A 224332-nucleotide genomic window follows, 5' to 3' on the forward strand; every position below is an offset into this window, starting at 1 on the left:
TGGCGCATTTCTGAGTTTGTGTGAGGAGCATGCGAGCGAGCAAGCATCGAGGGAGCAAACAGATGAAGATGAAAACGCCTGCGGGCAAACACAACAATCTGGGAGAGAAAAGATTACTTAGAAGAGAGGGGGAAGAATGGAAAAGACGATAAGGAGGACGAGTGGATGGACACCGGGAGGAAAGAGGCCATGAGGAGTTCGCACAAACACGGGCAGCAAACGTGCACCACAAGACACACCTGCGCTCTTACACACACACGTACACACGCACACATGCGCGCACACACACGTTTTTAATATCCTTTATTGATGCAGCAGGGCCAATTTATTTCCTTTTGTTTTTGTCCAAATCCCCATCCCACGTTTATGTGAGCCAAATCACAACATCACTTTTTGTCGTCTTCCTCCTCTTCGCTCCTCTTCTTCCTCTCGTCACACTTTCAAAGCCGTTCTTTGTGTTCCGTCGCCGCGTCCCAAATCCGACTTTTATTTTTTTCATGTTTTATTTTTTTAATTTTTTTTTTTTTATTTCCAAGGCAGCCTGAATCTCCTGCAGCTTTCCCCCACATCCTCAGTAGCCAGGCGTGCCATGCACGCGTAGTGTTTATAAAAGCTGGCAACCACCAGCCATATTATAGTATGGATTTAAAAATTCAGAGGAAGTCATGTTAATAGTTGGTGCCAGGGTCACGCAACATTTTGAAAAATGTTTCTGGGAGGTTGCGTTGCATTGCCAAGCTTGCTGCTTGCTATTGCCTGCTTTTGTTTTTTTGTTAGTTTTTTTCTTTTCGATTTGCAGTGAAAACATCTTCAACTCTGTGATCTTTACCGAGAACCTCCTACGCTTCTGTGCTTCAATTCTGTGACAGTGTGTGTAAAATTTTCTTTATAAAACGTATTGTGATTTGTGTACAGGAAGCATACATGCATTCATGCTCAAATGCTGCAACAATGTGCTCCAGAAATGTTTGGCCACTTGGCAAGGAATTAATTAAAACTAAATCATGCATTTTTTTTGTCATCTCAATGGGGCATTCCTGGTTAAATGAAGGTTAAATAAGATTAATAAATTAACTAAAATAAATAAATTTGTTGTCAGATTTCATGAAGTAGTATATCCTATCGCTTATAGCTGTATAAGGCTTTAATAGTTCTTTCTCTAAGTTATTAGATACAATGTTGATTAAACCAAATTTACAGCGAAACATTTTTACTCCAAAATAGCTCACACTCAATGTATTGCATTCAAAGCCTCTGAGATGGAAAAATGTCTCCTCGCTGAGCAAAACGCTTGCCATGGGTGTAAACGGTAGGGGGCGATAGAGATGCGCTTAGGCCGGGCACAGTGTACGAGGAGGAGGATGAGGACGAGGAAAAGAAGGAGGAGGCAAGGGAGGAAAAAAGAAGGCGGGGGAACGCTTTGTGGGGGTCTGGCTCGTCAGCTGAGCGCAGAGCCTCACAGTTCAGGCGAGGCGGGCGGCTGGAGGGACGCAGGATCCCGAGAAACGAGCACGACATGCGGCCAGTCTGGATTTGTTGGACGCTCATGGCGGCCTCACTGCAGGTGCGCGCACACACGCATGATTGACACGCACGCGCGCGCGTCATACTGAGACCCTCACCGCGCATCATCTTGGAGCCCACCCGGCTGCAGCACACATCACAGATGCTCTGATAGTGGCTGCTTGCTTTTGTGTGCGAGCTGCGCTGTACAGTGCGCTGGAGTCACGCCGATGGGGCTTCTGGCTGGTCTGAGAGCAGCTCATCATGACGATGAAGGATTGTACTGTACACAAAATGATTCGCCTTGCTGATCTGAGACCAACCCGTGATGGTGTTGATGTTACCATGGCGATCCTGTCAGTCATTATGAGATGCCAACGTTTCATTATTTGCACTGTGGCTGCTGGAGGGTGGGAGGCAACATGCATTGATCAACGCACGCGCGCGCGCGCACACTTCAATTATGATAACTGTTCAAATCTCTTCTGCTATTTCGTTCTCGGTTTGTGCTCATTTACTTATTCTCTCTAATTGGTCTCTTTCTTGCCCTACCCGCTTTACCCTTTTTTTCTTTACTGGCCTTATCTATATTTCATCTATTTTCATAGAAAGCTATCTTCACTATTTGGATCTACTAGTTCATTTAACGTTTAGTAAATCTCAACTATGTACTGTATGGTCAAAGCTTTTGTTTAGCTACCTATCTCGTTTTACTAGTTGTAGCTATAGTTAGTTTTATCTGCGGTGTCTGAGTTAATCAACAGTACACTTGTTTTGTCTGTCTATAGTTCTAGCTTTACTAGTTCAGCTGTCCTTTTATCTCAAGTAGATTTTACTAGTTCGAGCCATCTTTGCAAGTTGGATCTACGTTGATGAGTTCTATCTCGCCAAATATATAGCTTGCTAGACGAGTAGCTATATTTGATAGTCCATGTCTATTGGTATTAATCTATCTTGCTAGCTATCCTTTCCAGTTCAAGCAATAGTTCTATCTACACTATATCTTTTATTTAGATTACTTCTGGGTGTCATAATTAATTCTATTTGTACACACTCAAAACAGTTGGGTCAAAAATAACAAATTGGTTTATTTTTAACCCAGCCGGTGGGTAAACAATACAACACCATCCCGTCAATAGTTCGTCGGACCCAAGCAAGATGGGTTGGTTGATTTTAACCCAATAGTTCAATATTTGACTGATTGTATGATTGTGGGTTATTTCAACTTCATTGCTGGCGGCTCCATTTGCAACCAGTGATGACTTCCTGCTGACATAATCCGGCTATGCTAAATCCAAGTTTCTAGGTTAAGTGGAAGCAAATCAGTGGCCATACGACCCCGCCCCCACCATCCCCCTCTGTGCCCACCATTTAATCCCCCCCCCCCCCTTACACACACATGCTGATAACCCATTAGTGCAGTAACAAGCTTCAACAGATGCTTGTCAGACGTGGGGGGGGCACCAAGGTCCATGTCGAAAACAACAGGAGACACGCTAATGATCATCACAATGATCTGACCACATTAATTACGTGCGCTGCAGTTATTTTTCCCACAGGGATGCTTGTCTTTCACTGGATTTCGTTGCTTGCTTCCCATGTTGCAATAACTTCCACTTCCTGACATCACTAATCTTATACTTTTGATTAATTGTATACAAGAGTGGGTTGCTTGGTTGTTTCAATCGTGTTGGCTCCATGAGCAGTTACTGGTTCTGTTTTACAGAATTTACAATTAGTTGCGTCTTTGGTTGTCTCTTTTGATGTAGCAATGTTTTGACATCAGGCTGATTAGCAACATTAGTAAAATCTTCTAAAAAAACATGTCAAGTTGATTTACCCTTAACCACGGAGGCATCTCAAAGGGCTTCACATGCCTATGAGTTGACTAATAGAAGCTCAATAAGTTTTTTGTCAATAGTCTTTGTTGCATTCTGCAGAAAATTACGTAAGTTTGCCAATATCGATTTGTGACTCGCTCTCGCCCAAAATGTATGTTGCATCTCTTCTTGGATGCTCATCCCGCCTTTGTCTTTTGTCGCATGCAGGTGGGTGTCCTGGGCGGGCCTCCTTTGCCGTGCCTGAGAGGCTTCTCGCAGGAGGAATACACCGTGAAGACAACGGAGGGAGAGCTGGAGCAGGGACGGGCCGTCGCCAACGGTCAGTCGCACACGCTTACAGGCACACAGACGGAGTCGTAATCTCCCGTTGGTGGTTGGCGCTTGTTGAAGAGGAGTGTCGCCATTTGAGCCACAATGCCGATTGGGGATAGGGGGGGACTTTGGCAAAAACTGAGATTAGGCGCAGCAGCCTACACACACTCACACACAGCAGTTTGTTGACTTGAAGAAATTATTTTCATCAGTTTGCCAAGTGACATAGGTGTCCGTATACTTGCCCGAAAACAAAAACAATCATCGTCGTATTATGCATAATTAGTTGTGGATTTATTTTTTTTACTTGTTTTTGTTTTCTTTGTTTCCCCAGTGCTTAACAAACATTGTAGTCAATTTTATATTTTGTATTGAAATGAAATGTAAACATACACATACTTTAGACTGTATTATTTTTAATTCAATTGCAAATTGGAAAACAAAAGATAATTTTATTTAGGTTAGGCAGATTTGTGTACGCTTGTTTTTAAAAAAAAAAAAAAAAATTTAAAGAAGCTATTTTAATGTGATGTGAAAATCCCCCCAAAAGTCCCAAACTCATCTTTGGCTGCCAAGCGTGTGGATGTTACTCAACTTGCAACTTGAACTTGGAGCGAAAGACATGAATACATCCACGCGTGTGCGTGCGTGCGTGCGTGCGTGCGTGTGCGCATTTAATCACAAGCATGCAAATATTTGGCCTCAACTCAGCAACAGGATTTAAAAAGAGTTTGAAAAAAAAGTGCAGCTTATGCACAGTGGTGGCAGCTTAAGTTTAAGATTGAGGGGACTTAAATATTTACATTTGATTTTCGGCTGAAAGCAGGAGCTGTTTATTTGCACTGGGAGAGATTAATTTAAAAAAAATAAAAATAAATATAAAAGTTTACATGAAGGAAATGATGTTGATGCATTTTTTATCAACTCAGCTGGCTTTCAAGGGTTTAACTTCAGGTTTCACGTTGGGGGATTTTGAGGTAGGGTAATAAATTGGACCATTTCAGACAAGGGGTAGGGTTTCAAATTGATGGTTTCAAGTTAGGGTTTTCAACCATATGAGGGTTCGAGTTTCAAATTGATTTGATTTGGAGCAACTTGTTTGGCTCAAGTTTGGCTTTGAGTGGAATGAGTGGGACTCTCCAACTTCTCCTCACTTTTTGTTTTGTTTTGAGTGAAGGAAAGTACCGGAACAATAACAACCGTGCTGCCCTTCAAGTTAGGCTTTTGAGCTTGGATTAGGGTGTCAAGTCAGCTTTAGTCTGTCAAAATATGAACAGTTTAAAATCGGGCTTTCAAGTTAGCTTCCACACTAGCATTACATTTTTAAAGTTAGGCTGTCAAAATCGTTTGTTTTCAAAATGGTTTCAAGTCGGAGTTTCAAGGCGTGGCCGAGGCTTCAAAGTAAGTTGCAGATGAGTGGTGCAAGCAAAGTGTTAAGATTCCAATTCATGGTTAAGCTTTCAAACAAGGTTAAGGCTTTCAAATTACAGCTTCAAATCAAGGTTAGGGTTGTCAGCCTCCTTTGACGTCTGTGGTTTTCCGGCCGATAGCCCTTCAAGCAGTCAGAAAAAGAACTAGACTTTTGCTTGGAGACCTCAACTCCAGTTTTCTCAAAAACACAGATCGATGCGAGAATGTCAAGAGGAAGCTTAAGGTTCACTTTTTGTGAGGAACCCAAATTGATTCGAACCTTTGGACTGTGAAAATACAACCAAAGAAAAAGTCTCTGCTCCTCTTGAAAAAAAGGTCAAAAAGTGACTTTGGACAGATGAGACCAGTAAGAGCTTCCAATCACACAAAGCTGAGTGTGTGTATGTGTGTGAATGTGTGTGTGTGTGTGCGCATGTGTGTGTGTGCGCATGTGTGTGTGTGCGCATGTGTGTGTGTGTCTGCGTTCACGCTTGACTGAGCTTGTCCAGACGCGGCCGAGTAGAACAAGGCGAGAGCGTCTGGAGCCGCTGCACCGCCGCAGTCGAACAAACGAATCAAAAAACAACAACGGCAACATCAACGAGGCACAACTGTCAGCCGGCCGGCCGTGTTTGCATCATTACCACCAAACAAGTTACAGCAATTTAAATTTTTTAGCGGTACTCCTCGTGGGGGGGCGGTGCATAGGATACAATAGAAAAAAAATCCTATTGGTCTAAAAATGGAATTAGCATCTTCAGAAAACATTCAGTGTGCTGTCGATTGTTTACGAGCTATCCGCGACCCACCCAAAAAGGCCGACGCATTGTTTGAGAATCAGCTCTTGACACTCGCGAGGATCTTTTCTTCTATTGTGAATTACTGAATTGGAGCAGAGCATGTGCGCGTTAGGGAACAGACAGACAAATTTGATGGCACTGGGCGATGATGGGAAAGGAGGTCAAAGGTGACGGTTGACTGATAGCCACCAGGAAACAGGAAATGGTGATAATACGGTGAAGCCAATTGTTTGAAAATGCTTACCGTTGATGTTCACCGGGAGTGGAAAAAACCTCCTTCATCTTATTAGTGGCCTTTTTTGTGTGTGTGTGCGGGTATTTCTGGGAGACGTAGCACAACTCAGCATTTTCCACTCCACACCACAGTCATGGATTATTTTTGGACTACGTATATTATTCTATTGTGCAAAATATAGATATTTTTTTTTATTCTAAAAAAATCCCATTACAGTAATTGTATGACAAGTTTAAATTGTGTATTTTTCTTTGCGGATTATTGATTGTTGTGGATTATTTCTAGTGACTTTTGCACATCTGTCATGACTAACTGTTAAGAGGAGAGATCATGATATTTATTTGTCTTGTATATTGTGCAGGGATGAGCAAGTACGTACATTTTTTGACACTGTGGATTATTTCAAGTCAAAATACACCCGCAAATTTGAACCACACGGCCCCTAAACAAGTTCCTTGGATATCTTGAATTTACCTTTTTGATAAGGCTGTAAAAGATTCTCTGTCGCCATTTTTTTAAGTGTTATTTGGAGTGTTTTTCGCCGTAAAACAGAGAAAACGGTTTCGGGGAACTGAGTCAGGTTTCTGTTTCACTACGCCAGCAAACAAAAACAAAATGTGGGAAGGGAAAGTTGATACAGCTGCCAGGGCAGCATGTTAGTCAGAGAACTGTCCCCCCCCCCTTGCTAAGTGCGTGTGTGTGTGTGTGTGTGTGTGTGTGTGTGTGTGTGTTGTGTTGTGTGTATGAGTCACCCCGAGGTCAGCAGCGATTCTGCACTTCCTGTGGCGAGCAACAGGCCCGGCTTCTCTGACCTTGGTGGTTTTCCCATCCATCCGTCCTATTAAGGCAGCAAGTGTACATCGGTGATACGACTACCGCACACGCATGCACACACGCTGGAAAACCCCCACCGTTCAAGCCAACACACACACACATGCACACACCAGGCAAGCATGTCCTCCCACTGGAGCCTCATTTCTGCTCCCAGTACGTGCCGAAATAGATTTTAAAAATTGTAAACATGTGACTGCTGCTGGACCTTTATCATTGAGTCCACTAGAGGGCGCCACTCCTAATCAAAATCAAAGGTGCGCAAAGTATGGCATGTGGACCACATACAGCCCCTTGTAAGTATTTTAAAATTATTATGGAATAGAAAATATGAAGAAGCCAAAATAATTATTTATCGGCACCATTGTATGATTTAGTATAATTATACATTTTTAAAATGTTTTCAAATGTACCCATTTTTATCTGTTGATTGTCCCAGAAACAATTCGAACATAAAACCTGCTCAAACACGTTTGGACAGAAGTGTTTTTTCTCACGTGTAGCAGAAATGAGCCTTTAAGAGTGGCTGGCTGCTCTTGCGGCGTGGAGAGGGAGGGAGGGGGGAGGGAGGGGGGACCGTGTCCTCCTTTCTTCCGGCCTCATACATCAGCCTGGCAGCTGCATGCGGGATGGAGCGAGATGGGGATCCCAAATCAAAGCGCTGCCTCCCACCTTCCCTTCGCTCCATCCCTTCATCCCTCCTCACTGAATGCGCCTTTCCTTCCTGCTGCTCTCTCCTCCTCCGCTTGTTAGCGCCTCTGCGGCGTGCTCTCCATCACTTATCGTCTTCGCCCGGCGAGAGCTGTCAGCAAGCGACGTCGTCAAGGGTGTACACAAAACGAGCGGGGACAAGAGCGCTCGCAACGTTGACACGCGCAAGTCAGCACGACATCCGTTATATTGAAGCAAAACATGCGGAAGAACCACAAAATTTGTTTGAATTGCGTGTTTAGACTCTCGGAGGCACATCGAACACATTATGGCAAAGTAAAGTTTTGCCTTCAGTTACCCTTTAAGCAGTCAAATATTTCCTCAAGGAAAGCAAATGATCGCTCTGCTTTTATCTTCTCTCTTCTTTATCTGGCAAGGAAAGCAATTATACTTATTTCATTTTGTGGCAAATTGTCAAAGCTTTACCAGCTTCTGTACTGTTCTTCAACAAAAATGCTGACATTGAGAAAAGTCGCGGCTTCTCTTCATCACATTAAAACACAGTAAGCACACGAGGCCTTCACTCGAGTGTGTGTGCGCACGTGTGTGTGTGCAAGGCCTGTTTCTCATTATAATCTCTACACAGAGTTTACAAATCCCAGCGCCGCAGTTCAAGATGGTGTGTGTTTGTCTGTACTGATTGTTTGTGTGTAGTCCCTTCGATGCTCTCACTCTCTCTCTTCCTCTCTTTTGTCTTGCGCTAAATCCCGTCCGCCAATTTGTCTTCCCCCGCCTCCCTTCGCTTTGGCTCTCTCAGCCATTTGCTGCTAAATGAATGATGCCTGCATGCCCGACCTCACATCTTACTAACCGCTACCAGTGTATGAGTGTTCGTGCGTGGATGTGAATGGAGGAGGAGGAGGAGGGGGGACTGTATATATATGAGGTGGGCTTGGAGTTGAGCTAATTGAGTCTACGTTTTCACTCGGTGCGCTTTCACGTAGCTAACAACTCAAATTGTAGTGGTCAGAAATATTAAAGCAGTCCAGACGCCTCAGATGCGCCAAAACGCTGCTTTATCTCTTTCTTAAGTACGCGCGTGTGTGTTTGCACGCGTGTGTGTGTTTGTGCTGTTCATCCCCTGCGGCACCGCCATTGATTTCCTCCACCAACAAGATTTACGTCGTTTAACGCCGGCCTTGAAAACTCAGGATCATTTTTCCTGCAGGGGTAAAATTACCCCTTCACCATCCAAGTGAGGTTCCTCCCTTGGGGGGGAACACTAAACGTCCAGAGACGAACAAAAGGTGCGCTTGATTCGTCCAAATTCAAGTGGTGATCTATTTTCGAGGGGCAACGAGCGGACCAATGAATGACTCCATTCACACTCTGTGTGTGTGTGTGTGTGTGTGTGTGTGTGTGTGTGTGTGTGTGTGTGTGTGTGTGTGTGTGTGTGTGTGTGTGTGTGTGTGTGCGTGTGTGTGCGTGTGTGTGTGCGCGCACACGGTCATGGCTGCAGCCATTAGTCGCTCAGTCACTGAAGCACGAATTGTAATTTACCTGGGAAGTCTCAACTCTCGGTTCCGGTCGAAAAATCCAATGCGAGATGGATGCCTCGGGGGAAATCGCTTTTCTCGCCATAATCATCTTGGAAACAAACAGGAGAAAATGCAATTATCTCACAATAATAGCTGGTGATGGTGTCACCTGAGAAAGAAATGAGTAGCAGTCGTCAGATCGCATGCAATCACGCCCCCTGGTGGCTGTGAGCGGGATAGGCGTGCCTACCGTGACGTCATTGGATGTCGGATGCCTTATTTGGAAATCGCACGTAAACTTGTAGAGCGCCAGACCGCCATCGCCCACTCTGTGCCTGGGCTGCAATGTAAAGTATTCAAATCGTTGTTTGAGTCTGGCTCTTTCTCGAGACTTTTTTTGTGTGTGTTTGGGTTTGGGACTTGTTTTTGTCCTCTCCCTTTTCTTACCGTATTTGCCGGTGTATTGGTCGACCTTTTTCGATCCAAAATCGACGAAAAAAATCGACCTCGACTTATACACCGAGTCATAAAATTTAACTTCGTATTCATCGCTTCAAATGTGATGGTAACCAAGGCCGTTTCTCATGCTTCTCATTGTGCGTTGCACTTAGAAAATTTGAACCGGGCGGCGTGCGCGAGTGCGCGGCCCGCTGGAAGTCGAATGAGGCGCCGCGATCTCCTCCGCGGTGCTTCTAAACAGCCGATCCGCTCGGCGGGGGCTATTTTCGGCCACTTGGCGCGTGCGCACGGCCTCCCGGATGTGCCGGGCGGGTGCGCGAGCTCGCCGGCCGCTGGAAGTCGAATGAGGCGCCGCGATCTCCTCCGCGGTGCTTATAAACAGCCGATCCGCTCGGCGGGGGCTATTTTCGGCCACTCGGCGCGTGCGCACGGCCTCCCGGATGTGCCGGGCGGGTGCGCGAGCTCGCCGGCCGCTGGAAGTCGAATGAGGCGCCGCGATCTCCTCCGCGGTGCTTATAAACAGCCGATCCGCTCGGCGGGGGCTATTTTCGGCCACTCGGCGCGTGCGCACGGCCTCCTGGATGTGCCGGGCGGGTGCGCGAGCTCGCCGGCCGCTGGAAGTCGAATGAGGCGCCGCGATCTCCTCCGCGGTGCTTATAAACAGCCGATCCGCTCGGCGGGGGCTATTTTCGGCCACTTGGCGCGTGCGCACGGCCTCCCGGATGTGCCGGGCGGGTGCGCGAGCTCGCCGGCCGCTGGAAGTCGAATGAGGCGCCGCGATCTCCTCCGCGGTGCTTATAAAGTGCCGATCCGCTCGGCTTGGAGCTATTTCCGGCCTCCCGTTGGTGCCGGGCGGCGTGCGCGAGCTCGCCGGCCGCAATCTCCTCCGCGGTGCTTATAAACAGCCGCATGCGCACGGCCTCCCGGAATTTGAACACATTTCGTCAATAAATTTCGCATATTGAATTTTGAAGTTTAATATAATGCAACAATTGAGCTCGACTTATACAAAGGATATATCATAAAATCGTAAATTTCCGTCGAATTTTAGGGGGTCGACTTATACACCGAGTCGACCTGTACACCGGCAAATACGGTATGTTTCTTTTCTTTATCTAAGATAACCGGGGCGCCGTCTGACGCTTTCAAGAAGTTTCTGAATTTGGCGTTCAGTAACGACGAATAACTTGCGAGTCCGGCACCGTCGAATGTGTCTGAAAGGCGTCCAAGTTGAACAGACTCGAGCCGTGTTGGGATCTTTTGCACTAGATAGGAGCTTTTATATCGTGAGCTGTATAACTGATTCAACAGTAAATTGAAAAATGGTTTTGGAACCCTACCCGGGTGTCGTTCATTTCGTATATAGGGTTCCATCTACGGTACTCAACTCAACTAGCTCGGGAGCGATTGTGAAATTTCTCCTTTGGCAAGGCAAGGTGGCGTCGAGCTAAAAGCCAATTATGGTCATCTTAAATACGCCGCACGGCGGCCGACGTGCTCGTCATCTATTGTGTCCTTATAAACCGAACGGCTCTATTAAAAATGAAATGAAAAATGCGGCGGGCGGTTTGATTTCCCCGCGGGCTCTTTGGCGTCTCCGCGCAGGCGCTGGCACAATTAAATAAAGAAGCGTAATGTAGTAAATCTCATTTGGCCACCGGTGCGGGCCCGGCCCATCAGCGCTTGTCGTAGCGCGGCGCTCCAAATATTGATTGTGTGTCCTGGACTGTCGCAATAACAGATGGCGACTGGCTTTGAGAGCAGCCCTTCCTTAAAGCACTTCTCGCTCAGATTTATATGTCCATCATAAAGTGGATTTACATCTCGCGGCGACTCAGCGCTTCTCTGCTGTCACTTGGCCGCCGTGCGCCTGGGCATGACGTGCTGCCGCCACATAAACGGAATGAAAACATCTCGTTTGATGCCGAGGAGATGGCCTCGCCACCGGAAGCCTGAGCGCTTCTTTGGGTGCTTGGCTACGCTCACGTCCGCGCGAGTATTGCTAATTAAACAGTCAGACCCCTTTGTTGTTTATTTGTGTGACATTTTACATTTCTGGGAAATCTGACAATTTTCACAGATGTTCATAAATAATTGCCTAGTGCGCCATTTCTGATTTTGCGATTTTCCAATGTTCTGTTGCACTGTACTTATTCCAAACTGAAGATTTTGGAATGCAGTAGGCAACAAAAGGTGCCTTTGAGAACTTGTGCTAGTTTTCCAAAAGGAATGCCGAATTTCCATTTTTTTAAAATGTCATCAGTTTATTTGTGCTGACTTCCCTACAGAACTCTTTTGTAATTTTCTCAAAGAAAATCAACAAATTTTAAATTTCCAGCTTTTCTGTGCTGCAGTCGTTGATTTGCGCAGAGCTGGCAATACGCCTGGGAGCATATTTCCTGACAGTCATAAAAAGATGAATGGCAGTGGTGGAGCTGAGGCTCGCATTGCCGCTGGACCACCGCCACCGCAAAAGTGTGCGTATGGATTTCTTATGGGCGAATTAACGCTGCCACCTGTGGAGTCCATGAATGGACAAACGTGTGAACAGCAGGTAACGGCCTCGGCCTGTCACGGCGCTAATTGCCGTCCGTTCATCCATCGGCCTGTGGCGCCGGGAGGCAGTGTGAATTGCTGCCCTGGCTTTTTTTTGTTTCCCGTTTTGATGGAATTGACACGCTGCTTGGAGACTCCATCCTCCTGCCTGGGTGGTTGCCACGGAGACCGGGACGGTGCCAATAAAATGTTACACTTGGGTGGTGGTTGTTTCAGGAACAATTTCATGGTTGTTCCTGGTGCTCACAGATTGTTTATCAAAGCTTTTCATTTGGATTTCACAGCTCGTCTGTCGGTGGCTAGCAATCTTGGCGAGCACAGTAGCTAGCAGATGCTGTTAGCAGGCTAAAGCTAACAATGGGTGGAGGTGATTTGGCCTTAAAGTTGACTCTCGGATTTTTTCAGCACATTAAGAACGTTCAATACTATATTTTTCACGCCGATATCAGTGATATGAGTATTCACTCTTTGTGTACTCGCCGATACAGAGTACTTTTACCTCTCGTACTTTTGATATATAAAATTCTGAGCAAAGACCTTTGCAAATGATCATGCGCTAGCGTGTCAAATTGCTGCAGTATTGTGCCAACTGCTGCTGAGGAGGATTTTTTTTTTTTTTTTACTTGTCTGGTATCGGCAGCCTCCTCAGGCACCCAATAACTTAAATTAATGCCGGTATTGGCCTGATACTAGTAACTGGTATCGCTACTCACCCATCTCTAGTGAATACACTACAAAATGTCCCCTCTATTGCACAAGTTAATGTTCCAGATCACCCACACAACAAGTGAAATCTCAGACATGTTATTACAGCATTTATATATGCATAATTTTTCAAAGCCTGTTTTTATAGGATGATTCAATTAATCGATGGAATAATCCACAGACTATAATCGGTTCTCAAAATATTCAGCAATGTTTTGAATACAGTAATATCCCCAGTTATAAGAGGGTGTGCACACTTGTGCAACCACATTTCCTCTGTTGGGGTTTTGACGACGATAATCAAAGTGTAATTGAGTATTTTCCTCAGTGTTCATTGTGTGTAAAGGTGCAGCCTGTATGAGAGAAGGAAGAGCGTCTTAATGAAATTCATGGCGGAAAAAAAAAGAAAAAATCATATTATCCACATTCCCGGGTGGCTGACAGTGCCAAGACGCAACCTCTGGCTGGGCTTCAAGACACACTTTATCTAGCACCAGCCAGCTGTCGCACACACGCCGCCAGCCTGAAAAGTTGAGCAGCGTTTGTGATTATTTAGCACAGGGAAAATTGTTTGGAAAAATTCACTAGTGAGGCTTTAATCCGGTTAAGTTCCTTTTGTTGACTTTTAATCTTTGCTCTTTGCGTGTGTGTGTGTGTGTGTGTGTTTATGTAAACGTGTGCATCTATTGTGCGCTAAGCCTATCACGGCCGACTATGGCGGGATTTGGCCTCCGAAATCCATCTTTACACATGGCCAATGTTCTGTGTACTCCCATCCCATCCCCCCCATCGGCGCTCCGAGCGGGCCTCGAAATCCCCCGTGGCCAAAGTCCGTGTCAGCGTGCCGCCAAACACATCGAGGTGACTCTCGCTGTGTTTGCTCGCCGCCCGTTTGTTGTGCCAGCTTGCCGCTGAAAGTGCGTTAACTGACACAATTCTTCAATTTGATCCAAGTGGGCCACTACTTAAAAGGAGGGATATGACGCCATTATTTTTGCATCATTTGAAAGTAGCAAATCGTCACCCAGCCTACCTTTAAAGTCATGGGCGGGCGAAGAAACTGTGCTGGGGCATTTAGTGTCATCTTGTTGGAATTTTTAAGCTTTTGGTAGAGGGTTACTTGCCTGAGGATGTTCACTTACTACTTTCCTATTTCGCAGGAGCTCAGGTGTTATTTTTAGTAACTTTTCAGACCCTTCTTTTTAAACGGACTGGCCTCAAAGTGTGAATACGCACAGATGAAACCCACTGGGTGATCTTGTTGTGCCGCAATGGTTGAAGACAAGTAAAGATGTCCTGTGAAAGGTTAGAAAAGAAAGCCATAAATTATTTGCCGTGCGTCCGAGGCTGCTTGTTTTTCAGTCCATGCAGGCGGTCCGAGCAATAACGACGAGCGACATCTTCTTTGTTCCGCTCCACTTTCTTTTTGCGCTCGCATGTGGAGCAGCGGTGTGTTAAATCTGACGGCGCGGCTGTTTTTCCACGCCGGCGTAGATAATAAGTGAGCATTTGCAGCCAGCAGGTCCGTGAAAAAAGGAGGGTGGAGCGGGACAGATGCACCAGCTTTCCAAGAACTGATGCATCATGGGAAATTCGACCGCCATTTTATGTCTTGTTTTTATCATGTGATGTAAAAAAGACTTTTTAATAGCTTGTAACACAAAATAATGTTAATGTAAAAATGGAAGCAGCTCTTGTTTTCACAGCCATGTAGAGTGGGGGAGTATTTTTTTAAAATAGACGCGTGAAGGGAGTCTGCGACTGCAATTAAGGGTAAATCAGGTGCGGTGTAATACGAGCATGGGCACCCCGCCCCGCTCTCTTGGCAGAACAAAGCTGACGGCGCTGACGTCTTGTTTTTGATTGGAGGATTAAATGGATTTACTTTCATCACTTTGAAGGGCTTGTTTAATTAGCACATCATACTGCGCGTCAGCTCATTTACGCTGTGCTGACATGCCACTGCGAAACCATCAAAGTCTTGTTTGGATAAAGATGACATGACCCGCAGGTGGCACTATGGGACATACACAGTGTATCGGGAAAATCTTCACTTTGTCTATTGTGTCAACCTAAGAGTGTTTTCACTGACCTCCGTCTCCCATCTTTTCCTCAGTGAGCTTCCACGATTGCGACGACAGCAGCGGCGGACGGAAGGTGCGGCTCAATACCGACAATGAGTCCAATTTTCACGTGAGCCAGGAGGGCGTGGTCTACACGGTGAATCGTGCGGGAGAAGGCGAGAAGGTAGCGGTGATATACGCTCGAGACTTTCGCACCAGACAGATCTGGAAGACAAGAGTGCGCCTTCTCGTCCAGCCCTACATGGCGGGGAGTGGACAGGTGAGAGTGACTATTTTACTAAGTGGAGAATATCAACTCAGTTTTCTTTTTGGAGCACTTTAAAAACAACCACAGCTGCATAAACCATGCTGTACGTAAAGTCAAAATCTGACTTAAAAAAAACAAATGGAGGACTGCTACAGAACTACAGGCAGCAAATACTGTACATTGAAAACAGTAGGGGGCCTAAAATTGAACCCTGTGGTACGCAATACAACATTTGGGAAGAGTAGGCCTCAGAGCAACCAAGGCTAACTCAAAAAGTCCCGCTTGCCAAATTGGAATCAAAGCTATCTGGAGCGCCACCAATGCCCACCTGGTGCTGCAAACAAGCCAACAGAATACAGCAAACACTGCAGTCAGGTCCAACAAAACAACACACAAATAGTCTCCAGTGTCATTAGTTATGATGCCAATAAAAACTCAAAACTCTTAAAACCTCCGTAAAGTTCGGTTCATCCCAAAAAGATTTCAGCTGAGAGTACGCACCACTTTTTCCAGAATTATTGTTAAGGGAGGAGCTAAATGTAGCCTTGGTTGTTAGTGGAAGCTCTAAAGAGCCTTTGCCACATGCATTATTGCCCTGCAGAACTGAAATCATTTTTTAAGGGTAGAATTGTAAAATGTATCGTATGTCCTTATTACAGTATGAAGTCAAATGGCCAAATCAGGATGCTGTATTTTCTCCCCCAAGGGTGGTATCAGTCATTTAACATGAACACTACACACTTGTAACAATGCACACTGCACTAAAAAATCACAGCAGGCAGGCATTCGTTTGGAACAATGTTGATTGCCGCAGACACAGCCAGCCATCTGTTCGTAGTTTGTTTTGCGCATAATGCTGTTAATAAGCGCGCATTTAGCCCATCTTTGATTGTCTCCTCTCGTCTAAACGTGCCTTGGAAGCCATCCAGCAGTGTCAACTGAAAGTGCTTGCTTATATAGTATATATCGCTTTTAGTGGAGGTGAGAGACGAAAAGATGCAAATGGTTAGAATCGCCTGACCGTTTCCTATTAGCCATTTCATTATACAATACAACATTATTTATATAGCGCATTTCACACCAGCTGGAGCTGTTAACAAAGCCCTTTTACATATGACAATGGGACAACCACAAAGGCAGTCAACTGTAAAACAGTAAATTAAATCACAAGTTGATAGCAGCTAGCTGTTAGCGTCTGAGCCGCTGTTAACTTTAATCACTGCCGATAGCTATCCCTTCTGAACATTCTCTGTATCATCCTGACTGTATTTAATTGTGCTTCTTTGCATCAAAAAGTTTGCATTAACCTTTTTCCTGTCTTATCGATCAGTGGTGAAACAAAGCTAGCTAGCTACACCTCCGCTAACGTAGCGCCATAGCAGTGATGTAAAATCTTCATACCTCTTTCATCTTGCTGTGTGTGAGTAAAATATACAACACAATGACAAAACAGTTGACAAATGATCAAAGTGGATCACTTTTTTTTTCCACACTTTTTTGTGGCCTTAAATTGTAATTATCGCACATTCATGGTCCTTTCCCCTAAGAATGCGTTTTTCATGCTATTCAACAAACGATTTTACTTTTTATGCCCTTTTTATGAGGCTTTTATGATGGTTTATTCCCCAGACAACATTTAAGCCGGCCAGCGGCGCCTGAAAACGTCTGAGGTCAAGCGCTTTTTTCTTTTGTATTACGAGCCAGGGCGAAGCCTCAGGCGTCGCTTCTCGGCGTTGACCCGCCACCATGATGGAGCTGTGCGCTCATACACACATTCGCAAGCACACATGCACACGCACAGTGACAGGTGGCGGCCATTTATCAGAGGGGCAGTAATGAGGGCATTAATCCAAGCCAGTGCAATGAGAGCAGAAATACGTCCAGTACATTCAGTCACAGTGTGCGTATGCGTGTGTGCGCATGCATGCTATAAGACAGTGAGTGTGTGTGTGTGAGAGAGGCAGATATAGTGCTTGTGTGTGACAGTCACACAATGTGTGTGTGTGTGAAGAACAGCCTGTGTGCATGACAGACTACGTATATTCCAGTCAGCGTGTGTGCATGTTTGACAGTTTGCCTGTGCGTCCCATAGCGCACGCAGTGACACTTGTTTACCTTGTCTTGCAGGTGAAGCGCGGCGCCGCAACACTGAGTCAGCCCGAGTTGAAGACCAAGATGCTGTTTCCATGGCGCAGCAGCAGCAGAAGCAGCCCAGCGGTCGTCAGGGGCGACGGTGCTCTGCGGCGAGTCAAGAGGGACTGGGTCATCCCGCCCATCAACGTGCCCGAGAACTCGCGAGGACAGTTCCCCGAGGACCTTGTCAGAGTAAGGACGTGCCAGCTGACACCGCAAAAGTATTGCAACAGTAGCCTTCAAATATTAGAATGGCAAAAATTAATTTACATACATTGGCAACTATTAACTGTTGGTGTTTTTATTTGTGGGGGCAGTGTTTGTTCACATAAAAAAATGGACACATCAGCATGGGAAAATCTTTTTCCCCCATACGAACAATTTAATGCAGTCTGACAGTTGCAGCGATCCGAAAGTAAAAGCTAGCCCTGAGGCGTGGCGCTTAACCCTCGCTCCGAGCCTACACGCCGCCGGGTCCGGTGGCTAGACGTACATTTTCATTATTCTTCACCCTGTGAGAGAAAACATCCTCTTTAAGAAAAAAATGCAACAGGAATTCTGACACATGAAAGCGATCCACTGTTGCCGTGGTAACCAACAGCGAGCCCTGGCGGACATTAAAGCTTGGACGGTACATTTCGAGCTGGCCTTCACTCATGCAGAAAAAATATAATTGTCCATGTTTATCTTACACACAGCTTGGCAAGACTCCGAGCGATCTTTGATCTCTGCGCGCCGTGCATCCCATCAGCCTCGCTCCAGCAGTTTGCTTAACCTCCAAATGCCGTGCGTAGCCCTCAATGCCATAGAAATGTAAAAATGGGCGGCCCTGGAAAAAATGATGAGGGCTGGCATGTAGCTTCACCTCTTGGAGTATTTCCATGTTTTTATTTTAACACAATATCGTTTCAGGCGTGACTGCAAGTGGCCCCGGGGCCCAAAAAGTTTAACAACCCCCGTTTTTGCGTTAGTCCATTCCTGTTAGACTCAAGCACTTCATCTGTCGCCCGCGTCTGTGCCGCAGATCCGATCGGACCGGGACAAGAGCTGGATGCTGCGGTACAGCGTGACGGGTCCCGGGGCCGACCAGCCGCCGACGGGCATCTTCATCATCAATCCCATCTCGGGTCAGCTGTCCGTCACTAAACCTCTTGACCGGGAGCAAATCCCCAACTTTCATGTAAGTCCGCATGCATCCCAATATTAAGTTAGTGAGGACATTCTGTTGAAAAAATTTTAAATAAATAATTACCGTATATTTCGGACTAAAAGTCGCTCTGGAATATAGGTCACATTAGCCATAAAATGCACAATAACGTGAAAAAAAACATATATAAGTCGCTCCGGAGTATAAGTCGCATTTTGGGGGAAATTTATCCGACAAAATCCAACATCAAGAACAGACATGAACGAGCAACAACAGGCTAAACCAGGGGTGGGCAAACTTTTTGACTTGCGGGCCGAATTGGGTTCTAAATTTTGACCGGGGGCCCAACCAGGAGCAGATGGATGTAGTGTTTGTGTGAAGTAATATAAATGACATGTAAAGGTCATTGCATAAAAGGTTTTTACTTTTAGTAGATACTAAAGCATGGATATTAAAAAAAAAAATTGAAAGCAAATGCATTTATTAACAGCATTAAAAAAATATTTCACCAAAAAACTACTATCAGTGATTCTTATTAAATACGACACTGTTAAGATGAATAACATTTTCCATCACTTCAGCGCCTGCAGGTCAGCTTTATGAAATATGTTTATCTAATGAGGCGAAATCACATCCAACGGCAAACATTCTGACCAAATACATCATCTTGAAGAATCAGTGAAAGAATACATCTAATAAAGTAATAAAGAAATCAATAGTATTGTTGGTTTCGCTTTTTTGCTAGTGCATCATAGTCTGGTAAAATTTGTTGTGGTAATTCTTAGGATAGAGCCGAGGTGTCGGTCCGTTAACCTAGATCTGTGACGGGCTTTGTTGACGTTCATGTGGCTGAACGTCTTCTCACACACGTAGGTCGAGCCAAATTGTCCACTCTTTTTTAACATTCGGCCCTCAGTGTCCACCTTTCTTTTCTTCGGGCCACTCATTTTAATGGAAGGATTCCAGGGGAAGGTTTGTGGGTGGCATTAGCGTAAAACTGTATCTGCAAGCTCAGCGCGCGAATTACGAGAATACTGACGTCACAGCCTACGCTCGAAATTCGGCACTGATAGATGAAATAGAGCGTGGAGTGCGCCGCGTCCGTACTACTGAGTACACACACGCAATTGTGCACCGAGCTTTCTGACACAGCTTCCGGGAATAAATGCGCGGGCGGGCACTTCACCATCTACTGGGGAAACATAGTAATTGCAGGGAAAATGACCCCCCCCCAAAAAATTAATAATACAATTTATCAATTTATTCAGGTTTGGCGGGCCGGATTAAACGGCCACGTGGGCCGGATCGTAGGGCTAAACGATAGGTATGCTAACGTGACATAAACACAAACGAAGAGCTGAGAACAGGCCTGACATAACATTCAGAGTTATTCAAAAAACTTTTACATAAATAACACATTTATAAAACCATTTGTGTCACTCCAATTCATTAAATCCATCGATCGTCCTTTGTCAACAATGGGTGCGCGCCGCTGACAGCGCTTGCACTTGAAAATATTCCACAGGCCCATATAACGATATATAAATTATATATCAAATAACTATTATGTAATCAATAATATTATCAAACCATCTGTGTCACTCGAAATCATTAAATCCATCGATCAAATTCCTCGACCTTTGTCAACAACGCCGCGCATGCGTCCTGACATCAGCCTCGTCGTTATTCCACAGATCTAGTATATAACTATACTGTAGCGTTAACAAAGTACCAGGAAAGACGTGGGTTTGGTAAACGGCTCTTTATTTAACAAAACAAGAGTTCAACGAGCCAACAACTACTGAACTGTAACGATAAAAACATATACAAGTTGCTACATGAAATGAAATATATCGAATAACTATAACATAAATAGTTAACTGCCACACGGCCCCAAGCACTGGCGTGGACTTCCAGGCATGCGACGGCGTAGACTTCCATCCCCGGAGGTGGCACTTCCAGCCACGGAGGTGGAAGAGAGCTCCATAGAATAGGACCGGGCGTGCGTAAAAGCCATGTCCGAGCCCTATCCACCGTCCCCGGACAGCCACCCGGCCGAGCACCGGCCCCCGACTTCCATCCACGGAGGTGAGAGAGCGCTCCGTAGAGTAGGACCGGGCGTGCGTAAAAGCCATGTCCGAGCCCCATCCACCGTCCCCGGACAGCCACCCGACCAAGCGCCGGCCCCCGACTTCCATCCACGGAGGTGAAAGAGAGCTCCGTAGAGTAGGACCGGGCGTGCGTAAAAGCCATAATAGTTCTTCAAACCTGTGTCACTCCAAATCCTTAAATCCTTCAAATTCTTCGTCCTCCGTGTCACTTACAAACAAAGTCGCTAATGATGCTGGTAGTACGTGGGGCCCTTTGTCGTCTTCGTCATCCCGTGATCGAATCTTTGTCCTTTATGTAAACAACCGCCGCACCGCGCTGCTGACGTCACTTGAAATTCAAATTACAGTAATCCCTTGCTACATCGCGGTTCGTTTATTGCGGTTTCACTTGTTTGTTTGTTTTATTTCGAAAATTTATGAAAAAATTCACATATAAGTCGCTCTCAGTATAAGTCGCCCCCCCACCCAAACTATGAAAAAAAAAACGCGACTTATAGTCCAAAAAATACGGTAATTGAAATTGTAATTTGTATTAGTTAGAATAACTAGACTTGAACTTCAAATTATTTTCACAATTTTCACCATACTCTTAACAGTTTGGGTTTATCCGGTACTTTAACAATATTATTATAGTACTTCTTGTTTTTGTTCTTCTTCCATCCATCCATCCATCCATCTTCTTCCGCTTATCCGGGGTCGGGTCGCGGGGGCAGCAGCTTTAGGAGGGACTCCCAGACTTCCCTCTCCCCAGCCACTTCATCCAGCTCATCCCGGGGGATCCCAAGGCGTTCCCAGGCCAGCTGAGAGACATAGTCTCTCCAGCGCGTCCTGGGTCGTCCCCGGGGTCTCCTACCGGTGGGACATGCCCGGAACACTTCCCCACGGAGGCGTCCAGGAGGCATCCTGATAAGATGCCCGAGCCACCTCATCTGGCTCCTCTCAACGTGGAGTAGCGACTCTACTCCGAGTCTCTCCCGGATGACCGAGCTTCTCCCCCTATCTCTAAGGGAGAGCCCGGACATCCTGCGGAGAAAACTCATTTCGGCCGCTTGTATCCGAGATCTCGTTCTTTCGGTCACGACCCATAGCTCGTGACCATAGGTGAGGGTAGGAGCGTAAATCGACCGGTAAATTGAGAGCTTTGCCTTTTGGCTCAGCTCTCTCTTCACCACAACGGACCGGTACAGGGTCCGCATTACTGCCGACGCTGCACCGATCCGCCTGTCGATCTCACGCTCCATCCTCACGCGTTGTTCTTCTTCTTACAAATTTAGTGTCAAACAAAATACAGTCCTGCCATCTTGTGGTCAAAATTGGAATAACACCCAAAATAAACGTGGCTTCCTAACGGACCAAAATAAATTCTCTCATGCTTGGAGATAAAAAAAAAAAAAAAAGATGAAGACGAAGTTCTCCTAAAACTCAAGTCTGACGACGTCATGCGCAAATAACGCGCCTCTCCGAGAGAATAGCGTAACCTTTTGATGGGAAGCTGCGCGGTGGAGTGCAAATGTGGAGTCGCAGCAGGCACATTTGCATTTAAGCCGCTCCAGCCATGAATATTCATGCGGCTGGATGGAGTTGTCAGAAAGTGCCAGCCGAGATGGGGCGCCATCTTTATTCATGAGGGAGAGGAGGCCCTAAACGAATTACTGGCTGAGGGTCGCGGGCCAACCAAACGCTTTAGTCATCATATTTGGCCTTTTTTTATTTCATTTATTTATTTATTTACCAAACACAATCATCTTTCTCCTGCGCCACGCTGACAACTACAAAGCAGGCGAAGACTGTCCAGCTAGGCATCTAATTGGCCCGATGCTGAGAGTCAAGCGTTCGCACGGCTGTTTTGGACCTCTTTGATGCCGATGCTGGGAGACAAGCGTGCAGGGTCATGCTGATGCATGTTTTTCTGCTTAGAAAAAAATAACAGCCGCAGATTTACATCAAGCATCACGGTAAACATGGATAGAACTGCATGTCATTTACGGGAGATTATTACAGCAGCGCGAGGTGCCCAATATAAATTATGTTCCTGATCGCGAGCAGAGGATTGCTGCGCTGCTAGGAAATCACGGCAAAGCAACTTTCCACATTCAAATGAATGGAAAAGATGGGAATCTGTTCTAGCCTCCCAAAATGAAAGAAAAAAACAATGAATGAATGAATGAGTGAATGAATAAATAAATAAATAAATGGATGGATGGATAAATCAATAAATAAGAATTGTATAAATAAATAAAATTTGGATAAATAAACAAATAAATGAAAAATAAAATGCAAGGCAACATAGCTCGTTTTATATACAAGCTACAGTACAAAACTACAAAACATTATTTAAATGTGCCGTTTTAAAAAGAGGGTTACAAACTTTTCTCGAGGGTCAAAGAAAAAAAATGCACACGAGCAAAATGGGAGCTCACAGAGCCGCTGATGCTAAACGTAGCCTTGTGTGCGTGTTGTGCACAGTTGCGCGCCCACGCCGTGGACTTGAACGGCAACCAGGTGGAGACGCCTGTGGAGATTCACATCAACGTCATCGACCAGAACGACAACCGGCCTGAGTTCACGCACACAGTCTTCAACGGCTCTGTGCCGGAGGGCTCCAAGCCAGGTACACACACACGCACGCGCGCGTGCGCGCACACACACACACGTACACACACACGCACACATACACACGTTTCTGCTCATACTCATTGCCAAGTAGTTTTGTGGTCGTCATGTAGTCGTTTCAAATGTTTCAAAGATTCTTTGTAATTATTCACATTTTAACTTAATGAGATTGTATTTCCAGTTCTGACAAAGTAAGTCAGATTCTCCTGTTTTATCTGATTCAGATCATTTTGTTTCCTACCTTTTTTTTTTTTCTAAACACACTTTCTTCCTCCCCACAGGGACCTTTGTGATGACCGTGACGGCTGTGGACAAGGATGATCCCAAAACGGCCAACGGGATGCTGCGATACAAGATCCTGACTCAGAGTCCCCAAAGCCCGTCCTCTAACATGTTCACTATTAACAACAAGACTGGTGACATCATCACCGTGGCAGCAGGCCTGGACCGCGAGGTGTGTTAGTGTGTGTGTTGGAGAGACGGGTAGGTGGGGGGGCGAGCGTCGGCCATATGGAGCGTCCGCCTGTCAGCGTCTGTCTGGCCCGCAGTGCTTCCCGCAGCGCTAAAACAGATTGGGCCTTTTTTTAGTCATAATCCAACACGAGTCGAGCCGGCAAAATGTTGTCACCGTTCCGGCGGGCATGCCATTTGTCATTTGCATGCCGGCCGGGAGCCATCCAAAAGTGGAGACTGTGGTCGCCTGGCGATAAGTCACTTCATGACAGCTCAGGTGTGATACCTGAGGAATAGGATTCAAATTCAGAGGGGGGTGATTGGCGTGAGCCGCATCTTGACGCCAATCGTCTCGCCTTGTGACTGGCATGAAGGAGTCTCGTCATGCCTTTGGATTTGGTGCCATTGAACTGGACTTGAATCACATGGTACCGCATCTCATCAAGCCCACTTGTGTTTGTTTTCCAGAAAGTGTCTCAGTACACGCTGATCATCCAGGCCACCGACATGGAGGGCAACCCCACCTACGGCCTTTCCAACACCGCCACCACCATTATCAGGATCACCGACGTCAACGACAACCCGCCCGAATTCACCACCGACGCGGTACGCCCCGTCCCGTCTTCCTACGGGACCCGTTTCCTCCGCTAACGTCGCCTGCACGTCTACCGCAGTTTTTCGGCGAGGTCCACGAGAACCTGGTGAATGTGATCGTGACCAATCTGACAGTGACGGACAAGGACCAGCCGCACTCTTTGGCTTGGAACGCCGTCTACCGCATTGTCAGCGGAGACCCCACCGGGCGCTTCTCCATCCCTACCGATCCGACCACAAACGAAGGGCTCCTCACCGTGGTCAAGGTGAGAGCCCCCCTAGCAACTGTTCTGAGTCGCACGGCGCTGATTTCTATCACACCTTCTTCTCCAGCCCATCGACTTTGAGCTGACTCGCTCATTCGTGCTGAACGTGGAGGCGGAAAACGAGGCGCCGCTGGCCCGCGGCATCCACCCGCAGCGTCAGTCGACAGCCACTGTCTCCATCCGGATCCTGGACCTGAACGAGAGCCCTGAGTTCAGCCCCAATCCCAAAGCCATCAAGCTAGATGAGGGCATGCCCGCCGGCTCCATGCTTGCCACTTTTACGGCGCAGGACCCCGACCGCTTCATGAGGCAGACCATCCGGTGAGAATCTCGGCTTGTATTTTTTTTTTTTGGGTGCTCCATTGGGTCGCTGTTCTTTGGTCTTGATGTTTTACTGTCAGGTTTGATGTCTTAGTTGTGCTTTTGCAGTCGAGTTGTGGTTCTCGAGTGTTTTCTATATTCCCATTTCGTGACATCAAATTGGCCTGAATAAATCCGTCCGTTGTGGAGCTTTCACGCTCTCATATCTCGTCAAAGTTTTGCCTCCCGGCGGAGATAAGATCCTCTTAACTTTTTTTTCTGCCAATGTGATTTGGAAAGAAAAAAATAGAAATAAAACCCAGACCAGCAGTTTTGCTAGTAGGACGTCCGCTCCGGCCGACTGTTTGCTACAAAATGGAGCGCTCCTGTCTTTGTTGCCTAGCAACAGCCAATGGGAGTCTGGCAAAAGGCACACAAACACTCATCATAGTCGCTGCATGATGCCTCGAAGGCTAAGGAAGCTTTGTGTCTGTTCCAAGTACGCATAGTTAGTTTGACAGTAAACTCCAACGGTGAGTTGCAGTAAACAGGTTAAAGCTTCTTTTTAAAGCATGTGAAAATTTGCCAAAGTGCTGACTGGTCAGAAAGTCGAGTCGAGTCAAGCCAACGGATCATGTGCAACCTTCTCCCACCAGGTACTCAAAGATGTTCGACCCCGCCAATTGGCTGGAGATTGACCCGGTCAATGGGCGCATCTCCACCATCGCCATCCTGGACCGCGAATCGCCTTACGTCAAGAACAACCTGTACAACGTCACCTTCATGGCCGCTGACAACGGTGAGACAACCAAAAGAACCACAACGTTAACACACGAGGATGAAGTGTCCTGATGATTGTTTAACCAACAACATTGACGTTGATAACATTAGTTGTGTTGTGTTAGCATATTAAGCTAACAGCAACGTAGCATTAGTATATGGGGCTAATGCGTATCAGTCATTTTCATGTTGATGGTTGCCGCGTTTATTCGACCGTGCAGACGACAATGCTGCTTTAACTCACTCTGCAATGCTATGGTGTCATTTTTCCTGTTCCTGGCGCCGTCGTGTTTGTCTCATTCAATCATCCGCCCTCCGGAGACAACAGTTCTTTAGTGTCCATTGCCTACAATACTTGCTTTTATTCCAGAGGTTCCCAAATTCCTCCTCTGGTTCTGCTTATAATCGTTTTTTCTCGTCAGAGAAAAAAACAATTGTCTGTTGAAATTGGAAAATGACCGAAGAGGAATGGAATGTCACAGCTGTGCTTCTTCTCTCAGTGCCCGGAAATGCCAAATGACCAGCTTCACGAAATGTTGTGTGCGTGTGTGTCTTGAATGTGTATGTCTTGAATGTGTGTGTGTGTGTGTGTCTGTGTGTGTGTGTGTGTGTGTGTGTGTGTGTGTGTGTGCGTGCGTGCGTGTGTGTGTGCGCACGTCTTGTATATTTCGTTGTGCGTGCAGGTGTGCCCCCTGCCAGTGGTACGGGCACCCTTCAATTGTACCTGATGGACATCAACGACAACGCGCCACACGTCTTCCCACCGGAGGTGGAGATGTGCGAGAGGCCCGAGGCCAGCGGCCGCGGCGTCAACATCACTGCTATCGACCCTGACCAGGGTTCCAACGCCGGGCCCTTTGCGTTTGAGCTGCCCACCCGCCCGTCAGATGTGCGACGCAACTGGACGCTCAGCAGACTCAGTGGTAAGTCATCAAGACTGTCTTTACAAAAAAAGTGTTTTGGTGACAAAACATGAATCTCCATCATGTCAAAATCATCTTTATGTGGTAAACAAAACTGCTTTTCATGAAAGAAGTGGAACTCACAAGCACGTTGGTCTTTGCCCCGGCAGGTGAGCACGCTCAGCTGCGTCTGCGCGCCGACCCGCTGGCACTCGGCGTCTACGTGGTGGCCATCAGGATCACCGACTCAGGCAACCCGCCCATGTCCAACGCGTCGTACCTGCGCGTCAAGGTGTGCCGCTGCGACCGCCACGGCGACTGCGTGGACATGCAGCGCGTCATGGCCGCCGGGCTGGGCATGGGCGCTGTCATCGGCATCCTCATCTGCATCATCGTGCTGCTCGGTAAAATTGACAAACTCGACTCGAACTTCAAGCCTGGATTGGGTTTCAAATTAGGGTTTAAAACTAACGTTGATCATGTACGTATACTAAGGCTTTTTTGTAAAAAAAAATTAAGTTACCTCTTATCCCTAACTCTAAAAATGTGTATACATAATTTTATTTTATTTTATTTTTTTTTTAATAAAATTTTCTTTTATTTCAAATCTCTAACACAAGAAAATGTTTAATAAAGTGAAGCTTCAACTATTGGACAATTGAGCAACTGGGGCGCAAATAAGATAAATCACGTTGATTTAACACAATCGATTTGATGCTTGTTTAGTGTTGGTGCTGCTGTTGGGCGTGTGGATGAAAAGGCGTGACAAAGAGCGGCAGGCCAAGCAGCTCCTCATCGACCCTGAGGATGACGTGCGCGACAACATCCTCAAATACGACGAGGAAGGTGGCGGCGAGGAGGACCAGGTATTCGTTTGTAGTCCAATGAATACTAAATTGGTTTTGAATGTGATTTTTATTTTTTACTTTTAATTTCTCATTTGAATGCATGTCGCACATTATTGCATTTCAAACTTTCAACGTGCTTCTTCAGGACTACGACCTGAGCCAGCTGCAGCAGCCTGACTCGTTGGGGGAGGGCGAGTGCGGCGCCAAGGTCGGCATTAGACGTCTGGACGAGAGGCCGCTTCATCACGACCACCGCTACCCGGTCAGGTCCGCCGCGCCGCATCCCGGAGACATCGGCGACTTCATCCATGAGGTACGTGCCAGCGTGCGCAAAACACCCTCCACATTAGGTTTGAAACTACCAGTTGGGTTTGAAACTGTGTTTTCGAGATGAGATTCTGTGGTCTTTTGCGGTCGCGGGTGTGCTGGAGCCAATCCCAGTGGATTGCTAATTATTTTTAAACTCTTGTCACTAAAGAGAAGCCAAATGTAACTGCAACGTCGCATTTTTATTCATTCAAACGGGCTGAACCGATCTCACGACACGTGGCGGCGCCGACGGTGCATCATCAATCAATCCATCGCTCAGAGCTGGTTTGAATGTGTGTGCGTGTTCATTGGTGAATGTGTGTCTGTGTGTGTTTATGCGTGTGGAGGTTACGCTTCTTAATCTGCGGAATCCAAACAGGCAGCGTCTGTCCGACTTGACCCAAATCCTCTCCACTGCGTAATCTGGCATTCTTGCACAGCGCCCTCTGCTGTCCATCTACTGCAACACACACAAAACACATAACACACACACACAGTCAGCATGCTGTCCGTCTACTGCAACACACACACAACACATAACACACACACACAGTCAGACTTGACACATTTCTTATGTGTTGGAATGGAAGTTGTTGCAACTCACTAAGAAATTGTACAGAAGAAGCAGCCTGAAAGGAGTTCTCCAACAAATTTCCATTCCACTGGGTTGTGACGGGTCTTCTCCGGGGAGGGTTAACAAGGAGGTCAGCCAGTTCGCTCACTTGTCAGACCGCGTGAAAGGGTCCACACAGGTCATGAGAGAGGCTTGAAGTGCTGCCCTAATTGTACCGGGCTGGCTTGGCGAAAAGTGTGGAGGGAGGAGAATCGTTTTTTTGGGGTTGAACTTTTCTTATTTTTGCACGCCTGCATTTCAGGGCTTGAAGGCGGCGGACAACGACCCGACGGCGCCGCCATACGACTCGCTGCTGGTGTTCGACTATGAAGGCGGCGGCTCAACGGCTGGATCGCTCAGCAGCCTGCACTCGGCCTCCAGCTGCGCCGACCAGGACTACGACTACCTCGGCGACTGGGGGCCCAGGTTCCGCAAGTTGGCCGACCTCTACGGCGGTGGCGGCTGCGACGATTGAAGGTTGGACCGCGCCCGAACCGACCCCGACCGGGAGGGACGCTCTCACTGGGGACGCTTTTTGGTGTGAGGCAGAGGCGCCAGGTGGCGGCGGTGCAGACTTCCACTTGAATCTCACAAGAACACTGAGGTCAAACGTGCCTTTCTGTACATTCATTTTGGCTTGCGCTGGTTCTAATTGGTCGATTTGGAGCAGGGGTACCAAAGTGCAGCCCACGGCTCACTGATGGCCCGCCCTCAACCATCAAGTCATCATCAAGAGTCGTGTAATTAATTCAGCTGTTTTTTTTTTCAATGTCCTCAATAATAATTTGTTTATTGTAAATAGTGGGATACGTACTGGCAAAATAATAGTTAAATATTTATTAAATTGAATAATTGGTTCATTCATTGTTTTTACAAGGGTAAAAAATCAAATGAATTTATTTTTAATTTTTCCCCTTTTTTCATTTCTTTATTTCAAATTAATTTCTCAGTGTCCTAGTGGTAGAGTGTCCGCCCTGAGACTGGAAGTCTCATGGGTTCAAACCCCGGCCGGGTCATACCAAGGACTATAAAAATGGGACCCATTGCCTCCCTGCTTGGCACTCAGCATTAAGGGTTGGAATTGGGGGGTTAGATCACCAAATGATTCCCGAGCGCGGCACCGCTGCTGCTCACTGCTCCCCTCTCCCCAAATTTCACTACACCCAGATGTGTGTGTGACGATCATTGGGACTTTAACTTTTTTAACTTTTAAGTAAACAATTTTACGCACTTACACATTGAAATAAACTATTACATTAACTATAAATTCTAAAAACTGCGGTAAAACTTGTCAACTTTGTTTAAGAATTAAATTAATAAATTACAAAAACAATTCAATAAAATATCTTTAAAATGTCAGCATTTGTTGATATTGAGAAAAAAATCTTTTTCAATATACATTAAATTGCATTTTCAATCTAGCGATATTAATCCAACGATAATTTGTAAAGTGTTTGATTGAAAATGAAGTTAAATCATTTCATGAACTTTTTTTTAACACCAATCAGTTTGGTGGTGGCAAAGACAAAGCAAAACACTGGACTTACAGTGTCACTGCCGATGTGTGCGGTGGCTCCAAATTTGTCATTACATTTGTCATTTGTCAAATCATCATTGTTATTTTATTTTGGGCGAGAAGACATGTACAGTAAACGCCAACCTCTTTTAGTCGTTCACAAAGTATAACTTATGCAGCCATTGGCCACCAGAGGGAGCCGTCGGCTCTGTAGCGCACAAGTTAGCCAACAGCGGACGGACGTCGAAGCTGAAGCGAAGCTTTGCTTTTTTTGTCATGCCCTCGATGCTGTCTTCTCACTATAAACTGTACAGATCGGACTTTTTGCTTTTTGTTATTTCTCTCTGGTTGTTGGATAGCTATCGCAACCCTTGTACATGTTCTTTGGATTACACATTAAAATGTTTTTGCATGTTTACAGCTTTTCACCGTGACCAAACTGCGTTTATTTTTGCTCATGCAAATTTTTTTACACTGAATTTAAATTCATGATTTAGATTTCAGTCATCCATCAATTACTGAGAACCTTTATTTAAAGGGACGCTATATGATTTAGTGATATAAACTCTCCACTCGCGACTACAGTAATGCATTTATCACTGCCTGACACGCCCACTCGCCCAAATTGTCGGAAACCAAGATGAAAAAGCTTTTTTAAGCAAGTGTTCCGGTGGAGCATTTACTTTGAAGTTCCAGACACAAGTGGTGTGTCGTTGAACAAAACTTCGGGTGGCTCTACGTATTAAACGTCGACCGAAATTCCAATGTTTTTATTGTGTGTTAAGCGCATTAAAACGAGAGGAACATAATATATATATATATATATATATATATATATATATATATATATATATATATATATATATATATATATATATATATATATATATATATATATATATATATATATATATATATATATATATATATATATTTATTTATTTATTTATTTATTTATTTATTTATTTTTTTCAATTTCTGTGTGTGTTTGGGCACGATTCAACACGTACATGTTCTTCCAGTGTGCCCTGAACGCATTGCTGATGCGCTGAAAACGTCACGGTGCGTTCAAGCCACATGAAAAGTGCGAAAGTTATCTTGGACCAAAATTATTTTTACGTCGAGTGTAAGAACGAAAAAAAAAAAAGGGTATTCAACAAGCCTGAATATTCCGTTTGCCGTGAATGCAGTCCGAGCGTAAAAGGCGTAGGTTGCGTTCACGTCACCTGAAGAGTGCGTAATTTACATATGCACGCCCCGAGGCGCCACCGGTTCGACCATCCTAAAAACACTTGGCGTACATTTTCTGACATTTTGTATAACACGTGTATCATTGGGACTTTAACTTTAACTTTATTATTTTATATGCTGTTACGTGTCTTAGCAACGCGTTACATGCGAAGTCTCGTGGATTGGCTAGATTTGAAGTGTTAGCAAACATTTCAAAGATCGCGATTGTTTGAAATATACGCTTTGTCAGACACGATGCCGCCTGCCGATGTCGGAAATACTTGCCTATAGATTAGCTGAAACACATTTCCCTTTGATAATCTGTTCAAAATGGATACATTACGTACACCTGCCTCAAGATCCTGGCTGGTTAAAGTAGCCAAAGGCTCGTATGACGTTTGAGTGTGCTTAGAAAGTACACAAAGCGACACAAAGGTAAGTTTCTTTGATGTAGTTTGTTGAAAAAAATGTGCCTTTACGATGTAGTTGTGTAAAATCCCATTTTTTCCCCAATTTAAGTAATTTAGGTTATGAATAAAGATATTATCGTTGAAGAACTGTCCTACAAACTGGATTGCACAAAGTCATATTTGTTTCCCACTTAGAGGCAATTATGGCAACAAATAAAGACCCCATGGGGACAGCAGGAGATGAAGAGCCCACAAATGAAGTGAAGACCCTACAAGTCACAGCCAAGTGTGGCCTTGTTCCTTCTCCAGGTGTTTCTAAGGGGGAAGTCTACCAACCCACTTCCTCAGTTCAAGCACCTCAGATGTTGTCCCCTGCCGTCATGATGGTAACCAAAGTTTCAAAGCCTGGCAGTGCAAGTGCCAACTGTCCCAAAGCGGTTCTGAGCCAGGCCACCACCATGAACTCGACGTCAGTCCAGGGGAGGACAGTGGTGATAACGGTGCCTAGGTCAGCTGGACCGCAGGTGCCCGTGGCGCCTCGACCGGCTCCGACACAGTTGCCCGCTAACATCCAGATTCCACCAGGTATTTAATTTTTGTCCTCACGACTGAAACATTTTTTCTGGCTGGTATACATGTAGCAACATGACAAGATTCCCCCAATATATAACGACTAGTAGGAACTAGTACTAGAATGAATGGCTACTTCAAACTGTTTACATACGTACATTTAAATGGACAGGTATGATGCTGATCCGGAGTGGCAGCGGTCAGCTGATGCTGATGTCTCAGCAGGCTTTTGCTCAGGCTCAACAGGGGGCCAGAACAAGCAACAGCACAGCCACCGGAATCCTGGCTCCCCAGGTAGAGAACCCCCCCACACACACATGCACACTGCAAGGCCGCACTCGTGTGCACTCATGGTCACCGTTTGTGCCGCTTTGCAACATGAGGCGTCCACACCAGGTGCCACCGGTCGAAGCAACGAGAAGGTGACAGTGATCAGGATGACGGCTCCGGCTCCTCAGACTTTACAACCGACGGCACTCCAGAAGCCCATGGTTAAGGTAGGAGCATGTCTCGGACCATCCTCTCAGTGCTCCCGCCAGAGTGACTGGTTATTCAATGCGGGGAATGAAACACGAAGAAAATGTCATGTCATATATTGTGATAGTGAGCTAAATGATGATTGGGAAGTAAGAATTTCCAAGACTAATACAAAATGCTTGAAATGTTCTCACGGCTTCTGCGCAAAGATTTCATCTGTTTGTGTGCCTTCAGGTGATCGGCGTGACTCCCAAGCCAGCTTCTGTTCAAACGCGCGGCGTGGAGCCTGAACACCGGTCCGTCACCGTGGAAACCATGAAGGAGCCCCCACCCACATTTAGTCAGGCGAGTGCCGCATCCTCGCACACTTAGTTTCATATCATGTCGCCTAAACGTTTTTTTTCCTCCTGCCGACCACCAGGAGACGCTGGAGAGTGTGAAGAAGTGCAAGAACTTCCTGGTGACACTGATGAAGCTGGCTTCCAGCGACTCCAAGTCGGCCGACATGGCCAACAACGTGCGAGGCCTGGTCAGGACTCTGCTGGTGGGGTTCTTGACATTTCTCTTTGACTTTCTGTTTTATGGCGTCGGGTTGTTGCATAACTTTCACATTGTCGCTGCAGGAAGGCAGGATAGAGGCGGAGGAATTCACCGAGGCGCTCTATCGGGAGCTCAAGTCCACACCGCAGCCGTGCTTGGTGCCGTTCCTCAAGGTGAGTGAGGGAGCATTGATCGCTCACTGTTCTGTTTGAGCTCATTCACTGGCTTACTACTTTTACTAGTTCTGCTACTTTCAGAAAAGTCTCCCAGCAGTGCGCCGCCTCACCGCAGACCCTCAGGTATTCGTCCAGCAGGCCTGCTCCTCCTCCTCCTCCTCCTCCTCCTCCTCCTCCCCCCTCTGCGGCCCTGCGGTGAAGAAGCCCAATGTGAACCCAGCTCCAAGTCTAAGATCCCTCTATCTGGCGGTTTGTGCCGTTTGAGTCTGGTAACTGTCAAAAGTCACATCAAGTGTGGCTCATGATCCGTTTTACAGTCAAGTGGCACAGGCGTGTCGACCCAGTTCAGAGCTTTGACCTCCAAGAACTTGAGAGTCTCCTCGACCCCTAAAGTCACCCCAGTCCAGATTGGAAAAAACTTAACAGGTCAGCCCCGCTGCTTCAGATTTTGTCATAATTATTATATATTTTTATTTATTTATTTATTTTTTTAAATTATACATTTTATTATTATTTGTTCATTATTATTTTTATTTTTTATGATTGTTTTTAGTAGGTGGGCTCTCTATGACGCAAGCGTTTGCTCGAGAGCCTCCGTGTGCCACCAAACTTGCTTTCAGGGACCATTCAGCCTCGTACAAGTAAGTCAAGTCACCCGTCAAGAATCAGTGAATGGGCCAATCAATGACTGAGCACCTTGCTAATCCGTCCGCGATCCTCCGGCAGAGAAGATGACGACATCAACGACGTGGCGTCCATGGCGGGTGTCAACCTGCGTGAGGAGAATGCTCAGATCCTGACTAGCGCGGTGGGCTCGGTCGTGCAGTCGTGCCAGGATCAGCTCTTCTTGTCTCCTGGCCCCGTGCTGGGCCGGATCCTGTGCACGGGACGCCCACTGGGGGTGAGCCAAGTGGGCCCAGAGGCGGTGGCTCTGGTTTCTCACGCCGCCCAGGAGTATCTCCGCGGCCTCCTCCAGAAGCTCCGCGTGATGGCGGAGCACCGCAAGAGGGCGCTTAAGGTACCAAAGGCGCTTTGCGTCACGTTCGAGCTCCCGGTGACCGTTTGTTGTCGTCAGGATGACCCGTGTCAAATCAAAGTGAGCGACGTCCGCTCGCAGCTGCATTTCCTGGAAGAAGTGGACACTTTGAGGAAGAAGAGGCAAGATGAAGAGGAGCGGGACAAGATGATGCGCTTGGCCAGGGTCAGTCTCAGGCCGAGCGCGGCCTCGTCTCACCCAAAATTTGCCTCCGCCTCCTGTCTCACCCCATTTGGCTCTCTCTATGTTTGTCTCGCTCACAGAGTCGCTCACACACTGAGGATCCTCTGCAGCAGCAGCTCAAGCAGCGAGCCAAAGAGGTACTGATTTTTACACTCCATGCAAATTACCTTCGCAGTTTGTTCTTTTATGTGCTTTTGCTGACTCTGCTATTGTCGTCCTTCCCCGCTTAAGTTGCAACAAATGGAAGAAGCTCAGCAGCAGAAACGAGAAGCCAACCTCACCGCTCTGGCGGCCATCGGCCCCAGGAAGAAGAGACCGATCAGTAACACCGAAGGCCAGGTACAGATTATGAGCCAGAGTGTGTGACAGACGGCGAGAACCAATGAGATTGTGGGTGTGTGCATGCGTGTCAGGTGTCGCTGGCGCCCAGGCAGGCGGTCCATCGCGTGAGCCGCGTGATGCTTCGTGACCTGCTTGTGTGTATGGAGCAGGACCAGTTCCTGCGACGCTCTCTCACCTTCTACAAAGCCATGCTCTGACCTCGTCCAGCCATTCCAATCATTACAACTGGAATGCAGTGGTGCCCTCTGCCCTGAGATACGAGTGGAATTCGTCCCTCAAAACACATGTATGGCAAATTCTCCTTTCATAAAAATAAATAAAATAATAAAGCCACCAAGGATGCCAAGCTGCAACCATGTTGCTCTTGTTGCATATGCCAAAATATGGTTAGACTGTCAATAGCATTTTGAGCTAGCATGGTTGTTTATGCCCAGTGTTTCATTTTCAGCTTGACGGTAAATTTGAGGACGTGTTTTCTACGTGCCAAACAATTGCTTATCGTATCTCAAATTTCCACTCTTAAACCAAAGCAAAACAACGACCGAGGAAAGGCTTATTTGAATTCGGTTACTCAGTTTAAATTTACATATTGAAGTGGAAGTATTTTGTGTTTGTCAAATGACTTTTCAAGTTTTTGTGTTCATAAAAGAAGACCCCAGACAGGTCTATAATTAGCAACAATCCAACAATTAGCAACAATGTTGTGGTGAAGCTCTCTTTATGTTATTCTCTATTTCATTAAAAAAAAAATAATGTCAACAAGCATTTTGCGTCATGTTGTAAATAAAAAATATTTTCACAGAGGAAACATTTTGTGCTGGGCTTCCTGTCACATGACATCGTCATTCCAGGGTTGACAGAAGCAGTCTGTCGGCCACTCGACTTTTTACAGCTCTTCGCGTTTGATACATGCGATGGGGTGCCGGCCACTCGCTCGGCCTAACAGGTACTGGTTGAAGCATGAGGAGGCTTCGGCGCTGCCACACGAACTGGTCACCCGGAATCCTCTTTGTTGGAAGCGCTCCAGCACCTGCAAGTGCAACAAAAACGTTGTATTGAGACACCAAAATTGCAAAAAGTTTTTTTTAAGACAATTTTGAATCTGGGATGAACCTACAGGACAAATATGTTAACTATGACCCAAACTTTTGTTTCTATTTTTAAAGACAATTTAGTATTCCTGACCCACCTGGACAGAGGTGAGACTGCAGTGGTCGTCGAGAGGGAAGCGACGGATGTGTGAGTCGTCGTTCTCTGGTCTGTCGTTTCCAGATTCAGATGCTAATGCTCTGACTTCCGGGAAGACCTCCTCCAGGGTGGTTCGGTGACCGCTCACATCGATCCTCTCGCGCTGGTCTTGGGCCACGTGAACCAGTACGCACTCCCACGGCAGCGCACTCTCGTCTTCCTGCCTGCTGCGCCAGCGCCGAAGTTCTTCCTGCAGAGGAGCCAGTTGGAAGAAGGAGGCTTCCTCGTACAGCAAAGCATACTCCTGCGGCACAGCCACAGGACAAGAGGTAAGCTCCATGTGAACTGCTAAAGGAGCAGCTTGGCACTCACGTTGAAGTCGTCCGGGAGGAGAAGCTTGGAGGTACGTAGAAAGTTGAGGATGTAGCGGAACATGGCACCGTCTCGGTCGATAAAGTAATTCTGCCGGAGACCATCAAGCACGATGGGCTCGCTTCCGTCGAACAGTCGCCCGATCCTGCTGACACACTGCTAGCGCGTCACATAATGGAAATTATTTCATTTTCATTCTGGCATTTTCTACACCAGTTGCTGTGAACCGCTGAAAGGCAATCCCAACCATTTAGAAGCTACAGAAGTAGGCCAAGCAAACCACCATGAGCCTCCAATGCAAGCACTAGAGTCAGCACGTCTCACCGTGAGTCGGGGTACTTTGTGAGGGTTTCCAAGCTGCTGGTGTACGTGTGACCTCCCACGTCAACGTGGACCGGGGCGTTGGCTTTGCTCAGCTGAGCCAGCGTGGGGATGCCAGGCGAACCAGGCGGGGACGCTGAAGTCTGCCCGTCGCTGTCCTGGGATACATGACATTCTCGATCAGCACTTTGTCTGCCACCTCTTGGCCTGTTAGCTTTGGCTAGCTTTGTAGAATTAGAGAGAAGAAACTCTGATGCATTTCATCCCTAATTAAGTGCCCGTGACTTTTCAGGCTACCTGGGTGATGGTGGAGTGAACACAATGTTGTGCATGTGCGCGTCTGTCTCTGGCTTCTCGGGGTCCTTTGAGGTGAGGAGAAGAGAGACCTCCGATCTGAGCACCCGTGATAGCGCGTTGCGTTGCCACAGCAACCAGAAAACGCTCGCTGCCGCCTGTGTCGTCTGTCGCCACTGCACCGCCCACGATGCTGTCGAGCGTCGCTATGGAGACGGCGCCGATGGAGTGGTTAGTGTACGTCCGGGACAGTTTGGCAGCGCGCGACAGCATCTGCATGCGTGTTCCCAGAAGGTTCTTCCCGACGGCCTTGTTTTCGAACCAGGTGCCGTCGGCCGGGCTGCAGGCATCGCGTGGCCGCTGGAAGAAAGCTCGGCACAGGGGGTTGCGCTTGGACAGGTAGCGCACGAAGCTGGCGTAAGGGCACAACGCCGTGCGCGTCTCGTACATGCGCGGCCGCAAAGTGACGTCGTCCTTGGTGGTCGTTTTCCGACTCCTGCGCGTGTCTCGGAAGTAGACAAACTTCCGGCCTTGCTCGTCCGCGGCCAGCGCGAACGAGTCCTTACGGAGCTCGCGCTGCTTCTCGCGTCCTCTAGTGCTGAAGTACATGCAGGTCTCGAACCAAACTTTGTTGAGCAACCCCGGCGGCGTGGACGCGTCGAACATGGATGACTCGTAGAGGCGGCACAGGTCCGAGCGCGCGATGGCCTGCTTCTGCACCACCGGCCCGCCGCCCCGCTCCTCCAGCTGCCGGATCACCGCCGCCAAGGTGAGGTTGGCCCCGCGCAGCTCCGGGTCCTTGGTGAGGTCCAGCGTGCGGCAATGGGGCGGCTCATTCAGGTAGCGGTTGAGCGAGCTCCGGATGCTGACGAGAGACGACTTGCTGTACAGCTGACCGCTTTTGGAGCGCGCTTCCGCGTAGAAGGAGCGCAGCAGCGCGCACAGTTCCGCCTTGTCCAGGCTCTCAAAGTCCGGACTGCGCGCCCTGTCGCGCAGGTACTCCCTGAAGATGCGCACGGCATAGCGTGTTGCCAAGCGCGTGTTGTCGCTCAAACGGGTGCCGTCCGGAGTTCTCGGGTGAGAGTCGGGCGCAACTGGGGAGCTACGGTCCGCGCTTGGAGTAAGGACCACCGGTGACTCCCAGCCCTCCTCGCCGGTGATGCGCACCTCCTGGATTTGGTCTTCCCAGCCCGTAATCTCCGTGCAGCCTCCGCTGTCAGGCGGTCTCTCCATATTGCAGTTTGCGTGCCAAGCGGTCCGCTAGCAGTGCGCATGCGCGTTATATTGGACCGCAGCGCCCCCTCCCACCCCCTCCCCAAAAAGTCCTTTTGTGGTTTAGTGACCTTCAACCGTGCTCGGTTCTTGTGCAGGTTTTATGGTGCAGGGTGCGTGCACGACGATGCCAGGCTGCTTTGCTGACTTCCAGCAACTCAGGGATGATTGACCATAAAAATTCCTAAAAATTCTATTTCATTACAGATATCGACCTCCAATATGCTGGAAAAACAAGTGATTGAAATATGTATACTTTTGATCTTCGGGGTATTTTTTATTTTTATTTTTTGGTGTGTGTGTGTGTGTGGGGGGGGGGGGGGGGTCTGACATATTAAAATTTAACTAGTCGATGATACGCCGTACAGAGAATTAAAGGGAAAGTTTGAACCGTGAAATAACGAGTCGGCTGGACTCCCTGCCAGTGGGGTCGCTAGTGCTTTTATGGTCGACATCTTCTCTTGACGTCACTTCCCTAGAAAGGGAAAGCCGGATGGTTTTTTTTGTTTGTTTTTTAAACAAATAGAAAGGCACGTCGCCAATCCTCACGCTGCAAAGACGATGTGCTCTTTAAAGAGCATGAGGGAGGAACAGATCAGGACTTTAAGGGGGCTCTGCTTGGAAGCCGTCCACTATCATTTCAGTCTTAAAAAAATAGATGCAGCTGCGATTCTTAGTAAGTGGAACATTTGCCTATTTTTGTTGTTGATGGCGCCTCAAACTAATGCAAGCGCGAAAGCGGCACATAAGATAAATGATCACAAAAAAATCGCTTTTTTTTCTGTCCTTCTCGCTTATATTTTGTTTGCACCGCCTCAGGTGTGCCAGCAGACCTGTTGAAAGACCTCCTTCCTTACATGAACCCGTGCCAGCTGGATCAGCTTCAGCCAGAGCTCGAGCGCAAAGGAGTGTCCACCTATTCGGCATGGATGAAGATATACCAAAAGTTGGCCGGCAGGGACACGAGATTCCAGCAAAAGACCTTTAACACTTCACAGGAAGTAAGAGTGGAAGTGATGCAACGGATGTTTGCCCAATGGATGTTTGCCCATCGTCTCCGCCGCCCATACGTCGACTTGGACATCTGGAATCACATGGACTTGCCCACGTTCCTCTCGACGGCGGTCAAGTACGTCAAGCATGTGACGCTCAGCTCTGACATGGAGCTGGCTGTGAACTTGACAGTGGGGGATCCCCTTCTCTCCAGTCTCGAGAAGACGGTGGAGTCGCTAAAGTTGGAGTGGACCGACAGTTCCACGTCCCGGGATTTGGACGAACTTTTCACCTTCTTGGTGCATCGCTTTTTGGACCACGGTGTGGTTAAACATGTCAGTGTGAATTCAGCTTTTGGCTGCTTTTTGACTTGGCTATTCTATGACCGTGACCATGTGTATAAACCTGGTGTGGAGCAGCAGAGATGTTTAATAAACATCAGATATGATTCAGAAGAGTCAATGAATTCCAAAGAATTTGAGGATGAAAATGGTCCCCCTGCCAAACACTTGAAGACAGACAAGACAGTGAGCTCGCGTTTCCATTGCTGTGAAGTCTCTTACCCGGGCTGCGAGACGGCGTGTCCGGTTGGAAAGATCCAAAGTCTTACAGTCACTGATTGCAACTTGGACATGATGAAGGAGCTGGTCCAAATCCTGCCCACGTTGGACAGCCTTACCACGCTGACGCTGGAACTGCCATTTCTTGCTTGCGGTTGGGCCCACTGACGGGTTTTCTTTGTTTTCTGAAATATTAAATGTCACACAGAGCAAATAATCCCAACACTATAAAAAAGTTTAATGGAGCACTTTTTTTTATATAATACACAAGTGTCTTGTTTTTAAATCATAAAAAACAAATGAATAAAAAAAATAGATTAATTGATTCTTAAAATAATTGTTAGTGTTGTTAGTGTTCAATTTAAAACTTCCTTAAGAAAGTGTAAAAACAAGAGTTGGCATTGAGACAGAGGAAGATTATTAATATTGGAAAAAAGATGAATATTTGGACAAATACTATCTTTTTGACCAACAGTTTGTTGGTCCATAAAATCCATAAAACATCCATAAAAAATATATATGATCTGAAAAAACAATGTTTTTTCCAATCATATATATTTTTAATGGATGTAAGCGTGTTGACATGTCACTGTCGTTGATTGTTCAAGTCGAACGCGACCTGACCATCTTGCTGGAGGACACCTTGACGACGGCGCTGGCGTCTTTGTCCTCACGTTCCCGCCGCTGCCTCCGTCGCGTGTCCATCCCCTCAATACAGTGCACGGAGGATCTGCTTTTCAACCTGCTGCAAGCTTACCTGGAGCTGAAGGAGCTGCATGTGGGGGCCGTCGTCTACGCATACAAGAACAAAAAGAAATTCAAAGGTGAGCCGATGGCGGGAGGGGGTTCGAACGCGTTCAAACACCCCGAAGCTAAGGCAGCAGCAGTTGGACGGTCAATCGTTTTCACTTTGGCTCCCCAGGCGAACTTGAACTGGAGCACCTGTCAGTCAATTTGTATGAGGACCAGCGGGACGCCGAGTTCCTCTTGACCGTGCTGCGAGTGAGCCCACGGCTGGTCTCGCTGCATATTTCGGCCATGCGCTTGCCCACCGGCCACTCCCTCAAGGAACTCCTCAACACACTCACAGGTAAGTAGCCCCACTTGATGATGTCACGCTTCATTTTGCACAGGCTGAAAACGGGAATCCCTATCACATTAGAAATTGCATTTCAATTCATCTGATCTCAAAGATGATGAGCATTTGTTTTCATTTTTCAATGCAAATTTCTCCAATCTGATCTTATATGATTGTCTTCATGATTGGTTCCGTTCATGTGTGCCAGAGTCCAACATTCTGCTGACGAGTCTCAGCTTGCTGGACCTCAACTTGTCCGATTGTTTGGAGGAGATCATCAAGCTGCTGAGCGTCTGCAAGCTGGAAGGTGAGACGTGGCTCTTTTGCCTGGCTTCATCCTCCATCTTTCCGCTTTATCCACCTTTTGTTGTTGTCCTTGTCTTCATCCTTCCTCCGCCTCCTCTACCTTCTTGTCCTTCTTCTCATTCTCCTGCTTTGTGGTCTTCCAGAGCTCCACCTCAAAGACTGTCGTCTTCTGGAATGTGCCGTGGACAAGGCCGAGAGTCTTCGTCAACTGGTGGATGCCCTGAAGACGCTGCCGTCTCTGCGCAAGCTCACCTTGTCTCATAATCGACTGGGTAAGCGTCGCATTTTCACTAATGGCCAACTCAACGTGTGTCTGACGCATGTGTGTGTCTCCGCAGCCAAAGACGTGCACGTGCTGGCCCAGCTCTTCTCAGGACCCGCGCCCAGCTCGCTGGAATACCTCCACGTCGGGTGAGTGCTCAGAAGAGCGGTTCCTCGTTTGCTTGAGGCGCAGCGAGGCAGCAGATTGGTAGATAGTGAACGAGTCCCCAAATTTTCTTGTGCTACACTCAACTCGTTAGGGTAAACAGGAAACAATGAAAATGACACCTGTCTTTAAAACAAGGCCAATGGCCTCCGCTCGCTTTATGCTAACATACAATAGCCACACAGGCTAACAATTAATATCGACGCGGTGATATTTTTCCACTTGACGCAACGTATATCTAATTCCAAAATATTAATCCTCAATTGTCAGAGCCAACTTCATTCAGCCAGCAGACCTGCTACTGTTGGCCGAGGCTTTGTGCTCGCATCCTCCTCAGCGCCAACTCACCTTGGACCTCACCACCAACCCGGGGGACCGCGACGTCAACACGTGGAAGGCGGCACTTGACAAGCTCCGCCCCTTCTGCCGTCTCCTCACCAATGAGTGGAACTCAAAAACCACCATGGCTGATTACATCAGCAACATGTGAAGCGGTCGAAGGACACGCACGTAATAACCAGTCTTTTATTCAAGCGGAACGTCTGCTGTCTTTGCCAGGAAGTGAAAGCGATATGCTGGTGTCATGTGATGACAGTGGTATGCTCGTCGCCATGGACAAAAAATAAACACTGACGTCGTCATGAGGTGGTAAAATTGGAAAAACAAAAGTGAAATACTGTGAATGTTTTGAATGACATTGAAGTGCATCCAGTGTTTCACTTTTAGAAACTTTGGTGTGGGGGGGGAAGTTTAATCAACTCGTGACAACTAATCTACATGTGAATTATTATTATTTTTAAATGCATTTTCTAAAAAAAAATCGAAAAACTGTTTCATTATGTGATATGTGAAAATTTTGTGAGGTAAAAAATTAATTTGTGGCAAGAAAACGTGGGTTCAGATCGGGGGGGGGGCGTTCCTCCCAATCACGCCCTTCCAGGTCTCACTGTCATTGCCCACGTGAGTATTGAAGTAACCCAGTAGAACGATAGAGTCCCCAGAAGGAGCGCTCTCCAGCACTTCCTCCAGGGACTCCAAGAATGGTGGGTACTCTGAGCTGCCGTTTGGTGCATAGACACAAACAACACTCAGGATCCGTCCCCCCACCCGAAGGCGGAGGGAGGCTCCCCTCTCGTTCACGGGGGGGGAACCCCAATATGCAGGCGCCCAGCCGGGGGGCAATAAGTATACCCACACCTGCTCGACACCTTTCACCGTGGGCAACTCCAGAGTGGAAGAGAGTCCAGCCCCTCTCGAGAGGGCTTGTACCGGAACCCAAACTGTGCATGGAGGCAAGTCCGACTATGTCTAGTCGGAACTTTTCTCCCTTGCACACCAGCTCAGGGTCCTTTCCAGCCAGAGAGGTGACATTCCGTGTCCCAAGAGCCAGCTTCTGCAGCCGGGGATCAGACCGCCAAGGTCCCTGCCTTTGGCCGCCGCCCAGCTCACACTGCACCCGACCCCTTTGGCCCCTCCCACAGGTGGTGAGCCCATGGGAAGGGGGACCCACGTTTCCTTTTCGGGGGTGGATGAGATCCGCCCGGAGTTCTTAAGGGCTCTGGATGTTGTGGGGCTGTCATGGCTGACACACCTCTACAACATTGCTTGGACATTGGGGACAGTGCCTCTGGATTGGCAGACTGGGGTGGTGGTTCCCCCTCTTTAAGAAGGGGGACCGGATGGTGTGTTCCAATTACAGGGGAGTCACACTCCTCAGCCTCCCTGGTAAGGTCTATTTAGGGGTGCTGGAGAGGAGGGTCCGTCAGGAGGTCGAACCTCGGATTCAGGAGAAGCAGTGTGGCTTTCGTCCTGGCCGTGGAACAGTGGACCAGCTCTACACCCTCAACAGGATCCTCGAAGGTACATGGGAGTTCGCCCAACCAGTCCATATGTGTTTTGTGGACTTGGAGAAGGCATTCGACCGTGTCCCTCGGGAGGTTCTGTGGAGGGTGCTTCGGGAGTACGGGGCACCGAGCCAACTGATAAGGGCGGTTCGGTCCCTGTGTCACCGATGCCAGAATTTGGTCCGCATTTCCGGCAGTAAGTCGAATTCGTTCCCAGTGAGGGTTGGACTCCGCCAAGGCTGCCCTTTGTCACCGATTCTGTTCCTAATTTTTATGGACAGAATTTCTAGGCACAGCCGAGGCGTTGAGGGGGTTTGATTTGGGAACCTCAGTATTGTGTCTCTGCTTTTTGCAGACAACGTGGTGCTGTTGGCTTCTTCAGGCCGTGATCTCCAGCTCTCACTGGAGCGGTTCGCAGCCGAGTGGGAAGCGGTCGGGATGAGGGTCAGCACCTCCAAATCCGAGTCCATGGTCCTCGATCGGAAAAGGGTGGAATGCCCTCTCCGGATCGGGGATTAGATCTTGCCCCAAGTGGAGGAGTTTAAGTATCTTGGGGTCTTGTTCACGAGTGAGGGGAGAATGGAGTGCGAGATCGACAGGCGGATCGGTGCAGCGTCGGCAGGAATGCGGACTCTGTACCGGTCCGTCGTGGTAAAGAGAGCTGAGCCAAAAGGCAAAACTCTCAATTTACCGGTCGATTTACGCTCCTACCCTCACCTATAGTCGTGAGTTTTGGGTCGTGACCAAAAGACCGAGATTCCGGATACAAGCGGCTGAAATGAGTTTTCTCCGCAGGATGTCCGGGCTCTCCCTTAGAGATAGGGTGAGAAGCTCGGTCATCCGGGAGAGACTCTGAGTAGAGTCGCTACTCCTCCACGTTGAGAGGAGCCAGATGAGGTGGCTCGGGCATCTCATCAGGATGCCTCCTGGACGCCTCCCTGGGGAGGTGTTCCGGGCATGTCCCACCGGTAGGAAACCCCGGGGACGACCCAGGACGCGCTGGAGAGACTATGTCTCTCAGCTGGCCTGGGAACGCCTTGGGATCCCCCGGGATGAGCTGGATGAAGTGGCTGGGGAGAGAGAAGTCTGGGAGTCCCTCCTGAAGCTGCTGCACCCGCGACCCGACCCCGGATAAGCGGAAGAAGATGGATGGATGGATGGAAAACGAGGCTGTTTCTTACTGCAGAAAGGCTGTAAGCATCTTGAATAATCTGAAATATGACTCCTTTGTGATTGTTAAGCAAAAAAAACACAATACAAATTATTTTGTAACACTTTATATCCAAGTTATAATAATATGGTTAATATACAGTATATCAAGGATGTCAAAGTCGAACTAGAGTCAAGTCTGGCATGTGACATGACAATAATGACAAAATTAGCAAAACAAATTTAGTCCTGTTAGATTCACGTGCGTCCCGAGAGCAGCCGCAGGACCAGCTCCTCGTCCTCGGCCAGCGACAGGCCCGTGTCCAGCGATGCGTGTTCCTCCTCTTGCTGCTGCTGCCTTGCCTTCTTCCCGCCCCGCCGTGGTGCCTCATCTTCCTCACTGCTGCTATAGCTGCGTTTAACTTGTCTGTCTTCATCCTCGGTGTCATCACATCGTCTGTCGGGGTCCGGCAGCGTGCTGGGGTCAAACTCCTCCTCGCTGCCGCTGGCCAGATATGCCACCACCTCGTCACTGTCATCCTCCGACTTGTCTGCGTGCTGCTTGCTGGCCTCCTTCCTGGCCGCTTTGGCCTTTAGCCTCTTCTCGCGGTGTTTGGCCTTCACCTTGCGGCTATACTCCTGCTTGTCAAACTCCCGGTCCTCCCTCCTCAGCCGCTCCTTGGCCTTCTCCACGTTGATCCCCGACACGTCGTCTTCCTCCTGTGCCCCATCCTGGCTGGTGGCCAAGCTCTGCACGGGAGGCCAAACCTGGATGGCTTCCCCTTCCTCGGTGAAGGAGACTTTAGTGTTGACTTTGAAGTTCCTTTTGAGGATCTTCTTGGCCTCTTTGTACTTGGACACTTTTTGGGGCGCCTTCTTGATGGGCTCATCCACCTGGGTCTGGTGTTCTTCCTCATTCTTGAAGACATCCTTTCGTTTGACTGTGAGGAAGTCTATCTCTCTCAGGTCGTCATCGTCGGCATCCAGGAAGGGCGCTTTGGCCTGATCTTCATTATCACTGTCATCTTCAGATTCCTCTTGGTGAGGAAAATCGCCTCTTAATTGAGCTTTGAAGCTGCTCAGTTCCTCGTCTTCCCCTCGCTTTTCGGCCGTTCTCCCTGCCTCAGCTTTGTCGAGGAAGCGCACCCGCGGCGCCATGGCCAGGCCCAAGGACACCGCGTACTTGTGCAACCGCAACTTGAAGACGTCAAACACGTCCTTGTTCCTCATCAGGAAGACGGAGCGCAAGTAAGAGACAAAGCAGCGCTGGGCGCGCTGCTTCTGCTCGTGCTCCTGAGCCAGGAAGGCCTCCAGCTTCTGCTGAACATTCTGGAGCTTTTCTGGATTCACCTGCCATCAACAAATCACAACATGAGCTTAGATGTTGAGCAAGCAAAAAAAAAAAAAAAAAAAAAAAAAAAAAAAAAAAAAAACACATACATAAAACACAAAGCTGAGAATGTACCGGTACCAAGTAACAATACCAGCTTAATTTAACCATATCGAAAATAGCAATGTTGACCAATACCAGTATCAATCATCCTATTATCGTCTTCCTACGAAAAAACAAAAGTAAACACAAAGTTTCTCAGTTTTCTGCCCAGAAGAGAAAACTGAGCACACCTCGAGAGAAGCGGGACAACCCACCTGGATCTTGTTGACGGGCACCTTCTTCTCTTGCAGCTGGGCAATCATGCCCATCTCCTCGGAGGGCATCAACAGCAGCAAGGCCTCGCCGCCCTCCTTGTACCTGGCCGTGCGGCCCACCCTGTGGATGTAGGTGTCTGCGTCCTCGGGGCAGTCGTACTGCAGCACCCAGTTGACGGCGGGGAAGTCCAGCCCCCTCGCGGCGATGTCCGTGGCAAAGAGCACGGCGTTATTCTTTCGCAGGAAGTCGTTGTAGACCTCCACCCGCTTCATCTGCTGCTGCTTGCCGTGCAACGCCAACACGGGGATGCCCGGCCGCAAGCGGCAGAAAATGCGAAACAAGTACTGCACCTCCTTGCAGCAGGCAAAGAATACTATGATCTTCTTCTTCAGGTGACTTCGGATGAAGGAGTAGAGCATGTTGACCTTGTCATGGAGCTCACATACTACGTAGCTCTGCTCCAGCGTGGCCGGCGTGCTGAACTTGGCCTTCTCATGCACCCACACGTACTCTGGCTCCTTGAGGCTAAGTCGCGCCAGGTCTTTGACTGACTTGGTCTGCGTGGCGGAGAACAAAAGCGTCTGCCGGCCGACGGGGAGGTTCTCCACGATGGCGTTGAGCGTGCTGGCGAACCCCATGTCCAGGATGCGATCGGCTTCATCCAGCACCAGCATGCACAGGTCGGTCACGTGGAAGTCAGGCGTCTCATCCATGTGCTGCAGCAGCCTGCCTGGCGTGCAGATAACGATGTTGGTGCGGTGGATCTTCTCAGACTCGCCCTTCAGGTCCTTTCCGCCGATGATCAGGCCCGCCGAGAACTCGTGGTTCTTGCCCACCTTGCGGAGCACCTCGAAGGTCTGGTAGGCCAGCTCCCTGGTGGGAGAGATGATGAGGGCGCCCAGGCCGTCCACGGAGCTCCACTGCTGGCGGTACAGACATTCCAGCACCGGGATGAGGAAGGCTAAAGTCTTTCCAGATCCGGTCTTGGCGGCTCCCAGCACGTCCTTCCCCTGCAGCGCGAAGCCGATCGTCTGCCTCTGGATCTCAGTGGGCTGCCTGTACTGGTGCTTCTGGAGGGCTAGGAGGGTTTTCTTGGAAATTGGGAAGTCGGAGAACTTGATGACTTCCTTGCTGTCGATGTCGCCGTACCTGCTCACCAGCCGGTCGATCTTCTCTTGCTCGACCTGCCACTCCGGCTTCTTCTTGATTCGTTCACGCTTGACGCGAGCTTTCTTCAAGTTGTATTTCTTTTTCCATTGTTCGAAGTCTTTGATTGGATCCGACGTGTCGTCCATTTTATTGATTCACAATGAACGCATGCGGAGAAATGGTAAGGGAAACACGCTGAATTTGACGTAAGGGTCTTATAGCGTGGAGAAAATGTCGCGTTATAATGACGTCATTACAAAGTGCCACGGCAGTCTTCTTTGTGTTTCCAAACTATAATTGAACATTAGCGCCACTCAAAGACCTCTCGTATTGCTGCGTTTTCTTGGTGTCAAAATTCTCATGCAGACAAAATCAATTTAATAAACCGATCTTACACAATTCCACTCAATTGCTCATCTCGTTCATACTTTAAACATTTTAATTATTTGTTTAATGATTCTATTTCATTATGTAGTTCCCGTTTACCCACATTAAGAGTTCCCTTTATTAGTTCTTATTTCTTTATTCATAAGTATTTCCTCAGTACCTCCTCTGTTGCTCCCTGATTTTTCTTATCGAGATATCATGTAGAACTATTCATACCACATGAACTATTTTGAGTAATGGCTTCATTCTGTTTATAAATTTAATCTTGTTCCTTTGGATATGGAGAACGAATTTAATTCGAGCGGAGGCGCTTCAGTTTTCACTTCAAACCGCCTGATAGCAGTAGTGAGCTTGTTAGTTCTAATCCAACCGCCAGTAGTGAGCGCGAAGAAGACGAGTGTCCATAGACGTCTACATGACAAACAAGACGCCAGTTTCGACCCAAGCAAGTTCCAAATTGATCGTTTTGACGACCGCCAACATCCCCGCGGTCCTTATGCTACGCACGGCATGGCAGAGAGACAGGACACTGAGGTGAGTTGAGCCCAACAAATGCTGTTGCAAGGACAGAAGTGATGCACTGGCTTAATTTCACTGTTGCTCCTGTTTTGTCATCAACTAACATCCAAGCAAGTGGATTTAAGTAGCATCACATTTTGACACTGTCAACAAAAACTCGTATTTAATGGCTGCCACCTCGCTTGTGCTCGACACCTAACGTGAGTGTGAGTTGATGAGGTTCAACTTGTGTCAGTGTGTTTGAGGGACTTCTTCATGGTGTCATTCATTAATTAGTCATGTTAAAAATAGGCGGGAAAATATGGCGACACAACGTCAATCATGATGTCATGAAAATGCTGTATACCGATAGCACGGGACCGCCGTAACTCTGTTACTTACTTTATCCTAAACTACCTGTAAACTGCAGGACTCCACCACTAACAGCACCCTCAACTATCAGTAGAAATTTAATGCAGCGAGCAAAGCTTGTTTTGTATAATGTCATTGTTTATTTTATGAATGGGTTCGAATCAAAAATTTGATTTTTGGCAAAAAAAAAAACGTAAATGTCATGTGTCCAGGTGGAAGATGCTGAGCATATTTACCTGCTGATGAAGGAGGAGTACAGCATCTCCAGGAATGTGCGTCTGGCCTGGTTTCTCGGGAAACTCAACCAAGTCATCAGGCCCGCGTCCATGCCGGAGCTGGTGAGCTTCTTCTCCTCTTTGTTTACATTCCCACCATCCAGCGACCAACCGCTGTCTTCCTCTCCATTGCAGCTCAACTCTGCCAACGAGTTGGACTTGCTGAGTGTTTTATCCAAAGGATGGCACCGAGACCCGCCGCCACACCCCCGCCCCAATGCTGCCCAGCCCGCCCTGTTGGTGCCCTCCACTCATGCCACCTTCCTGGCACGCAGGTATCGCTTCATCATCGAGCTGGACCTCAGCCCGTCCACGGGGATCGTGGTGAGTCCCTCGCCTACGAACTGCATCTAAAACCATTACACACTCTTAAGTAGCCAATTGAGATTTTTTAAAATCTGTCTGAATTCAGTATACAAGCAATGCTTTCCCTAGCTTTGTATTAGGATGCTAACTTGCTAACGGATGCACCGTTTCGCAGGATGACAGCACAGGGGAGATGATTTTCGATGAGGTTTTCCATGCCTTGTCCCGATGTCTGGCGGGTCTTGCCCAACCCTTCATGGTCCCGGGCACCCAGCAGCTCTTCACGCCAAAGATCTTCACCACCATCCTGGTCTACTCCTCCATTTTCGGCCTCACGTCCCATCAGGTCTCACTGTCCCGCCCTCTCCGGCGCCCAAGCGTATATGTTGGCTCAACTTGTAGGGCTGCTGCAGGTCCTGGTGCAGGGATGTCAACTGGAGCGAACAGACCTGGGCCACTTTCTGCATCACATCTACCAGCAGCTCAAAGCGGTAGAGAGCAACATTGCCCATGTTCTCAATCAGCAGCATGAAAGTGTAAGTCGTGACCTTGGCAACGTGAGCGGGACATTTTTTTCCCCTCATAATAGTAATTTATTCTCGTCCTGTATCAAGTGCTCGTTGGAGTGCGGTCCCCATGGCAACGGCGCAGAGGATCAGCCTCCCAGGAGGCCGAGCATCTCCGTGGTGTCAGCAGACATGGGCCTGGTCAGCATGGTGCGGCAGGGCATTCTGGCACTGCAGCTGCTGCCTTCCAACTCCAGCGCCGGTGAGCTCGGCCGCCCTCGCTGCTTGTCTCACTCTTTTGGTGTGTCAACACGGGCCTAACCACTTCCAGGCATCATCATCATCACGGACGGCGTGATGAGCGTTCCCGATGTCGTCGTATGTGAAACGCTGCTCAACCAGCTGAGGAGCGCAACCATCACATGCTCCTTTGTGCAGGTTTTCACTCCACTTGTCCCTATGTGAATTGCTCATTGCGCTCCATCGATTGCAATGTGACGAGGTCATCGGGCGTGCGGCCGTTTAGGTGGGAGGGCCGTATTCGTACGACTGCAGCTTTGGCTACATCCCCAACGTGGAACTGATGAAGTTCATCTCTGTGGCCACCTTCGGGTCCTACCTGCCTAACTGTCCTCCGCTGGACCTGGAGAGCCACGACATGAACGCCTACCACAAGGCCTTCCTCAAGTACTCTTTCCTCAAGACCCCCGATGCCATAAACTCGGACATCTTAAGCGGTGGGCCTCTAGCAAATTAGGACTCGTAAATGTATGACTTTGCTTTATTTAATTATGACTTTTTTTTCCGTGGAGTTACAAATTTTTACCCATTTTCAATATTACAGCTTGTCTGAATTTAATTCCTGTTTTTAATGAGCTTTAGATTGAGAATTTCTGCTGGTAAATGTCCATATTTTCTTTAAAATTTGGTCTTGCAAGCTTGACTTTTTATGATTTCTTTCCTTGTGAAAGTACAACCTTTTAGGTCTTTTTTCTCCAAAAGTTAAAAATGTGTATGTTTTTTTTTTTTTTTTTGTCAGGTGATTACAAATTGTCTAGTTAGTATATTGTTAAGGGTTCTAATCTGATTCTATATAATTGTTTCCTTTATTTTTTAAATGTAAGGTTCTGGTTTTTTTTTGTGTATGTTTTGCAGTGTCCCAGCACAAGCTGTTCAACGAGCACCTGGTGTCCGCCAGTGGTAACCCAGCGCTGGCCATGCGCAGGAAGAAGCACACGGAGAAGGACGTGCACGCTCACCTCATCAGCGTGGTGTCTGTCAGGCTCAGGGAGGGCTACACCATTCGAGAGATTGGCCTCACCAAAGGCAAGTTGGTCCGGCACCGTGGCGAGCGGCTGCGACTTGAGCTGTCTTGCCTGCTTTCAGGCGGCAGCCAGCTGGAGGTGAAGCTGGTGCTCCTGTGGAAGCACAACATGCACATCGAGTACGTGGCGTCGGCTCCGTGGCCGCTGGACCCCGCCAAGCGCAGCACACGGGTGGAGGTAACCATGGAGGGCAGCTACGACATCCTGCACGACATTAGCTGCACGCAGAGGAAACCCATCACCAGCCCCTACCGCACTTCGGTCATTCGCCGCTTCTGGAACACTCTGCAGAGGTAGTACACAAGCGCCCGGGTCACTTTGACGTCGAGTGATCAACCGCTGGCGTCATTTCAGTATCAACCAGACGGATCAGATGCTGGTACACCTGCAGTCTTTCAACTCGGTTCCAGAGAACTACACCATCCCGGAGAGCACCAAAAACGGGGTGCCGCTTTTCTACGTCCCGCCAGGATCCACCACGCCGGTAATCCCGACAACAATGGAAGCCACTTTGTCTGTTTTTATTTGCGTCTTCTGCGGCTTCGCGCATTCGGATAATTTGATGCGTGGTGACATTTGCTTGACAGCAACAATTGCTTTTGTCCAGGGCTGCAGCCATCCAATATTTATTGAATCGATCTTTCTATCCAGCCATTCATCGAAGTATTAAATACAAATGTGCAGTATGTTGATTCTTGTCGTTGTCTAGATATTTGTTTTATGATGAAACCAACACAGGATGGTTGATTAACAGCTGCCGTAAGCTGCTTTTGCTTTTTCCAGGTTCTGTCCCTGCAGCACGGAAGCTCCAAAGACTCGTCACAGTCGCAGTTCGCCTCCTACTGGAAGCCCATCCTCTCCATGGATGCCAACTTCTGGCAGAGGTGGCTGCATATGCACCGCATTGCCATTATCCTGGAACATGACATGTGAGACACACCGGCAGACACTCAACAAGCACTTTGTGTTGCCATATGTGCTCAGTGGAGTGTTTGTGTGCGCGCAGGCCGGTGCCCAAACACCTGCACACAGCGGGCAACAACGGACGGTACAGCACCATCCAGTGTCGCATCTCCCACTCTGCACTCACCTCGCTGCTGAGGGACTGGAGCAGCTTTGTGCTGGTGGAGGGCTACTCCTACGTCAAACTTATATACAGGTGATGATAATGACCACGATGATGATAATACCCACATTGAGCCTGTTGAGGAACTCATGAAAACATTTACTGTTGTTGATGGAAATTATTTGTTTTCCTATTCGATTACCGTATTTTCCGGACTATAAGTCGCTCCGGAGTATAAGTCGCACCAGCCATAAAATGCCCCAAAAAGTGAAAAAAAACATATATAAGTCGCTCCGGAGTATAAGTCGCATTTTGGGGGGCAATTTATTCGACAAAATCCCACACCAAAAACAGTCATGAACGAGCAACAACAGGCTAAACGATAGCAACAACAGGCTAAACGATAGGTATGCTAACGGGACAAACACAAAGAGTTGAGAACAGGCCTGAAGTAACATATAGAGTGATTAAGGACAACTATTACATGAATAACATGTTTATAAAACCATCGGTGTCACTCCAATTCATTAAATCCATCGATCGTTCGATACGATAGCAACAAGCTAAACAATAGGTATGCTAACGTGACAAACACAAACGAGGAGCTGAGAACGGGCCTGACGTAACATATAGAGTGATTTAGGACAACTATTACATAAATAACATGTTTATAAAACCATCGGTGTCACTCCAATTCATTAAATCCATCGATCGTTCGATACGATAGCGACAGGCTAAACGATAGGTATGCTAACGTGACAAACACAAACGAAGAGCTGAGAATGGGCCTGACGTAACATATAGAGTTATTAAACAAAACGATTACATGAATAACACGTTTATAAAATCATCGGTGTCACTCCAATTCATTAAATCCATCGATCGTTCTTTGTCAACAATGGGTGCGCGCGGCTGAGGGCGCTTGCACTTCAAAATATTCCACAGGCTCATATAACGATAGATAAACTATATTTCAAATAACTATAATATAAGCAATAATATTATCAAACTATCCGTGCACTTTAAATCCATTAAATCCATCGATCAAATTCCTCGTCCTTTGTCAACATCGCCGCGCGTGCGCCCTGACATCACCCTCGTCTTTATTCCACAGATCTAGTATATAACTATATTGTAGCGTTAACAAAGTACAAGGATAGACGTGGGTTCGGTAAACGGGTCTTTATTAAACAGTGTGTGGTGGCATGGACTTCCAGACACTAGAGCTCCATGGCATAGGACCGGGCGTGCGTAATGGCCATGTCCAAGCCCCATGCACCGTTCGCGGACAGCCACTCGGCCGAGCGCCGGCCCCCGACTCAGTAGAGTAGGACAGGGCGTGCGTAAAAGCCATAATAGTTTTTCAAACCTTCTATGTCACTCCAAATCCTTCAATTCCTTCTAATTCCTTCAAACTCTTTGTCCTCCGTGTCACTTAGAACTGATCACCGCTAATGATGCCGGTAGTCCTTACGTGGGTACGTTTGTCCTTTATGTAAACAACCGCCGTGCCGTGCCACTGACGTCACTTGAAATAGTAATCTCTTCACGGTTCTCCAAACTTTATTTCTGCTGCTCGATTACTGTTTTCAGCTGCATATTTTACAACTTGAAGTTTGTAACCTGCAAAATATGAGTTTCTTTTTGGTGCCATTTTTCTTAAACCCACCCAGTTGATGAGTCACGGCCAACGGTGAAATTTAGAGCGTCCTCATCCAGTTTCGTCTGAAAATATAATTTTTTTTCAGATGTAGTTTTTTGTTTTGTTTATTTGGTTGTTTTATCAAAGTCAAAGTCTGCTTTATTGTCGATTTTTTTTTTTTCATATACCAAGACACACAAAGAGATTGAAATTACGTTCCCACTATCCCTCGGTGAGATAGTACACATATGCATACAAGCAACACAAAAAAAAACAAGAAGGCACAAACAATGAATAAATAAGTGTGTTGAATAAATGATAAATAAACAAATAATAATAAATAATAATAATGAATATAAGAGGAGCAAAAATGGAGCAAGTGTACATACAGCGGACAGTGGACTTGGATATGGTGCTTTAAAGTGTTAATTGCTTTATTTGATGTTTTCTCTATTTTTTTATGTCTTGAATATGTTCAAGATAAAGATATAAAAGCATGTGAAGTGATCAACTATACTAAAAATAACATGGGAAGTGGTCAACTATACTTGTAAGTAAGTGATGTCTTAATGAGCAAGTAAAAATTTGTGAAAAAAAACATATAAGTCGCCCCCCCACCCAAACTATGAAAGAAACCGCGACTTATAGTCCGGAAATTACGGTAATTGAATTTAGTGACAGACAGCAATTTCTGAAATAATAGTTCATTCCGACCCTAAACTAATCACGGTCCTCCTATAATGAGGATAAAGAATGTTTATGTCAAGAGCTACTCTCTGTCTACATCAGGTATGGGCAAACTACGGCCCGCGGGCCACATCCGGCCCACGGGACCGTTTAATCCGGCCCGCCAGCCCTAAATAAATTGTATTATTAAACTTTTTTTTTTTTTTTTCGGTAATTTGCCTGCAATGACCGCGTTTCCCCAGTAGACGGGGAACCACTCGCCTGCGCATTTACTACCGGAAGCCGTGTCAGAAAGCTTGGTGCACACTCACAAGTGCATGTACGTACTCAGTAGTACGGAAATGGCGCACTCGCGCTCTATTTGTATCAGTGCCGAATTTAGAGCGTGGGCTGTGACAACAGCATTCTTGTAATTTGTGCGCCGAGCTTTCAGATACAGTTTTACGCTAAAGCCACCCACAAACCTTCCCCTGGAATCCTTCCATTAAAATGAGTCGCCCAAGGAAAAGCAAGGTGGACACTGAGTGCCGAGTGTTTAAAAAGAGTGGCCAATTTGGCTCGACGTACGCGACGTGACGTTCAGCCACATGAACATCAACCCGTCACAGATCTGGGTAAACGGACCAACACCTCGGATCTCTCCTAAGAATTGCCACAACAAATTTTACTCCAGACTATGACACACTAGCAAAAAAAGGGAGACAAACAACACTGTTCCCACTGAAAATGAAGGGGAGGCTTTCAAGTTTGTTGTAAAAAAATGCATTTTGAATATGATCTGTACAAATAGCAGGGATTGAAACTAGCGACCATTCTCATTTTCAAACAATGCAGGATGCTCAAGGACATTGATGCACCACCTGTTTGTGACTAATCTTAACCTGTAAAGTTCTTAAGGCTTACTTTAAGGAAGTGTTTCACGTTTCCTCACCTCTGTTACCAGGTGTTTGTGAGTTAAAACTCTGCTCTGATTTTCAGATACCCCTCACCGTGTTGCCGTTTTGATTACTTTATTTAGATGTATGCTTTCACCGATTCTTCAAGATGATATATTTGGTCAGAATGTTTGCCGTTCGATGTGATCTCATAAGATAAACATCTTTCATTAATCTGACCTGCAGGCACTGAAGTGATGGAGACTGTTATTCATAATAACAGTGTCGTATTTTATGAGAATCACTGATAGCAGTTTTATAGGGATTTTTTTTTTTTAATGCTGTTAATAAATGCATTTGTTTTCAAAAAACTTTTTTTGAATATCCACGCTTTACTACCTACTAAAGGCCAAAGCCTTTTATGCAATGACCTTTACAGGTCGTTTATATTACTTCACACAAACACTACATCCATCTGCTCCTGGTTCGGCCCCTCGGTCAAAATTTAGAACCCAATTCGGCCCGCAAGTCAAAAAGTTTGCCCACCCCTGGTCTACATGCTTTGTTGCACCGTTTGAGTTCATTGCATTGCTTAAGGAGCTGTAAAGTATAAACTCAACGGGGGGAGCCTTTAAATGTGTATTTGTTTTTTCGACATGTGTGAGTTCCACAGTATTGTAATGTGTCTCCACAGTTCTCTAGAGCAGCCCCCCAGCTCCTTCTATCTGGTCCGACTCATCTCCAAGACCCCTTGCATGGTTCTGCGATTGGGCTTCCCCATCGGAACGCCGGCACAAGTTCGAAACAAGGTAGCAGGACCTCTCAGCACTTTACCAGTGGCAAAACGATTCTTACATGTTGTGATACACTAAATTAGACTAGACTAGATTCTCAAATTGTGCAATGAAATGTTATATTTGATATTGCTTGCATATTTTTTCTTAGTAATACTTATATATTTTTTCTTGTAATATAGCAACATTAGGAATACATGTGAAAAGTTGGATATTGGAATGATACACTACATGTTAATAAATATGTATAAAGAGCCAGCTTCCATTGTGTGTCCCCGGCCAATCAGATTGTGGATGAGCTCCGTGAGCAGATCCTCAAGCTGCGCTTCCCGCACCGCATCCAAAGCAAGGAGGCCACACCCAAAACCAAGAGGAAGGTGGCGGCGGGCCAGCCATCGCCGTCCAAGTTGCCCGCCCTCTCCACCCCCAAACAGGCGCTGTCGGACCGGCCGTGCGTGGTGGTGCTCAACAAGCCGCTTGAGAAGCTGCTCATCAGGTTAGCGCGGAAGCACACACAACCGATCTTTATTTAAAAAAAAAAACAAATTAAACATCAACAAACAAATAGACTCAAATGCTGACTGTTTTGGATGTTTTCTCCAGATACGAGAAGCTGCCCCTGGACTTCAGGACACCCTTCATCTTCAGCATGGAGAACTCGTCTTTGCAGCCCTCCGGCGGGGCGGCGCCCCTCAACGTGGCGGGCAACCGTGCCGCCTCGTCCACGCTGGCCTCGCTGTCCCGCTACTTCCTGCACCGGCGCTGGGTTTGGGCGGTGCAAAGCAGTCAAGGTCCCGCCATGGCCATGCAGGCAGTCTCCCACATTCTCTCCATGCTGTCCGAGTGAGTCCGAAGCGTACCTTGACATATAACTCACCCCATGTTCGATTTGTAGAGAGAAAAACTGTTTTTGTGTTTTGGGGCTGAGGCTGGACCATTTGAATGGCCTTTCCATTTATTTCAGCGTGAATAATTAATTTGAATTACGAGCACGCTCACAAAACTAATTCCGCTTGTATCTCAAAGCACCACTTTTTTTTGTCTTTGGCTCTGTTCTGCTCAAGCACACTGACGCTGAGGTTTTTTTTTTTTTGTGAAGGATCCGCCTGTCAGAGGGTTTTCATTTTGCCGCCAGTGGAGAAGGCATTGTCAACATGGTCATTGAGCTGCCCATGAAGGTGAAAGACAGAGGAAAAGGCTGCGAAGGTCCCCAAATAATAGTCGACAAGTGAAGAAAATATATGCATAAACATACATTGTGCAGCAAAATGTGAATGGATCTTAATCGTTTTGGTGAAGCAGCATGTGGCTCATTATCCATGGTTACTCTGACCACATTGTACGTTTGCGCTAGGGTGCGTCGGCCGACTCTGAGCGAGAGAGTCACTCGTGCATTGTCCAGTACATCCTCTTCCCGCCTCACGTGACTTCCAGCAAGGACAGGTAGCAACTCCTTCACATGTTCATTTGACGATCTGCGGCGTTCGCCAATAAAGTCGCGCCAAATGTCACAGCTTCTCCACGGATGATGACAATGATACGGAGGTGGAGGCGGTGGACGTGGACGTGGAGCTCAACCTGGTGACCGAGTGCTGGGTGGAGCCGCAGAGTGGCACCATCGCCAACTGCTCGGAGCAACATCACCACCTGCTCGGCCTCACCTACCAGGAAGTGCCTCAAGCCGTGAGTCATGCCGCTAATCTTATTTGCGACGTTGTTCCCCCCATTGGCCAAGTGACTTTGCTGTTTTTTTTTTTTTTTTTTCCCTCACCCAGATCTTCCCCAGAGATTTAGCCTGCATGTCCACTATGATGACATTTGAGTACCTGAGTCAGCTGTGTCAGAACAAAGACCAGGTCTGCTCTGTGCCCACTGGACTCAAGGACAGTACAGGTGACCAAGCTTCTTCTCTGCCTTCATTTCCAACAGCTGCCTTTATTTGAATGGCAGCTGTTCGCTTTAGTGAACAAATTGATCATTTCATTAATCATTCCATTCATTTTGGGCAAGACATCCACATTTCATTTATTGATCTGACTCCGAGTGCAACACGCAAAAAACTGCAATCCAATCGGAGCGTAGCTGTTGTATAGTGCAGAATTGACGGATTGTTTCGTCAGCCACCTTTAACTGTGATGATGTGGGCGTGTCACTTCCCATCTGATTTCAGGAGATCCTTCTGCCTCTGAGGAGAGCATTCAGATGGTTCCTTTCCAGTTTGAGCTCATTCAACTTCTACCCAAATGCCAGCAGGTGGAGCTCTTCTTCCTTACATTCAGCACAGGTATTTTTTTTTTTTTTTGCCAGCCACACGCGTATATTCTGGGCCCATTAAGCTATGAATAACGACCTTTCCAAAACGTTGCCATTGTTTTGTGCATAATGTATCCATCCAGAGGTGGAGTCAGACGAGCAACTGCGGAGCGGCACCTACCTGCCTAACGAACTACTCCTGGGCCTCCTCCACAGCAGCCTGGAGCAGGAGCTCACTGACCGCGAGATTCCCTTAACTATTGAGGACCACGCTGCCTTTGTGCGCCAAGTCCTGGAGCGTGAGCGTGACGGCCGCTGCGCTCCCTTCCCCCTGCCCGTCATCAAGGGTGAGACTTTACCGGCCCATCACCATCACACCGGTTTTATAATGTTTTTTTCTTTCTTCCCCCCTAGCAGAAGATTTCACGAGGCCTCTTGATAGACAGGAAGTGATGTCAGCGTTTCACTTAAATGGCAGCAGTAAAGAGATGACGGAATCCACCAGCACTTTACAGGTAATCCTGCTCCAAAACAAAAGCAGTACTGTACGCACAAGTTTATTTTTCATGTTAGTGCGTTAGCGCACCCCGAAGCAGACAGAACAGTTTTTTTATTATGGACACAGATTTAAATATAATTAACATGTAAAAACAAAAAAACATATCGTAATGTAAATTTTGGCCAGGAAATGGCTAGAAAGCGTTTTCTTCCATATTCTAAGATCTGTTGGATGTTTGGGGCGTGTTTGACCATCAGAGTTTGGCCAACGCCGACCTAGCGTATGATGAGCATTCGCTGGCGGGGCAGATCTGCTCCGTGCCCCAGTGGAGGTGTTACGTTAAGCACATAAGTTCCCAGCAGATCCTGCTCACCTTTCTGCCAGCAACCTTCACAGGTGCCACATTTATATTCCCGCCTACTGACAAACTACCACAACGTACAAACGAGTCTACGTTTGTTTCTCGCCAGATGTTTTGATGCTGATGAACTCAGATCTGGAGGCGGAACCTTTGAGTAATGTCAGCACGCAAGAGGACGACACGCTGACGCCCGGCAATAAGTCACAGGCCGATTCACCGTCCGGATCCACCGGCGAGATGAGAAGAAGCTCAAGCAGCGGGCACCTCGATGCCACATCACCCGTTGCCTCGTCACCCTTGGAAGGGCCGAGCGGACCCGGCATGCGCGCTGAAGCCCTGACGTCGGACGGCTGGGATAGTGGGATGTTGGAAAACCAGACCGAAACGCCCGGCTCAGGTCACTTTTCGGCAGGCGCAAGTGGACATTTCCTGAGTCGTATGCATCAGCACTCACATTTTCTTCTGGTTAAAACCAAAGTGTGTGTTGTAGATTTGGGCGACAAAGTTCATTTCTCTGAGCCACAGCGCTTCGGCGTCCACAGCGGTGGCATCCTGGGCCGCCAGCTGTCCCAGCAGAGCACCGGCACGCAGCTCAAGTGTCCCGTCTACGTTTACAACTGCTGCCTGGAGCTGCTCAAAGAGCAGCTGGTCCACCCCGCAGCCAACCGACATCCCCGGGACGTCTTTTTCAGGTACATCTGCGCCATTCACTTAAGACAAAAATGATTCTCGCACACCCCAAAATTCCAAATAGTCATCAAACACCACGCACAACACACATTAGGTGGGTCAGGCTACCAAAGTTTGCCGTGAGTTAAATTCGTTAATAAATTGTAAATGTCAATTGTGTCTGTGATTGTCCTCGTGACTGAGTAGACCTCAAGAGGCTCAGCAGCTGCAGATGTTTCTGCAAATGAAGTCCAGGTGAGAAGAGTTGCTTGTTCTCGTCTGCGTCAGGAGTGCTTTTTCCCAACACGCACGCTGCATTTTTGCGCAAAAAAAAAAAAAAAAGCACGTCGACTCACCCGTCACGTGATTAGGTACACCGGGAAGGCCAATACATGTGCTGCATCAAGGTTTGGGAGGGACTCTTATGACTGCTGTAATGATCAAGACTAACGCCATGGAGTGGGTTTTGTGGAAACACCAGCCATCAGTTGTGAAGTTTTGGAAGCATCCCAGTCAATTCCGTCCCGCTGTGTCCCGACAGGTCGCTGTCTCAGGACCGCAGCAGCCCGTCGCCTTGGACTGACCTTCTGGCACAGCCTCACAAGCACAAGGAGCTGGCCCACTACTGCAGCCTGCTCCAGGAACACTACCAGCAGAGCTTCGCAAAAGGTGTCTTTGTATACTTTCTCAATCACCCTGTTAATTGTCAAAGGCCATCTCTTTTTCTCTGCATGAAATCATGTTATAAGGGACTGTCTATCTTGTGTGTGGCGTTCAGGCGTCTACAGGAGCCTCCAGCAATCGCTCAGCATCAGCTCCCAGGACGTCCTGATAGCCATGGACTACTGCGAGGAGTCCCTGCAGGAGATTGATATCACAGCCTTTCTGCAGGCCCTGTGCGGGCACATCCGGCTGTTCCGGGAGAACGGCCAGCTTCCAGCCTGGACTCAGCAACCGAAAGCCCCTGGAAGGTCGGCCACCTTCATCGTCGGAGAGGCCGAGGAGGATGGAGCTGACGTCAAATCTGCCGTGGCCTCCTTGTCAAGGTAAAAAGAAATAGTTTAGTTACGTGAAGATTTTTTTTTTTTTCTCAAATTTCAAAACCTTTCACTTGTTTTCTACATTAATAATTAAATTAAATTAAAAGTTTTGAGATGCAAGACGCCAGTGAAGCAGAATCTGGAGGTCCCGCCCCTCGGGAGGTCTCCGGTAAGATGGCGGCATTCCCCTTGGACTTGCTCCAGACGCATCCTATCTGTGACGTGTGTCCGGACGTGCACAAAATAATTCAGGTGAAATATTGCACACGAGTGAGCAGGCACATATCACGCCGTTGTTGTGCCGATAGTGAAACGCTTCAACCCTTGCAGGAAAAGTTCTTGGGGATCGTGTTCCAGTATTTCAAACCCGTGCCTTCCAATCCACATTATTTCTATTATTGCCTGCCATCTTCCAAGAAGGAGGTGAGGTCATCCACATTCACCTCCTCAAAGTCCCCCCACACACACACACACACTAGACTGATGCGGTTGCTCCACAAATTTGTGCCAGTCTATGTTAATGTTTGGGAGGGCTACGCAACATTTCAGTCTATTTTTCCCTGTAAACTCTGATATGAGTACACTCCACAATGTTGAATGCATTTATGTTACATCACGTCTGTGTGAATATGTGATGCGATGTTTTGGCTTCTCCAGGAGGACTCGGAGGACGGTGAAATGGAGGTGAGGCCCTGCGAAGAGATGGTGTCCGAGGCCGAGCAAGCCACTGAAGACGGTGAGCTTCATCCCAACACCTAGGATCCCGTCCCACGTTTTGTTTTCGCCTTTTGCAATACGGAACCTTGTGTTTGTAGAAATGACGTCCGGCGGCTGCATCACCACTGAGAGCGACAACGACTTGGTGGTGGAATACAAGGAGCAGCCCAGTGGCGGCAGCATCAGGAGCCTCAGCGCCAGCGAGGACCGCTCGCACTCGGACTCCAACACAGTCAATCAGGATCAGGACCAAGATTCCTTCAGCATCTTGGAAGAAGGAGACTCCCTGCTGGAGGCGGAGGGCCCGGAGATGGACATGCCGCCGCTCTTCCTGCATGTCACCTGCTCAGTCAGTGCCAAGAGCTGCCATGGATCCACCCCCATACACACCCTGCCCACCTGCCTCGGTGAGTCGGGTCCAAATATCGCCAGTGGCGATCTTGAGAATGCAAAAAATGCCAATCTTTGTTCAAATATGTACAGCGATGCCTTCACTTGTGCGTTTAATTCATTCCCCAACAACTTTATTGATACACAACCTACAATGCACCATTTTAGCGTGAGGGAAGGGCAAAAACACCGAAACAGGTTGTAAAGTTTAGAACCTGTGAATGTTGTGCCTCCAGGTGAGATCATTTCCTGCCTGGAAGATGCCGAGGCCTCGCAGTTGCTGGACCTGAACGAGCTCTCGGTCACGCTGGACATCTTTGTCCTCACTCTTCCCGTGGAGATCGAAGTCATGGCTGACATTCATCACACCAGGTGAAGCGGTGGCGTTCTAAGCGGCGATTAAAATACTCATTGCGTCGTGTACGTATACCCGCAGGTACACGTCTGAGAGCAGCGTGTCCTTGAACCGTTCTCCGGGTCAGCCGTCATCGTATCGGTCGGACGACGAGTTGTCGGCCGTGATGGAGGGACTAAAGGGGGCCGATGTGGACATGTGAGCGTGGATCTCAAAAGAGAGGCAGATGATTTCATTTGTTGGCGCAGAGACAAAGGCAAAAATGTAACGTGTGCTCTCCTCTGTCAGGGTCTGTGGGGAGCCTTTGTCCAAGCTTCCGCTTCCTCACAAGCTGGCCATTCTAGCCACCATGGATGAGGTAAGTGTGCAGTGATGCTCTCCTGCCTATAGAAGGCACCAAACGTCCTTTGCTGTTTCCTCTCCATCAGATCCGCTGGCTGCTGGAGGACGAGATCGTGTCCGCCCTGCGCCGCTCGCGCACCATCGGCCCAGCCACGCTGCTCAAGGTGGCGCAGCACGTCGTTGGCTCAGCCGGACGCCCGCACTGTCGCAGTGAGGATGTCCCATTGCAGTTTGTCTTCAGGCCCGAACAGTCGTTAGACAGGTTCAAGGAGGCAAGTTGCTCTGCTAGCCACTGCTGCTTTTGCACTCGGAAAGTAGTTGTCACAATTACTCTGGACACAGCAGGGCAGCAGAAGTTGCTGTCTGTAGTCCTGAATTTTAGTGAGTTACCCATCTTGTGTGTTTTTTTTGTTTTATTTTTAGATTTGAGACAAGGTTTTTCTTCCCTCATTTCAACTTACAAGCAACAATTTAGCAGATAGCAAAAAAAGACATGTCAAGCTGTTTATTACCACTTCCACTTGTTTACTTAATTATCTCAAGGCACCACTGCATATGGGTTCTCCATTCCAAACTGAAAACAGTACCCTGTAATGTGTGTTGCGCTCCCTGCAGGAGTTCCGTCGCATAGCACTCTCTGGCTATGTGCTCAAAAGCGAGCAGGACAACTTCTACTACGCGTCTTTGAGCCGGCTGCATCCTCGGAGGATGCAGAGGCTGTCGGAGAACAACACCATAAACAGGGCAGCGCCTCAGGAAGAGTCACCCTTGGAGAGCCAGGCCAATGCCGACGACGTGGTAAGAGATTCTCTTGTTTGAAGATAACGTCTGAATATGTGAGTACTGACGAGTATCTAATATAATTGTGAAGCTATCGCGGGAGTTGTCCCTTTAGAGTGTCCCATATCCGCTGTGAGTGTGTGCATGTTAGATAGAGTGAGGAAAAATAATAAAAATGAAGACGCGTCAGGGACTCTAACCAATAATACAAATTGTTTACCCGCAGGCCACCAAAGTCACTGCTGAAACCAACGGAGAGGCCATGGTGGAGGTCGGCGAGCCGGTCGTGAAGAGCGATGGTGGTAATGCGCAGAGTTCGGTGAGCCTTCAGATGTTGAGCGAGCTCACCTCACCCCCCAAGACCCCCTCCAGCATCAGCCTAGCCGAGTCGGTGCAGTCGGCCTCTCAAAGTGAGTCCACCCCATAGCGCAGAAAAGGCCTGAGCACTGTTTCGAAATTCAGTGTGAGCCAGGCAAGGTCCAATGTGTCGCCCCAAATTAGCAATATGCTTATTGCTTCATCCAACCCTCCAATCTTGTTTAGAGGTGCTGAGCACTAAACTTTTTCGCAGGCTTCGGCAAGTTGAGGCCGAGTCGTGTGCAGAGCATCATCTCAAGCCAAGGAAGTTTGGATTCTGACATGCAAGGTGAGTTCGAAATCCATCGAAAAAGGATCTCATGCTCACTTGTTGTTACATTATACATATCAAATGCATGGGGCACTTGCATCAAACCCTGTGGAACTCCCCTCATTTACATATTGCTCAGGGTTCTTTTTTTTTCTTTCAGGCTACGATGGCGGTAGCAGCGACTCAGAGTGTGAGAGTCCCACCCTGGATGAGCAGGAGAGTCAGACCCCACTGATGCCCGACTTCTGGCTCATAGCTAAGATCTACCCGGACAGAGTCAAAGTCTACTCGCATTCCAGGTGAGACTGTTCCTCAGGAACCTTCCAAACATTACTCGTGGTTTGTGTGTGAGCCAGAAAGTTGTAGCTTTATGTTGAATGTTTGCAGGAGTGTGAGTGAGGAACAGGAGTTGAACATGAAGGAGCAGGAGAGCAGGGTGGACAAGCACGAGCTGCCGGAATATTTACAACTGCACCAGCTGGTGGTGAAGAAGATAGGAGAGCTGTGTCGCAGAGTCAACCAGCGCATGCTGCTGCAGGACCTTCATGACAGCCACATGTGCAACTCCCTGCTGGTGGCAGAGAGCGAGGAGGACATCTGGAAGAGCGAGTCTGCGTACAGGCAGAGGCGCAACCCCTCAGACGGTCAGTTGGCGTCCGCCGTCTCCTTGCTTTGACGTTCGGAAGTGAACGGCGTTCTGTGTCGTAGATTACCACGCTGAGGAGAGCTACCAGGCCAGAGATTACCTGGCCGCCACAATGCAATTCATCCCAGGACACTTTTCCTGCGAGGTGGTGTGGAGCACCATCATCCACATACACCCGAGACTTAAGATGGGATCTAACATGGGCGTGTCCAGAGGTAGGCAAGTCTATGATCAAGAAACACAGCAAATCACATCTTCCACTCAGATGCTGCATGAGTGTCTTTGATTTTTCTTTTTGTCATCTCAGCCATCCAGGCGTTACGCTCCGTGCTCAACTCCTTCTGCGTGGGCAACAGGAAGAACATGTATGTCTACCAGGAGCGTACCACCAAATCCGTCTTCTACCTCAGGTTGGTGACACCTCCCAGCGAACACGTCTTGCTCATCTGTTACCTTTCCCAAACCTCGCAATTCATCTTGGTCATTGATTTATGCAGACTTTATGAGACGTCTCAAGTGGGGAAATACTCCGACGTGGACAGTGGGCTCCACATGTCTCGCTCCCTCAGCCTGTCCAGAAGTCAGGAGCCGTTGTTCTCTGAAGACCTCTTGGTACATTCAAAAAAGAAATCTTTTCATGCCTCTAGCTCAATGTTGAAATCTTTCCAATATTTTCAAAAGTTGGATCTATTCCTATTTTGTCATTTCCAGACAAAAGAATTACATAGATTTGTCTGATTGTTCCAAAATTGAATCACATACCGGTGGCTGTTTTTTGGGCTCTCAGGGTTCCAGGTCGTCTCTGGAGGGTTCTCGTCCAGTGGGCCAGGTGGACAAGCACATCCTGCTGCTCGTGCATGGTGTGGGCAACGCAGGTAACAGGCGACCTGTCTTAGCTGTCACCGTCATGTCAAGGAAATCCCACTAAATATTGTCTGTGCTCCATAGGTCCTGAGATTACAGACGAGCTGGTGAAGGTCCTGCGGAAACGTCTGGATGAAACCACGCTGGACATGATCACCCTCATGCTCGTCAGGAACTGCAAACTGACACCCGCTGACGTGGAGGTGCTCGAATGTCTAACTGTTGTATTCTAAATCTGAATTGTGGGCCAAACTGGTACCACGGAAGCATATATGGCATAGCACGCCTCGCTACCATCGCGAGCTGTGTCGAGAGCAATCGAAAGAAACTCGTGCCGCTTCACCTGCTTTTGTTCAGTTCATCCAGCCGTCGGGCTCTTCCTCAAGCGAAGTGATGGCGTTCGGCCTCCCCGCCTTCTGTCTCCCGTGGCTTTCGGCCGTGTCTCACTACCTCCGCCAGAACTTGCTCATCTTCCTGCATGTGCCCAAGTACACAGACAGCAACACGGCGCACCACTTCAAGGTAACGCCTCGAACGCTTTGAAACTTGCTGTCCTCAAAGTCATTTTGATGAAGTAAATAACTGACTGGGCCTTATTTGATCACACCTAAAATTTTCAGTCAAAACAGCCTTTTGAATTAATGGTCAATTGTCTTCAGTATACAAGAAGTTGCTATCTTTCACATTTTGCCATAACCTTGATGAATAAAAATGTCCACCTCAAATTGACCGTATGCATCTCCTTTCTGCAGCATTGCTTTCATTCGAACGCCGACGTAGCGGATGGTGACATCTACCTTTACAACAAGCCCGGAGGTCAGGGGACTGGAGGCAAAGGTACACCCCCTTTCGAATTACACAGTTCCAATGTTTGACTTGCTTGAATAAATTGGGATTTCTGATGGTCAGAAACCTAACCCCTCCTCTCAACCTCACAGACACAAATGCTATTTTGATCATGTGCGTTGATGACAAATCATCCAACCTGACAGGAATCGCCTGCATTACTCTGACGTTCGTGGATGCCGTAGGACGTCCCCTTCAGGCCCCTGTCCAGGACTGCGGCAGGCACACTGACAATTGTTCCATTCCGCTGCAGCCTGAATACTTTGAACGCTTAACCGCTGTGCTGAAAGTGAAAGCCAATTCTGCGCACGTCGGCTGTAGCCAAGGTCAGGCCTTGCGTTTTATTTTGAAATTGCTTCCAAATATAAGCAGGGCAATCTTTGAGGCGTGCTTCACCACTGTTACTTTTATTTTTAGTTTTCTTTTGCTTCAGTTTTGGAGATCTCTTTGAATGTGACACTTTCTGGATTTGAATAAATATTTAGAGGCAGTATCAGCGCCACTGCTGGTGCGCTTCGACGTGTGGGAGCAAGGCAACGTGAGCCCGGCGCAGCTGGCCGACAAACTGCAGGGGGCGCTGCGCCACGCCCTATGCGATGTGCTCATGGAGTTGCGGGTGCTGCCCAACCCGCTCTGTCTGCCCTGCGCCAGCGCCAACGTGCACGCCACCTGCAAGGACACTAAAGGTAGCACCGCGACGCCAACTTACAAACTCCTACAAAGTTAGCTGTTAGCTATAATAGCTATTGCTCATTAGGTATCCTGAAGCTCCTCCATTGCCCCTCTTCCTTTTTTAATATATTTAAAATAGGTATTTTTATTGTCAATTATATACTAATTAAATTTTCAGTATTTCCAAACATTGTCCGACACAGGTCAACTCGTATTGTCCTCTTTATTTTGTGTTCCATCAAAATCTCGATTGCTTTTGATTTCCAATGTTCAGGCGCGTTGAGTCTGCCCGAGGCCAAAGACACTCCCCGGCAGCGTAGCGGCTCTCGGGTGTTCAGAAGCAGTCCCTCGCCCATCACTTTGGCGCACCCCGGCAGCGCCAGTGGCACTGCTGGCGTAACGGCATCCAGCACACCCGAGTCCACGACACCCACGGGAAGAAGCACGCGCCGCAGCTTCTGGGACATTCTGGTATGTTGGTTCAAAATGCTCACAACTTAGCCAGTTAGCACAAGTTAGCACAAGGAATCTTATTTCTCCCTTACTCTAGGCCTTTTAAGTACGGAACAAAATATTTGCACTTCCCACGACGAGCGTGTTAAACCTAGGCCCCAACTTGTTGCTGTTTTTTGTGGCCACAGAGCAAACCTGACTCGTCAGAACTGGTCAGCCCAAAAACCACGGATGACATTGTGCCGGAGCGAGGCGAGGAGGGTCGCACGACACGACGCCGCCACAAGACGGACAGCGTCAAGCAGCAGTGGTCGCAAGAGAGGCTCAGCGAGCTGGAACAGGCACAAAGGTACGTAAGGTTGGATGTGCTTTCGTTGGCAAAATAAAAAAGAAAATGTACGAGACCCGGCTGGACGAACTTTGGGACGGTTGGGCCTGTTTTATTTATTGGCTTTACAATACATATATATAAAATTGTATCTATGACTTACCTACTTTCATTTATTTTTATTAAAGAAATATTTTTCTAATATTCATTTTTATAGCAAATTTTGTAATGAGTTTGTTTTACATTATTTCTAATATTTGTGTTTTTAAAGCAGTATATTATTGAAAATGTTTATTTTACTGATATTCCTATCACTGACAATAACTCATCTCAGCAATTTAAACAAATTCAAACAAATTTAATTAATTTGAGTACAATTTATCAAGCAATTATTTATTCATTTTTACAAATCTCTTTATTTAGTTTAATTATTATTAACCAATTTCCAATTGGGGGGGTGCAAACTCTCATGTTAGTGAGATTTTTGGAAGCAGTCAAATCTCATTCATCAGGAGGAAAACTTTTGATGTTGCAGGAGGCAAGCCTGCCAGCTGGATGAGGGCGATATGGGCGCTCTGCATCCCGTCTACCAGTTAACCTGCGAGCTCTGGATCATCTTCATGGCCGAGCTTGGTATGCCGTAATCTCCTCAAATCACTTCTTTTTTTAATTCCAAAATTCATTATTCCGTTTCCCCTGTCCAGGCTGCCCGTCTATTCAGCAGTGCTCGGCCGAAGTGGCGTCCCACTTCTTGCTGCCGTCCATCTTGACCGAGCTGGTCAATCTGGTGGGATCGTTGGCTGCCGACACCAGCGTCAAGGTCTTTGCCAAGACCAGGTCAGTGCTCGTTACGGACAAAATGCACACGGCAAAAAGTCACCAACGGAAGAATATCTTTAAAAAAATTCATGCAGCGTGTCACTTATGTCTGCTTCCAGATGTTCCGTATCGGGGGACATCTTTGTTCCTTTGTCTGCCGTGCAAAACCCGTGGCGGTCACTCGAGGCATCCCGCAGCTTCATCGTCATCGGGAGGAACTTCCAGCAGTGGTACTGCAGCACCGAGCAAGGTAAACGCGAGGCAACCGAACCGCGTCCGTAACCGCTCTTCACTTTGTCACTCGTATCTGTCGTCATGTGTACGCGTCTAACATGCGCCTGCCCGTGTGTCGTCTTAACATGACTTTGTGTTGAGCCGTGTCTTCTCTGTCTCTTGTCGCACGTCTTGTGTCCGTCCCGTCTTTCCATCTCGCGTCGGCCGCAGACGACAGTTTAGAGGAGGAAAACATGGCGCAGCTTAATAGGTTCACACGTAAGTATGACTTTCGTTTCATTTGTGTTTTGCAGCGCAACCCCACACTCAAATTTTATTTCATGGTCAGGTCGGCAGTAGTTCATCACTTTTCTGTCACTCTGAAGTATTTTGGAGACTGTCGTTTACAGACCTTGTGTAACGGTCCTTCAGAAATGTCCTTGACTCCACCGTCTGTGTCCCTCTGACTGTGTTCAGCTCACAAAGGCCTCCAGCGATTTGAGGCATCTGAGCAGCAGCAGCAGGGTGACTGCTCCAGCCTCTCGGGCCAGCAGCAGACAGGCTGGGCGTCAGCACCAGCGCCCCGCCAGAGGTTCCTCCTCATCCGCATCTTGGACAAAAAGGTGAGTTTGGACGCGTAATTTGGCAGGAAACTGGAATTTGCTGTATCTTCCTCCAATTTGATGCACTAAATGTGGCTCACCTGCAGGTGACACTATACAGCTACAACTGGTCGCTGGACCTGGGCGCCTCGCTCAGCCGCGAGTTGGTGCGCCTGGTCAAGTGGCAGAACGCCCGGGCCCACGTGCTGCACTGCCTGCTCAGCCAGAAGATGGGCCTGTTCCATCACCACTGCTTTTCCGATGCGCCTCTGCACGAGATCAATTCCAAGCGGGTAAGTGGCAGCCGCTCACGGACGTCTGGCGGCCGGCGCTTCTGCCAGCTGAGGTGGAAGCGACCTGTAAGGGCAGCATCTGCTTCACGGGCCGCGCCGGGTGGCAGGCCCCGCGGCCCCTCGCATACAGCTGTTGTGGCCCCTGGAAGCCAAATCTTGTCCTTAAAAAAGTCATTCCTACAAGATGCACAATGTCAATATTGAAGTTTCCCAGAGCGACATGAAATCATGCAGCCGCTGTGTTCAATCATTCCTCACAGCTTGAGCATTTGTCATGTTTCATCTTGCTTGGTTGGTCATCTTATCACACACAGAAGAAGTGACTGAGAAATGAGTTCATATATGAAAATGTGACACAGATGTATTGATGAGTCATCACAAAAAGAAGCGTTGTGTTCAGATTTGCTCCGCATTCAATCGATTTCAGCTCGGACTTGTTTCCTCTTCTGAGAGCCTCAGCAAAAAACACAGCCGCTGCTTTTCTATTTGACATGCGGTGACGGGCTGATTTTTGTGATATTACTGGAGTCAAATGCGGAACACAGCTTGCCGGTGCTGCTCCGATGCATTTGTGTAAATGCAGGCAAAATTCCAACAAAGCTGGGAGAAACCTTGAAACTATAGTTTGAACTTTAAACGTGGATGCATAGATGTTAAATTATCTGATCGACCAATCAGTTCAAATAACATGATTGGTGGTCGTTGAGTTCAAGTTTTCGGAATTTGACGTTTGTAACATTTAATATGCTGTAATGAGTCACATTGTCATCATGGATACAATTTGTGAGGGGGAAAATGGATTTAATCAATTTTGGACTAAATAGCGGTTTCCACTGTTGCGCTTTTCAAGACTTTTTGAATTTTGAGGAACAAACAAAATTAACTGAATCCAATTTGTGGTCAGACAAAGTAGCATATTGTGAGTAAGTACTTGAGATTTACTGGAGCAGCATCTTCCAGCAAATTGCCCTTTAAGTGCCCCCTCCCCTCCCGCGAGCCCCCTGCGGCCAATTACCAAGCGCAAAGAACTTTAGTTTTCCCTCTGATGGCCTTCAAGGCTGCGTCACTAAAGAGCTCGGACAGGAAGCAGAGTCAGAGCGGCAGAAAATTTGCCTGAATCGGCCTTCATCTGTCACGGCCGTGACGGGAGGCGAAGGGGGGGCACCGACCGGGCCGCCTCTGCGGCTCCTCCCGCCCAGGGGCTGCCGCTGCGCTCTGCCTCGTCGGCCCCGAGCTGCTCGGCTGAGCTAACGCGCCCCAAAGTTGCTCGACAAACAGCCAACGTGGGAATTAAAAGTCACAATCTTGTTTCCTGATGAGTTCCATTTGCGGCCCAGAGGAAATTAAACTGAACACAACATTGAATGCAGCCTTACAGAATACGGATATCTGCTTTTTTTAATGCAACATTAAATGTGTAGTATGTTGAGGGCAATGTAAAGGTTCATTTATTTCATATGACATTAATGTGTTTCACCGGGGATACGATAAGTGTTGTCGCTGTTGTCCAGGACCCCAACCCCTTCCTGGGTCCGTCCATGGAGCCAGACACGCTGCTCCGTAGCGCCGTCCCACCCCTGGCCAACAAAGAGCAAGGTCGCCTGGCGTCTTCTGGCCGCATCTTGGCCCCGCTTCACTTCCCCTCCGAGCTGCTGCCCTTTGACGAGGCTCTGAGGGACATTTGCGCCATCAGGACGCTGTCGGACGGAGACGCTGTCGCCCGGCACGGCGGGCAGCTCCTGGACATCAAAGTGGCCGAGAGGAGAGGTTCAAACACTTGACATTAATTAATATATTTATACAGTTATAATAATGGGAGGTAGTGATAATATAAATAAGAGATTCAGAAAAGAGGTGGCTGTTCTTGTGCTGGTCTTTGCATTGTTGCTTTTGTTTTTCTTGTGTGCAGAGCTGGAGAAGCAGATGAAGATCGAAAACCTGTTTGTGACGTGGCAGCAGCGGTCGGCGCAGTCCAACATGCCCATTGCCGTGCGTTCGCCTTTACGTCGTGAATAGTAGTGCTTGTAGAGCAAAATGTGTGGTCGTGACGTGGCCTTGGTTGCATTCATAGCTTTTTTTGGAGCTTTGCTTCTTGTTATTCACGTTCATCATCTCCTCAGCCGGCCGACTTAGAAACGTTGAAGCAGTCGTCCCGGCTGGTCCACTACTGCGCCACGCCGCTGCTCTTTGACCCCCTCTTCCGCAAGCAGATACAGGAGGAACTCGCTGCCCAACCACCAGTCAAGGTGTTTAGTCAGTGAAGATGGAAGACTGTTAACATGGCCGAGGAAAATGTCAGGACAGCCGTGTTGTCCACTTACCACCGTCCACACTGTCGTGATTTGTAGAAGCGTCACCGGTCAAACGACTCGACGGCGTCGGGGCGCGACCGCAGCTACAGCAGTGACTCTGGTGACATGCTGCCCGGCCGGCTGAAGGAGGAGCCCTGGCTGCTGGAGATCTCCAGCGGCTTCCTGCAGCAGTATGTGCAGTACCTGCAAAGCTTGGGCTTCATCCTGGTCCAGTTACGCCCACAGTCGCCCGCTCGGAGGTCTGTCGTCGTCTGCGTTGTGTGCACTGAAGCAGACCCTCACTAACCCCTCTGCTGGTCCTCCGTTTTGTTTGACAGCATCGCCCGTGCCCGCGCCGCAATGTTGAGTTCCATGTCGTCGTCCGAGGGCAGGATGTCTTTCTCTTACGTCAAGCAGAAAAGTGAAGACAGCCCCAAGGTGAGGCAGTGCAGCCACAACAGTGCAGGAATGTTTGCTGCATTTTTTCTTTCTTTTCTTCCTTTGTCATTTCATAAGCTGTTGATTGATTTTATTGTGGATAAAATTAAATAAAAGTTTTTAAAAATAATCAATTTTACATGCAGTACATTCCCAAAAATTTACATTCAATTTTTTTTTTTTTTTTTTTTTTTATACAATTTGAAGAGTAGTGATTAAAAGTAATGTACAGTAATTTTCCAAAACAAGACAAACAATTTCCAAATGTGTTTGGGGCATGTGGTTAAAAAAAAAAAAAAAAAATATATATATATATATATATATATATATATATATATAATTTTTTGTTGTTTTTTTTTGTTGTTGTTACCTACTGTGTTCCCTTGGATTTCAGACCACTGTGTCTGCCACCACTGCGTACTATCTTCAGAGGGCATTGCCAGGTGGGATTGTGCTGATGGAGCTGGCTTTTCAGGTACTGTTCCAAAATAAAATTTACATCACTCACCTGACGCACAAGTAAGATTAAAATGGTGGAAAGCATTTTAAGAGCGCTTTTGTAATTTTGAAGTGTCTTTTTATTTTATTTGTCAAGGGCTGCTACTTTTGCGTCAAGCAGTACGCACTGGAGTGTTCTCGCATCCCCATGGGTCAGTCGGTCAACTCACAGGTAATGTCTTGTTCCGGCCAAACAATTTGTCTCCATGAAGTGGCTTGATGTTTCCTTGGTATTTCCCAGTGTAAAAAAAAAAAAAAAAAAAAAAATCCAAATTTTTTTGCATCTTACCTGATGTCAGATGGACGCCGTGATGTTGTTCCACCTGTCCAGGTGTCTTTGTCTTCACCCCCAAGCCCCGCCCCCACACCACACACACACACACACACACACACACTTCCTGTCATCTCTTCATCAGGGCGGCCTGCTCATCAAACCTCGTTGCAAGCCCTTCCCGGACGCCGCCCAGGTGTCTGACTGTGCGGTACGTCCCAGCCACTGTTAGGCGAGGGGGCCCAGGGAGGGGGGTCTGTTAACCCCACTCCGCCCTTACCTCGCCACTCTGCTTGCCAGACTCATCAGTCTTTCCTTTTGCTCCTGTGGGTTGGCTGGCATTCAAATGTCATGAAAAAACTTCAATGGCCGCCTAGACAAAGGTTTAATCGAACCTTTGAACTGCTAAGCTCCTTTCTGATTTCTTGGCTGCTTGCTGGTTGCAATTCACTCCCGTTCTCCCCCACTTTCTACCCGCCTTCCTGCAGCGTTTTGTCCCGCTTGGACTTTTATTGTCCCCCTATCGCTTGTATGCTTTATTTACTTTGAAGGGGTCAATCATGAGTCAAAGTGAATGACAAGTCAACAGTCAGAAACGGTGTGCCGTTCCCCAGGGCGCACGGCCGAGGCCCTTGCTGGTTCGACGACTTTTCTTTTCCCAACATACTTTTGGTCCCAGCTAACGAGCGGTGTCACCGAGAGACGAGGACCCCGACTGAACCTTCCGATCCAAGTCACGATGGGAATTGACTTGGCCGCGAAAGGAGCCGTCCGGGACTTCGGATTAGGGACGGGCCAGCTTGATAGTCACGCTTGAAGTGCAGGAACACCACAAGAGGGGATGGAAAAGTTCATGTTTTCATTCCTCCATGTCTTAGTCTCCATAGTATCCTTTCACCATGGTTAGCTGTCTCCTTGACTCCTGGATTTGACCAACACAGGTCTAGGAAGGACACAGTGCTGGGTGTTGAAGTTAAAAGCAACTGAAACCGCATCCCACCAAAGTACAGAGCATTCCCACTAACCATTTGCAAGGCAGCGCCGTTATTCTGATGATTCCCCCCCCCCCACCCAGCTTGGTCTGCATCCTTTCTCCTTGTTTCCCAGAATGCTCTGCTTGCGTTCGGTGGCGGTCGATGCAGGATTAACGAAGTACCCTGTGTTGCAGCTCTCCATGCTGTTCACCGAGGAGTGTGACAAGGTGCGCGACCTGATGCACGTGCACTCGTTCAGCTACGACTTCCACCTGCGGGTGGTCCACCAGTACCTGGTGGGCTGCCACATGACGCTGCGCCAGGGCTACCAGCTCACCGATTTCCTCAGAGACTTCATCACGCAGCACCCTGACATCCCCAAGTTTGGACGCAACCATGTCTTCCAAGGTGGGGATGACGAACATCCTCATACCTGCATATCGTCGCTGTCGGGCGTCAACATTAGATGTCCAAATATGGATGGTTTTTTTTGCAAATTGACATGATTGGTCTGTCCCGCCTCATCAATAACTTTGGACTCCTTAAGTGTCTTTCCTTAGACTAGGCTCACTTGGGAACCTTCGACGCAAAGATCAAACCTGTCTGAGGTTGATATCCACGATTGAAATGGGCAGAAACTCAAAAGTTCTTTGACAGTATATTTTGGTGCCCTGTAAAGTTTAAAAATATTTGAAAGTGACTCTTAGAAAAGCTTCTAGATTCTGTAGGCGTGTGTTGCTTCTAGCGGTTTTCCTGATTGTCCCCCTGCCATCTTGTGATCAAGGGAGCTTCTCCACCTCCACGAGGATCATCACAGCCCACCAGCTGTACAACTACATCACCGACCATGCTGGCATTTATGGCATGAAGCCTTTGCGCATGTCCAAGGCCACTGTTGCCACCGACTCCAAGAAGGCCACGTCGGACCAGCACGAGTACGCTCTGGTGGCCTTGTGGAACAGGTAGGACAAACGCTACCGCAAAAAATGCCTGAGCTGCCTGGACTTACTTGGAATTCTTTCCCCGTTCCAGCTCAGGTTCTTACAAGGACCTGGAGGGCCTTCACCATCACGATGACTTTGACGTGTCCCTGGTGGTGTGTCACAATGCTGTTCCCTTTGAGGAGCAGTCGGAGGGAGAGCGACACTTGCTAAGGTAGGAGAGGCCGATGCAAGCTTGGTTACTGGAGTCTTCTCGAGAAACTTGGGGTGGGGGCAGACTTATGTGGTGTTATCAGACATTACTATTTGTATACAAGACACTGAAAGTCATGTTCTGTTCCTTTTAAGAGCAAAGTATGTGTGTGCAGGTTGCACTTTTATGTGATCATGACGAGCCAGCGTGAGCTCTTCCCCCGACTCACCGCTGACATGCGGCGCTTCAAGAAGATTCCTCAGATCCACCGTGAGCCCGGCGAGCTGGCTGGCCGCCCGGCCCTAGATCGGACAGAGTCCTGCACATCTCCCAGTGCCGAGCAGGACCAATGGGGGGCACCCACCGGCTCCGGCTCAGAGACCTGTTCACCTAGTGACGGAAATGAGTTCTACCCTTTGGTTGGCTCTGCTCTCCAGTCCCAGGGATTGGTATACCAGTCCCCCCTGTTCCCGCTGCTCAACAACGAGGTGGCCGCCGCCCTCCGGCAGATCCAGACCAGCGTGGAGGAAGCCATGGGTCACTGTCGCCGCGACAACCTGTGGAGGAGGCTGTTCCATGGCGAGCACCTGGCACTGGACAAGCTGAAGCTGACTAAGTTGTCCTTCTGCGAGCTGGAGGAGCTGCTGGAGGCCGTCCAGAGCCGCTCAGTGGCGGACATTGACCCCCAGCTGGTGAGAATGCCCCCCTTTCCTTTTTAGTATTAGTGAGCAGGCGGGCAATTTTCTTAGCTTCCCCGGTTGCCGGGCTTCAGGGGCGTAGTTGATGCCGCCACATTTTGGTATCCCTGCAGGACTGTTTCCTGAATATGAGTACGGCCTGGTACCAGAGTCTCATTAAAGTCCTGCTGAGTCGATTCCCTCAAAGTTGCCGGCATTTTGATGACGGCGGTGTCCAATATCTGGTGAGACCTCATCTCTACCCAAAACTGGATCGCACGGGTATCAAATCTGACCCACTGTGTCATCATTGCAGGCGGTTCTAAACCAGAAATTCACAGATTGCTTTGTTTTGGTTTTCCTCGACTCCCAAGCTGGCAAAACGGTGAGTTGTCAAAATGACGTCAACGCTACCAACCTGCGTGTTTGCCATAATCTTCTCTTTGCAGAGTCTCAAGGTGGTTTTGCGTGAGCCACTGCCGCCACAGCCGCAGAGCGGCGGCAGCCCACCACCTCAGCTGGTCTCCATGTACCATCACCTGGAGTCCGTCATCAACACGGCTTGCTTCAACCTCTGGACCGGACTCTTGTAACCAACACTTCAATCAAGTTAAAAACAGTTTGCGCCAGTTGTCGTTAGTGAGCTGCCTAGAAGAAACTACATCATGGCTTGTAAGCGGTAGCATCAAGCTAAGCTGTTAGAAGACATTTTTTAATTATTTTGGCATTTCATCTGAAATGCTTGAATTTTGACTCCTTTTGGTTCTTGTGCAGTTAGCACAGGATTTTTCACACTGAGCGGCCCCTGCTTAGGAATGATCGACAAGGTAGTGCATTAAAGTGTTGCGCCTTTTGGACTCAGTGCTGAAAACACTCCCGGACATGACATTCCCACACTTAAGATGCTGCAATGAAATGGAACGTGGGACTTTCCATCCATTAGTTTCAAAGGCGGGCTACACCCAGGATCGCCTTACGCACTTTCAGATTTCGAATCACTGAACATTTCATCCAGCTTGGAACGTAATAAGGGTGAAACCAGAGTTTATGACTGATTGGTTTTGGACCCTGGATTGGTCACCAGTCCACCACAGGACCACCGTCTACACTCACCGAGTGTGAAATGTTGAACTTTCCCATAGTCTTCACATCTTGGTCCTCTGTGGTTGGCGCTGGAGTGTTTATTTTCTAAGGACCCGAGATTGGTTGCCAATTAATTGCAAGATGAACACACACACCACCAGTCGCTGAAAAGAACATGTTGGGAGTTTTGTTTGTCTTGCATATTTCCTGTTTAAGAGGAAGCCAAAAGAGTTTGGATTGGATCTGGACTGTGGACATGTTGGGCTTTGACTAGCACTTCAGGGTTTGTTCTCACATTTCAGTCTATGCTTTTTTTCTTTTTCTTTTTTTTTGCTTTACACTGCCTAAAAGTGCCTTACTAGTTTTTTTTTTAATTCAACCCCAAACTCTAATGGGAAGGACATTTACAGAGGTTTTTTTTTTTTTTTTAACCCCCCCCCCCTTTTGTTGAGGGATAATGGCACAGCATCACTGTAAGCCAAATGTGCACACACGCACAGAGCTTTAGGATGTCAAACACTGGAGGCCATAACAGCCATAACAGAAATAGTGCACGCTCTTCAACTCTATCATGGACATTCTAAGTAGGTACTTCAATTTCCATCCCTTTATCAAGAACAGGACTTTTTTCAAGTTAACAGTACGGGTAAATTACGATTTGGTTGCTGATTTGATTTGTAACATCAAAAAATGGGCAAAATCATTGTTTTCCAAAGCATCAGCAAATGCATTAATTTAATACAAAAGACAAAGCCAGCCATCATGGAGGACACCAGAAATCGGAGAATATTGACTGGAGACACTAAAATGCCACTATTTTTTAAAATTAAAAACATAAAAAAAGTAATTACACATTAAATTGACGATTAATTGCACCTCTGTTGTATATGATATGGTGCACAGTACAAGCCACTTCATGCATGCTGACAAAGGCTCAATAAATCCAACCGTCATTCTATCAGATTTCATTTTTGGGAGTGGGCTGGCGTGATAAGTGTTGACTTGGCATGGGCCACTTTCACAATGTGAACCTCTGAGTGCTCCTTTTGCCATGTTGCATCACTTCCTGCGTGTCCAGTAATCTTTGAGCCAACCCAAACCTTCCTGCGTGCTTCCTGGAGAAGAGTGCAGGTGCCAGGTTAAGTGCCACTTTGGAAACTGATAACAGCCGCCAACCCACCTAGCGGCTTGTATTCGCAGCCGACGTAGCCACGGTAGCCAAGCGCTTCCAGCATGGAGAAGATGTAGTCGTAGTTGATCTCGCCCTCGCTGTCTGGCTCGTTCCTGCCGGGAACCTGAGCCACCTGTACGTGACCTTGCGAAAAAAATATGTCACAATGATATCATGATGTTAAGAAAGCATTAATTTAAAACTTTTACAATTGTCATTTTGTAAATGAAAGCATTATTTCCATGGCTCACCCAGCAGCGGCAAGTATCGCTGCATGTTTTGCGTCAGGTTCCCATCCATAATTTGCCAATGGAAAACATCCTGAAAGTGTAGAATGAGAATGTAAGCAAGTCAACGTCAACAAATACTTGGTGAGTGACCACTCACCATTTGCAGTTTGATGTTATCTTTGGCAACTTTTCCCAAGATGGTGGCAGCTGCGCACAAAATAAATGTTTTATTTTTTCCTTTTTTTGTTGTTGCTTGGGCCGAAGCAGTTTCTACCGTAGTGAGGCGACGACAGGAAATATCGAGCGTCAGTCACCCGCGTGTTGATGGGCTCAATCAAGCCAGTCATTCCTTCCTAATGCCGAGAGGAAGGTTATGGTTGCCGGTGTTGCCTTGGTCAGTTGTTACAGTGAAATGCCTTCACCTTGGAAAGCAGCTCGGCAGCGTAGTTGAGGTTCCGCACGAAGACCGCCTCCATCTCCCGAACGACCGCGGGACCACCATCCATCCCCGCCGGAACCCGGCCGGCCATCAAGTGAATCCTGTTACATAACCATCACTGTCAATTTTTAAAAGCATTATTTAAAAAAATGCATTCTTTAAAAAAAAAATAATTATATCAATACGCAAGTTATATCAAGAATTTTAAGTATTTTATATATTTATTTATTTGTGCGTCTAACTAATAAAGAGGCCCAGCTTGTGCGTGCGTGTGACCTTTTGCAGTCCAGAGCTCGTGCGTACTCGATGGCTTGATCCAGCCCTCGTTTGAAGTCTCCTTCTCGTCCGGGAACCGCCGCCAAGCCCAGCTCGCCCGCCTTGACGTCACCTGCAACACATGATGATGAGTATGATAATTGGTGAAGAGGGGTGTCGATCGTTTCTTTCCCCGACCGGGCGGCGTATTGATGAGGACGACCTCCAGGCCGAGGTCGTCTTTGGCCCGTCGAAGTTCCAGCGGGTCGGCGTCATAGAGCCAGGCTGCCTCCACCGCTCGGAAGCCGGCCGCAGCAGCCGCGTGCATCCGCTGCGGGAAGTCTGGCAGCTCGGTGAACAGCCAGCTAATGTTGGCGCAGAAGCGAAGCGCTGCAGAGGACGACGACATCTTTAAAGGTTTCTCCCCCCAGGCCCCAACAAGTCAATGAACTTTCACGTGCGGCAGCTGTGAGGTAGGCGGAAGTAGAAAGACGCAAATGTATTCTCGTCATAGTTTCGTTTTTCTGACATAAATAACATACAAGTGTGTAACATCGTGTGTAGCGTCTTGTTACTTTTTTAAACTTGCAAGTCACCTCGAGTGAGACATGTATTTTATTGCGTTGACCGTGACGTATGCGGAAATGGAGAAAAAAAATAAGTCCCGCGACTTGTTACGTTTTAGTCACGTGACTTGCCATGTCTTTTTAACGAATTGTGTGCATTATATTTATTTTCTTGTTACCTTTTTTTAAATTTGGAAATGTGAACACTAATTTTGCGTCCTTTCTATTTTATGCAGTAGTATAGCAAAATCAATATTAGTCATTCAAAACGTCTTTGAATTTTGTCTTCAAATGTGGCCTTCGTTTTTATGGAGAACCGGGCGCTGAGCGAAGGCACTTTTGTTGCTGCATGATTCTACAAGCACAACTTTTAAAATATGTTCACTGACAGTGGCTGTCGACCAGTCCAGGGTGCACAGCTGGGACAAACTCCAGCGTTCATCTAACGATTTTTCTGATTTGTGAAATTTTGCAGGCATCCCGTCAACCACGCTGATGGCCATGTTGTCGTGTGGTTGTGTTGGCGAACGCCAGCAAGGAAGTCAATTAGCTGGCCGCGATGCCGCCCCGATGCCCGCGCACCCCTCCTGGGTGATGCTCTTTCATTAGCACTTGTGCTCATAGTGCCCCCTCTGGCACAGACAAGTCATTACACCAATCGCCACGATAAAAGTTAACCGACTTTTATTGTTGCTGTCAAATGAAATATGTTTTCTGTCCTGTTAGGTGACATTTGAGGCAGCAAGTGGCGGTCCTCAACTAGCTGCAAGCACTATGATGCCTTCAGGTAAGCTTAAAGTCCATGTTGCCCTCAGTAGTAAGACAATTCAGCAAATAATTAAAACAAAAGTGTACAAAATAAACTGTGTCTTAGTAGTACAACTATTCTTCTAGTTCCAGTTCTCTTCCTCGTTTTGTTTCTTTGGAAGTGATTTTTAAATGATTGGGGATGATTTGCTATGATTGTTTTGTTTTTAATATGCATCATTTGCTGTTGCGAGCGGAGGGACATTGTGCAGTGACGAGGATGCTTCATGCCATCTGCCACTGGAAGTCTACCTTGAGAGAATGAAGCTAATATTAGCATGCATGCCCTCAGGAGGGCGGAGCCATCTGGTGGCTTCTCCAACAGGCGGGTTGGGGGGCGTGGGGGCTAAAGAGGAGAGGGCAGCCTAACCACTACTTTGTGCATATACATAATGACACTACCATTACAATTTTACAACTGGTTATACAGTAGATAATCTGTTTATGTTTATGTGTGTGTGTGTGTGTGTTTGTGTGTGTGTGTGTGTGTGTGTGTGTGTGTGTGTGTGTGTGTGTGTGTGTGTGCGTGTGTGTGTGTGTGTGCGTGTGCGTGTGCATGTGTGCGTGGGTGCATATATATATATATAGTACATATATATATGTAGTATATATATGTATATGTGCCAAATATATTTTGGTATCAAGCAATCATACAAATGATTAACTTAGTATTTGAGTTCACACGCACACTAACATTAGCATCAGAAATGTTGAAAACAAAAGATGTAAATTGAGTCAGTATAGTCACCTGTAAAAGCTGTCGAAACATTGGAAACTGTCAAATGTAACGCGCGTGTTATGGCGTGCGTGAGCGCCACAAGTGAACTGCCAAATTAATTGGCCAATCAGCGTCACTTCGTGCGCTTTCCATTCCGGAAAGAGCCGAACTCGCCCGAAGTCTCCCGATCGACAAGCGAGCATCAGCGCACAGCTCAGCGGCGTTCTTCTTTTTCTTTTCCTCCTCCTTCTCTTTTTTTCCCCTTTTTCATCTTGTTTTTTTTTCTGACGGTCTGCCACCCGGGCGGGCCGAGCGAAACCAACGGACGACACCGAAAGAAGAGAACCAAGCCAGGGATTTATCGGGACTTTTATCATCTGATTTTGCGGTGGATATTGCAAGTGTGGACTGATTTTGTCTTTGTTTTTGTTTTGGCGCATTGCCGTTTGTTGGCGTTCTGATGTGGACCACCTGAAGAAGACCACCTCCACCTACTCGAGAGCATGGTGAGTGTGTGTGCACACCGTCACACTTGTACGCGCGCCGTTCACGGTTTGTGTTCACTACTTGCCTGGCAGCTGGCAGCTTCAAGTACTAATCATGAATGAAATCATTTAATAACAAATTCACCAAAATTAACGTTTGTGATAACAACAACAATAATAATAATGATAAAAGACAAATAAATTGAATAATCTGGTTAAGATAAGTGATAACTGATTCATTAAGATTTGATTCAAGATTAAGATTGATTTATTTACGTTTTAATTTTTACTTATTCTTTTAAGTTTTTTTAAATGCTATATATTGTACAATTTTACCTGTGTACCAATTTTGTGTAAAAAAATTATTTATTACATGTCATTAAAGTGTAAAAAGAAGTTAATCACTATTTATGTAACAAGAAAAAAACACTGATGCTACACTTTAAAAATAAGCAACATGTAACGTGGCGGTGTCAAAGGTGTGCAGGCATGAGCGAATCAGCAGCTTAGATTTGTTTTATTTTTGCTTATTCTTTGTTTTTTTTAAAATGCAGTTTTACTTGTGTACCAATTTTATGTAAATAATAAGGATAATGATAAATGGTTATGATAAATTATTGAATAATTAAGACTAGATTTTGTTTTTACTTTAATAATTCTCTGTATATAGTTATTATTCAAATATCTGATATGTTAATTTATTACCTGTCATTAAAGTGTAAAAAGAAGTTAATGTAACAAGAAAAAAAACACTGATTTAAAAAAAAAAAAAAAAGCAACATGTAATGTGGCGGTGTCAAAGGCGTGCAGAGATGAGCGAATCATCCCCAGAGTGAGCGATGGAATACTGATGAAGCTCCGGCACATGACACCGCCTTCATCTTCCTCGACTTCATTCATGCTGGAGGAGTCGCACTCGTCTGCATGCACGCCGCACACTAGCCGCTGCAGCGCTTCACTTCCTCGAGTTTCACATTCAAGTGCAACATTTTCTCAGCCAAATAACACAGTTGACAACCAAATGTATTTTTTTTTAATCAGAATTTTAGAATTGCGGTGTACAAAAATGATACATTGGTGACTTTCCATGCCAAACGCAATATATTGTCAGTCTTTACAATTCCAGTGGTTAATGCAAAATGTTATGATGATTACAAACGTGCCCCTATATATATATATATATATATATATATATATATATATATATATATATATATATATATATATATAGTATGTAATAATGATAATATACAGTCTACATCAGGCCATAAAAAGATGAATTTTCTCTTTAAAGATGCAGTGAATGTAATTTTTGGGCCATTTTTGTTGTATTTATGGCAAGAATTTCCTGAGGAGACGATGAATCATGACCATATGTCGTTAGCATGGTAGCGCCATGTTAGCACGCCGCCCAGAGCGGGAGCCAGTCAAGGCCTGCGTAACGTCTCTGGCCGGGCACTGGCGGGATGTGACCCCGCTGAGCCTGGCGCGCTCGTGCCGCCCTGACAATCTGTCGCTCTGCTGGACGCTTTGGGGCGGACTGATGCGAGGCCAGGCTAACAAAAAGAAAAAAAGCACTTGTACCAACTGGACACTAGAGAGTGGGCTTTCATCATGCCCCATAAAACGCAAAATTTTTGTCTGAAGTGTCAAATACGTATAATAATGTTTTTATAGTGTTTGGACGCCTACCGAACGTGAATGTGGCGTTTAGGCACATTATTAAGGACAAAAGTATTACGACACCAACAGGAAGTGACGAAACGATGGACAAATGAATTGGGACATTTTTGGGAACCTAAAACTAAAATGTAGATTTTGGACAAATATTTTGAGCGCACCCATGGAAGGGAAACATGACAACAATGTGGATTTGGGATGCACGCTAATGATAGTGAGTTTGGCTAAATTGTCGTACTACTCAGCTTTGGTAAAGGGTCTTAGCTGGTCGTCTCGCTCAGTGTGTCCGTCTTTCGTCTCTCTGATCAGAAGTTCTCTTTAACGAGCTCTCTTGAGGGCCTCGACGGAGAACACTTTCATCTTTTTATGGCCGTTGGAGTCAGCAAATTTTTCTTCTTTTTCTTCTTCGTCTTCGTTTACCGCTCTGCTGTGAAATTGTGACAGGTACAGGACAGACAAACTATGCTTGAAGATTAACTCCCGTCGTGTGACACCTCAAACAATTAAACAAGAAAAACGAGACTAAGAAAAGGCTTTTGAGTTAATGATGATGCCAATATGTGGGGGGTTGCTGTTTAGCATTCAAAATCAACAGGAAACTTGCACTTACATAATACCCAGATCGTCAGAAGGGTGTGTGTGTGTGCGTGCGTGCGTGCATGTGTGCATGTGTGTGTGTGTGTGTGTGAGAGAAGGGAGAACGAGAAAGAGAGAGAGAGAGAAGGTCGTGAAAATGTAGCAGCTTTTTGACCAGTGGGAAGAAGACCAGCACTGTGCTGACGCTGCACTTCAATACCTATAGGGACAGTATGCACACACACACGCACACACGCAGACAAATATATATATATATGGAAATATTTGTTGATCTTACATGAACTTTAGACCAGGCAAAGCTTTTTCACCCCCCAGGTAGTGATGAAGGAAGGGTTTTGAGAAGTTGGTGGTGGTGTGTGTGCGTGCGTGCGTGCGTGCGTGCGTGCGTGCGTCTGTGTCTGTCTAGGGTGGGGGTGCTATTCATTTCAGCAACACAAAGACTTTTTTTTTTGCCTCCTAAAGGCAACCATCTCGCCTTTCTGCTCCACATGAATCACTGCAGTAAACATGAACTCACACAGGGTCAAAAGTCACATGACGCCAACACAAAAGCGGGCATGGCCACCCCCTGGTGGGCGTGACTGCATCCTACCCCCCCCACCTGCCCCCATGGAATCTCGTGTTACTGTCCTACTGGAGGCGCTCGCGTCTCGTGTAGCGTTGGGTTCAGGACCCAAAGTTCATGACCCCGAGGAGCCACGAGAGTTGTTGAATCCGGCCTGCAAAAGAATACTTGGATTTCGCTGAGCTGGTGCACTCGCGTTAGACTTTTTGTCTGCGCGACTTGCGTACACTTGCGATCAACAATGGGGCACTCGAAAGTTGCTACGCCAGAGGGCTGTCATTGTCAACAATTTTTGTATTTTCAAATATGTATTCCGAAACCTCTAAACTGACTTTACAGCGACTTTAACATAGGAACTTTTTTGCAATTTTCTGTGCATCACAAAGTGAGTGAGCTTTTGACGACTTGCTTTAGGCAAAGACCCTCATGTACGCTCACACCTGGGCTGTTTCCCAACAAACACTCTTCTTCCTCCTCTTCCTTGTCTGCTCCATTCCCACCGGAGGGAGGAGCCACACTCACATGGCCCATACCTCGAGCAAATTTCCCACCCTAGTCCCGCACCCCAATTGATGGCCCCCTCTGCCCCCCCAGGCTGGAAACCCGACACCCATGACATCAGCCACACTCCGGAGACGTGGGCAGCTTCCCAGCAAACGCCAGCAAGCGATCTCTGCTGGCGGATCGATCACGGCTCCGCAATTGGCTGCCACCTGTGGGTGATCCTGCTGAAATTCCCCCACAGTAGCCCCCCCCCCAAAAAAAAAGATACATCCAACAACACCCCGAGGCTCCACGCTGAGCAGCCAGAAGGAGGAGCATTTCTCAGGGCTTTGCGAGAGAATTCATCCAAGGCTACCAGCATTCTGGATACTCAGGAAATTCGTCATCTTCCTCGTTCTCTGGAGGACTTCTTCATCTTCTTCATCCTCTGGAAAGTCGTCTTCATCCCTTGGATAACTATTTAATCCTTTGGACCTCACAAGTCAGGAGAGTCTTGTCTTTTTCTTCTTTGCCTGGAAAGTTTTCTCCGTCCAGTCAGTGTGCTGCAGGTGAGACACCTGCTTGCACATCATGTTGCTTGTGCTCATTGAATATTTTTTTGGGGGGGGTGGTATTGCTATTTTTAATATTTTGTATGTGTGGTTCTATGTTTATTTTATTTTGTAGTCTGAGTGTACCCTTTTGGTTTTTGCCGTGTTGAATTTTAAATGTAAAATTTTAAAACGTTAACCACAAAAATATAACTGAGATTCCACAGGATGATCGTGTTGGATTTCAAATGTAACATTTTAAAAAGTTAACCACAAAAATATATCCATAACAATCCACAGGATAATCCTATAGTAAAATTCAAAATGCCATTTTTCGTCCGACGTGTATTTTCACATAAAACAATTTTATGTTAACATTTCTATTAATTCAAAACCTGGACAAGTGTACTGTGAATGTGACGCTTGCAAGTCCGCGCCGGCTGGTAAGCTAGTAACTGCTGCCATTGTGAGTGAGTAACTGATTGAACTGAATCAAGGAGAGCTGCTCAGTGATGATGTCCCAAAAGTTGTCAAATTGAACCAGTATGGAAAGTGAAATCTTTGATATTACTGATCTGTTTTGTTTATCATTGGTTGCTGTTATATTCTTTAATTGCAGTTTTCCCAGAGACGTGAGGAAAACGTTTTTGTGCTCTCTGGCCGAGTGCCGTGTATTTTCCGGTGAGAAATCTTACACGTTGCAGAGTCCCAGGGGAAGTTTAAGTTTCACGCAGCTGGAATTACGTCTGCGAGACACAACATTCACACACACATGCACAAATGTGGACGTTCTCCATGAGTCGGTTCCCAGCGGCGGAACGCGGCTGCTCGCTTACATCATTGATCCGCTAATGCTAAAGCTAATTTAAGGCTTTATTTTCATAGCATTATCACTCAAACTTGAGATTTTTATTATATATATATATATATATATATATATATATATATATATATATATATAAACAGGGCAACCCTCAATAATCGGTTGACTTAAAAGTTAAAGTTATCAAATTTAGCAATAGTGACAAATTGGCAAGACTTAGTAAAAATGACAAATTCCCAAAATGGCTCCGATGAAGACCCACCCGCTCAGGCGGGTGGCGTAGGTGGCAATGGCGCCCGTAGACACGTTGGCTCCAAGACATTCACATTTAAGCGTGTTAACAGCAGGTCACCAGAGTGCAGCTGCCCAGTCAGGAAGCGTCACCTTAAGGACACTCAGAGGGCTGAGCCGCGGTCAAGCGCCGCCATGACACGTGCGCGTGTTAGCGGTAGTGGCGGCCACTCTGGAATATCACAAAAGTAGTGCGCACTTTGCGTGTTGAATGCGTGTGCTTGTCGAGGTTTTTGGTTCGAGTGTGGAAATTGAGCCTCCGTTTCAGTGTTTCAGCGATTGAATTTGAGGCTTTCACACTGACATCATTTATTACAAAACAGTACATTTGAGATCGTAGGCTTCCTGCTGGTAATTGGCCAGAATAAGACATTTTGAGTCAGTCATGTGACGTGATCAGTGTGAGTTTGCTGAGTTATTAACAACTTTGTGTTAATTTCCATTTCTCCCGGCAGGTTTGTCTCGACTACGACGTGACTTTTTAGCCAATCGGCAGCCGAAGTGGAGATGATGGGCATGGGCCGCATCTGTTGGTCCAACGGTGGCGCCGTTCCCCTCCTGGCGCTGTCGTTGGCCTGGCTGCTGCTGCCGTCTCGCGCCGACAGTGAGTTTGCTACATTTTGGAATGCCTAATTTACCACACACGCCATTTCACGGCAGCGTTTGTCCTCGCAGCCATGCCGACCTTTGTCAAGTCGCCCGACGACCAGACAGGCATCTCAGGGGGTGTGGCCTCATTCGTGTGCCAGGCACTGGGCGAGCCCAAGCCGCGCATCACCTGGATGAAGAAAGGCAAGAAAGTCAGCTCACAGCGATTTGAGGTACGTGAAGAAAAAAAAAAAAGACCAATTAAATCAAAACAAAAATAGCATGGTCCCTCCAGTTACAAATGGCTCTCTTTACAGACAATTCCTGTCATGTAATTTTTTTTTAACCACAGTGTAGAAAAGCATCTTTCTTCTTGGTGCCGTTGGTGTTTGAAACAAGATCCCAGAAATGCGTGTGTGTTTAAGAGCTTATCACATTCCACAAACTAAAGTTCTTTTGTGTTGCCCGAGCGTCACAACCTTTAGGAACATTTGTTAAGTTGCTACAGAACCAAAACAATTTTTTTTTTTTTTTTGGGTGAGGATGCTCGGTCCTTTCTGTACTCGTCATTCCGCGCCCACCTGAGCGCTCTAATTGGCCGGCGGCCTTGCAGACAATCAGGAATGTTCTTCAGGAATGTTGGTGTTCTTCTTCCCGCTTGGCTGCCAAGTGAAGCCCGAAGGCCAAAGTGACGCCTCCCCGTCGGGAGGCCCGCCGCTCCCCGCCTCCCTCATTAGGGCAGGAATGCCGCGGCGGAAGTGTGAAAGCCCCTCGGCCCGACCTCCAAGTCTTTAACACCCCCCAACTATTCCGTTCCCGAGACCCCTTGCATACCTGATCTCCACTCAGGCATGTCATTGGACGCAAAACTTCCTCCTCGCTAGGTGGTCCTCACTCCACGAAACGCTTCCGTCCCATTGAGCAGTGGCTCCACCCGAGATGTTTATAGTCAACCCAATTTATATACTTTACTACACAATACTTGACCTGTTTTTCATCTTGCAATCAGCAAATACAGTAATCCCTCGTTTATCGCGGATAATTGGTTCCAAAAACCACCCGCGATAAGTGATATCCGCGAAATTCGGGCACCAACAATAAGTACTGGGCAGGCTAACGAGTCAGCGGAAAGATGCTAATTCGTGATTGTGCTAACACGCGAAAATGGACTTCTAAAGAAATGTAAACGAACATTTAGAGCAATACTACATTGTCCTAAAGGTTAGACACGTTTCCTCAATTTAAAAGTTTTATTTTGACTTTTAAATGTTTTTTTAATTTGGAAAAAAATCTGCGCTGTAGTGAAGCCGCGATAAACGAAACACGAAGTAGCGAGGATCTAAAAAAAAATTACCCTAAAAAAAAAATAATCATAAAAAATAAACTAAAACAAAGTTTTCACAAAATTAAAATATATAAAAACTTAAAACCCTGCTTTAAAAATGAATTCAAAGTCAAAGTGAAATAAAAACTATGATGAAGTAAACAACTTTTACCATGACAATTTTTGACCAAAGTTGCGTTGACTAGCAAGGCTGACACGGCGGTGTCTGTCTTCCATTCGTGCAGGTGATTGAGTTTGACAACGGCTCGGGTTCGGTTTTGCGAATCCAGCCGCTGAGGACGAACCGCGACGAGGCGATTTACGAGTGCACCGCTGCCAACAGCTTGGGGGAGATCAATGTCAGCGCCAAACTCACCGTCCTAGAAGGTAAGGGTAGTAATCTTGACCCCCCCCCCCGCCCCAACCCCCCCCTTCAGAAGAAGGGAAAGTGACAGGTCAACATTTCTGTGTCAGTGCTATTATTACAGAACAGCGATCTGGTAAATCGTGCGGCCTTGCTAGGTGGCACATAGTCAAAAAAAGTAAGCCAGAGCTAAGCTCAGTGGCCCCAGTGAGGTGCCTAGGTGTGCACCTGTTCTCAGTTTTCTGCACAGACGTGACCCGCCAAGCATAACTTGGGCTGCACGCACGCATGTTTTCATGCATGTTTGCACGCCCGTTGCAACAAGGTCACCACATGCATTTTCTTACTTGAGATGAAATTTTATTTTTATATATCCCCAAGACAGCTGGAATAGGCTTTAGTTCATCTCATTCGTTCATGTAGTACATATGGATGTTATTTTTTATTTTTTTATTTTTTAGCATACCATTTTAATTTATAGTTACATGTATGATTTGATATCTTTACAAATATTTTTTTAATTTTTATTGTATGTTATTTTCTTAACTTGTTATATTCTAACTTATTTTTTAAAACTCGCTCACACCTTACTACAAAATTTTACTTACCTCCCTATCATACCGTTATATTTACATTGTTATTATGCCATTCTATCATTTTAAAATAGATTAATTTTTTGCTGTTTTATTTTCAAATTGTGCATTTTTACTTTTCGTGTTGTTATTATGCCATTCTATCATTTTAAAATAGATTAATTTTTTGCTGTTTTATTTTCAAATTGTGCATTTTTACTTTTCGTGTACTTTCACACAAGCATACAACATATGTTTTCGGAAAGTGCGATGGAATCTGGTGCCGAAACTCCTTAAATTCCTCCTCCTACCCCCACACACACACACACACATACACACACCCTTTCTGTCACATTTGTTTGGCTGCCTGATCAGGTTGCGGATGTGCTCGCCTCAACGGCGGGCGCATCATGTTCACACTTTGTTTGCGACGTGTTTTTGGAACCGGAGTGGCTCTCAAATCTGTGCTGGAATCTCTGCTAAGAAAAAGAGTAGCAAGATTACGAACACTGCTGCAAAACAAAAAACACAGCAATGTGCCTTTCCTCTAGTTTCTGATTGACTCACAGGTTTGTAATCATATCAAGCTCAGTACTATTATCCTGTGCGCTCATATACAGTGAACATACATACGTATGTACATACTACATATACAGCTCATATACAGTTCTCGCTTTATCACACCCTTGCTATATCGCAGAATTTTTTTATTTTTTACAGTATGCAGGCAAATCTGGGTTTCACTGTATTTTAAGGGATGTTTTGTTGTGTCAGAGGAGCAGATCCCTCACGGCTTCCCGAGCATTGACATGGGTCCTCAGCTGAAGGTGGTGGAGAGGACGCGCACGGCCACCATGTTGTGTGCCGCCAGCGGAAACCCAGACCCTGAGATATTCTGGCTGAAAGACTTCCTACCCGTCGAGATCGAAAGCAGCAACGGACGCATCAAGCAGCTACGCTCAGGTACGCACAACATGGCCACCGCATTTCAACAGTCAACATGGCTGCCACTTGAACCTGCAACATGGCAGAAAACAAGATCGCTGGAAGGCCTCCACCAACACAAACACACCTGTGCCCCTGACTCGCTAATGCTGATGCTAATGCAGTATGCTGTTCCACTTCCTCCCTCTTGAAGCAAACATTGTGAAAATATAATAAAGTACTATTATTTTTCACAAGGACACCCCATAAATCTGTCACTTGACGCCACAATGTCATGGCAGATCTCGTTCGTCTGCCTGCCCGGTCCTCCGGGATCTTGGAGAGCTGCTGATGGCTAAATGGGGCCACACAGCTTCCAGGGCCCTTCTTTGTCTTAGGACTTGGTTTACTATCCAGATGGATGACATCTGCATAGTGACCATACCTCTACATGTCTTTGACTCATTTAACAGACTTTTAGTGTGCTACTGTTAGCAATTTAGCTTGTTTAGCGTTCCACAAGTCTAGCTTAGAAAGCACTAAACTCTAAACACAAAGCCATCGTACATGACTAAGTGTAAATTAATTCAAACTACTTTTTATTCATCATTATAACAGAGTTAGCTCGAGGGTTAGGGTCACGCAGGGTTACGTTTGATGCAGTCATTTTCTTGCTAGAGTGAAGCCAAGATTTTGTTTGTAAGTAAGCTAGTTTTTAACTTGAGGCTATCTTAAAGTGAGATAAGTGTGGGTAAGACTGGCTAGCTAAGTAGCTTGTAGCTATTAGCAACTGATGTGTACTGTAGGAAAACTGTAAACGTCAGTTGAGAACAGGGTGTAGCATTTAAATAAGCACCTGTGGAAAATAGTGTGTAAATGAAAAGATTGGAGGAGAGCACTTAATAACAGCTTAGTAAAACAAGAAATCCTATTATGTACTTACTCTAACTGCACATTAAGAGTAACAGTTTTGTTGTGTTGTCTCCTTCCTCCCCCGACTAATGAAAACTTTTTTCTGGTCTTATTTGCATTGACTTTACCTCACCAGGTGGTACACCGATCAGAGGTAAGAATGCTAGACTTCAGGAACCCTCCCGAAACCGCCTCCTGAACACCTCAAAATCACCAAACCTCATCCACCTTCACTTTATCATCATCATTCCCATTTGTCCTCCAAAACTCAATGTTTCTTCTCAAAAGAACACTCAAAAGCAATAGTGTTCTTTTGTGTCTGTTTATATGAATGGCAACAGAATGCTAGCGCGACTCCTTTGTGTCCGCTTGCCAAACATTCTACCACTAAGTTCTCAAAAATATTTATGACGTGGACACGAGAAGCAGCCACCAACACAGGAATTGTCGGCAACATCAGCTTTGCCCCCAGACTGAGTTGCATTCATGCATTTGGAGTAAATTGCATCGCAATTAGAGTGAATCATATTGTCATTGGAGCTAAGGGTATTACAATTGTATTGAATCGTCTCATACTTTGAGTTAATGGTATCATAATTTGAGCTAAACGTTCTATACTAGGAGCAATTAGAGTGAGTCATTTTGTAATTGGATCATCTCGTATCATCATGAATCGTATGTGTAGTAAACAGTCTTCATGGACTCAAAGAACAGAGCCACTATACTAAAATGTGCTAACTGCTGCTGGTACTAGAAGAATATGGACTCCCCGTCACGCCTGTGTGGTCGCTAAGTAGAAAATGACTTTGATGTGACCTTCGACATGCATCCGCAGGCGCTCTTCAGATCGAGAACAGCGAGGAATCAGACCAGGGCAAGTACGAATGTGTGGCCGTCAACTCAGCAGGGACCAGATACTCGGCTCCGGCGAACCTCTACGTACGAGGTAAAACCAGGAGGACCTCCGCCAAGGCCACCTAACTCTTTGTGCCAGGACTTCCTGCTTTGGCATGTCCAACCTTGTCTGGAGCTTTCTCCGCTGCTTTCATCCGTCGTCTTCATTTAAGTTGTGTTCAAATGATTGTTCACCGTGCTAGCGATCAGCCACCGGCTAGCTGGAAGTACAGCCACCGTATGGAAATATGTGTTTGTTGTTAATAGGTTTGTCTTCCGTCTGTTTGTTTTTCCATCCATCCATCCATCCATCCATCCATCCATCCATCCATCCATCCATCCATCCATCCATCCATCCATCCATCCATCCATCCATCCATCCATCCATCCATCCATCCATCCATCCATCCATCCATCCATCCATCCATCCATCCATCCATCCATCCATTCATTCATTCATGCATTCATTCGTAGGCGTTTGTGTCTCTGTCTGTCGTGTGCATAATGTTGAGTGTAATTATGATGCCAAGTAGGCATTTTAATGAAACACGAAACAATGATGATGTTTTAACATGATCAGGCTTCTGTGTGTGTGTGTGTGCGTGTGTGTGTGTGTGCGCGTGTGCGTATGTGTGCGCGTGTGTGTGCGTGCGTGCGTGCATGCATAGGTGCGTGCGTGCGCGAGTGCGTGCGTGAGTTTGTGCACAAGTGCGTGCGCGAGTGTCTGTTGAAGGATATTTTGGGCAAGTTTTACTCTTCTCTGTTTTTCCTTGTCTCCCTCCTCCTGGCTTCCCTTCTCTCTTGTTGTTGTCGTGGTTGTCGTCTGCCCCTGCGTCACCATCCCCATCACACAAAACCCAAACACTGCAAACACTGCAGACCAGCGAGAAGGTTTGTTTCTGCACTCGTCCTGGACACGGAGGTGCGCTGGACAGGAGCCAGGCAGCGTTGGCGTGTCGCCATGCGCCTCAGGCCCGTCCCGGCCTCTCCCCTCGCAGCCACCCCCCCCCTCCCCTGACCCCAGCCTGCACCCCAAGACCACACCTGTTCCCCCGTTCGCTGCTACTGCTTTGCCTGTTGATGCCTGCACTTGGCTTTTTTCCACATTTCATGAAATCAAAACAGGTCATTTACATTCAGTTATTTTTTTTAAAGTCGCAATGAAGCATGAAAGCAAAGTTATTGTCTGACTTCACCAACAACAGCACATTTTCCGTCATCAAATAACATTATCGAGCAGGTAAAATAAAATATAATTGACATATAATTACTTACTAATTGTTCAGTTGAGAAAATATAATTGATGGAAAAATATGGATGGAGGTATTAGAGAATGTTATTAAAAACATTATTAACTCAAGTAAAATAATAAATATACAACAAGTAAGGTTTTAAAAATCCACATAAGTATAATAGAAATATTTGCCCAAAAATTAACTGACTTTAATCAAATAAGTCTTATTCTTTCTTGTGCGGCCGAGTACTAAATGATCCATGGACCGGAATGGTCCACGGCCCGGCGGTTGGGGACCACTGAAATTAGGGGGATAAGCTACATCAATGAGAGGAAAATATACTTATTTACTTAGCGATATTGATATGATTATATTCAAAGTCAAAAAGTCAAAGTCTGCTTTATTGTCAATTTCTCTACATGCCAAGACACACAAAGAGATCGAAATTACGTTCCCACTATCCCACGGTGACAAGACATAGTTCACAATGTACAGACAAGTAAACAACACAAGAAAAATAGAACAAGAAGGCACAATCAATGAATAAATAAGAATGATGAATAAATAATAATTAAACAAATAACACAATAAATAAGTACAGGACGCTACGCAGAAGGGGGAAGAGAGTTCAGGATATTAAAAGAAGTAATGTTAATTGGATTTTGAAATTTAAGAACTAAAAAAATAATTCAGTAAATAATTGAAAGAAAAAAAATCCTGTGTTTCCACATGGAACAATGTTAAGATAAACATTATTGTACTACAATGTTAAATATTATTATTTATAAAATATTTATTTTAGAAAAATGATACAAAAATTCTGAAATTTTATCAGTAAAATTAAAAAAAAAATCTCAAAAGTAAGACATTTTATTAGTTGATTACTAAGTAAAATAATGAACTAAAAAAGTCCTGCTTATTTGCAAGCCCTACCACCTTGCATGACTCGCCCGACCCTTTCTGTCCCATCACTTACAACCACCACCATCCCCCGTTCTTTGGTCTTTTTGCCCTCAGGCATGTCTCCAGGCTTGTTTTCGTTAATGGAGATCTCAGACACCCAATTTCTGAGTCAATACAGCAGTTTGACTCATTGATCAGGGTGATTCAAAACTTCAAGTCCAGCTCACGTACTAATGTCTTTCTTTCCGAGCACCCTCCTCTGATGGCACATCTCATCCTCAATCCTCCTCATGCAGTTCGTCGCGTGCCACCCCGTTTCTCCATCCCGCCGTCCCACCACGAGGTGATGCCCGGTGGCAGCGTGAACCTGACATGTGTGGCGGTGGGCGCGCCCATGCCCTACGTCAAGTGGATGAGCGGCGAGGTCGAGCTGACCCGCGAGGACGAGATGCCCATTGGACGCAACGTGCTAGAGCTGGCCAATGTCCGCCAGTCTGCCAACTACACCTGCGTGGCCATCTCTTCACTGGGTGTGATCCAAACCACGGCGCAGATTACTGTTAAAGGTAGAACCAAGGCTATAAGTGTTTGGGGGGTTATTTTCCACCGATATTTTTTGTTTTCTCCCAACAGCCCTACCCAAGCCCCCTACGTCCCTCATGGTGACCGAGACCACCGCCACTAGCGTCACTCTAACGTGGGACTCGGGCACCCCGGAGCCTGTGTCCTATTATGTGATCCAGTACCGAGCTAAGGCATCTGACAACGGCTTCCAGGAAGTGGACGGCGTGGCCACCACCCGCTACAGCATCGGGGGTCTCAGCCCTTTCTCCCAATACGACTTCCGAGTGATGGCGGTCAATAATGTGGGGCGCGGGCCACCGGGAGTCATGGTGGACACGCGGACCAGCGAGCAGGCACCTTCCTCGCCTCCTCTCCGTGTCCAGACCCGGATGCTGAGTCCCACCACCGTGCTGGTCCAGTGGGAGCCCCCCGAGGAGGCTAACGGGCAAATCCAGGGGTACCGGGTCCACTACAGCGCCAACCCGCAGGAGCCCCTCGGTGCCTGGAACAAACACAACACGGACGACAGCCAGCTGACCACCGTGGGCGGACTTGTCCCAGACGTCACCTATGGATTCAGGGTGCTCGCCTTCACCTCGGTGGGTGACGGACCTCCATCTGATGTCCTGCTCGTCAAGATGCAGCAAGGAGGTGAGTGTCTCGTGAGCGTCTTTACTTATTACTGTTGTGCACCTTTTCACGCCCTCATAAATCCAACGCCTTTATTCTTACTACTTCTTCAGTTCCTGCTCAGCCATCGGATTTGGAGGCCGAAGCTGAGCTGGACTCTCGCATCATGCTGTCTTGGCTGTGGCCCGTCCAGGACCAGGTCGTCGGGTATGAGGTGCGCTACTGGGAGGCCAACGACCCTCAAGAGAAGGTAGATGGATGGCCTTTAGAGTTATCTTTGCTATTTCGGCCCAGAGTTTGCCTAAACCCGCTAAGAAAAAAAGTTCCAAGATGGTGGACATCTGACGATCCATGCCGATTATGCTCCGGCAGCGCAGCGTGACCTTTGAGCCCGCCGGGTCGTACGCCATTGACGGTTTGAAAGCTGACACCGTCTACGTGTTCACGCTGGCCGCCAGATCTGAGACGGGATTAGGAGTTTTCACGAGACCCATCGAGTGCAGGACCGCTCGATCAAGTGAGTGCCAAATGTGTTTTTAGGTCTTGTGTGGTGGAAGTTCCTCTAGATCAGGGGTCACCAACCTTTCGGAAACTGAGAGCTACTTCCTGGGTACTGATTAAGGCAAAGGGCTACCAGTTTGACATACACTTCTGAAATAGCCAATTTGCTCAATTTGGCTTTCACCATGTGTTATTATTGTCATTTGCAGTTCACATGTGTGATTTTAACAAGAATAGCAAAAATACAGTCAAACCTTGGTTTTTGACCACAATCCGTTTCAGAAGGCGGTTTGAGAAGCGAATCGGTCGAATTCCGAATCTATTTTTCCCATTACAAATAATGGAAATTTTTTAAATCCGTTACAAGACAAAAAACCCGCCTTTTTTTAAGCATTTTTTTCATTTGCGCATATTTGTCCGATCGCGCAACTGCAGCGCACCGCCGAACGCGCAACCGGAGCGCGTCGCCCACCGCGCAACTGCACAGCGATGGTCGCATTATTGTGACAGAGCCGTCGCTAGAATTTAGAAAACATTTTTAAAGTCCTGATGTACTTTCCAAAATTTAAGTGGACCTCAGTGCGCAGGGAGCTTAATTTGGTCCGATCGCGCAACCGTAGCGCGCCGGGCGCTCACTGTCGCATTGCTTTAAGAGCGTCTTTGTGTTTTAGGATGGCTTTACTGCTCCCACTTGCTTTCTTTGGAGGCATGATTAGGGGTTAATAAAACCCTCAAAGTAACGAAAATACAATAACAACGGAGTCAGTCGGCATCCGGGCCGTGCGGTCGGGTTTTCTCGGTTCCTCCCGGCTCATCTCGTGAGGTTCGACCTCCGAATTTTGTTGGACAACCGAAGCAAAAAAATCTCTAATTTTTTGTTACAATTCCGATTTGTTCATGAACCAGGACGTTCGAAAACCGAGGTTTGACTGTAAAATAAATAGATGCAGCTCACTGACAAGTGCCGCTATTTGAGCTAATTTTGGAACAGTCCTGCGGGCGACTCATGTGGTCATCACGGGCGACCTGGTGCCCGCGGGCACCGTGTTGGTGACCCCTGCTCTAGATCCATGATAGATTAGCATCCTGTTGACTGGACAAAAGACCAGTTACCCAGATTCCTCAAGAGTAAAACAAGGGGCCAAAATGTTCCTCTGGATCTGAGATTGAAGACAGGTTAGCAAAATATTCTTCCGGATTTGTGGTAGGTTAGGATGCCACAAGCTTTTTTTAAAACTCGCTGGACTTTAAAAGACCAAAAGCAAGGAGAGACAACATGTTATTCCACATCTGTGCTAGGTTAGCACACCGCTATTTAGCCGCTAAACTCTCACTGGACTCTGAAAGACCCAAGTTAAGGTTCCTCTGGATCCTTGTACCGTCATCTCCGGCTGGTCCTCGCTCCCCCGTCCCGTTGTGTGTTTGCGCCATTTCACCATGTGTGCATACTTTTGTGTGTTTTCATGTTAGCATGTCGTCTTCCATGTGTTCCCATCAGCCCCCTCGGTGCCCCCCCAGGACGTCCGCTTGCTCAGCCTGAGCTCCACAAGCATCCAAGTCAGTTGGGCACCACCGCCCACTTCCACCGACGGCCCCTATGATGCTGCCGCCATCACCGGCTACTCGCTTGCCTACCTTGCATTGGGCAGGGAGGATGCACAGCGTCACCTGGTGTCTGGCATCAGTGCCGACGTGCACAGTTATGCACTGGAGGGTCTGGAAAAGTGGACGGAATATTCCGTGTGGGTGCGAGCGGTGACCGACGTCGGGCCTGGACCAGAGAGTCCGCCGGCCCGTGCCAGGACACAGGAAGACGGTACGTGGACGGAAGGACGCCGCCGGGAAGTCGGAAGACTTTCTTACGTCGTGCTCAAAAGAAGAACACTTGTGGTCTTTTGAATTTTTTGAAGATTTTCAGAGAAGCTGATGCTGGTGATGTTTACGTTATTAGTTTAGTTTCATTTTGGTTAGGAAATAGTCAATAGATTTGATTGAACACATTTAACATTTGAAACTAAAAATGTGTATATTCATTAATTAGTTAACTAGGTAAACACATTGCTTTACCTTTCAGTTTAAAACGTGTTTAATGTATTTGTTGTTTTCATCATTGTGGTTGTTCAGTGCCTGAAGCGCCGCCCAGAAAGGTGGAGGCGGACGCCATTAATGCCACGGCGGTTCGGGTGAGCTGGAAGCCGCCCCTGTCCATCAAGCAGAATGGCCATGTGCGAGGCTACCAGATCATCTACTCCAGGATGGAGCGAGGCGAGCCTCACGGACAGCCCCTCATCGTGGATGTCGCCCAGCCCGACGCGCAGGTCCTCCGTCCTCGCTTGCCTTTGACTTCCTCTCACTCACAAACACTCGCCTTTCTCTTCCCGCTTGATTTTCATTCACTTTGACCGGCCTTCAAAATGACACAAAAGAATTGGGACAACTGCCTGTAGGTGTTGGACAAAAGTATTGGGAAAGGGAGAGGAAACTGAAGAAAATGTGGAGTTCATATACAAATATTGGGACATTCATGGAACTGAAGAGAAATGGCGAGGAGCTTTAGCATATTGAACCTATTCTAAATATGCAGTCAAGGAAACACAAATAGTCTCCTGTTGTCTACCCCTTGGGGCAAGTGGAAGTATGGGACATAAATCTTGTCCTGCTGCCACAAAATACATTCAAACAAAATTGAAGAAAAGAAGTGAAAAGCAAAGTTGCTCCATCAAGTCCCTGGTAACAAACCGCGTGCAAAAGAAGAAGATTAACTCGGACTTTCCCACTCTCCTTTTTCTTTTTTCGCAAAGCGGATAAGAATCAGCCTGCATGAGAGAAATGGAACGTGGCCTGGGGGTGCCAGGAGGAGGTGGAGGAGGGAGAGCAAGACACGCACAGACGTGTCCACACGCACCCGAACATTCTGACTCAACTAATTTTTGTCTGAGGCCACGCAGTGCGTCTCCTCTGAGACGGCTTCCTTGAAAAATAGGCTGATTACAGAAAACATTCGGGAAACAATCAAATCCTTATACAATGTGGAATGTCACACCTGGAACGTCCCTCGGGATTCACAAAGCATCTACCTGTCTATCTGTAGTGTGCTGTTATTGAAGCCACCTCGGTAACACACAAAGTGTATAACAAAGCTTCATAATTTTCAATTTGGTCGACACAAAATCAAAATAATGAGCATACTTAATTTCGAAAGCGCCAATCTTTCAGATGCCTTCCTCCATCGCTGTCCATGGTGGTCAATGCGCTGAAAAAGTACTGTCACGTTTCAATCCTTTCACCTTATCTCAGCATCTTCTTGCTCTCGCTTTCGTTTGGACACGCTCAGTGCGAAGCGTCGGTCATCTGACCAGTTTGTTTTGTTTTTGCTAGCGAGAGCCAGCAGCTTGACGGTGACCGATTTTATCTCATCATTCCACGCTCATGCTCCGTCGCCATTTTAACAGCGTGAAAAGTTCACGCAGTCATTCGTTAATCGGATTGCATTTATTTGAGTATAGTGCATGTTATACATTAACTTATTAGCATTTTTGGGCGGAGGTGCGGCGAGCCCTGCACTGTAATGCCAAGCAGATGTGGTGCATGTGTAAGGTGAAGTGGAAATTTGCGTTGGTTCCCATCAGCGTCATTGTCAGTATCAGCACAGCCAGGGGACGCCACTAAACTTATCAGGCTGAGGTCGTCAGACAGGTCCCCGGAGAGACACCCACGGCAGCCGCACGCATCGTAACGTCTTGGCTTGGTTTTCGCGGCTCGTCGGCATGAGACGGGAAGGCTGCAAATCGGCTGCGACGCTCCTCCAGGTGAACAAAACAAAACGCGGCCGAGACCACCGGCGGAACGTTCTGCTCCAGCGCCGGCTGCCATCTTACTGTGACCTCACCTGCCTCCTCTTTCAACGCACCTGCATTCGCTGGACTTCAAATGCTCCTTGAACAAAAACAACTTTTTTTTTTTTTTTTCTTCTAAGCTTGAGGTTTTCCGTGTTGGAGTCTTTTGCACAACACTAACAAAATTCCTGTGATATTGATGTCTTCGCCAGCCTGGTGGCCAAACAGTTCTTCCATCAGTTTTGCTCTTCTTGGTGGTATCCAGGGATGCTCAGTGTTTAAAAAAAACTTAGGGATTACAATTGGATGATTTATACTGCTTATAATCAGTCTTTTCATTTTTTTTAAATAATCAACAAATCACATTAAAGATATTTTTCATTTTCATCTCTTTATTTAAAAACAACACATTTTGTTCACTTCCACTTCCTTTCTCGACAGGAAGCCATCTTGACGGGCCTGCTGCCGGAGACCAGCTACTCGCTAACGGTGGCGGCGTACACCACCAAGGGGGACGGCGCCCACAGCAAAGCCCGGCTGGTCACCACCACGGGGGCAGGTGTGCTGCCCACTGTCTGACACAAAATATATCACATGAACAGGAAAATATCAATACTCTATGATGGAGATTGAAGTGGGAGAAACAATGTACATATTTTATTAGGTTAGACAAACTCATATACTTTTTCATTGTGTTTCACGGCGAACACAACACACACTAACACACACACATGCCTCGTGTACTGGCCGCCATTAAACAACCCAAGATCTTGCCAAGAAAGAACCAACTGTTACTCCACATCTTTGTTTTCCTTACTCAACGACAGACATCTCAAACAACACGCAACAAGATGTTGAGGGTTGTTCGGCTGCATTTCCTTGTCATTTTCCGACAGTTCCCGGCAGGCCCACCATGATGATCAGCACTACAATCGGCAACACGGCGCTGATCCAATGGCAGCCGCCCAAGGAGATGGTGGGTGAGCACACGGGCTACCGGCTGCAGTACAAGCGGGCCGAGGAGGACGCCTTCGCCGTCAGAGACTTCCGCAAGACCGACGACCACTTCACTGTCACAGGCCTTCACAAAGGGGCCACCTACATCTTCAAACTGTGCGCCAATAACCGAGCGGGCAACGGCGAAGAGTATGTGAAAGAGATTAGTACCCCCGAGGACGCCCCCACCAGCTACCCGCTCAATCTGAGCGTGGTGGGCCTGACCGCCACTGCCACCCGGCTGACCTGGGAGCCGCCCCCACCAGCTGAGCGCAATGGGAAGATCGTCAAGTACGTGGTGGTGTACCGCGACATCAACAGCCAGAACGAGAGCTCCGAAGCCACAGCGGAAACGCACGTGACCCTGAACGGCCTGCAGCCGGACACCACCTACGACATCCGCGTACGGGCCTTCACCGCAAAAGGCGGCGGACCGCTCAGCCCCAGCATACAGAGCAGGACCATGTCCACCGCAATGCCAGGTCAGCGCAACGCAACTGTTCCTATTCTACCACACAAGCTTACCAACATGGTTCTTGATTTGTTCTGGACTGAGATTGCGACTATTTTTTGACTTGGATACTGACTTGGTTTTTAACTTTGTTCTAGACTGGCTCTTGACTTGATTTTTTTTACCTGCCTTTTGACTCATTCTTGCCTTAAAATTTTTCCCCCACTTAATTCTTGACAAGTTGTTGACTTATTTTTGACCTGGTTTTAAACTGGTTCCGGGCTAGGTTTTACACCCCGTTCTTGACTGCTTATTGACATAATCCTTGACTGTTTTTTTTAACGTGTTTTTGACTGACTTGCTCCTTGACTTGGTTTCTGACCTCATGCTTAACTCATTTTTGGACTTCGTTCTTGACTTGGCTCTTCTCTTGGTTTTCTGACTGGCTCCAGACACGGAAGTAAATGCAGCTAAGCAACAGCAAAATCTCTCGAGTGATTTGAACGTTTGTTCAATGAAAACTTTCAACCCTACAAATGTTCCCTTAGTGTTCACCAAGAACTTTGGAGTCAAGGCAGTCACGAGAACATCCGTGCTGCTGACTTGGGATGTTCCTGAGATCTTTGAGTCCGAGGTTCCCCTCAAGGTAGGTTCCCTCCAAAGTGTCCACTCGCAGTACAGTAGCGGCATTGATGTGATCACAGCGGCAATGATGTCATCCTGGGCAGATCCTCTACAACCAGCAGAGCGTGGAGGTGCGCGGCCAACACAAGAGGAAGCTCATCACGCAGCTCACACCCGACACAGAATACTCTTTTGTGCTAATGAGCCGGGGGAACAGCGCCGGCGGCCTCCAGCAGCAGGTCTCCATCCGGACCGCTCCTGACCTGCTCTTGAACAAGCCTTCAGAGTCTCCGCAGGACACGGAGGAGGGTGGGAAAGTCATGCTGCGGCTGCCCCAAGTCCCACCAGGAACCGCATTTAGGTCTGAGCCGTCCTGGTTGTCTATACTCAACATTTTCACACATTTTCATCTAAAATGACATGCATGCATTCTGAAAGTCTAGTATGTTATGTAGGTTACATATCTATGTTCCAGATGCACGCTAGAATGTAGTTGACAAACGTAATGTGCGCTGCAGGTGGTTCTACATTGTGGTGGTTCCAGTCACCCCAACATCCCTGAGGTGGGAGAACCCTGAAGATGTGGACCTCCAAGAAGTGAGTGTATGAACCATGTTTTGTTTTAGCTCACTTGCTAAATTATGGTGAAGTCCCTGAGGGCTCAATATTTGACCTAAATATGTCACGAATCATGCTGAAATGTGAATCACCAACAAATGACAATCCAAAAAATATCTCTCCAGCTTGATGGAGGTAAAAAAAAAAAAAGTTAAGGTACCTACCATACTAGCTAGCTTTAGATTTAATATGATAACCATTGTTACACATTTTAACACAAAGTAGAAGAAAAGTTCATCAATTTCAGTACATCCTGAAACAACAGAAGCTGCGCTTATTTTAGCTCATTGGTGAAGTATGGTGGTCTTCAGGCACACAAAGGCCCGTAACTTTCTCAAACATTTGTCAACACTGGCTTCCATTAATCATGGTAATTTTTTTTTTCGGCTAGCTTCTGGAAAGCGACGATGATGCCCAGAGGAAGAGAAGGCACCTCGAGAGCGAATTCCTGTGGCCTTATGTAGCGGCCAAGCTGGACTCGCTTCCTGAGATTTTCACCCTGGGCGACGGCCACGAGTACCACGGCTTCCGCAATAAGGCATTAACAGGGCAACAGCAGTATCGATGCTTTGTGCTGGCCGAGCTGACAGACCGTGAATCTGTAAGAGTCTCCATTTTGTTATGTAAATGTTAGCATCTTTTTCAATTGTGAAAAAAAAAAAAGATTGCAACAAGTGTGTGGCCCATTTGTAGCAGAGGACACTGGTGGCCAGTCCATTCTCGGAAGCCATTCTGGTGAAGCTCCACAGTGGGATGGCGCGCCACTCCGAGGATCCCGAGATGCTTTGGGTGATGGGACCCGTGCTGGCCGTCATCGTCATCGTCATCATCGTCATCGCCATTCTTCTCTTCAAGAGGTCAGTGACACTGCATTGCACACTGTTCGTTTTAGCACTTGAATGTCACGTGCTTGACCTTTGAACTTTCTTTTTTCCTGCTGCTTTTCTTCTCTTGCTGGATTCAGCAAACAAGAAAGGTGAGCGAGCGCTTTTTTTTTTTTTTTTTCCAACCTCCTCTTATGTGGCTACATTACTCAACATTGATTTTGTTATGCCCGTTTTTACAGTTTACTGTATTCAATTCTCCCCATTAAGCACGGGCAGTGTTCCATCCATCCATCCATCCATCCATCCATCCATCCATCCATCCATCCATCCATCCATCCATCCATCCATCCATCCATCCATCCATCCATCCATCCATCCATCCATCCATCCATCCATCCATCCATCCATCCATCCATCCATCCATCCATCCATCCATCCATCCATCCATCCATCCATCCATCCATCCATCTTCTTCCGCTTATCTGGGGTCGGGTCGCAGGGGCAACAGCTTCAGGAGGGACTCCCAGACTTCCCTCTCCCCAGCCACTTCATCCAGCTCATCCCGGGGGATCCCAAGGTGTTCCCAGGCCAGCTGAGAGACATAGTCTCTCCAGCGCGTCCTGGGTCGTCCCCAGGGTCTCCTACCGGTGGGACATGCCCGGAACACCTCCCCAGGGAGGTGTCCAGGAGGCATCCTGATGAGATGCCCGAGCCACCTCATCTGGCTCCTCTCAACGTGGAGGAGTAGCGACTCTACTCCGAGTCTCTCCCGGATGACTGAGCTTCTCACCCTATCTCTAAGGGAGAGCCTGGACATCCTGTGGAGAAAACTCATTTCAGCCGCTTGTATCCGGGATCTCGTTCTTTCGGTCACGACCCATAGCTCGTGACCATAGGTGAGGATAGGAGCGTAAATCGACTGGTAAATTGAGAGCTTTGCCTTTTGGCTCAGCTCTCTCTTTACCACGACGGACCAGTACAGAGTCCGCATTCCTGCCGACGCTGCACCGATCCGCCTCTCGATCTCGCGCTCCATCCTCCCCTCACTCGTGAACAAGACCCCAAGATACTTAAACTCCTCCACTTGGGGCAGGATCTCATCCCCGATCCGGAGAGGGCATTCCACCCTTTTCCGATCGAGGACCATGGACTCGGATTTGGAGGTGCTGACCCTCATCCCGACCGCTTCACACTCGGGTGCGAACCGCTCCAGTGAGAGCTGGAGATCACGGCCTGAAGAAGCCAACAGCACCACGTCGTCTGCAAAAAGCAGAGACGCGATGCTGAGGTCCCCAAACCGGACCCCCTCAACGCCTCGGCTGCGCCTAGAAATTCTGTCCTAAAAATTATGAACAGAATCGGTGACAAAGGGCAGCCTTGGCGGAGTCCAACCCTCACTGGGAACGAATTCGACTTACTGCCGGAAATGCGGACCAAACTGGCATCAGTGATACAGGGACCGAACCGAACCGATCCTGCTGAGGGTGTAGAGCTGGTCCACTGTTCCACAGCCAGGACGAAAGCCACACTGCTCCACCTGAATCCGAGGTTCGATCTCCCGACGGACCCTCCTCTCCAGCACCCCTGAATAGACCTTACCAGGGAGGCTGAGGAGTGTTACTCCCCTGTAATTGGAACACACCCTCCGGTCCCCCTTCTTAAAGAGGGGAACCACCACCCCAGTCTGCCAATCCAGAGGTACTGTCCCCGATGTCCACGCAATATTGTAGAGGCGTGTCAGCCATGACAGCCCCACAACATCCAGAGCCCTTAAGAACTCCGGGCGGATCTCATCCACCCCGGGGCCTTGCCACCGAGGAGTTTTTTAACTACCTCAGTGACTTCGACCCCAGAGATTGGAGAGTCCGCCTCAGAGTCCCCAGGCCCTGCTTCCACAATGGAAGGCGTGTAGGTGGAATTGAGGAGGTCTTCGAAGTATTCTCCCCACCGACTCACGACGTCCCGAGTTGAGGTCAGCAGCACACCATCCCCACTGTAAACAGTGTTGACGTTGCATTGCTTCCCCCTCCTGAGGCGCCGGATGGTGGACCAGAATTTCGGGCAGTGTTGAAAATAATATTTTATTCAATGCTCCTTTTTTATATATATATATATATATATATATATATATATATATATATATATATATATATATATATATATATATATATATATATCCATCCATCCATTTTCTGAACCGCTTAGTCCCCACGGGGGTCGCGGGCGTGCTGGAGCCTATCCCAGCCGTCATCGGGCAGTAGGCGGGGGACACCCTGAACTGGTTGCCAGCCAATCGCAGGGCACACAGAGACAAACAACCATTCGCACACGCACTCACACCTAGGGACAATTTGGAGTGATCAATCGGCCTACCAAGCATGTTTTTGGGAAACCGGAGTGCCCGGAGAAAACCCAAGCGGGCTCGGGGAGAACATGCAAAGTCCGCACAGGGAGGGCCGGAGGTGGGATCGAACCCGCACCCTCCTAACCGTGAGGCGGACGTGCTACCCAGTGCGCCACCGAGCCGCCGAGATATATATATATATATATCTATATATATATATATATATATATATATATATATATATAGATATATATAGATATAGATATATAAAATGCTGCTTCATTCAATGCAACCCTTTCCACTGATATTTCCCCAATGCTACCTTTCCAATGTGACTTTTTTTAATACTAATTATTTTCAATGCACTCTTGTTCCTTTTCCACCAGGAAGCGAACGTCTCCATCGTCCAAAGACGAGCACATGGCCAGTGTGAAGGACTCACTGCTGGCCCACTCGTCCGACCCTGTAGAGATGAGGAGGCTCAACTGTCAGACACAAGGTACGCACGGACTCTTGCAAGCACACACTGTTGATTTGGATTGACGAGCTACTATGTGTTGATTTGTAAGCCTCTCGTCACTTCCAGCCCACTAACCCGTTTGTTATGTTTTTTCATCCTCCCAACAGGTGGCAGCACCCTCAGTTGTCCAACCACACCAAGTAAGTTGTCATTTCTTTCACCCACAGCTGGACGGCCAGCCCTCGTGTCCCTGGTGAACTCAGAAAACTTTCATTTTAGTGCCCTCCTGTTCAGATGATAATGATTCATAAACATTTTGTTACATATTTTACTGAACATTACCGAGGCCTCCGGAGTGAAAATGAAGGCCCGGGGGCCGGATCTGGCCCACCACATCAATTTCTGGGGCCCACTAATGCTAATCAAGTGTGTCAATTAGTTTTTTCTCTTTTTATTTTGCAGAAAATCTGGACCAAAACTGTATTTTTTCACATTTTACTGGTATTGCAAGCATGTTTTTCCACCAAATCCCAAATTATTCTTTGGGACTAAGCAGGTGCCTAGTCAGCATATGCCCTGGGTTGTAGTTTGTTTTGTGTGTGTGTGAGTGTGTCTGCGTGTGTGTGCGTGCATGTGTGTGTGTGTGTCTGTGTGATCTCAAGTCTTTTTCACCATGTTTGCTGTCCCTCCTCTAGGAATGAGACAACATCCACCCATTGCCTCCTGCGACCTGGCCGACCACATCGATAGACTTAAGGCCAACGATGGCCTGTGTTTTTCACAGGAGTACGAGGTAGTGCACGGACACAAAATTACAAAGTTACTGACCAAATCTTGCGCAACGCTCCAACATTTTTGGGAATGTGGCTCAAATTGTTTTTGTATCCTCCGTGTGTTTTTGGAATAAATCGTATCATGTTGAGATTCTGCAATTGAAGTGAATCCAAAGAATTTTCAGATGGATGCGCGTAACCAAGGCGACGTTTGCGCGTCTTCCTTCAGTCCATCGACCCTGGTCAGCAGTTCACATGGGAACATTCCAACATGGAGATCAACAAGCCAAAGAATCGCTACGCCAACGTCATCGCCTACGACCACACCAGAGTCCTGCTCGCGCCCGTGGACGGTGAGCCCTAGCCGACCTTCCGCTTTGCGCTTCCGACGCTGCTCATTTGATCCGAATACGGCCTCATCGCAGGAGTTCCCGGCAGCGACTACATCAACGCAAACTACGTGGACGGCTACAGGAAGCAGAACGCCTACATCGCCACACAGGGTCCGCTGCCTGATACCCTCGGAGACTTCTGGAGGCTGGTGTGGGAGCAGCGCACCTCCACCGTCGTCATGATGACTCGCCTGGAGGAGAAATCACGGGTACGAGCGTGATGATCCTGGTGATCCTGAAAGGGGGATCCTTCCATCTGTGGTCCCTTCTCGAGGTTTCTCATTTTCCCCTGGCAGGGGTTTTTGAGTTTTTCCTTGCCCTTTTGGGAGCTTAAGATCAGGGGATGCTTTGAGAATAATTGTCAATTCTTGTCTATGTGAAGCCCTTTGAGACTGTTTGTGATTTAGGGCTATACAAATAAACTTGACTTGACTGGACTTGATGAGGATGATGAGGAAGACGAGTGTGTTCATGTGTGTGTTTCTGCAGGTGAAGTGCGACCAGTACTGGCCCAGTCGTGGGACCGAAACCTACGGCATGATCCAGGTGACCATGTTGGACTCTGTGGACTTGGCCACCTACAGCGTACGCACCTTCACACTCTACAAGGTCAAGCTAATATATCATATTTGCATCATGTTTTCTATGTACGACGCATCATGTTGACATGACAGTCGGCGGTGGTGTTTGCTTTAGAACGGTTCCAGCGAGAGGAGGGAGGTGCGCCAGTTCCAGTTCATGGCCTGGCCCGACCACGGTGTGCCCGAGTACCCCACCCCCACGCTGTCCTTCCTGCGCAGGGTCAAAGCCTGTAACCCCCCTGATGCCGGACCCATGGTGGTCCACTGCAGGTAGAGACGCTCATCGCTCACCATTTTTTAATGCTGCTCCATATGCCCTTTCTTTGCCCAATGCCATTGTTGCATTGTTTTCATGGTTCTTTTGTTGATAAGCTCGTAGAGGGGAATCAATAAACAGAGCAGAACAGCAGTTGCATCATAGCGCAACATTATAGTGTGATATCGTATGTTGGCATGCTAGCTAACGTAGCCTGATAGCGTGTGTTGACATCTTTCCAGCGCGGGGGTCGGCCGCACAGGCTGCTTCATGGTGATCGACGCCATGCTGGAGCGCATGAAACACGAGCATTCGGTGGACGTGTACGGACACGTCACCTGCATGAGGGCCCAGAGGAACTACATGGTCCAGACAGAGGACCAGTACATCTTCATCTACGAGGCCCTGTTGGAGGCCGCCCTGTGCGGAAACACGGAGGTGGCCGCCCGAAACCTCTATGCGCACGTGCACAAGCTCAGCCAAGTGCCCCCTGGGGAAACCGTCACTGCCATGGAGCTGGAGTTTAAGGTCAATATTAGCTTTTATTTGGGACACATGTTGCAAACAGACTGTGATGCAGATTAAAGGTTTTGGTCAGGTGTACCTAATGAATCGGCTAATCAGATTTCCAGATGTTAAATATGATATTTGATGCTGTTTAGCATTCATAGAAAATATTAATGCATGTGAAATCAAATGTGTGTGTGTGTCTGTGTGTGTGTGTGTGTGTGCGTGTAGAAGTTGGCCAACACCAAAGCACATACCTCACGTTTCATCAGTGCCAACCTGCCGTGCAACAAGTTCAAGAACCGCCTGGTGAACATCATGCCTTTCGAGTCCAGCCGCGTCGTCCTGCAGCCAATCAGAGGCGTGGAGGGCTCTGACTACATCAACGCCAGCTTCATCGATGGATACAGGTCTGTCCACTCGTTCCGTGTTCCTACGGTGACACCCGGTGGCACGCCGCTGTAACATGCCGCCTTTGCGTTTGCTTCACCAGGCTGCAGAGAGCTTATATCGCCACCCAGGGCCCCTTGGCCGAGACCACAGAGGACTTCTGGAGGATGCTGTGGGAGCACAACTCTACCATCGTCGTCATGCTCACTAAACTGCGCGAGATGGGACGGGTAAAACTTTATTGCAGAGAACAGTGGAGATTGTGGGGGCCACCCTTCAAAATGTGGGGGTAGACATCAAATTCGCTGACCTTCCAAAATGTTATTTGTCTGCAGGAAAAGTGCCATCAGTACTGGCCCGCTGAGCGTTCAGCCCGCTACCAGTACTTTGTTGTGGACCCCATGGCCGAGTACAACATGCCACAGTACATCCTAAGGGAGTTCAAAGTGACTGATGCCAGGGTAAGTGGCAACTGATCATTTGCTAAATTTTGCACTCGTCTGACTGGAGCTCTTAATCACTATCAGCCCTTGTTTGTTTGCTAGGATGGACAGTCCAGGACCATCAGGCAGTTTCAGTTCAACGATTGGCCCGAACAGGGAGTTCCCAAAAATGGAGAAGGCTTTATCGACTTCATCGGACAAGTCCACAAAACTAAGGAGCAGTTTGGCCAAGACGGACCCATCACTGTGCACTGCAGGTGAGTGTGCCAAATGACGCTCCTTGGGCACTTGGCCTGCGGTCAGTTGCACTAATACAATGTGCCCACCCAACAGCGCCGGCGTGGGGCGGAGCGGCGTCTTCATCACGCTGAGCATCGTCTTGGAGAGGATGAGGTACGAGGGCGCCGTCGACGTCTTCCAAACGGTCAAGACACTCAGGACTCAACGACCCGCCATGGTGCAGACCGAGGTAACCATTGTGTACTCCCCAATCATTAAAAAGATGCATAAGATAGATGTTAGCTCATCTATGGATTTTGGAATGTGTTAGCATCAAATGAGTTGTGCTGTTGTTTGAAATACACGTTGAGGTTATATCAGTTCAGAAAATGGAGGTAACTCGTTGATGACATATGGGTTCAGGACCAGTACCAGCTGTGCTACCGGGCTGCCCTGGAGTACTTGGGAAGCTTTGACCACTATGCAACATAACAGCACCCTGACGAGCACCCTTCTGCCAGCCATGCCGACTTTGCTCAGACCATGAGGAGGTGACCGCCAGTCGGAGTGGTGGGCTGACTCTCGACGAACCCTCTCCCAAACACCCGTTGTCCCTTTGTCAGTCATTTTCTATCACGTCTTAATCTTTTCACTTTCTGTAAGCACTGCTGAGGACATGTCTTTTTCAACATGCTCCCACATATTATGATCATGATTATTGTTATTATTATTAATACTCACCTGCTGCTATTTTTTTTATACCATAGACATGATCATACTCTAATGTTACTTGTATTCTTTTTGGTGGGGAGGGCGGGGTCTTAACTTCCTGACGATGGAGAACTCAGTCACAAACTTTATGGCTGGGAAATGCTCAACAGGATGTTGAGCCACGGCAAGAGTGGTTGCACTTCTTGAAATTTGTACGTGAGCCTTGGCCTAGTCAACAAGGAGTCTGCCCTATGATTTCATGATTTTAGAAACATATAATAATAAAACAGAGAATATAAAATTGTGTGGCACTCCAAAGAAGAGAAAATATAGATTGTCAGACTTTGTTTTTTTGGGGGGGGTTGGGTGTCAATAACAGCGCTTTAGTCCGTGGATGATGCAAGATGCATTCAGTTGAATAAATCTATATATTTTATGTTGTCTTGCATATGTGATCTCCTCTCTATTTTTAAATAAAAAAAGATGCAAACAAAGGCCTTAAAACCTTGATGTTCAAACTCTAATTTACATTTTACGTGTATTTACTGTCTGTATTTATTATTGGCAATAGTGCATGTTGCCAGTGCCTAAATACAATGGACATTGCATTCATAAGGACACTGCAATAGTTAATAGAAGAACAGTTCTGTATAAAAGTATAAATACTGCATATACGCACACATAAATATACACATATTTAATGGCGTTTGGTTGATCATACTGATTAGTTTGCTTGATCATTCTAATCGAAACACGTACGTATCTGTGTAATAATATGAAGCCTTCTGATCGGTTGCCAGACCCGAAACCACTCCCACTAGCCCCATGTAAACAAACCCACACTGGGCATGCGTCACCGCCGTAATGGAGGACTGTCTTTTCTACCAGGACTTCACGTCTCTCTTTTTACTCTGCTAACTCGCGGCTTCTGAGCCCGAGTGACACGTCCGGGTTGCTTCGCACGTAAGTAATTTTGGACGCGTTTGTGCGAGGTTTGTGCATGGGAAAGTGTGAGCAAAAGTTTTGCAGTATAGAAAGACGGCAAGCAACAAGCTGTTTGCTAGTTGCGCTAATTTGCTAATCGAGGGCAGCTGTCACTTTTCAGTGCGCTCACACTGCGAGTCTTTTACTTTAAGCGTTGAACTTTCCACACGCGGATGAGTGTTGATCGCACACTCTTATTGTTTCTAGTAGTCTAAGTCTCTTTTGACTTCCGCGTTGAGCTTATTCTCAACGCGAAGCGTCCTTAACCGTTAGCATATTTAGCTAGCTAAATATTTTTCCGAGGAGCTTCGCTGTCACTGGGCCACAGTCTGTGACGGACACGCCCTTCGACCAATCAGAGGCTGGCATGAGTTTAATTGGCCGGCTCAAGGAGGCGGGGTTGTTTTTGATTGGGCGGTTTGGTAGTATATCGGTGTTTCAGCAACGCCAAGTTTACGTTGGTTTTAACTAATTCATTTGATTAATTCTTTAGCTTCCCTCCGTAATATGCACCATTGTTTTCAGGTTGAAAAGCACACTGATAGGGTTTGATCAGTCTTTCAATTACCAAGTGCCATTGCTCTTTTTATAGCATTATCATCAACTCTTTCAGCTGCACGTCTTTGTTTTTTTTATTTTCCTACAATATTGATGGTATGCTTTCTTTGAAAGACTCTATTGATGTCAATTTTGTGTTTTACTTATGCTTGCTAAAAAAAAAGCAACCAAACTTTAGCCTCGATTTCGGAAAAACTTGCAAGTGGTATATTTTACAGCTTTCAGTAGAAAGAAGACATCTCACGATGAGCGGCGACTCGGCCACCCAGAATGCAGCCCCCTGCAAGATCATGACCTTCACACCGTCTATGGAAGACTTCCGAGACTTCCGCCGCTACGTGGCCTACATGGAATCTCAGGGAGCGCACCGAGCGGGGATGGCCAAGGTCAGTGAGGCGGCTTTATGGCCTCGCCGGGTGAACGTCTTTCTTACATGTTTCCCGGCACAGGTGATCCCGCCCAAAGGCTGGAGGCCACGGAAGACTTACGATGACATGGACGAGCTGGTCATTTCCGCGCCCATCCAGCAAGTGGTGACAGGCCAGTCGGGCCTCTTCACGCAGTACAACATCCAGAAGAAGCCCATGACCGTGCAAGAGTTCCGCAAGACCTCCAATATGGACAAGTAAGCTTCACATGCATGAACTAAAGCAGAATAAACCTTGTTGCGTCCTTTTTATACAGACATGTATTACAATTAGATACTGAAAGTAAATATACGCAATTGATGGAAAATGGAAATGCTAAATAGTCTAGACCAGACACGGGCAAACTACGGCCCGTGGGCCACAAACGGCCCACGGGGCCGTTTAATCCGGCCCGCCAAACCTGAATAAATTGTATTATTAAAAATTGTTTGGGTCATTTTTCTTGCAATTACTATGTTTCCCCAATAGATGGGGAACCGTCCGCTCGCGCATTTACTCCCGGAAGCCGTGTCAGAAAGCTCGGTGCACACTCACAAGTGTGTGTACGTACTAAGTAGTACGGACCCGGCGCACTCCGCGCTCTATTTCCATCAGTGCCAAATTTTGAGTGTGGGCTGTGACATCAGCATTCTTGTAATTCGCGCACTGAGCTTTCAGATAAGGTTTTACGCTAACGCCACCCACAAACCTTCCCCTGGAATCCTTCCATTAAAATGAGTGGCCCGAGGAAAAGAAAGGTGGACACTGAGTGCCGAGTGTTTAAAAAAAGAGTGGACCATTTGGCTCGACCTACGTGTGTGAGCAGACGCTCAGCCACATGAACGTCAACAAAGCCCGTCACATATCTAGGTTAATGGACGGACACCTCGGCTTTATCCTAAGAATTACCACAACAAATTTTACTCCAGACCATGATGCCCTAGCAAAAAAGGGAGACCAACAATACTATTGATTTCTTTAATTCTTTATTTAGATGTGTTCTTTCACTGATTCTTCAAGATGATGTATTCTGTCAGAATGTTTGCCGTTTGACGTGATTTCGCCTCATTAGATAAACAGATTTCATAAATCTGACCTGCAGGTGCTGAAGTGATGGAAACTATTATTCATAATAACAGTGTCATATTTAATGAGAATCACTGATAGTAGTTTTTTGGTGAAATCTTTTTTTAATGTTGTTAATAAATGCATTTGTTTTCAAAAAGCTTTTTTTGAATATCCATGCTTTACTACCTATTAAAAGTAACAATCTTTTATGCAATGACCTTTACATGTCATTTCTATTACTTCACAAAAATACTACATCCATCTGCTCCTGGTTCGGCCCCCCGGTCAAAATTTAGAACCCAATTCGGCCCGCAAGTCAAAAAGTTTGCCCACCCCTGGTCTAGACCCATACATGTAGTATTTGATATGAGCAGTAGTAATGAGGGTGGAAGGTTTTTCATTGGTACTTTTTACTCCATCTTTTCCAGATTCTGCCATCCACGCTATGTGGACTTTGACGAGCTGGAGCGCAAGTTCTGGAAGAACCTGACCTTCAATCCGCCGCTCTATGGTGCCGACGTCAGCGAGAGTCTCTACGACCCGGTGAGTGGCTCAGCTCCAGATTGCGGCGGTGCCCTATTGGGCACCGCATCATAGCCTCGCTGAGCCATTTGTCGCTTTGCAGGATGTGAGCGAGTGGAACATCAGCCGACTGCAGACCATCTTGGACACGGTGGAGAATGAGAGTGGCGTGAAGATTAAAGGAGTCAACACGCCATATCTTTACTTTGGTATGTGGAAGGCTGCATTTGCCTGGCACACAGAGGACATGGACCTCTACAGCATCAACTACTTGCACTTTGGAGAGCCCAAGTCCTGGTACGTCAGCAAAAGCCTCACTAGCTCGCCCTTTTTTTGCTTATGTTAATGTTCTGCCTAGGTACGCAGTACCGCCGGAACATGGGAGGAGATTGGAGCGTCTTGCCAAGGGTATGTACTTTCTCTTCAACTCGTTGTGAAAGAGGAAGATGTTACTGTGACATGTTTGCGCATAGGTTTCTTTCCCGGCAACGCTCAAAGCTGCGAGGCCTTCTTGCGCCACAAGATGACCTTGATCTCGCCGTCCATCCTCAAGAAGTACGGGATTCCCTTTGAGAAGGTGACGCTTGCTTTTGCTTTCTTGTTGAGATGCAGCATGGAACCAAAGCATTGGCCTCGGTGTGTTCCGTTGCTCAACTTGTGTCTGGTAACACGAATGGTGCAGGTGACGCAGGAAGCCGGCCAGTTCATTGTCACCTTCCCGTTCAGCTACCATGCCGGATTTAACCACGGCTTTAACTGTGCCGAGTCCACCAACTTTGCCATGGAGCGCTGGATCGACTACGGCAAACAAGCCACATTGGTATGCCAGCGTTCTCACAAATAAAAGTGAATGTAAAAAAAAATTACTGATTAACCCAACACATTTTTACATAAAATCTTTTTTTATGACATACAATTTAAGATGTCTATGGAATTTAGATCATAAAATATTTTTTTAAGAAAATAGAATTCCCCCAAATCCCATTTTATTTAAAAGAAAATCTCAATTCTTTTTTTACATTCCTCAAAAATTTTATTGATTCCCAAATAACTGGTCTTCTCGTCCCACTTCCACTTGTCAGTGCTCGTGCCGCCAGGACATGGTGAAGATCTCCATGGATGTGTTTGTGCGCAAGTTCCAGCCGGAGCGCTACAAGCTTTGGAAAGCGGGCAAGGACAACGCTCCCATTGATCACACCAAGCCCACACCGGAAGCCGCCATCTTCCAGAAGGAAAGCCCGCCTCCTGACTACGACGACGCGGGTGAGGGCGACCGCTCGGCCGCCAGGTAAGCTCGTACGTGGCTGAGTAGCATCCAGCAACCTCATGACGGACGTCTCCGCGCCTTAGCCCTAGAGCTCAGACAGCCGCCAAGCGACCGTTCGACACCACAGAGGATGTCAAAGGCGAGATGGCCCAAGAGGAGGCGGAGCCCAAGAAGGCCAAGATGGAGTCCCTTGCCGAAGTCAAGCCAGACATGCACGGTAATCTTTTTCAGGGGATATTTATTTTGGGATTTTTACAACTTGACAAATTTTAAATGTGCTGTATTTATTCTAATTATCGCGATAATTAGAGAAGGTTTATGTCCAACGATTGGGCGATTAATAGAGAACACTTTTTTTGTCCGATCGCCAAGGGGCACTGAAATGGGCGATATGTATATTTTCCTTATATAGTATGCAATACCTGCATCTCACTGGTGTTCTTAACACTAGAACAGCGGCTGTTTTGATCTACCTCTAACAGCGGGGTGCGTCAATTGACGCTCCATCGATGCGACACGTTACCATTGCACATCACATGTTGCGCACGTCATGTTATCGTGATCGTCTTGTTCGAGCGCACACTCTAACGCAGGGGTCACCAACACGGTGCCCGCGGGCACCAGGTCGCCCGTGAGGACCGCATGAGTCGCCCGCCTGACTGTTCTCAAATTGGCTCAAATAGCGCCACTTGTCAGTGTGCTGCATCTATTTATTTTACGGTCAAACCTCGGATTTTGAACAAATCGGAATTCAAACAAAAGATTCAAGATTTTTTTGCTTCGGTTGTCGAATCAAATTTGGGGGTCGAACCTCGGGAGATGAGCCCGGAGGACCCGAGAAAACCCAACCGCGCGGCCCGGATGCCGACTGACTCCATTGTTATTGTATTTTCGTTACTTTGAGGATTGTATTAACTCCTAATCATGCCTCCAAAGAAAGCAAGTGGGAGCAGAAAAGCCATCCTAAAACACAAAGACGCTCTTAAAGCAATGTGACTGAGCGCCCGGCGCGCTGCAGTTGCGCGATCGGACAAAATTAAGCTACCTGCACACAAAGGTCCACATAAATTTGGGAAAGTACATCAGGACTTTAAAAATATTTTCTAAATTTCAGCGACGGCTCTGTCACAATAATGCGACCAGCGCGGTGCAGTTACGCGGTGGGTGACGCGCTACGGTTGCGCGTTCGGCAGTGCGCTGCAGTTGCGCGATCGGACAAATATGCGCAAATGAAAAAATGCTTAAAAAAGGCAGGGTTTTTTTGTCTCGAAACGGATTACACATTTTTCCATTATTTGTAATGGGAAAAATAGATTCGGAATTCAACCTATACGCTTCTCGAACCGCCTTCTGGAACGGATTTGAATGTATTTTTGCTATTACTGTTCAAATCACACTTACATGTGAACTGGAAATGACAATAATAACACATAGTGAAAGCCAAATTGAGCAAATTGGCTATCTCAGAAGTGTGTGTCAAACTGGTAGCCCTTTGCCTTAATCAGTACCCAGGAAGTAGCTCTCGGTTTAAGAAAGTTTGGTGACCCCTGCTCTAACGTAATTGTGTGAGGATATTGTAGCGGAGTGATGAGTGTAATTGTATCATAGTTTATGGAGAAAAACAATTTAAAAGGGACATTGGACGTGCTGTCAAATCAGTCATATTTAAACTTGCGCAATGACGTCGGTATGCGGTTGCGGAGGTTTTGGGTGTAATTTTTAGCAGCATGGGTGATAAATAGCTATCAATGTTTTTTTATTTATGTCATCGCTAACACACTGGGCGATTATTAGAATATGGGCGATAATTAAAATAAATACGGTAAGTTTCCGTTTTGTTGCTTAACAAAAAAAAAATAATAATAATTTTAACTCACATGTGCTTTAAGGATAAACGTCCTTAGGAAAAGGCTTTTAAAAAGCCAAACATGGATGCTTGGATTCTTGTTGGAGGAATTTTTTTCTCTTCTCCAGACCAGACAGATGATTTAGAGTCGAAGTCTCAGAAGAAAGAAGAAATTGAAATGGAAGAGGAAGAAGAAAAGCCTGACAGATTGGAAAGTCCATTGAGGAAAGAGGAGGAGGCGGAGCCTATCACAAACCATGTGCCTGATCCTGCAGAAGACCAGGTGGCGGCGCCGTGCTCAGCGGAGGCGGGCGGTGTGTCGGCACACAAAGCCTTCCAGAGAACGCTGAGCCCTGCTGATGCCCTGCACGTGCACAGTTACGCCAAAGGAGACTACGCCGAGGAAGAGGCCTTGCCTAAAGATAAAGACGACGGCGAGGGCAACAAAGACACCAGCAAAGTGAGTCATGTCTGTGTAACTCGTCTTTTGGGCTTGGATTCTATCCGTGAATTGCCTAGCTTTTAACGTAGTATCAGAGGTGCATGAAAGGGGTGTTGTCTTGTGACAATACGACCTGTGACCAACAGGGGGCGGAGGAGGCACGGGGCACCACCGAGCATAATGATCTGGGCCGGCTTCCCGGACACCACCCGCTCATCAAGGACGGCCTCAACGATGAAGGTGCGCCTGCAGAGGGAGCGCAAACTTTTTGTTTGTGCGTTTGAGTCCTCACATGTCCTCATGCGTGTAAGAAGGTCCGGCGGAGGCATTGCCCGTGGAGGAGGGAGGCCTGGAGGGCGAAGGCTGGGCCAAACCTCTGGCCCACCTTTGGCAGAGTCGACCCCCCAACATGAAGAAGGAGCGCGAATACAACCGGAAGGCAGGCTCCAAGCCGCCCTACTGTTCCGTATGCTCACTCTTCATCGCCTACCAGCAGGTACGTCGTGCCCTCGTCATCTGCATCGGTATCCGACCCTGGAACCGAAAGTCGGATCATTAAAGGTCAGAGTTTTCTTGTTTCCAGGCGGAGGGTGTGAGCAGTGCCAATGCGCCTGTCATTGTGGCGGGCGGGCACATGCGGACCAAGCCGCTGATCCCGGAGACATGCTTTGCCACCACCACCGAGGAAGATTCGGAGTGCGAAGAGCCACCGGTGACGCCCCGTCTGGAGGAAGACGGGACCAGTCTCCTAGTCAGCTGCTCGCACTGCAGCGTCCGTGTCCACGCCAGTCAGTCACGCCGCCCCCGCCGCTGTCTGGACCGTCCCAACCGCTGTGCGCTGACCACCGCTTTTGCCTCTCGCAGGCTGTTATGGTGTCGATCCTGCCTGCGTCAGCAAGGAGTGGAAGTGTGCCCGCTGCAAAGCCAACGCCATGACAGAGGTCAGGACACAAACGCTCCTTTTAAAAGAGAAAGGTCATAGTTTTGGTTCTAAATTAAAATGTTTTCATAACTCGTTATATTTTTTCTAAGGGAAATATTTTATAGTTTAGAGAAAAAAGACAGAATTCATCTAATTATATATTAGGTTGAATTAAGTTATTTTTTGTGGATTAAAAGATTTTTGGACGATATATTCGGCACAAGCATGAAAATATGTAACTGACACACAAAACGTGTCCATAGATGTATATGGATGCAAGCAAGATGATGCATTTGACTGTTTGAAATGTTTTTTTTTTTGTGTGTACATTTCAGAACTGCTGCCTGTGCTGTCTGCGGGGTGGTGCGCTGCAGAAGGCTAATAACAACAAGTAATTTTGTTTTGCACTTTGTCGTCGTTAAAAAATTAGCATGGACTGACGTGGGCTCACTGCGGCAGGTGGGTGCACGTCCTGTGCGCGGTTGCCGTGCTGGAGGCTCGCTTCATCAACATCACGGAGAGAAAACCCGTCGATCTGAGCGGCATCCCCCTGCAAAGATTCAAACTGGTGAGCGAGTCAATCGAGACTTTGCGGCGAAAACACTGTGCTGTGGCACCTCACCCGACTTACAAGTTGAATGTGTTCTACTTTGTTCTGCCATTTAAAAAAAAATGTTTTTAAAGTCCCAATGATCGTCACACACACATCTGGGTGTGGTGAAATTTGTCCTCTGCATTTAACCCATCCCCGTGTGATTTTGATCCATCCCCTGGGGGAGAGGGGAGCAGTGAGCAGCAGCGGTGCCGCGCTCTGGAATCAAATTTTCATCAAATCAAAATTAAATCAAATAAAAAAAAATTAAACGTGTATTTCTACTTTGAATGAAAACAAGAAATAGGGCTATTTCCAGCTTTTTTTTTTTTTTTTTTTTATAAATCTACCTCATGGTGTGTGTGCGCGCGTGCGCGCGTGTGTGTGTGTGTGTGTGTATGTATGTGTATATATATATATATATATATATATATATATATATATATATATATATATATATATATTGTATATATAGTTTCTACGTCATTCAAAATAAGAGTTAAAACTAGTTTCAGATAGGAGTACCAAAAAGTGTGTGTAGGAAGTGGCAGTAATTATTCTGTTTGCAGAAGTGTTACTACTGCAAGAAGCGCATGAAAAAGGCGTCAGGCTGCTGCGTGCAGTGTTCGCACGGGCGCTGCCCCACCGCCTACCACCCGACGTGCGCGCAGGCTGCTGGCGTGCTCATGCAGCCCGACGACTGGCCCTTCGTGGTGCACGTCACTTGCTGTCGGCACAAAGGACCCGCGCACGTACAGGCAAACGCTTCTTTTTGTCACTAAAGACCTCAGAGAAGGGAAAATAAGGATGAGATTTAAGTGGTCATTAAAAGAATAAAGTTGTGCATTTGCTAAAAACAAAAACTGTCCAAATCTTACAAGACTACATTTTAGAAATGTATGATAGATTTTTTTTTTTTCCCTGAGAAAACACTTTTTTTATTAAATTTAAATTTTGTTTCCCCGTGTGCCAGCGTAACAAGGCAGCCATGCAGGAGCTGACGGTGGGCCAAAAGGTGATCTGCAAGCACAAGAATGGCCGCTACTACCAGTGTGACGTGGTGCAGCTGTCCAAGGAAACTTTCTACCAGGTCAACTTTGACGACGGCTCCTTCAGCGACAACCTCTTCCCTGAGGACATTGTGGTAGTTTTTGGGTTTTTTTTTTTTGCGTGCCGTGCATATTTGATTGCGCGCAAAACGTCAATGTGTGCCGTGTGATCTGGCAGAGCCGAGATTGCGCCCAGTTGGGTCCACCCCCCCAGGGTGAAGTGGTGCAGGTGCGCTGGACGGACGGCCTGGTCTATGGTGCCAAGTTTGTGGCCTCCCGTGTGGTCCAGATGTACCTGGTAAAAAAAGCGCACCGTGCATTTTGGGAACTGTTCCACCGTCAAAAGGGGTCCCAAGCGTGATTTGCGGCCTATTTTCTTGTGGCGGCGCAGGTGGAATTTGAGGACGGCTCTCAGCTGACGGCCAAGCGAGACGACGTCTACTCGCTAAACGAGGAACTGCCCAAAAGGGTTAAGTCCAGGCTGGTGAGTGGCTGCCCATGACAACGGATTGCACCAGATGGTGCCAAAGGACTACTTTTACCACTGTGGCCTGAGCACCAAAACACAGCAGCTAGTTGATTTTCAAGGAGTGACAATTAGTCTTTGTCGTGGAGGCAAAATACAGTAGAAATAGCACCTTTGCTAGTTCGAGCAGCAAATAACTTTGCTCCTGCTCTTTCAAGTCCATCACCCTCAAAACATGACATACGTATAGATACCGAATTGTCAAATTGTGAATCTTGACCAGGAGGTTGTTTGCCTTTTAGAATTATGAGCACTAATATTGCCACCATGTTTGTGCGCAGTCCAAAGCATCGGACATGCGCTTTGACGGCATCTTTGAGGGGAAGGAGATCATCCGGGAGTCTAAGAGGCAGCGGGTCATCAACTCGCGTTACCGTGGGGACTACATCGAACCTGTCATCTACAGAGCCATCATGGAGTAGCCCATCATGAGTAGCCCATCATGGGGGTAACCACTCGGGACTGTTTTTTTTTTTTTTTTTTTTTTTATTATATTCTTCCCAAACGGAGGTAAGAGCAGTATTTTTCATTCTCACTCCCATAAAGCAAGAAGACAAAGCACGGCCAAGTATTTAATTTCAACAAGCTCACATTTATCTCCAGGAATGTGTCTGCATGCTGTTTTTTGGATTTGACATCATACTCAAGCGCAGCCCCAGACATGACTTGGGGACAAATAATTTCATTCATATAACATGCACACCACATCTGGGCCCCCAAAATTAACAATTGATATCATTCCTATGACCACATCAGGCTTAATAAATGGAGCGCACCTTTGCGAGAAACTGCATTACGGTAATTCTCTAGGGCAGGGGTCACCAACCTTTCTTAAACCGAGAGCTACTTCCTGGGTACTGATTAAGGCAAAGGGCTACCAGTTTGACACAGACTTCTGAAATAGCCAATTTGCTCAATTTGGCTTTCACTGTGTTATTATTGTCATTTCCAGTTCACATGTAAGTGTGATTTTTAACAAGAATAGCAAAAATACATTCAAACCTTGGTTTTTGACCACAATCCGTTCCAGAAGGCGGTTCGAGAAGCGAATCGGTCGAATTCCGAATCTATTTTTCCCATTACAAATAATGGGAATTTTTTAAATCCGTTACAAGACAAAAAACCCGCCTTTTTTAAGCATTTTTTCATTTGCGCAAATTTGTCCGATCGCGCAACTGCAGCGCACCGCCGAATGCGCAACCGTAACGTGTCGCCCACCGCGCAACCGCACCGCGCTGGTCGTATTATTGTGACAGAGCCATCGCTGAAATTTAGAAAATATTTTTAAAGTCCTGATGTACTTTCCGAAATTTAAGTGACCCTAAGTGCGCAGGGAGCTTAATTTTGTCCGATCGCGCAACTGCAGCGCACCGCCGAACGCGCAACAGTAGCGCGTCGCCGACCGCGCAACTGCACCGCATTGGTCGCATTATTGTGATCGCATTATTGTGACAGAGCCGTCGCTAAAATTTAGAAAATATTTTTAAAGTCCTGATGTACTTTCCAAAATTTAAGTGGACCTCAGTGCGCAGGGAGCTTAATTTGGTCCGATCGCGCAATCGCAGGGCGCTCACTGTCGCATTGCTTTAAGAGCGTCTTTGTGTTTTAGGATGGCTTTACTGCTCCCACTTGCCTTCTTTGGAGGCATGATTAGGGGTTAATACAAAGTAACGAAAATACAATAACAATGGAGTCAGTCGGCATCCGGGTTTTCTCGGGTCCTCCCGGCTCATCTCGCGAGGTTCGACCTCCGAATTTTGTTCGACAACCGAAGCAAAAAATCTCGAATTTTTCGTTAGAATTCCAATTTGTTCGAGAACCAGGACGTTCGAAAACCGAGGCTTGACTGTAAAATAAATAGATGCAGCTCACTGACAAGTGCCGCTATTTGAGCTAATTTTAGAAAAAGTCCTGGGGCGACTCATGGGGTCCTCACGGACGACCTGGTGCCCGCGGGCAACGTGTTAGTGACCCCTGCTCTAGGGAGAAAAGATGTGCTCCACTTGCTGAGCTGATGGGGCTGCCTTGAGTTAAATTTGACTGCAAGTTAGCATTTGTGCACAAGTTTTATTGATATTGTTGCCATGGTTACATTCCCCCCCTCCCCCCATGTCGTGTGTGGGGCTCCTTATGCATCAGGTCACGTGACTGCATTTACGCTATGGTTGACACACACACACGCATACACTTGTATATTTTAATGTCCCAACATTTGTCTGCTAAAATCGTGATTTTATTTTTTTAACCTGAACTTGGTGCTTTTTGTTACCTTTTTAAAACACAACTTCCACATAAAGCAATGTTTTGTTCATTACCATGTTAAGATTTGCCGTCTGCCAAGCTAGTTTCTGCTACAGTTTTAAAATATTTGTGTATTGGCATAAAATAAAATAAAAAGTCATTCAAAAAATATAATGTTCACTGATAGCAAGGTGATGAAACAAACATGCTAACGTAAGCTAACGTGTCAGTCTGCCGAATGGGTAATTTTTTTTTTTTTTTACTTCCCCAAAGGCATCAGAGATGCTATTTTTTCTACGACAGAGGTAAACATTTTTGGAACAATTTCACTTTTTAATGTCTTCCCTTCAACTTTGTAATTTAAGTTCAAAGCGCTTTTAACTTTTAGCAAGGCAGCTTGTGTAGTTTTAGCTCATGAAATGTTTGCTTTTTCTTTAAGAAATGTCTCTGTTTTGTAAAAGATATTTGTGTTTTCTGTGTGTAAATGTCAAATATACTTCCAGATATTCAAGGATTTTGTAAGTTTGAGTAAAAAAAAAAAATCTATATATAAAAAATGATATTAGTAACCACCAGACCACTGTTTTTTTTTTTTCAACAGTGGGAGCTGGGTATGTGGGAGATGTGGGGGTGTTTGAGGTGAGGCTACTATCTGAAGACTTAAAATATTTCAACCAGTTTGCTTTTTAATCAAAAAGAAGCCAGTAGCCATTTGGAAAAACTAAACAGGAATTCCCCATAGTGCCAACTGTGTCTGACCATGTTAGGACATTATTGAAAATTGAGAGAAGTCATTAGTGTCTTCGCATTGATCAGGGGTGTCAAACGAATTTTTTGTCATGGAGGGCCATTATGACTGTTACTGTCTTCTAAAGAGGAAAAGGCCCAATGTGGAGACAGAAGAGGCTACAACTTCCAAGAAGAAGAAACCTGGATTAAAATCAAGGCAGAATATCCCGAGATCGCCACAAAAGCACTGAAAAACCCTGCTTCCCTTTCCAACATCCTATTTTTGTAAAGCAGGATTTTCTGCGGTTACAGCGACCAAAACAAAGCTACGGAGCAGATACTTTATTTGTTTTTATGCCAGTCTTATCATTTTATTTCATCATATTTATATAAAGGCCGGTCCATGAAAATTTTGTCTGACATGTAACCGGTCCGTGGCGCAAAAACGGTCAGGGACCACTGGTAGAGATAACACATAATTCAAGGTAAATGTAAGCAAATGTATTATTTCAGAAGTCTGTATGTCCTTTGGCTTCTTCAGTCTCAAAGTAGCTCTCAAGTTTGCCCAAAATGTTATTCTACTCAAAGCAGAGTCCTACAGGGCCTGCAAACTCCTGGCATGGCCCTGAGGTCGCTCACTTGATGTCCAGCTTGACTTTGATGTTCATGGCGGCCAGCTCGGCCACAAAGTAGCGGAAAACGTATGGCACGGAGACCGAGTCCACCGAGTCACTCTTGCCACAGAGTGTGCAGACAGTGCGACGGTGGCGCGTGGATGACCAGGAGGGCGGCGGCTTCTCTAACAGCGGCGACAGCAAACTCCCGCAGTCCACGCACACCTGCGCCACCGAACGGTCGGAGCAGTTGAAGAGGCGGTCCTGCAGCAGGAAGGACGAGCCGTGCGATAGCAATGCGTCACGCTCCATCTCGCCGAAGCGGATGCCGCCTTGCACGTTCCTACCGCCCACAGGCTGGTTGGTGACCTTGTCACGCGCCCCTGTCGTACGTACCTGCCACATCACACGTCACGGTAAAGAAACATTTTTTAAAGTTCAGTATTGGAAAGCAGTAAAAATAAGTTAATGATGTGCTGATTAATAGGTTGTCGGAATTGTGTTTTGCCTCCCTACCTGGAACTTGTCGGACACCATGTGTCTGAGCCTCTGGTAGTAAACCACGCCGATGAAAATGTCGGCCTCTAGCTCCAGGCCGCTGGTGCCACTGTAGAGGCGCTCGGTGCCATAATAGTTGTAGCCGCCTGCCCGCAGCATCTCCCCGAAGTAGTCGAGCGCAGAGTTGTCTTCAGAGAAGGTGAAGGGCGTGGCGTCGTGGCTCAGGCCATGCAGGGCAGCCGACTTGCCCGCCATGCTCTCTATCAGCATGCCGATGGTCATGCGCGAGGGGAATCCGTGCGGGTTGAACAAGATGTCAGGGCTGAGGCCGCTCTCACTGAAGGGCATGTCCTCGGCGGGCCACAGCCGGCTCAGAATGCCCTTCTGGCCGTGACGGCTGGCGAACTTGTCGCCGATGGTGGGATTGCGTGGCACCCGCATGGTGATGCACACGCGCTTGAACAAGCCCGTGCCAACGTCGTTGCCGCAGATCTTGATGTTGTCCACCACGCACGCCTCCTGGCTCCTGCGGGAAGAGCACATTAGGACCACACAAGGCATCAACAGGATTTCAAATGAGTTAGAAAGACAAGGAAGCAAGAGAACATACTTGTAGAAAGTGACAAAGGACTGGCCGGTGTTCATGTTGATGTAGCTGTAGAAGGGGTCGCCGTAGCGCAGCATGGCGCCCACCGGCGGAAGTCCATCAGCGTCGAGCTGATTATTGACCTTGGGGTCTCCAGGCTTGGCCCCAAACACCACGCCGTCATGGCCCCGTGCCTTTTGGGCCAAGTCCACCAGTTCCGTCTTGTAGATGCAGCCGTGGGCAAAGCCGCGCTCCCATGATGACTTGTTCACAATCTGGCCAGCAGGGGACATCATTAACAAAATGAAGGTTTTTAGTTGGAAGGGGATTATTGTCGAATAGCTATTTTTCTACCATCTTACTACTACCACGGATGTGATTTGAGGAGCTTCATTTTGACAAAACAGTGCTTTGCTACCATTATGGCATCTACAGACACTTACATGGATTTCTCAGTTTTTATCAGGACAAATTCTTCTGGAGTTTTGCTAACCCCCCACCCTAATGAGTGCGTGCGTGCGGTGCTACTGACCATGGCGTCCTCCATGTCGTAGCCGCTGTAGGAGATGACAGCCACCACGGCGTTGGTGCCACTGGGGTAGTTGTCCAGCTGGTAGTGGTCGTACATGGAAGGACGTACCAGTGCGCTCTGCGGTGTCTGCAGCCGGTACAGCTTGTTGTCCGAACGCTCCAGGAAGGCGTGAAGGGGAAAGCCCATCGTCTGCTTACCTGGAGACCGCCGCGCACTCACACCATCACAAGTGGGAAACGCACGCGTGCGAAGCCCGCCTGATCCCGGCACTCACCCATCTGGCACTGGTACATGTTCCTGGGACTCTGGTTGTGGTCTGAATAGGGTATGAAGCTTGCCACCACGCTGAGCATGCTGTGTGGGAAGAGCTCCTGGTGGCTGCTGACACCCGCCTCCACCTCTGCCTCCTTCACGGCCACGTTGACATAAAGCTGCCCGACAAGACGAGAGTGTCAGCAAGTGGCGCTTTCGCACGGCTTTTTCTTGTGCTTGCTATGTTACCTGCTCGAAGGTTCCAATGAGCTCCTGCTTGCCGACCGCCAGGTTGCGCACAGGGCGCATCATGCGGCACGGCGTGGTGAACAGAAACAAGCCCGGGTACAAGCTGGCTTTGCCCGTCTTGGGCACCAGAATGATCTCAGTCCAGGGAGGAACTTTTTTCTCCTGCAGAACCTGAAGGAACGTCACACTTACTACAGTGTCAGTGGCCACCCCACTGAAAAAAAAACCTAGCTCTGCCCCTGAAGTTTCCAGTAAATTAGGGCAGGGAAATTAAGCTTTGCGTACCTTGAACCTGCGCAGTGAGTCCACCACACCGGGGGCCAGGCGTTCCTCCACCCAACCCACCACAGCGCCGTCCAGCAGGACCGGGTAGCAGTCGGCGAAGGTGCTGGTGGGGGTGGCATCGACGGGGGTCACACCCAGCGAGCAGAGTATGGCCGGCAGCCCCACGGTGGACGAGGATGCCGTCACCACCTGGCAGCTGGCCGTCATGTGATTCATGAGGCCGCAGGGCTCGCCGTCGGGCGTGTGCACAGGGCACAGGAAGCCCCAGGACTCGGGCAGCAACTTGCGCACAGACGTGGTGCGCATCTTGGTGAAGGCAGCGCCGCGGTGCACGCAGCGGAAGTGCGACAAGTAGCGGATGAAGTTGAGCTTGTCGGCTACCACGCACAAGCCCGTGTTCTGCAACATGCCCAGACCTAATAGCGAAGGGGGTGAGACAATACGCATGCTTGAAACCTTAACCCTAGTTCAAAACCCTAATTTCTGTTTCAGAAGTTAAGGCGGCGCTGACCCGTCTTGGAGCTGAGGTTGCCGGTAGCCAGCATGTACTCAAAGGGTTTGCTGAGGTCGGTTCCAAGATTGAACATCTTGATGAGATTTTCCGCCGTCCAGCCACCCTTCAGGTGACTTACTCGCTTCTCCACCGCCGCCTTGACCGACAGCAGCCACATCCACATCTTCTCCTGCCCCACAGGAAGTCAAGCATGCTCACTTGAGGTATGCTGCTTGTTTGGGCTCAGGGTCAGTTCAGTTCATTTCAAACTCATTAGACTTAAAATAAGAATACAATTAAACCATGGTAAGAAATTTGTTGCTGTGTATAAAATATAAGAAACACTGATTTGGAAAAATAATTTCATCTCCTATGTAATTGATTGTAATATTGATTTATTGCTGACCTTGAGGAACATGAGGTAGAGCTGTCCCGGCGTGAGGACCTCCTGGCAGGCGATGCCGTCTGGGTTCTCCTCCAGGCTCTCCTGCTTGGCGAAGCTGAAAAGCTTGCGACACATCAGGCACAGCAGCCGGAACTTCTCCATGCCTGTCCGCAAGTGGATGCAGATGCACTCGCTGTGGGTGCACAAAGGTATTATGAGTGGCTGCTTCGGTGTTGCCGTGGTGATATGCATGCAGGCCATCGGGCGTACTCCAGCAGGAAGTCGGCGCACTGCCGGTCGGTGTACCACTCGGGCAGGTTGAGTTTCACGCGGAAGCGTCCGCCCAGGTAGTCCAGGACCTTGGAGCGTGACGTGCAGCCCTGCGTCGACACCAAGCGCAGCATCTCGCAGGCGGCGCTGCGGTACAGCGAGTTCTCTTCCATGCCTTTGATCAGCTCTGAGAAAATCTCCAGGTCGCTCAGGTCCACCAGCGCCTGCGTGGCAAAGGAAATGGAATCAAAACCCTGACTTGAGCCCCTGCGAAAACTCCAACCCTGGCTTGAAACCCAATTTAGATAGTCTAACCAAACTGCTGGCTTTAAATTGTAAAATCCTTGAGGCCTTAGTTTGAAAGCCAAGCGTACCTTAAGCATAAAGCCAATGGGTAGGAAGAAGAGTTCTTTCTGGTGGATGAAGTTGAGCATGATGGTTCCGTTCTCCAAGTAGTGAAGGTGCATGTTGATGGCTGTGTGATTCTCCTTCATGCAGCGCATGGACAAACCTGAAAAGATGAGGGTGTGAAATTTGCAAGCCAGCAAGCATTTAAGTGTGGCACGCAGGCTCATGAACGACCAGAGCTGATTGGAACAGGCGCGCTGTTTTGGAGAAAAAGTTTGAAACTTTGTCAAATGTGCTTGCAGGCTGTAGTTTGTTGGATTTATAACATAATTTTACTTTCACCATGAGCACATATTTGAGATTTACAAACTGTTTCACACACATTACCTACACAGAAAAAAGTAAAAAGGCTGTGGACCGCTGTTGTGCGGTATCTTGAAGAAAAAAAAAAAAAAAAAAATACTATTTTGAAACACTACTATGACTGCTGCTTATTCTGGCTGTCTTGCTTGTGACTATTATGAGCTTTCGTAGGAATGCACGCTAGGTGACCTGCGTCAAAGGGCTCTAAACCAGGGGTGTCAAACTCATTTCTTTCGCGGGCCGCATTGTAGTCATAGCTTCTTTCGGAGGGCCATTATGACTGTCAACCCAAATAAATGTATGAGCACCTCATATTATATACAGTAAAAGCTACAAAACTGACAAATAACTCGTTTTCAAATCAGACGAGTAAAAACTGGTCAAATATTTAAAAAAAAAAAAGATATTAAAAGTGAAGACAATTTGCAATTCCAGTAATGACACACGAATTTGATGCACAATTCGTCTTCGCGGGCCACATATAATGATGTGGCGGGCCGTATCTGGCCCGCGGGCCTTGAATTTGACACCTGTGCTCTAAACCCTTTCTCTTAGTCTGCCATGTGACTCAGAGATTACATAAAGCAGTGGCGCTCTTTGGACCATCTGCATTGTATTAAAACCCAATCAGCATTTAAATTCAATTCTTCTGACATTTTGCTCACCAAAAACAAGTTGTAATGAATGTGAACTTTTAATGCATTTTATTCAGAAGGTTACTTTGAACCCTGAGGCTTAAATGGCGGCGCGGTGTATTTATGGATTTTTACGGCCTCCAGGGGGCGCTCTAGCAGGAAGCAAGAGCGAGACAGACGAAGAAGAGATAATGCGCCGAAGAAGACGTGCTAGTTTGTGTTTTGAACATTTCGCGCATCACGCAGAACGCGATCAAGACCGCTTTTAAGCTAAAGGCAGTCGATGCGACCTACAGCGACAACCGCATAGTGAAGTTTGCTGACGACACGACTCTGGTGGGTCTCATCACGAAGGGCGACGAGACTCGGTACAGGTCGGAAGTTGACCTTCTGACCACGTGGTGCAGGGACAACAACCTCCTGCTGAACGTCAATAAGACCAAGGAAATGATTGTTGACTTCCGGAAGGGTCACACAACACACCTGCCGCTGATCATCGACGGTGCTGTGGTGGAGAGGGTGAGCTGCACCAAGTTCCTGGGGGTGCACATCAGTGAGGACCTCTCCTGGTCCGAAAACACCTCGTCACTGGCGAAGAAAGCTCAGCGCCGCTTGTACTTCCTGCGGAAGCTCAGGCGTGCATGTGCTCCTCAGGCAGTCCTGTCTACATTCTACCGTGGCACCATTGAGAGCGTCCTCACCAGTTGCATCGCTGTCTGGGGTGGTAACTGCACTGAACAGAACTTGAAGGCCCTGCAGCGCATAGTGAATACGGCTGGTAAGATTATTGGTGCTTCGCTACCCTCCCTGAAGGACATTTACACCTCCCATGTCGCCCGCAAGGCAACCTCGATTGCCAGAGATGTGAGTCACCCGGCTCACTCTTTGTTTGACCTTCTGCCCTCTGGGAAGAGGTACAGGAGCCTGCGCTCCCGCACCACCAGACTCGCCAACAGCTTCTTTCTCCAGGCTGTTAGGGCCCTGAACTCGCTACCCCCTTCTGCGTAGCGTGCGGCACTGTTGCACTATTTTCGGGAATGTCTGTACGCGCACTTGCTCCTTTTTTTTCTGCTCCTCCTATTTATTTATTTATTTATTTATTTATTTATTTATTGTTGTGTTATTTATTCATTATTTATTCAGCACGCTTTTGTTATACTTGTTTACTTGTTTGTCTGTTGTGAGCCATGTCTTGTCACCGTGGGATAGGGGGAACGAAATTTCGGTTTCTTTGTGTGTCTTTGGCATGTGGAGAAATTGACAATAAAGCTGACTTTGACTTTGACTTTGATGTTGATGACATTGTGTTGCGGCACCCTTTTCTTTATTTCATGGTCCCGTCTACTCTGGATCTATACGTGTCGCTCGCTAGTTTAATGTAATTTAGCGCTTCGTGCATGAATAAGATTAGCATGAACAGACCCTCGTCACACTCGAAGAAATGCATAAAAGCGACGACGAAAGAGAGACTGAGAAAGTGTGAGGCGAAGGATATCTAACGCTATTCCAATCGGACACTGAGGAATGGTTTCGATGGTTTCAGTGCACAGGAGGAAGATGATGAAGCTTTTTATTTTACTTTTACTAGTATGTTTTTTTAATCAGCCCTGTTAGAGCTGTGCTACCGTGTTGTTGCTGTGTTACCGCCGCGTCTCAGTGACTTTTACCGGTATGTTTTATTTAATCAAACCCTATTAGTGCTGTGTTACTTCTGTGTTGCTGCGATATTACTGCCGCGTCACAGGCAGTGTTTGGAAAGAAATGTTAAGGTATGTTAGTCAAACTTTAAAAAAAGCTTTCTGTGTCCAGTCTTTCTTTGTTAATAACTCACGTGCACACTTCCGTGTTGCTGCGGTACTACTGCTGCGTCACAGGGAATGTTTAGAAAGACATGTTAAAGTATGTTATTCAAACTTTAAAAAGGCTTTCTGTGTACTGTCTTTCTTTGTAAAAAACTCGTGCGCACGTGCGGCTTATAGTACGGTGCGGCTTATGTAAGAAAAAAACTAAAATATCCCCGAATTTTAGCTGGTGCGGCTTATAGTCCGATGCGGCTTATAGTACGGAAATTACGGTAAATCAAGCAAATCTTTTATGTTTGTGGAAACGCCTTGGCTTGCTTGTTCTTCGTGGGTCTTGTTGGCCTGAACTGTTGCAAAGGAAGTTGACCAAGTCATGTTTAAACTTTGGACTGGGAGGTTTTCTGACAAGCTGGAATTGAAATGCAGTCTCGCGCCGGCCCGTTTGTTGATGTTGGACGGGTTGAGTTGTGAATGGATTGCGGGTGAGAGAGTTGGGTTCTCACCATACTGCGTGTATCCATTGCCTCTGCTCTTCCACTTGGCTCGTGACACAGCAATGGGGTAGTTCCTCCGAGGCATGATCAGCATGCGAATCACCTTCTCAATGCCGTTCACAATGAAGTAGCCGCCCATTTCCTTAACATCCCGAAGACAGTGTGGAATTATTCAAAACCTTACAGCACTTTCAAAGTCTAACCCAGGCTTGCAATCGTAAACCTAGTTTGACACCCCAATTGGAAAGGCCAAGCTGCACTGCAAGCCCTACCTCAGCCTCCTCGTGGTGTTGCACCAGCTGCTGCGGCGCCATCCCGTGCAGGTTGCACAGCTTGGACTTGACCATAATGGGAATTTGCCCGAGCCCCTGCTTGATGATCCCTTTGGGGACCCCATCTACACTCCAGCTCACATCTGCCTGAAAGGATGTAAACACAGCAAAGAGTCACCCGGTGATGAAATCAGTCACTACCCCCCCAAACTTGGACTATTATTTATGTCAACGACGTTAACGTCACTCACCACTATCTTGCCCTTGTACGAGCACCTCCTGGCGCGGCACTCCGACGGGAAGACTCTCATCTCGCGGCACACGCTGCCTTTGGACACGGTCGGCGGGTGGACGGTGGCCTCTATGAACGCCAAACTGATGCGCTCTCCCTTCACCATGAACTCCAACGGCGGGATGGCCTGATAACACACCCACGGTCGCTGCATTACGCACATTGGCAGCTTCACACAGCATTGACGTCATACCCCGCACATTTACAGCGGAAGATATTCTTATTTGAAACTCAAGATTACATTAGAAAAAAAATATATATACACACAAGTATTAGAAACCGAAAAGAACACGTGTTTGGTATCACTCATGTCGTGTTTATACGGGGTTAGTTAGGTTGCGTGTAAGACCTGCACAACGGAGTTGAGTCCTTGTCCGATGGCCTGATCAAAAGAGTCAATATGCGCTTTGACCAAATCCTGTACAGCGTCACATTGTCTCTCTTTTAGTACACTGAAGCTTCCATCCGTGAGGTTCTTCAAACTCGGACTTTCGGTCACGTCGTTCCAGTCCTCCAAGGCGTCCATGCTTGTTTACCACACGTGCCAGCTCGATCCGGAAGTGCCGCTTACGGAAGCCTAAAGCCTTCTAAACTCGCTCCTAAAATTGCTCACCATTCACTTATACTACGGAGAATTAAACAATCCGAGCCATTGTGACTACTAAATATTCCATGTCGGCTCTTTTTTTCGTTGTACTGATATTGATGTTTATATTCAATTAAGGTTAAATATTGCTACACAGGTTTAGTCCCAATGCCACTGCCGTATATGCTTTTACACAGCTCTTACGGAAGCCGATAGTCGCCTTCCCTTCACTGATTTAGTATGAAGAATTTTGACCGTTGTTAAATTTGAAGCTATAGAAACCAACACCTCTATCCGAATTATATACTTTTCATCCTTAGTAAATGCGATCACGCGTGTAACAGACTAGATCAGGGATTGTCAACCGGTGGTCCGTGGCCCTCTAGAGGCCCGTGACAGTATTGCAGGTGGTCCGCGAAATTGGAAATGGAAAATAATTGTAACGTTTTTAAAAATAAAATTGATTTCGTCTTTTGACTTGTTTGTGAATCGTTTACCCATTCAAATTATATCAAATGTAGGTGAGATTCCCAAAATAGACATACAGATGCAATCACTGCTGAATTCTGAAATCAGGTTTTAATTTTATACCTATTTAGTCATTCTGTTTTAAAATCCAACTCTTTCGTGGGAAAATTCAATAATGGTTCATGTAATGTGGAAACAATGCAATGTTGATTCCACATGGCCCTCAGGTGAACTACGAGACGTCTGTCCCTCTGGTTGTCGTTTCCAAGGTGCCCCATAAATAGCATGATGAGATTGGTGTGCTTTCACGGGGCACCCAAACAATCGGTTGCACGGTAGCTGGCATCCCGCACTGTTCTTCGATTGAACGCCTCACCACCAAGTGCGCATTCGACCCAATGTGCCAAGATAACGAGAGTAACCATCATACAAAAGGAAGTTAGTAGTTTTAGATTTAAAGATCAAGACTAATTTTGACATGGGACACAAGTTTTAAAGGGTAATTGTGACGTGACTCAGTGTTTGTATAATATACTATTAAGACGCGAAAACGCTAAGGATTGCAAAAAGGCGCCCACTTCAGAAAGCATAATTTATTTTATTGTGAAAGACATAACAGGATGTGTCTTGGTGCTTACCCCTACCTTGACTCTGGTCTCCCCGAGTTGGACTGGTTGGACTGCGGCGGTTGCGGTTTTGGCCAACATGGAGCGAACCTCTGTAGGATTTACTCAAAACGGATTTTAAAAACCGCCGGAGAAAATGGCCGAGAGGTGAGTCTTAGCGACGCGTGTTATCGTTGTTTCGTCGATGGGATGAAGAGTGATATTGCCTCTGGAGGACAGACGGACGGGCGGCCGGTCGCCGCGTCCGGGCCACCATTTATCAACGTTCTCGCCGAGGAGCTGATGGCAGGTGCGCCAGGCTCGGTGTCGGGTGCTCGCCCACCCTCGTTTAGCTTCGATTGGCAGAGTAGCTGGCGCCCGGGAGGAGGCTGCTGGCAGGCGGCTGCTGGCCGCTGCTTGTATGCACCTGTCGGAGCGAATCGTCCTCACCTCAGCGGAATGTCGCTAATGCTAACGGAGGATGCTAACGGAGCATCAGTGCGGGATGAGAAGGAGGAGGAGGAGGAGGAGGCTGCTTCAGCATCCTTATCCTTATCCTCACCGAGGATGAACGGAGTCAGTCTAATGTTGCCTTTCTGACAGTAAATAGTGTGTATTTATGGAGAAATAATCAACTTGGCCACTTTCCTCGACAGATATTTCATTTTAGGGGGTTGGGCAAAGTCTTGCATTTTCTGCCAAAATGCAACTTTTCCCTTTTGCAACTTTTTGCATTCTATTATCTAACTATTGCAAATGTAGCTGTTGAAAACATCACATAAAGTTTCAGTGGCCTCACCCTCATCCGGATGATGGATGAAGGGAGACAGCAGGAAGTGCGGTGCCCTTCTCCTTCCATTGCGACGCCTTTCAGGCACACGTTGCCTACTCCCATTCAGTAAGGAAGGCAGCATGGCGGCTGTTGCTTGCCTACCTCTCAGTTTGGAGGTTCAGGGCTCAAATCTAGTAACAGGCCGTGCTGTGTGAAGCTTGACTGCAATCTTTGCTTTGTCACTGACAATCAGTTGCTGGTCTATATGTGCCTTACTGTACAGTCGACCAGTCCATTCGTGGTTTGTTCATGTCTGCCATGAACTTGGCTGTCGACCAGTTGATTGTTCGTCTTCTGGTGTCCTGCAATTGGCTGGTGACCAGTACAGGGTCTTGCGTGTTTCCCACCCAAAAGTCCCTACTAAGCAATGCAAAAAATAAAAACATACTTCTCTTTGAAAAATTGACAACTGGATGATGAACCCAGTCCCTCCCATATATGGCGTATCGGAGAGCTCACATTAGCTGTTGGGAAAAGTGCTCTGAGGTGTGTTCCTAACTTGATGTTCACCCGTGAATCGGGTGGAACATTTAAAACAAGCCAAATTTGAATGCGGTCTGACCTAGTGCCAAAAAGTGAGCGCACTCCTTTGTTCTGTGGATAGTGAAGCTGACAGAGTAGAGCATGAGGCTAACTTAGCTTGTTTCTGGCACAGCTGGCACACAGCTAGGCTAGCATGGTTAGCCCTGCTTAATAATTGATGTTGTTGTATTTGTGTGTCACACAGATCGTGTAACCTCATTTAAATCACGACAGACATGCACACTCACATTGAGCCTGGCTGCTTTGAACCAAAATGCAAATTTTGTTGTGTATGCATGTCATGTATGTGTGTGAAGGTAACAGACATAATGAGCTATTATCACAAAATATTACTAGAAGCGCCTCACAGTAATGTAAATGATAAACAGTTGCATGAAGTTTGTCAAAGTTCAACTCCTGAAATTTGCTCGAGACGGCCGCTTTAAACCAAAATGGCTATCCTCCTGTTCAACTTGATGGTTTGTGGTCTATATTGCCTTGTTGAAGTGCTGTGTGCTAATCTTTGCTAGTAGCTAGCTAGCAGCGGGTGTGCGTATTTTAGTGGGTAGAGTGTGTGTGTGAGTGTCAGCAACCTGAGTGCGTTGGGGGCGGGGGCACTTTCCAACTCTAATAGGATTACGTCTTATTGTATTTGTTGAAATGCTGCTGCTCAGGGTGTGTGTGTGTGTGTGTGTGTGTGTGTGTGTGTGTGTGTGTGTGTGTGTTTGTGCTTCCTGTGTATGGTGTTTTCACAAGTGTTTTGATGTGATGCATGTTGCTGTGATGTGTGTGTTGACGTTTGTGTGAATGTGAGTGAATGTATTTCCGATGAGCGTACGTGTACTGATGTGACAAGGTGAGGGAATGTTAACGAGGAGGCACTTTTAATTAACAGTCGCTTGCGTGTGTCTGTGGGCCAGTCGGAGAGAGGGAGAGGTTGTGGAAATGAATCCCCGCAGCCATTGTTGTTGTTATTGTGATGAGTGGTAGCGGTAGTAGATCAACACAAGAGGCTGCAGTGGAACACTTTGATTTGGGCACACACACACACACACACACACACACACACACACACACACACACACACACACACACACACACACACACACACACACACACACAACTCAGTGGGGGAAGTAGCGCATATTTCATCAAGCTGCTGTCGTCACACCCAAAAGTGCCTTTTGGATGTTAAAATTTTAATTTGTCAACCTGGCAAACATTGCTAATTGATGCCAAGCATGGAATAAAATGACACTTGAATCCAATTTTGTGACAAACAACAACAGTACCAAACATACAGGCACTTTTGTTCATTTGTCTGTGAACCTTTGCATTGTGTGTTAGCATTAAGCTCGTGGACTTTTATGAGGCAAATGTTTTTTGCCACCATCTCACACCAGTAACTAACCAGTAAGAAAAATCTAAACACTAAAACAAAGACGGCTCCAATTTGTGTATTTTAAACAATCCACAACCGTGTTAAGAATGGACTGCTAGTTTAACACTGATTAACATCAATGTTGTGATGCAACAACCCTCAACACTGGCATATTCTTTACATAGAACTCCGGCAATTAGTGCTGCACTGATGAGCTCACAGAGGAGTTGACACGTCCTCGTGAATGCGCCACCACTGTAATGTAAATATCAGGTGTGATGGAAGAATGATGGAAATAGGACGTTCAGCACACGTGAAGGATTTGGTTATGCTGCAGTCTAAGTGCGGACGCTTGAAGCAGCAAGGAAGCAGAGCTGCTCATTTTGTGTGTGTGTGCGTGTGTAATAATGGCTGTGATTGGTCCATAGGGTGTAGGCTGAAGGGTCAGAGTGGTCAAACATGCCCACTCAAGTGTTCCGCTTGCTATTCAAAGCCACTCAACCCCCACAATCCGTGTGTGTGTGTCTCTGTGTGTGTGCGCACGTGTGCGTGCGTTTGTAATAGAGCTGTAAAAGACTCTGGCCGAGCACAATATGTCTCTTGATGCCCTTGATGGACATCTGGGAGTATGGTGGGGTGTACTGTAGAAAGTGGAAGTAACAAAACAAGATAGCACTTTGGTGATTTTTTTCAAATTAACCAGTCTTGGTGGTTTTTAGTTTGGATTTCAAGTCAGGCTTTTGAACTCAAGTAAAGGTGTCGAATTAAGATCTAAAGCCAGGATTAAGGTTTTAAGATTGCCCTTGGGCTTCAAACGTTGTTTATAAACTAAGATTAAGATTTCAAATCACGCTTTCAAGATTGAGTAAAGGTTAAAATTCAGGGTTGAGGTTTCGAGTTAAGGTAGTAAATTAGGGTTTCAAGCGTTGTTTAAGGTGACAAGGAAAAGGTTAGGTTTTTCAAGTTATGCTTTTGAGCTTTGGTCACAATTTGAAGTCAGAGTCTCGTCATGTTGATGTTAGGCGCTGTCTGAACGTTGCGTCTGATGCCGCAATCACGGGATTTAGGCAGCGAGGCGGGTTGAGGGGGATGGGGAACGAGTGGGTTGGTGTCACGCTACCTTTGCAGACGTGGCACATGTGCAGCGACAGAGGGTCACGCCATGGATGAGGCCACCGTTGCTAGGAAACCGTCTCCCCCGCACTCAACTGATGCGCAGCCTCGGTGAGAGGCTCGATGCTGGTGTGGCACAGAGCTCGCCTCGACCTTTGACTACCGGCGCATAGGTGACATGAGCTCGTCCAGCCCAGCAAAGCTTTTTGGGACTTGGCAATTCGATTCTTAGATGAATTAGCAACTAGCAAGAATGCTAATGCTAAAACTATGGCATTAAGGTTGTATCTTGGGGAATCCAGTTTGCGGCTGTTCTCGGAGCTCAGAATCATGGACGGGGCAGCACTGGCTGTCAGGATGGCAAGGAGTGGGGGGAGGGGTTACCTGATGGACTGATTGATAGTAACCAGAAAATGACGGAGGGAGCGGGGGCTGGAGCGTGTCACTTGCCGTATCTCTTGATTGGTATTGGCCCTGCAATCCTCACCCCTGTTAGTCAAGCAGTGATTGGATGCAGCCCGCTCACTGACACGGAAAATCATCAGTGGATGTGGAGCATCCTCGCTCGGCATAAAATTGATGGGGCGAAATCAAAGAATGGATGACAAATTCATTCTTTCATCGTTCTGAAAGGCTCTGAAGGACCGTGAATCCTTTCCACTATTAGGTGTGTGCGTATGCGCGGGCGTGTTCGTGCTCATATTCTTATTGCTAATCAAAACAGCAGCACCTAGCAAGGCATCAAAACAATTGAACCAGTTTTGTTCCGTTGCTAATCAAAATAGCAGCACCTGCAGCATTCAGCGTGAAGCCTTGCCGCATGTTCGCTACGAGCGTACAAACAGTTGTAATAACGGCCTGTCACAATCTGTGCTCATCATGGTGGCAATTTGAGGGGGGAGAGTTGAAAGCTGGTGAGCTAACAGACGAGCTAGCATGTGCACACGCGAGGTGTCCGCTCGCTGCCGTCGCGGAGGACATCTGTGCGGGCACACTCGCTGTTAATGAGGGAGAGTGTACGCACTCATCAAATGCTGTGAAATCAGCTGATGCTGACTCACACGCAGGCGTCGCGTGACGGCGGCGAGCCAGTGCAGTTCGAGTGTTGGGAAAGAGCAGCTCCTGCATTTAACATGAGCCGGCTCGCAAATGGACAGAGCGGCAATCAATGTTTAATTAGCCGCACATAGTTTATTAGTCGCGCTGCGTGTGCGTGAATGTCACATGACATCTGCTTGATGGATACAAGTGTGTTACTCTGATACGAGAGAAGAAAACTGCACTTTAAGGGCCCTGTTTTAGCCTAACTGCGCCTGGGTGGAGTTCGGGGCCGTTTGCACTATTGTGGGAGTGAACACAGTTAGAATATTGTAAAATAATAATATGATGGATTCCCCCGGCATTTTACACGCCCAGGCATCCATCTTCCGTCACCAAGAAAATCCAACAAAAAAGCTCTGTTCAATAGAGCAGTCACGTGTTGTGCGTTAATCAGAGACTTTAGGAAAACGTGTTTTACAACTCTTTAGTAAAAGATGAGGGGGTACAAAAGCCTTTGCAGCCATGTTTTGCGGCGTGGCGCGGCAGGGGGCCGACTGGCACCTCCCATGTTTTCAGCTCCCAGCTTTCCCGGAGGCCGCTTTAGTGTTGGCAAGATTCCAGATGAGCTCAGGAGGCTCACCGGGAATGATGCAGGAATCCACGGAGAGGAGATGTTGCGCTCAGCTTTGAGCGGCTGCGACAGAATGAGTGGAATGCCGCCACCCGCCAGATGGCAGGGGAGGAGCCTAGCGCCTCTTCTCAGAATAACTCACAACATTCTCCTTCCTATCTAACTTCCTCCCTTCCTTCCTTCCTTCCTCCCTTCCTTCCTTCCTTCCTTCCTTCCTTCCTTCCTTCCTTCCTTCCTTCCTTCCTTCCTTCCTTCCTTCCTTCCTTCCTTCCTTCCTTCCTTCCTTCCTTCCTTCCTTCCTTCCTTCCTTCCTTCCTTCCTCCCATCCACTATCACATCAGACAGTGTCTAAAAGCGTTTTGCTTCAACCATTTGTTTCATAACTTCTTAAAACTATGTCGTGGAAATTGGGACTCTGTGAAACTGAATTGAAATGTTATATGGTATGACAGTATTTTTATTTCATTTTTTGAAGTTGATTGCAAGTTTGTTTGAAAAATATGTAATAAACATTTGTCACATTTTGCTAATTTAGTTACACACAAATGCTGCCATTTTGCTTCGTCACTGATAACACCGGAACTTTTGGCGGGAAAAAAATCTGTAGAGGATGAAGTTTTCTGTCTAATTTGCAACATTTTCTGTATTTAATCTGAGATTACAATCAGGTGAATTTGCTTACCTGAGTAAAACCGAGCGGCGAGCACTTGAAAGCCACGAAAGAAAAACTGAAAGGCGCGCACACACACACACATACACACACACACACACGCACACACGCGCGCACACACACACGCACGCACACGCACACACAGACAGGAATGCAAAGTAAGCAAGACAAATGTTACATTCAGGGACATAAAGCGGCTGGCCAGGGGCCACGAGAAGATGGCGGCTCTCTTGGTAAACACACTTCAAGCCTCTTTGGATGCGCTCGGAAGCTCTCACTTCACAAAAACGGCTCAGAAAAAAAGAAAAAAAAGCTTATTGTCCGATTTCACAAGCTTGACTTGAACTGACCAAAACGGAGAAAACGAGCTTTTTGCCCACCAGCAAAATACGATTTTCTCGAGTCGTATAAGCCCTTTTAACATTTAGTCGTTTAGGCATAAATTCTTGAACATGAGCTACTTTAGCGTGTGGCGGTTGTATGATGTTACTAGCGCCGGGCAGCAAGATGGCTGACGCCTCGTAGCCCTTGGCCAACGTTTGTAGTCGCTCCGATTGTCCTTGTCGACGTGCGTTAGCCTGACAGACGCCAGCTTTCACTTGATAACCCCGTCCTGCCATTCCACACGTTATCTTACCTCCGTGCTTCTACTAATATGACCTGAAAAATGTTCTTCAATGTCCGTTCATTTTGCACAGAATAGGAACCTGGGGAAAAATAGACACGGCACGGGGGTAGAAAAACGTCAGCTTGAGCGGACTGCGTGAAAGGGGTGACCGTGTCAATCGTCAGTTTGTCGTTGGTGAATATTTCATCCCACGCCGTGGGCTGAAAGTGGGTCACTTGGACTGCAAAGGCGTGAAGCAATTACGGCCAATTAATCCTCCCGTCGCCCCAGCGGAGTTCTACTTAACGGCCCCCTTCTGCTCCATTTGACACGGCGGGACTGTGACAATGGCTGTTTACAAAGACGCACTTTTTTGTTTTAATTTACCAATTTCATGTGTTTACAAGTTTTCTTTGTCTTCCTCTCTTAAACATTTAATCTTAATAGCTGAGAATAGCATAGCCACATGCTAACGGAGTTGAGCTGACCGAGACTACCCGTTTGTTTGCCGCCAGGTTGGAGTGGGTGGAGATCATCGAGCCGCGCACGCGTGAGCGCATGTACGCCAACCTACTGACGGGCGAGTGCGTGTGGGACCCGCCGCCGGGTGTGCGCATTAAGCGCACAGGCGACAACCAGTGGTGGGAGCTTTTTGACCCCAACACCTCGCGCTTCTACTACTACAATGCTTCCACGCAGCGGACCGTCTGGCACCGCCCGCAAGGTTGCGACATCATCCCGCTGGCTAAACTGCAGACGCTCAAGCAGCACACCGACGCCGCCAGCCCCCGCCACGCCGCCGCCGGGGTCGCCGAAGGGGCGTCGGCCGACAACAGTCCGGGACGCAACAGCGGGGTCAGCCGAGAAGGGAGCACCTCGTCCTCCCTGGATCAGGAAGGGACTGACAAACAGGTCGGGAAGGACGAAGCAGAGCGGTGAGTGAGGGCGGGGGCCAACTGTCACGCAACATCTCAGGCTCATCTCGGCCGCTTGGAAAATTTTGAGTTTATAAGCGGAAAGTCTGCTTCCTAAAAGGCCTGCCGAGGCTCTGAAAATGTTGTGCTGGGCCTTCAAAAGATCCCAAGCGCCTTTGAAGGCTTCTCTTGTTTGTTTCCACATTCTCACGCTCACGCCATTCAGCGAGCATTCGGCGCCCGCCTGCTTCAGAGGTGCCAAAGTACCAGGTGACCGATCAATTTCACACTAGGGTCCTCTTGTGGTTGTCAGCGGTGTTGGATATACGAGACCAATGCCAAGTGAGGAGCTGGCTCGCTGGCTGGCTTGCTGGGTGCCAGTGAAACGCTTGCCTGATTAAAGTTTCAACATGAACTCGAGGAACTTTGGCTAATTAAACACTTGCAGCTTTTTATTCTTTTATTGATTGACTTGAAGTCTCCCGCTCTCCCCTGAATGTGTCTAATCCCTTTTGTATTTTCTCATTGAGTCTTTTCTCCTTTCCTCCTCCTCATATCCTGTCGTCCCCTCTCCCGGCCTCAGCACGTCCCCGTTCAGATGGAACACAGGTACCAAGGAGCGCATGCTGATCAAGGTGACGGACCGCGAGCCCAGCTTCCTGTCCCACCAGGGGAATGGTTACTCGCCGTGCGACCCGCCCACGCCGGGCGGGGGCACGGCGGCGCGAAGCCGGCGTTCCTCCGGGGGCGGCAACCCAGCGCCCTCGGAACCCGACACCTCCCCGGTCCCGTACCCCGAGCGCCGGCATTCTCCCTTTCTGAAGCGCGCCGAGCTGGGCGGCACCCAACGACGCTCCTCGGCCGAGTCGCAGCCGTCGTCGCCGCGCTACGCCTACGAGCCGCCGCTCTACGAGGAGCCGCCCTCCGAGTACCAACCGCCGCCCATCTATGAGGAGCCGCCCTCCGACATCCACCTGTCCGAATCGTCCTTCTACGGTGCCGGGAAGTCGCCCGCCCGCAAGACCTCGGTGCCCCTCTACCACTCTCCCAAGCAGTCTCCTTACGGCCAGCTGGTTCTGACCCGGCAAAAATGTCCAGACAAGACGCAAAGTCTGGAGTACAGTCCCGTGGGGAAGGAATATGTCAAGCAGCTGGTGTATGTGGAGCAGTCGTCCTCTAGCCCTCGCTTCAAGACGGCCGACCGCCTGCTGCGTTACGGCACCACGGGAGGCTACGGCGGCTCCTACGGGGGCTCCTACACCCTGCAGCACAGTCAGTCGCTGATACGAGACCCCCGCCTGCTGCTGGACTACAGCGGCGAGGGCGGCGAGGGAGGCCAGAGGCTGCTCTACGAGGATTCCGTATCCTGGTCGTCCAGCCAAACTCACTCTTTGTCCACGTCCTCCGCCGGAGCCTTCTCCCCCGGCGGAAACCGCAAGCGCAAAAGCCGGAAGCCGTCGCTCCCCCAGGAGTTGGCTCGCTGCGGCGCCCCTGATGGGGACTTTGCGGGCACGGCGTCGGAGGCCATGCTGGCGCAGGCCCGCTTGGCGTGGGAGGCGCAGCAGGTGATGAAGCAGCGCAGCAGCTGGGACTCAGGCCAGGGCGGCGCCCAGAGCTCCAAGGACGGCTACGAGAGCGACGGCGCTGTGCCGCCCCCGCTGCCGGGGCCGGTGGTGAGGGCTTTCAGCGAGGACGAAGCCCTGGCGCAAAGCGATGGACACCTCTGGAAGAGAAGCACCTTCGAGCGTCTCGGATTCCCTCAGGCCCTGCTGGAGAAAAGTCTCTCCATGCAAACCAGCCTGGCCTCACCGGAGACTTATCTCCATCCCTCACAGGTACTCCTTCCCTCACGGTACTTGGCAAAAGTAAATAGTATCTGTAATTGTTTAGCGGCTTCCCAGATACCCACTGGAAAATTTCCGCCAGTCACTTAACTTTTTGCCCTTCTTCTCATCTCAGTCGGAGGACCTGGGAGCCTGCGCCCAGTTTGAGGCCAGCCGCAATGCCAGGAACATGATGCCGAGCGCCAGCTGCGGCGTCTTCCCAGAATTCACCCTGAGAAAACCGTCCTCCGAGACCGACATCGAGAACTGGGCGTCCAAGCACTTCAACAAACACACGCAGGTGCACAGACGCTAGCTTTAATGCTCACTTACCGCTCTTAACGTCATAGTAATCCAGTCATGCGATGAATTGTCAGGGTCTGTTCAGGAGGAAGGTGTCCATCGCCAACATGCTGGCGTGGAGCAGCGAGCCCATCAAGAAGCCCATGATCGTCACTTCGGACCGCAGCGTCAAGAAGGAAGCGGTGGACATCTTCAAGCTCATCCAGACCTACATGGGGGATCGCCGCACCAAAGCCGACCCCCTCAACGTAGCCCTGGAGGTCTAAGGACTTTTAGTACACAGCAGTGCCCTCTTCAGGCGTGGTTGGCAACCACAGAAAATACAACGGATTGTCTTAGTGGATTTTATTTTTTTCCCCTCCAGGTGGTAGTCCGCGGGTGGAGTAACCAGGGACTCCGCGACGAGCTCTACATCCAGCTGTGCCGGCAGACCACGGAGAACTTCCGCTACGACAGTCTGGAGCGTGGCTGGGAGCTCATGGCTATCTGCCTGGCCTTCTTCCCGCCCACGCCGCGCTTCCACAATTACCTTGAGGGCTACATCTGTAGACACATGGACCCTCTCAACGACACCAAGGGTTTGTACACACTTAAGTGTAGTCTTATTTAGCCATGATTTTTTGACAACCTTATTTTTCTATATGATGGTCAAAATATTACAAACAGCTGTGTAAATAAGAATTAATTTATCAAAGTTATTAAATAAGTCCTGTGTGTTGTTTTCTTCAGGAGTGGCTATTAGCAGCTATGCTAAACATTGCTACAGGAAGCTAACCAAGGCGGCACTGACCGGAGCCAAGAAGGTACCGTCGAGACCCCGTCCAGTTCAATCCAATCTAGTCCAGTCACGGGTGTCCACGTTCGTTCTCAGGGTCTTCAGAAGCCCTGTCTGGAAGAGATCCAGCATGCCCGCAATGCCATCTTCAGCCCATCCATGTTTGGCTCTTCCCTGGAGGAGGTCATGGCCCTGCAGAGGGAGCGCTACCCGGACCACCAGCTGCCCTGGGTTCAGACCCGCCTGTCCGAAGAGGTCTTGGGCCTCAACGGGGACCAGACGGAGGGCATCTTCAGGTCAGGAACCCCGTTTCTATCTCAATAAATTCGAAGGTGAACCAACAATTCGAGTCAGACAAGCTACATTGTACCGCCAAGCCTTTTTATTGCAAAATAAGAAATAATCATAAAATAGTCATATAGCTCCATCCAAAAAGTCAAGTTTTGCTTGTGTGTCCAGGGTTCCGGGAGACATTGATGAGGTGAACGCTCTCAAGCTGCAAGTGGACCAGTGGAAGATCCCAACGGGACTGGAGGACCCTCACATTCCAGGTCAGCACTCACATCCGCCCCCTCCAGCATAAAGGATTCATAGCAAGAAAATGTTTTTAGTTTATTTTTACCAATATTACTTTTTATTTAATTGCATGCCATGCATGCACATCCACAGCGTCACTTCTAAAGTTTTGGTACCGCGAGCTAGAGGAGCCACTCATCCCACACGAGTTCTACGATGAGTGCGTCAAGAACTACGACAACGCAGAGGCCGCTGTCCAAGTAGTGCTGGGACTGCCGCACATCAACAAACTAGTGCTATGCTACCTCATTCGCTTCCTGCAGGTACGAACACAGCACCAGCGCAAGGACAGGAAATAGTACATCGGAATAGTCAAATAATTAAGCAGACATGGAAAATTGTTTTTGTAAAGAATTGATTGTGACAGTATTTAATGAAATTAAAAAAGTTAAAATGTTTTTGTCAAAGAAAATAATCCATAAAATTTTCAGTTATAGTATAAATTTACTATAATTAAGTTGTTATTGAATTAGAAAGTGCAAAATAAATATGCTGAAAGTATATGAAGAATTGAATTGAGTAATTCATGGCAACACAGGTGTTCGCGCAGCCGTCCAATGTGTCGGTGACCAAGATGGACGTGAACAACCTGGCCATGGTGATGGCGCCCAACTGCTTGCGCTGCCAGTCGGACGACCCGCGCGTCATCTTCGAGAACACGCGCAAGGAAATGTCCTTCATCAGGCTCCTCATCCACACGCTGGACACCAGCTTCATGGACACCATCCTATAACCCCCCCCACACACATACACACACACACACACACACACACACACCCTAAAAGAAAAAAAGAAGGTGGCATGACCCACACCCCTGCGGTACTCCGCGTGCCTTTATGGAAAGCCCCTCCAGCAATTTCTCCACGTCCTTTATATTCTTTGTCCTCACTAGGAAGACAATTCAGTGCACTAGTAGTACAGCTGTAGCTTTTAAAAATAATTAACTGTAAAAAACAACACAAGTCACAGTCGTTCTACTAGTGCTCCGAATGCTCTTATTCTGCTGGACCAAGAGAGCATTACCACATGGACACCAAACTAGATATCAAGGATGGAGCCATCTTACGATCTTAGTATCAGTATGCCAACTGAGGCACGAGAAATGAAGAAACTTTAGCGTCAACTTAACCATCTTACGAGTGAGGACAAAGCACACACTAGTACATGGACCTCGAGCTGGGTATGAAGATTATGGAGCAAATCTTTCCATATGCCTTCACAGTTGCAAGACCAGGATACCCTCATTGATGCCGTTGCAACTTGCCACTGATTTGTGAATGTGTCTTTTGGTTTACTTATTTCACACCGTGAAACTAATGTGCTTCTAAAAAAAAAAAAAAAAAAAAAAAAAGAAAGAAAAAAGACAACGCTGCAACGTCCAAGCCCCTTTCGCGCAGCACCACAAGTGCCGACACTTTTACGGATATGAAGATTGTGAAGTTTCACATCCGACACCAATTCTGCCCTATTTGTGTCAAAAGCGATTGTCAGCGCCCGACGACAGCGTAATAATTCACGGTGGGATCAACCCCAGAAAATTCATCTGAAATTACATTGGTGCCTTGAGATACAAGAGACCCAACAATTTTGGGCTTTTTCTTGCAAGCAGCAAGTCGAAATCTGGGGACCTCGACATCAACGCACTTCACACAAGCAGACAATAATTACATGTATTGAAAACTGCAGTAACTTGACTTTAGCTTAATGCTAACAGACAATTGGAAATATCTTAAGACGGGCTACTGAAAATATAATACATAAGTAGAAATTGTTTATCCTCTGCAACAAAGTATTGCTCCAACTTACTATAAGACACTTGTAGTAGTAACAGTCTTCTTTGATTGTGTCTGCATAACAGTATTATACTACCCTCCAGTGGCCACATTGCACACTAACTAGAAGCTGCAATCAAACTCCTATTTAGTTTTTCGGTAAGTGCAATAGCCCACGTCGTTATCTCAAGGTGCCATTGTATTCAAAGCAAATCTTAATCATATAAAAATGTTACCATGATGATTCAAAGGTTTGGGAAGCCGACCGAATTTTTTAACCTGCTCTTTTTTGAAACTTGTAATTTATTTCTTATTTATTTGATGCCTTCTTACGTGTTGTACGCGTGTCAGACGAATGTGTGTGATGTACATTAAGCGTGTACAGACAAAAAAAAAGTTGACCTATAGAGAGTGATGTGAACGTTAACATGAAACAAACAAGCTTAAGCTTTTAAAGACATGGTAAAATTTCACACGTTGATGGAAGTTTACGAGTCTATTTAAAGGCGTCCTTGTGAGCGCGGCCGAGCCGCGCAGTCAATCAGCATGCACACGTAGTGACATTGAAGCAGATTGTTTCCAGTTCCAGGTGTAAAAGAAAACCCAAGTTCTTTTTATATCGGACGAGGGGGTTTTCTATTCTTGTGATGAGGAGGAGGAAGAGTGAGGAATATCAGTGTTTGTCACTTGTCACTTAGAGTCAAGACTGAACGTGTTCCTTTTTGCTTTAATAAACGACTCAAAGTGGCTTCGTCTTAGCTCGCACCATACAGTGCGTGTTTTGGCAGGTCGCCACTTTTCGTCAGACTTAAAACATTTTATTGCCACTCCCGACTGAAGTTTATTAAGTTTATTAAAGACAAATACGTAAACTGCCTCACAACTGCAAGTTTAGCTTGATGCTAACATAATGGAAAATATCAGTATGTGCAAACGGTTAACGTTGATAGTTGCAGTTTTAGAACAATCCACACACTGGATATTTGAACACAAATAGTGGCACAGAACATGTAAAGAACATAACAGGCATATAATCTTTATCTTCCAACTACGGAGCAATGTAATCCTGCGTCTGACGGTAAATGTAAATCATTTAAATCCGTATGTCTAATATACTGTCCTTATGTGGCCATGGTGGGAACATCACGTTGTGGCAAAGCAGTTGTCAATTGCAATTAAGAAACGGATGAATGAAATGGTTGTTGCTAATGTTTTCTTTTAGCCAAGAGCACCCGTAATTCCCAGAGGTCAGGGCCTTGTTCTGAAAATTCACATTTGAATTGAGATAAATTTATGCCTTTTGATGCCAATTTCAAAAATATAAAAAAAAAAAGTTGACCAGTGTAATTAAATAATTAAGTACAGGTATTACTGTAACGCTACCGGCACAAGTTCAAGTTTGTGAAGCACTGCTGATTGATGTACGTGATAATACAAAATTGGGCTTTTATTTGAGGATAAAAAAACAACACTGACAAAAAAATGTACAAGCAGAAATAAATCCAAGTCAAACAACACCCCTTTGGTCTTCATGGGAGCGCTGGTGGAAGACGAAGGAGATGGTAGCGGCGTCCCAGCAAGCCTTTAGCACTTGGTCCCTTAGGCCCTTCTTGTCCCAGCAGTGGTGCCACTGGGACAGGTCGCTGGTGCAGTCCAACTCTGGCGCAGGTGGCCGCACTTGGATACCGTTGACGCAGCGCCGACAGCGGAACCTGCGAAGTGGCTTCAAGTCATGCGTCTGATGCCGTTTGTTTGACAGGTAACTGCTGTTTGGTGGAGGCTTACAATTACCCTGTATTCATACATGTATTCACAGTATGTTAGCATTAAGCTACAGATGTTTAATTGATGGTTGTTTTGAATATTTTGGTGGTAAAATATAACATACCAAACAATATAACTTTTTTTTCCCTCATTTCAGTTTTACAGTTAAGTGAGAGTGACAAAGAAAATTCAAACAAGCTCGCTTCGCATCTTTGGAGAACTGCGTGAGCAAGTCTGAAGTGAGTAAGGTGACATGATTTCCTTTGATTTGAAACAGAAAACATCTAAACTGTGTTGGTCTTGGCAGATGTGTTGGTCTTGGCAGATGTCTAACTGCAAAAGCTTGAAAACGTGATCGCATGCCGGCCTATAAGGCAGAAAAGCAAATTCTTACTTGTCATGCGTGTCACTGGCCGTCTCTCCGTTGAGCGTAAAGAGCTCGCGGAGTTCTCCGAGCGAAAAGTGTCGCTCCACGTCCTGTTCTTCGTCCACCACGCAGCTGCTCAGTGCCTTTTTGTGCGCCTGCCGCTGCAGGATTTTCTCCTCGATGGTTCCCGTCTGCGGACGCATGGGGCAGGATCACGTACAAAACATCGGAACTCAAGATGTCCGTCGCTTGCCCGTCGACTCACCGACAGCAGTCTGTAGATGTAGCACGTCTTCTTCTGGCCATCCCTCCACACCCGCGCCATGGCTTGCTCATCGTTGGCCGGGTTCCAGTCGGGATCAAACATCACCAGGCGGTTGGCGCCAATCAGGTTCAGACCGCAGCCGCCCGCCTTGCTGCTCAGCATGAAGATGAACTCTGGGTTCTGAAACAAGAAGCGGTTGAATTGAAACCATGAAAATGGTGAGAAGCATCTTCAAGGATTTTCAACTTACGTCAGGACTGTTGAATCTCTCCACAACCTTGGCCCTCTTCTTGATTGACATGGTGCCATCCAGTCGTACGTAGGGATACCTTCTGGAGTGGCACAGCCTCTCAAAGATGTCCAATGTTTGCGTGTAGTTGGAGACCAGCACTACTTTGTCGCTGGTGGTGGTCCTTGTCATGGCCAGGATCAAGTCCAGGACCAACATTTTGCCTGGAATGACAGCAAGTACACGGCATCACTTGTGCCGACGTTCGCGCCGGCATCGTCTTACCTGACAGCTGCGGCTCCACACTTTTAATGGAGTAGCCGCCTGGGAAAAGATCCAGAGTGCCTTGGAAACCTTCCTCTCCCTGTAAGCACTTGTCATGGATGAGAGCTGGGTCTGACAAGAGTGGACATGTGAGGGAAGAGCCACATTTGAAGGTCTCATAGCCAAATACAGTGCAGCTTTGAGATAAGACTCGAATGAATATTGAGACCAAAGCAAAAAAAAACGGTGCTACGAGTGTCAAGGAAATCTTACGATTGCACAGTTTCTTGAGCGAGGTGATGGACGACAGGGAGGAGACGTTAATCTTGCCCGTCTGCAGTGCCTCCATGGGATTGGCCTGCGTCAGAAAGTGTTTGTAGAGCGCCGTCTGCAGCGGCGTTAGCCTGTTGCGAGACAACGCATTTGCACCATTAGCAGCTCATGTCAAGAAAGGTCTCAGAAGTTTGAGCCAGAAAAGTCCCAAATTGTAAAATTAGTGTGGCAAATTACACCTACTTGCAGCAGACCACCTGCTCGATCTTCACAGGCAAATATTTGGACAGGATGTCGGAGGTTCTCCTGATTAAACACCTGAAAAAACCACAGCACTCAAGGCCACTTTCACCCCAAAGCGGAGAGAAGGGGGGGGAAAAGACCTGTTGACAATGGCAATGAGCTCCTTGAGTTTGTCCTCTCCCTCCTGTCGTTCTTTATCGCTGGCGTCGGCGTCACGACCCTTCAGGATGGGCAGCTCAAATCGCTTCTTAAACTCCTGAGCGGTACCTGATGTGACAGAATTTTTTTTGAATAGCATTACAACAGCTGCTCAAAACTCTGTCTGGCCCAGCCATGTACGCGAGCGCTAACCCAAGATGCCGGCGTTGACAAAGTGCACCAGGCTGAAGTACTCCAGCAGGTCGTTCTGGATGGGTGTGCCCGATATCAGCACCCTCCTCTGGGCACGCATGGCGTTCAGGGCTTGGTACGTCTGGTTGTCGGAGTTCTTGAGCCGGTGGCCCTGCGTGCGAGTGAGACTGTGTGTGCTGCACCGCTGACCGCGCCGCAAAGGTCAGCGTTGCGAGTCAAGCGGCCTACAAATACCTCATCGCAGATGATAAGTCCCACTTGGCCTTTGTGCAGAACCTCAGCGTGCAGCCGGAAGGTCTCATAGGAGATGATGAGAATCGGCGTTGGTGCACGAAGCCCACGCTGCGAGATGAAGTTCACTAGGAAAGATGACCGACGTGCAGTAACGTTACATGACGTACGCGGTCGAGCCACGCCGCAGCGCCCGATTGCTCACCGAGCTGTCGGTCAATGTTGTCCTTGGAGCCTCCGTCGATGGCCAGCGGCACAACGCGCGCTCCCAGCCACTTGGACACCTCGTTGTACCAGTTGCGCACCAGACTGGAGGGCGACACCACAATGGCCTTGTCGATCTCAGGCTTGGCGTCGGCGCTCTGGCGCAGCAGCGTCCACACCAGCGCGATGCACTGCAGGGTCTTGCCCAGGCCCATCTCGTCGGCCATGATGCAGCCGAACGAGCCGGGGATGCGGCGCCCCGTAACACAGTCCCACAGGAACTTGACGCCCTAGAATTCGGTTACTAACATTAGGGCCCTGGGCCTATTTTATATTGGCCCTTTTAAGAATAATCATTGGTCAGTTTTACCGATTAAACACTGAAACATTCTTTTTCACGAAACAGACAGAGTGACATACAAGTGCCGTTTATGTATTACGTGGAGCTTACCTCTCTTTGGTGAGGTCTGAGCACCTTCCCTAAGACAGGGTCCACAACCACATGGACAGGACTTTTGTCCCTGCACAACACAACAAGACAAAAAAAAAAAAAAAAAAAAAGAGTGACAAAGTGAACCAGATAGCATGTGGATTCATGTTGGCCGTGTAACTGTCAGAGTGCTCCTACTTGTCTATTTTGAGCAGCTCGTGGGCACTCAGCGTCTCGGGCTCAAACAGAACCAGGGCATCGTCCGCAAAAGGGTCGTGAAGCGCCCGCCTCACTCCGGCTCGCTTCAGGCCCAGTGTCCGGATGCCCAGCGGGCCTGTTACGGGGGGGAAACAATGCAAAAGCTTCAGGTTATGTTCTTGATTAAAGCTCTGTCCGAGGACCACCAATAGCATCATGCTAACAGCTAAAGCTAATAATACAGAGTCAGATCCACAACTACACAATTGCAACCCTTCATACCCAACTGGACATTACCCTTGCCCCCTTAAAAACTTGTGTTGGTCAAAATCTCACCTGTGTAATTTGGGATGGGAACTTTAAATGGCTTGGAGAGGATCCGACGAATAAACTCCTCCTGAAGATGCACGATTTCCATCAGGTGATGAGGCAGTTAGACTCAATCAAATGCCACGCCTTCACACGTGCTTACATGTTTGTTGTTGTCTGCGCATGCGGCGCCAACGCTGAGCTGCGTCAGGGGCCTCCTGAACAGAGACACGGGACTTGGTTGTGTCGCTTGGCTCCCTATAGCTCTTTTTTTCTTCTGTGGAGAGCAGCACAGTACACCTGTCAGTCACTCAGCACAATCACCCAACATTAAAAGCAACACGAATAAATATGAAACCAAACAAACTACAGCGGCATCGTCGTGCCAAGGAACTGTGTTGAAGTCGATTGAGGAGCTTCATTTACAGAAACGTAGTATTGTGCTGCCAACTTGTGGCAACTATGTGTAATTATAAATACTTGCAGGATTTCATTAAGGTGGATGTTTGATTAGTAATGTTGCCATTTTAGAAAAACTTTAAAAAAAAGTATATTCACTCTTAGCTGGTAATTCAACAAATTAACTGACCGTCGCACACGTCCACTCTTGGTCATCCTCACCGTCGGCTTGCTTTCGTTTGGCGACCTGACTGGGAGCCCAACTCCTCCTCTGGGTGGTGACAAGACAAAAGATGCAAAACAAAATATGTCAATTTACAGGAGACTTTTAATGGCAATGAAACAAGCTCCATTTTATTGCTGACCATGTTCACTTTGTTGTCGTCGCGTTTCGGCCCAAAATTAGCCTGCTAACATCCTTGCCAGCGCATCGACGGGCTTCCAATGAGATGTTTGGCTCTCAAAATCAAAGTGTGACTTTACTTATAAAAGAATATTAAACTACATGTACATCGGCGACTACTATACAAAAACCGACGACAGTGCTGAGCGTTCGATTCCCCCTCAAACTGCGCGCTAAACAACTACGGCAAGCGCAAAGCTGAAAAAACACGCTATTTTAATTACTCAAATACAAATAACAATTACGCTAACGTTTACTCACTCAACTAATATGATTTACTTTAATTGAGACAAAGATGCTGGCGAATCAGTTTTCGCCACATCAGTGGCGATGAGATTAAGATTAATCTCATATGGTTCATCCCATAAACCCTCTTGCCAAAATCAAAATGGTACGTCCGGGGTCTGACGTGTTTAGTAAACCAGAAAGTCGAAGCAAAGAAATACATTGCGTAATTCTTATATTCTTTCCACTTCCGTGGTAAATCAGTTACTATTATCATATATGTGTATAATTTTAACTTGTTTTTCAACAGAAACCAGGACAGTCTGTTGTTATTTCAAGATTTTTTTTGCGCTTTCCTAAATAAAGAAATATTTAAGATGTTGCGAGTGATTATTTTGACAAAATCAACCGTGTAACCAAGGAATTTAACTTTTATTTTGGCGTACACCTGTTATAGCCTATTTGTAAATCTTGTAGCGTAATTTCCGGATGTGGTAAAGCGAACGTGGGCGGCGGCGTGGTTGGTTTGTGAAGATGATGCTTGTTAATGGTCTCGCGTCTCATCTCATCCAAAATTAAACGGCGTGTTGAAAAGCCGTCACTTTGAGAATGCTTGGCTCACGTCTATATTTGTCCTGGCATCCCCCAACACCATGTCGGCGTGTAAACGAGGCTACTGGGGCGTGCCCGTCTTAGTGAATGTGTGTTTGCGTGCGCGGGGGGATGCAGTGTGCGTGTGTGGGTGTGTGGACATGTCAATGGCATGTTTGCCTTGACCTTGGCGGCAACATTTTACTGCCTTCAGGAAAAGCAGGGAACAAGTTTGAAAAATGATTTTTGACTCTGTGACGGCAAGCTGATCAAGCAAAAGTTGCTCTATGTAAACAAGTGTTGGGACACACACTTGTGGCTCTACTGTCACCTTTGAAATTAGAAAACTGCAGTTCTGTTTACTGTACCTTATGTACATTATACATATGGTAGAACCTCTGACATTTAACGTCGACAGGTCAGAACAAATCGGAGTTCAAACCAAAAATTTGAAGCACGACTATTTGCCTGGCGGATGGACATGCGATCAACACACCACTCTTCTCTCTAGTGTGTGCGTTCACATATCCCTCCGCCCAGTAAAGCGGTGTCGTACAACAGCGGTCCACAACCATTTTACTAATGAGTGTATGTGTATTAGACATCACAAATATCACTAATTATTACGCAAAAGGGTCCATTGTTGGTATGTCATAACGGAATAACCAGTTTTCCATTATGTCTTATGGGAAAAATTGAATCAGACTGCGACCAAATCGGTGTCCGACCAGTTTTCTGGAATAAACTATGATCGGAGTCAGAGGTTCTACTGTATGTAATTTGCATATACGTACGTTTTTCAACAGGAGTGCTAGATGCTGTGAATTTCAAGCTTGGAAGTAACTTCACTGATGCACAAGCACCTGTAGATGACAGCAATGCACCACTTCAGATCTGAAATTAGCCCAGTTTGGGAGTACCTATGCATGCTATAGGAGCAAAAAATTATGGCAGCACAAAACATCTTAGATGTGTCAAATAGCATCAAAGTCACTGATACATCAAAGCTTGTTTTCTCCAGTTTCTGGTTGAAGTTCTGGTTGAACGGTTGAAGTTTGTCAATCTTTCATGTGTTCTGCTGCTGATTTCAAAAGAATGGAAAACCCTTTTTCCCCTGTGAAAGAAGGGGGTCTCTTCTTTCTTTTGGTAGATTGTGTTTATAGTCATGGAACACAAGATTGTGTGGATCTTGAAAAAACAGTCAAAAATCAATGAAAGGGCTGGTGGCAATGTGGGATTGGCTGCTTTGAAAAGGTCTGGCTGTCAATTGCAGTTCAGAAGCATCTAGCAGTGATGTCAAAAAAAGCAAATGACCAGTTGGTAATCAGTTCCAGGAACTTTGAGATTCTACTCTCTCTGACCTAGATCTTTCCAAAGTACTCGCCGCTTACCAGGGTCTTCTTATGAGTTCCTAGTTCCGGGGTTAAAACTCTCTTTGGAGGCATCTCGGCGCTGCCCCCCAAGAAGTTTCCGAGTTGGACCCCCAGCTGCCCACCTTGAGCAAGCCGCCAAGCCGCCTACAGTTTCCACGATGACATCACGACATTGTCAAAGCGACGGCTCAGCCCACGCAGCTGCAGTCGGCGGCCGAAAGCCACCGGATAGTCTGCCACATAGCACGAGCGTCCATGAAGGACACAGTCTCGTAGCGGGTGGGCCGGCAGCACGGCCGGCCGCTGAGCTTGCGGGCCGAGACACCCCCTTGTGCCACCAGGGCCCCAAGCGCCAGGTCGTAGTTCCTGCGGGCGGCGCGGCACGAACCCACGCAGTACTTGAACAGGATGATCTCGTCCGAGTCGTAGCCAAGGCCCAGCTCGCGGACACGCATCCGATGCTTCTCCACGCGGCACGACGCGTCGGGCCTCTTGGGCTTGCTGCGTGATGTTGGTGGTTGGCCGTTGCGAGGTGAGCGCCTCCAACGGCGCTGAGCGGCGTCCACGTTCTGGAGCAGCGTCCATGCTTCTAGAAACACACAACACGCACTTTGGCTATGTCATTTCAAAATGGTCAGTCGCCGCTTCTAATGGCAGTGACACAAGCCAAAAAATTAGGTACACGTTACCGAGCACTCAAGCTGCGATGCTAAAATGATGCAACGTAGATGAGTTAGCCTGTCTCGGCCTCATTTTCTCGTGGATCCACACGGCATTGCTTGTCAGTTCATGCCTCCAAGTTTACGGCAGGAACACTCGTACTGTAATCAGTCGGCTGCTGGAAATGTTCTCCAGGGGAGCAAGTCCTTGACAACTGGATGGCGCATGCAGCCACGTTCAGACACGCACAGCACGCACGTAATGTCATAATTACACACAAATATTTTCTTGTTACACGTCACGCTCAGCTAGCTGTGACAGTATATACACGAGAGATGTTAAGCGTTTAAAATCATTTCAGTGCTCGTCAAGCCACGTTGATTGATTTTTTGTCTAATACGATCAATGAGGCCAACAGGGGGCAGTATAATAAAGGGGTTTTCAACTGGTTTTGTCCAAGGGACCACCATTATAACCGAGAAACAACTCAGGGACCACTGTTTTGGCGTAATATTATTTTATTTTGCACCGAAGGAGGAGCTATTTATTTGCGTCTGTATGTCTAATTTGGGAATCTCAGCTACATTTGACATATTTTGGATGGGTAAATGATTCACAAAATTAGCTGGAGAATAAACCAAGTCTAAATTGACTTGAGGATTGAACCCAAGGTTGAAGTCTATCATTCTATAACCAAGCCACGCCCCTCGTAACTTTGCTCGGGGAGGTGGGAACCTGTTCAAATATGCTACACGGTGAAAACAACCCAAGAAGACACAAAAAGTAAATTGATGCTGCCATGAATGGCGCTGCCAGGCCCTACTAGGAGCAAAATATAAATATAAAATGCCTTGCTCAAGGACACTTTTACACGATCACAGGACTTGAAGCTTGAACCCAGCATCTACAAGTTTGGACTGTCACTCTATGACTGAGACACGTGAAGAAGTCATTAGGCAGTCAGGAATCACCTTTGGCTAGAAAAGGTTGATGGCTAGGAATGGGAGGGTGTACCTATTCTCACGGGTTAACTTAGTGTAATAGGGCTGCTGTTAGAATTTGTACCCCCTGTAACTTTGCTTGGGGAAGGGGCAACCTGTTCAAATTTGCTACACTTGGTGAAAACACCCCAAGAAGTAACTTGATTGTTCACAAAATTAGCTGGCCAATAAATCAAGTCTAAATAATATATCAATTTCATTTTTAAATATTACAATTATTTTCCATTTCCAATTCGCGGGCCACCTGCAATACCGCCACGGACCACTAGAGGACCGCGGACCACCGGTTGATAATACTGGTATAACACATGGAGGCCTTTCGTCGGTATGTTGCAGTAATATTAGTCATCCTTTCCAGAGGGCAAGAAATAAAAAAATAATCGATGTAATCATAATGAACTTCAATTACTTGCAGATCTTTGTTATTTGTGGGTTGGCACGGTTCCCATCTGCCATAAATAGCAAGCGTTCCACTCTTCTTATCTTGACAACTTGGATTATGGAGTGTTTGAGTGGACGGACTTTTTCGAAGGATGCTGCATGGTCGAATGGCTTATTTTTACCCGGGCTCCGGTGACCGAGCTCGGCCTTGAGAAGGTCCAGATACTTTAGCTGGACTATATTAAGAAGCTCCCATGTGCCAGTGCATTGTAGTGGTTAGCTTAGCTTCAGAGTTGGGTGAATGGGTGAAAGAAGCGGCCAATGAAAGCATGAAGCCGCAGCTGCTACGCTCAGTAGCGCCCCCCTGGAAAGTTTTAACTCAGCTCATGACACCAATTGCGCCTGTTGACACGAAATTAGGTTAACACGTCTATGGATCAAAAAGTTTCCTGAAGTGGTGCCTTAAAATTCCTTAATTGCTGTTAGTTGAAAGATAAACCAAGAAGAACCTACCAAAGCCCTCCGGCCAGAAAGGGTCAGCTAGGTCGCGTGTCTCCAGTGCATCAGGCCTCCTGGGGGGTCGCCTGAAGACACGCCGGTGTGAGTCCAGCTGATTCTCTGGACTGTCCTCCTTGGAAAATACATCCTCCGCCAGGGCTAGTAACGTCGCCATCAACCACAGCATCACCTGACACAAACAAAATGGTCGCCCATCAAGCCTTGGCAGCAAAAATGAGATTGTATGAAACTGTGTAGACACAAGCCGCTGATATTTGAGTGTGCCTTTTATTCTTTTTTTTTTTTTTTTTTTTTACGACATCACAAAAGCAGACATTAGCATTTAGCTGTCTGCGGTTTTTAGTGTGTGTTCACAGTGACACACTACACGATGGAAAGTGCAGCCATTGTCAGCGGACACGTGATCGCTCGCGCTGAATATTTTACAACTGCAATTGAAGCGAGCGCCTCTGCAGCCGCATCGCTGTGGAAACTGTGCTTCACGCTCTCCTACTGTATATGAAATAATCCACACGTTTTCAATTTATATTGATGACAGTAATTAACTTTTCTTCTCTCATCTTTTCACAGATGTAGCCTGTCATTTTGGCTTCTTTGTTTTACTTACTAAAATATGATAATTTAGAAATGTTTGTTTTTTTGTAAAATTTACCTTCATTTTAGAGACATGGCATCTGTTTTACCTTCCAGTTTTTTTCTCTTAAGTTATCATTTTATTGTCATAATAGTCTTTTTCCTAAAGTCAGGCCCACTGAGCAGCAAACAATTACGAGTGTTTTCAAAAGGTAGCGAATGTTGTTGAAAAGCTTGTAAAACTTGAATCAACGTGATTCTGTACGCTTTTTTTAATGTCTTCAATTGTATTCTGACTGACAAGCTTGCGCTGTGTTTGTTTCGTCAGCGCATTTTGCTGACCTTCCAGTTCCTGAGCTGCTGCCGGCTCTGTGAGGCCTTGTGCCTCCACCGTTTTCCATCTGAAAGACAAAAAGAACGAGGAACGCAATGATGCCAGTGGGAACGTTCCTCGGAATGACACAAACCACCATTAGTGAGTGTTTGCTTGTTCCATGACCACGAGAACTATATTGCAAATCATCTTTCCTCATTGAAACAAATGAAAATGACATAAATTCATCCAACACACAAATATGGTGCATGTGCATATAAAATAAAATGTAAAGAACTTGTGGCCACCAGGAGGCAGAATAATACATACAACATTTTATGGGAACCTTTCTTCGCTCAGTTTTAGTGGTTGTAGAATCCATGTTAACATACAACTCCATATATGAGAAAACGTAGCCAATGGTGGGGCAACATGTCACATGTTTACACTCTATTTGATTGCTAAATAAAAACTTAGCACTGACACAAAATATGAAACGGACATAAATGAAAATTATACCTGAAATTGGGTTTTTGATCTGGTAAACATTTAGTTGATATAACATGCCTCGGTCTTTCGTGTGTGAACTTTTCGAGTATAGGACAATGAATTTGCATTTAATATTTGGAACGGATTGTTTATGCGACTCGGGAAGCTAAGTACTTAATTGGTGTAAATGGTTTGCAAAGCACTGGTATGTACAGTGCATTATTATTATTATTATTATTATTATGTACAAAACAGATTGTACTTATAAATCAAATAGCAACCGCCTGGCAGCACTTTCATTTGTTAATCAATAAAATACTTTTCGTTATTTAACTTTCACGGTAAATCGTTTCATAAAAAATCCCAGACGGACCAAGTAACGAGTATGTTCTAGAATGTCCTCCAGTTTTATGAATGTTGTAGGATTAGATGACGTCACTGGAATTTTTTAATTGTGTCGGCGTGATCTGCGTCTTACCTGTCCGCACCTTCCCGCTCCCGCAGATCATGGACGCAGCTCCGAATCTACGTGCGCGTGCGGGCGGGCGCGATCCGGCAAGGCTCAGATGCGCGCGTCGTGCAGCCTCCGTTTTGCGCGGTCACGCGCAAGCACACCCGCGCTAGATCTTGCAAGCAATATGAGCGTGCATGAACTGTCAAGACCAATCGTTTGCAGCTTGCACGCATGATTAAACACGACAGAACTTTATTCTTGCAACAAAAGGAGTTTTACAATATACGGTATGACTTTTTCTCCTCATAACACCACATTGGCTTTGAATCTGAAGTTCATGACCGACTAATTGGTTGAACAGAGCACAGATTATTTTGTTGAACTGGTAACCATGGTAACAAAAGTGCTAATTGATCATTCGTTGTTATGTTGTTCATATGTACATGCTTTTATCAAGCGCTTGACGTAAAAATTACATGCGCTCATCTTTTTTATCACTCCAATGTCCTGCAGAATCGTTTCAAGTCTCCTGATTGCTGCTCAAAGCCTCAAAGCCTCTGCAGCTTCCTTGTATGGGCCGAGTCAGCTGGAGCGTGACGGCTGACGGGGCACGGAAAGAATCCAGACGGTGAAAAAGTGTTCTCGAAGGACACCTAATTAGTTACACAGTCCTCAAGGTCAGGCGTCGCCTACGACCAGGGACGGTCCCCGGGGTCATTTAATATGAAGCTCCTCAGGGTCATATATTTTTTATCCTCTGTGAAGAATGACTTATATTAGTAAGAACGTACTAAGGAGCTGAGTCCAGCTCTATGTACACTATCGCTTTATTCTGCCCTCAGCTGTCCAAGGCAGGCACACTTGAATGAGTACTCGAGGTATACAGTACGACTCTGGGTACATAGTCATCTGACATCCAATAGAAGAACATCTCCTAAACAACACTGTGTGCCTCCACAAACGTGGGGGGGCTCTGACTCCCGGCAGGTTGCCGGCTGGCCCACAGAGGACCACCCCAGTGACTCATTGACACTACGCTGACCCCCAAATGGAAGTGCAACAGGAGTCCCAGTCTTGCAGGTGGAACAACTAAACGCACACCTTCATACATCACACTTTGACCCTCGCGAAAGCTTATCACGCGGACAACTTCACCTGGTCCAGATGCTCTGGAACAGTTAGCAGTGAACAAGTCATCAAGCGCTGCGTGCCGGCACAGCCATGCCAATACATCATTTTAATTCTCCAGCTATGGTTGTATTTTCAGGCGGCGGGACATCAGCTGCGCAAACACGGCATGAAGTGAAAGGAAACAGGATCTCCGGAGGGTTGGCGCTAGTTGGATGTGATGGATGCGATATATATTAGAGATGTTGGATATGATGTTTTTTCAGACTTACTCAATGTTAGTTTTTTTTTTTTTTGCCTTAAGTATCGGTGGCTGGTATCGGCAGCCTCTAATTTACCAGATACCTTAAAATAAGGCTGGCAGCGGGGTACTTGACGATCCCTTGTATACTCATTGATGAATGAATGGATGAACGCTCTGGAGACAGGCCGGAGGCCTGATGAAAGTGGAGCCGAGACCAGGCCAGACAGCGCCATTACTGTGCAGACCACCAACGGTGAATATGAAGACTCCTTTGTGTTTGTGCATGTTGGACTTGACAACAGCGGCCAGGTCAAGGAGCTTCTTTTAATAGAGGACACCTGCTCTGCCGCTTTAGACTTTTTGCTGAACGTCCTATGAGTCTGTTGTTCTCACATTCCTTGTGTGCGTCACCTGTGAATACATTTTTGCATGACTAACATTCTGCTGACATTTAACTCAATTGGCTAAAAACAAAAAAACAAAGGTGCCAAATTCTTGAAAATAAAGTTAATTCAAATAACGTTAGAAAAGAAGTGTGGGCTAAAAAGCAGCAGTTTGGACTTTTAGCGTCCTCTGCTGTTTTGGAATGCATTTGACAACCCACGTCTGCACATGCAAAACTAAAATAAGAACGTTTTGCTGATGTTCAGACAATAAAGTAATAATTTTAGAAAACATTTGAAATTTCACGTTTCATTTGGATTTTGTTTACAAAAGAGAACAAAATTGTTTAACATTTAGAACAGAATGACGTCAACATATTGATGGTAAAGCGGCGAGATAGTTATGCTCACACGAGCGTGATGGCGTCACTCGGAACTCACGTCTCAGGAATGTAAGCGGCGGGAACACGCCGGGCAGAAGGAGTTTCCCGGGAGATGTACGGTCATTATAAAAAACATCACGGAGAACAAGAAGGGGAAAAGGAGGTGCGTGTGTGTCTGTTGTATTAATTATAATTGATCATCATTATGGCGAGCTCTCTGTGGAATGTTGACAGCCGGCTAACTTGAAGCAACACGCACTCAAAAGTCGCTACGGGCGACATTGGGGAGTGCAGCAATAAGGTAACTCGCCCCCTTGACGCCATCAGACAACGTTTTGGATGAGCGGTGCATCAATTAATTGATAAGTCAACACCTTATTGATTATCAAATTAACAACTATTTTGATAATCAACTCATTGTTTAGAGTCATTGTTCAAATCTTCTGAATTTCATTCTCTCTAGGATTTACGATCACAGAAAATTTGAAATCTTCAGCGCATGTTTCGAACATCAGCAGGAACGCTAAGCAAATGATTTATTTCCTCTATCGATCGTTCAAATCAAGAAATATAGACACTCTCGTTTCGATTTACAAGTCCTGCATCAGGCCCATACTTGAACGTTCAACGCAAGTTTGGAATTCATACTTGCTCGGAGACATAAAGAAACTTGAAAGCGTGCAGAAATTTTTCACAAGGCGACTACCTGGGTTGTCGGAAGTACCGTACGCAGTTCGCTTGGAGGTTGCAAAACTTGAGTTGTTAGAACTTGAGTGGGCACCCTATGCCGCGACCAGGTCAAATACACACAAGCTCGCAAAAAAGCAATCGAGGCTAGACTGTCGAAAATACTTTTTCTCAAATAGGGTAGTTAACCCTTGGAACTTTTTATCTAAGGATTTGGTTTCTTCACCTAACTTGGCTGTGTTCAAACAAAGATTGTTAGCTGTAGATCTCTCGAGATTTTTGAGAGGGGGGGATTATTAGTGGCCCAATGGGCCCATACCCTCCCCGCCATGCCCATTTCATTGTTCACCATGCGGTATCATGACATAAGTATCCAATAACTACTCGCTATGCTGTATTGATTGAATTGAAAATGCTATTATCATTATGGTATACCTAATGAGCTCGTTATATGGCTGGCTAAATAAAAAAAGAAAGAAAAAAAAGAAAGTCAAAGTGTGTTTTATTGCAAATTTCTTCACATATACCACAAAGGAATCGAAATTAGGTTCGTTTGTAAGCATCTCATCTCGTTTGGAAAACATTTAGCCTATTTTATGATAGATGTTACAGACCACACCAGTCACTCATTCGTAATCAATTCTTGTTTGTGCATTTTCTGCACTGTCAATTTGAAATAACGTCAATGAATAAACGGACAGGAGAGCCCGAATCTTTGTAATTCAAACACTTGAACCAGTGTGCAGAAGCTCCAAAAAGACATGCCTGGATACTTTTATTTATTTATTTATTTATTTATTTATTTATTTATTTATTTATTTATTTAATCTTTTTAGCATTTATGTATTGACTTTATTTGTGTGTTTGTTTGTTTATTTATTCGTTTATTTATTTATTTGTTTGATTATGCCATAGTGCATGAATGGAAGTTTTGACTGGTCTGTACTGTGGCCTGCAGTGCCTCCATGTGGTGACTTCCCAAAACTCACACAATATCCAAAAAGATATCGAAAATAGGAATCCAAGGTTGTTGATTAACCGCCGGAAAATAATTACCTAATTCATTTGCACTTATCGACTGAAAGGAGATAAGAAACAGTACGACAAAAATGCCGTGACCCGGATTCGAACCGGGGTTGCTGCGGCCACAACGCAGAGTACTAACCACTATACGATCACGGCTTGATGCTCAATGTTCAACAAAAGTTCTCACTTTATTTAATTGTTCGGTCTGAGAACCGAATTAAAATGCCGTGACCCGGATTCGAACCGGGGTTGCTGCGGCCACAACGCAGAGTACTAACCACTATACGATCACGGCTTACAGTTGTACGGTCAAAAACAACAAAATAGAATAGGCTACGTAAGTTATGGTGGGCGGGCACTGTACGGTGACGTCATGTGATGCAGTATCATTTCTCATAAGTGTCATGCTAACGTTACATCGTTAGTTTGCACATTATGAGGGGTTTTAATTAGTGGCAACCTGTACGTCATTGTTCTCAAGTACTGTATTAGAAAGGAGAATGTTGGAATTTAGTTTTTTCTTGGCAGGTTTGCGAACAAATGCCGTCATTATTAATTTAAATGTCAAGCCGCCAACATGTTTGGGCAGCCGGGGGTTTGCATCAACCGCAAGGGGGGAGTTCGAGCAGAAGTGTTTGCGAGGAAAGACGACAGGGATTTGGTGTTCAACACTTTCTCGACGGTTCGAAATATGAGGGAGAGTTCGTCGATGGGCTCAGACAAGGACAGGGAAAGTACACCTGGAGAAGTGGAGAGGTAAGATGGCATTGGGGGAACAAGTGCAACATTTGTTTGTGCAACGTTTTAACCATTGTGGAAAATGGTCACCTGCTCTCACCCTTGATTGCGATCACTTAAAAGTGATGCCATGGGGAAAAAAAAAATCCACAATATCTGAGCAAGATTCACCAATGTCTGTGTTGTGTGTAGTTCTACGAAGGCTCTTTCTACAAAGACTACAGGCATGGTGATGGAATATACTGTTGGCCAACAGGCAGCAAATTCATCGGCAAATTCTACCTTAACTGGAGAGAAGGATATGGGATACATATATACCCCGATGGAGCCATATTCAAGGTAAGAGTGACTTGATAGATGCCACTGGAATGCTACGAAAGTGCTCCTCGCTTTTCCAGGGCTTGTACCACGCTGACCAGAGGTTTGGTCCTGGCGTGCTTAGCGAGCCAAGCGGATGTCAGGATGTGGGCCTCTGGCACGGGAAGCATCTCATACAGCTGTGTAACTCGGTGCCAGGCAGCTTCAGCCTAAAAGACTTTACCGAATATGCGCTCTTTGTGGAACAAGATGCTGCCTCAAGTTCTCGAAGTCAGGTGAGCGTTTACGGCATGCTTGATGACTGACCAAATTATTTCTGTATACTCTGTAAATAAACTTTAATAATTTTGTTGGATTTACACAGTGGAGTTAGGAATTGTCCATTCTTTGATTCTTCACAGACTCCCCAAACGGTTCTCTCTGAAGGAGCTGCCAGGATAGATTCGGGGGTGAAGTATTTTGATAACTAATCTACTAGATTGGATTTTTTATCTCAGCTGGATGACTTTAATGCGCTTCATATTGGAGTTAGCGAGGAGCCAGTATAAAAACAAATATAAATATATAGCTACAAAGCTAGTTTACTAATTGAAAAATGATCACAATGGCTTAAGTGTCGTGTTAACATGTTTTTTGTTTAGTATGATCTGTAAATTGACACTCTGGTTTAGGTAGATGCAGATGACGATTTGCTTCTATACGATGACAATACCATTCTCCCCTCTGGCATTGAGAATTATTCCACCGATGTAGACCACCTCCCGTTGCCCCCGCATGTCAGAAGAGTCTTTGACCAGGAATATTTTGGCAAGCTGTGGGAACCCGATTCCTGCTCGTACGAGGGCTACAAACGAGACCCGCCCTCCTCTCTCCCTTTACCGGACCAAATGTTGGCTCACATTCACAAGCACAGGTTGGCCACAACTTAAAAGCTTGTGCAAAATACGCACAGAGCAAAAAGTCTTCAAATATGTGACGTCAGTTTTTTCTCTCCCTCTCAGGAAACAGGCCGAAACTTTGGACTGGGCTGTTTCCAAAGTTCTTTCATACCAAAGGGACAGTTTTGGTCCAAAAGGCTCTTTGGAGGTGGCATCGGAGTTTCTGATCCACCAGGCTTCCGAAGGAGAGCGAGAGGCTGTTTTACAGGTTTTGCTAGATGGGTTCGTCCACCCCGATGTCGCTGATTCTCAGGGGCACACAGCGTTAATTGCCGCCGCAGTAAGTTGTCCCAGTGTGTCGTCCTTTGCTGCTATTCCTTTGTTGACCGGTTGTGTGGTTGTGTTGCTCGCTCAGATGAACAGCCAGAATGATGTGATTGACCTTCTGCTGGACATGGGGGCTTGTATTGATAAGCTGAATTTTGAGGGTATGTCGTCTTTGTCCGTGTGTCTTGTGCTCTACTATCCCGTTCAGTGTTTGTACACGCATTCTGCAACTCCAGCCCCAGCACAGGTAAGAGTCGACAACGCAAACCTCCCGGTATCCAAATTTGGTTAATTCAGTATTTTTTTATTTTTCCACAAATCTAAAATAACTAGTCAGGAGTCTGTTTTATAAATTCAGTATGTAGTCGACAGTCTTGAAAATGGAAGTTTGCAAGCTTAATGGTTCAACAAACATGTTATTTTTTTGTTCTTATTCCTGAAAAACTTAACCCACTCGTAATTTCACGTGGCATTAATGAGTTACTCAACCGATGAAATCAGACTTCAGAGCATTCTAAAGATGCATTTACATTCTCGATACCTGCTGCTGTAAAATGTGTTCCTGACTTTCCACAGAATGTCAATGAGGAACCCGCCAATGAGGAGTTGACTCGTGCCGACGATCTCGGCGCCACGAACCAGATTCATGTGCCACTTTTGGAGGACTCAGTTCAGGTGATGGTTGCTCCCATACCAGTGAATGTTCAAACCCGAGCGTGGCAGTGCACACAATGAAGATCCATCCCGCCTCTGTGGAAAGTCATTCATGTGTGCTTGCAGCAAGAAATCGAAGCAACCCCACTGCAGTCCTTTTCGTCTTCCTGCTCCATGTACAACTACAACATCCAAGTGTCGGAGAAGCTCCTGCAGGGCGCGGCTGAAGCTCTGAGTCGCACCGGCTTTCCTCCGCACTCCGATACCCAGGAGACGGTTCGCAAATTAGCTGCCGAAAAATATATGTAAGTCCCGTAACACCTCCCCCCCCACCCCCCATAACCTCATTGCTAAGTTGTTGTCGGTGCGACCAGGCACCGTTTTCGCTTGTCCACACTGAATCTGCTATTAGATCGGGGCGCGGACCCCAATATTTGCAAAGTTCCCTTGCCTGTCCTCTTTGTGGCCATCATGGCAGGAGACACTGAAACTGTCAGGAGACTTTTGCTGAGTGGAGCTTGCACTAGCATTTCCCTTTCGCTCAAGGTAGCATTGACATGACTTTGAATGTTTTGCACTCTACTCGAAACTGTCCTCCTGCCAATGTAACGCACACATCATTGCAGTGGAAAGGCCTTTATCCTCTGCACATGGCCGCAGTCTTGCCCGGCCCAGAAAGTCCCAAAATCATTGAACTGCTGCTGCACGCTTTATCCGACCCTGACGCGCGGGCGTCTGATCAGGATGAGATCTATGAACTGGATAAGGTACGCGGGTTCTGCTCTGAGCATCGTCCCAATGGCTGGAACCTCTAGTGATTGTTTGACAGGTTTCCATGGCGATGAGAAAATCAGGCAAGATCCACGCGCAGCCCGGTCCTGAAGAAGGAGGTCGAACAGCTCTGCACATGATCTGCCAGAGACAAACGGACCACCGGGTGAGGAAATACACCAATGACCATGCGGATGACATCGTATGCACTAGGGGATTGTTCTTGTTGTTTTCCCTTGTGGCTCTGATCACTTTGTGTTCTTGTTTTGACTACAGAATGCCAGCAAGGCAGTCTCAGTCCTGCTCTCCCACAGAGCCAGAACCGATCTCCTCTGGAGTGGACACTCGCCTCTTTCCTTGGCCATATCAAGTGGCAATGACATGGTAACTAACAATGTAGAAATTGAAAGGAATGAAATGATGCCCACTGATGATCATGTCCCCCCCACCCCTTCCCGAGGAAGGCCGTAAATGTGCTCCTAAACGAAGGTGCAGATCCCAACATTCCGCTGGGTCACGGAGTGGGCAATGCCCTTTGTGTCGTCAGTAACTTCAGCTACGACTTGGATAGCAAAAGAGTCAAACTGGTAAAGTATTCACTTTGCTTCACATGGATTTCCATCTTCCCCAAGATGGCAAAGTACACAATTAATTGTGTACTGCCGTTGATTTTACTCAGTCCTGACTTAGCAACACCCATAGCGTGAGCTGAGAGATCTGTCATAATCCTTACATGAAAAAAAACAAAAAACGCAATTCGATATTTTTCAGTGAGGAAAAATGACCATGCTTCTTTGCTTATATTTGTCATGTACATACTTTGATTTGTATGTGTGATGCAGTTGGACATGTTAATAAAAGCTGGTGCCGACATGTTGATGCAAATTCCAATCGGTGATTTGAAAGGGACTGCGGTTGACTATGCACACTTCTCTTTCAACCAGGTAAGACAACTTTATTCAAAATAGGTTAATGAAACTAGTGAGGCATTTTGTAGTTGTGGCCTATCTGGTAACTTACTTGACCAAACCTGGGACACACATCTCATTCAAAAGCACAGCTCATGGTTACACTTATGCCACCATCTAGGACAAGCGTATTGCTAATACGCCCTTCAACACGCTCAACATGGAGGAGAGAGAAACATTCAAAGCACGCCGTCACATACTTGGCTTAATGGGAGATCTGCTACGAAACGAGGCTGTCGAGAGAGAGAAAGAACGATTAGAGAGAGAAAAGCATCTTTTACAGAATAGTGAGTGTGTCATTGTTTGTTGCACAATATACATTGTTCTTGACACCCTAGACTTAAAGTGCTATATTCCTCTCAGGTGACGACGCAAGTTCTGACAAACAAACTCCCATAGCAAGGTAGCCCAATAGACTTGTTGTTCACTGTCCCACATGGTGATGATGTCACGATAGGCTTCTCTAACTTTGAATATTTTTCCAGGCAACCATTTCGGTTCTGCTATCATTGTGGCCTCTCTGCAGCGGTGACGCTGAGTCCTTGTACTCGCTGCCACAAAGTGCTCTACTGCTCAACGCATTGTAAACTAAAAGCATGGAACAAAGGACACAAGCAAGAGTGTGTCCGGGAGTGTAGGCACGTTCCGGCCACCCAAATATCACATAGTCAGAAAAAGAGCAAGAAAAAAAGTAAGAAAATTTTCAATTTAGGCTGTGGAATCAGAGGGCCACATCGTTCACAACAAAAGTAAAATAGCAAGTACAACGGGGGGGAGACCCCTTTCACTTTTGTGCCTACGTTTACATGGACACATTAATTAGATTCAAAAAATTGATTGCAATAAAGTTTAAAGTAGATATGGACGAAGTGATCTTTTGTTTGTACAGAAGTTGCAACAGCTTCAATATATTTGGTCCACATTTGGTCAATCTGCGCACGTGAAAATAATTTGTTCCGATTGAAAGTGTCATGCGTGAACGCGGAAGTCCGATTCGGATCAATATTTTCATGGACAGTATAAATATACATATATTTTGAATTAACCGCCGGAAAATAATTAGCCAATTCATTTGAACTTTTGGGCTGACAGAAGATAAAGCACGATAAAAATGCCGTGACCCCGATTTGAACCGGGGTTGCTGCAGCCACAACACAGAGTACTAACCACTATACGATCACGGCTTGGTGCTCAATTATAAATATATATTTATACTGTCCATGAAAATATTGCATCTGATCATGATTTTAATCCGCTATAATCGTATTAAAGAACTTTTGTCCATGGAAATGTAGTTTTCTCTAATCCCTGCCGGTGTGTGAATTAGTTTTTCTGTGGCATTCAAGAAAATATAATTAAAATAATTTATAAGTATCAGTACACTGTACACAACCCAATTTGATGATAATAAAAATTGTAATGCATGCAAGAATTCGAAGTTTCGAGTACAATAATTACATGATTGGTTTGCTTTGTCATAAAAGTAATGCAATGGTGCCGCTCCCAGTTGCAGTCGAACTGCTTGCATAGTTGCTGCGGATTCTTGTGTATTACATCATCCAGATGAGATGAGTCAGCAGCGGCACGGATAACAACACACCAAGCAGGAAGTACCATGTGACTAACAAGAGGATCAAATGAAAGGTTTCGTCCATTTTTGACGTGCGGGATGGACCTAGAGGAGCAAGAAAATGAACTGCTGGCTCTGCAAAGCATCTTCAGCTCAGAGGAGTTTACTCAACATGAATCCAAGGCTTTAGGAGAACTTCGAGTGTCAGTGGAGCTGCCCTCGGGATATGTGGTGGCACTCGCACAAGGTAAATGACTGAAACCTTGCTCAAGACATAAAATTTTTGAATCACCCAATCAATCACTTTATTTATCCCGAAGAACAATTAGAGGCAACGACTGACAGTTACAGTCCCAAATAAAATAACATTACTGAAGAGATAAATGTGAATACTATGCTGTAGAAAAAAGGCAGTTTTTAAAGTAAAAACTGTCCAAAATGTGATTTTATGGATTTTTATCTGAGAAGAATTAAGTTCACCTGTAAAGGTCAGTGCTTTTCAAGGAATCTCTTTTCTGTGATTGTATCATGAAAAATGATAATAAAAAATAAGCCCAAGTTTTTCCCTATTTGCTTTTCCAAAGGTAACTCAGTGAAGCAGTACAAGGTCTCATTCCTTCCACCACTGCTTCTGACCTTTGAACTTACTGAGGATTACCCCTCCTGCTCTCCCCCTTCCTTCACTCTCAGTTGCAAGTGGCTCACACATGAGCAAGTAATATGAGCACCACATGCAATCATGGCGCTTGGATGACATAATGGATGACGTATGCCTTTTCCTCCAGCTTGCAGCTCTGGGAGCTCACCTCACCTACCTCTACCGAGCCACCGCGGGAAATGTGGTGCTCTTCTCCTGGGTACAGTTCCTGAGAGAAGATACGCTCATGTTCCTGAATGTCAGTTCTGTGCTAGAGCTGCCCAACGAGCACAGTGCCCCGTACAAGAGCAAAGGCTCGAGAGATGCTGCGCTCTCGGAACACAAAAGAAATGAAACCACCTTGCCTTCGGGATACGAAAATGTTCAAACTCATCACCTTTCAGGTTTTCTTGCTGACGATAGGACGAACGGTTGCGACGGAGACTCTCGGGGGGCCGCAGGTTCCGGCACGGCAGACCAAAGTTATTCAATCTCTCACCTTGACTCTTCTGTCACATGCAGTGATATTGAAACACGTGTAAAAGTTGCCGGAGACACTTTGGCGGCCTTCTCCACTCTTGTATTTAGTCCAGCGCAAATCCTCCTGTCTGAGATTTTGATCCACGATGCAGCCCAGGCACAGAAAGTTTTTGCGCGCACAGTTCATGACTGCGCTGTGTGTTTCGTGAGCTACCTGGGTTCAGAATGCATAAAGATCGAGGAGTGCGGTCACGTCTTCTGCCGGGCCTGTCTCGCCCAGTTCTGCAGGTTGCAGATAACTGAGGGAAATGTCCTCGGGGTCACCTGCGCTCAGGCGGGCTGCACAGCCTCACCCACACCGGCGCAAGTAAAACATCAATGACACCTTCCTGGCAGATGTTTCCCGCCATCTTTGATTCAATTGTGTTTCCATCTGAAAGGTGGCGAGTCTGGTAGGAGAGGAACTGTTCAGACGCTACGACCGGCTTCTTTTGCAGTCCAGCCTGGACCGCATGGCAGGTGCGACTTTGGGGTGTTTCCCTACAAAGTGGATGACCCCGAAAGAAATCAATTGTGCTGTATGTCACGCTTCTGACCACATCCCTTCAGATGTGACGTACTGCCCACGGCCCTCCTGTGCATCACCCATCATTGTGGAGGAGGCCAGCTCTGCAGCGCTCTGCTCCGTCTGCGCCTTCGCCTTCTGCGTCAGCTGCAAGAAGACTTACCACGGAACTCAGGGCTGCACACCAGCCGCGTTGCCCAAGAGACTGCAAAGCAAAGACACGGAGGAAGGCAGTGCAACCCTGCCACACTCACTCGGTAGCTTTTATGTGCTTGCTGGCTACTTTATTTGTTTTACATAGTCTAAAGCTATGAGGTATTTCAAAATTCTAGGAGTAAACATAACGTAATTTACATTTTGCTGTGCGCGTTTCAGAGGGTATGAAGTTCCTGTGGGATGACTACGTCAGTGGCAGTAAGCAGAGGCGGCGTCTGCTGGTGAGCAGGTACGGTCGCAAGGTTCTTTTCCTCAATCTGGAGTCAACACTGAGTGAGGGATGGATTCATCTCAACACCAAAAACTGTCCGTCCTGCTTCAGCAAGATAGAGGTACGTTGACTTCACTTGATAGTTAAAAAAATAAATTGAAAGCATATTTTTGTGCAATGTGTATCTTGTAGAAAGACGCCGGATGCAACGTAATGACATGCTCCCAGTGTCGTCAAATTTTCTGCTGGATCTGCCTGGCCGTGCTTTCATTCAGCAGTACACGGCAACACTTTGAGAATGGCGCATGTTCTCATTACTAATGATAAACGATGACCAACACTTTTGCTGGAGCTGAGCTCAATACATTTAGACTACTACGATTTTATGCTAATATTAGTTTACACTGTGGCTACAGAAATACATTAACAAAATACTTTTTTTTTTCTTTTTTTTTTTTTAAACTTGGACCATTGCACGCTGGAAGTGAATTTATCATAAGGCACATTACTCTAATATACATCTCAAGTTGGTTATTAATATAATCATGTTTATTCTTCAGTAAGAATATACTGTCTTCAGTCATCAGGGGAAAATAATTAATATCATTGAGTGGCATGTTTCATTTCTGAGCAACAGCATTATTACAATTGTAATGCCCGCGTCAGCATAGCGTAGAAAAAAACATCAGCGTAGGCAACCGAATACCAAAAATGATCTCATCTTATTAATGCAACAAATAAGCCACAAAATGTTTGTCTGCAATGTGTAACCCAAAAGAAAACAAATCTACTGTGCCGATTGGTCACCAAGCTTACTGATTCTGAGTGCACAAAGAAATTCTTCTCAATAAAATCAGAAGGGACCAGTGCCCCTGCTACTCTCAATTGTAGTGAGACTTCAGAATTATGATTCATTTATTACATTAAAACCAAATCATGTTACTAATTGGAAACAATTTACAATTTCTTCTCATTGGGCCATAAAATCATTGCAGTTGTACTCTTATCAGTCTGTTACAAATTTTGAAAAAGGTTGGTGACTCCCGATTGACACTTTCAGGCTCATGCAAAGTAAGTAGGAGTCGTCAAACTTGGAAAAAAAATTCTTCTGTGCCCTAATGTTTTCTGAGCCACTCCATGCGGTGTCCTTGGTATATAAAATGCTCCCAACAGTTGCACTCCGACTCACATGCTGCAGTCCCAAAAGACGGCAACACTTTGGCCATACTCGATTGCCAATATTGTCCCTCTTACGACAAATCGAGTGTGTATTCATGCTCTGTATGATGAAACAGTTCCACTAAATTACGCTCAGAGATGGCGGCTATCGTGTCTGCCGGCCAATATTTACATGGGATGATGTAAACCGATGATGGATGAGGCAGCTTGGATGTTTGGTTGGCATGAATCCTCTGAATGGCCTTGAGCAAGACGCCAAAGACTCATGGCACGCGCGCTTGTGATCACAGCTGATGGGGAGGGCATGCTATCAAGAGCTTTACAAAAAAACTTGAAAAAAAATGTGGTAAAAATAAATGACTGCCCAAAGCAGAAAACAAAACGCACCAAAAAAACCCAAAACATTCCCTTGGCAATTTTATCTGGTGGATTTATGTACAGTATTTTCAATGGAAATGTATTTACTGCAATGATTCGAAACCCAAGACTGCTCGGAATACAAGGATATAACTTTATCTTTGGTGCAATATATTAAGCATAATAATACTTTTCATAGTGTTTTGCCTCTTCTGATATATCATGCCAAATATTTTCCAAAAGACAAAAAAATTGTGACTAATGTTGGTTTTGACTGTAGTTTCTAAAGTAGTTGTTGCACAATAAATTCCTGACAATTATAGATTTGAAATAGTTACAGTAGTACGAGTAGACATAAATGTTAACCCAATATTAAAGACATGTACACTATAAGTAACCTTTATAAATACGCCTGTTATATAATTGTATATGATTTTCGTAGAGAAAGCAACCAGGCAAGAATATCGAAAAGTCATCGGTAATCTCAACGACATTGCCAGGATGGTCGGCCAAAGCTTCTTTGTAAGAATTCACTTTCCCTACAACTGAAGGCACAAACAAGGCCAGCCGGGTGAAGCCTTAAGCCTGATCCAAAGGACCACTTGAGGTCCGCAAAGGCCACCAGATTCATGTTATACATCACGCTTGTTGTTCCTGCCACGTCATCTGGGTTGTGCTTTGGAATTGATCCCATCCATAGGACCAGCGCCATTGTTTTTGTTCTTCCTATTGATCCAACCAATTGTGTTACATCACATGTTACGTTACATTGGATCCTGAGTTGGACAGAAAAAAAAAGAAACCAGAGAAGCTATAATTTCACAACAACAAAGTTGCAACATGTTGACACAAACGCCTCCATAAAATGCCCGCAACAAACATTTTCATTTGACCGCTTGGGTCTCACGCTGTTCCCATGATCCTTAGCTGTATCCCAAGTTCTCCATCTCGTTACGGTACCTCAGCTCCGACACTTTGGCTTTGTGTTGCTTGCTTTCCAGATGCTGTCGGAAGTCCGTTTCTTGTTCGGCTCCGCAGTTGCACATGGAACAGTAGAACTGTCCGCTGGGGGTCACACACATGGCTAAATCCCTGGGGATCCGCTGCCTCGGTCTGGGGTTGTAGTACGGCCCTGCAGACAAACGCAGCCAATCTCTGGAGGTTGGAAAAAATTTTGCTACCCTGCTGGTAAAATAGGAAAGGGCGAGCTTTTACCTTGCATGGAGGTAGGAAGCTGTGGGCTCCGGCGATTTTTTACCAATCGGTACTCATTGCCGTCTTTCCTGTTCCTTCTCGGGCTTACATCACGACTGCAGTCCCTGAAATAGAAGGTCCCGAGTAACAAGTTTTCACGTGACAAACTGTATTTTTGGACACAAAAAAATGCTTGATCAATTTGCAGACCACATTTTCATAGCACACGTTTTAGCCAAGCGAGTGAAAGTGTGAAGCTTACGTGTTACTGGTGTTGTGCTGAGCCTCGGCCAGCCGAAGTTTCTTTGCATGGTTCTTGCCCTGGTAGTGAGCCTGTGCCACCAACTGAGAGCTGAAGGAGGCATCGCACAGCTTACAGTAGTCATTCTCCGTGGCCAAAATTACCCGGCTGGGCCCCTTAGACAGCGCCTGAAGACACACGACAAAGCAGTGCAGTCTTTGGCTTTGCACATCCAAACGAAAGAAAATTGACCTGTGTGAGCAGATTGTCTACTTGAGCAACAGATTTGGTGGGTTGGCTGCCTCACCTGCCTTGTGGCGTCGCTGTCGTTGGACCCCGAGATGAGGTTCGTCTGCCCGGCTACCTCAAGGACTTCAGGGATCTTGATGGCTGGCGGCTGCTGACTACCAGCCAAGAAATTCCGCATTTTCTTACTGTGGTTCTTCCCCTGGAGAGACAAAGTGGCAAAGGAGAGTTGTATGCTGAACTGCACATCGCTGTGCGTTTGCGACTGCTAACCTGGTAGTGAGCCTGTGCCTGCTGAGCTGAGTTGACAGTAACATTACAGAGTTTACAGTACAATGGTTTGCAAAGTTCTTCCAGAGCAAGCGTATCCTCCTGCTCCTCCCGGCCCAGAAGTGAGGCCTCTTCCCGGGGTTGCTCGCTGGCTGGGAGTCCCAGACCTGGAAGAAGACCCGACACCGGCGATGAGATGAGGGGAGGCCCGGGTCTTAGGGGCAGTTGGGAGAGTTCCGGGCTTGGGATAAGCGGGGAGGGCAAGGGACCGGGGGGCGGGGGGAATCTGTTGGCTCCGGCAGACACAGGGGGAACCATCGCGTGTGCATGGTTCAAAGGAGGAGGCCTGAGTGGTTGCGTGAGCTCCAAGGAAGGAGGCATCATAGCTTGGGAGTGGTCCAGAGATGGTAGTCCTAAGGTGTGTGTCAAGGAAGGAGGCCCCAGTGGCGGCGGCGGGCCTAAACGATGCACTGGCGCAATGGGAGGAGGCCTCAAGGTGTGAGTAGCAGCCAATGGAGGCGGCACCAGAGTCTGGGCGCCCACTATGTTGGGCGGTCCGATCGCCGTGGTGGGGACAACTGCCGGAGCAACGAGAGGCGGCGGAGGTCCCAGCTGATGCGCAAAAGGCTGCTGGACGTGGCTGAAGAGACTCAGAGCAGGCTTCAACATCGCCTCTGTCCCTGAGCACAGGAAGATGTGCCACCATGCAAGTTAGTCAACTCAACAATCATGAAGATCAACATGTTTTCTTTAAACCGACGTTGCTTTACGATGTCATCTTATTCATGCAGTGATTCATGATGAGGGCTCACGTTACGGTGGAAGAAATCACTCCGACAGACACCGATGAGGCAGCATCAGCATTTGACCCAGCTGTGAGGGAACAGGCCTGACTGTCACACCAGCAAGCCAATGAGGTCTTGTTTGCATCCACTCTTGAGTGGCTACAGTGTCTTCCTCGTTTACAGATGCGCAACTCAGACTTCTAATTTTAGACCGACATCTGCAAGCCGCATTACCAAAAGTCACTTGACACTGGTGTGCCTATTGCATAACATAAACAAACACATTTTCATTTCTCTCAAATAACTTAATGTTAGCACAAACGTTTAAGAATTGAGTCTTGGATTAGGTATAAATGGCCGCTTGAAATAATCTGGTGATTTTTACAAAGTAACCGGCATAAAATAGCCATATGACTCAGGCACAAGCGACAATAATCGAAAGCCTGGCGAGAAATACGAAAGGACGAAAGCCCGGAGGACAGAAAAGCTTCACACTTGAATGAGGATCGGAAAGATTACGATGAGCCGGCAGCAATGCGGCCAAGCGTACGACCATGCAGACGCTAAAGACCTCCAGCGTACGCAAAAAGTGGGGTTCAAAATCAGCAGTTTAAGTGACAGATTGTGCACGTCGCAGGCTCGGCAATCATCGAGCAGCTGTGTCATAGCTTTCCATCTGGAATTCTACTGGTTGCCCGACGGTAGCATTTCATGGGCCCAAAATAACACAGTGACACTCACCTGCCACGCGTGACCTCAGGAGAATACTATCGTTGAGGTCACACCGGCATCGTCCTGTCAACTGATTTGGATTTGAAATTATTTGGAGAAGTCAAATATATCTGTGAGTAATTTGAGTTACTGTCGATGTTATTTTAGTTGTGTTTGTGGTTGAAATGTATGACCCACTGAGGGCTTAACTTTTAAAGGGATATTATTTCATCCATCTTGAAATATGAGTAGTGATTGACATGCCGGAGCATGGAAACAAACAGACCTACTTGTAAAGATTCATGCCAGTGATTTGCCGATCCAAAATTTGGGAACTGTGATGACAATAATTCATAATTAGTTCGCCATTTTTTTTAGGTTAATGACAGCATGTCAACTACAATCTGCACTTTATTTGAAGGACTAACTACGTGTTTTGGCTTCATTTAGCTCAAGTATGTCGTATTTTGCTCGTAGCTGACTGCAGACTAAACTTATTAGAATACAAACTCAGTTTTATTTGTCTCACTGACGCTAAATATGCACAGACTTTTATACTTTCCTTTGACCACTTTTAAGGGAGTAAAAATAGGATTAATGAACTGAGCTATGTCAAACTTCATTATTCGCAACGTCGTTCAAAGGAACACTTTGTTGCCACTGTATTCCGAAGTCACAGTTCTTGCCGGATTCTTTTTTTCCAGGTTGAAATCATGACACCATAACCTCTTCTTTTCTTGGAGAACGGCAATCTCATGGGATCCAGCGGGAATCTCTAAATAGGCCAAGTTCTCTTGTGTTTTTTTTCCCCCTTCACCCGTTGTATCACATCAATTATGGAGCAATGAGAAGCACATGCCCCCTGCACTTCTTCCGTCTGCTTCAATGGACAATGAGAAGAGCGCACAATCCATACATGTTCACAGTGCTTACTGTACCACATGATGCTATCCAATCACAACTACTATTTTGATCATGCGAAGCCACCAATGGTTTGTTTGTACTGAATGTTCACCTCAAGGAGTGTTCAGCCAGATAACATTCTGCATTCTCGATTAGCCCTTCCCTATGAAAGGTTTGAACATCTTGCTGCTGATAAAACTCATATATATCCAAGTCCTGATTGTAAGGATGCTGACAGATGAGCAATGGCACATTTTAGGTGGACCGGCGCAAGTCCATTAATGCAACTATTAAGCGTCTAATCAGATTGCTCTGAGCTGATGCTGCTGCACTCCCAAACCCTAGGGGGCACGTTTGAATGACGTCAGGGAATTGCTTTGATGTGTTGACCAGTGTTCTTGTCAGCCACATAGCATCTCACCGGCTCTCAGCCTTCACATGTAATTTATGCAGAGATTGTGTCCTGTATCCTTTTGCTGCAGCATAACCAAACGGTGGGAAAGCGCAGCATTAGCGGCAACTGCGTAGGTGTAATGCATGCACACCTTGTACTGACTGCAGTACATGTCCTACTCATGTAAAAATTGCGCACAATAAACGCAGCCCTCGAGAGTGACGTCACGAACCAAATACGTAACTATATTTGTGTTCAATTACAGAGGGGCCCCAGATATGAATCCTTGCGGTCTTCCGGGGTTTTCAAACCAATCTGTATCACAAGACGAGTCAGGTGCTTGATGCACTCCTCTTGATATATAGCACAAGCTCCCTCTCCCTGTACCGTGACGCATAAAAACCCGCTGTCATACACCAGGGGTCAGGACTGGTAAGCCTTTCTCCTTACCTGGCAAACGGGACAGATAATGGCTGCTTCCGCTGTAGCTGACAGCGGACGAAGTGTAATTCCTGCAATAATGTGCACTCTGGTAATACGCCGCATCCCCGTTTCTCAGCTGCAGCGCCATCACTGCAGACGCATCATCCCTCTGCTGACTTCTCCACTGAAAGCCGGCTGAGCACTGGGCAGCGTGACAGCGCCTCGCACTTGCTCAGGAACTACGGTGTCCACGGCAGGGGGGGACAAACTGAGGGAACACTTTTGCCAATAGGAGAGGAACACTATTAATAAGGAAACACGTTTTTAACAATTGTGCATATAGTATGGCTCAAATTGTATAACGAACGCATCAGTGTACAAAGTAGACCGACCGGCGGTGCCGATGTTTACCAAGCACCCCTCTCTTAATGGTATAATCCACGTCCCATACCATCGCGGTTGGATTGCATGGGCTTCATCAAGATATGAGCATCTTTTAGTCCATGTATAGATTATATTACATTATATTTCATGTACATTATAATGTACTAGTCCAGTAGTCCTCACCGGGAACACGATAAATGGATGGACCTATACTTGTTAAATTGTTAAACGTCTGCCTTCTAGTGACCCCCCCCCCCCCCCTTCCATAAAGTTCCACTTTTGGCTTACTTGTATAAAATTAAATGTTGCAGTAAATTACTACACACTAGTCATATGCCATTGTTACGCACTACGTAACTAAGGGTGCACTAACGGATGTTCATAAGGACTCTTAAAATCCATAAATCCCTGAAGGGAAGTGAAAAAAAAATGTGTGGATTGTAAAATAAAGTAAGAAGGGCTTTGTAATGCAATGTAGGTCTGAAATGCTGCAGAAGAATGGCCATCCATTTAATGTATATTGTGTGATGTGAGTGTAATGTTCAGAGGCAGACACATGAGGCTGCACAACTTGACCGGAGCAGTTCATAAACATCCTCGCCTTCATCCTCACTCATTGAACACGAACACGCGACTCTCGTTCGCGTCACCATAACAAGTTAAGCACATATCGCAACGCAGCGAAGAATACTGTTGCCGTGGTGGATTAAAGGGTAATCTCGGATTGCTGATTTGAAGGGTCTGGGAGCAGATTTTGCGTTTTATTTTCTCCACCGGCGTGGCTAGCCGTGAACCGGCCGTTGAGAGCTGGAGGCGTCGGCTCGCTGGCTGGCATTAGCCGAACCGAAAATTGCACCATCATCTTCAAAGCTTTTGACACCCGTGGAAAGGGGGAGCAAACAAGGCTTGTATGTGGGATAGAACAATTTCACCAGTTTGAGTCCATGTTTTAGCAAGGCGAATGAATGCGAAGCTAGCTAACTGTTCCAAAATGGATTAGCATTTTTTTTTTTTTAACGTGTTGGCCATCTGTACCTTGACTGTGTTGTCTGTCAATTATGACACAAGGTTTATCTTGATGATCTCACGTTATGGCTCAGTACGCGTTGGCAGCATCACCGTGCTGTCAACTCTGCTAGCCCGTTGCTAGCCTAGTTGCTAACGTCACCCTCGATTGACCTGTTGTTTGTGTTCAGCCTCCTCTCTGTCTCCACACCCCCAAAGTGGCAGCATGAGGTTGGATTGGAAGATGAAGGGTGGAACTAGTCTGTCATCTTTTGCTCTCTAAGGTATGTTTCTCTTGTCATAATGATACATTTGTCTCGACTGCATTTTGAAGTTCACATCCTGTGTTGTTGGAATGGAGAATCATGCTTAATAACACTCGCTACACTTGAAATAGTTACGTTTGTGGAAATTAACATTAGTAATTTGTTAAGTTTGAGGAACACATTTTTACTTTATGTTTAAAAAACACGTAAAGGTTGAGTTGAGGATATGTTTGAGTTTGCCAATGTGTTGGTCCATTGAAGAATCTTGATACACGTTTGTGTGGAGGCCAATGTTCCCCAACTCCCCACATCCTGTGTTGTGAGGAAGCTTCCTTTTTTGGCCCCAAAGTGCTTCTCTGCATCCTGATCATGGTCACAGCTCACAGATTCGCTCAATGCACATTGTGTTCTTTACTCTTGTTTATTTTGAAGCTCACTTTACACAGTAATAATGAAGTGGTGTACTAGTGTTTCCCACCAATAGGCCGAAGGTAATCTCATCCAATGTGTTGCTCTTTATCCCAAAATGTTGTTTTTGTAAAGTTTGGTCATGCTCAGCAGTTGTTTTAGTCTTTGTTGAACGCTCTTGTGCTCGCAGCTATTTTGTGCGGCTGAGCTGGGAGACAGAGAGGAAGATGCCTCCAAGGCCGTCCTCGGGGGAATTATGGGGCATCCACCTGATGCCTCCCAGGTAGAGGATGGCGAATTCAGTTTAGCCACAAATGCAAGTGGCTAGCCAAGCAGCTGCTAAGAAATTGGTGTTCTACCTGCAGGATCTTGGTGGATTGCCTGCTGCCCAATGGAATGATTCTGACCTTGGAGTGCCTCCGTGAGGCAACTCTCATCACCATCAAACATGAACTGTTTAAAGAAGCCAGAAAGTATCCCCTCCATCACCTCTTGCAGGAGGAGACCTCTTACATCTTTGTCAGTGTTACTCAGGTAAGCATACTTTTATTCATTATAGAACGTCCAAAGATGACTTTTTGTAAGCCTTGCTTTCGCGTTCGAGACGTTCCAGGACTTGTTTGTCCTAAAGTTGTCCTCATTATTGTCATGCACGAGAAATGCAGACTGCATTTTCCTGTCCGTAGGAAGCTGAGCGGGAAGAGTTCTTCGACGAGACACGGCGGCTATGCGACCTCAGACTTTTTCAGCCTTTCCTCAAGGTTATCGAACCGGTTGGCAACCGAGAGGAAAAGATCCTGAACAGAGAGATTGGTGAGTCCCAAGAGAGATGGATAGACTGAACGCTAGCAAACCGTGATGTTCAAAATGCCAATTTTTTTCATTTTGCCAGGTTTTGCCATCGGTATGCCAGTGTGTGAATTTGACCTGGTGAAGGACCCCGAAGTTCAGGACTTCAGGAGAAACATCCTGAATGTGTGTAAAGACTCTGTTGAACTGAGAGATGCCAGCGGGCCCCACAGCAGAGCCCTCTACGTTTATCCGCCCAACGTGGAATCCACGCAGGAACTCCCAAAACACATTTACAGCAAATTAGACAAAGGTTTGCGTTTGACTTTCATTCCAGACGATAAGTCAAATAAAATCAAAATAAATCGTCAACTTTGCTGATTGATGTATGTGACCAACCAACATCTTAGCGTATTTCATAGGCAAAAGGTCGCATCAAATCTAAAGAAAAAAAAATTACAGTTGACGGGCTGAAATCTGTTCAGAAGTTCAACAATGACCGTACACAATGACTCAATAATGAAAATAATTGTCAATTAATTCCTCTCTACTCGATTGATTGATCATGTTCTGACCTCGGTGTTGGCCTGTTTGTCTCTTTGTCTGTCTCAGGTCAAATTATTGTTGTCATTTGGGTGATTGTTTCTCCAAATAACGACAAACAAAAGTATACATTGAAGATCAACCACGACTGTGTGCCTGAACAGGTCACTCAAGATCTCAACACACATACCAAAATGCCTCTCAGCTTGTTTATTCCATCTGAGGAAGACAAATGACAGCTAAACCGCTTGTTTTTCCCTTTTAAATCTTTTGTTGATTCCAGGTGATTGCAGAGGCCATTCGCAAGAAGACGCGCAGCATGCTGCTCTCCCCCGAGCAACTGAAGATGTGTGTTCAGGAGTACCAGGGCAAATACATCCTCAAAGTTTGTGGCTGTGACGAGTACCTGCTGGAAAAGTACCCAATCAGCCAATACAAGGTTAGTGAAGTGACATGTCAGCATCCGATAACGTCTTGGGCATTACAGGTAGTTTTTCTAAGCAGCATGGCCTTAAATGTTGCGCTTTTGAAAATCAAACTATTTTCAGTGTTGAATCGACTTGAAACGCTAGCGTCCGTGGAATTGACATCCCTCTCCCATCTTGTCTCCCTGTCCCTCTGCCGCCAGTACATTCGTAGTTGCATCATGCTGAGCAGGATGCCCAACTTGATGCTCATGGCCAAGGACAGCCTCTACACCCAATTGCCTAGCGACAACTTTGTCCTCCCGTCGTACTCCCGCCGCATCTCCACGGCGTCATCGTATATGAACGGAGAGGCGGCCACCAAGTCGCTGTGGACCATCAACGGAACGCTGCGAATACGGATCCTCTGCGCCACCTATGTTAACGTCAACATAAGAGACATCGACAAGGTGAGAATAGCTGCTTTTTAGCGGATGAGTCGTTGTCGGGTGATTTTTGCTTGATAATTGACGTGTCGTTGAGAAAGTGTGTCAGCGATGGTTATTTTTTGATCTTCTCCGTCGTCTATTCTTTCAGATTTATGTGAGGACGGGCATTTACCATGGAGGAGAACAGATGTGCGACAATGTCAACACGCAGAGAGTGCCCTGCTCTAACCCCAGGTGACATTTTCCTTTTCACCAGAGCGCTGCCCAGTTTCATTGCAGCACCGTTCGAGGCGCTCCTTGCTCGTGTCCACCATTGTGGCGTTTCACCAACGTTGGTCTCGTCTGCGTCTCTAGGTGGAACGAGTGGCTGACCTACGACATGTACATCCCGGACGTCCCGCGAGCCGCCAGACTTTGCCTTTCCATTTGCTCCGTCAAAGGCAGGAAGGGAGCAAAAGAGGTAGCGTGGACATTGATAGTGTAAAGAGACACCGACTGAGCGGGGCTTGGTCCTTTCCCTGCCACGTTTTCGGATGTTCTTTCACACAGCGCCTGAATTAAAGATAAACACCTTCTCCACACAGTGGCCTTTTGTTCAAGCGTTTACTTTAAATAGACACAATTTGGGCGACTGCCAACATGAAACGCTGTCCGCTTGTTTATCGCCCGCGCCCTTCACTGACCCTCAGCGAAGACTCGCTTTGTAGGTCGCGGCGTTATCGTTAAACCTTTCTTTGGTTTCAGTAGAAGTGGTGACAAAGCAAGCTTGCTTGATGATGCTTCGACATGAAATTAAAACGCAACGTGGATCCTGCCGGGGGCCATCGAATTGGTTTCTTTTTCAAAAAAGGCTTTGTGTCGGGAACATCCTGGATTCATGCTGATGCCCACCTTCTCTTATACTTTGGCTGACTGGATTATTTTTCTTGAAGGAGCACTGTCCGCTGGCTTGGGGCAACATCAACTTGTTTGACTACACGCACATGCTGGTGGCCAACAAGATGGCGCTCAACCTCTGGCCGGTTCCCCATGGCCTGGAAGATCTTCTCAATCCCATTGGGGTCACGGGCTCCAACCCCAACAAGGTCCACTTCAGTACCACATTACACAAGAAGGAATGAATTGCTTTCATTTGAATCGGATCTTGAGAGTATGACTCTGTTGTGCAGGAAACGCCGTGTCTGGAGCTGGAATTTGACCACTTCAGCAGTCCCGTCAAATATCCCGACATGAACGCTGTGGAGGACCACGCTAACTGGACCATCTCGAGAGAGCTTGGCTTCAACTACAACCTGTCTGGACAGGTATCGACTACTCCTTGCCTAAAAGTCACCCGCTGCCATGACTGTTCCGTAATGAGATTTCATAGTCAATAATTAAGGTTGCTTTGCAACATAATCCGTCACGTCACAAAACCGAGACTCAATCCTGGCGTCGCTCATGTATTTTAACGGACGATCGCTTCACGGCATCATCTTGTCACGGAGGCAGGTGCGCACGCCAGCTATCCTCGATACAGGTCCATCAGATACTCAGTGAAGTTGATTTATTTATGTTAAAGGCCTAAGGTGGCGTATTCGATGATACCTTTTATCTGTAACTCGAGTTCCTTGAGAAGCTTTCCCAACAGCTCCTAATGCAAGGGCTTGGCCAAATGCCCTCCAGGAAGTGGAAGAACCGGAAACACATCTTGCTTTGTGCCTCGGATTCCTCCTCTGAGAAGTTGAGGAAAGATATCCATGCATAATAAATGCAGTCATAACGCCGAGTGTAATTTGCCTTTCAGAGCAACCGTCTGGCAAGAGATCACGCCCTGACTGAGAGTGACATGGACCAGCTGAGACAGCTAAGCAACAGAGACCCGCTTTCAGAAATTACCGAACAGGAGAAAGACTTCCTGTGGAGGCACAGGTAAGCAAGCTGACCAAATCATGAGCACCCAGCTAGGATGGAGTCAATCAAATGGCCTTCCTTTTACCACCAGACACTACTGCATGAATTTCCCCGAGATCCTGCCAAAGATCCTTCTCGCCGTCAAATGGAACTCCAGAGACGAAGTCGCTCAGGTACTGCGATTGTCCTTCAGGATTTTCTACGAGGGGCTTCTCGATGTGCGGTGTCCATCGTTTGGTATTTGTGTTGCCAGATGTACTGCCTGTTGAAGGAGTGGCCGTCCATCCGTCCCGAGCAAGCCATGGAATTGTTGGACTGCAACTACCCGGACCCCATGGTTCGACACTTTGCTGTGCGCTGCCTTGACAAGTACCTGACTGATGACAAACTCTCCCAGTACCTCATCCAGCTTGTGCAGGTAAGTGCACCTTGGCTGTCTCTCACCGGTTTCCAGGGACCTCTTCCTGGAGATTTTTTTTTCCTTTCACATGATCTGAATGCCAATTAAACATAACTACCTAAATGATCTTTCCCATATGCCCTTAAAAAGCTCCTTGTCAATAATGATCCATTCATGTCTGCCCTGTTGCAGGTTATAAAATACGAGCAGTACCTCGACAATCCTCTGGCCCGTTTTCTGCTCAAAAAGGCGCTAACTAATCAGAGAATAGGACATTTCTTCTTTTGGCATCTCAAGTCAGTTCCTTGCCTTTCCACGTCAGTTCGCTCAAATTGATGATTTGTGTAACCGGCGGTCTCGCCTCGCTTCCTTCTCCAAGGGCTGAAATGCACAACAAAACAGTGAGCCAAAGGTTCGGGCTGCTGTTGGAGGCGTACTGCCGGGCCTGCGGCATGTACCTCAAACACCTAAGCAGGCAGGTGGAGGCCATGGAGAAGCTCATCAATCTCACCGATATCCTCAAACAGGAGAAGAAGGATGAGACGCAGAAGGTGCCGCCCTCGTTCGGCATCTTTCCCCTTGACGGGCCACACGTTGACGTTCTTGTGTTGTTCTGCGTGTGTGAAGGTTCAGATGCGCTTCCTGGTGGACCAGATGAAAAGACCTGACTACATGGATGCGCTACAGAATTTCACCTCTCCTCTTAACCCCGCCCACCAATTGGGCAACCTGAGGTTAGGCCTGACACTTCCGTGCGAACATGTCTGAAGGAAAGGTTCTGGGGAAAACGCAAGTTCGATAATGCGCAGGTTGGAGGAATGCAGGATCATGTCATCGGCAAAAAGACCGCTGTGGCTCAACTGGGAAAATCCAGACATCATGTCCGAGCTCCTCTTTCAAAACAATGAGATCATCTTCAAAAACGGAGATGGTAAAGCCACTCTCGTTATAGTCATCCACATGCGGAATGGCCTCATTGGTTTTCCTTGTCCCTTTTGTGCCCTAGACCTGCGCCAAGATATGCTGACTTTGCAGATTATCAAAATCATGGAGAACATTTGGCAGAACCAGGGACTAGACCTACGGTACGAGCTCACTCCACCGCAGTTTACCGTGGCTTCCTTCCCACCTGGTCGTGCCAAACTGGTCACTTGCGTATTTTTTTCCGCGCAGCATGCTGCCCTATGGCTGCCTGTCGCTGGGAGACTGCGTAGGGCTCATCGAGGTGGTTCGCAGTTCGCACACCATCATGCAGATCCAGTGCAAGGGTGGCTTGAAAGGGGCTTTGCAGTTCAACTCCAACACACTGCACCAGTGGCTCAGAGACAAAAACAAGGGCGAGATGTAAGTCTGCCATTCGTCAACATCTTTTGGGGCCAGTTTCATTCACTTGGGACTATCGCTTCCTGCTTGTGACTTGCAGGTATGATATGGCCGTGGACCTTTTTACCAGGTCCTGTGCTGGCTACTGTGTAGCTACGTTTATTCTTGGAATTGGAGACCGACACAACAGCAACATTATGGTCAAAGATGATGGGCAGGTAACCACATCAACGCACACGTTTGTGTCATCGTGGAAATACAGATAAATACGTCAAATCAACACAGTTCCATGGCAACAAGATGCCACAAAACGCTGTCGAAACGAAAATTGGCTTCGTTTTGAATCAGGCGGAGTTTTAGCGCCCTCTTGTGCCTTGCCAACCTGAAGCCCAATAAACCATAAGATTGGAGCAAGTTTTGTCGCCACCTAGTGGCATTTTTATGAATAGGTTGTCATGCAAGTGAGAAAAGAAATCCCTTGGTATTGGTCTTGTGGTATGGCGTGTGTTTTAAGCAAGCTTTTCAGTGAGCAAAATCTGAGAATTCGGTGAGGGGAGCACAAGATGACGTCAGTGGATGAAATCTAGCAAGAGGAAGTGAGCAATGACTTTTTTCTTGATACTTTGTGCTGTGCCGCAGTTATTTCATATCGATTTTGGACATTTCCTGGATCATAAGAAAAAGAAGTTTGGCTACAAGCGAGAGCGAGTGCCCTTCGTGTTGACGCAAGACTTCCTCATCGTCATCAGTAAAGGCTCCCAGGAGTGTGCCAAGACCAAAGAGTTTGAGAGGTATGATGCATTGCGGCTGCTATCAGCAAGCGTTGAGCCGCTTTCAGGAGTTTCATATCCTCATGTTGCCTTTAATGTCTTTCCAAGAAGTACACACACCTCCGTGTTTGGTTTCTTTTCTGCACTCCAGGTTCCAGGAGATGTGTTATAAAGCCTACCTGGCCATCCGACAGCATGCCAACCTCTTCATCAACCTCTTCTCCATGATGCTGGGCTCCGGCATGCCCGAGTTGCAGTCGTTTGATGACATCGCCTACATTCGGAAGACCTTGGCCCTGGAAAAAACAGAGCAGGTATCATTAACGGAGAATGTGCATGTTATTTTCCAGTTAGTTTCTTAAGAACCTGAAACCCAATTTGGGCACAATTTCCTGGTGATGCAGTCTTTGCTTGTGCCCTTTTGCAGGAGGCGTTGGACTATTTTATGAAACAGATGAATGACGCTCACCATGGCGGCTGGACCACCAAGATGGACTGGATTTTCCACACCATTCGACAGCATGCACTCAACTAAGCTGCAAACAAACAACGTTATTTATTCCCACCTCGTCTCTGTTGAGGTGGCAGCGATCAATCGATGCCTTTGTTTGGAGTCACGCCTCCTGGGAGAAATGCACTATTTTTTTTTGTAGAATAACACTGAAAAACCAACGGCCATTGCACTTAATGCTGAGGAGAACTCCTGAATGGTGAAAGGACTGCAAAACCATCGTCTTCATCCAGCTACCAATGTAGCCACCGGGTGTGTCTTGCTGCTTGATTAGCGTTGCTCCGTGGCCGGCCCCGCCCTCAAACCGTTTTCCTGGATAACATTTCCTTGCCAGTGCCATGAAGAAGATAGACAATAAAGCAACTAAATGATTGCTTTAAGGACCTGTTGTCACTTCACCTTTAGTCTTCCACCATTTTTGTGGTGAAACTGCACCTGTAAAGCGGCACCTTTGCCAAACCTTCCTCGAGCCACCAAGGTGTGTTGTTTGTCCCCCCCCATCCTCCAACCCACCCGGTGGTGGTGGTGCACCTTGAGACTGATTGATGACTACTTTGGAAAGGTATGTACCAAACAAGTTTGAGTCACTTTCCTTTCATTTTGCTGGCATGATGCGTCTTGGGTCTGTCCTCGGCATCTCAACGTAAGCAATGTGGTCGCCATATTTGTGGATTTGAGGGCAGGTTTCAGAGTATTGTTTTTTTATGATTATTACAGTTTAAAATATTTTTAGACATTTGAGCAGAGCAGATGGCCTGACCGCCGTGTCATTAGTGCACTGATTGGAATGGAAAGGTGTTGACTGTTTGTGTTGTGATGCAAAATGGACTCTGTGGCCAGTTTACGAGTTTGACGTTAGCAGGTGTCCGGAAGGTCAAAACATCACTCCACAATATCGCACGCTAAAGCCGAAAACTATATGAGAACTCCATCGTGCGCATGCTGAACTTGGCGGATTTGCCTGACATCTTACAGTTTGATTGTATTGAGGAAGTCAACGTTGTGCTCTGTTGCGATGTGATTCAAAGATGTGAAGTTCGGTCGCAGCATTAACAGTTGTAATGTTTTGAGTTGTGACAACAAACCACATGTGCGCTCACTATTTATCATGTGCTCAAATGCAGTATTTTTTTTTTCTTTATTTGTTTTTTAGGCCGGTCAAAGTTCATCATGCAGTTAAGCAAATTAAACCTTTTTTTTTTTTTTTTTTTTTTTTTTTTTTGCATGTTAAACCTTGAAGCATTAAGCTGTGTGCTTGTACATGCAAAAGTTCCAGTCCAGGTTATTTTTGTTAATGTCAAACTGAGAGCGTTTGAATGTCCTTACCTGTCCAAGTGGTGATACATCTGCGCGGGTTGCAGAACTTAATTGGCAGGTCCCACGTTGTTTGGCAGGTCCCACTTTGTTTGTCTTGGCACGCCAACTCAATGTCTTTCAAGCCATTTTCCTGTGGGGAGTTTGTCAAGTACATACATTTCACATTTTATTTTTCAACATAAGCCTCAAAATGACGTTTTCTTGCAGAGTATGCTTGTTGAAAAAAAAAACAAAACTTTTTGATAAGATAACTTTTTCCTTACCTGTTATCTGATTTATCCTTCGTCCAAGTCTGAGTATCAAATTGACTGAATGGGTCGGATCTCGTCAGCAAGTATCGAAGAACACCCAATGCAATACAGACGCACAACACACTAATGTGAAAGGGAAAATAAATCGTCGTAATGTTTTGATTGTGTCTGTCCACCTGCTATGGTTGCGAATGTAACTTTTAATGTAGTTGAGCCTTTCAAATGAAGGGAGTGAGTGGCTTTCGAGGATGTGAAACACCTGCGACTTACATAACTCTGCTTACTCCTGTTGAAATGACTCAAAGGAAATGCAGATGCATTGATCATATGGTCATCAGCCTTGTTTTTATATGCAGTGTTTATTGTACATGACATGCTGACAAAACCTTAGCCTATACTATGAATGTCCAATGTATTTTTTTTTCTCACAGCCTATCTGCATGATTGGGTGAAGCTCAAGTGTGTCCTCTTTGCAAAGCACTCACACGTATTTCTAAACGACTGCCTTAAGTTTGCTTCCTTGACAGGTTCATTTTCACGTTAACATGTTTCAACACTGAATTGTATTGTTGTGTTTTTGTGTGGCTGCCTGGTCACAGGGTAAAAAAAAAAGTGTTGTTCCTGGATGGAATGATTGACCATCCATTTGAGTGTTCTGTGAAGATGTCCAAATATACATTTGTTAAATATTCACCAGACTGTGTGTGTTTTTACACAAAGTGTCAGCACAACAGAGGGCTTGGAATAAAATATTTCCAATGGATAGTTATTCTGCCGTGTCAGCACTTTTCAGAAAAAATAACTGCAATAAATTTCTATTCCATTAGAAACACAAACAGAAGAAAGCAAGGTCATACGACTTTAATTTCTCTATATTGGCCAACAAATCTTAACATCTTTATGCCACGATTGTAACGTGCTGTATTCACTTGTGTTGTATAAAATGTTTATCATTTAAATGTATGCAATAGCCTGATACTCTCATCTTAAATTGAAATCAAAACATCTCCTGATTCTACGTTTCCTCTGCTCTTTGTGGCATCGGAATATTTCTTCAGAATAGTCCAAAAGCAGGAAAAAGGAAATTATGATTTAATGAGGCGTTCACCCCAGAAGGTCTTCGTCACGAAGAGGCCTGATAGTGGGATCTGGAGATGTACCATTCAGGTTGGGAGCGAGAGGACGGATGGGGAGGAATGTCTTCCACGGCTTGGACGGGCAGTGGAAGGGGTCGTCGTTTGGACCTTTGGCCGTCGCAGCGGTCGAAGATGCGTCGGTTGCGTCCTCCTCCGATGATTCTTTTTTGTCTGCATGGCCGGTGGGCGCTTGTTCAATAGCGTCCCTAAAGGGAGTCCAGCCGGGAGGCAGGCGTCGGCTCATGAACTGAATCGACACAAAAGTGGATTGGGACCAATTAAGACCACTCCCAAAATATTTTTGCACATCACTAGCGATTGGAGGCCTACCCGCGGTGGCAGAGGACCTTCTTGGCATTCAATATTGGCCTGAGGGGCTACATGTCTCCACGGTGCCACATCCACCGTGGAGCGGCAGTTAAAGACTTCCTGCAAGCAGAGAGAGCTTGTGAGGAAGCCAGTGTCACGCACAACAAGGACAAACATGGCGTGCACTCGCGTTTACCATCATCTCGTCATCGTGCACGCACAAGTCGCTGAGTTCGCTGTGTTCGGCTTTGGCGCAGGTGGTCCTCCTCACGTCAAATTCCAGTTTGAATCGGAAACCTGCCACCACCTGTTTGGAGAAAAACATCGAAATACTTTCTTGCTCTCTCCCACCAAATGGGCGCAAACAGACGTCACCTGTCTGGTTGCATGTCTGACGCTGTGAAGACTGAACAGGTGTGTGGAGTTGGAGACGGAGTTGAACTTGGAGATGGAAACTGACAGAGGAACCTTAATGTCCTCTGAGTTCTCGTCAATTTCCATCGGGCAACCCAGACAGGGCGCCCTTTCGGGCACAATATGGTCATCTGGAAAACCGTGGCAAGACAAAAAGATGTTTGAGAGGCTTGGCCACCATTCTTAGAGTGACGGTCATCGATAGGCAAAATGATTTTTGTTACCTTTTTTTTTTAATTTTGACAAAAGTCAAGCGAGGTCATTCGTTTCTCTCACTGACAAATTCTTTTGACAATGCAAATGTTTGTGTTCCTTCTTGTAATGGATGTTATTGATTACTATGGCAAACACTCATCATTTGTAGTTAATCATTCAGCTTTTGAGAGTGACCACAAGGTTTGCTCGCTTTTTTTTCCAAAGAATCACCTAAAAATGCTACAAACGTTCAGTGGTAGTTTCTGCTTCGTGCACAAAATGCGCACGGAGAAGCATTTTAGCACATCTACATTTTTGTCCATTTCAGAGGGCGGCCATTTTGCATTGTGCTACCACTTGCTGTCGACTGAAAATGACATCACAGTGCCGTTGGATTCAGAGGGCGGCCATTTTGCCTTGTGTTACCACTTGGTGTCGACTGAGAATGACATCACAGGGGTGTTGGACTCAGCTTGCAAACGTCCATGACTAAACACGGTGCACACGTGATCCTTATGAGTTTATTATGACATAAGTGCCGCCCTAATTGTGCTCCCTTTCTTTCAGTCTCATTTCACTATTCAAACACACGCAATGACGAATGACTCACCAAGCAGACAGTGCACCTGTTTAGTGTGCTTTTCCGTCTCCGTCACCAGGACTGTGGCGTTGCATGGAAGCGGCTCCTAGAGGAAACAAATGCGAGATGCGCATAACGGGGCGAGCGACGCTAAATACACACGAGACAGACTTTGCCATGCGCAGTTATGAGTCCTCAATTGAAATAAGCCTACAAAGAGCAAAACACCGACGAAATGTCATTACTTGACGCCCAAAAGGGTGATAGTTGCATTCTGTGTACGGTTTGGGACTTCCCGCCAGACAGTCGCTCGTCCTGCTGGAAAACTGCAGCGAGTACAAAGAATCCGAGCCGTTCTCTGACTGCAAAAACATGCACAGTTGGAGGGAAAAAATTGAAATTTATTTTGAAGCAGTCATGATTTATTTTGGTGATCAAAAGACAAAAAAAAAAAAAAGAAGCTGCTTTTTGCTCAATGATCACACTCTGAGGCTCTTTAAACAAAAGCGGAACCGCTACAAAGTTCCTTATGAGAGCGAAGCAACTGCAAACTGTAGATAAGTTGCAGTGGTGTACTGAATGTTATCATGGCTCACCTTATCAATATATTAACTTCTTCAGGTACACATATATTTGGATCATAAAACGTCTTTACCTTGGTGGCCGTTAAAATCTCATACAGCGCCAACTTGTAGCTGGCGGTCAACCTGTCGTTGAAAGTGTGTAAAGCGCTGGTGACGGCCGCCTCGACAGACGGGTCATCGCAGAAGATCTGAGCGTCAGGCTGCACGTCCTTCAAGAGCAGAGCGGTGACAGTCAAAAACATCCGGCACTTCAAGACTCAAGTTTAACTCTCGCATGTTCGTACCTGGCCGCAAACGAAGCCCACCAGAATCAACGTAGTCAGAGCTACCCCACTCCTCATCATCGTGCTCACTTGGTACTTCTCCACTCTGAGGAATACGGGAGACAAAGGCCAACAATTCGGCCTAGGCTTGAAATGCAGAAGATCAAATCAGATCAATACGACACAAGCTTAAAAAAAGTGGAGCGATCGAGTAATATGCTGCCCTTACAGGAGGTTCACACGGGGTGCCGATACAATTGGACTCTTCGCCCTGGAGTGGACGACTGAATCAAGTTTTCCTGAAAATGTTTCTGTGAGAAGGATGATGACTCACCCATTAACTCACAGGACAGGAGGGCAGACAGAATACACAAAGTGCTCACACGCATGGACACGCGCACACACACAGGCTACAGAAAGAGTCAATGTTTGCTTGTTTGTTTGACCTGTTCAGTCAAAGTCAGAGAGACGGACGGCGTACGAGACACCGCAAACGTTCGTTGCTGACTTTAGACCGGCGAACGTGTGTGTGTGTGTGCACATGTGTGTATAATTCACCAACACACACACTCTAGCTCATTAATTCATAGTTGCTAAAAGTATGAACTATGGAGAGGAAACAATTCAGAGTTTGTGTTTGAGGGCCGTTGGTCTTTCGTATGTGTGCATTTTGTGTGTTTATCTGGTACTTTGTCCCTGACGACCTTTACCCTCCACCACTTTGATTCATCCGGTTCACTGAACCTCTCCAATTTTTGTCCATTTGTTGCTCACAATTTGGGAAGCTGAGCAAGACATTTATTAACTCCAGACCGGAGACGCGTTCTCGGTATTCACCAAATCAACCAGGAACCAGATCTGAGCCTCTCAGTCAGTTTTTGCTCAAAGATATTCTTCTAATAATGCTGTTTATAAACATAAACAGCATTATTATCCTGCTGTAAGACTCGTCATCTGCAACAGAGATCAAACTTTTGTGTCAGTCCAAACATGACATGAGGCCCCAAAAAAGGAATAAGAGCTTTTTACGCAAAATGTGCAAAACCCTCTGTGACGCTTCACTTCCTCTCCAAGAGAGGCCTTGTGGTAGATCAAAAAAAAAGAAAAAAGAAAAAGCCTTTACATTGACATGGTCTCACCACAGAGGAAGCATCGCTAAGCAAGTCATTCTCTTGCATTTGTTTGATAATGCAAGAAGGTGCTACAAGCGGATGGCCTTTGCTTTTCTTGGCTGTTTTAATTCCAGGTATGTTTGCCGACATTTCCCTCAAATTAGTAAGCGTCACGCTTTACCCGAAATGAAGGTGTGTTTCAGGAATAAACGTTATTGTGCTTTCCTCTTACATTTGCAGTGAAAACTTGACGCTTGCTCATAATGTCAGCTGCAGCTTCTTTTTAACACGAAAATGATGGGATTCCCCCGTAGGTGTCCACTTGGTTGGAAATGATAAATCTATTTTGGCTGCGTCACGTTTTGGGGCTCGCGTCGACCGGCCAGTCCTACACCCTACCGAGGCTCTCCCTGTACCAGGTACACACAAACGCAACATGACTTTGTTTACAGTTGACCGTGCGGACTGTCATGACCATGTTTCACCTTTTTGCTCAAGGCTGGACCAAGTTTGAATTCTTGTCATTGCCTTTTTGTTTTCGGCAGGAACCTACACTCTGGCCAACCCCGAGGGGGAACCATGCATCAAAGCTACCCTGGGAGCACAGTTTATCATCATCATAAAGAAGGTAACTCACACACACACTCGGACTGCCTCGGATTGACAAAAGTGTGTGCGTGTGTTTTCTGCCTGACTCTTGAGTAACGGCGTATTGCTTTCAGATAAGACCGATAGAGCCACCACACCCTAATGAGTTCCTTTCTATCTCTATTGTTTGTGTGTTGCCTCTATCACACGTCGCTTCACCTGAAATGGCTCAAAATGGACAGAAGGAGTGACAAGATGTTCTCATTTGTCCATATTTAGAAGAGCTGGTTTTACAACTTGGACCCCCTTAAGGTCACAGTGAGGGGTTCCTGTCACAGGGAGTCGGCAGTCTTGTCTCTCTCGCTACCCGATAATGCCGCCAGCCTGCAGTTCACCTTCAGAAAGGTACAACGGTGCAGATATGTGCAGCCAAGCAACACTCTGAATTACTATATGCCTTCTCTCTCCAGGAAAAGAATCAAGTCTACGTCAGCAACCTGACTGCTTCGGTGTCTCCTCAGCCCGTCTGTTTAGGATGTGCGAGTAAGAGCAAAAAGAAAGGACACAGTTTCTGAGAATGTGGACTGAGTTTCATTGGTTGCTATCTGTCCCCTTTTCAGATAAGATGTACTCGGGTTTGGTGTCACGTGACAAGCTCTTTGCGGAACCCAACAACCAAAGCTTTTGGTGCAAATCTCCAACCGTGCTTCTGATATCTTCAGAAATGAGTATTAAGCTGGTACCTCTCCATATGCAGGCATTTGGTGTGCCCAGCGGACAATATGGACAAGGTGAATGCACTTCTATTTGCTTCAGTTACAGTCATGTTTTTTTCCATTTTTAATCATTTTGATCTGATTCGCATTTTTCAGCGAATGAGTGTTTGGCTGATTATAACAAGAGGACCATCCCTGTCATCCTTGGGGCTGTAGCAATTGGCCTTTTGTTGATTATTCTCGTGATTTTCTTAATGATGAAAGAAAATCGTACTCGAGGCTACGAAAGCTTTTGAGCTCTTCCTGAAACTGTCATTTATTATTTGAAGTGGGTCATAAAAAAAAGGTCAAAATATGTATGTCAAATATTTGTTGTTAATAATAAAATAGCGACTTCTATATTATTTTTATGTATTAAATAAAGAAATAAAACTCTTTCATTCTCTTCGACTCTTTCATTATAATTAATAAAATGATTGATCCTGAAGTGACTAAACCCTATATAGTCGCTTACCAGGGCTGATGAACGGAGTTAGGACGTGTGCCTTTGCACTTGGCGCAGGAAGCATGCGCAGATTTTGGTTGGTAGGTAAAGAAAAGACGTGCAAGGCATTGACACAATTGAAAACTCTGCTTCTTCTCAACCCCGCCGGTGCTCAAATTCACTGCGGGTTTTATAGCTTCATAGTACAATGCACGATAATGCACAAGAGTCCCTCTAGTGGCATGAGGGTAAATTACAACAATCCAAAAATACAAAAGGACAAAAATGGCTCATACAAATGCTTTCTATAAACTGAATCATATTTATATATGGAAGATTTTTGTTTTCCTATCACGTTTACTTTAATATTCACAACAAAAATTAAGAACGTTTATGTATTTCTTAAGTAAATATTCAATGACGAAAGACATTTTAAGAAATAATTTTTGAAGGAAACCGTACCAAATGTTTTGAAATGGTTCTACCTGCTGGTGCTTTGTCGTAATTACAGCATCCTCCCCGCCTCCGAATCAGCTTGACTCATTGGTCAACGACACTACGGATCCCTATAAAGCTATAAAATAAAATACAGTTGTGTTCTTTAATTTTGTGCAATTTTTAGGAGTCTTATGTGAGCCTATTACGCCTTTTGGCGTTCGTTCATTAGTTAGATGTTTATTTCATTTGCGGACAGCATGTAATTTGACGCTTTTGGCTATTTTCGCTTCGCCTTTTCCACAACAGTCGGAGAGCTAGCTACCTAGTAGCTAGCTTGCAGCCAGTCGTCCAAACTGACCGCAATGGCTGCAGTCATTCTAAGTTTCCCAACTCTCCACGGTTTAAGAGTATTCACTCAGTGAGTCAACAAACAAGCTACACGCCGCTGTCTGAAAAAAATAATGCTGTCCTGTTACTCGGTCGCTCTGCCTTTCTTGATCATTCGCTTGCTACCAATCACTTTTGTAAATGCTAATGGGACGAAAAAGCGAAGACTACAAATTACACGCTGTTGCTAAACTTTAATTGCCGTGCATACTGTCACTCATTTTATCGTATTGTCGAGAGAAGTTTGTACTCGTTGTACATGGCCGCTGTTATATTGTGTATATGTTATATTTGAGCAAGGTTAAATGAGATAGCAGTCAGTTGTCAGCTAGCGCTGCCAAGGATGTTTACAGTACTACGCTGGTTGTACCATTCAGTTAATTATGTGCGAACTCTCTTTCCAGAAAATTGTTATGGACCAAAAGAGGAGTGAGATTAATATCCGGAGGTGAGAAATGCTCATTGCTGTTGAAGATATAGACAGTCCAGTTTTTGAGCACATATACCATTTTTTCCCCCCATCTTTTATTTGCGCAAACATCTACTAAACTATTGCATAATGGCGTTGGTAGGGGTGAGAAGGATCGAGAAGGTGCTGATCGCCAATCGAGGGGAGATCGCCTGTCGAGTAATGCGCACAGCAAAGAAGATGGGTGTTCGCTCAGTGGCTGTCTACAGCGACGCTGACAGACACTCCATGCATGTCACCATGGTGAGATGGTTCAACATGCTTCGGAAATATCTGTTCCAAAGTTCCCAAACATAGACAGCATTCTGTCTGTTTTTCTAGGCAGATGAAGCTTACCACATTGGACCGCCTGCTCCCCAGCAGAGTTATCTCAACATGGGGAAGGTTTTAGAAGTGGCCAAAAAATCTGGATCACATGTGAGTGGTTGTGTACTCGGTGGACACTCAATTGCAGTAGTAGTTTTGAATGTTCACTTGTGATTCACACGGTTGGTGTTCCGTGAACAAGGTGTTTATTGTTGTGCTTGTTGTTGCTGCTTGGGAGCCATTGTCACGTTAGCGATGCCTGTTTGAAAGTATTTGTGTGGTCCTGTTGCTTTTATGTAGGCAGTCCACCCAGGTTATGGCTTTCTGTCTGAGAATACGGAGTTTGCAGAGGCCTGTAAAGAGAATGGAATCATCTTCATTGGACCGCCATCCTCTGCCATCCGAGACATGGGCATTAAAAGGTTCAGAATAAAGTTTTTTCACTTGCCATACTGTTAATAAACGCAGGCCGATAGTCATGCCTTACTTTTCTTTTGCTTTTAGCACATCCAAACACATCATGTCGGCTGCCGGGGTGCCGATTATCGGAGGTTACCATGGCGATGACCAGTCAGATGAGAGACTGCGAGCAGAGGCCGAAAAGATCGGCTACCCCGTGATGATCAAGGCGGTCCGTGGAGGAGGCGGAAAGGTGAGGCCACAAGTTCGGGGAGCAGCTGGATCATGACTTCTTCAAATTGAAAGTAATAATGTGCTCAGGGGATGCGCATCGCACACTCCGACTCGGAGTTCTTGGAACAGCTTCAATCTGCAAGACGAGAAGCCACTAAATCATTCAACGACGATGTCATGCTGATTGAGAAGTTTGTGGAGGATCCCAGGTAAGGAACAATCAAACTTTGCTGGAATGATGAGCGAGACTTTTGGATTGCCTTCACTTTCCATGTGTGCAGACACGTTGAAGTTCAGGTGTTTGGGGACATGCACGGGAACGCCGTCTACCTGTTTGAGAGGGACTGCAGCGTCCAGAGGAGACATCAGAAGATCATCGAGGAAGCGCCAGGAGTGAGCTTCTACATTCCTCGACCGTATGATCGAGTCAAAACATGTCATGATAATAGATTGGCGTCCAAAGTAATGCGCTGTTATGGTGTCTTTCTTTTTGCTAAGCATGAGGCGTGCAAATGTCCAATGGACGGTGCTTTGTTGGACAAGAAACTGACATCATGAAATGTTTGCTTGCATAGCCCGGCATCGATGCCGAAGTCCGGAGGAAACTTGGCGAAGCGGCCGTGAGAGCGGCTAAGGCCGTCAACTATGTCGGCGCAGGTTAGATGAGCACACGCGTGTACATTGGCCTGGCCGCAGCCTTACGCATGTGCCGCGTTGCCTTGCAGGCACAGTCGAGTTCATCATGGACGCCCAGCACAACTTCTACTTCATGGAGATGAACACCAGGCTGCAGGTGGAGCATCCCGTCTCCGAGATGATCACCGGCACCGACTTGGTGGAGTGGCAACTGCGGGTGAGTCGACCGCGGGTAATTCTTGATGGCGGCCCGGATCTCATCTGGGTCTCCCGTAGGTGGCAGCAGGAGAGCGCCTACCTCTGCTCCAAGATGACATCACGCTAACGGGTCACTCCTTCGAGGCCCGCATCTATGCCGAGGATCCAAACAATGACTTCCTCCCGGGGGCGGGGCCTCTGCTACATCTCTCGGCGCCTCCGCCGGACCAGCACACTCGCATCGAGACCGGAGTCAGACAAGGTGGGATTTCTGGTTGCCTGCAATATTGTAAAAATTGCGCTCATTTGTGTTTTATATTTTGCGTGTGTGGTTGTTGCTTCGTAGGAGACGAGGTGTCTGTTCATTATGACCCCATGATAGCAAAGCTTGTAGTGTGGGGTGAGGACCGCTGTGCCGCCCTAAAGAAGCTGCGCTACTGTTTAAGGCAATACAACGTAAGACATGCCATGCCAACACGAACGTTTGTACACGTGCCAACATATTGCCCAACTTGGGGAACCATCAAAAAACATTAATTGCACAGGGTGACGACGAGTTGTCATCACAAATGGCTTTGCATGTCCCTGAACGTAATTGAAAAGCCAACGGTGGATTTTCTTGTGCCGTCGTCAGATCGTGGGTCTGAGCACCAACATCGACTTTCTGCTGAGTCTGTCGGGCCACCCGCAGTTTGAGGCGGGTAACGTGAGCACCGGCTTCATCCCGCAGCACTATGCCGATCTCTTTCCCACGCCCGAAGCTCCCTCCGGGGCCGCCGTCTGCCAGGCGGCCCTCGGCCTGCTACTCCACGAGCGGAAAGCCACCGAGGACTTTGCGGGCGCTTCCGGAGGTGAGCTGCGCCGTCCTCATATCGGTTTCAGAGCTCAATCAACGCTCGTGCATTTGTGGCCGCCAGATCCTTTCTCGCCGTTTGGTTCGAGTAGCGGCTGGAGGCTGAACACGCACGTGTCCAGGAGCATGACGCTGCAGCTGGCAGACAAGAGTAAGTTGCCAGGAGGGAACTGTTGGCAGTCACCACAGTCATGTGAAAAACAACAATTTCTTGCTCTTCAGAGGTCATCGTGGTCGTCACATACAACAAAGACGGGAGCTACGCCATGCAGGTGAGCCGCTTTTCAACTGCCGCTTAGCGAAAGGTTCAAATCAAAGCAAGTGTTTTCCTCGTTCAGTTGGGCGAGGAGCGGTTTCATGTGACGGGGGAGCTGGAGACAGAAGACGGAGCTTCCTTTCTGCACTGCTCTGTCAATGGCGTCAAGTCTCGACCCAAACTGGTCATCCTGGACAACAGCGTTCATCTCTTCTCCACGGTCAGCGCTGCGAATTCTGTTAAAAGGACTTGGTTTGCCGCAGGAAGCCTTTTTGGCATATCCTTGCTGGCCATTGGAATCTGGAATACATAGATTCCCGTGTTTGTCACCAGTCTAATTTGTCCAATGACGGACATCGAACATTTGTGTGGTTGTGTACACAGGAGGGCGGTGTTGAAATGTCCATTCCGGTTCCAAAGTATCTGGCTGCTGCGAGCGGATCCGCCGCTCAGGGTGGCGCCATGGCCCCCATGACTGGAACTATCGACAAGGTGACTTCCGATGAGCGCGCAGCGTTGTTCAATCACCTGATTTTTATTGACCTGACACACATCCTGATCAAATTATACAGCCCACAACAACAAAAATAATCTTTTGACAAATAACGCACGGTATTTGTTGAAAGTTGAATTTGACCAGATCTCATACTTTTTGTTTTGTTTTGGAACGTTAGGTGATGGTGAAGGCGGGCGACAGAGTGAATGTCGGCGACCCGCTGATGGTCATGATTGCCATGAAGATGGAGGTGAGACATGTTTCAACGCACCAATACTGAGTTCCTTGTACAATATAGTATGACCGCTTCGCCGATTCAACAGCACGTCATCCGGGCACCCAAGTCAGGCGTGATCAGAAAGGTCTTCTTCGGCGAGGGCTCTCAGGCCAATCGACATGCTCCCTTGGTGGAACTGGAAGAAGAGTGTGGGGCCGACGAGGAGGCGGCGGCCCAGTAGTTGGGTGCATTGATGTTCCAAACTGGGAGACTCAAACTAAAAATGTTGGAGTAGCCATGCCAACATCCCTCAAGAGACCGTGGCCTTTTCGCTCTGCCAGCTTTGGTGCTTTTTGGACTCTTTGTAATTGGCTGCCTGGCTAGTTGTAGTCGCAGCGCGGCGGCTTGCTTCCTGTCAGGTATGTGGAGGATGAGGAATAAGCAGAATGCTGGCACAACTTCACAATTATTGAAACGGTTACTGATACTGAGTGAGGAAGAGTTTTCATTGACATGCCCACATGCTGTGTACATTGTTTCAAAAGCCTCCGTTGATCATGAGCTATTCCAAAAGTTGAATGCAAATGAACTTTTTGTCAAATAATCCTCACACTCCCCAACAAAATGTGTCCTTCTGCTTCTTATGATATTTTTGAATCAATTAGTACAGTAACTCTGCACTCCAGAATGTTAAGAGGGAAACGTTTAGTAGATCCTAGCTTGTGTTAGAGGACAACTTGACTCAATTGTTACTTCAAAATTTAGAACTATGCAAAGCTTTGTACTGTGGTCTTGTTGACATCACATAATTAACAACCTACTTTAGAGTGACCGAATGTCTTTTTGTCCACTTTTTTTTAACCATGTCGGAGCAAGTTTCATATATTTCATGAAAATGTCCAGCTTTGTATTTTCACATCAATTTGCATGTTATTCGCTAGTGTTGGCTCGTGAGTGAACGGTTCGTTCAAAAGAACGAATCTTTTCAGTAAACGAGTCTTTTTTTCAATTCATATGACTTCAACCACTAGGTATCGGTAATGCGCATTGAAGCTGGTGCGACCTCGCTGTAAAACGAAACGAAGAAGAAAATGACTTAACTTCGCGTTTACAAAAGAGTCGTGAATTGTATTTCCCGTTCACCAACGAATGAATCTGTGAGTGAACGAATCAATTAGTGAGTGAGTGATTTGCATTTCCAGTTCATCGCGAAAATGGATCAGTGAGCGAACGAATCCTGACTTTCCCGTTCGCGAACGAGGCAATGGTTGAACTGCCTTCCTTCCCGTGCATCAACGATTAGTCAGTGAACGTGTTGCGTCTCCCTCCTGGCGTGAACTATGTAAGCCAGAATGTAGATTTACGATTTGCCAAGGAAAGAAAGAACCACTCACTGAAACACCACTTCTTTTATGCACGTTTTCTCCAAGCTAACGGCTAACTTTATTGCATGAAGGGATGCGCCGTTATGCAAAAACGGGGAGATTATCCTTCTCTTTGGGTAATCTTTATTTTATAACACTTATAGTAGTTTTTGAATAACGTGTATGCATATATACGCCTAAATATTATTATCCAATATATCTACTGCAATTTCACATTAGATTGCTGGTTTGAAATTTACTTTTATTATTATTATTTTATTATTATTATCGTTATTTTAATAAACATTTATGTTAAAACTCATCTGGTGTTTTATTCCTTGTTTTTATATTCGCCAATTAAAACATAAAAATCAGACATTTGGTTAACTGATCTATATGACAATATGTATGTGTTTTACGTTGTTATATGAGTTGGTGTCCCCTCAAATAACAAATGTCGGCATAACGAATTTTTTTTCAACCTTTTATTCAAACACATTCGGTATAATAACACCATCAACTCCAATCCAACAAATAAAAAATTAAAACATCAATGTCGGCATAACGTGTGTCGGCTGGCATAGCAGCAAGGCTCTGTCACTCACTCGTGAATTTTCGCGAACGAACCTGAAGATGGCGGTATACCTAATGGAGTGTCCGAGTGACTTCACAGATCAAACAGCCAATCAGAAAGTGGGGGTGAGGGCGGCTGTGGCCACTTTCCACTTTCCGCGAAGCTTTGACCATGATTTTTCCCTAATGAAGTGGCCTGTGATTAGGTACACCTGAAAATGGCGGAGTACCTAATGGAGTGTCCGAATGACGTCACAGATCAAACAGCCAATCAGAAAGTGGGGATGAGGGCGGGTGTGGCACTTTTCACTTTCTGTGAAGCTTTGACCATGATTTTTGATTATTTGATTTATAAAAATAAAAGAAAAGATCAGTGTGTGTGCGGGTTGGGGGGGACGATTCGTTGAACGATTCGTTTGAACGAATCTTTTGAGTGAACTGATTCTAAAGATTCAGTTCTCTTAAAAGAACTGGAATGCACATGACATTATGCACGGCTCAAATCTGAGTTGGAGCGCACAGCGTGTGACGTAGACACAGCCGGAGGCAGGGCCAGAAGAGAATGTGAGTACAGTGATCCCTTGCTACTTCGCGTTTCGTTTATCGCGGCCTCACTACATCGCGGATTTGTTTTCAAAATTAAAAATCAATTTAAAAGTCAAAATGCAACTTCTAAATTGAGGAAACATGTGTTTAACCTTTAGGACAGAGTAGTATTGCTCCAAATGTTCATTTACATTCCTTTAGAAGTCCGTGTTTGCGTGTCAGCACGATCGCGAATTAGCATCTTTCCGCTAACTTGTTAGCCTGCCCAGTACTTCTTGTTGGTGACCGCACTTTGCGGATTTCTCTTATCGCGGGTGGTTTTTGGAACCAATTATCCGCGATAAACAAGGGATTGCTGTAGTTGTCAGTGGCGGGTTGCACAAGTGTGTCGAACAGTTATGGCCAGCAACTAGCGCAAATGCTAATCATGGACGAGTTGTGGTCAAGAAAACAAGAACTTGATGCTTCTTAAAAATGTATTTATTTCATAAATAGAACAGCATTTCCATAAACGTTATAGCTGTAAGACAGTATTACAGACAAGAGGAATGGCAACAGACATCAGCCAATAGGAGTGACGAACATGATTATCTGCACGAGTCCAAATGCTTGGTTGACGTTTTCATTTGGCCATTATATTTAATTTAGGCCAGCAAAGACTGAATTCGTATCAGAACAAATTGACCTTCACTCTTCCGGTGACACATTTAGCCCGAATGAATTGAACAGTTCTGCGTCACTGTCACTGCAAAATAAAACCGCATGTAGCATTCATTGAAAGGGGCTTTGTTTTCAAATAGGTGCCAATGCATCAGATATCGCTGGCCAATTAGAGAGCATTTCAGTTGGATTACACAAAAATAAGTTATGTCCTAGAATTAGCTTTGGAACCTTTGGTGACGTCTAAGCAGCCTTCAGATCTCCTCAAGATAGATATATAGATAGAAAAAGATATACTGCATTGGTCTATATGGCTCCTCAGATGAGGGATGCCTTTTATAATTCAGCTGACCTTCCAAGAACTTCTTTTGTATATTCAAACTAGATTTCCTAAGTACAGCCTTACATTCTTGGTGAATATAATTTAGAAATATCACAGTTTGATCTAGCTAAGCATCTGCCGATCAAGTGTAATAACGAGTGCTGATGCTTGCGCTCAAAAGGAACATATGACATCATGACAAGGGTTTGCCCAACACTGAACAAATAAAACAATTGACCTTCATGTGCAAAATGTGGTCCTTTGAGCAAGCGCATTTTGCTGTCAGTCGGTCCTGTGACAGCTACAATGCAATGAGGTCCACTGGGTGAGGAAAAATAAATGCACATTGCTAATGCGTGCGAGTGGAAAAGTAGGCAAATTGTTCACGTGTTTGGTTTAATTCAACAATATGCTTGCATCGCGGCAACGTCGCACTCTGACTTAACAGTATTGCGATGGAACAAACACAAACAACGAGAAAGCAATCATGTCACAAAAACAGAAGAAGACATAACAGACCGTGGAAGGCTTTCCAATGGAGGATCATCCCAACCCCAACCTCGTCGTGTGTTTAAAACGGTTGTCTTGTAGGGTTTCTCAAACTCACCCGAACCTGATTTATGGATTTGCATTATTTGGATGTATAAAGTAAAAAACACACAAGAACCGCGTGGCACCGAGGTGGTACGAGGCCACCGACGTGCACGGGCGTCGTCACCACCAGGTGGAAAGCAACACAGAAGATCCAAAGCACAAATACAAATGAAATGAATAATGAACGCAATGACTTTGAGGGGAGACAAAAACATTCGTCAGTCAAGAGCCAGCCCGCCTACCCAAGGCGTCCATTGCAAACCACGCCGGAGCATCATCTGGCCTTGTTGGGCTGAGTGAAGAAGGCAAAGAACACGACAGCCGCCCTCTATTTACAGTCACGTCGACAAGAAGCGGGCTTCCTGAAAAGAAATTATGGCTTTCGTAACCTTGAGGTCGGGAGAATCGAGACGAGCAAGTCGCACGAGCATGTGTGCGAATAGGCACGAAAGAGAACGCAGCTCTTTGGTATCGACACGGAAAGGATTCGGCCAGTGGCGGCGGTCCCAAGGGAAAGCGTGGACGGCGACAACTGCCGGATGCTACGAGGGGGGCCTTATGTCCATCTGGAAAGGAGAAAGTGCAGCTTACATGTGGATGGAGCAACGAAGGTCATGGCGCTTTTTGGGACGAGATGCCAACGTCTGCCGTGGCTGCCGTCCATCCAACGGCTAACGGGAGTGCTAACGGAAGACGTTTGAGCTCCATGTATGAGTACACGCTTTGTCCTCACCCGGATGCCAATTCAGCACGCTAGATCCATTGAATTGTCTTGCTAGTAAGACGTTGTCCAAAACTGTAAGCCGTTTCTCCACACTGGTAGCATTTCGCTAGTAGTGGGCAGATGTCAGCCAATACTACTTGTGAGAAAGATGACGACGTACTGAATTGTATTAGCAATGAGGGCAAGGAGTGTCATAGTGCAAGCTGGCCATGGAGTGTGCAATGTCCTTCAAGCAGCGTTGTCCCCTCAAATGAAGTTCATGCACTGCTGAGGACCTTCAATCTTTAAGGTGCCCAGCAGTCCTTTGGTTTCAGGAGCAGCAGCTTCAGCTGAGTCCACTTCCGCAATGGACTTAGTAAGCTTAGAAGGGAGGGGGGAGGGGGGGCGGGCAGCTCAGCAGTGGGCGACCTCGATGGGGGACAGCGTCAGGACACTACGATCGTTGGAGTAGAAGTTGTCTGCGTCAGCCCAAGACCTGAAACGAGGCAGCAGTAACCGAGGATTAGGACGGTGGCTGTGCTGCAGGCGGGCAGGAGCGCAAAGGGGCGGCCTGGCAGCTGCCTTGCTCATTTGCTAACCACCTTTTCTCCGACTTAGAACCGGCACTAGCAAGTGGGAAAGAAGAGGCGTCAATGAGGGATGATGGAAAAGTGCAACAGGATGCGGGTTGAGTACTGAAGCCTCATTCAAAATGTTTTGCTGACCCTCTGAGGCAGGGGCGTCAAACTTTGGCCCGCGGGCCAATTTTGATCCAGAATGTAATTATATTTGGCCCGCAAACACAAATTCTGCATCGACTGTGTCAATACTAAAATTACGAATTGTCTTCACTTTAAAAAAAATAGAGACTCTGCTAACAAATTTTTATTACCACTCGTCTTTTTTAAAAATTTGAACAGTTTTAACACGTCACTGATTTCAAAACTACGAGTCATTCATAAGTTTGTTGTGTACCCTGTACTGTACATAATACGAGACGTTGATACATTTATTTGGATTGTCAGAATGGCCCTCTGAAGGAAACTATGATTACGATGCGGTATGCGATAAAAATTTGTTTGGCACCCCTGCTCTGGGGTATCCTTGAAAAAAAAAACCTAGCCCCGCCAGTGTCTCAGAGGGAGCACATGTGACTTCATCTACTCAACCCGAATCAAAAATAATGATTACAAAGAGAAATAATTTGTGATTTAAAAAAAAAAAAAAGCAAAAGGACCACATTCCGAGGTCTAATCTACAAGGCCAAACTTTGGAATCCTTTGACTTTTCAATTGATCTCCATTTGCCAAGATAAAGACAACCGTTTTAAGCCCTGCTAAAGGCCAGAAAAGACCAAGCTGCCCAGCGACTTGACTCAAACTGAAAAAATACAGTTGAGCTCAGCCGGGTCAAGATGGAGCTCGCGGCATCATGTCCCGCTCTGCTCGACAGCCACGAAAGCACTGGCAAGATAAAATGTTATGACACAATCCAGAGAACCCCCCCCCCCCCAAAAAAACAGAGCGGTAAACAGAGCAGGACGATTTCTGACGTTTGTCGGGGGGGGGGCACAAAAGCCCACATTTGCCAAAGAACACGCAACATGAAGGCCACTGTGTGCACCGACGGGTCCATCTTGCAAGTCGTAGCTTAGGCTCCACAATAAATTTGAAAAGTCCACTGCAATGCAAAGGTGAGGGCAATCTTTTCATGACTTAGAAGATGCACGACAGACGGCCCGAGGAGATTATCAAATTGAAATGGCGCACTAATTATTTTCTGAATAATTGAAGGTCTCGTGGGTTAATGAGATTGTTACGCAAACTGGCGGGGTTACAAAGTGCCTCCAATTTTAATTAGTATTTAGTTAAGAGAAGGAAACGAGAAGATCTGCCTCAAATGAGACTACTCCGAAAGTATTGACTTGTGCATCATCAAGTAAAAAATAAAAATATTTTTTTAGCATTTGGCCTACATTATACCATCGTTAGAAAATGAAGGTTGAATTAAGTCTGCAGTGCATGATTAACTTCACTTTTGGTATTTTCCAATGTTTAGTTAATTTTTGAATGTAGGCCAGAGGCAAAAAAAAGCTTTTTTGCCATTATGAAAAAAAAATCTAATCTTCACTGGCTTTTATATAGTTCTACAGAAGTTAAAGTGCATCGTAAAGTGTCCCTGAAAGGTGGCTTGATGATCGGGGCTGTTGCGTAGGCACACAGGACGTTGCTAGCAATGACAAACATGCTAATGAAGGGCCAACACAGACGAAGTTACATAGTGCGTCATATTGCGAGCCGTTGCGTACCCATATAGTAGGATTGGTTGAGATCAAAGTGTCGTTAAATATATTAGTGGCGAGATTATATCTTGACACTTTTGGCTCGGCCAGAGTTGACTCTTTCCACATTGGAGTTGATGCAAGAAAGCGTCGCCGCCGCCGTTAGCATTCACTTGGCTCAAGCGCTCGCATGAGCCAGATTATGATTAATATTCGAAAGCACGTTTGATGCCGTCGTCGTCCTGGCCCACCTGTTGCTGTGGCCGGATGACTCGCAACGGTCGCCGGCAGGCGGGCAACGTCCGCTCATTTGCTCCAGGAGGCCGACCAGGCGGGAACAGCCGCTTTGCCCACGTTGGTAGCAGCACAAGGATTCCACGCAGCTGAGCGCCTTGGCCTGGGGGGCTGATAAAGACTGCAGGAGTGAAAAATAAAGCAGAGTAGAGGAAGATGTAGGGAGGAGAATCCGTTAGTGACGCAATCAAAATGGCTACGCTACTCAAAGGCAGGCAATGGAGGCGACTTGGCAGCACATCGGAATGGACGACAATCAAAGCATGCTACCAAATGGCACTGAAATGGTCAAATGAAGAAACAAATTTAGAAGCACAACAAGAAAACCTTTGGCTAGCTAATCGGCGTCTTGGATCATAAAGCCACAACGAATTTTCCGCTTACAAAATTGCAATTTTTTGTTTACTCAACGAGGCTCTGATTTTGACAACTGTGAGTTTGAATCGAAGATGAACAGACCGTGAGCTAGAAAATCCTTTTGTAAAATAGACATTTTTAAGGAATAAGTGACGCTGACTCAAAGCTACTCGAATATCTGCATAGCAGCAGGTTATCGACGAATACAAAAACAAGTGATAAAAAACAAAAACAAAACAGTAAATGCAAGTGTAGTGGTCAAACTTCATTTCAGTTTAGTGGTCTCAAAACCCTTTATGGTGGACTATAAATAAAGTCATCTTATAAATCAATTCCGTTCGCTCTAACTTGGTGAGTCATTTGATTAATATGTGAAACCGCTGTTAAAAAAAAAAAAAAAATAGACATCAGACGATTAAAGACTGAACATGGTCACGGATACGAGCGGGCAGCATACAGTGTGGCTCAAAGAAAACACGACTCCAAAGATTTCAGCATGCCACTTACATTCTTAACTCGAAAACGAGATGTGGGAGGTGGGCAAGGGCGGTCAGAGTTGCACGTCACAACCAAACAATGGGATGGAGGTGACCCAAAACGAGGCAACGCAATCAAATGAAAGGTTTCCACGGACAAGCGTGACACGTGTGTGGGGGGGGGGCTTAGGCAGGCGGGATGTCACGTCGGCGCTACAATACAACGGGAGAGTTACTACCTAGGGTGGGCTATCAAGGCTCTGGGCTGGGGGCAGCAGGGGGAGGAGAAGCAGCTAGCAGGTGCCAATTGTCCTCCCCTGGGCGCCGACGGGCCTTAACAGAGTCATATTCTGGGCCGACTGAACCCTCGCCCTTTTCCATCTGAAGGACACAAGATGTCGGTGAGAACAGCTCACAGCTCGGCCACCTCGAACCCTTTGGACACTCGGGGAAACAAGCGAACGTCGCCACACGCAAACAAAGAACGGCCAGCTCGTAACACATCCTTCATTTCACAAGAGCCAAATCACAAAGACTGAAAGTCAGGAATTGTGACCGGGCTTTCATTTCGGACTGTGGAACAGCTAAGAAGCAATCGGCGAGTGGAGGCATAAAAAGAGCAAGTGTGAAGGGAAGGACACGCACACACACACTCGGGCATGCAAAATAATGAACCTGCTGCTGAGACTAGAAGAAGCAAACAATTCAAGAAAAAACCCACGAGAGCCTTTTGTAACTGGGATCTAATTAGACAGATATAGAGAGGAGAAGGAATTTAACAAAAACAAAGAGAAACAATTTCATTCAAAATGCAGAACTGGTAAGGCTGAGACCTGACTTCTCTTTTTATTATGTGCGACACGATTAGAACGAGGCCAAATTAGGACATTACTATTATTATTACTTCTCCTCATTTGTTGAGCGTTTGGAAATTGTTTTTGGATGTTTCTCTTTGCTAATAATTGCATGACCATCTTACTGAATTTATTTACAATAGTAGAATGGCACGGAAAACATTGTCTGTACTTAAAGGTTTTGTGATCAGACGTCACTCTTGAAGGAGTTATTCCAAATATAATCGTCATTAAAAGTTGTTACAGAACAGATTGGGGTTGACCTTTGCAGTAGCAGGACATTTAATTGGAGTTTGCAAATTGCCCTGCCCCCGTTGAGTGGAATTAAAAAAAGTCATCTGCTCATGCAGCAGCGGCGGCATGCACGAGCATACGGAAACGATTCCGTAGTGTCCCGTCATGCAGCCGTGGTGACGTCTTGCGCTGTGATCACATGCAAGTGAACAACTGGGACATGTAGTTCTTAAGGACTCGTCATCTTTTGAGGCAGCCGACCATGCTCGACGTCATGAGCTAAGACGCTAACATGCTAGAACACAGGTGTCAAACTCAAGGCCTGGGGGCCAGATACGGCCCGCCACATCATTTTATGTGGCCCGCGAAGACAAATTGTGCATCAAATTCGTGTCATTACTAGAATTGCAAATTGTCTTCACTTTTAAAAATATATACTTTTTTAAATATTTGACCAGTTTTTACTAGTCTGATTTGAAAACTTATTTGACAGTTTTTTTTTTTTGTAGCTTATACTGTATATAATATGAGGTGCTCATATATTTATTTGGGTTGACAGTCATAATGGCCCTCCGAAAGAAACTGACTACAATGGAGCCCGCGAAAAAAATGAGTTTGACATCCCTGCGCTAGAAGATGGTAACCTCTTCCAGATGGTCAAACGGTTCAACTTATGCTCGCTAGCCATGGCCGCGTTCTTTAAACTTTATCGTAATGACTCAAAAGGACGAGCAGCTGTCATTCATCCGTCCTTGCAGCGGGATGGGTGATGATGGAAGCATGCAAACGGAAGACACATCTGCTAAAAAGCAAGGCGTGTGCAGAATGAAATGACGGATGAGCCTTTTTGATCGCCTCACACCACAACCTTCTTTTCTCTTTCAATCGTGACGATGCGAGTTGGCTTTTCCGCGCGGTCACAAAATCGATACGAGGTTTGCGAACGGCATTTTCCTCCATTTTTCAAATGTCTTATTGCGTTTGCAGAGCTCCTCCAAATGAACAAAACAAATGATTGGACTTAAATGCTAACTGATGGCTAACTCTGTCTCATGTCCTCTACCTAATTTTGCCCAGCTGATTCTTGGCTCTGGACAGAGGCTGAAGAGCGATGAAGTCATCACCTATTGCCACACAGTCGGAATACATCTACACCGGGAAAGGAGTGAAAGCACACAAAAAGGTTAGACATTGAGAAAACCACACACACGCCCACACAAGGACAACAACGTTAGAGCAGACGCAGACAAGATTGGATTTTTTCTTTCCTCAGACAAACAAGGTGTGAAAATTGTTTCCTGCAGAAAGACCTCATACACCGATTGTCCCGCTTTGACTTCCAGCCATAATGCGTAATATGTCCTCGGAGAAGATTTCGCTTAGCTTTTCTTCATAGTTACATTTTAAGCTGAGTAATTATTAAACAGTCACTTCCTACAGGGGGGGCAAAGGGTAATTGATGCTCCTTGACGCACTGATGGAGTGTGTCAAAAGCTAAAATGAAAGTCACAGGTATACAAGTAATACCCCCCCTCCCCAAATGGTGTCAGTGACTCCCATCGCATTAATGGCCCCGCTCTACCTGACTTTTCTGCGTGCTGGTGGGCCGCAGGTGTCGGTAGAAGACCTTCTTCACCACGTCCGGAAAGAGGCACGTTGCCACGATGAGGATGATAGCGAACCAAGCGGAGCCGCTGGACAGCAGTTGCACAAATACAAAATACATGTCCTGTGTGTGGAGGAACGGCCTGCGAGGGATGGAAAAACGATCAAGACAAATGATACTGAAAACGTCACAGCCTGTTCATCTCTTACCAGATGATTCCTCCATAGAAGAGAGAGAAGATGAAGTAGAAGGCGATGGAGCCCCACGTCACAAAATGGTTCATCCATGTCCAGAAGTGAGTCTCTAACGCAAGCTGGCATTGGAATAAACAGAGACAGAGACTTAAATGCTTCCAACCGACAGCAATCCTTCAAAAATCAAGACCTGAGCAAAACTTTGAAAAGCCACAAGTGCAAAACATTTTCAATCCTTCACCTTCAAAGTGACTGTGATAACCATCACCGTGAAGACCAGCGTTCCAAATGTCCAATTGCCAAACATCTGCAAGTGACAAAAAAAAAAAAAAAAAAAATTAAGCACAATTAGAGTCATTGTTTCTTGGCATCAGTCGTGAATAACCCCCCCCCCCCACCCCCCCTCTCTGCCCGCCCATTAGAGAGCCTTCAAATGTAGCGTTGACGCTTACCAGCTGCCTGTTAGCTCGCAAGATCTGAAATCATGCAGGAGTCCGTGAAAAGGTAGCAAGAGAAGAGAATTGAGCAAAGTCAGCAATGGTTGCGACGCCACCGATGAAATGAAGAAAAACGACTTAGAAAAGTCAAACAAATTCAATTTGGCAATGAAACAGCTTGATAGCAAAAATTTGAGATGAGGGAAACAGCAAAGATCAGGAAATGGACAGAAGTTAAGCAGTGGGGATTTTTGGACAAAATGTGACACACACCTGTCCGTTACCCAAAAGGCTGGTGTCTTCACCCATCAATATGTAGGATCCAAAGAAGAAGACAAACGCGTGACAAAAGCCCAACAGAGTCCAGTAGAGGAATGTCCGCACTGATAGCAGAGAGTTGCGGCTGATGTCCCTGGAACAAAGATGGAAGCAACCAAAATGTGTAGTGCGCAAGCTAACGTAGAGCGACCGCCTACCTGTACAAGACGGGCTTGCTCTGCAGAACGTGCGGGTGAACGAGCTGTTCAAAGAGGCTGTAGACCAGGATGGGCAGCGAGGTGAAGCAGATGTTGTAGAGCGTCAGGTACACGCTGTCGTACAGAGTCTGACACAGAGAGAGGCGTGAGCTTCAGTGCACACAATTGAAAACAAGCCTAACTTTTCAAGTAGCCCACAAGAAGCGTTGTGCAACACGGGAACGAAAAATAAACTTACTTGTTGTGAAAACAGGCAGAAGAACTGGTATAAAAACTGTGGCGTGATAAAACACACATTCTACAAAGGAAAAAGCAAGTTTGCGTTCAATCTAGTGGAAATGTGCCTGCTCTTCATTTTGTTTGGGCAAAACTGACCTTGTAGAAAAAGTATTGCACAAGTGTGGCTATTCGAATGTAGTAGAAGTGACCGTGGACCAAGAGCAGTTTGGCCAGGAAGCGAAATCTGGCGATTGCATAGTCGCTGTTTCTCACGGCCTGCCGACCTTCCTTTCCCATGATCCCTGCAGTGACACAAACGGCCGTCGGGGCAAACTCAAATGTAAAAAAAGTCTGAGGAGTAGGGGCGGGGCTTGTACCTATGCCAACGTGGGCTTCTTGAATCATGCTGACGTCGTTGGCGCCATCCCCAACTGCCAAGGTGATTGGTTTCTCTGGGGAGGTTTTTAAAAGACGCACCACCTGAACAAAACAAAAGAACCATATTTCTTAGGTCTGGTCACATGACACAAGTCACGTGACTATTACCTTTGCCTTCTGCAGCGGGGCCATGCGGCAGCAAAGCACCGCCGAACACTTTTTGCAAACTTCCATGAAGAGCTTTTCGTGTTCCCGCAACGCTAAAGACAAACTGGCTCCATCCACGACCAGTCCGTGCTGGATGACGTGGTCCTCTTTGATCCTAGCAAAGCGCAAACAAACACTTTGAGTTCCAATTGTCGAATGCGATCGTCGTCCGAGAAGAAACGCATCTCGGTTCACCTCCGGGCCAGTCGTCGGAGCTGCTCTGCGCACTCGTTGTCGGAGCGTTGCTGCAGCAACTCCAGGATGTTCATAGTTCTATGGAAGTGGCCGCAGGATAGGCTGACACTCACCGCTGTCTCGTGTTTGTCACCCGTCAGCACCCAGACTTTGATTCCCGCCAGGCGCAGAGCCTCGATGGTCTCCTGAACTTTGTCTTGGAGTCTGAAAGGTGGAACGCGTAGATGAGCTAAACAACTTAAGACAGAAAAGTAACAATGAAAGTAACAATGTCTTCGATGTGCGAAAAACTCCTCACTTGTCTTCCACCCCGGTTGCTCCGAGGACTTTCAGGTTTTTTTCGATCTCGCCAAAGGCCTGCTGCAGTCGCTCTTCCCTCTGTTGGAGCGCGGTGCGGGCAGTGTTCAAAATTTGCTCGGCTTCAATGTAATCTTCGGGGCTGAAGTGGCGACATGCTACCACCAGCGTCCGTAACCCTCTCTGCGGCAAAAAAAGGGAAAAAACATTACATGCTCAGGTTCAACACATGTACAAAAAGTTAATCGTTACGTTACTCACCAAGGCAAACTCGTCGATGTGAATTCTCGTCTTTTCTATCTCCCCGCTAGTGGCAAAAGGTAGCACGGACGACTCTGCTCCCTTGGTGAACAGCACTTTGCCACCTCCACCATGGAAGCAAGACAAAAGGCAGGTTGACCTCAAATCCACATTTCCAACAAAACTAATGTATTACTCTTTAAAAAAAAAAAAAAAAAAAAAAAAAAAAAAATCGAAGACATATGTTAAATAAAAATCAGCTGTTAATGATTTAAAAAAGTTTTGCTCGGTACTTAAAAATGTTTGTCAACATGTCCATCCTTTCAACAATCAAAAGGTGGGATTACATCAAATTAACATTTACAACAAAACTCTTAAAAAGAAAAAAACTCTTAAGAAAAAAAATTTTGAAGCCATATGTTGAAAAAAAAAAAAAAATCAGCTGTTAATGAGTATCGGTAGTTTTTTTCAGTACTTAAAAAAGTTTGTCAACATGTCTATTCTTTCAACAATCAAAAGGTGGAATTACATCATAATAATATTTACAACAAAACTCTTAAAAAAAAAAAAAATTCTTAGGAAAAAAAATTCTGAAGCCATATGTTTAAAAAAAAAATTTAGCTGATAATGATTATCGGTAGTTTTTTTCAGTACTTAAAAAAGTTTTGTCCGGTACTTAAAAAACGTTTTGTCTGGTACTTAAAAAACATTTTGTCTGGTACTTAAAAAAATGTTTGTCAACGTCCATCCTTTCAACAATTGAAAAAAAGTGAGGATACCTGCAGGCGTCTCGAGTATGACACTCATCCTTCTGCGGTTTGCATCAAACTCTAACACATGAAGCAGTTTGTATCTGAAAACAGGAAAAAAAAAAAACATGGAAAAGCTTGAAATTGGGTCATGAAGACGCTTATAAGCGGCCGTAGAATCAAGAGTTCATTGTTATAAACTGCTGAGACGACAGTGATGAGATCAAAAAAACATTTTGTGACACTTTGGGACAACCTACTTCTCTGCTTTGCCAAAAGTTTTGATTTCCATCGTATCGCCTCTGATACCAGTGAAGGTCACGCCGATTCTAGAGATGGGGAAAAAAAAACAGTGTTAAAACCGTCTTAAGAAGTGGGCCGTGCAGTGCCGCAACTTCAACTTTACCTCTTGGCTGCCTCTACGAGCGCCTTCTCATCTGGTGAAGACGCATAATATTCCATTTCATTGGCAGAAAATCCATTCACGTGGCAGAACGGGTCTCCAGCCCCGGAAAGGCAGTCCGGCTGGTCGTAACTGATCTGGACCGTGTGACACAACGACACCGCTTGGAGGAATAACAATTCCTCCCCGTCCTGAATGTTGGGGGTGGGGGGGGGGGGGGACAATGAGCACGTTTGCATTTGAAATTCAATAACACCCGAGCCGAGATTACCAAATTGGGTGCGGAGCCATCTGGTGAGTCATCCGTTCGACCCTCCGGCACGAGTTTGCCATTCACTTCCCGATATTTTATCCCATTGATGGAGCACTCCCGGAATTGCATTTCGTTTTCCGTTAGCGTGCCCGTCTTGTCGGTAAACACGTACTCCACCTGGCACAACACAACGTTGCCAGAAAAAGTGCAATATTCAGCCAATTTGTCAGCTTGCAAAAACATTTTTCCTTTTCTCGATCTCACACCTGGCCGAGTTCTTCGTTGAGGTCTGAGGTGTTGACCTGAGCTTTCTGGTCACTCTCCTCATGGTAAAGATCCAAATCCCAGCCTATAAAAAAAGAGCCCAGGAACTTCTGCATCTCCACAGTAACATAGAGCGAGATGGGAATGATGAAATTGTAGAGAACCAGGAATGCCAAGAAGTCTGAGATGAATTTCAGGATCTGTAAGATGTAAAAAAATAAAATAAAAAAATAAAAGGCGTTTGTTACGACTCCTCAGACTTGGTGAGATGTGGTCAGCTTACCGGGCTGCTGTTTTTCTCTTGGTCAGTCTTTTGGTTGTAGAAGGGCTCGTCCCATTTGTCCTCAGCCTGCCAGGTGTACTTCAGGATGGTGCTGAGGACAGCCTCCAGCAACAGGATGCCCAAGTAGATAATCAGGAAGGTATTCATAGATCTGAAACCAGAACACGCATTTAAAAACACACACCTGACCAGTGTAAAAAAAAAAAAAAAAAAAAAAAAAAAAAAAGGAATACAAAATAAATGCTCACTTCTCTACAGCGGAGCGTTTCTGAGACTTGCATTTGTAGTTGAGGGCCATTTTGGACTCCATGCCGGTATAAACCGCAACACCTGCACAAGTAGTTGAACGGACTTGGTTCCTTTAAGCAACATTTTGAGCTATAATGGTGTTGACAAGCCTCTCAAGCATTTCAGCTCAAACATTATTTTGTAATTGTGACTCACCAAATATCTCTTTGGTATTTTTTAACCTGGCCCCTCGTAGCAACAAGTTTTCCGGCCCCAGCGGTCTGACAAACGGTCGAAACAACGTCGTAGTGTTAAAGGCCATTTGGAAAAAAATATTCCAATTAAAATAAAATTGAGGAACATCTCACCTGACAACGTCCTCGCCGTGGTGAGTCACCGTCATTCGACCGACAAACCTGGAAGGGATCAGATCGGGCCTTTTAGCGGGATGGCAATTCTGGCAAACTAGTTTTGTGCGGTGACTAAAATAACCGACCTGTAGAGGTCGGCTTCGGGTTGCTGACACTCCACCACGGCCTGCAAGGTCTCCAGTTGCGACACCGACTGACACACGGCCGTCTCTGCCACGGAGTAGTGCGTCTGCAAGAATGGACACGCAAAACCCGCTTCATCTTTTCTCACACAATCAGACATTGATAGCGCATACCTTGAGATTGGTCTCGCCGTCGAGGCTGGCGGTGGTGATGTGACAGGTGCCGTCGCAACGCTCGGACGAGAGCAATACCAGATCGGCCGGGAAGGTCTCATCTTTGGCTACACGAACGATATCCCCCACCTGCGGGAGGGAATGCGGCAGAAAAATGTACGTATTTGATGACGTTGTCGAAATATTTGACAAGGGCTTGGCTCGTACCCTGATGTTCTTGGATCTGGTCTGGACCAGGCTTCCACTGCGCACCACAAAGACGGGAGCCCCGTTCACCTCGTTGTCGGCTTTGTGTCTCAGCCAGTCTTCGTAGCCCTGCCAGACAGACATCAAACAGGATTGCACAACAGAATCAGTCAAGCCCCGCCCCTCCCGACCAGAAGTCGACTATTGTTAGCTCGGCGTTTTGAAAGGGAAATGACTGAGCAGAAGTTCTCACCTGCTTGATGGCTGTGACTGTGATGACAAAGAAAAGAGGCAGACCGCTTGTGACTGGGGAAGTCGGAGTGTCGATCATTAACTGGAAACACAAATGGTGTAAACATGATCCAATCATGCATTCGTTGTAGTTACAAGACAGGCACGTGAAGCCGTTTGGCTTTTACGTATTTGGTAATTTGCACTTGTCATTGCAAAGAGGATTAAGTGGTTGTGAAATGTTTCACAGTGCTCTTTTTGCCTGGCGATAAAACACCACCATGACACTATAGCATGAAAAGCGGAGAGCAACACTAATCTCGTTATCCATCTCGGGTCGTTGAAAAAATAGTCACGTTTGTCTTTCCACAATGTCGAGACGCAAAGGGTTCTTTTATTCCGCCAGGCAAATATGACTTAAGCGTCCCTGACAAGCCGAGCGGGCCAAACTTTAGCCTTTTACAAAAGAGTCAAGTCAATTGCTCGGGCTTCACTACACAAGCTCCGAGAACCGACGACCACTCTGAAAAAATTTCAACTTGGGCAGGGGCACCGATGCCTTGATTGCACTGATTGGTGCAGCATATCAGGACAGAACCGGACCTCCTAGTGGTGGCCCACAAGTTGCTGAGTCACTCTTGCTCCACTTCTCATGCTCGCACTTTTTTATAGCCAGCGGGGGAAAGACCCTTGTCAATGTGTGTGTGTGTGTGTGTGTGCGCGTGCGTGCGTGCGTGTGTGTGTGCGTGTGTTTGTTTACCTGGACAAGGAAAATAATGAGGAAGTAAAAGTTGGCTATCCTCCTGAACTGCTCGAACAGATTTTTGGGGACAAAATTCCAAATAGTATACTGCAACAGAAGAAGAAAATGTTGAACCTTAAACATGAACCTTAAACATGATGCCAAGCTCGCATTTCAACCAATGGAAGTCCGATATCCTTTTCAGACCGATAAAAGTACCATTACTCAATTCTTAAGTATACACTGATACCAAGTACTGATACCACTGTTACTTTTGATACATAAAAAACAATGAGAGATCATTTTAAAGAAAGATCTCTACAGCTTAAAAGTCACACACCTTACATATCACACGGTTACAATCAAACAACGGTACCTTTGACGATATGATTCTGTTGTCAGCAAAACGTTGAGGTATGTAGTGTCCATGTTGGGGGAACCTGTTTGCTACATAGACTGTCCTGGTGTCACTTTGATGTGGGGGGTCAAAGCCCTGCAGATGAAGGTAAGGAGAAAAGTTGCCGTTTATTTGCGCCATCAGACATTTGGGGAAGTTCACAGTTACAGTATGCAAACTAGTTACAAAATCATTCTTTTCAAGTGCAACACTACCGTTGTGGACCCTTGTGAAAAGAACACGAGCGGCGTGAGCAGAGGGTGATGAAGGAAGACACAAAGAGCCTGTCCAGCAGATTTGTCCGTGAGGACTCATTCAAATTAACCACCTGTAGTCTTGTTCTTAATGAGGCTTTATGTCACCGCAAATCATCAGATAAATAATAAGTCAAGCAAGGCTTCAGACAAACTTATTGCCTTAATTCAAAGTAGCAGCCGCTGTTCCAACATGCAGTCTTGAGGGGTGTCGGAAATTAGGAAAATAAGGTCTTGCTAAAGCTGACAAAGTTGAGCAAAAGGTGTAAAATGCACAACTTTAATTTTTAGTTGTACATTTGCTCCTAAAGCACAACTGGACAAGTGACAATACATTCATTCATTCATTCCTCTATCAGTGGAAGGCATGCAATCGTCACATGACGTTGCAAACCATTTGACAGCATAGTGTTTGCTTGGGAGCTGTGGAATCTCAATTTTGTCAACGTCGGGCGTCTTCACATAGAAATTTTAATTGAAAGGTTTCACGCAAAAGCTGACAGAATCACGTGATGCTGAAAATAATCAATGGCTTTTGCTTATCACAAATTTTGCAACATTGCTACAATGCATACTCGATCGTAGCACATTAATGATTGTTATTACGTCAATTCGTGTTTCAAGTGTCCGGAGATTGAACAAAGCTCAGGTGATACCGTCAACATTTGTTTAGCGTGACAAAGCAACGTCACACACCCATTCAATGTCAACAAATATGCGAATATATTAATGATGAGTTAGCTTGACCGACCAAAGCCTTCAAATGTCAAACCACCAGTGCAGAATTGTAACGCCTAAGAACCCGGAGGACGATCTGGGTTGCCGCGTCATCGGAAGGGAACTAACTGTTGGTTTGCATTTCGTCTTGGCACGAGTACAAATCGTACAAAATGGCAAGAAACGTAATGCAAAGGCAAACGCTACCTGAGACCAGCTGAACCAAAACAACTTCCAATGGACTTGAGAAAAGTTGAAAAAATGAACTACAAGCCGGTCTGAGTTTCTCTTTTTGTGCCAGCTGGAAAGCAAGCCAATGCTGACAAACGTCAACACACCCGATCGTCCTTTTTTTGCCACATTGTCTGATTATTTCCAACAACTTGACGTTCGCTAGCTGTCTGCATTGCTGGAGAATGGGCTGACAGTTCGTTTCGACACATCATCAAGGAAGGCTATTTGGTGAGCCTAGCTCGCAAATTGGCCAACTAAAGTTCGTCCACATATTTCTGTGGACGACTCTCATCGGCCATTGAAGCGACGCGTATTAAATGCACTTTGCGGCTGCAGAAATCTTACCAGCTGCTGTCGTAGCCATCGTAGCATCCTTGCAAAAAGACGTCCCAAGTAGCCGCAACAGCCGCTCGCCAGCACTAGCAACTAGCTACTCGCGGAAAAAACGCCCCAAAACATAAATGATTGCCCGCAAAGGCAACTCTTTTCGATCGCATTACACCGCACATTCATACAGCGCCATTGTGCAAGAATGACAGGCGGCTATTTCCTGTTGCGGAGAAATTTGCACCAACGTTCTACGGTAAAAGTGACACACGACCGATCACACCAAGTCCCATGAAGCTACGCTACATCTCAGCTCAGTTCGGCTCGGCTCAGCTAAGCTCTTTTCTCTTCTCGCACTGTCTGCAGCTGTTGTTTCGAGCTCCGATCTGCGCAGCTGACGAGCTCCAGGCGGCTTTGCAGCGCCCCCTGTCGGCCGACCGAAAAGCGCACTGCTGTAAACCAAACCAGGTGTTTTTAACTGGTTTTGTCCAAGGGACCACCATTATAATCAAGAAGCAACTCGGGAACCACTGCTTTGGCGTAATATTATTTTATTTTGCACCGAAGGAGGATAGACTTATACATGCTATTTATTTGCATCTGTATGTCTAATTTGGGAATCTCAGCTACATTGGACATATTTTGGATGGGTAAATGATTCACAAAATTAGCTTGAAAGTGAATCAAGTCTAAATAATAAGTAAATTTTATTTTTAAATGTGTTACAATTATTTTCCATTTCCAATTTCGCGACCACCTGCAATAGCGCCACGGACCACGAGATGACCGCGGACCACCGGATGACAATAGCTGAACTAAACAAACGTTATGTGAATTAAAATTTTCAAAGCGGGAAAACCTGGACAACATTTTAATTAGGGCAATTTAACTTTGTTTTTAAGTTGTGCTCGTGTGGGAAAATTGGCTTTCCTGCTTTACAGAACGGCTATAGCTTTTAAAGATATAAGTAAAATATACATATTTGCGCTAACATTTGTGCCATACAAACAATTTGAATTTTATATTTTAAAGTTTGTCAAACTAAATGACTGTTTTAAAACTACAGATTCTGAAATGCACTTAAGCAAAATAAAAAGTAAAGAGACATTTTTATGTCAATTATATACAATCGCCATTTTGTTGTTATTTTGTTTAATTATAGACTTTTATTTTAATTATCCAACCATCCATCCATCCATTTTCTGTACTGCTTGTCCCCACGGGGGTCGCGGGTGTGCTGGAGCCTATCCCAGCAGTCAGGCAGTAGGCGGGGGACACCCTGAACCGGTTGCCAGCCAATCACAGGGCGCACAGAAACGAACAACCATTCGCACTCACACCTACAGGCAATTTGGAGTGCTCTATCAGTCTGCCATCCATGTTTTTGGGGGGGGGGGGGGAAGTGGGAGGAAACCGGAGTGCCCAGAGAAAACCCACGCAGGCACGGGGAGAACATGCAAACTCCACACAGGGAGTTTTATTTTTATTAAGTTAGTTTTAATTAGGACAGTTAATTAACAGTTAGGAGGGTGCGGGTTCGATTCCACCTCAGGCCCTCCTAACTGTGGAGTTTGCATGTTCTCCCCGGGTCCGCGTGGGTTTTTTCCGGGCACTCCGGTTTCCTCCCACATGCCAAAAGCATGCTTGGTAGGCCGATTTAGCACTTCAAATTGTCCCTAGGTGTGAGTGCGAGTGCGAATGGTTGTTCGTCTCAGTGTGCCCTGCGGATTGGCTGGCAACCAGTTCAGGGTGTCTCCCGCCTACTGCCCAATGACTGCTGGGATAGGCTCCAGTACGCCCGTGACCCCCGTGGGGACAAGTGGTACAGATAATGGATGGATGGATGGATGGCTGGATAGTTTTAATTAGATTTTAGAGCAGTTGTCATAGTTATTGTTTTGGGGCATTGAATTCTTGATTTTAATTTAGTTATTAGTTTTAATATGAGGTGTAGTTTTTTTAAGATATGGAATGAAGGTACAAAACATGCAGAATTAACAAATTCACTCTTCAAACAGCAAAAAATAAACCTCCCCATTTCTATATTCATGATGATGTCAATGAAGTGGCTTTTCAGTGTTATTGGAGTAAATTACTGAATACACCGCCGTATTTCTAACATTAGCTAGGTATATTTTTCCTATCAATGTTTTTTTCACCACCAAATGCCGACTGGCTGCAGAGACGGCATCTTTATAGGACAGATTGACTGTGCAAATCCTGAGCTTAATCCTCTCTGTCTGTGTTTGTATGTGAGCTCTTAGATCAGCGCTTATTCCCATGTGACTTCCGGCCTAATCTCCGTTACGCCGCTTTACGTAACTTTATAAAGCACTACGGTGGCGACATCTGTGAGTTTGACTTGATAAAATCAACATGTGGACAATAATGACGAATGTTTGGTCTCAAAGAGGGTCAAGAATGTTACAATTTCAGAGCGGGGAAATGTTGGAGAAGGTCCTCATCTGGTCCGGCATTACCGTGCCCCATTGCGCCAAGCAAGCTTCATAAATGGGTGGAGGTGTTTGCCTTACATGGAGGAATTGGACTGTTAGTTTTTAATCTCCTAAGGTATTTGCTGATCTTGCACTGTGTTCGTGTCTCGTCTTCACTTGCTTAAAGCATGCAAGGATTTGTGGTGCCCTTGATGTCTGTCAGAGAAATGGATGACAAGGTATCAAATCATGCCTGGCTGCTTTCCCAGAGTTGTATCTCAAACGATACTCTTCACGTTTTATCTGCTTGTCAAGTGCTGTCACCAAACAGAAGTATTCCTTGTGTTGAAGCGAAATGAAACAGGATTCACATGCCCGCTGGCGATCTGTCTCGTAAAAATATCAATTGGCATAGACCCACGACGCTCACGATGACAAGCAGGATAGAAATTGAGGGATGTCTCTACTTTCTCCTCCCCAGTCTTGGTCAGTGTTGGACAGAGTTAATCCCCCGGGTCTGTTTAACCAGGCCTTGGCTGATCCTCTTTGTAAATAGCCCAGCACTAAGTGGCTTTCAATCATTACCGCCAACTATCCTTATTAGTATTAATAGGTTTAGGAGAAGTTCTCCATCTCCATGCCGACTTCCTGTCTCTCCGTAATGGTCGCTTGCTCCCGCTTTGGATTCCATTTTGTTCGTGTGTATATTAATGTCCGCTTGCATTAGAATTAACATCTATCTCTCTGTGGGGAACTGGGCCCCAAGGAACTGAACTGAAATAGTGCTCCCGGCTCAGAGCAATTTAGAAAATGAATTCCGGATTTGATGGTGGGCCAAATGTCAATTGGTCTTTAGCTTCAGTGGAGGAAAAAAACTCATTCAATTTAGACTTTAAGCGATCTTAAAACGATTCCCGTTTTTGTTTTGGCAATAGACGTCGACTGTGTGGGCTGAAATAGAAACGTGATAGTCTCCCTCGTGTGGCTAATAGGAGAAATTACAACTTGTACAAAGAATTTGAGGGGAAGCTTGACGCTAATTTGGTCATTCACAACCTGAAAATAAGACAGAACGGTGCTCACTGATTTATCAGAATTCCAAATTAAGATTAAGAAACAGCCCAACATGAGTTTTTTTTGTCTGAAGATTTTTGAGGAGGCGGCTCGGTGAGGCACTGGGTAGCACGTCCGCCTCACAGTTAAGAGGGTGCGGGTTCGATTCCACCTCCGGCCCTCCCTGTGTGGAGTTCGCATGTTCTCCCCGGGCCCGCGTGGATTTTCTCCGGGCACTCCGGTTTCCTCCCACATACCAAAAACATGCTTGGTAGCGGCCACTCCAAATTGTCCCTAGGTGTGAGTGCGAGTGCGAATGGTTGTTTGTCTCTGTGTGCCCTGCGATTGGCTGGCAACCGGTTCAGGGTGTCCCCCGCCTACTGCCCGATGACGGCTGGGATAGGCTCCAGCACGCCTGCGACCCCCGTGGGGACTAAGCGGTATGGAAAATGGATGGATGGATGGATTTTTGAGGAAAATAAAATGAAAGCTGCTTTATTATGCTTGCATGCTAACTTGTAGTCGTCTCAACCTTCTTTTGGGTGTCCAGTTTTGCGAACGTGAGAAAGCCATTAATATTGCAGCAGCTTTCACTTCCTGTAAACTGGTGGCTGAATACTTGACCTGTTGACACATTCGGAAAGTGCATTTGAGCAAGCAAACACCCAATAGTTTGACTTTTTTTTAACATGCACTGCTATGTCATTGCTCTTTTCCATAGAAAAATTTAACATGACAATTTTTCATCAGTGATTGAATATTGTCAAATGACCTCTATGTAATAGCGAGAAGAGATGTGTTTGGATCAAGTTACTATGGCCACCGTGAGTCTCACAACATGTGTCTGGGTCATGTATCATGTGCATGTGTTTGCTGTTGCCATAGTAACACTCAGCCCAGGTGACCTGGGCTTGTGTTCAGACATGCCAGAAACAAGTTCATCTCGGCAGATGGACATCTCGGCCCACAGTTTAGCTGACGGTATGAGTGGTTTTCAGCTGCTGCGGGATTAACGGAGCATTTCAATTTGCCACTTGAGTCCGAGTTCGTGTGCTCTGATAACTAGTCAGCCACGTTCATGTTATCTGAAAAGCCTCTAGTTGACCCCTTAAAGTCTGCTCACACCTCAAGATAACAATAAAACTGATTTGACAAATGATTTCCTTTGAAATGTTTTGTGCCGTGCTTTG

At 46.6% G+C, this 224332-nt stretch overlaps 19 protein-coding genes, 2 long non-coding RNA genes and 2 other non-coding genes across 52 annotated transcripts; 12 read left to right on the forward strand and 11 right to left on the reverse strand.

Annotated features, from left to right (window-relative positions):
* The first annotated feature begins 1387 nt into the window (after positions 1-1387).
* LOC125974037 (cadherin-2) lies at positions 1388-30185 on the forward strand. The gene is made up of 16 exons (XM_049728819.2): positions 1388-1564; positions 3552-3663; positions 14958-15184; positions 17300-17497; positions 18330-18485; positions 23030-23174; positions 23458-23630; positions 24098-24235; positions 24304-24489; positions 24557-24810; positions 25446-25588; positions 26253-26492; positions 26642-26875; positions 27198-27337; positions 27465-27632; positions 28504-30185. The coding sequence occupies exons 1-16, from the start codon at positions 1517-1519 to the stop codon at positions 28714-28716; spliced, it is 2775 nt and encodes a 924-aa protein (XP_049584776.1). The 5' UTR covers positions 1388-1516; the 3' UTR covers positions 28717-30185.
* LOC125974097 (uncharacterized) lies at positions 27810-31405 on the reverse strand. Its single transcript, XR_011087605.1, has 2 exons — positions 31273-31405; positions 27810-28088 (listed from the first exon to the last, which is right to left on the reverse strand). It is a non-coding gene; the product is annotated as an uncharacterized lncRNA (long non-coding RNA).
* LOC125974052 (transcription initiation factor TFIID subunit 4-like) lies at positions 31278-35529 on the forward strand. 4 transcript variants are annotated; one of them, XM_049728865.2, is made up of 15 exons: positions 31278-31422; positions 31593-31982; positions 32140-32261; positions 32351-32464; positions 32679-32789; positions 32866-32988; positions 33068-33157; positions 33242-33409; positions 33478-33586; positions 33714-33801; positions 33887-34178; positions 34236-34361; positions 34460-34516; positions 34611-34718; positions 34793-35529. In XM_049728865.2, exons 2-15 carry the CDS (start codon positions 31601-31603, stop codon positions 34916-34918), a joined length of 2016 nt encoding a protein of 671 aa, XP_049584822.1. In that variant the 5' UTR covers positions 31278-31422; positions 31593-31600; the 3' UTR covers positions 34919-35529. The 4 variants fall into 4 exon arrangements, with proteins under 4 accessions (XP_049584822.1, XP_049584800.1, XP_049584811.1 ...); XM_049728843.2 differs by having other exon boundaries at positions 33227-33409; positions 34793-35483; XM_049728854.2 differs by having other exon boundaries at positions 33227-33409; positions 33717-33801; positions 34793-35483.
* LOC125974065 (uncharacterized) lies at positions 35423-38410 on the reverse strand. Of its 5 annotated transcripts, none has more exons than XM_049728903.2 (5): positions 36900-38406; positions 36606-36760; positions 36282-36429; positions 35911-36159; positions 35423-35751 (listed from the first exon to the last, which is right to left on the reverse strand). In XM_049728903.2, exons 1-5 carry the CDS (start codon positions 38127-38129, stop codon positions 35608-35610), a joined length of 1926 nt encoding a protein of 641 aa, XP_049584860.1. In that variant the 5' UTR covers positions 38130-38406; the 3' UTR covers positions 35423-35607. The 5 variants fall into 5 exon arrangements, with proteins under 5 accessions (XP_049584860.1, XP_049584840.1, XP_049584850.1 ...); XM_049728883.2 differs by having other exon boundaries at positions 35911-36213; positions 36900-38404; XM_049728893.2 differs by having other exon boundaries at positions 35911-36213; positions 36282-36426; positions 36900-38403.
* A 143-nt stretch (positions 38411-38553) lies between these two features.
* Positions 38554-42173, forward strand: lrrc41 (leucine rich repeat containing 41). Its single transcript, XM_049728933.2, has 8 exons — positions 38554-38844; positions 38988-39875; positions 40330-40545; positions 40644-40811; positions 41008-41106; positions 41249-41377; positions 41444-41516; positions 41803-42173. The coding sequence occupies exons 1-8, from the start codon at positions 38730-38732 to the stop codon at positions 42020-42022; spliced, it is 1908 nt and encodes a 635-aa protein (XP_049584890.1). The 5' UTR covers positions 38554-38729; the 3' UTR covers positions 42023-42173.
* Positions 42174-44637: 2464 nt separating this feature from the next.
* Positions 44638-47581, reverse strand: ddx10 (DEAD (Asp-Glu-Ala-Asp) box polypeptide 10). Its single transcript, XM_049728830.1, has 2 exons — positions 46173-47581; positions 44638-45875 (listed from the first exon to the last, which is right to left on the reverse strand). The coding sequence occupies exons 1-2, from the start codon at positions 47466-47468 to the stop codon at positions 44784-44786; spliced, it is 2388 nt and encodes a 795-aa protein (XP_049584787.1). The 5' UTR covers positions 47469-47581; the 3' UTR covers positions 44638-44783.
* Positions 47582-48097: 516 nt separating this feature from the next.
* Positions 48098-78149, forward strand: szt2 (SZT2 subunit of KICSTOR complex). 10 transcript variants are annotated; one of them, XM_049728717.1, is made up of 73 exons: positions 48098-48243; positions 48792-48917; positions 48990-49178; positions 49336-49506; positions 49574-49696; positions 49775-49928; positions 49998-50104; positions 50193-50403; positions 50822-50992; positions 51053-51284; positions 51346-51475; positions 51775-51920; positions 51998-52150; positions 55956-56070; positions 56343-56551; positions 56659-56898; positions 57155-57233; positions 57410-57498; positions 57570-57738; positions 57831-57948; positions 58226-58339; positions 58452-58655; positions 58723-58823; positions 59065-59203; positions 59278-59565; positions 59647-59860; positions 60379-60506; positions 60616-60883; positions 60985-61129; positions 61208-61300; positions 61535-61613; positions 61693-62001; positions 62221-62356; positions 62421-62537; positions 62628-62697; positions 62768-62953; positions 63297-63479; positions 63688-63871; positions 64033-64107; positions 64250-64388; positions 64477-64733; positions 64798-64950; positions 65043-65145; positions 65233-65347; positions 65523-65610; positions 65684-65802; positions 65957-66121; positions 66352-66436; positions 66592-66771; positions 66931-67131; positions 67392-67588; positions 67759-67919; positions 68434-68531; positions 68603-68735; positions 68813-68967; positions 69162-69209; positions 69408-69553; positions 69640-69825; positions 71337-71592; positions 71735-71814; positions 71946-72071; positions 72174-72376; positions 72455-72554; positions 72949-73029; positions 73150-73224; positions 73469-73534; positions 74492-74705; positions 75082-75259; positions 75330-75452; positions 75607-76123; positions 76243-76353; positions 76425-76493; positions 76558-78149. In XM_049728717.1, the coding sequence occupies exons 1-73, from the start codon at positions 48220-48222 to the stop codon at positions 76699-76701; spliced, it is 11061 nt and encodes a 3686-aa protein (XP_049584674.1). In that variant the 5' UTR covers positions 48098-48219; the 3' UTR covers positions 76702-78149. The 10 variants fall into 10 exon arrangements, with proteins under 10 accessions (XP_049584674.1, XP_049584622.1, XP_049584645.1 ...); XM_049728665.1 differs by having other exon boundaries at positions 49574-49928; XM_049728688.1 differs by having other exon boundaries at positions 49574-49928; positions 68837-68967.
* hyi (hydroxypyruvate isomerase) lies at positions 77895-79695 on the reverse strand. The gene is made up of 8 exons (XM_049728946.2): positions 79485-79695; positions 79308-79419; positions 79015-79132; positions 78867-78945; positions 78750-78799; positions 78614-78683; positions 78372-78506; positions 77895-78306 (listed from the first exon to the last, which is right to left on the reverse strand). The coding sequence occupies exons 1-8, from the start codon at positions 79693-79695 to the stop codon at positions 78251-78253; spliced, it is 831 nt and encodes a 276-aa protein (XP_049584903.1). The 3' UTR covers positions 77895-78250.
* A 7612-nt stretch (positions 79696-87307) lies between these two features.
* Positions 87308-111185, forward strand: ptprfa (protein tyrosine phosphatase receptor type Fa). 7 transcript variants are annotated; one of them, XM_049728733.2, is made up of 34 exons: positions 87308-87456; positions 87528-87673; positions 89010-89151; positions 90475-90663; positions 91673-91690; positions 92372-92482; positions 94865-95134; positions 95202-95783; positions 95876-96012; positions 96135-96279; positions 97762-98079; positions 98388-98581; positions 100541-100658; positions 100996-101577; positions 102095-102192; positions 102275-102531; positions 102689-102767; positions 103180-103389; positions 103482-103645; positions 103753-103764; positions 106346-106458; positions 106587-106619; positions 107115-107212; positions 107422-107545; positions 107618-107793; positions 108074-108193; positions 108281-108435; positions 108664-108949; positions 109160-109338; positions 109422-109548; positions 109654-109779; positions 109864-110018; positions 110095-110230; positions 110404-111185. In XM_049728733.2, exons 1-34 carry the CDS (start codon positions 87360-87362, stop codon positions 110470-110472), a joined length of 5766 nt encoding a protein of 1921 aa, XP_049584690.1. In that variant the 5' UTR covers positions 87308-87359; the 3' UTR covers positions 110473-111185. The 7 variants fall into 7 exon arrangements, with proteins under 7 accessions (XP_049584690.1, XP_068508311.1, XP_068508312.1 ...); XM_068652210.1 differs by lacking the exon at positions 103753-103764; XM_068652211.1 differs by lacking the exon at positions 103753-103764 and having other exon boundaries at positions 103485-103645.
* A 329-nt stretch (positions 111186-111514) lies between these two features.
* kdm4aa (lysine (K)-specific demethylase 4A, genome duplicate a) lies at positions 111515-123690 on the forward strand. 3 transcript variants are annotated; one of them, XM_049728787.2, is made up of 22 exons: positions 111515-111654; positions 112452-112619; positions 112683-112858; positions 114137-114251; positions 114334-114527; positions 114589-114638; positions 114704-114807; positions 114913-115050; positions 115313-115518; positions 115581-115714; positions 117472-117803; positions 117932-118025; positions 118097-118281; positions 118369-118573; positions 118650-118726; positions 119043-119098; positions 119167-119275; positions 119869-120057; positions 120273-120443; positions 120527-120646; positions 120740-120832; positions 121156-123690. In XM_049728787.2, exons 2-22 carry the CDS (start codon positions 112479-112481, stop codon positions 121294-121296), a joined length of 3030 nt encoding a protein of 1009 aa, XP_049584744.1. In that variant the 5' UTR covers positions 111515-111654; positions 112452-112478; the 3' UTR covers positions 121297-123690. The 3 variants fall into 3 exon arrangements, with proteins under 3 accessions (XP_049584744.1, XP_049584763.1, XP_049584753.1); XM_049728806.2 differs by having other exon boundaries at positions 119869-120051; XM_049728796.2 differs by having other exon boundaries at positions 118100-118281.
* Positions 123342-132931, reverse strand: polr1b (RNA polymerase I subunit B). The gene is made up of 15 exons (XM_049728775.2): positions 132564-132931; positions 132174-132341; positions 131923-132069; positions 131660-131792; positions 128383-128519; positions 128009-128232; positions 127760-127931; positions 127372-127543; positions 126861-127276; positions 126576-126746; positions 126349-126505; positions 126075-126271; positions 125567-125817; positions 124975-125482; positions 123342-124854 (listed from the first exon to the last, which is right to left on the reverse strand). The coding sequence occupies exons 1-15, from the start codon at positions 132738-132740 to the stop codon at positions 124480-124482; spliced, it is 3405 nt and encodes a 1134-aa protein (XP_049584732.1). The 5' UTR covers positions 132741-132931; the 3' UTR covers positions 123342-124479.
* A 996-nt stretch (positions 132932-133927) lies between these two features.
* On the forward strand, positions 133928-147649 carry arhgap39 (Rho GTPase activating protein 39). Its single transcript, XM_049732354.1, has 11 exons — positions 133928-134041; positions 141186-141605; positions 142168-143419; positions 143544-143708; positions 143785-143970; positions 144075-144288; positions 144440-144513; positions 144582-144781; positions 144945-145036; positions 145155-145324; positions 145600-147649. The coding sequence occupies exons 1-11, from the start codon at positions 134031-134033 to the stop codon at positions 145792-145794; spliced, it is 2979 nt and encodes a 992-aa protein (XP_049588311.1). The 5' UTR covers positions 133928-134030; the 3' UTR covers positions 145795-147649.
* A 613-nt stretch (positions 147650-148262) lies between these two features.
* On the reverse strand, positions 148263-153138 carry rad54l (RAD54 like). Its single transcript, XM_049732357.2, has 17 exons — positions 152726-153138; positions 152551-152631; positions 152125-152238; positions 151989-152049; positions 151653-151788; positions 151476-151545; positions 151026-151314; positions 150824-150948; positions 150590-150740; positions 150379-150505; positions 150239-150313; positions 149996-150126; positions 149744-149854; positions 149480-149682; positions 149230-149409; positions 148992-149155; positions 148263-148545 (listed from the first exon to the last, which is right to left on the reverse strand). The coding sequence occupies exons 1-17, from the start codon at positions 152726-152728 to the stop codon at positions 148341-148343; spliced, it is 2226 nt and encodes a 741-aa protein (XP_049588314.1). The 5' UTR covers positions 152729-153138; the 3' UTR covers positions 148263-148340.
* Positions 153139-163277: 10139 nt separating this feature from the next.
* On the reverse strand, positions 163278-163349 carry trnah-gug (transfer RNA histidin (anticodon GUG)). Its single transcript has one exon. It is a non-coding gene; the product is annotated as a tRNA-His (tRNA).
* Positions 163350-163382: 33 nt separating this feature from the next.
* LOC125976275 (ankyrin repeat and MYND domain-containing protein 1-like) lies at positions 163383-169279 on the forward strand. The gene is made up of 18 exons (XM_049732356.2): positions 163383-163949; positions 164124-164270; positions 164330-164524; positions 164651-164698; positions 164921-165162; positions 165251-165467; positions 165543-165701; positions 166031-166129; positions 166235-166413; positions 166483-166654; positions 166735-166875; positions 166938-167045; positions 167156-167263; positions 167344-167466; positions 167722-167823; positions 167969-168134; positions 168211-168250; positions 168333-169279. Exons 1-18 carry the CDS (start codon positions 163755-163757, stop codon positions 168598-168600), a joined length of 2709 nt encoding a protein of 902 aa, XP_049588313.1. The 5' UTR covers positions 163383-163754; the 3' UTR covers positions 168601-169279.
* On the reverse strand, positions 163417-163488 carry trnah-gug (transfer RNA histidin (anticodon GUG)). Its single transcript has one exon. It is a non-coding gene; the product is annotated as a tRNA-His (tRNA).
* Positions 169280-169363: 84 nt separating the features above from the next.
* On the forward strand, positions 169364-172416 carry LOC125976278 (E3 ubiquitin-protein ligase RNF14). 2 transcript variants are annotated; one of them, XM_049732359.2, is made up of 7 exons: positions 169364-169664; positions 170002-170132; positions 170203-170901; positions 170975-171053; positions 171144-171356; positions 171475-171647; positions 171719-172416. In XM_049732359.2, the coding sequence occupies exons 1-7, from the start codon at positions 169517-169519 to the stop codon at positions 171845-171847; spliced, it is 1572 nt and encodes a 523-aa protein (XP_049588316.1). In that variant the 5' UTR covers positions 169364-169516; the 3' UTR covers positions 171848-172416. The 2 variants fall into 2 exon arrangements, with proteins under 2 accessions (XP_049588316.1, XP_049588317.1); XM_049732360.2 differs by lacking the exon at positions 170002-170132 and having other exon boundaries at positions 169475-169664.
* Positions 171990-178625, reverse strand: zmat3 (zinc finger, matrin-type 3). Its single transcript, XM_049732361.2, has 6 exons — positions 178257-178625; positions 175017-175693; positions 174805-174945; positions 174519-174685; positions 174278-174381; positions 171990-174194 (listed from the first exon to the last, which is right to left on the reverse strand). The coding sequence occupies exons 1-6, from the start codon at positions 178375-178377 to the stop codon at positions 173986-173988; spliced, it is 1419 nt and encodes a 472-aa protein (XP_049588318.1). The 5' UTR covers positions 178378-178625; the 3' UTR covers positions 171990-173985.
* A 519-nt stretch (positions 178626-179144) lies between these two features.
* On the forward strand, positions 179145-189635 carry pik3ca (phosphatidylinositol-4,5-bisphosphate 3-kinase, catalytic subunit alpha). Of its 2 annotated transcripts, none has more exons than XM_049732352.2 (26): positions 179145-179521; positions 179810-179902; positions 180483-180575; positions 180658-180826; positions 180979-181105; positions 181185-181394; positions 181694-181788; positions 181908-182063; positions 182253-182498; positions 182626-182711; positions 182832-182937; positions 183410-183562; positions 183647-183781; positions 184264-184388; positions 184462-184543; positions 184624-184788; positions 184963-185066; positions 185150-185321; positions 185398-185504; positions 185580-185701; positions 185777-185855; positions 185944-186114; positions 186194-186311; positions 186733-186884; positions 187015-187177; positions 187291-189635. In XM_049732352.2, the coding sequence occupies exons 3-26, from the start codon at positions 180520-180522 to the stop codon at positions 187396-187398; spliced, it is 3207 nt and encodes a 1068-aa protein (XP_049588309.1). In that variant the 5' UTR covers positions 179145-179521; positions 179810-179902; positions 180483-180519; the 3' UTR covers positions 187399-189635. The 2 variants fall into 2 exon arrangements, with proteins under 2 accessions (XP_049588309.1, XP_049588310.1); XM_049732353.2 differs by having other exon boundaries at positions 179145-179326.
* Positions 189636-189788: 153 nt separating this feature from the next.
* Positions 189789-195423, reverse strand: kng1 (kininogen 1). Of its 4 annotated transcripts, none has more exons than XM_049732364.1 (10): positions 195354-195423; positions 192653-192734; positions 192445-192529; positions 192232-192369; positions 191822-191938; positions 191607-191682; positions 190763-190932; positions 190584-190694; positions 190409-190507; positions 189789-190331 (listed from the first exon to the last, which is right to left on the reverse strand). In XM_049732364.1, the coding sequence occupies exons 1-10, from the start codon at positions 195406-195408 to the stop codon at positions 190047-190049; spliced, it is 1218 nt and encodes a 405-aa protein (XP_049588321.1). In that variant the 5' UTR covers positions 195409-195423; the 3' UTR covers positions 189789-190046. The 4 variants fall into 4 exon arrangements, with proteins under 4 accessions (XP_049588321.1, XP_049588320.1, XP_049588319.1 ...); XM_049732363.1 differs by having other exon boundaries at positions 189789-190325; positions 192445-192565; XM_049732362.1 differs by having other exon boundaries at positions 192445-192565.
* A 433-nt stretch (positions 195424-195856) lies between these two features.
* Positions 195857-201043, forward strand: mccc1 (methylcrotonyl-CoA carboxylase subunit). Its single transcript, XM_049732358.2, has 19 exons — positions 195857-196179; positions 196553-196596; positions 196721-196860; positions 196939-197034; positions 197224-197345; positions 197428-197575; positions 197644-197765; positions 197838-197949; positions 198132-198213; positions 198282-198409; positions 198469-198652; positions 198737-198846; positions 199025-199241; positions 199308-199394; positions 199466-199515; positions 199582-199719; positions 199884-199991; positions 200174-200245; positions 200319-201043. Exons 1-19 carry the CDS (start codon positions 196124-196126, stop codon positions 200451-200453), a joined length of 2151 nt encoding a protein of 716 aa, XP_049588315.1. The 5' UTR covers positions 195857-196123; the 3' UTR covers positions 200454-201043.
* Positions 201044-202463: 1420 nt separating this feature from the next.
* On the forward strand, positions 202464-213929 carry LOC125969336 (uncharacterized). Its single transcript, XR_007481523.2, has 3 exons — positions 202464-202713; positions 210548-210653; positions 213791-213929. It is a non-coding gene; the product is annotated as an uncharacterized lncRNA (long non-coding RNA).
* Positions 203158-220054, reverse strand: atp11b (ATPase phospholipid transporting 11B). Its single transcript, XM_049721259.2, has 31 exons — positions 219673-220054; positions 218102-218218; positions 217744-217833; positions 217006-217086; positions 216774-216881; positions 216567-216695; positions 216396-216499; positions 216268-216315; positions 216116-216180; positions 215920-216001; positions 215672-215822; positions 215391-215588; positions 215143-215301; positions 214875-215062; positions 214729-214797; positions 214499-214572; positions 213741-213844; positions 213481-213662; positions 213183-213386; positions 212949-213102; positions 212780-212882; positions 212559-212704; positions 212422-212481; positions 212184-212311; positions 211981-212119; positions 211723-211746; positions 211512-211577; positions 211286-211389; positions 211053-211218; positions 207507-207670; positions 203158-205470 (listed from the first exon to the last, which is right to left on the reverse strand). The coding sequence occupies exons 1-31, from the start codon at positions 219697-219699 to the stop codon at positions 205389-205391; spliced, it is 3516 nt and encodes a 1171-aa protein (XP_049577216.1). The 5' UTR covers positions 219700-220054; the 3' UTR covers positions 203158-205388.
* Between the last annotated feature and the right edge of the window lie 4278 nt (positions 220055-224332).

This window comes from Syngnathus scovelli, chromosome 10 (genome assembly GCF_024217435.2).
Source record: "Syngnathus scovelli strain Florida chromosome 10, RoL_Ssco_1.2, whole genome shotgun sequence".
Taxonomy (NCBI): Eukaryota; Metazoa; Chordata; class Actinopteri; order Syngnathiformes; family Syngnathidae; genus Syngnathus; species Syngnathus scovelli.

Bases quoted from the DNA above. Each gene is read 5' to 3' on its own strand.
- LOC125974037 (XM_049728819.2), top strand. From the start codon at position 1,517: ATGCGGCCAGTCTGGATTTGTTGGACGCTCATGGCGGCCTCACTGCAG. The intron at 24,236-24,303 runs GTACGCCCCGTC...CGTCTACCGCAG, and splicing joins CCGAATTCACCACCGACGCG to TTTTTCGGCGAGGTCCACGA. The intron at 24,811-25,445 runs GTGAGAATCTCG...TTCTCCCACCAG, and splicing joins TTCATGAGGCAGACCATCCG to GTACTCAAAGATGTTCGACC.
- LOC125974052 (XM_049728843.2), top strand. From the start codon at position 31,601: ATGGCAACAAATAAAGACCCCATGGGGACAGCAGGAGATGAAGAGCCC. The intron at 33,802-33,886 runs GTAAGTCAAGTC...ATCCTCCGGCAG, and splicing joins GACCATTCAGCCTCGTACAA to AGAAGATGACGACATCAACG. The intron at 34,719-34,792 runs GTACAGATTATG...CATGCGTGTCAG, and splicing joins TCAGTAACACCGAAGGCCAG to GTGTCGCTGGCGCCCAGGCA.
- LOC125974065 (XM_049728883.2), bottom strand. From the start codon at position 38,129: ATGGAGAGACCGCCTGACAGCGGAGGCTGCACGGAGATTACGGGCTGG. The intron at 36,214-36,281 runs GTGAGTGCCAAG...GCTGTGCCGCAG, and splicing joins TCCTCCCGGACGACTTCAAC to GAGTATGCTTTGCTGTACGA. The intron at 35,752-35,910 runs GTGGGTCAGGAA...TTGCACTTGCAG, and splicing joins GCAGTCTCACCTCTGTCCAG to GTGCTGGAGCGCTTCCAACA.
- lrrc41 (XM_049728933.2), top strand. From the start codon at position 38,730: ATGTGCTCTTTAAAGAGCATGAGGGAGGAACAGATCAGGACTTTAAGG. The intron at 39,876-40,329 runs GTTGGGCCCACT...TGATTGTTCAAG, and splicing joins ACTGCCATTTCTTGCTTGCG to TCGAACGCGACCTGACCATC. The intron at 40,812-41,007 runs GTAAGTAGCCCC...CATGTGTGCCAG, and splicing joins ACTCCTCAACACACTCACAG to AGTCCAACATTCTGCTGACG.
- ddx10 (XM_049728830.1), bottom strand. From the start codon at position 47,468: ATGGACGACACGTCGGATCCAATCAAAGACTTCGAACAATGGAAAAAG. The intron at 45,876-46,172 runs GTGGGTTGTCCC...TGTTGATGGCAG, and splicing joins TGCCCGTCAACAAGATCCAG to GTGAATCCAGAAAAGCTCCA.
- szt2 (XM_049728665.1), top strand. From the start codon at position 48,220: ATGGCAGAGAGACAGGACACTGAG. The intron at 65,611-65,683 runs GTAACAGGCGAC...TGTGCTCCATAG, and splicing joins GCATGGTGTGGGCAACGCAG to GTCCTGAGATTACAGACGAG. The intron at 69,210-69,407 runs GTAAGTATGACT...GACTGTGTTCAG, and splicing joins GCAGCTTAATAGGTTCACAC to CTCACAAAGGCCTCCAGCGA.
- hyi (XM_049728946.2), bottom strand. From the start codon at position 79,695: ATGTCGTCGTCCTCTGCAGCGCTTCGCTTCTGCGCCAACATTAGCTGG. The intron at 79,133-79,307 runs GTCACACGCACG...GTTATGTAACAG, and splicing joins CGAGCTCTGGACTGCAAAAG to GATTCACTTGATGGCCGGCC. The intron at 78,800-78,866 runs GTAGAAACTGCT...TTTTGTGCGCAG, and splicing joins CCTGTCGTCGCCTCACTACG to CTGCCACCATCTTGGGAAAA.
- ptprfa (XM_049728733.2), top strand. From the start codon at position 87,360: ATGATGGGCATGGGCCGCATCTGTTGGTCCAACGGTGGCGCCGTTCCC. The intron at 96,013-96,134 runs GTAGATGGATGG...ATGCTCCGGCAG, and splicing joins CCAACGACCCTCAAGAGAAG to CGCAGCGTGACCTTTGAGCC. The intron at 108,436-108,663 runs GTAGAGACGCTC...ACATCTTTCCAG, and splicing joins CCCATGGTGGTCCACTGCAG to CGCGGGGGTCGGCCGCACAG.
- kdm4aa (XM_049728787.2), top strand. From the start codon at position 112,479: ATGAGCGGCGACTCGGCCACCCAGAATGCAGCCCCCTGCAAGATCATG. The intron at 112,859-114,136 runs GTAAGCTTCACA...CATCTTTTCCAG, and splicing joins AAGACCTCCAATATGGACAA to ATTCTGCCATCCACGCTATG. The intron at 115,519-115,580 runs GTAAGCTCGTAC...TCCGCGCCTTAG, and splicing joins GGCGACCGCTCGGCCGCCAG to CCCTAGAGCTCAGACAGCCG.
- polr1b (XM_049728775.2), bottom strand. From the start codon at position 132,740: ATGGACGCCTTGGAGGACTGGAACGACGTGACCGAAAGTCCGAGTTTG. The intron at 127,544-127,759 runs GTCAGCAATAAA...CCTGTGGGGCAG, and splicing joins TCTACCTCATGTTCCTCAAG to GAGAAGATGTGGATGTGGCT. The intron at 127,277-127,371 runs GTCAGCGCCGCC...CTTCGCTATTAG, and splicing joins CAACCTCAGCTCCAAGACGG to GTCTGGGCATGTTGCAGAAC.
- arhgap39 (XM_049732354.1), top strand. The intron at 144,782-144,944 runs GTCAGGAACCCC...TTGTGTGTCCAG, and splicing joins CAGACGGAGGGCATCTTCAG to GGTTCCGGGAGACATTGATG. The intron at 145,325-145,599 runs GTACGAACACAG...ATGGCAACACAG, and splicing joins ACCTCATTCGCTTCCTGCAG to GTGTTCGCGCAGCCGTCCAA.
- rad54l (XM_049732357.2), bottom strand. The intron at 152,050-152,124 runs GTAAGCACGTGT...GTGCATCTTCAG, and splicing joins GCGCAGACAACAACAAACAT to GAGGAGTTTATTCGTCGGAT. The intron at 150,949-151,025 runs GTGAGCAATCGG...CATCTTTCCTAG, and splicing joins CAACATTGACCGACAGCTCG to TGAACTTCATCTCGCAGCGT.
- LOC125976275 (XM_049732356.2), top strand. From the start codon at position 163,755: ATGTCAAGCCGCCAACATGTTTGGGCAGCCGGGGGTTTGCATCAACCG. The intron at 166,130-166,234 runs GTGATGGTTGCT...GTGTGCTTGCAG, and splicing joins TTTTGGAGGACTCAGTTCAG to CAAGAAATCGAAGCAACCCC. The intron at 168,135-168,210 runs GTGAGTGTGTCA...TATTCCTCTCAG, and splicing joins AAAGCATCTTTTACAGAATA to GTGACGACGCAAGTTCTGAC.
- LOC125976278 (XM_049732359.2), top strand. From the start codon at position 169,517: ATGGACCTAGAGGAGCAAGAAAATGAACTGCTGGCTCTGCAAAGCATC. The intron at 169,665-170,001 runs GTAAATGACTGA...GCTTTTCCAAAG, and splicing joins TGTGGTGGCACTCGCACAAG to GTAACTCAGTGAAGCAGTAC. The intron at 171,648-171,718 runs GTACGTTGACTT...TGTATCTTGTAG, and splicing joins CCTGCTTCAGCAAGATAGAG to AAAGACGCCGGATGCAACGT.
- zmat3 (XM_049732361.2), bottom strand. From the start codon at position 178,377: ATGGCGCTGCAGCTGAGAAACGGGGATGCGGCGTATTACCAGAGTGCA. The intron at 174,946-175,016 runs GTTAGCAGTCGC...TTGTCTCTCCAG, and splicing joins AGGCACAGGCTCACTACCAG to GGGAAGAACCACAGTAAGAA. The intron at 174,195-174,277 runs GTAAAAGCTCGC...GTTTGTCTGCAG, and splicing joins GCTTCCTACCTCCATGCAAG to GGCCGTACTACAACCCCAGA.
- pik3ca (XM_049732352.2), top strand. From the start codon at position 180,520: ATGCCTCCAAGGCCGTCCTCGGGGGAATTATGGGGCATCCACCTGATG. The intron at 185,505-185,579 runs GTTAGGCCTGAC...GATAATGCGCAG, and splicing joins CACCAATTGGGCAACCTGAG to GTTGGAGGAATGCAGGATCA. The intron at 186,312-186,732 runs GTAACCACATCA...GCTGTGCCGCAG, and splicing joins TGGTCAAAGATGATGGGCAG to TTATTTCATATCGATTTTGG.
- kng1 (XM_049732362.1), bottom strand. From the start codon at position 195,408: ATGCTTCCTGCGCCAAGTGCAAAGGCACACGTCCTAACTCCGTTCATC. The intron at 191,939-192,231 runs GTAAAGACGTTT...ATGTTTTTGCAG, and splicing joins AGATTTTAACGGCCACCAAG to TCAGAGAACGGCTCGGATTC. The intron at 190,933-191,606 runs GTGAGTCATTCG...ACGGTTTTCCAG, and splicing joins ACAGGTGCACTGTCTGCTTG to ATGACCATATTGTGCCCGAA.
- mccc1 (XM_049732358.2), top strand. From the start codon at position 196,124: ATGGCTGCAGTCATTCTAAGTTTCCCAACTCTCCACGGTTTAAGAGTA. The intron at 196,180-196,552 runs GTGAGTCAACAA...CTCTCTTTCCAG, and splicing joins GGTTTAAGAGTATTCACTCA to AAAATTGTTATGGACCAAAA. The intron at 200,246-200,318 runs GTGAGACATGTT...CCGATTCAACAG, and splicing joins TGATTGCCATGAAGATGGAG to CACGTCATCCGGGCACCCAA.
- atp11b (XM_049721259.2), bottom strand. From the start codon at position 219,699: ATGCTACGATGGCTACGACAGCAGCTG. The intron at 214,573-214,728 runs GTAGGTTGTCCC...TCCTGTTTTCAG, and splicing joins ACTTTTGGCAAAGCAGAGAA to ATACAAACTGCTTCATGTGT. The intron at 212,482-212,558 runs GTCAGTTTTGCC...TTTCCTTTGTAG, and splicing joins TGCAATACTTTTTCTACAAG to AATGTGTGTTTTATCACGCC.